General features: G+C 41.3%; 2 protein-coding genes across 2 annotated transcripts; one reads left to right on the top strand and one right to left on the bottom strand.

The window, feature by feature from the left end:
* Positions 1 to 32,904: 32,904 nt before the first annotated feature.
* LOC118915649 (uncharacterized) lies at positions 32,905 to 202,634 on the top strand. The gene is made up of 3 exons (XM_036891689.2): positions 32,905 to 33,896; positions 115,615 to 115,864; positions 202,190 to 202,634. The coding sequence occupies exons 2-3, from the start codon at positions 115,647 to 115,649 to the stop codon at positions 202,572 to 202,574; spliced, it is 603 nt and encodes a 200-aa protein (XP_036747584.2). The 5' UTR covers positions 32,905 to 33,896; positions 115,615 to 115,646; the 3' UTR covers positions 202,575 to 202,634.
* Positions 202,635 to 211,302: 8,668 nt separating this feature from the next.
* On the bottom strand, positions 211,303 to 223,562 carry RCN1 (reticulocalbin 1). Its single transcript, XM_036891688.2, has 6 exons — positions 223,042 to 223,562; positions 218,782 to 218,975; positions 217,631 to 217,809; positions 216,208 to 216,268; positions 213,324 to 213,523; positions 211,303 to 212,436 (listed from the first exon to the last, which is right to left on the bottom strand). The coding sequence occupies exons 1-6, from the start codon at positions 223,518 to 223,520 to the stop codon at positions 212,329 to 212,331; spliced, it is 1,221 nt and encodes a 406-aa protein (XP_036747583.2). The 5' UTR covers positions 223,521 to 223,562; the 3' UTR covers positions 211,303 to 212,328.
* Between the last annotated feature and the right edge of the window lie 14,955 nt (positions 223,563 to 238,517).

The following is a 238,517-nucleotide window of genomic DNA, read 5'->3' as shown; positions in this document are numbered from 1 at the left end:
GGAAGCTGTTACATGTTGTCTCTGAGCACAGCTCTGGTGGGGACCTGAGTCCCGGAGAGCTGATGGGATATACATCATCCAGAAATCTGGCTGCTTTGAGTCAAATACAAACACAGGCGAGACCCAAAACTGGGATTTCAGCTCTCTCTTTAGCAAAATGAGGCATTTTTGCAGATAAGCCAAAGCTGGGGAAATTGGCAAAAATCAAATATCAGCCTCAAAATAAATGTTGTTTCAAGAATAATATTGAACATATGTAGAATGTGTAAAAGTGACTTTTAAGTAGATTTTTTTCCTTTTTCCTTTCCTGTGTGTTTATTTTGGCCATTGGCTGGAGATGACTATTGACATTCTTGACTGCTGAAAATCTTCCTCTAACAGCTGGCCTCATTTTTGCATTTTTTTGCCCTTGTTTTAATCTGAAACACCCAGGACATATTAGCATGAGAAAGAAGGGGTGAGGAGAGGTTAGCCCATTACTCTGCCTTACATGGTATCTACACCAAGTCCTCGTTAGTGTAGCAGACTGGTGAAAGTCAAAGGCTTTAGAGCTGACAGTCCTAGATTTGTGTCCCTCTCTGCCACACTCTCATATGATCCTGAGGAAGTCATTTAGCTTTTCTCCATCTCATTCTCTTATCTCTAAAAAGGAAATAATAATAGTATGTGCCTGTATCAATCTAGGTCCAGTTAGGATACAGAAATCACACAGTGAATTGAACAGGGGTAGTTCATCTAAAGAAGTGTTAAACTTGGATAGGTGAATACGAAGAAGTGAAGAGAATGCTACAGGATATCCCAAGGCTGAGGGAAGCTTCCCAAGGAAGGACAAACAGGATGGGGAGGCTTTCCCTGAGGCTGGCGTTCACACTTCGATGGAAGGTACGGTTGCAGCCTATGGGATGGAAGAGAAGTTCACAGGGCTGTTTGGCCCAGTGCTGGTCCACAGTAGCCAGGCAGTAGAAAACAGAGCCCAGGTACAGGTGAGCCAAGGTGGGTGGGCAAAGGGAAGTAGGGTGTTGGGAGTCTGCATCCTGGCAGGTGATGCTTGGCCTAGAGTTCATGGTGTTGAGGGTGGGAGGGCCATGGAAAACAATCTTCCAGCATGCAGGCAAGCTGAGGCTGGTGGGCAGATACTCAAGGCAGTTAGGGAGTCTGAGGGGAGGCCTGGAGTGTTTGCGCCAGGAAGGCCACAGTGAGGTGGTCCCTGTGCTCCCGGCAGGGCTGTGAGGTTGCTGAGGGACTGGGCACTCTGTATGGGACAGAACACCACTGGATATCCCCATGCATGCCAGGCCTGCTGTGTGGAGCAGCAGAAACAAGGAAAAGCAAACAGCACACCAAAAACCAGGAAGGGAATCTTCATCCCCTTACAATGTCTCCCATTGCCCTCTGCTGACAGAACTTAACATCATGTTCATTGTGCAGAAGAAAGGCTTAAAGAGTCCAGTCTATCATTGCAACACAGGTACTGAAGGGTAATTTTGGAGCTAAGAGGCAATAAATTGACTAACTGGCACATGACTTCAAAGAATTGTTGGAGGGATTAAATGAAGGAGGTCGTGTGGTGTCCTTATCACGATGCTTGGTAACTCAGTAAATAGAATCTATTCTTTTGATTCCTGTTAGGGCTATCAATCCACATTTCCAAACTGTATACTAAGCTCTTTAACTTTTGTGGTAAGTTCCCTTGTTTAATCAGAAGCTGGCACAGAAGAACAGCCTGAATATTCTGTAAAAGACCTAGATGAAAGCGGCCCCACAGGCCACACACAGGCTTTGTGTGCTGACGGGAAGCTGTAGCCTCCTGGGCTGCTCTGGGATAGGACTGCAATGACATGTCCCCCATCCACCAAGACTTACAGTGATGCTAAGGTGCTCTGCAACAGTGACACCTATTTGTGTAAATTTATACCTTCTCCCCAGCCTCTGGCATGGTTTCCCAGCGGTTCATTTCCATATTGCCGTGCATGTAAAAAGCTAGGTCACAAAATCTTGTGAATAGCTAAATTGAAAGGACCTTGGAAGCAACCTGTCCTGACTTCATTTTTCAGATATGAGGCCCAGAAAGGTGAAGTAGGTTTCCCAAGGTCACCAACTCAAGGCAGGACAATGAGTGGAATCAAGGTCTCCTGAATGCATTACAGTGTCTGAAAAAGGCAGGCAGAAAATAAGCATGTTGTTTCACATGAAATTGAGTTTCCAAAGATGAGTGATTACAGGTGTGTATATTGGTTTGGATAGTATACACCCAAAATTCATGTCCTCTCCAGAACCTCAGAATGGGGCTTTATTTAAGAATAAGGTCATTGCAGATGTAATTAGTTAAGATGAGGTCATACTGGAGTGGGGTGGGTCCCTAATCCAGTTTGACTACTGTGGTGATAAGAAGAGAAGAAGAAGACAAGGGGAGAACGTCACTGGGAGACAGAGTGACTGGAGTGCTCCCAAGCCAAGGGATGCCAAGGAGTGCTTGCACCTGCCAGAATCTAGGAGCGGGGCATGAACAGATTCTCCTTCTGCCCCTGGAAGAAGGACCCAGTCCTGCCGGCCCCTTTACCTCAGACTCCTGACCTCCAGAACCATGAGGATATAAATGTCTGTTGTTTTAAGCCACCCAGTTGTAGGAAACTTAATACAGTGTGCAAGGATAAACATCTAGTGATTCTGTGCTGCGAGATACTGTGCCTAATGTACACCCACAGTTGCTTGTCACATGTCACAGAAAATTTTATCTCAAATCATCAGTCTTGCCATTAGGATGCACCAAGTACCTGTCATCTATCCACCTTTGTTCTGTGCTGTGGGAGATGCTCAGAGATGAAGTAATTTGTCAGGTCATAAGGCCAGTGAATGGTCAACTGATATTTGCAGCAGTCCTATTTCTCCCCCAAGTCCATGCTCTTTCCACTACACCATAAATAATCCCTTTATTACATAATTCTTCCAAAATATCAGGGTGGTGGGGGAGGTGAGAGGTGGGGGTGGAATGACTTGTTAACAGAGGTTATTGTATGAAGTGAATTTGGTTTTGATTCTTAAATCTGAGGACACAGCACTACCTTTACCCTGCTCTCCTCACGAAACAACTTCAACGAATTTTATGTGGGAAAACATGCAAAAGTTATATACCGAGTTGTAGCAATTAGGATGAAATAGCATATATTACAAGAATTGTCCACTCTGGTAATGAGGGTTTATTCTGGGAATGGAGGATTTAACATGTAGAAACTATTCATAGGTTCCTATTTGACAGAAAAAATAATTGTTCTTAATAAATATAGACACCTTAATAAAAAGTCCATCATTTTTCTTAATCAAGCTCTTAAAATTTGATAGGAAGAATTTCGTACACACACACGCACTTACACTTGCAAATTAATACAACTGAGATAACATTTTACATTTGCTAGAATGGCAACAATAAAAAAGACTGACAACACCAAGTACTGGCCAGGATGTGGAACCCCTGGAATTCTCATATTTTGCTAGTGAGAGTGTAAAATGATATTCATTTTGGAAAACTTCTTGGCAGTTCCTTATAAAGTCAATATACCTACCCCATGACCTAACAATTCTACTGCTTAGTATCAAGTCACAAGAAATTAAAACATACATTTACAGTAAGAATTGTACAAGGATATATCACCTCTATTCACAATAGTTAAAAATTGGAAGTGAGTCAAATACTCATCAACAGGAGAATGAATAAAAAATGTGGCCAAGTCATACAACGGATACGATTTCACAATAAAAAAGAATGAATGGAGGAATCTCAAAAACAGTTGGAATGAAAGAAGCCGGACACAGAAGAGAACATACTGCATGTTTCCTTTCATGTGAAGGTCAAGAACAGGCAAAATAACTCTGGTAATAGAAACTAGAATAGGGTTGCCTATGGACAATGGGGATTGCCTGGAAAAGGGCATAAGAAATTTTCTGGTGTGATGGAAATTCTCCATATCTTGATTAGAGGTTTGATTACTGGGTATATACAGTTATTAAAAGTCACCACATTATATGCTTAAAATCCATACATTTCATTGATTTTACCTCAGTTAAAAAAAAATACTCCAGTCTGCCTCATCATCCTTGAGGAAGAGGAGGAAGAGAAAAGGATGTCTAGAGTAGGGTCAATAGGTTAAAACAAGATTAGAGAAATGTTAAAAATTGCTGAGGCTCAGTGTAGAGTACATACCAGTTTAGTATATTTCTATCTTTGGACATGTTGAAAATTGCCATAAAAAAAAGTTTTAAAATATTAAGTGCAAAAGCCAAAGCATCCTTAATGTAGAAGAATCCAGGCATTTCTCTTTCATAATGGGAGCAGACAAGGATGTCTCTTGCCACCACTGCTGTTTAACAGGGATTAGAAATACTGGCAAGAACTATTCTAGGAGAGAGACAAGAGGTAATGGCGTAACAAAATACAGAAGTAGAAAAGCTTTGAGCAGACATTTCATCAAAGATGACATAGAGGAAAATAAACCCAAAATGTCACTTATTTGTAAATTATATAATTATATGTCTAGTTGAACTCAGAAAAGCCCCCAAGAATGACTAGTAAGAGAAAATGAGTCCAGCAGCCCAAATATGAGAAAATTCATTAGAATGGATTTTATTTGTGCATTGTATCTGAAATACTATGCACATGTGTTTCATGTGCTGACTTACTTTACAGAGTTTCTATTTTAACACATGTACATGCATACATATAAAAAATAATGTTAAATGAGGAAAAAAGGCTAACACCACTTATAGTGATGGAAAAATATGTTCATGTACAATAAAAATAAGAATGTGATTATTTTTTTAATATCCTCAAGCACGTCCTGGCACAAAATTATTTTCTCAAGGTTGGTTTTTAAAAAATAGTATTTGATGACAGATCTGATAAAGGGTTGACATCCAAAATATATAAAGAGCTCACACCCCTCAACAAACAAAAAGCAAATAATCCAATTAAAAAATGGGCAGAGGAGCTGAACAGACACTCCAAAGAAGAAATTCAGATGGCCAACAGACACATGAAAAGATGCTCCACATCGCTTGTCATCAGAGAAATGCAAATTAAAACCACAATGAGATATCACCTCACACCAGTAAGGATCGCCACCATCCAAAAGACAAACAACAACAAATGTTGGCAAGGTTGTGGAGAAAGGGGAACCCTCCTACACTGCTGGTGGGAATGTAAACTAGTTAACCATTGTGGAAAGCAGTATAGAGGTTCCTCAATATGCTCAAAATAGAAATACCATTTGACCCAGGAATCCCATTTCTAGGAATTTACCCTAAGAATGCAGCAGCTCAGTTTGAAAAAGACATATGCACCCCTATGTTTATCGCAACACTATTTACAATAACCAAGAAATAGATGCAACCTAAGTGTCCATCAGTAGATGAATGGATAAAGAAGATGTGGTACGTATACACAATGGAATATTATTCAGCCATAAGAAGAAAACAAATCCTACCATTTGCAACAACATGGTTGGAGCTAGAGGGTATTATGCTCAGTGAAATAAGCCAGGCTGAGAAAGACAAATACCAAATGATTTCACTCATATGTGGAGTATAACAATGAAGCAAAACAGCAGCAGAATCACAGAACCCAAGAATGGACTAACAGTTACCAAAGGGAAAGGGACTGGGGAGGATGGGTGGGAAGGGAGGGAGAAGGGCAGGGAAAAAGAAAGGGGGCCTTATGATTAGCATGTATAATGTGGGTGGGGGGCATGGGGAGGGCTGTGCATCACAGAGAAGACAAGTAGTGATTCTACAGCATCTTACTATGCTGATGGACAGTGACTGTAATGGGGTTTGTGGGGGGTACTTGGTGATGGGGGGAGTCTAGTAAACATAATGTTCCTCATGTAATTGTAGATTAATGTTACCAAAAAAAATAGTATTTGATTTATTAAAGTTAGAAAATCAATTCCTTAGTTCCTACATGAGCTTCTGAGTTGCTCACAACTCTCACTACTTTATTTACAAAACTAGCAAGATGTATAATTCTTTGATCAATGTTTGATCTTATTTAAAAACTTGACTTTACTCCTTTTCAACATTTTGAAGTGCATTTGTGTACGTAACATATCTGACTTTCCTTTCAATAGTATACCTGTCATTTCCAGCAAAGCAAGCCTTCCTGACAACCTAAATAGCTCTTTTAATCTAATAATTACACTCATTTACATGGTGATTCTCAAGCCCTCTTCTGATTTATATATAAACTTAATCATAGCTCAATTGAAATATTACAAATATATATCAATCACTCATTACACTTTAAAATAAAGTTGTAAAACTAACCTATCAACTCTAATAGATCAAATTCTCTTAAACATAACACTTAAAATACCAATCTGTACAGATGTCTTAACACAAAAATGTTAATATTTTTGTTTGATTCTCTTGCCACTTCCACACTTACATATAAAGAACTCCTCTGGGTCTCAGAATTAGGGAAGCTTTTACTCTCAGAGGAAACAACTTCATTTCCTTAACACTTTTGGAGTTACCTTTGGCATGATTAAATCTGGATGGTGACTACAAAACTGTCCGTGAAATTGATAGGACTCGTGAGCTTTATTTATGGTCCTGTATCTCAGGCTCCCCTGGCTTTGAGTCACAATTCCAAACCCTTCCTTCTACTCCCAGAATTCTGCACATATCCCAATCTGCTACTTCTCTTGACTGAATTTATTTGATTCTTGATATATTTTAATGTCTCTGGACTAGTTTTAAAGACCTTTAAACTTGGTATAATCCTGCATTCCTTCCATAACTTTCCAGTCTTGGAGTCCAACAGTACATAACAGATATTAAAACAACACCCAACTGGATTTTGGATATTTCTCATTGTATTTTCTGATCTGTGCTCACCACTTCCAAAGTTATTGACAATGAAGACAGCACAGGAATTTGAAATGCTGTAACTGTTTAGAGGTTAATGTTCCTTGAATTCCATTTTTCTCTTATGAAGTTGCTACGTCCATCATTTAAAGAAAATATATTGCCTCTGGTGTCTAATAAATATTTTCTTTGTATCAAATGGTACTTTTGCCCAGGAAAATTAATTCCTGTCTCTGAGGGGCAAGTACTCATATTAAACCACTAGGAGAAATTGCCCTAGTCTTCTTTACGAGTGTGTGTGTGTCCAGATGTGCAGACAGAGAACTCTCTTTGACAGTAATGCTAGGGGGAAATGGAAGAGTGAAGAGAAGAATCAGTTCATTGCTCATGTTGCTGTTACTGATACTGCTGAGAAAGGACTGCCCCCACCCGTCATGCCCATTAAAAACAAACCAGCCTGGAGTTAATCCTGGCGATCAACTCGCCTTTCCCACCTGACTCCTCCAGGGGATACTGGGGACCTCCTAAAAGTGTGCTCAGGGCGGTTTGTTCCTCTCTGTGTTTGGTTAGCTCTAATTGATGCCCCCACTTCAACAGGCACACTGCTCACCCTCTCTCTGTTAATCCAGGGGACTCTGGATGAGGGCATGGACATACATATAGCTACAAAAACTACAAAATCACCCTTTTCCTTGCTTTCCCCTCATTTATTTACATTCTTTTTGCTCCTCCTCCCAACCCCTAAATGGTTCTCAGGGTGTGGTTTATTGAAGCCCAGCCCAGATCTGATAATACATAATAAAAATATAAAATTAAAATAAATTAATAAATACATTTAAATGCATAATAAATGATAATAATACCTCCTAGTTACTAAGCACTTATTATGCACCACATGCTTTCCATGGTCATTTCATTTAATCCTCACAAGAACCCAGTAACATAGCTGTAGCCAGTGCTTCCCCAGCATCTCCATTTGGGCTTCCCACAGGTGCCAGCAAGTCGACATGTTCAAAATGCAACCAATCTTCTCCCCCAAGCTTCCTCCTTCTCCTCCTCAGTGGCTCCAGCCAGAAACCTGGGAGTCATCCTTCCTATGTCCCCACCTAACATGCAATGACAGTCCTAAATCTAAATCTCTCTCTACTACCTCCACTTGCCTCCAGACCCTGACTTCATCATCTGGTTCTGGATTATTGTAACAAACTCATAACTGTTCTGTGCATCACCAGTCCTTCCCCCTCCAGTGTATACTGGCACAGCAGCTAAGAAGGAGTTTTCTAAAATGCAAGTCATCTTACCTCACAACTCATTGCCCTCAGGATAAAGCCTACCCTTCTCAAGAGTTCACCAGGCTTTGAACACCCAACTACTACCTTGCAGTTTTGCTCAACACTTGCAGCTCCAAGGATCTACTTTATTCTCTATGATTTTTGAGCCTCTATTCTAAACTGTCTGAATCCCTCCCTATATATACAGCCTCCTCATTCCACTTCTCCCAAATCCCTAACTCTTAGTCACCCTCCAGTTCTCAGCCTAAACCAAGAAGCAATCTGTGACCCCTGTGAGCACTCACACAACCCCGCATTTCTCCTAGTATTGCACTTAGCCTGACAGCTCTAGGCTCTAAACTGCCCTGGCAGAATAATGGCTCCCCAATCCCTGGAACCTGTGAATATGTTACCTTCAAGGCAAAAGGGAATTTGCTAATGTGGTTAAATTAAGGATTTTAAAATAGGGAGATTATTTTGGATTATTGAGGTGGACTCTAAATGTAACAAGTCTCTTATGAAAGAAAAAGAGACAGAGTCAGAATCAGAGAAAGAAATATAATAAAGGAAGCAGAGCTCAGAGTGATGTGGGGACCCCAGCCAAGGAATGTGTGGGCAACCTCTGGATGCTGGGAAAGACATGGAGAAAGATTTTCCCACAGAGATTCCAGAAGGAATGTAGCCCTTATGATACCTTGATTTTAGCCTAGTGAAGACCCTTTGGACCACTTATCTTCAGAATTGTAATAAATTTTTGTTAAGCCATTGAGTTTGAGGTTATTTGCTATAGCAGCCATAGAAAACTCATACATCCTCTGTGTAGATTGTGTTCATCTTTATATCCCTAGCTCCCAGAACAGTGATGGCCCATAGTATGTGTTCAATAATATGTGGCAGGGTACTCTTTTGGAAATACTATCCTCTTTATTTTTCTCCCAGCATTTTTCTCTCCCTCTCCTTACTCTACCAGCTGGTTCCTGGGTTCCTTTCCTCATGAAATAGGTAGGATAAGAGGAAATGGCCAGCTGGTCTTTCTTTTGAGTTTTTATGTATTTTTGTGTTTGCATTTTCCACTGAGTGAAAAAAATCATGGATGGAATGACTCTCAAAGGAAATCACAAAGATTTAAAAGAAGGGACTTTTTGCTGAAGATGAGTAAAAGATTCCTTAGGTGGGAAAAGAAAATGGGCTTGGAAAGGGAGATGGCAAGATGCCAGGAGGGGGTGGCTGGGTGATGTGTCCTCAGCAGACAGGGTGGTAGAGCATTACAGACAGCATTACTGAATGTCCAGTGCCCTCCAGACCTGAAGGGGTCAGGCAGACAGGGTAAGTGTCTCAGTGAATGCCTGTGTGCACAGATTCCTGGAACAGCAATGGAACACAAAAAGATGATTTTCCAGGCGTTGGCAGTGAGGCTCTAGAAACTTAGAACCTTTAACATTGACCAGGATTAGGCCTCAGTGATATGGGAGTTTGACTTAGGAATTAAGTTCCATTCTAGGAAAATAACGTTGAGTTCTCATGGCCTTGAATGTGTGGGTTGAAATTCAAACACACCATATGTATCCCTCGAATGAAGTAACAATGCATGGCTTGCACTCTGTGCTTATTGCTTCCCCACACCTGCAAAAGTCCACTCTGTTCCTTGAGTAGCTAACCTACTACAACTCAAAACTCTTTCTGGGCTGTCAAGAGAATGTATTTTAGTAATCCATACCACAGCAAGTGTTTTAAGTTCATCCTGATTTTTGAAATGAAAATTTGGATCTCTAAGCCTAATATTTTTGTGTGTCCATTCATTCATTCAATGCACTCAGATAGTAAAGTTGTATAGAATAATGCTTAGGAGCAAGCACTGTCCTGGGTCTGAATATTTTCTCTGTCATTTGCTAGCTATGTAACCTTGAGCAAGTCACTTAACTGCTTTACAAGGAGCCTGTGAGGCTAACACATAGGCTTCTTGTCAAGATTATTTGAGTGACTGTATTAGAATACTTCTGTCTGGGTGTGCTGCCTAATTTCCTTTGTGTTGAACTTTGTTTTTAACCTGCTTTATGCATGGAGATTGAATTAATGTCCCTTGCCAAAACTGGAGACAGCAGAGGTGACAGCTTAATTAAAAAAAACACCCCTCTGACCAGTCAGGCACTTAGGTAAGCAGTGGTTGTTATTAGCCATGCAGGCTCTGTTCTAGGCACTGGGAATGTCAATGAACAAAATAAAAAGTTCTCCTCTCATGGGCTTATATTCTATTGCGGGAAAGACACAAAAAACAACAATGCCAAATGAATATTTATTAGGTCAGGTGACAAACAACAAAGGGGGTAAAGGGAATAGGTATCCATTTTAAATAGGGTCCTTATTTGGGTAGAAACCCAGAGGAAGTGAGGGAGGAGGGAAGATGAGCATTGCAGGCTGAACAGCCAAGTGCAGAGGCCTGAGTGCGGGCCGCCCAGTGGGCTCGAGGACCAGGGAGGAGGCCAGTTTGTTGGGGCCAAGTGGGTGAGTAACAGATTGGTTCAGAGGGTCTGCAGAGGCCAGATCTCAAAGAATCCACCTTGTAGGGAAATGTAAAGGTGTTTTTTTCTGGGATGGGAAACCACTGGAGATTTTTGAGAAGAGTCACTTCATCTCACTTAAAAATTGAAAGGACCGTGACCCAGCAATTCCAATCCTCAGTATAGACCTAAACTATTGAAAACAGGTATTTGAACAGAACTTGTGCAAGAACACTCATAGCACTGTTTACAACAGTCAAAAGGTGGAAACGACCAAATGTCATCAACTGATGAATGGATGAACACAACCTGGTATATCTGCACAACGGAATATTATTCAACTATAAAAAAGGAAGAGCTACTGATATATGCTACACCATGGGTGAGACACGAAAAACTGGTAAGTTATAGAATCCAGACAAAAATGGTCAGATATAGTATGATTCCATTTAAATGAAGTGTCCAGCATGAGCAAATGCGTGGAGAAAGAAAGGAAATTTGTCGTTGCCAGAGGTCGGGGAAGGGACTGGGCAGTGACCACTTAAAGGTACTGGTCTCCTTTTGGGATGATGAGAATGCTTTGGAACTCAGTAGAGGTGATGGTTGCAGAACACTGTGATTGCATGAATGCAGTGAATTGTATACTTTAAAATGTTTAATTTTATGTTATGTGAATTTTATCTCAATAAATAAAATGAAGAGGATCCTTTTGGGTGCTACGTGAGAACAGACAAGTTAGGCGAGGACATAGACCAGTGAGAAGGCTCTTGCAATAATCCTAAAACAGGGTGATGGTGGCTTGGATAAGCTGGTAGTGGTAGAGGGTGATGGGAAGTGGGCAGAGTCTAGAAATAAATACAATTTAAAAGAAAAGTTCCTTGATATTCTTTCTGAACATGTGCTCTCTACCTCCTGCAGCCCCTGTAGTTACTATCAGCTCTGAATAACCCTGGATTTAGGAAGCCTGGGTGTTCTACATCTTGAGGCAGATACTGAGCCCAAGGATGGCTTCAGTGAATGGGGTGCTGTGGGCCACAGAGATATTTTGCCTGGGTCAGTGTGTTGGGAGTCATATTACCTTCAATGAAGGATTACACTCCACTTAAGAGTGGATAGCGTGTTAAATCTCTATGTAAACTGTTTTCTTCCGTCCCATCAATAAACATTGCTTTGAGAGAGAGCCAAATGCACTTATGGATCTTAATTGTTCAGAACAGTGACTAAGCCTCTCTTGGTCAAGATTTTCTTGCCTTAGCAGCTGTCCAGAAAGTGACAAATTTATGATTTCAGAGCAATTTCATTTTTCTGCCTGAATCACACAATAATTTGTGGGAATTAGCTACCTGATAAGATAAGCGATGGAGGTGGGGAGATGTGGTGGGGAGGACAGAGGCATTCAATGCCCTTCAGTGTTCCAGGGAGGCTGTGGAATTTTTGGAACAGCCCTGGACACACTGCAGGGACCATTAAAGGATTAACCAGCCCTGATGGCGTGGCTGCACAGCGGTGAGGTTAGTAAATCATGGGAGGCCAGGTCATTATCCTGGGAATTAGTTCAAGTTGTATCCTCAGAGACAGCAGCTATCAATCGGAGTCTCCAAAGAGAGTATCACAACCCAAAGCTGAACTCCAGGACTCGAAGGACTGGGACTTCCAGGTCACAGGCAACAGGGCTGGTGTTCTCTTTTTGGCATAAACCTTCTTCAAAATCTTAATCCTGCCTTCATTATCCGCACATTTTTGTGGCGGAAAGCCTCTGCAACTTTATTTCTCTCCCTCGAATTATGTTAACTTTGCTTTTAGTTTCTCTAGCAAAAAGAATTGCTGAAACACGAGAACAAGCATTTATTGGATAAAAGGAAAGTTATCTTCTGCAGCGCTTGTCAACTACAGAGGCTTAGGTTTTTGCCTTTTCTCCTTCTTTGTGTGTGGTTTTTCTTATTTGGTGGAGGTGGAGGGGGGAGTTATGTCACTTAGACATGAAACTATTTTAAAAAAAACAACCCACTCCATCTGGCCTATGGAATATGGAGGTGCTTGACAAAGGTAATAAGTGGAAATAAGAAATGTATTTGAATTGCTTGTGTTTCACTCCCTAGATGCCCAGCAAAACGGCAGCAAATCTTTTCCCCTGACCCTCTTCAGGACATTTATTAATTATACTGCCGAGTGAGACTCTGTCTGAGGAATCTGTCTCGGTGTCCTCATGGAGGCTGACTGCCATCTGAAAGAGCAATTTTGCAGAAAGAGGGGATTTTGTGCTGCTGGTTTAAGGGCTCTTAGGCCCCTAATGCGTATTGCTGATGGGGTGTTAACAGATGAGGTGGAAGTATTGAGCTTGATTCAGTGAACTAACCTGCTCCTAAGCAGAGGTCCCAAGGGCGTCAGGAGCAGGGGTGGGTTGCCTGATAAATGGACTAAGGAACATGCCCAGCGGGAAAAGAAGGCAAGTGTGGTGGTTAAGAGGCGGGACTTGCAATCCCATAGCCTGGGTGAAATCCTGCTGCCACCACTTCTTGTCTGTGGCTGCGGACAAGTCGATTATCTCTGAACCTCAGTTTCTTCATTAATAATGAAGAATGGTAACTTCTATGTAGGGTGTTTGTGAGGATCCAGAGAGAGAATATTTATGAAGTGTCTGACATACAATAAGAGCTAAAAACATGTAGCTAGCTATTATTATCTTTGTTTTGGGGGCAAAAGATTGCTTTCTTTTGTTATGTCCAGGACAAATACAGATCATGCCCACAGACACTCAGGGTGCAGCCTGCACTTTGCTTGTGGTCACCTGCCTACTTCAGCCAGCGGAGGGGAAAGAACAGTGAGTGGGCTTAGGGTCAGAAGACCTGGGCTCAAGTACCTTCTCTTCCACTAATGAGATGAGCAAACTTGGGAAAAATTCCTTATCACCTCCCCACCTCAGTTTCCTAATCTGTCAAGTGGGACCACTCATCTGGGGTTCACTGACGTACTGTAACAATCAGATTAGATAATTAATTTATGAGGCTGTTCTGTGTAGGCTGGGAAGCACTCTATGAATATATATATAAATATATAATATGATCTATAGGATGATAGCAATTATAGCTGCTAATAATGAAGTCATTTGGGTTCTGGATGTCCTGGGTTGTCCCAGTATTCTCTGATGGCCTTAGTCCCAAGGAGGGACTGGGAATGGAAGAGAGAAGGGGTCAGAATGATCCCACCACCATAAATGTTTTTACTCCCTCACCCACAGATGCCAGGTAGATCTTTGCAGGGCTAGTCCCTTCTTTGCAGCAGCTCTGCCTGTATCACTATAATCATGTTCATAATAGCTAACTTAATCACTTCATTCTTCTGAGTCCCATGGAAGAGTGGTGGTTAACCCTGTGCAGCTCAGGCTCAAAAGGACTGGCCAAGTGCACAGTAGGTAGAGTGACTCCAGCAAACGTAACTGGCCTCCATTCCCCAAGGCCAGAGGAAACGGAGCAGAAGCTGACCCAGGCTGCTCTCAACAGCTTGTAGTTTCATGGTCAGAGGGAAGCAGTGAAGACAGGCCAGGACTTAATTCAGAGGAGGGCTCCATCTCTTTCTTCCTTGTGTGACTGAACTCTCTTTAATATACCATAAGATGTGCTAAACTGTATGGTTTTGTAAAAACCCAACCTTAGAGCACTAAATGATTCCTCAATAAGTAACCTTACCTAATTCTTTTATATGTTCTACTCACCACCTTATCAGGGAGCACCTCTAAGTCAGATGGGAAGGGGGTCATGGTTTGAAATATGAGATACCCAATTGCTATACATCCATGAGTGCATGATCAAATACCCCAAACACCTTCCCTGTGAACTGCACCCAGGTTTGGAGTGCTGAAAGCTGGGTTCATCCCTCCCATTTCCTGTTTCAGCTCTGCTCCTTTCCAATAAGGACTCATCAAGGGCTATTAAGTGGCACCAATTTCTAAGAACAGAGATCACAGTCAAAATGGTTTATGTTGTAGACCTCTCCAGTGGAACTTAAAATGATCTAAGGAGGCCATGTGCAAGGTCAGTTTGCACTTTCCTCTTTTTTAGACAAATTTGGATGGATATTTCCAGATTATTCCATGACTTCCCAATTGAACTCTTTTAAATCCAGCAAACCTGCATTTAAAGCTCCCTGAGGAAGACCTTCCATGTGACCTTGTATTTGGCCTCTTATATTCTGGTCCATACCAGAGCCTCTTGGAAATATTGGTTGTCAGGCCAGATCAGTTGCCCAGAAATGGCAAATGCATTGTCTGATTCAGGCATGATTATGATTTCTATTTTTGAAGTCTTAATTTTTAAGGAAATTACTATTACCAAAGTAATGTATTTGTTATATGAAATAATTCAAAATGAAGTATGTAAAATAAAAGGTAAAAGTAAGCCTTTCACTTGATTCCACTATCCTCAGGCATTAAGTGTTCATGTATATGTAACATTTAAAAGAAAAATGGGATCATGCTGTATATACTGTCTGCAATTTGTTTATTTTTTTTTCTTAAAAATATGTCAGATATCTTTCCATGAATATAAATTTTCAAGCAGGAAACTGGGGGTCCATGGATCCCCAGGGGAATCCATGGATGGACTTCAGGAGTTCATGGACCTTGAAATTTTATGTGCATGCACATGTGTGCATTTTCCAGGGTTCATAGCATTCCACAGATCTCAGAAGGTTCTATTGCCCCCACAAATGTATAAACAAAAACACTCAGCCCTGTGTTCAAGCCTTTATTGTGCTGGCTGCTCTAAAATCACAGTTAAAACTTTAAGACATCATTGTTGCTTTGTCATTGTGATATATTAGTCTAATGATGACTTTTATGAAATTACCTTTAAATGCTAAGTATCTTCAAGTGTAGAAACTCACTCTAACTCAGTAACTTGCTCAGTAAACCACATTGTACTTCTTTTTGCTCTGTAAATTTTGCAACAGTCTTGGGCCAAAACCGATAAAATCTGACCTGGACCAATCTATGTAGTAACAACTGTACTATTAATGGGGTCCCTGGGCTGTGAGGCTGCACGATGTTCCATCCAAACAAAGTGGAGAGTGAAAACAGAGCAAAAGAGAGTCCGTAGTCAGGTAATCATTTTAGAAGAAGAATGGTAAGAGAACAAAGGCTAGATTGCAGATCAGTTTCTAATATTTTGCTTTCTCCAACCATGGAACAGATTAATTATTGTTAAAAATGCTCCTAGCAACTCTCTAGTCCTGCTTTGGTACAACTGGAAATTAACTCCTTAATTTACGTGTCCCTGTTTATTATTTGTCTCCACTGCATCCCCCAGAATGTAAGCTCTGTCATGGATCCTGGGTGGTGATTTATCCTCAGTTGCCTAAAAAAGTGTCTGGCAATTAGTACTTGAACAAAAGCAGTTAAATGAATAAATAAATCAATGAATGAATGCTGCCCTGCTATGATCAGGGAGAAGTGAACACCTTGAAACTCAGTTTGGAGTTTGCCCATACTTTCTAATTTTCAAACACTGTAGGAGACCCAGGCCCAAGTAAAGATAGGAAGATGCCTCTTGGAAGCCACAACTCAGGCCTGCAGCTCTCAGCCCTCAGCAACACATTAACTCTGGTTGTTGAGGGGATAACAATGACAAACTTCTTTTCCATTCCCTGTTATGGAATGGGAGAATGCTGCTTTTTTATTTTTAACTCGTCTTCCGTTTTAGGATGACAAAATGCACCAGTGCGGATCATACAATGATTTCAGCCCCTGACACAAGTGGAAGGAGTTGGGTGGAGACATGAAGCAGCTGCTATGCGATTCATTGGCACCCTGACCCTGTTCCGACCCAAAACAGCGATCAGCCTGTCCTCTTGCCTGCCCTGCAGCCTGAAGCTAGGTGAAGCAGCCAAGGCTCTGGGGGAAAAGAGGCTGCCCCTGCCCTCCACCACCCCCTCTCTAGCACAGCCATGTCGTTTCTTAGACTCATAAATCCTGAGCCAGTATTTGATCCCACAAAGCAAGATTGTGGTTATCTGGGTGGATGGGCCTGTCATGAGGCCTGTAGACAAACCGCAGCCAGGCTGGGCCATGCTGGATCATTAGTCACCAGGACAGAAGTTCTGCATCGGGTCAATCCCAGGGCCTGTCCAGCTCCAGCCTCAGACAGGGCCCCTGGAGGGCAGCTCATTATTGTTCTTAGGAACTCAAAGTCAAGCCTTCCTGTCCTTTTGGGAGGTGAGGGGGGAGGTAGGTGAATAAATAAATCTCCTGCAACTGTCTGCAATGTGTCTCAAACTCTAGTGTGCATAGGAATTACCCTCAAGAGTATGTTACAAATGCAGATTATCAGACTCTGCCACCAGAGATTGTGATTTGGTGGGTCTTATGCTAAGATGGCCCTTAAAATCACCCATCAACCACTTTAGGACCATCTGTGCTGCATCCCAAGCATGGATCGCATGCTGTGTAGGTAGTGCTCCCCTCCTTTCCACCCATGCACCCAGCAGCCCGTGTTGGAGGCTGAAAAGCAGCGAGCAGGCAGAGGGTCTCTGGAATTCTGGCACAGTTCAGTATGTGCCTTATTGCTCTAGGGGACAGAAGGCAACCTGCACTGAGCAAGACTGGGGCCAAGGAGCAGCAGGGCAGAGCCTGGTGCCCCCTGCTATTGGGAAGCAGGTCAGATTCTCAAAGGATAACATGGATAATAACAATGATTACCATTAATTGAGCATTTCTGCACTTTTGCCTGTCACTCCATTGAGGGATTTCCGTGCATTATCTTATAAGGCAATCACCCTCTGTGTAGGTTCCCTTGCTATGCCTATTGTTCAGATGGGTTACTGAGAAGTTAAGTGGCTTTCCAACCTCACCAGTATGACTGCAGAGACTGTGTTCTAAACCTTGTCTCTCCAGGTGTAGACCCAGGGCCAGCAATAATGACATCTGTGATGGTTTGTGCCCACAAATGTGTTGATTCTCTTCCTGTCAAAGGGTGGAGCTCAATTTCTCTCCCCTTCGGTGTGGGCTGGAGTTAATGACTCACTTCTGACTAATGCGGTCCTTCTGTAAAAGGACTGTGGCATCCATCTTAGGGGAAGTCAGAGCCTGAGCACCTGAGGAGAGGCCCGGGTGGTGAGGAACAGAAGCCCTGCCGACATCAACCGTTGCGAGTGAGACTGTAAGCGGAGGGACCAGTCCCTTCAGAGACTGCAGCCTGCCCAGCAGCTTGCTTGTCACCTCATGAGAAAGCCTGTGCCAGAGTCATCCAGCTAAGCAGCCCCCAGAGTCCTGGCCCTCAGAAACTGGGTGAGACAGTCAGCGTTTGCTGTTTCACACTGCTAAATGTTGGGGTGATTTGTTACGCAGCAAGAGAGAACTAACATTACATCATCTGAGAACTTTTTAGGAATGCAGACCTGAAGCCTCATCTGACATGCACTAATAAGAAGCAGCGTTTCAATAAGCTCCCCAGCGGCTTCACAGGCATGTTAGGAGAATTCATACGCACATTATGAGTTTGAGAAGCACCTTTCCAAGCCACTCCATTCTCACTCAAGTGTGCAGATATAAATACATAAGTATCTCCCAGGACAAGTCTTTTAAGCTAACTCAGTTGGTGCCTTTCCTCTTTTCTCCCATCTTTCTCACTTCAGTAAGGAAAGCCCATAGCCTGTGCCCATCGCCTCACCTGGCGTGCCATGTTGCTTGGTTTGCTGAGCTTCCTTCCCCTCTGGCCCAGACCTGCCATGACGAGTGCCTCCTTTTATGAAAATCTCAGTGATGGTTTACAGGAAACAACTCAAGGAAGTGCTTTAGAAAGGGACCCCTGGAGGCCAGATAACACATGAATTGGGGAAAGAACCCAAGGGATATGATGCTATGACACAGACGTGTGAGTTTGATTCATTTCCTTGATATTGGGCCAGCCCCTCTCTAGGGGTGCCCCCCATATGGAGTGCTTAGTGACTTCAAAAGCCAAGTCACCCTAATGGAGAGGGGAGTTGGGAGAGGGCAGAAGGGGGTGTTTTGATTTCAAGATATGAACTCAGGGCTGCTGAGAGAACACATACCAGGATGATTGCTTTCACATCACCATTCACAGTTTGTGCATGCTCAGATATTTCCTGGAGGGCTGGAGCCAGCCCAGTCAGGCCCTCTGACCAGGGAAGCAGCCTGGCCGGCAGAGCGACTGAGGGAAGAGCCTCTGCTGTCCCTCAGCCCCTGGATGGCGGCATGTGGCAAGGTGCTGTTGCTACTTCAGACAATTCCTCCTTTGCCTTTTTTATTGAGCCATATGCCACTATTTTTGGGAATGTTTCAGCCAGTTCAGAAACATCACAGAGAAGTTGGAGCAGGTGGGTGATATTGGCTCAACCAACCCTTTCAGCTACATCATATATTTTTTTCACTACAGCCAAATGGAGCTGCTTTCCTCTCTGCAAAAACACTGGATTTTCCACCTAGACCTTTGGACACCCCACTTCTCTACTTGTAGTCTCCTCCTTGTTTTCATATGACTAACTTCTACTCATCCCTCAATTCCTAGTTCATATCATCTCCTCTGGGAAGCCACCTCTCTTCCTTCAGACTGGATTAGGTGTCCCTTGTCTGTGCTTTTATGACATCTTGTGCAATCCTCTTTCATACTCTTGATCACTCTGTAATCACCGATTTATTTCTCTCCTCTACAAGACTAGAAAATCTGTGAGAGCTTGTGTCTCTTCACTGTTCCATTTATCAGAGTGTCTGGCACAGAGTGTGCTCAATATTTATGTGTTGAACGAATGCATGAATGAATATTCCCTGTGCCTACAGTGGTGCCTGGCCTCTGGTATGTGTTCAGTAAGGGTTTATGGAATGAATTGATGTCTGCTAATCACTTACCCAGAGAGGCTAGAAAGGTGGTGGCGCTCTTGAAGGAGGATCCCTGGAAATCCCTGGAAGCCCCTGGAAACCAGGGGACGCCCTGTGGAGGTCCCTCCCTCTTCACGCTGAAGCCAAGTGTAGGCTTAGCTAGTGGCCTGCTTTCATTATGCTTGTTGCTTCTCTCATTTCTCTTGAGGTGATAAATAGAACTGAACTTTCTGGTCTAAAAGGTGCTGCCTTATTGATTCCAAAGCTGGCAACAGTGACCCCAGCACAGAAACATTTCCTGGGGATCAAATAACCAGCTCCTCTCAGCACTCATCAATCTGCAGCCTGGCTACATGTCCACTTACTGTAGGACTTACTACCTGAACCCTAACCTTAAGTCCCCCAGGCCAGGGGATGGCCTGAATAATTTACTATCATCTTGATTTCCCAGGGTTGTAATTTAGAAGGGTTTGCTGTTTGAGGCAAAACAAAGCAATACTTCGGGTTACTTAAGTTTCTGAGTGGTGCTGCTTTCATGGAATGAAAATAATAATCCCCTATCAAAAATGCTTTCTACACACATTTTCTTATCTAGCACACATAAAAAGCTAGAGATAACCATGAATATCTCCAGTTCCTAAAGAAGGAAACAAGCTAATAGAAGTTGAATAGTTTCCTCTAGCCACAGATAAGATACTATTCCAGATTAAATAATCAGTAATAGTAACAGCAGTTGTTTCTTTAATGTTTGTGTGTGTGTGTCAGGCACTGTATTCAGTACTGCATATAGATAATCTGATTACTGTCACACCAATAGTATAAAGTATGTATTACTATTATTCTCATCTGACACTTGGCAGATACTGAACCTTAGAAAAGTTAAGTAAGTTTCCCAGGGTTATGAAGCAAGTCAACAGTACGGTCTGGTGTCTAACTCTGATCATCTCAACTCCTGAACCAGTTCTCCTGGTCTCTACTCTGTGAAGTCCCTAAGGACGAGGCCACACCTTCCTAACACTCTCCTGGGTCCTCATGGCCAGCACAGAACTGGCAGACAAAAGGAAGTACGTGCCTAGTACTGCTTCCAAATCTGACGTTCTTTCTGATTTTCTGTTCTGCCTCAAACATGAAGAAAGCAGATCTGTGCCATGTGTCAGGAGGCCAGGCAGGCCCATTTCCCATCCATCACTGAGGCTCTTCATCCCCTGAGCCTCAGTTAGCTCTCTATCAGCATGGCCATAATCACAGCCACCATTTTTCAACCACTAACTACATACGCGGCACTGTTCCAGGCACTCTGTGGGCATTGATTGGATCCTCTACGCCACCCTGCAAAAGAGGCATTATTGTTTCTGAGAAAAGTCAGCTGAGATTCAAAAAATTAAAGTGGCCAAGGTCATACAGAAACAAAGTGGCAAAGTGAGATGGACCCCACATCAGTGCCAGAAACAGACTCCACAATATTGCCTCTCTCTCTTTTTTAAAAAAACTTTATTGAGATACTACACAACTTGCTCATTTAATGTTTAAAATTTACTGGCTTTAGTATATAGAGAGTCATGCAACAATCACCAAAATCAATTTTAGAACATTTTCATTACCCCCCAAGGAAACCCCTGACTCTTTGGCTGCATCCTACCTAAACCCCACCATAATTTCTCAGCTTAGGCAACCACTAATTTACTTTCTGTCTATTTACTATTGGCCTATTCTGGACTTTTCGTATAAACAGAATTATCCAGTACATGGTCCTTTGTGACTGGCTTCTTTTACTCAGCAGAATGTTGTCAAGGTTCATCCATGTTGTAGCATGTATCAGTGATTCATTCTTTTTACTGCCCAATAATATTCCATTGTGTGGATATCCCACATTTTATTTACCCCATTCATCAGGTAGATGGACATTTGGGATGTTTCTGATGTTAGCTCTCTTACCACCCTATTTGCCTCCCAGGGATGTGCTGAAGAGCAGAAAAAAAAAATGAGACAAGAAAGCATTTTCTAACTCTAAAGCACAGCACAAGAAGGAAGCAGCAGTTCCTATTGAGCTGATGGAAACAAATAAGGGCAATCTGGCTTATGTTTGTTTATTTGTTTCCAACGAGGCACAGTGTATCCTCAGCAGTAGGGAGAAATTTAGTACTGGAATAAGAGCTGTTTGTGTTCTTATCACTGCTAGTGCCTCTTCAGCATGCCATTCTGTGATAATAGTTTCTATCTTGACTTTTTATTTGTTGCTGTAAAACAAATGATAGCAAGTGGCTCTTTAAGGGAATGTTTTTTATGTGGAGTGATTCAAAAGTCTGGTATCTAACTTTTATGGAAAACAGATCTATCTTCTGCCACTAAACTAGAGAATTGTTGACTGGAAATAATCTTACTAAACCAATTAAAAAAACTTCACGGATCTTTCTCATCAGCAGTTCAACAATTCATATATCTTTCAGATATCAGAAGGGGCTAATCATGTGTGTGTTACTAAGGAATCCACTGTGTATATTTTGTAAACACACTAAGATGAATTCAAGAAGAAAACCAGGACAGTTAGGAAACTTGCATCCTCTTCTCTTCCTTATCCTGGGGTGAAAAGAAACAGAAGTGGGAGATTATATTCTTTTTCCCATCTTAATTTAGCAAACTAGGAATTGTTTCAACTAAGTCCTATAAAGATTGCATATGCTGCACAAATATTCCTCATGTATAACACACTTTGGGGTTAGATTTTTCAGCAGCCAGTCTGAAGGCAGGGTAAAAATATCCCCATAAAATCCTTCCTGTGTTCAGCTAAAGATTGCTTCCAGTATTTTCAAAGGGGCCTCTACACAATTCCACAGATTTATTGAGTGCTGACTGTGTCTGGCAAAGGACATGAAGACAGGCATGTGGAGAGGTACCAGGTGCAGCCTGAGAAAGGTGATCATCAAGACAGGAAGAAAGGACTAGAGTGGGGCAGGGACAGAAAGGGAGTGAGAAAGAGTGAGTCTGTATTGAGACAGCAAGCAGAAGGGCTAAGAAGTACAGGAAATACTAACAGCTAGTATTTTTGTTTATACATTTGCTGTTTGCTAGACACTGTGCTAAACACTTTATATATATTTCCTCATCCAGTCACCACAATTTAATAACGGTACTCACTTGTGGTGGGCAACACAAGTAGATATTATTATTAACCTCCCTATTTATAATGGGGACTTACTTGCCCAAGTTGTGCTCTGTGTAAGTAATGGGATTCAGGTCAAGTTCCTAGCCACTGCCTTAAACCACCTCTCAAAGAGAAACCAGTCTACTCTAGATGTTTCATATCAGAAAGTAGATAGGATTTTTTAGAAAGGAGAAAATTCTCACTGTAAATTAGACAATTTAGCTCTGAAATCTTGAGTGTTGAATATGAAGAGATCAGAGCTTTACATTTTTACCATCTGAGCATTTCTTGGAATGAACATGTTATTTTGGTGGCCCTAGGTGGGGTTGTGAAGAGGGTGAATTTATCTATGGTACTTCCACACTCCATCCCTTCAGTGTTCAGGGCTGTTAGCCCCTCTCCACCACCTTAAGTTATTACTTGGCTGCCCATTATATCCAAGTTGTCCTGTGTCTCTGATCTGTTATTTGTTTCCTTAGGTGATAGAGAAGTAGACTCTACAGCTGGAAAAGACTGCAAAGGCATTAGCTTGTCTAACCATCCCATTTTGCAGATGAGGAAAACTGAGTCCCAGAGAAGTGAATCATCCCCAGTTCACAAAGCTGGTTAACAGGTCTCAGATGAATTGCTCCTTCTTGTGTGGAATGTGCTGTTATTTGGAGAAACATGACACCAACAGAATTCCCCAGAGCCTGGGATGTGGACCACTGGAGGTTCTTGATATGATTTAGGTGATGTTCAACAGCACTTAACTTCTCTGTCAGTCCTTCTGGTTTAGGTTGAGGAGATAGTTTCCATTTGGTCCTGTGTTACCACCTAATACTTGGTAATCTCTCTTTTTAAAGAAGAACAAAGCTGGGGCTCAGAGCCTCTGACAGACAACGAATCAGCTAGAGTTTCATAAAGTTGTCTTGTTTTAATTGTATTTATTACTATGCTTCTATTTATGGCAAATACACTGATTTCCATTTATAGTACTAATGCAAAGTTTTCCTAAAAATACATCTATTTACATTTAGAAAAATTGATCTAACTTGTTAAGCAAATAATATTGCAGATAGTTCACAAATATAACAAAACTCTTCATAATGGTAAGAAAATAACTTAAAAGCAGGATACTTCATCATAAGCCATTTGAGAGGCAAAGAGTAATGATTTGGGGCTCTGTACAACCCCTGAGGTGGGTGTGTCTCAGATTACACTGTCTAGACCCTTGCCTACCTCAGGAAGCCCCATCTTTGCATGGGGATTAGGGATACATTCATGCTGATGAATCATTTGGCATCGCCACCCCTACCCCATGGTTCTACCATTCCTACAGCTGGCTTCTCCATGGTGTGCCCACTTGTTTCTTCCCCCAACTCTCCATTTCCTCCAATCTCACAATGACCTCCAAGTTCCCTTCTCTTCTCCCTGTAGACTCTGACCCTAAAAATGTGAAATCACTTCACGCTGAAAGATGGTGATTCACTGTGGCCTCCTTGGCCAGGCTTGGGTGAATGGAAAAGCACCGTATGCCGCAGTGGACTGCTGCTGGTGCGGAGACCCCTGGCCCTGCCTCTCAGGGACTTGATGGGCCTCATGTGGCAGTTCTCTTGCTGCCTCTAGGCCTCAGTTTCCTCATCTTTACAGTAACTGTCCCACCAGCCTTGAGAACTCTGAGTTCAAATGGCTCTGTCCTCCATTTCTCTCACCTCTGTGCTCACAGGGAAGGTGGGCTGAAGAAAGGAGGAGGAAGGAAAAAGGAAATGGTAGGTAGGGGAAGCAGGAGTTTCCTCATCTGTGACCCGACAGAGAAGTGTGTGTAGCCAATTTCAAAGGGGTGTTGTGAGGATTAATTATTTAAAATAATGTCTGAAAATGTCTTGCCACAATACCCAAACTGAGCAGCCAGTCTTACTGTCACAGGACCGCTGCAGAGGCAAGCCCTCTAGGGACAGAGGGGGGCTGCTGGGGGGCAGCAGGCTTCACCCAGGTTCACCGTGCGGTGGAGTTACACCTCAGCCCAGACTGGCCTCTCCTGGCCTGGGCTGCAGAAGGGGCCTGTTCCCTTCCCCTGGGTATGACCAGGGAGAGAGGGCAGAGTCACAGAAATACCCCCAGGAAGAGAGTGAAGGGATTGCAGGCCCCCATGCAGAGAAAAGAAAATGACAAACAACAGTCAAAGGTCAGGAAATCAATTTTTTTCTCCTTACAGATCTATACGTTTAGAGGCTTGTAAAGGTCAACACTGTCCTTTTAAAGTACCTCCAGGATTTACATCCTGAGTAACACTTGGTTTCCTCTATAGTAAACATGAAGATCCAATTAGTTTTCCCTATAATTCAAAGAGATCCGAGAAACAGGGACCTTTCCGGTTGGGAGTCAGTTTGGCTATAAAGTTTCTTGCTACATTATTCTGAGGATGAACTTTAATCCATATCTTATCTCCTGTTTGAAAATGAACATCCCTTCTCTCCTTATCACAATGTTTCTGCTTTCTTTTTCACTTTTTTTCTGCTTTCCTTAGGAGCCTTGGCCATATTCCTTCTTGGCAATTAGAATAAATTCTTCATACTTAGTTATTTGCTGCACTCAGTTACCTTAAGAATTTTTCTCCTTGACTTGACTCCAGAAGGCATTTTAAGGTCCTGTCAAAACAGAATGTTGTTGGAACCCAAGCTTTCTGGGCCCTGTTTCTAAGTTTTTTACAATCACATGAAATGGTGATGGGCAAATATCTCTTTTTTATGGCATCCTTGACCAGGGATGAAATCACTGAGGCAGCCGTTCCATGAACCCTGTTTACAGAGGCTGCTTTTCAGTCTCTGGGTTTCTCCCTTTCCCTCTGGGTTTACTAATCCAGCCTGATCCTTCCTGGGGGACAAGGGGTGAGGTAGGTAACTGCCAAGGACAAACACCCCCAAGGTAGGCTTTCTCCCCACTTTGTCACAGAGGGTAAGAATTTATGGCATTTTCAGTGCTCCAGTCCCTTCTGAGAGGGAGGACTGAGCTTTGAGGAGATCTCTGTGTGAGCTAAGGATTTGTGCGGCTTTCTTAGAAACCGTAGCACAATCCCTACTTGACTGAGGATCCCTCATAATCATAATAACCATCATCTATCAAGGGTTTACTATGAATAGGTCCTGTTAGACATACTATACATGTATTACCTCATTTACTCTCAGAGCCTCCCTATGAGATAGATACTATTATCACCTCCATTTTCATATATAGAAACCAAGGCAAAGACAGGGTAAGTAACCTGCCCACAGCCCAGTAGAGTAAGTGGCAGGGCACATTACATGTGACTGTTTGACACATCATTTCTTTCTCCAGCTTTGATGAGTGAAGAAAAAGATGGATGACTATACACCTAATATGGCTGAGATATGGAGGGGGTTTTTGCTTTTGTCTCTTAAAGGATTGCCATTTAGTTTTCCTCTTTGCCTGTTGCCTAACAGTCCAGATAGAAAGTATATCAAATCAGAGTGCATTCTGAAGGTGCAAAGAACAGAAAATCCAACTCAAAGTGACTTTAATAAAGGAGATTTATGAGCTCATATAATGGCAAGCCCCAAAACTAGGGTGATTCAGCCCCTCAATGACATTTTCATGGAGTTAGTTTCCTTCTGTCTTCCTGTTCTGCCTTCTGTGACGTCTGTCTCTTCCATGGGCTGGATTACTTCATGGTGGCAAGATGGCTGCAGTGTTCTGGGCTTCATATGTGAGTAGTTGAGAAGGTGAGAGAGTACATTTTTTCTAGCATTCCAATCAAGAACCCAAAAAGTCACCCTGGTTGGACAACTTAAGTTGTAGCTAACCCTTGAATGCATCTCCATTCAAGGCCAGGGGAGTGGAATTTACTGACTTGAGCCAACCAGTGATGAGAAATGGGGGCAGAATCTGCTTACCCTGGCTATGTGGGATACAGAGGGAGACTGAACACCCACACGAAATCTGGATACAGTCAGGAAGGGGAGATTATAGAATGGTTCCTGAGTAAGTAATTAATTCATAGCTTTGATAGCTTTGCATTCTTTAAAGTAAAGCATGTCTTTGGTTAAGTGACAGAATGCCCAACACTGAAACGTAGGAGACTATTAATCTCACTTACCATGAAATGTGAAGACAGGCCATTCCAGTTGGCCTAGTGGCTCAGTGATGTCCCCAGTGACCTAGGCTTTTTCTGCTTTGTCTTATTCAATGTTTTGGCAATGGTCATAAATGGCTGCTAGAGCTCTAGGCATTACATTCTCAAATGTAACCCAAACAGGAAGGAAGCAGCAAGGATGGAATCAAACAGCTCTCTTCCTATTCATCTTGTCTTTTTCTGAAGTAGGGAAATCTTTCCCTCCATTCCCCTAGCTAACTTTCGCTTCCCATCCAACTGGACTGAACTGGATTCTATGGCTATTGCTCACTGCAGAGAAGGCTGGGAAATGCAATACCTGGAATTGTCAGGCTTTGTAGTGAGAATCTGGCAAGGAAAAAATGCATCAAGAATGGCCTTGGTTAGTTATCCAGTAATACCTTGTTACAGTAATTTGTGCTAATGAAGTAGAGGCCATGCCCTAAAATTTTGCTAGTGTCCATTACAGAGTATATTACCAGATCTAGCTTAAGGTCTTTTTAAGCAAAGCTCAGACTCACAGGTAGTTAGCTTACATCCATACTATTTTTAAATACAAAGTTCAATTTAGCATTAGGTATTCAAGTGTTGACATCAATGAGAGATTTATCAGAAGCAAATTTAGGCATCAGCTTAGTTCACATTTTCAGCAGTAAATTAAATTAAAAATCTAATTAAAAATCAGATATCTTAAATGGGCTTATAAAATTGGAAATTCCAATATAGAACTATTACTCTGAAGTTTGTTTTTTCTAGATGGCAAAAATATTTCTCTACTAATTAATTGCCTAATCTTCAGGGCTATAAGCTCAGTCTCAAAGTACATTACAAATATTCTATCACTCAATAAATTGTAGTTAGTATCAGCAAAATATTTTTGGCTTATTTGAGCACTGGAGTAATGAGGCCAAGAAAGTGACTCAATAGATTAGAGAAACAGTAGAGTGAAAGATGCTGAGAACAATCTGATTACACACACACACATCCATTATGTTTTCAGTTTCAAACTATTCCAACTTTGGATATTTTTTTTCTCATCTTGACTTCCTTTGAAAAATGACATGAGCAAATTTTTCACTGCAGTTGGAAGCAGATTCTGTTAGAAGAAAAAGGCCAATACCCGGGGAAACTGTGACAAATGAATCTGCTAGGAGGAAAGAAAAACTTAAAACATTCAGAGAGGTAAGGATCCAGGAGTAATTGCAGTTTGGCTGGGCAGGGCGAATGTAGACTTACATTTAATATTGACTCACAACTAACATTTCATGGTGCTTTAGCATTTATGAGGCGTTTTTACTTACGCTGCCAATTGGCTCAGGTTGTAATAAACCTCCACAAGAGCATATTTGGTATGTACAATTATACTGGATGTAATAGGTTTTATTTTAGGCAATCCAGAAGTTTATTCCCCATCTTCCCTTTTCTGGCAGCTGACTCAGGTCTGGCCAATCATAGTACCCATTCACCTGAACCCTTGCCAGACCAATCAGGGTCTTTCCCTGGGATTTTGATGTATAGCCAATATAGTTACCCAGTCACCTCATTAGCAGCCCATGCTGCAAAGCTGGAAGATAAGACTATACAGGAGCATCATGGAGATGGAGAGAGCTTAGTAACACTTTTGGACCCAGGACCAATCTTTGCCTGAAGCCAGACCCCTTGGGATGTCTTAGGTAGATGAACCAAAAAGTTCCGTTTCTGACTTAGCTAGTTTGGGTTGAGTATCTGTCACTTGGATGAAGAGTCCTGAATGCTACCACCATTTTTACAATCCATCTTTGCAGTTTCAGCTTGAATTGAGCCTCTTTGATGAAGTCTTCCCTGATGGCTCTCCTCTGACCCTTCCCCTTTCTCGTAGCCACACCACTGGACAGTACCAAATAGTTGGCACAGTGTTGAATATAATTACAAAATTCTCTGATTTTTCAAATGTCTTTGTAGTTGTATTGTGAAATCTTGTGGGGATGGAAAATACAGTACCAAATTAATAAACAGGAGAAGTTCTGAAATGTTTTTGCAAGTTGTTTGGTTAGAAATTGAAATGCATGTTTCCAGGTAAATAATGTATGCAATGGTTAGGTTCCCAGGCTAGCTCACAAAAGCCTGTTTTATGAAATGTGTATACAATGGCAGAGAATAATAGAGGAGTCATACAGAAAACTACTGCTTGGAAAAAGGTAAGTTGATTTGAGAAAAGAAAGAGGTAGAAAGAGACTTTTCTGGACCATCTGGAGAAGATCAATTGTGTTGATCTTCTTTTCAAAAATTAGTTTTTTACCAAATGTATATGTCCACATGGGGTGTCAAATAATTCTACAAGGCTATCACAAAAAATAGCAGTTTTCAAATCACTCCACCTCCTCAATTTTCTGCTTCTTGGAGACAACTACTTTTAAATCTTTTAGCTATTTTGTATTTAACACATATGTCTAAGCCACTTCTTGGTTTTTTTTTTAAGGCATTATCTATTTCTTTCCATTAAGGCATATAAGAATTTAACTTTCACCCTCACTTGCCCACACGCTGCTCACCCCCATCTTGGTGATGCAATTCTAGCATAATTTTGGTTAGGTAAGTATTTAGTGTTCATATTATTATGATTAGATACATGCAGGTCACTTCAGAACCATGTAGTATATAAAAGAGTACCAAGATTACTTTTCCTTTCTGTAACAACTTTAAGGTTTCCCAGGAATAATAATTATCTTGTTTGTTTGCTTAGGTTTTTATGGTTATTATTAATCTAGCCTCAGATTCTCTCCCAGTGGTGACGTCTTCTAATAAGTTCAAAAATCATTATTTTTTCTATCAATTTCATTTTTTTGGAGACACCACTCCCTGAACCTCTAACTTGCTCCACTCTGGAATGGTTGCCCTCTGAGCCTCCTGCGTAGCTAGCTGCTCTCCTGGGACTGCCCTTCATCATTATCCTGAGGATTCTTTCTGCCTTGCTCTTGAGTTGAATTTATGGCTTCCTGAATCCCAAATTTCTCTGTCTTGCTTCACTCTCTGCTTTTGGTAGTGTACCTTCTCCTCTAGTAGCTTTTTTTCTTTTGGTAACATAAAATTTACCACTCTAACCACTTTTGAGTGTACAGTTCAGGGGCATTAAGTACATTCACATTATGTGCAATGACCACCACCATACATCTCCATGACTCTTTCATCATCCTGAAACTCTGTACCCATTAAACAACAGCTCTTCATTCTCACCTCCCAGCAGCCCCTGGTAACCAATGTCCTACTTTTCATTCCTATGTATTTGACTATTTTAGGTACCTCATATAAGAGGAATCATCCCACATTTGCCCTTAAGAAAGGATGTACATATTTCTTAAGACCATGCATGTCTAAAAATGTCTTTATTAGTTTATTACTTATTGATAATTTGGCCCAAATATAATTCTGGGTTGGATGTACTTTTTCCCTTTTAATTCTGAAGGTACTGCTTCAGTATGATATATGTTAGGATCATGGACTCTGGAACCAGACTGCCTGGTTCAAATCCCAGCTCCACCATTTACTACCTGTATCATTTGGGCAGTTTACTTTTGCTCCTTTGTAGCTTTCTCATCTGTAAAATGGAGAGAATAATAGTACCTATTTCATAGGGTTGTTGTGAGCATGAATTGGAAAGCATTTACTATAGTACAATGTAGTTAAAGTTCATCCTAAATATTAGCTTCTGTTGCCTGCCAACTTCTCATGTTGCTGTTGGGAAGTCTAAAGGTGTTTTGATTCTTGATACTTTCTAGGTCACTCATTTATTTTTCTTTAGTAGTGGTCAAAATCTATTTCAAAATCTATATTCTAAAATTTCATGATAATGTTCCTTCATGAAGGTTTGTTTCCAACCATTGTTCCAGATACCCAACCAGGAAACTCATGTCCTTCAATTTGGGGAAATCCTATTAATTAATTAACTTATGTAATGATAGTCTCCCCTCTATTTTTTCCTGCTCTTTCTGGATCTCTTATCACTTATTTGATCTGGTCTGTCCTTTATATTCAAATATATCTTTTATCTCTTAGTCATTTTTTCATATATTTAATGTCCAAGAACTCTGTTTTATTTTATTTTTCTAAAAACAACCTGTTCAGGACAGAATGGAGAAGACAAATAATGACTCTGTAACGTCTTACTACACTGATAGTGACTGCAATGGGGGGGCAAGGACTTGATAATATGGGTGAATGTTGAAACCACAATGTTGTTCTTGTGAAACCTTCATAAGATTGTCTACCAATGATACTTTAATTAAAAAAATAAAAAACAAAAAACAGCCTGTTCTTGTTTCATGGATGCATGTCTTCTTTTATCTGAGAATTTTAATGAAAAACAGAAAACTGATATCCTTCTCCCTTTATAGCATTAGCTTTTTGTTTGTTCTTACCACATCTTTAAAATTAGAATCTTTCTAACAACATCTGCTGATTCTTGGCATGTGCCAAGTGCGGCATTAAAAAGCTTATTGGAAACTCTGTGTGTGTGGATGGGACTTGTCAACTATGAGTTTCACCACAGGGAAATCTTATTGCATCTGGTCAGGGGCCCTTCACTTCAGTATCTTTTCTCTTTTCTCTTTGGCTGGCCAGATACACCAAAGAAACTTCTTGTAGTGTCCTTTCTGGGGGATGTCAGGCTTTCCAGCCTGCTGGGGAAGAGGACTTAGTATTTTAGGTTTTCATTTCATCCTCTTGTTTTTAATGTATTTACCATCTCCTGAGAATAAACCTTCAGTGTTTTGCTACAGTGGGAAACAGTCACCCAGCTGTAATGACTTGGAGATGACATTTAATTGCTTCTTCAATAGACATCCAACTAAAGCTTTGTATTCTGCTTCTGCAGTGCACATTAGCATTCTCTTCATTGTTCACTATCACCAGCTTAGAAGTCTGCTTTTTTGGGTCTTCTGTCAGTTACCACTAGACTTTTTTTTTTTTTTTAAAGCAAGAAAGGAGGAATTGTTCCTATTGCTCTTTTTATATTACTCATCAAGAACATTTTTTCAGGTCAATAAATATTCTCTGAAATGCTAGTTGTCTTGATTACCTTCATATCAATGTAGCATAATTTATTTAGCCAACTTTCTACTTTTGGATAAATTTGGGTTTTCAAATTCTCTATATTAAGAGCAATAGGGTGTTGAATATTTCTGTTGCAAAAATTATTTATACCCTTAATTATTTCCTCAAATTTAATTCAGTGCTATGTCAGACAGTACCACTTTAGATAGCTCATTAATTCCATGACATGCTTTGTGAAACAAAGGTTCTGCCGGTAAGTATGTTTGGGATTGCTGAGATTTTGTGTGGGTCTTTAGTTAAAAAAGCCCCATAGATGCTTTTGTTGTGAAATTGTTTGGAAACCACCATGATCACATATTCAGTTTCCATTTTACCCATGGAAAGCTATACTGCTTGAGGCCTGAGCAAAACAAAAAAAATCATCAGGTGTCTTAAGTCCATTTGGGCTGCTATAACAGAGTATCATAGACTGGGTGGATTCTCAACAACAGAAATTTATTTCTTACAGTTCTGGAGGGCTGGAAGTCCAAGATCAAGGCCCTGGCAGAGTCTATGTCTGGTGAGGGTCCACTTTCTGGTTCATAGACAGTCATCTACCAGCTGTGCCCTCACATGGTGGGGGTGAGGGGTGAAGAACCTTTCTGGGCCTCTTTTATAAGGGTGCTAATCCCATAGGTTCACCTCCCAAAGGGTTCATCTCCATATATCATCACACTGGGGATTAGGTCCCAACATTATAAATTTTGGGAGACAGAAATATTCAGTTGCTAGCAGGAGGGCAGAAGCATGTGTGGCTCAGAATGAGCTCAACATGAGTAGAAGGCACACAGCATAACCCACCTAGTTGTTCAGAGCTCTACCTAGCAGGAAGCAATGCTTACAGCATAATTTCACTTTAAAAAATTAATAAAATAAGGCAGTTTGTTTGGAAGCCAAACTTCATAGTCTACACTTAAATAAAAAGTATGTTTGACACTGTAGAATTTTGAGGGAGAGCTCCAGATGGAAAACAAGCACCATTTTCAGCAATGGCAAATAAAGGCAAGTTTAGTAAATTCTCAGACTATAATGAGCAGAAATCTCACAAGGCAAGCTTTCTAAAGTGCAGATTTCCGGGCCTCACCAATCCTAACCTAATTCATCAGCTGTAGTGTAGGGTCTAAACCCTGAACCTGTAACAAGGATCTTCTGAGAATCTGATGTAGGTGGTCCTTGGCCTACCATTTGAGAAACTGGCTTAGACAGTGTTTTACCAGAAGTTACTAGGGTTGTTTGAATCTGGAACTGTCTCTGGAATTCCCTTGTTATCTGCATAGGAACTTGGGGTTGAGAACACATTTCCCATCAAAAAGGATTCCAAGTCCAGGAGCTGTGCAGGGGTGACACACTTTTGAGTGGTTTTATGGAGTTGAGTGTGTTAGACAAACGTTGGAGAGGTAAGGCTTTCTAAACCTTCTTGTACGGCAGGATATTTCCTGAATTTACTCAAAATTCATGCAACCCCTTCAGAAAACAAGGCTTGTCAGGCTGCAATGCTACACAAAGCCTGCTAATGGACTTTTAAAAACAGTAGAGAAAGTGAAAAAATAGGCCATCTTGCTGTTCCGTCCAAGGAAGAGGAAATGGCCACTCGAAATTTGGAAGCACGTTGTTTGGTATCCCTGTTTCTCTCTGAACCTTGACTTTTTGTGACCTAGCAATGCTCCTCTTTCTTCTGAGGCCTGACTTCCTACTTTGAATAACTCTAGAATCTGATTAAAGCGCCAATAATCAAAATTTTAACCCAAACGAGTAGCCAACGCCCTTAACCTAGAGGCTGGGCCGGAGCTGAGGTTCAGGCTGAGCGGGGTGAAGGGCTCACACAGCTCTCACGAATTGCAATGCGCACTCGAGGGGCGGGCACCATCTTGTTGGCGGAGGGGCCCAACTGCGCCCCTAGTCCTGCTCTTTCAGGCTCCTGGCCCGGGACTCGATCGCGAGGGTCAAAGGTTGCGGGCGGAGAGGCCCACAGGCCCCGCGCCGCCGCAAGCTCGGTCCCCGGGTGGCCGCGTTCTCGGCGAGCGCGCTGGGTGCTTCGCGGCCCGGGTCTCTAAGTCGTTCGCGATCTGCCCCGGTCCGGCTCGCCCCGATTCCTGGACGCGAGCGACACCGGCCGCCCCGGGTAAGCGCTGCACGGCGGGCGGGCGCTGGGAGACGGTGTCTCCGCCGGCCCCTCCACGCTGCCGGGGCGCAGCCCGCACGTCTGGCCCGAGCCCGCCGCCCGCCGGGGTCTGAGTTAAGACGCGGCGGCGGCTTTCCGGCTTCCCTTCCGCCCGGGAGAGAGCTGTAGTTCTGGGGGCCTTTAAATGCGCGGACTACGCTCCTGCCGGGCAAGACCCGGAAATGCCCTTCGTCACCAGCGGTTTGCGCCCCCGGCGTCGCTTTCTGCCCGTGAACACTTTGCCGTGCAGTCAGGCCGCGTTCCTGTCCGGACAACGGCCAGGACAAGCTGCCTGCTTTCTTTTTGCTTAGTTCACGAATCCCCTTCCGAAAACACACCGGAAGGGGGAGCTTTGGGCCAAGCGAAGTCTTTTCTGTCCAAAAAGCCTGCCTCCCTCGCATCTGGTTTTAATAAGAGCCTAGGGAGAAATATGGCCGGGGGCCTGAAGGATCCCCAAGAAATTCTGTCCGCAGAGAGAAAGAAGGGTGCACGTGGGTTGTACGTGAGCAAGTGCAGTCACTGTACAATGGTTTGTAAAGACTTCGTGCACTTTTCAACTTTAATTGCATCTTGGAGAGGATGTTAGTGGTAGTGATGTTAGAAATGGGATATAAACAGCAGTTGGAAACACATTTATTAACATTGAGGACAAGGAGAGTGCATAGTTATGCACAATGTATTCTTTTTTTCCCAGTTTTAGTAACAAAAAGGAATATGGAAAACAACCTCTGTCCCTTCGTATACTCTCACTGCCTCAACTCATGGGTACACACATTTTTCACATAGTTGCAACTAGAGGTACACACCATTCTTATTTCAAATTCTGGAACAAGGTGGTAAATTAGATCCCAACAGAACGTAAGTCTTCATTAGTTCTAAGGAAAAAACATCTCCCAATACATGAACTGGAAGTTAAAGATTGTATCATGCTTTCAACCTATACTGTAAAAGTTTAAAGGATAAAATACATGAAAGGCTTTTTAAAAAGACTCTTGTGAGACATATAAATATATATTTACACACATTCTTTTTGCATCTTTGCTTAAAGCCAAGGACAAATTTCTTTCCAACATAGCACTTTGATCTTCACACTCTTAAGAAAATAACTATACCTAGTACTAGAATTTTGAGGACACTAATTTTTCATGAAACATTTTTTAAACCCCTAATCAGCATTAGGGACTCAATCAGAGGTCTCAGAGTCTTGTACTTTCTATTTCCTTTACCTGGAATTTTCCTCTGTCCTTGCTTTGCTAGCTCGTCCTTGTTCAGATACCACCTCAAATATCCATTTCCCTGCCTACCCGTATGCGAGATACTTAATTTTCTTCGGAGCACTGATCATGATCTGAAATTATTAATTTGGTTTTTGCCTGCCTCCCACCTTAATAATATAAGAAACCTGGCTGTTTTACTTGCTGTCGTAACCTAGAACCATACCCTCTACTCCCAGCATCTACCAGGACTAGTATTCATAAACACTAAAAAACAAAACGAAACAACAACTTGCAGTATATAGCATAGCCTTGAGAGCACTTGCGAAGTGAATGTGACTGTCCGGGAAACATCTTTAGTCTCCAGTCCCCTACTTCTTGCTTTTTCCTCTGGGTGGCTAGTGTGCAGCCGCTGTCTGATTTGCTGGCCCTTCCTAGAGCCCCATTCACAGTGAGCCCGGGCAGCCCCAGGAAGTAGGCCCTGGAGGCAGCAGGGACTTCAGGCAGTTTTTTGGGTCTGGATTTTGGACTAGAGAGTGCCTGGGATTCTCCCCCAGAGGCCTGGGACTTCTAGCTGCACAACCCCCCTGACCTTTTAGCACTTCCTAGAGCTTGGCTGCATGCGTGAGGTTCCAAGGTCCGTGGTGGGAGCTGCTCATGAAAGATGCTCTGTTATTGTTGGACTCCAGGCACAGGGAATAATTAAGGGAGTGACATGCGCTAAAACTGAGTTCTTTCCTTGTGGGCTGGGCCACAAGGCTGCGACTGGCCTGCTTGCTGGCAAAGGCCATGGATTCCTACATGGTTCACTTTTCAGAGGAAGCCTTGATGAGGAAGAGGCTGGGAGTGGGGAGTGGGGGCAGAAAAGTTTGGAATTTCCCTTGGGTCCTTGGGGATTGATTGTTGTTGAGAACCACCATGGCCAACACCAAGGTGGAATGTCTGGGCCTGCTTGCCTTTCTTCAAGGCTGCACAGGGCTCCCAGAACCTTGTTGGATGTGGACAAGTTAGAGATAGCAGCAGTGAGAGGAACCTTATGTTCTGGAAACTGCTAGCTGCCAGCAAGGAAGAAGTGTTTCCTTAGCTCTGCAGTGCTCAGCTTGGGCCTGGCACATGGTGGATGTTTAATAAGTGTTCACTCAAGTGTGAAGCATGAGAGTACCCTTAAAACTGCGTTTCAGGCCTGGATTTGTGTTGGTGAACGTAGACTCTGGAGGCCCATTCTCTGAGTTCAAGTCCTGGTGGCTTCAGTTACAAACTGTCCCTGAGCCCCACACTCCTCATCTGTAAGTTAAGATGGACACTATCCACTTCATGGGGTTGTTAGGAGGGTTAGATGTGGTAAACTTTGGAAAGCACTTAGAACAGAGCCAGGCACATAATAATAAAGTGTGCTTAAAATTTTAAAAATGTATGGAAAAGGTAACCTTTACCTCAGGGGGAGGAAAGGGAGTGGTCTCACGAAGAGTCACACTGATTTCAAAAATCGCCATTTTGTCTTTCTTAAGCTGCATTTTTGCTGTATTGCTATTTATACTTTATACATAATCTTATAATGTAGTAGTAACTGTTTGATACATAACAAAACATTAAAACCACACATTCTGACATGTCCTGTATTGCATTTTGACCCACTAAGATCACTGAGACATTAACTTATGTGACTTATCTTGCTTTTGCATAGCCTTATAAGGGAAGAACTATTATTTCCAATTTACGTATGCAGAAACTGAGGCTGAATAACAAGTGTTTAGGTCTGTGCTGTTAAATAGGAGAGCCAGGATTTAAATTGGAGTCTGTGTTCCTAATTGCTGTGTATGGCTTTCTAATGTGTCACTCTGTGCCATCTGTGAACCTAAAATAAATGTAATTTGTTCCTGCCAATGTCCACTCACATAAAATTGCACAGTATGACTTACCTGTGTGAATTTGGATTTTCTCAGCCATGTGAACCCAAGTCCAAGTATGGAAATAAGCTGGGTACAGAAATGGTTGACTGCAGATGGCCACTCCTAACCTTCTACCTCAAATTTTATATTCATCAAAATAGCCTACTATTCTCAGTAGGCTTAATGATAAGAAATGCTATGTGTTTTAATTTAAAATAAATGCATATAAAATAAGATACCATTTATATGTTTTTCATGCTGTATATAAAACAGATATAAAATCTCCCTATAAAATATATATTGAGATTTCATCTAAGATTTTGTTAGAAAAAAGATCTGGGATGCAAAGTATAGAAAAAGAAAATGGAGTATCACTGGCTTAAAAATATAATTGAGGTTTAGGAATTTGATAATGTGTGATGCAGGGCTGGTGTTATTCAATAGATTTATTAAATGCCTTTTGTATATAAAGTATTGTGTTAGTCACTCAGGGAAAATACAGAGATGAATAGGACAGTTTATTAAAAGCTGTTAGTAGTTCTTCAGTATATAACACATGAATATGCTATTGACTATTTAAAAATGTATGACACTAATCAAAGCTGATTATATTAAGAACTATGAGATTCCTACAGTTGAAGGGTTTGGGAGAGTTCAAAGATCAATGATTTCACAAAGTCTCAACATTTGAGCTGGACTTTAAAGTAGGATAAAGACAGGGAAAAAGAAGGGAGGTTCACAACTGATTGAGGATGAGCAAATAGGGGTGTTACGAAACCTTGAATCCTATTTGGGAAATAGTTGAGTTGACAGAGCTAAGGTTTCTGGGAGTTGTAGCTAGGAGGGAAGGTTGGAGTGAGAATTACGAAGAATCTCACATGCCAGACTAAGGGGTCTTACCTTGTTTACCCAGTAGGCAGTGGCAACTGCTGAAGGTACATCAGCATAGTTGTGATGTGCTTGGCACTGTGATCTCAAAGCAATTTTCTGATGGTGGTTGTTAACAGGGAAGAAACGATACGGAGACCTGTGAGGCGGCTATTGGGATAGTTGAGGGGGACGGTCATAAGGACTTAAAGTAGCAGCTGGCAGGGGACATAGAAAAAGAGGTTAATGGAAGAAGTATGGCTGCAGCTGAATTTATAGTTTGATGACTGATGGAGCGTGTTGACAAAAGGAAACATAAAAAAGACTCTAAAGACTTGAGAGTGAATGCCACTGACAAAATAGCAAAGTCAAGATGGGGAGGAGTGAGGCATATTTTAAAAGTGATCAAAAGATTTCTACTACAGGACTTGGCTGAGCGTTTAGAGAGAATGTATCACACAGCATTTCCCAGGTTGACCATAGAAACCCTTCTTTCTTCCTCCCCAAACCTTTTTGATGTTTGGAAATGTATCAATAGACCAGGCCTCCAAGTAAGGAGCATGCCAAGTGTTTTGGCCCTTTAACAGCATCAGTCCTTCTTTACAGCAAGGAAGCATTTCCCAGGCAGCCTCGTGCCCAGGACCCTGGGTTCTGGACCCCAGGTCAGTTTGCATTTGCCCATCTCTTCAATTTGTGACTCTAGGTCCTATTTCAACATGTCTGGGATTTGAAAGTGCAATATCAACTTCTACAGGCAGATGAGTGAGAATTTCATGCTTGTTCCTGAAGGGCTGGGGAAATTGCAGGGAAATTTTGAATTTTCTTAGTAATACTATACTCTTCCTTCTCAAGGCCTGGAGGAGGTAGAAGCGCTGTTTCTATTATTGGTGCTCTGCTTACTGCTTTTGTTTAAACATTGTTTCCTTTATAACAGAGTCCTTGGGTTTTGAAACATCATATATGTATTAACATTGGATCATCCAAATTGACTCATCTCTAGGTCTGCGCAAGCTCTTTAAGTGACACTTATGGCCATGATTCCAGTTAAATCAAAACTTCTGATTTATCATCAGAAACTCATCTCTGTGATTTTAAAAAAATTAGTTGTATACATAAGAGAGGTTTTCATTTTATCTGTTTTTAAGTGTACAATTCGGTGGCATTATGTACATTCGCATTGTTGTACAACCAGTTACCACCATCCAACTCCAGAACTTTTTCATCTTTTCAAACTGCAACTCACCCCACTAAATACCTCCCCAACCTCCCCCACCCCAAGCCCTTGGCAACCACCATTCTGTTGTCTCTCTATGAATTGATTAGGAACCTCACAAAAGGGGAATTGTACAGTATTTGTCCTTTTGTAGGTAGTTTATTTCATTTAGCTTTATGTCTTCAAGGTTCATCCATGTTGTACATTGGGTCAGACTATCCTTACTTTTTAAGGCCAAGTAATACTCCATTGTATGTATATGCCACATTTGTTTATCCATTCATCTGTCTGTGGATATCTGGGTTGTTTCTACATTCATGTGATCTTGACTAAGTTGCTAAAGTAGTACCTGCATGGAGTTCCTTTATACAAGTTGGTATGTCTTTTAGGTTTGTTTCGATTATGCTTGAGTTGATAATAGAAAATGGTGGATCATCTCACAAATCAAGATGTGAAACTGAACTCATCAAACTTCAGAGGAAAAGTGTTCTTTTAAATTCCATTTTCAAGTGGATGTGGAAAGCAGCAGTTCTGTACTTGATGGGGCTTGGGCCCAGAAGGTAACTAGTGATTCTTGGCAGGAGAAAATCCTTTTTTAGAATTGGAAAGAGATTGTGGCTAGCTTGGCAGTTATAAAATTCAGCATCAGGGCCCGCGGTATTTTTCTAGATCTGCGTAAGGCCTCAAGCATTTGGGTAGAGGGAAGGAAAAGTCAGTAGGTTGGTTGGTGATCTAGGTCCAGTCACCATGGAGAATTTGGGTGTTTCCCATGAGCATGCTGCTTTCGACGCTGCTGTTGGTTCTGTTTTGGATCGGAGAAGCAGATTAGAGGAGGACTTTGGTGGAGTGGTGTGACATGGAAACCAGCAGATTCCAGAGCTCAGCCCAGCTTCCCACACTATCCTTTTCTCCTTCCCAGAAGACTTTGGTTCAGAGAAAACAAAATAGTTTTGACTGAGTTATTAGGTTGGAATAATTTCAAGCCTAGTTTAATGAGTTTTTTTTTTTCTTCCTTTTTGTCAGCCTCACAGGGAACCAGCTTTATCATTTGAGTTACTGGTTCTTAAATTGTGCACCACGGTGGCTTGGGGCACTGCAGTAAACTCACAGAGGAGCTGTGAGATATGTCAGATGTTTAAGGGAAACACAACTATACCTGACATCTGTGGATGCCCAAGAACTACTAGGCGAGGTGTTTATAGTTTGAGCGTTAGATGTACTACATTCCTTCCAATGTTGTCATATATTTGCAAAGCTGGGTTTTTGGTGGTTGATGTGATAAAAATGAAGTACTTGATGAAAATGAGTGTGGAGGAGGAAAGTAGGGTAGCAGTGTCTAATCTGATGCCAAAGTTTAAGAAGTCGTGCAGTACCTAGTATATGTACACAGTTCATTAATAAGTAGTTGTGATCACTTATGAATGAAATAAAAAACTTTTTTTTCAATTTATGTGTATTATTCTTTCAAATGGCCATTAAATTGTTCAGACATAAATACTTAGTAAGTTGTTTTAACTTCAACTCTTGAAAAATGGAACTATTAGGTATTTCTTTCATCCCAAGGGTGCCATGAAAAATTAATGAGATACTAAGGGCACCGTATACCCAGAGAGTTTGGGAATCTTTGTTTTAATCTATCAGAAAATTCCCAGAGTTGTTTATTTACCTTTAAGTACATCATATATGGGACTGAGATGAGATAAAAAGAGAAGTAAATACTTTGCTTTGAGATTTTCTTAAGTAAATAGTTTTATTTTTCTGATTATAAAATTAGCATGTATTGGTTATAAAAATCCAGAAAGGTACCAGATAGAAAACAGAAACTTCCATATTCCACCCTCTATCCACCCCAGAGATGAAAGCTGCTAACATTTGGGTGATACTATTCCAGACTTTTATTTTTCTTGTGTGTGTTTAAGAAGAGATATACAAAAATTGGGTCATAAATATTCTTTTGCTTATTCCTATTTAAAATTCACTATATTGCAGCTATCTTTCCATGTCAACATAAACATATATGATTCCATATATAATGCATATTTATTTATTTTAAGCAGATTTACAAATACACTCAAGGAAGAAAAGCCTCTCAATTCTGAAATCTATTACCAACTGTGGGATGATTCCACTATTAGAGTAGCTCAACTATGCCCCCTTGTGGCTTAATGCAACATTTAAGATTTTTCTTCAAATACTTTTGTGTAAGGCCTGTATTCTTACATGGAGGATGCAAAGGTAAATATTTTTTTTAAAGGAGCTCACAGTCTATAAGAGGAGATAAAGTGTATAGTTAAGTAACTGTGAAGCAACATAGTGTGGTCAGACATATCATAAGAGAGCTACAGTTGAAAATCAGATAGGAGGAAGAGGGGGTCCACCTGTGAAGAGTAAGGACACTGTGGCACACTCACAATGACAGAGGCAATGACAACAATTAACAATGTTTACTGAGTGTTTGTGACCCAGGAACCGCTCGTTGCAGTTTTTATAGAAAAGATGGAATTTCTCTCCTTTAGGCCTTTAAATAGGCCTAGGATTTGACTGCGAGGAGTTATGAGGAGCTGGAATTAAGGAAGGGCTAGTTCTCTAGGTGGGGGAACTGCAAGAGCTAAAGCAGGGGTGTCTGTGCACAGAGGAGTGGGCCTTGCAGACTGCTTGGAGTGGAGAGGGGACCAGCGTTAGAAAGAAGACAGTGCTTGAATCCCAGGCCAAGGAATCTGACCTTAATTTGTTGACCAGTGATTCAAGTATTTGATCAGGGGAGTAATTTTATCAGAGCTGGAGTTTTGGATGATTAACTTTTCAGCAGTATGAAGAATAGGAGACTCAAGGTGGAGGGGCCAGTTAAGAGGTTACTGCAGTGGTTCAGGCAGGATACAGTGCTGCTGTGAAAGTGGTACAGCGGAAAATGTAGAGGAGGGAATGAATTTGAGCTTCATTAGGAAGCCATCAGTGACAGACTTTTTCTTGAGTTTCACATTTTTATTACTGATGTAAAGCTGCAGTAACATTTGGTAAACTTTGGAGGTCTTCATACCCAATGGACTTAGTCTACATGAACTAAACACATTGATTCACCAATGTTCATGTGCTGATTTCCTCTTTTTGTTCTAAGAAACTAGGAACAACAGCCAGAACACATTATTTTAGGGACACTGGCTAGAACACATTATTCAGCCTCTGATCCGGTAATTCTGGTAGGACACAATATTCCTAGCCATTCTCTAAGTTTGCAATGGTTGCATGGTATTTGGAGAAGAGAATTACAATATTCAGGGAATTTGCTGACCCTCAACAAACAGTATTTGGATTAGACCTGAGGAGCTGATTCTAAGCATGGAAGATAACTGGGATTGCATGTCAGGGGGGCTGCAGCATGCTGTTTTGTGACCATTTAAAAAGATGAGGGCTAATTGAGATAACTGGAGTTTAGTTTATCTTCCAAAATAATCAATTTTAAAATTTATAAATCTTGTATATTTATTTATATATTTAAAATTTATAAATGCTTATAAAAGAAATCCTGCCTTTAATGAACAATGATTCTCAAAGCAGAGTCACCAGTTCATTGGTGAGTCATCAGGATTTCCTTGATGGGCTCAAGCCTATCTCATAAATATGTAGGGTGTTATTTTATAACAAAAAGGTACATAAGCTCACATTTATTTCTAATAAAGCTAATAATAAATGATTCAGATATCTTCCTCCCAGTTCCTGGCTATCCCTGCCTTTCCCATGCCTATGTGGGCATGTCCCAGCATAGTTTAAGGGTTGCTGTATGTGGAGAGAAGTGAATATATTGATCATTCTTTGTGCATTTCTCCAGTAACTAGTGAACTTCATGGGTTCTCTTAAATATTGTTCCTTGAGGAACTGTGTGGAGTTATGTCGCATTTTAAAGATAAGTAAGGTGAATGGGGAAAGTTGTGTCAGAGTTTCTAGGGCATCTAGGACCTAGAATTCAAAAAGATTCACAAAGTTTTTTTCTGTAAATGTTAGAGGATATGCTTTTGCTCATGGGTGAAGAGGTGTGACCGAATATAACATAATATAGTGCAGTGCTTAAGTTTGTGGATCACTAATTAACATGCTTGAGCTATTTCAAACTTTGCTGGAATCGTAATTCAAAACTGATTTGTCATAGGTGTACAGCAGTATCATATTTTAAATCCTATCAGACTATAGCTATGTGCTTTATCACTTTTTAACCATTTAAATTACGTTCCTGTTAATAGGATCTATATTTTATGCCTTTCTCAACAGGCAGATTGGTGGATTGCATGGTTCATGTCTAGTTAAGTTTTTATGGCTAATTGGGCACATATGTACTAAACTACCCCCTCTATTTAGAATTGAAGAACTTTACTAAAAATGAGCACATTTTTATTACAGGCAGCTTCGTTTCATCTGCTTAAGTAGTTTTTTAAACATGAACCATTTTTCAGTACTTTTCTTAATGTGACTGTATTTTTAAAATGCTGATTTCTTTCACTAGTTTAATGGGAACTCACAGAAATCATAGACTTTTAATTAAAGCCAATATGTTTCAGTGCCAGAAATTCTGAAGGATTCCAATGAACCAAAAAAGAACATATTTCTACACTGGAAGTGTGCATATGGGACCTTTCAGAAGCCTGACAGAAATGTCTCATAGAAGGATTTGAAACAGGAAAAAGATTAATAAAAAGAATGTCAGAGTAGTTTTCAGAATAGCTTAAATAATGTGTGTAGTGAAATAATTTTCTACACCAAAGATTGGTTTGATTGAAAAATTATGACTCTTGCATGCTCTTAATACTATAAAGTCTAAATCTAATTTCAATCTATTTGAGCTAATAATCAAGGCAGTCCATGACAGCTGTATTTTTCAAACCTAAAGTTTGTACAAGTGACTGTATTTTCAGAACTAGTACAAGTGATCTGAGAAGCAAAATTAGGAAGATAAGGGGACAGAATACTTAAAATGGAAAGGATCCTGTAAAATCTGAAAGTATAGTCATTATAATGGCAGCTCAATGAAATCACAGGATACATTTGGTTACAGTTTGGTCAAACAGAGAGCCTGGGACCAGAAGTCAGAAGAATTTAAATTTTAATCCCTGTCCTGTACTTAACCAGTTGTGTGGCTAGACAAGTCACTTAACCTTGCTGTGTTTCTGTTTTCTCAGTTGTAAGATGGTAATATTATCTGCTGTAACCATCTTACGGTTATGGTGAGGATCCTAATGAACTATTGTATATAAAAGCTTCTTGAAAAATAATGCTAAAGTGTTACACAAATGGAATGACTTCTGTGGTTGTGAACAACCATGGCCAGATGGGAAACATGCTTTATTTGCCATTGCCTCTCACTTCGGGTGCCTAGCACCTGCCCGGTGTAAGAAAGGCTGTGTAGACAGTGCCGAATGAACACGTGCGTGCCTGAGTGAATGAATAGTTCTCTTTGCTCTAGTTTTGTTTTCTCCCTCAGAGACTTGGAAAAAAAAAATCCCTAAATGTGTGGTTTGGGATTCTTTAGAGTTTTATGCAGGTGCACCGTGCTGATACCCATCCAAGTCTGAGCCACATGTATAAACACAAATATAGTCTGGTAGACATCCTAGTATTACACGTGTCCACATGTTTGGTGGGATTTTTTCCTATGGTATTGGATCTGGCAACTAGAGCTCTAGTTGCAAATGCAACATTTTAAGGAAAGCCAATGACAGCTGTGGTCCCCTCCCTTTCCTTTCTCTGAACCCTCCCTCCCCACCCTCTAGTATGGGGCAGCCTGCTTGGTTCTCCTACCTCCAGTCATTAACCCAGCCTCCTCCCTCATCCTGAGGGCCTTTTATGAAGGTTGTGGGGTAAGGGAGAGAGGGGGAGTCTCCTTGGCTGCAGCCTTTTGGAGGAACAGTGTTTGTGATTTTCTCCCCTTTCCATGAGGAAGGAACAGAGGCTAGGGGATGATTCCTTTAAAGAATTAAATGAAGGGAGAAATTCCTTGCTTGCAAGAAAGAAAAATTGGCTTTAGGTTCCCCAATTGGACATCTGCTTGGGCAGCAGGCTAGTAGAACTGTCTACTGTCAGACTGGAGCAGAAGAGAGGACTGGCTGAGGACTGCAGGATGCCCAGAGGGGCCAGCCAGGGGCAGTCCGTACGTGCGCTGGTTAGTGTGGCAGCAAGGATGCTCGAGTTTATTGTGGTCAGGTATACACTCTGGTGCAAGGCTGTAGCGTTTTGACTCTCTTGCTGGTTTTCCTGCCTAAAAAGGTGGCCTGTTGGGTGTGGAAGCATTCTGAAGAGTAGCGCTTCCAGCTCCAGCCTGCCCTGCAAGGGAGTGATGAGATCTATATTGAGTCATGCTGACATTTTAAACCGAACTTACTAGCAGTAAGTGACAGTGACCCAGAGGTGATGGAACTTGGTTGAGACCCACTATTCCATTAGAGAAGGCAGATTTGACAGCTCATGGTAGAAAACAATGATTACAAGTTCAAGAGATAGAAATTCAGAGCAGAACCCAAACTGTTTGATGCTTGTATGGTACTGAGTGGAGATTCTTCTGTAAAGTCACTGCATTAACTAGAAACTGTTCTCAAGTGGTTTGACTCCAGTTACTTGATCACAGAATCCAGAATCTGAGCAGACAAGACCTTGACAATAATTCCTTCTAGGCTAGTAGATTTCACATGATGCCCCAGGAAGTCTGAGGCCTGGGTAGCACCTCACAAACGTAGCTCAGGACCCCCTGGGGGAGGGTAAAGGTAGATTTAGGTATGTGTGGGGTATATGGAGGAGGTAGAGATACTGAGAAGGTGGGACTTCTGGTCTCTCTCCCCTTTTTAGCTAGAAAAAGTTTGTTTTATCTACTTTTTATATAGGCTTCATTGTAAGATTACTTTTGTCCAAAGGGTTCCCCATTTAGAAAAATTAGAAGGCTTTCTTACAATCCATCCCCCTTATTTCTGAGATGAATAAACTGGCATTCAGGCTGAGGAAGTGACAAGCCACAGGCCATGGAGTCTTGAGTGGCAAGTGAAGAAACAGGTCATTTAGTTCATCATGCTGTCTCAAACTGAAGAGTAGAGTTAGCCTCATGAATTCAAGGTGCATTTATTAAGCAGCTACTACATAAAGTTATGCAGTAGTTCTTTTCTTCTTCTTCTTTTTCCTAAAAGATTAATGCAGTTATTGCATCCATTTGGTGTCTTTACTGCCGGAAAAATAACAGCCAGTGGGGGCTTTCTTGGGTTACCTCAGTAAGAGATCTCTGCAAGTCAAACACTATTAACTTTAATGAAGTAGCTTTGATGGTGGGGAAGAGACAGCTGACACCACATTTCCCTAACAATAAACTACCCTGACAGATGAAAACAAACAGGCTCAAGATAACATATAGCATTTCGCAGAACAGGGTCAATAATGAGTGCAGATGGATGTGAGCCTAGCTTTCCTCTAAAGCTGTGTCCCTCCATCTGTTGTGAAAACTTCTAAAAGGCAGGGCAGGATCTAATCCAGCTTTTAGAGAAACCACTGCCTGGATTATTATAAGGATGGTCTCGGGAGGAAATTTTAAATAAACCTAGTACTGTACTGGGCTCTTTCTGAAGACCCTCTTTGCTCTGTTTTAGCCACCGGATCTGAGCACTGATGGTTTGTTTATCCAATTCTAGCAACCTAGGTCATACTCCACTACCTCCTGAACATGGGGCAAACTAACCTGCTGATGTCCTCCCTGTGGTGTGTGCTCACAGCCTTCTTAAAAGAACTTGTGACCAGTAATCATTGCATGTGGAGCTGACAGGACTTACTCCGTTTTGGCAAATCCCAGTGGAATACTTGGCCTAAAACAACAACAAAACCCAGTGAGTGTCAGACCAGATCTGATGCTAATACCTGGTGGAGCACCAGAGTGATGTGTACACGGAGCTCTGACGTGATTAGCCATTAGTCATTAAACCCGGATTTCAGTTAGACAATGATAAGTGACAAACACTAGTTTTGGAAAAACTTTCAGTCCCCTCACCAGGCTGTGTCACTTAACACCCTATATATTGTCATTTCATTGAGGGCTGCTTTTATATGTGCAGTTGGGGGGGGATTATTACAATTGTACTTCTGAATTTTTAAGCATTTTCTACCTGTATTTTCTCATTTGATCTTCATGACCCCTCTTGAAGTAGATTTTGGATATTCCCACTGGTTTGCCCAGGGTTGAACAGGTAGTAAATGTCAGAGCCAGCATTGGATGGGTTTCAAGGCTTAGTCTACTCTGATGGAAAGTTCTGAGAGTTTTCTCCTTGTGGTGGGGGAATAGTTGTGGCTAGAAAGCAGAAGAGTCTGCCCTGAATTATGTATTGAAATCTTCTGATAATTCCAGAGCCTAGTGCACCCTAAACGCCATGCCTTATCCTTTCCTCTACTACAATAACTAACAAGTTGCCCAAGTACCTGCTTTCATAATGTAATAATTAGCATATAACAAGTGCCCCTTATGTTAGGCACTTATGCAAACACATAATTTTATCTTTACTGTTTACATCAGTGCTAGAGGTGCTGTTCCTACCCTCCTGTTATAGATGAGGAAACAGAGACATTCAGTGACTTGCCCGAGGTCAGGCAGCTTCTAAGCCGTGCTTGTCCTGCTGCCTCACAGCACACTTGGGTTTGGATGTGAACGTGTGGTTGGAGGTGAGCAATAGGATGGAGAGGGGCCCCGAACTGACCAAACTACACATTAATAATAAAAACAATAATAACCATAGTTTGCATGTGTGCTAGCCCCTAGGCTAATGTACACACATTACCCTCATTCACTTTGACAGTAGACCCTACAGGTAGAGACTTCTATCACCCATCGCCTCCCCTTACTTCTTCATCCCTTGGTTTTTAGCTTTAGATACAGAAACCCCTCCCCTCTTTTGTGATTTGGCCATGAAAAGAAATTATATGCTAAAAGCATAAAACTTTGCCCTGGACATTCCCCACCACCTCTGCAATCTAGAGATGACTTAAAACTGGGAGAGAAGCAGACTCCACTGATGACAGAATGGAGATTCAGAATAATCTTAACCGCCTGAAACCTGCACTGAAACATCCAAGAAGAACAATATATAATTCTGTATTAATGACAAACATTCAGTTGGAAGTGATGGTAGCACTTGTGAAAAAGGTCTGGGAGTTTTAAGTAAGTGTCCACAGCTTAAGATAAGCTGGCTATGTATGGTACATGGCCACTGAAGTGGCAGATGCAGTCTTAGGAATAGTTTAGAATTGTGAATTGTTCTGGGAGTCCTAAGGGAACTAAAATAAAATTCTGTGTTATTTTACAGATGAAGAAACTAAGTATCTGTTTGTGAGGCAGTAGGATGAGTTTGTAATCATCTCCAGGTGATAGGTAGAGATAGACTTCCTGAAGCCGAGGTCACCCTCTTTTGCCTCCCAGTCTTTGGTGGAAAAGCAGGCCGTCCCATGAAGTGGCTGATTCTCCTCCCTGGAGGTCTGCAGTTTGAGACTGATTGGACAGTAACCAGCACTCAGGGCTTTCCCAGGATTACCTTAGTCCCCCATCCCAGGCATTTAGGACTTGGTGAGGTAGCTAACCCAGTTCTCACTTTTGAACAGGTTAGGAAACTAAGGCTTAGAGCAGTTGAACAGAGGCTGCCTGTATGAAAATTTTAATTATATCTGGCCCGGAACTTTAACTCAAAGTTTGAAAGAAAGAGAAGATGCCAATCGCCCCTTCCCACATCCTTAGCTGATATCAGATTTCTCTCTGATAGAATGGCTGGGAGGACACGGGTTAGCGAGGACCTTTGCTGCAGGGTGGGTGATGACTTATTAGCTCTAGCCTCTGTGTTCAGGTCATCAGGCAGGGGACAGGAACAGTGAAAGTTCTCAGGATCCCAGAATGTACCCTTGTCTTCTGGCAGGAGAATGCCTACAAGAGGCCAGGCAGCTTGGTTTTGTGGGAGCCTACGTCCCAGCCCAGGACTGATTCGGAATTGCCCACTTAGATTTTCCCAGGTCCCGTTTTCTGTGCATCAGAGGCTCTCAGGATGCTGCTTCCACCTTTGACTATGGCTGCTGACAGCCCAACAGAGGACACTGAGAGCTGAGGGCAGAAAATCAGGGATTTATTAGGTACAGAGTTGTTTTTCCTTGTTTCCTGGCTTTTCTCACCCAATATTTTTAGATGGAGCTGAAATCACCGTAAAATGAGCACAGGAGCTCGGTCCAGGGGGGAAGGACTGCAGTGAAGCGTAGACCTGGGCGTGTGATTGGAGTGTTTGGTCGGGGAAGTCCCTGCCCTGCTCCATGTGGTGAAGAGCCTGTGGAGGATGCGGGGATGGATTAGGTGTGTCTGAGCCTCAGCTTGGTCTTGATCCCTTTCAGCATGGAGCGCCCCCTTCTGGGCTGTCATCAGGTGGTAATGGAGCCTCACGCTGCCATAGCCCTGGTTTCCTTCTACTGCTACAGGAGAGAGAGAGGGCCCCGCAGAGGTCTTGGCTGTTTTGCTTCATGTGGACTTTGGCACATGCTTTCCAGAAGATTGGTCACAACCATTCTTGTGATTACTTCTGGTAGTAGGCAGGAAGATGGGCTGGTTTAGCAATTATTAATTTCAGAACATCACAAAGCTCTGCCCTCTGGTGGTTCTTTGGGAAACATTCACATTTCTGGGGAAAAAAAGACATTTAATGCTAACCATATTAAACAGAATAAGCAGGCAGCTAAGTTCGTGGAACTCCACTGTTGAACACCCTTACCTGCTTCCATTGTCTCTTGCTGGCCATTGATAAGTTTGGGAACTGTCCAAACTCTCTTAATACAAAATGAAGCAAGTATCCCTAAAAACAAAACTCAGTTTGGACCCCCTGTTCTTGTGCAGGAGAATGCCTCTAGAGCCCTTTAACTTATAACTGTTGCTTGTTTACATTACTGACTGATAACACAGTTGATTCTTGGGTTGAATCAATCTCCTCTCTGTTTTCCTTATGAAACATCCCTCTGGCATTTCTCACTGTATAACAAGTACTCTTATTTTCTCATTTGGTGAGAAGAAAACTCCTTTAGTAACATACCCACCTTAATATTTGATATTTTCCATTTCTTCAAAGTGAGGACAGATCTTAATTTATATGGCCAGCTGAACTGTGTGCTCCCTTCCTAAAGTTTTTAACTTTACCCTTAAGTTGACTCTTGCCTACTCAGTGACCTCGAACCCTAATTTTTCCATTTACTTCCTGTACTGCATTTGAAGTGCCTATAAATCACATCTTAGGTCAACCCTTTCCTTAACATGAATAATATTTGTATTCTCGCTGTGCAACACAATTTTACAACAATGCCAATTAATTTTTTTTGACAGTCTAGACTTTCATTCTTTTTCTTCTCCAGCCCTATTAAATTTCAAGCCTCTCTCTTCCTTAGCTGTTGCGGTAATACCACTTTAATGCACAGCCTTGATAGGCATATCAAGGCATATCTGGAAAATGTCACATGTGAGGTTCTTGGGAGGCTGACCCAGTTGGATGTGGGTTCAAAGCAAGATTGGGCCCAGTCAGGCTGCGACGTGGAGGCAAACCGGAGGAAGGATGGTGAGATAGGCTGTGGTGAGCAGATTCTCACTTGGCACTTGGGTTTGTCACTACCGGGCTTACTGCTCCTCACCATTCCACACAGGACCCTCCTTTAATTAAAGTAACATACTTTAATGATCTTGTAATCACTGGTTTGTTTCCAGAAGCTATCAGGTTGCCTGTGGAAAAGTCAGTGGTGCAGAAACAAGATCACTGACTTCATCTCCCAAGCCACGGAGGAGGGAAATTCAGTATTTGACACAGGGAGGATAAAAGCAGGTAAAATTTTTATTTCAATCATATCTTCTCAGAGCTTCACTTTTTATGATAAACTCTGGCCAGTTCCCTTCTTACCATTCATCCTCCATGTGAAAAATCATTCCACTTTAGTTTGTGCCCATTTTTGTTGAGTCCTTTTGAGTTCTCTGTGTGTGTGTTGAATTTTCTCTCTTAGAGTGCTTAGGTTTCTAATTCTTTGTCCCCTTGCATGATGTGAGATTCATTGAGCACCTGTCCAGGCAGTCCACAGTATTTATAAATCTATGGGAACTCAGAACTTCAGAGAATCATCTCATAAAATCATGAGTGTGGCCCAATTTGCCTTTCAGGCAGATATTAGCAGAATGTTAATAGGTAGGGCCCTGCAGTCAGATGACTTCCCTATGTGACTGTGGGTGTGTCACTTAGCCTTTCTATGCCTTATTTTTTTAAATCTGCAAAATGAGAATAAGAACAAGATAGGGTGAAGATTAAATGAGGTGATGCATATAAAGCTCTTAGCACATAGTGCTTAATAAATATTAGTTATTATAATTAGGAGAATGGAAGATCCATTGTAGTGGGTCAGCTTGTACAGTATGAACTTTGACTGTGGGGTCAGCAGTGCTTAAATTTGGATTCCTATTAGCTCAGTGACCCTGGAAACCTCATAGAACTACCTGAACCATTGTGTTCTCATCCATAAATTGATGGCCATATTCCTCCACCCCAGCATTGTTATGAGGCTTCTGTTAGATACAGGATGTACTATGCTTGGTACATAGAATTTAACCAATGTTAGCTGATTTCTTGTTCCCAAGGGCTCCTAAGGTGATGTGCATTGTTTCCAATAGGCATTTGAACCCTAGTTTTACCGAATATGAGTCAGAGATAAAGAAAAGGCGATCCCTTAGGATGACAGCCTCCTGTAATTGTAAGTGAAAAATAACCACTTAATACTTCCATTTAGACATCTTCAGAAGTCCATGAGCTTTCAGCTACACAATTTAAAACACTAACTTAACTGAAATAAATCTTGCTGCTTTGTTAAAATTAAATGAGTGCATATGTTGTTACAAAACAACGGACTGAAAGTTTTCCTGATCATTCTGCTGTAGGACAAAACTCCCAGATTGGGAAGTGGTACACGGTGCCACACAAATTCTTTAGTGGATCCAGTGCTTTGGGTGGTAACAGTCTGGTTGGAAGGGTGCCATCACTGTACCTTCTGTGTGCCACAGTCTCCCGGCTCATAATAGCATAGTGGTAGGAGACTTTTTGAGTGCCCCAAAGGCCTTTTTTCTTTTGTAAATAAAGAATTCAGCTTCTAATCAGTGTTTTCTGGGGATTTCAGAGGTGAGAGAAGGGGTTCAGTGGCATGGGAACAACATGAAAGTGTCTTTTCGCTCTGCACAGACGTGAGGCCTGTCTTCTCCAGGGGCAGGTCCATGAGAAACAGCGACACCACTCTTGGTGTGAGCAGTCTGTTTTCCGCTTACATACACAGACTTGATTTATAATCCCAGTCCGGACAGCATCTGAGTCTAATTACCTGGGTATATGAAAGTTCAGGAGATCTCAGCTAAGTTAGCAATTCAGGGATGCGCTTTACCAGAAGCAGATGGAAAAAATAAAACACTTTAGTTTATGACTATTTTTCTATTCAGGGGAAGGAGAAAGAACAAAAAGAGTTGCCAAATTGATCCTTGTCAAGCACTAATTAAATATTACTCATGATTAATTCTGATGTTGATGCATTCAGTGTTTTAGCGGTGTCATAAATATCTTAAAGGATAAAAAAACTCACTTTGTGTAGCTATAATAAATCATACATACCACAGTCCCCACGTGGCCTTCTGAGCTAACCGCTTGTTATTTTTTAAAAAGGTGCACTTGTTGATGACTCCCATGGAATGTTATTAGAGATGTGTAGAAATAACTTCTTAATTATGCCTTGCTGTTGCCATTTCATTCAATTAAGAACAAATACTTCTAAAATTACAAAGAATGGTTACCATTGTTCTGAGGTAGATACTGACATGTTTACAGATGAAACAATGTGATTTTTAGTATCTGCTTAAGGGAAGTCCAGGTTGTTTGGAACCTGCGTGAGTGGTTGGGGTCATAGATGAAACAAGAGTAGCTACGAAGTGATCATTCTTGAAGCAAAGTGAGAGTTCATTATAATATCCTCTATTTTTGTATAGTTTGGGAATTTTCTCTAATAAAAATCTGAATGATATTTCACTGGGATGGACCTGAAGTTTATTCCTCAAGAAAAGTTATGGTAATTAGTTTTCATTATAAATGTATATCCTTTATGTTACAAATCAGGCCTGAAAATGCTTTAAGTCCAGTTTGAAGCTGATAGATTAATGAAGATGATGATAATGAAAATACCAGTAGTAGCTTCTACTTAACTGAAACATCAGCAGTATGCCAGGCACTATTCTTAGGATAACTATGCAGGTTAAGTATTTTTATTTTTACTTTTTAGGTGAGTAAGCTGAGACATAAGGAGATTAAATTGTCAGAGGTTGCATGCTTGATGAGGTACGCAGGTTGCAAAGTGAATCCTTATTCTTTCTCTCTTTAATTTATAGAGATTATACTTAATGAGTTGGGATGGAACCATGAACTCAAGGAATTTGAGCAGGAAGGGATCTTAGAGCTGCTTTAATGAGAGAAGAAAAGCAGTGATATGTTCACTGCCTGCTTCCTTGCCCATGGTGGGGGACATGGCTGATGGATGGTGGCACATCCCCATGCTGGCTCAGAATCCCGCTCAACATAGTGCCCTGACAGCTCATTGGCTTAGAGTTGACACTCATATAGAAACTATTTGTCATCTCTCATCCCTCTCACCACCTCACCAGGTGAGACAATCGAGGTCCAGAGACACGCAGGACTTGCTCACCATCTCGCAGCGAATTGGTGGTAAAGCACTCATTTCTTCTGACATTGGTCCAGGGTTTCTTCCACTTCAATTAGCTAAGGCTTCTTCTGGGTCAGATTCCCTATGATTGTGCATGTGTTAATACATGGAAACTGCTTAGAACAGTGCCTGGAACATGTTAAGTACTGGGTCAGTATTGGCCATTAGTTATAAGAAGGGAAACAAAGTGTACCAATCTAAGATGGAAGAGCTGTGGATAAAACCAGGTCAGTTTGCAAACGCATCTCCATCTGCTGGTTTCCTAAAATGTTATGAGAGCCCTGGGCTGAAGTTGGTGAATAGCTGCAGCCTCAGGCCTCAGGGCCCCCAGGCAACGCAGGCTTCTCAGCCTTTGGTCTCCAGTCACTGCTCCTCAGGAATGTGCATGGAAGGCACAGTTCTGAGGGCTCTGACCAGTCTAGCCTGATGATACAAAGCAGCTGACCTTAGTCAGCATTGCCTTTGTGTGGGGCCGGCATCACCCCCAGCCTCACCTTGCCCAGGCCTGGCAGGCCCAGAAACTTGCTGAGTTCCTGCTGTGCTATGGCATCCAGATTTGGGCATCTTTCATAATCTCGGGTCTCCCTCTCCTCCTCTGAAGACCTTTGAATCCCTGGATGACTCTGACCAACGTTGTTTCCACCACTCACAGCAGACTTGCCATGTGCACAGGAAGTGTGCTGTTCCCGCAGCCTCTGTTCTTCCGTGGTTTTGTAGGTTGGTTCTGCCTTCTCCAGGGGATCCAGGAAAGATATAGGTATTATGAGTGGAATCTGTTTTTTTTTTAATTTGTGCTTTAAACAGCTAATAGAAGCCCATGTAATTTGTGTGACAAGTGACAGGTTGTGTGAAAATAACTTACCCTTATCCTGTTACACATTTGCATCCATTATGCTGGGTAAAGCTGTATGTCACTGGCAGACCATTAAGTCGTAGTCACCAGTGTTTTCATAGGTGAAAGGGTAATTCTTTTTGCTGTTTGTCCAATAATTTATTAATAGTCAGTGAAGAACATTAGGATAAAGGATTATTTCAAACAAAGTGACAGATCAAATGTGTGGAAGGCATAGTGATCTAGTGGTTGATAAGAAAAGCTATTAGTGTAAATAAAGATAAGCTGTAGTTCGGGATCTGCATGTGCTACTTCTGATTGGCATCTCAGATAAAATAGGGGCATATAGAAGACTGATGAGGACCTATGGAGAATACCAGTAAATACTATTTTGGATAGAATCAACTGTGCTCTAGAGTAAAAGCATGGTTCTTTATATGCATGCCAGTAGTAGTGTGCAGAATGATTTTAAGTGGTACATGAGCATTTTTTATTTTAGTAGTTATATATTCATCTTAAATGTGCTAGGAAAACAGTATAGTAATAACATACCAAGCCTGTGATTTCTTGGATTATTTATTATTTTGCTTACGCTGAGGTTAAACTAGGTATTCATGTTTTAAAGAGTGAGTTAAGAAAAAGTGAGTTAAAGAAAAGAAGTGAATAATAGTAAAGGTGGTGTTCAATAGGACAAAAATTGGGATAATGATATTCAAATTAATGGTGTTTAAGGAACATTACACAAAAGACTAGTTCCCGTGGAACCTTAGGATTGGCCTTTGTTCACTGGGGATGACCCCATGTCTTGATGTAATATGTCTTTTGATGAAACCATCTGGAGCTCTTAAAACATACCACTTTTGCTTTACATTTTCAGCACAATATTGTTCTTTAACTTGTGAAGCAAAAAAAGCATGGAATGTGATTCAAAGCAGGTATTGGGAGGAATTTACTGGATTTTTCTTCTGAGTGTGAGATGAAAAGATTAAAGTCTTGAGTGTGTGAACAACTTAAAGATAAATTGAGGTTTTGTCTGAACTCTGCCACCAACTTCCTGTTTGATCTTTGTGATGACCCCAACTTTCCCGGGGCCTCAGTTTCCACATTTATAAAATGAGGGGTTGAGATGATATCCAAGTTACCTTCCAGCACAGACTTTTTGATTTATTCAGAATTCTGGGATGCCACCCTTGGTGGCATGATGTTCTGGGAAATTTAATGTATTTCTTAGCCTTCTAAGAGGGTTACCAACATCATAAACCCAGTCTCTTGATATGGACTAAATGACTTCCTTAAAGAGGACAGCCTCATTTTGAATGTAAATTAGGATGTGCTCCTTAAAGCAAAGCTGAGTCCCATTTCTTCTCTATCATACCTAGGATCTTTCTGGTAGTTGGTGTCCCTGACCCAATTCAGGGACAGAGTCATTTCCCAAGTGAGGAGATCATCCCAAGATGATTTCCCAAGTGAGGAGAACTCTAAAGCTGATTATTATAAAAAGAGAGGAAGTTAGTTAGAGGAATGGGAAAGACAGTTCGATCAGAGAGAATAGCTTGAACCAAGCCCTGGAGATAAAAAGAACATGGCTTATTTAGGTTACTGCAGTTATTCACTGATAGCAGCAAATTGTCATTGTGTTGCCTAACAAAAGAGCAGTGATCAAGACAGAGTTGTTGGGTCAGGCTGCAGTGCATGGTGACAGAGGTGGTGGGGAGACGCGAGAGACTGGTGAGTGGAGCTGGCTCGAGATGGGGCCTAGGAGGCCTTGCTGAGGAGTGAAGAGTTTGGACTTCTAGCAAGTCACTGTGAGATCAGGAAAACTGTGGGAAAGATGGAGGCTTTGGGATATACTTGCCCTCCTCCAACAGCTCACTCCCTGCTGGGGCCTTTCCGAGGAAGGGATCTTTCTGAATCAGGTGGCCAGGAGGTCCTCTTGAGCGTCTAATGACAAACGCCCCATCCCTTTAGCTGGTTCAGGGATAGGGGTAATGAGTGTGTTTAGCATGTGTGTCATTGTGACCTCAGATGCTGATTCACAGATCACTTTTTTTGGTGAAAACTGACTCTTCCCTTTGGGCTTCTTGCTTGGACAAGGAAGCATACATCTCAGAAGATATTTCTGTGGATTAAAAATCATGGGCATATTTTCACTTTGTAAAAGTTCTTCAGTTTGTAAGCCAATTTGCACAGACCCTCTAATATCATTCTAGAGACTGCTTGTTCTTTCTGATGATTTTAGACAAAAGCAGCCCGTACCTCCCTAACAAACAAATCTTGGTAAGCCACTGCCAATTTGATGAAAGTGCAACATTGGAGTGCACGAGACAGAGCTGAGCCAGGCAGCCAGAGGCGGACACAGGCTTTCTAGAGAGAGTTGTAACTACGTCATCGAGAGAGGATAAAGAGGACCTGGGAACAGCCTTTTGCAATGATTCACACAGCTGTTTAAATCTGTAGTAAAATGGAACATTCCTCTCACCTCCCCACTCTCCCAAAGTCCCCAAAACATTAAAAGAGTTCCACCACCACAATTCATTTTAAGCTTTGCATTTGATGTCCATCCATTTGAGAAGTTAAAAACAAACTCCTGCTTGTTTGGTAGACTAGTTGGACTGCCTAAGTTCAAAATATAGTTCTGCTGATTATTAGCTGTGGGGTCCTATGCAAATGGCCAAACATTTCTGTACTTACTTTCTCCCTCTGTGGAAATGGAAAATAATATACCTTCCTTATAGGATTTTGGAGGAGTAAACTTGAAGAATTTGGCAATGCTCTCTCAAAGTGTTCAGTGAATAGTAGCTGCTGTTATCTGGCCTTAGTTTTTTGAGTTTTTTTTTGTAACTATCACCTTTCTCCCAACCCTAAACATTGTAACAATAGTAACAACTTAGATATAACAACATGCATATAGAGTTTAGCAAAGTTTATAAAGCTTATATGCTTTTTACAAATATAAGCTAAACTGAACTGGGAAGTAAGGAAGGCAATTAACTCTTCCTTACCTTTTACAGGGGAGTAAATGAGAATTTGACTAAATTCTCAGAGTGACTAAAGAGAATAATCAGCACACAGACTTCAATCTTTTGATTAAAATCTTGTGCTTCTGTTGTACCAGTAACAATCTTACAACAATGTCTTTGAGTGTCATGTCTACTCAATTCCTGTAAGTGAACTGGCCTTATGAATCAAGATACCACCAGCCAGCTGGTCTGCTGGGCACATCTGGTTTGCTGGTTTCAGGGTCAGGCAGTGAGTGATTGGGGAGGAATTGGCAGAGTTTTAGCAGTGGTTGTTGCTGATCATGCCTGTGACAAACCTTGAAACCCAACATTTCATTCGAATTCAGGTAAAAGCTCCTTGCTGTTGTGTGGCTGCCTCAGAAAAGGGTTGTGAACAATTTGGCATCAGGTTGGACAGTGAGTGTGATTGAATCTTTGCAGGGGCAGTAATGATATAGTGATGCCTCCTAACCACCTCCTGCATAATTCATAGCATAAGGCTTGGTTCTGGGAGTATTAATAATCATCTCTCTCAGAAGGCTCCTACAAAATTCTTAAGTTTGTGGCTAATTTGCACAGACCCTGTAAGTATCATTCTAGAGAGAAGCTGCTTGTCTTTCTGATAATTTTTTAGACACAAGCAGCCCATACCTTCCTAACAAGCATATCTGGATAAGCCATTGACATTGAATGACTTTCTCATTCAAGTCCATATCCTTCTGCCTCATTTTCTGTTGGTTTATGAAACTGGGTTACATGTATATTGTAGATTCTGGTCTTGTGACCTACAGGTTCCTTCTTGTTAGAATCCCTCTCATGTACTCTTACTGTCAAACCTGATGCCACACTGTCCACAACCCCTTTCTGAGGCAGCCACACAATAGCAAGGAACTTTTACCTGAATTCGAATGGAATATTAGGTTTCAAGGTTTGTCACAGGCATGATCAGAAACAGCCACTGCTAAAAGCCTAAAAGCCCATAGTTAGATTTACAGCTTAAGTGCCATTCCTTCATATCTATAGAGCCTAACTTTACTGCAGCTGAAGACTCCAGTGTAAGCTATTGCAAAATCTCCTAGGATGTAGCAGAGCTAGGACTGGACCATGAACACACAGACCTGGTTGACTCACTGCGTGAGCAAGATACTTCATCTTTGTGGCTGACATTTCTTCTTGTCTAGGCTGAAGTAATATCCATACTAAAATGAGCTTATTTTTAAAAGCTCCTTCAGATTTTAAATTCTATGATGTTTAAGCATTAGTTTAGGAATAATTTAGAATTGATTGGAACACCTGACTCAAAATTGGTAAGTGGTGGAGACACAAGTATTTTATTCTTTTAAAAATTTGTTTTGTAGTATGCCAGGGATTATAAAAACATATTATCAAGCAGTTGCTATGTATTCTCTTTGCATGAAAGCTTGAGGCCTTTTTTTTAAATTAAAAAATGTGTTTATTCTTATTTCCTACAAAAAATATTTTAAGAGGGATTCTTGTCCAGTCCAGAAGTTCATATGTCTGGTTTATGATCAAAAAACATGGAGAGAACATTAAAAAGGCTCAGGATTCCTACGTATCTCCCAGACTTAAAGAATCAGAATGTCTGGGTTATGGAGCCTGACAGGCAGTGTACTACAAAACAAGCAGAGAGTCAAACTCCCTGGGTGTTTCTGATGAACAGCCAGGTTTGGGAAATCACTGCTAAGTCAGCATGAGTTGTATGACTTTGGCGGTTTTTGATACCTGGATCTACCTTTCTCCTTCCAGTACTTTTCTAGTGCCTGAGGTGAGCCAGGGGGAATAATCTGAATTATCAATTCATTAGTTGTAAAATGCATGGATGTGTGTAAGAGAGGAAGCCCAGGCCTGTGCCAAGGATGTGGGGATGATTTTCTTGTCTGGGCAAGTTGGTCATTTGACTGCATATCGTACCCCTGTGCTTGGTGCCCTGCAGTCTCTGTTGGCCTCGCCCTCTCCAGGAGCTTCCACCCTCACACCTGTGGCCCCTTGGCCCAAAGTGGCTCCTTCCTCATACAAATCAGCAATCCCCTCCTACTCAGATTGCTCTTTTTCATTTTTTAGGGCAATAACTTTATTATGATATAATTGATATACCATACAATTCACCCATTTAAAGTGTATTAAGTGGTTATTAGGATATTCACAAATAAATGCAACCATCTCCAGTCAATTTTAGAACATTTTTATTACTTCACAGAGGAACCCTGTACCCCCACATCCCCATTCCCTAGGACTAGGCAAGCACTGACCTACATTCTGTCACTGTAGACTTGCCTATTCTAGTCACCTCATATAAACGGAATCATATAATAAGCAGTGTTTGTGACTGCCTCTCACTTAGTGTAATGTTGCCAAGGTTCATCTATGTAGTAGCATGTGTCAGTACCTCATTGTTTTCTGTGGAAAAATGTCTGTTTGGGTCCTCCACCCATTGTTTAATTGGGTTAGTTTTTTTTAGTGTTGAGGCATATGAGTTCTTATATATTTTGGATGTTAACCCCTTCTCAGATGAATTGTTTATGAATATATTCTCCCATATTGTAGGGTGACTTTTGGTTCTGCTGACTGTGTCCTTTGCTGTAGAGCAGCTTTTTAGTTTGAGGTAGTCCTACTTGTTCATTTTTAATTTTTTTTTCCTTGCCCTAGGAGATATGTCCAGGAAAAATTTGGTCATGTTTATGTTCAAGAGATTTTTGCTTATGTTCTCCTCTTCTAAGAGTTTTATGGATATGTTCTAAGAGTTTTATGGTTTCAGGTCTTACATTTAGGTCTTTAATCCTTTCAAGTTTACTTTTGTATATGGAGTTAGATTGTAATCTAGTTTCATTCTATTGCGTGTAGCTGTCCAGTTTTCCCAACACCAGTTATTGAAGAGACTGTCTTTTCCCCATTGTATATTCATGGCTTCTTTATTGTATATTAATTGACCATATATGTGTGGGTTTATATCTAGACTCTCTATTCTGTTTCATTGATCTATGGTTCTGTTCTTGTGCCAGTACCATTACTGTTTTGATTACTGTACCTTCGTAGTATAGTTTTTAGTCAGGGAGTATAATACCCCCAGCTTTATTCTTCTTTCTCAGGATTGCTTTGGCTATTTGGGGTCTTTTGTGGTTCCATATAAATTTTAGGATTATTTGCTCTAGTTCATTGAAGAATGCTGTTGGTATTTTGATAGGGATTGCATTGAATCTATAAATTGCTTTGGCCAGGATGGCCATTTTGACAATATTAATTCTATTTATGAGCAAGGAGTATATTTCCATTTATTTGTGTCTTTAATTTTATGAGTATCTTACAGTTTTCAGAGTATAGGTCTTTCACCTTCTTGGTTAGGTTTAATCCTAGATATCTTATTCTTTTTAATGCAACTATAATTGGAATTGTTTTCCTGATTTCTCTTTCTGCTAGTTTGTTGTTAGCATATAGGAATGCAACAGATTTCTGTGTATTAATTTTGTATCCTGCAACTTTGCTGAATCCAGTTTCTAATAGTTTTTAATAGAGTCTTTAGGGTTTTCTATATGTAATATATAATAACATGTCATCTGTAAATAGTGACAGTTTAACTTCTTCCTTACCAATTTGGATGCCTTTTATCTCTTTATCTTGCCTGACTGCCATGGCTAGGGCCTCCAGTACTATGTTGAATAAAAGTGGTGAGAGTGGATATCCCTGTCTTGTTCCTGGTCTTAAAGGAACAGCTTACAGCTTTTCACCATTGAGTATGATATCAGCTGTACACTTATTGTACATGGCCTTTATTATGTTGAGGTATGTACACTATATACTCATTTTGTTGAGAGTTTTTATCATGAATGGCTGTTGAATTTTGTCAAATGTTTTTTCAGCATATTGAGATGGTTAATATGGTATGTTGCATTGATTGATTTATGACGATTATACCATCCTTGCATCCCTGGAATAAATCCCACTTGGTTGTGATGGATGATCCTTTTGATGTGTTTTTGAATTTGTTTTGCTAATATATTATTGAAGATTTTTGCATCTGTGTTCATCAGGGATATTGGTGTATAATTTTCTTTTTGTATAGTGTCTTTGTCTGACTCTGGTATTAGAGTGATGCTGGGAGAGGCATACATTAAAAATAAAACATAGATCACATCAGACTCATTGGACGAAGAAAAGCATAATGCATGCATATCTTTTGCATTGATTTTAAAAAGGCAGTCTTTTTCTAACACAACAACTCAAATTGTCAAGAGTTCATTGTAAATCCACAGTTAACATCTTAGAATGTCTTTTCCCTTAGCAACAGCAGCATTCAAATGGCAGCCAGATTCTGAGGCTAGCAGGAGTCTTTTAGCTCCAGTAATAATAATCAACTATTATGGAGCACTTACTATATGCCAAGTCTTTTACATGGATTATTCCATTAATCCTCACAGCTACTTTACATGGTGTGATTTACTACTGCCATCCCAGTATCCTGGATGAGAAAGCCAGGGTCACATACATTGGCACCTTCAGTCTGGGTATGGAGTCTGGAGTGCTAGAGTTCTAGAAAATGGTACTTGTCTAAAACTATGATTAAACAAAACAGGAAATCAATATGATTGAAGAGGAAAGGTTTGCTTATCTGGACTGCCTATGCCACTCCTCAACCCCATGGCCCCTCCCTCTGTTTTCTGTTGGATATCACACACTGGGCTACCTCAGGTGAGGCCTCCTTCTGTCCTGCTGCCCCTATTACTTGGGAAGGAGGTTTAGAATTAAGTAATTAGAGGTAAACCTGTCCTGCAGGGGCCCTCACTATATCCATAGCCTTTTGGCTAATTTAAACACTTTGCTTGTGAATGCACCTGAGGAGAGGGAAGCTAGGATTGTTTCAGCTCCTTTTTCTTGATCGCCCTCCTCCGGCATCCCTTCCACCCCCATCCCTAGGTGCAAGGTTATGAAAGGAATGAAGAGCTGTGAGACAAAGGCACAGCAGTGCAATGGAAGCCCTATGAGATGGGGTGTTGGCTCTGACATGGGAGCCCTTGGGAAGGCATTGGAGGGCTGTGAGCAGTCCAGGGCAGGGGGTACAGGGAGACATGGCCTGCCAGCCCACTACGAGCCAGGGACTGTGCTGGCCTCATTACAGAGGTTCTCTCATAACAAGGGCTGTTGGCATGAAAAACTAATAAAGTTCTATTTTATTCTGACCACCACTCAGTGAAGTAGGTATTAGCTACATTAAATCCTTTTGGAACAAGGCGAGGTGTGAGCAGTTAAGGCTGTTATACCTATTTAATGGACCAATTTGCAGGCTCAGAGAGATGAAGTAACTTGTTCAGTATAACACAGTACCCAAATGACAGAGCCAGTTGTGCTGTGATTCCAAAGACTGTGTAAGTATATATTTAGTTTATTTTCTGGAGCATAGGATTCTAGGTCCTGTGCTCTCTTAATGGGGCCATGGGGTGGGGTTGGATTGAGCAGTATGCTGGCTAAGTAGGAAGAAGGCCAGGATTTCAGCCAGGGTGTTTGGAGCATTGACCCCAGGGACAAGTGAATGCTGTGCTTGATGACTTCATGTTCCACCTTTTGCCAAAAAATAACTGGAGTGAGTTAAGTGTTTTAAGCAGCATTTCTAAAGCTTTTGTGAAGCCTTTAGTGGTTAGAGACTTGGGTTTAGAGTGAGACCTGGATTGCAATTCAGACCTCAGACTGCTTATATAAATCCATTTGCCTTCATTTGTGAGGAGGGGATAATACTGCCCATTTGGTAGGGTTGTTGGGAGGATAATGCTTTTTACAAGGTCTTATGCTCAAGAAATGTTAGCTAGTACTGTTACTACCACCCATGCCCTTTCCTCCTCCCCCCACTTTGTTTTACACCCGCAGGAGGGACTCTTTGCCACCCTCTACTATACCCCTCCATTGAGACTCCCTAGATTCAACTGTTTTATGGAAACTTATTCAGGAAGTTCACTGATTCTGTCTTTGTTTGGAGTCTGCTTGTTGGATGGGGACCCTCAGGCTCTGGGAGACTCATTTGCTGCACTGGGTCTCCCAAGGCTATGTGTAGCTTCCCCATTGACACCTGCGTGGGGTCAGAGCTGTTCTATCAATTCTTTATTTTTTATTTATGATGCTTATGGGTTCATTAAAAATGACACTTCCTGTTGGGAATACCATCAAGGCTTTTAGCCAGTTTTTATTAGGTTGTTAGAGTAGATATGAATATTTTATGAATATTTTAATAGAGCGAAAGAGCAAAGCCTTCCACAAACTTCATTTGTTCTAGAATCTAAGTGACAGGCTTACCAGGGGTGCCAAGTAATTCAGTATAATCAGCCTAGATAGTGGAATAAGGAACACAATTAAGTGGACCAGGGAGCTTTTCCAGAGGGGCCACAGGGGAATTTTCCACTTCTGAGCAGCTGTAAATCACTCTATCCCTGGATCATTGGAGTCCAGGTAAGATCCAGCATAGCCACAGGCAGCTTCTAGGCCCATTTAAGTTCCCAGGAAACCAGGGTGGATGCTTTTGCAGATTCTGATGTAACATTGAGAGAATTCTTTTTACAAGATGCTGATACTATTAAATTATGTACAAAATTGAGGATAAGCCAGATCACTGCTGTCCATCAAAAACGTACTTGGGCCCTCAGTCTTGAGTGCAGTCTTAAACACAGCGACTAGTTTCTTTGGGTAGTTTTAAGAATATCCACTTGGGGGAGCTTTAGGATTGAATTTTAAAATCCCTATCAGCTTTTAGTTGCGATGTGAGATCCAGATGATCGCTTCCCACAACACCAGCTACAGTGACAAGCTACCCATGCAAGCAATGGTTGCAGAAATACAATGATATATCAACATGAGTGCTTTTACTTTATTGGCAATTCCTCCCTCTGGATTTTGAAGTCATTCTTGATTTTTTAAATTAAAAGCTTCCCTTTCTAATTAAAATAGTTTAAAGGTAAATAAAGAATAGCCATACTTTCTGCTGTTTCTTGGATAAGTGTTCAGCATGTATGTGCAGACATCAATGCGTAGCTAAGTAAATGTATGTCCCAGTTAGTTTTAAATAGCTAAAGTACCATCTATATATAATATATATATGTATGTCCCAGTTAGTTTATAATAAATAGCTATGTTCTTTAGCTAATAAATAACTAAAGAACAATGTCTTTGAAGTTTTATGAACATGGGCAATTGCAGGGAAGATAAAATCATAAAATAAATGTCTGAGCAGGGAGAGCTGTTTCCCAGTATATTTGTCATGTAACTCTCTGTCACCCTTTCTTTCTCTCAAATAGGTGGGTCATAGAGAGGTCTAATGAAGGACAGTCTTTTTCTGTGTGGGCATTAGTCCAGGTTCCAGATGGTCTTTGGGGTCTACCCAGACTTGCACAATTTTGAAATAATGGAAAGCTAGTTAGGGTTCCTAATTAGGACATTTGCTAGAGAAGTTTGTTGCAATATGGATACACTGTTAACCCATTTTACTATGGAATAAAATGAAACCAATTATAAACCCACCTATACAAGTGTGACTCTGTGTGTCCACCTGCCTGCACAGAGGGAGCTGGAAAGTGTTTCTCAGAGGGAAATGGTTTGGTTATTTTCCAAATCTCAGGCTTATTCTGTTCTCTCTCTTTTTTTCCCCTTTGTCCTCTTCTCTTGAATTGTGGGCATTACAGATTCTCTCCTCATTTACTTAGTGTCCAATTATTATATATTATATATATTAATATGGCTTTGCTATTTTGACAAAGACTCATTTTTCCTATTCTCTTTTAGAAGAAGGAAGGGAAAATTCTGGAGAGTCACCTTGCAGCCTTTTGTCCCTTTGGTGAGGGGCATCCCTGTATCTGAGAAGCTGCTGCTTTCTACACTGACTTCCTTAGGTGCCACTCCTCCTGCCCCCAGGGACTGTGCCTCACCTTACCCCATCTCTCCCACTGGGCAGCCTAGCCTGTCCCCACACGGGCATCACACTCTGTGGCCATTGCTCTATGGGGCAAGGCTCAGGTACCTGCTCCCAGGAGGACCAACTCCTCTGCTCCCCTCCGGTCGCTTGTTCACCATCTCATTGGCCACACTGATGTAACTTTCACTGTCTGCTCAATGGAGGAGAAGTGCTACTTCCCTGGGAGCCCTGTTGCTCCCACCAGGAAGACTTTTCTTTAGGAAGGAAAGAAAATGCTCCTTACTCCTATTTTCACAGTATTTTCTTCCCTTTTCCTTCAGTGGAGTGTTTTTCAAACTTCTCTTTTCAACCACGGACGGTTTCCTTTCCTTTTTAGAAATAAGCTATACACAGAAAGTTCAGCCCAGTCCACGTCTGACCAGAGGGCCCTGTGGTGGATCATTTTCCAAGACAGCTGCAACAGTCCCCGCCAGATCCCTGCGCAATAGGACTTCGCTGCTTCTCCCACCAAGGGGTAGAGTCTTTTTCTCCTCTCCTTGAGTTTGGTGACTGTTTGATGTGCTTTGACCAATAGAATATGGTGGAAGTGACGAGACGCTGTGCACGTCCCGGCCCCAGGCTCTGGGAGGCCTTGGCATTCCCACTTCCATCCTCCCGGGTCCTTGTCCTCTGGTGACCAGGTGAAGAAACAGCCACTTCTTTACCATTTGGGTCCTTACTCCAAGAACACCAAGTAGAGAAGCTGCTCTAGTTTACCAGAAGATGAGAGGAGGCATGGAAAACAGAGGCCACCCAGCCGACAGCTGGCACTGAGTGCTGGACATGTGAGGGAGGCATCTTGGAGCTTTCATCCCAGGTGATCCTGCAGCTGATTGCAGCAGGATGAGCGAGCACATAAGAAAAGCAGAGGAACCACTTAGCAAAGTGCAGAATCAGGAAAAATAGTCAGTTCTTGTTATTTTAAGCTGAGCACTTCACATACATTGTCTCATTGGAGTGAGTTGTTATGTAGAAATAGATGACTGGAAGAGGTGCCCTTCAGGAAAATTTTTATATGTTAAGCCTATTTTATGTGTGTCCATGTGTGTGTAAGCCAGCTTACTTATTTTATTTTTTTTATGATGGATTCTTTTTTTAAATTAAAGTATCATTGATATACAATCTTATGAAGTTTCACATGAGCAACATTGTGGTTACAACATTCACACATATTATCAAGTCTCCCCCCCTCCAAGCCTGCTTATTTTAAATTGTGCAATTGATTTTTGCATATTGACAATGTAAACGGGAGAGACAGCTTCCAGCTGCCCTGTGTTGCTGCCTCCTCCTGCCTGCTCCCTGCACGCCATATCACAGCATGGCTGAGCTTGCTGAGTTTACTTAGGCACCATGAACATTTTATAGATGCTTTGTGGAGAGCTATACATAAACAGGATTTATGTTCATTAAGTCTTAGATCATTTATGTTTGCTAAGAAAAGCCTGCATTTAAAGACACAGAAAGACCTCTCTGTTCTGATGGCAGCAGAGGGAGGGTCTGGGCCCTCTATAGTTGTGCCTAACTTATCACTTGAGGCACTCTAGTGAACCCCAGGGCTTCAGATTGGAAGACCCACTGCTTTAACACACTCCAGTGCCTGCTGGAAAATGTACTGTCATCAAGGTCAGCCAAACTGACTAGATGTATGTAGTGGACATGTGTTAGCTTTCTACTGCAAGTGGATGATCGTTTAAGTCCTAAGGAGATAGCTCTTAGGGCTACTGTTGCACCTTGACCTATTCTGAATCTTAGACTTAGTGTCCACTTTCCTAGTACTACTTGAATAATAGTCACCATATTCTCACCCCTTACTATGTGTCGGGGTCTGTGCTGAGCACTTCACATACATTGTGTCATTTAGTCTTCTTAAAGACCTGATGAGGTAGGTGTGGCTGGGCTCATTCCATGGATAAGAAATGAGGACTCAGAGAGAGTAAGGCATTTTTCCATCAGGGTTGGCACTGTACAATTCCAGGGGACACCATTCACATTCTTGTCTGTGTGGATGGTACCCTTTGGTGTTGTGCAGTTCACATGGTGGACCTGCCCAATATAACCATTCTCGGGGTTGGAGCTAGGATTTCAGACTCAAAGCCTGAGCACTTCATTTTATATGACTTTATTCAAATTCTTCACTTCTCTAAGCTACTTTATTTCTTCTGTTTCTGTCTATATATTTGAATGTCAGTCTGTCCTGCCACCCATTCATCTGTCCGTCCATCCATCCATCCATCCATCCATCCCTGCTTCCCTCCTCCTATTCATCTACTCACCCAGTCATCCATTTAGTGGAATTGGTAAAGCTATTGAGTATCTATAAAAGGTCTGATATCCAGTTTCTTGAAATATACCTGGTATTGTTAAATCTCGAATGCCTTTTCTTATTTTTAGCTGAAATCAATAAATTAAATTATTGAATAATTGGAATAATTAGAAAAGACAGTAATTTTCTAGAAACCCATGTACTCACAATCAGATTTCAAATTATGCCATATTTGCTTCAGGTTTCCTTTGTCCCTCTTTTTTAAAGAAAAAAAATTGAACAATGAAAGTTAAAGTCCTACCCCCCACTCTTATACTTCTTTCTCACACCTAAAGATGGCATGTTATCTCCATTTCACATTCCCATGCATGGTTTTATAAATTTACTACATCTATATGTATCCATAAATAATATTTAATATTGTTTTGAATTTTATAGTTTGCATTTACTATTCATGTGCCTTTGCTCTTTGACACTGTATTTTTGAAATTTATTCATTTTGACACATACATATCTCGTTGGCAGTTAAGTTGTTTTTACTTCTTTTGCTATTACAAATAATGCTGTGGCCAACATCTTGCAACATGTCTCTGCTCACTTGAACACAAACTTCTGTAGGGTAGACACCTGGGAGTAGAATTACACATCCTTAGCTTTCTTTTTCAAAATACTCTCCAGTGTGGTTGTACTTGTTTACCCCACCAGCACTATAGGAGAGTTTCCAGTTTCCTATATGCTTAGCTACACTTAACATTATCTAGTGTGTATCAGTGATATCTCATTTTTTATTTCTATTTCCCTGAGCATTGTTGCATAGTTATATAGGCCATTCAGGTTTTCTCTTCTGTGAAATGCTTATTCATCATTAATATCCTTTCCTAGTTTTCTACTGGGTAGTCTTTGCCTTTCTTATTGACTCCTAGGACATTTTTTGTTCTGGTTTTCTTTTTTTTTAATCTTTTCTGGAAACAGGTCCCTTTTTAGTTAATTGCATTGCCAGTACCTACTCCCAGTGCTTGTTTTCTTCTAATTTGGTTCTGCCTATTTCTATAGTCTTTGTCACCTTAATTTTATCCTTGAAACATTTTTAAAGAGATAAGTCATTTCATTATAATACCCTTTCACAATATAATGGGGGTACAAATAGGTAAGTCTTCTCTACCTTCCTACAGGAGAGATTTTTAGAAAAACATTTATGGAGTTCTTGCTATGGGCGCTATCATAAGCACTACATGTACTGATCAATCCTTTTAATAACACAGGAAATAGGCACAATTGTTTTTCCTATTTTAAAGATGAGCAACCTGAGACCCAGAGAGATTAAGTTATTGCTTCAAATTATGTAGTGATTAAGAGATGGACCTGGGATCAGAATCCAAAGAGTGAGTTCTACTGAAAAGAACCACTACTTTTGTTTTTGAATTGAAGTATTGATATGCAATCTTATATTGGTTTCAAGTATACAACACAGTGGTTAAAAAAGTTACCCATATTATTAAATCCTCACCCTCCCTAGTTCAGTTACTATCTGTCAGCATAGGAAGATGTTGCAGAACCATTGGGTCTCTTCTCCATGCTGTACTTCCATCCCCATGACCAATTTATATTATGATTGAGAATTTTGGTGCCCCTTTATTCCCCTTACCCTTTCCACCAATCCAGCCCTAGCATTTCCCCGATGGTAACCACCAGTCACGTCTCAGTGTCTATTAGTCTACTGTTGTTTTGAAAGAACTGCTTCTTAAGGCTACAGTTCCTGCTCTCTAGAGCTCACTAGAAGAGAGAGACAGGTAAACAAGCCCCATTATGCAGTGAGACAATCTTAGGGCAGCACATGTTACTGTAAGGGGTTGGGGAGGACTTCCTGGAGGAAATGGCCTTTGAGCTGAGTGAATGAATATGAGACATTTGTGCTAGAAGCCTGGTAGAGGGAATGGGATGTGTATGTGTGCGCATGTGCACATACACGCTTGCACGTGCATGTGCAGAGGCCTGGAGAGGGCACAACATGTTCTGAGTACTGTGAGCAACTCAGTACATTTGAAAGGTGGAATTTAGTGGTGGGGAGATTAGAAATGATGCAGAAACAGTGCCTGGTACTTGGCTGCTACTCTTATTTGTTGAATAAATCAATGAACAGAAGCTTTTAGTGTTACTAAATTGCAATCATGAGAAAAGCTCTTAATTAACTGGAATGTTGTAGGCATTGTCCCTTATACTCAGGAGGGCTCTCCAGACCTCTTTGGTTTCAAGCTTTGTTCTTAAACATATGAGGAAATGTATGCGACTTTTGTATAGCAATAAACACAGTTTAGAAAGCCCAGTTCAGCCTTTTGTAACTGAGGCTCTTTCAGGTCTCCTACGTAAGTATTCAGAATGTCATAGGTCATTATCTGTTACTAGGTTATTACTGGAGTTGTACTGATGCAGCTGGTTGAGAAGATTGAGTTAATTAAACTTACCCTTCAAGGCACATGCAGTGTAATGTGGGCTAATTATGCTTAGGATTGGTTTGTTTTTAGGTAAGATAGAAATGTTATGAGTTAATTTTTTTTTCATTGATTCAGCTCATTAGCACCAGGAACAATACTTTTGGCTCCTTGTGCTACTGAGCAATTTCTTGGGTGTGGTTTTGCTAGGCAGAGGTTAAGGACAGGAGAAATATAAATCTGGCAAATGAAGTAGTTAGTAATGCCTTAATTCTTACCTGGTGGTTTTTTGGCCATGTCTGGTTGGGATACTGTAGTCATGAGGCTGAGAACAGGGTCACCATGGGAGTCCCTCTCCTCTGCCTTGATGTGTGTCCAGGGCTAACTCCACAAATGCTGCTCTTCCACAGGGAGCATGTGGGTGATTCATAGCTCACTCCTTAAAGCAATTCAAAGCACATACTCTAACATAGTCTCATGGCATTGGGTCAAAAGCTTCCTCTCTGCATGTAAAATACTTATTTGGACACTTAAAAAAATTGATACAGGCAGGGCTCAGGTGAGAGAAAGTTCCTGAAACCAGAAAATCAGTGTACCTTGTGTACCTTTGCCATCCCTTCCTGCTGGACAACCTCTAGCTTTTGTGGCCACTGCAGGCATGGTTAAGGGGAGAAGGAAGAGGCCGGGGATTCCTTTCTGGGTGCAAGGAGAGTATCCTTTATTACAAGCTAGGAGTCACTGCCATCTTGGATGCATTGAGGGTATTCATAGAGGCAATAACAAATCTCATCTTGCTGCTCAACCAGTGGGAAGTTGCTGGTGGGGAGGTGTTTTGCCATCCTGAATTCAGATTTATGAAATAGTTTCCCTCAGCATCCAAAGTGATACTTAGATTTTGCAGGGTAGCCTACAAAACTGTATTTGCCTTAAATGTAGCTGAAGAAATGTGTTTTGATTGTGTTATGGTTTTATAAAAGACAATATTTTTTTTCAAACTTTTTGCCCCATTCAGTGGAACCTTTCTTCAAACAAATGTACAAGGAACTACAAAAATATAGAACTACTGTGGTTGAAGCAGGACTTGGCCTTAGTCTCTGAGCTGTGGTTCCCTGAAACTCACTTTCCTTTTGGATTTGCTTCACTTATCACTGACACCATCACACCTTTTGTCCTGAGCGTGCTGTCCCACTTTACTGTTCCATTGCCAGAGGGAGGATACACAGCTCTGTGGTCAGTTCTCTAAGACCAGAAGCAGTAGCAGAAGGAATAAACTTAGCAACAGGAAAAAAAAGGAAACTAGTGCTTTTTTTTAAAAAAAAAGTAAAATTGACATTATAATAGATTCAGGTGTATAACATAGTGATTCAGTATTAACATACATTACAAAATGCTCACCATGATGAGTGTAGTTACCATCTGTCATCGAACAAGGTTATTACAGTATTATTCACTATATCCCCTATGCTGTACTTTTTATCCCTGTGACTTATTCATTATATAACTGGAAGTTTATACCTCTTTATCACACCTGTGTCATCTATTCCCCCAACCTCCTACCCTCTAGCAGCCACCAGTCTGTTCTCAGTATTTACGAGTGTTTCTGGGTTTTTGTTTGTTTGTTTTGTTTTTTAGATTCCACATATAAGTGAAATTATATGGTGTTTGCCTGGATTATTTCACTTAACATAATACCCTTTAGGTCCATATTGTCACAGATATCAAGACTCCATTCTTTTTTGTGGTTGAGTAATATTCCATTGTGTCTGTGTACCACATCTTCTTTATCCATTCATCTTTCAGTGGACATTCCAGTTGCTTCCATATCTTGGCTACTGTAAATAAAGCTTCAGTAAACATATGAGTGCACATATCTTTCAGAGTAGTGTTTTTGTTTTCTACAGGCGAATACCCAGAAGTGGAATTACTGGGTCATATGCTACTGCTATTCTTGATTTTTTTAGGAACCTCCAATCTGTTTTCCATAATGGCTGTACCAGTTTACAGTCCCACCAACAATGCACAAGGGTTCCCTTTTCTCCACATCCTCACCAACACTTGTTATTTCTTATGTTTTGGCTAGTGGTCATTGTGACTGGTGTGATGTGATATCTCACGGTGGTTTTGGTTTGCATTTCCCTGATGATTAGTGATGTGGAGCATCTTTTTATGTGCCTGTTGGCCATCTGTATATCTTCTTTGGAAAAATGTCTATTCAGGCCTCTGCCCGTTTTTTTAATTGGATTACTTGGAAAACTAGTGGTTCTTAAAAACTGGTCTGTGGATCAGTGTAGGCTGGTTGCATAAGAATCACCTGGGAAACAAAAAACAGATTTTAAAGAAAGCTAACCTGGGGCCATTCCTCAGAAATTCCATTCAGTAACCCTAGAGTAGGTCATGGAATCTGTATATTAAAAAGTTGCTCCAGAGAATTATGATCTGTAGCCATATATGGAAATCTCCAAATTAGGTAGTCTGGCTTTCTGGATACCACTTTGCCTTCAGCCTCCTGTGGCAGACGGTTATCTTTCCTCAGTACAGGGCAGGAGGCAGATCTAGACATAGGAAGAGGATCTCAGGGAAGATCTCAAGAAATAGAAGTTTCTTCCCTCCCAGGACTTGTACCCTACAGACTGAAATCTGCCTCATTCCTACTAATTACCATTAGGACTCTTTACAGCCCTCTGCACACAGGCCTTAATGAAACAAGCACAACAGAATACAATCTATGTAACTTCCCCAAAGTGGAACCATGGGTGGGAGCTGAGGGGACTATTTTCTTCTTGTAACCTGGGAACTGGTTCCCTGACTTCTAAGATTTTTTTTTTTATTTTAGAAATGTGCTCTAAGTCTAATGATCCATTTAAAGGAACAATCACAGCCTCTTGGAATATACTGGAAAAGAACCCTTAAAAGCTGTGTGACTATGTTTTGTTAATGTTGTCAAGATGATCCTCCTGATCCTGGGTTGTTCCAGGGTCAGGCCAAAGGAAGCCTAAGGGTGGATCTGAAGGAGACTGGGGGTAATTAGCAAGTCCAGCAGCTCTTCCCTATGCTCCTTTGATGCCTGCAGAGCCTATAACTTCCCCAAGTGATTGTCAGGAGGAGGATGGACCAAAAGTTTGTGCTGCCTGACCTCTAAGAAAGTATTATGTTGAAACAGTTTTTAAAGTCTCATTTTAACAAAATAACAGGATTATCCTAATCCTTGACTGCTTTAATGCTCCAAGGAACACAGGAGCCTCCAAAGAGTTGGCCAGTTTATATGGGAAAAAATTCTGGCCATTCCTCCCTGCCATCATGTGTCTGGAAGGGCTGATGGGTGCCTGCACCTTTCCATGAACTACCCAATCTTGTGACATAGAGTCTGGCATGGGCTACAGAATAGACTCCTTCTTGGTGTAGCACTAACTTCCAGACTAAACCCCTAGCCTTGGTTGCATTATCACCCAGAAACTGGCTCCCATGTAGATGATGATATCCTAGTTCCCTGGCTTATTTGGCTTTCTTTTTGTTCTCCCCTTTCCCCTTTATCTTCCTCTTTCAACCCTTTCCATATTCTTATGTGGAGAGAGCGCCTGTGTTAAAAACACTATTAATTGCTGGCTCTGTGACCTTAGGCAAGTCCCTTAATCTCTTAAGGCCTCAGTTTTCTCATCTTTAAAATAGGAATAATAATAGTGCCAATCTCATAAGGTAGACTCAGTACTGGTAATGTAATTTGTGGGGCCAGTGCAAAATGAAAATGTAGAGTCTCTTAATAAAAAATGATTAAGAATTTCAAAATGTTGATAGCAGAGCACTAAGCCAAGTGTGGGGGCCCTTCTGAGCCCAGGACTCCTGTGTGACTGTACAGGTCACACACCTGTGAAACTATGGAATCAATGAAATAAGAAGTATTACTGTAACTTTTATTATTTCATGTCTTCTACTTCCTTTTTGTACTCTAGCTTTGCTAGTAGTAGCCAAACATGCCCTCCTCCAAGACACACACACATACGCACATACACAACACATACATTTAATATTTAGTTGTTAGGGTCCCTTAAGTCTGTTGAATTTCCTTTTTTTTTTCTCACTTGAGCTCAGTAACAGAAATCACTAGCTATAAGGAAAATCATTCAGAATGCCTTCATTTATATATTACACTTTTCCTTTGATCCTTTTACATGTTCATATCTGGGTGTGATTATACCATCTAATTTTGTAATTTCCTTATCTCCATGTCGTTCCATAGTTTTCCCAATGAAGTTTTTTTAAAAAGTTCACTTTAAAAAATTAATGAAATGTTAATTCATTGTTAACAGTTAAAATAGTAGGCTCTAGACCCTGGTAAAGGAAACCAGCTAGTGAAGGAGGAAATAGGAAGGAACCAAGAACTGGAGAGAAACACAGAAGAGCGATTTCAAGGAATTTTGTGTTTTGGTGAGCGGACTTTGGGGTCCTTAAGTGAAGAGCATGCTGGTTATTAATAATAACAGGAGCTGGCATGTTGTGCTGAGTATTTTATAGAGCTCATCTCATTTGATCCTCACAATAACCTAAGACATAGATGTGACTGTTATCACTTCCAAACAGAAGAGGAACCTGAGGTATTGTGATGTTAAGTTTAACTTGCCTTAGGTCACATAGCTAGTAAATGTTGTATCAAAATTGGAACTACCCAGGCAGACAACTGCAGAAAACTTAAGACTCTTGTGTACGTGTGTACTTTGTTGTTGTTAGACTGTTACTGTGATTGAAGTATTTTAAAGTAAGTCCCAGTGCTTTTATTATTTCACCCCTACATATTTCACTGTGCATTTCTAGAAAATATGAATATTTTCTTATGTAACTATAGTACCATTATAATACCTAGTGAAATAAGCAGTAATTCCTTGATATTACATATGATCCAGTCATATCCACATTTCCCTGATTGTCTCAAAAACCTTTCTAATATCTTGCTTCATATACATCAGGATGCAAATAATGATCTCTACATTGCAATGGTTATTACATCTTTTAACCCTATTTTAATCTACGCCAGACTCACCTTTTTTTAAAATGGCACTAATTTTTTATTGAAAAAAACTTGTCAACTGTCCTGTAGAAGTCTCAATTTAATTGGTGTGTTTGCCTCTCCATATCAGTTAACTTGCAGAACCTGTTCATTTTATCCCTACACTGTATGTTGTCTCTCTTGGATGTGTTATTCTGGGTCATGAAGAGCAAATTTCCTTTGTTATCTCTGAAAGATACTAGGAAAGAGTTTATTTCTCAGTGCTTTTCCTTTAGATTTTTGGATGTGTTTTTAAATACTGGCCTTGTATTTCCCCTAGGGATTTATTTATTTATTAATTTATTCATTCATTGAACTATTTTTTCTGCTGTCTTATGTCTATTTATAGTTTTTAACCTTTTTAAAATGTTTCAGTGAACATCTTTGCCAATATAATACTTTATATCACTTCATTAAAATAAGTACTGGGATGTGGAGTTACTGTCAAAAGTTATGATCATTTTAGTGAATCTTGAAATATATGAAAATTATTTTCCATAGAATGCATTTTTTTTAGCATTAGAAAATTAAAACTTAAAGTTTCTTAGATTCATTTGGTAGATCCATATCCACAGACTCAGAGGTGAATATATAATTGAAGATTTGTCTCTACAATCTTTGCTGATATCTTTCAAAGAGATGACAAAAGAGATTTCATTGCATGGCCCAGAACGGCACATCCAAGAGTGGCAACATACAGTGTAGGGATGAAATGAAGATAATAGAAGTGATGACCAGACGTACTGACTTAAAAAGTTGTAATACTATGATTGGGCTCATTTCAGTACACTTGGTTTAAAGGGGATTTTGTTCTGTTGGATTCTAGCTTGGTTTTAATAAGGTATTCTACCAAGAGCCAATTTAGATACTTCATTCAAAAAAGATTCCTAGTCAGTGTTAAGTGTCACAAAGCAAAGTAAAAACAAGGAATGAAAATCCTAGTACTTGCTATTTGTTCCATCCCAGGTGGTTGTTTTCTGTTCTTGTTTTGCTCTTTTCATTAGGTGAAGTTTTTCAGGTGTCTTTTGTGGAGAATACTGTGTCTTTAGGAATTAGGAATATATTACAATGGTGATCTTGTGGAAGGATACAGTAATTAGAATATTAGTCTCACTGGTTCCCTTACACCATCATTCCTGCCTTCTTATCTAAATCTGTAGCATCCGTTCCTCATTCCTGTGATAGTACTTGTTGGCTGTATTGGTTAAGAGTTTGGTTAAGCTGCTATAACAAAGAGAATCTAAAAGTACAGTGGCTTAAATAAGGTAGAGCTTGATCTCTCTCTCATATAGCAGTTCCAAGGTGGTTGGTATGTAGGGAGCTTTACTCCAGGCAGTCACTCTGGAACTTGGGTTCCTCCAAGTTTTTATATTTGTCATCCTTTAGGGTATAGTCATTGCCTATATGACTGAAGCCTGGACCCTGCCATTCTGTGTTCCAGTTCATGAGAAAAAGAAAGAAGTCTGGGGTCAGGGTGTTCCTTTTGACTCAGAAGTTGCACACATCACTTCCACTCATTTTCTTTTGGTAAGAAATTATCAAATGGCCATACCTAATTGCAAAGGATGCTTAGAAGTGTAGTTTTTGGCTTGGCAGAATTGTGCTGAGAAAGAAGAGGAGAATGTGCAAGTAGCTGTCTGTGGCATATTATCTATGGTAGTGGGCTTTGGAGTCAGACAGACATGAGTTCCAATCTTGACTCTACCTCTAACCAGCAGTGTGACCTAGAACAAATGATTCATCTTCTTGATTTTTTCATTAAGAAAATGAAGATAATAATTTCTACTCTGTTGGGATTGTTATGAGAATCAGAGTGGATGAGCAAGTTCATACAAAATGCTTAAGAAAAAAGTACTGGTAGTTAAGGGCATAGAACTGGGAACTAAACTGGCTGAGTTAAAATCTTGGCTCTGCCTTTGCTGTTTGTGTAGCTTTAGAGTATACAAAGTTCTCTGAGATCCACTTTCTTCTTCTATAAAATGGAGATGTTATTAGTGCCTACTTGTAGAAAGGATTCAGTGAGGTCTGTCCTCCATGCTGGATTTATTCATGCTCGATAGAGCATGATGTCTTTTCATAGTTATAATTACGTCTGTTCATTTTGTAAACTCCTGTGTATATCTCCGAAAAAGAAGTAGTAAACTTTAATTGTGTAAGCATGTACCTGTCAAGAGTTGCTGCATTCTTTTATGTCTCATTACTGCTTTGCTTCTACATCCTGTTAACATGTTTATATAGTCAGGTTGGATACCAATTCCTTCTTGGGTAAGCATCTACTGATGACTTTATATTCTAAGTCACGTAGACTAAGCTGTTTAGTGTGAACTCTATAGCTTGTCTCAGAAGTTGAATAAAATTTTTTTCATAATGGCTTTCAATCCCATGTAGCCATTTTGAATGGATTAAGCTGGCCTAAGGAAATCTCTGCAGATAGCCAAGCAATGTAATAAAAATGGAAAACACAGGGATGATATATGGCTGCTTTAACCTGAGGGTCTTTCTCTTTCTTCTATCATTGCTGTGATCCTGGATTATACTTTTCAGGTCCAATTTTGAGATTTATTTTCAGAATCCTACTATGATTTTACAATAACCTAAAGCCACATGATTGCTCCTCTTCTTTTCTAGGACCATTCCATGATTCCCATATGACTGCAGGGACACTTCCCTCTTCCCCATCTTGCCACCCACTACTTACAGAGCTGATATGCTGGTGTGTTGTACCATTGTGTTATCCTGAGTACTGTGGCATTCAGCTGGATCCAGTGATATAAAATGAGGGGTTATGTATGCCTTTTTTAAACTTGAGACTAGTAAAAGATAAAACCCCCTTTTGTTTGAAACCATTGGAAGTGTAGTCTTGAGTTTTTATTCTTTTAGAGTAACTGTGGGGTGGGTCTTTTTCTCCCCCCCACCCCCACCCACTGGCTGCTGTAGTTTTGCATAGAGTAATTGAGTAAATGAAATACCAAACCTATAAAAGGTAGCATTATCAAAGTGAATGAACGAATGCTTACCTAGCAGTAAGACATGGAAAAAAATAGAAAGACAAGTTAATGATCTAGAAATTGTATAGCTTTGCTCTCTTAGAATCATGACAAATGGAACATATGGCATTGGGTCATTTTTTGCATTGCTATGAAAGAAAATGAGTTTATTTTACAAATAAATGGAGTTTGTGTTTCTGTTTGCTATTCATGACTGTAATGTTTACTTCTCTTGAAATAGAAATATGTCACCTAAATATTAAATATAGAGAAAGATTTTTTCAGCGATTAATGAAGAATTTTTCTTTATATGCTGTGCCTTCATCCACTTCAATAAACATTTTGTGCTTTTCTCTTCATTTGCTATTACTTTGTCTGATGAGTCTGTCTGTGAACAGAAGCATCTTAAGAAAAAAAAAGGGAATTGGTGAAAAGACAGACATGTTAAAATTGTTATTTGCCTGAGTATTAGAATTTTAGATTAAGGCCTAGAATCAAATTCACTTCACTTTCTCATGGCTTTTAAGGTACAACAATGTTTCTGTTTCCAATTTTGAGATTCAAAATAACCCAAGAATTCCATTAAAGTTGCCATTAAAAATATCTAACACGTTCATTGTTGTTATTTTAGTGGACAGTTAATATTGTTATCCTCATAGCATCCCTTCTGAAGAGAAGACTTCTTCTCCTTGTGGAAACCACCCCTGCCTTATTCTCAGTTCACATGACCCAGGCCTGGCCAATCAAAGTCCATGGTAACTAGGTAACAGTGGGTTTGTGCCTGAAGGTTAGTCCAACTCAGTTATAAGCCTTCTGAGAAAAAGGAGTTCTCTGTCCATTGAAATTGCTGGGCTTTGAATGAAGTGTGAAGCTGACAGAGATGATCTAGGCTCTTACACTGAGAAAGTTTGCGTGAGATGAGGCCAGCTCAGAGAAAAATTGACCCAAGATGGAGAAAGATTTCTGACCATGTTGTTTGAGCATCTGGGCCTTAAGTGATATTTGCCCTTGCCATTGAATTTCTTATTTCCCCCCTCAAACTATTCTGAGTTAGTTTCATCTGTTTATAGCTGGGAGAGTTCTGGCCAATACAATCATCACCACTTTCCTCAAGGAGCATTTGTTCAACACCTGGGTCATTGCACATTAACCACTTCACATGTTACAGGAAAATAGAGTATTAATAAAACAATAGAGTTGGATGGCTATCTGGTCCATTTTCCCATCCAGTGCAGAACTCCCTCCCTCAGTATCCTTCACTGATAGTCACCCTAGAGTCAAAATTACTTGATTTTTAAAAAATGATTCAGTATATCATAAGGTTTTCATTTCCTCTTATGAGTTTCAGATTAAGTCCTGAATTCCACTTGAATTCCATCCCTACTTAAAAAAAAGTTGTACCACCATGTTGGATAGCTCAGCACTTTACAAACTAGTGCATTCCAATTTTGGAAATTTCTAATTCTCAGAAGGTTTTTTCCTTTTGTTGAGTTGAAATAAGTTTTATTTTTATTTCATTCATTGGTCTAATTGTACTTGAAACCATGCCGATTAAAGCAAAGCCCTCTTCTACAAGACATTACTTCAGATATTTGAAATACCAACCATATTTCCACTCTTGTCTTCTTTTTCCCAGCTATAAAACCCCAGTTCCTTCTTTCATCCTTCACAAAATGGGAATATCCAGACCACCATGGTTGCACTCACCTCAATTTACCTCTGTTTGTTAAATGTCCTTTTTATGGGACCAGCACTGACCTAGCACCTCCTTTGTTTTCCTGTAGACACTTAATATGAGTGCAGCCTTATAATGAATTATATTTTAAGGTTTCTATTTCCCACCCACACACAATTTCTGATTTATAAAAAGCTTGCTCTGAGCTAAAATTTACCTCCTCTGTTCCCCTTCCCCTACCCATTTTTAATCCAAACAGGCCTCTGTTTGAGGTTTGATTATTTAAACCCTTATTAGGACTTTGCAGACAACCATAAGCATTTGTTCCCCTAAATATCCAACACCATTTGGAATGTATTGTTTTGTCCGTGTGTTTCTGCCTCATTTGGGACCCTAGTTGGGTAGAATGATGTAGGAGTCAATCACTGTCACTTGGGCCATTGAAATAGCCCATTGACTAGATAAGAGTATTCGTTTTATCAGTTGGAAACTGCATTCAGATGTGAGTAAAAAATAATCTTAAAGTGTGGCTTAAACACACCTAAAATAGTGTGGAGAGAGGCAGCTCAGAGCTGGTTGGATGTTCCACAGAAAGCCATGAAGGACTGGGGCTCCTTCTCCATTCATGTTCCACCATCCCAGTCCCTGGCTTCCATTTTTAGCATTGCCTCGGAGTCTAAGGTAGTGCTTTCTATTCTCTTGTAGGAAAGACAAAGGCTGCTTCTCCCAATCGAATAAGCTCCCTTAAAGGAGTTCCCCAAGTCCTCATGATCATTTATATTTCCTTGGACAATATTACATCATGTGGACACACTAGCTGCAAGGGAAGTTAGGGAAGATGACCTTTATTCTGGGGGGCAGCATAACCAGTCAAAAATCAGGGTTCTGCTATGAAGAGAGAAAGGAAAACGGATAGGAAACAGGGACTTAGGAGACTACCAGCCACACTCATGGAAGGCTGTACTGAAATGTTTTCCTTCTGGCTTTGGAAGTAAAGAGTGATAAAAAGATCTACTTTATTTGGACAGTATCTTTACTCTGTTGAGGATAATGTTTGGGTTTGGTACTGTCTGTTTTCCTCTCTAGGAATTTTCTTCCAGGCCCATGTGAAAGGGTTAAAATGCAGTTGTGTTTTCAGTCCTCCCTCCTCCCCTGTTGGCTGGCTACATTAAGCATTAATCTGTGGACCTTAAAGCAGCAAAGATGAAAATTGTTGGAGCCTAGTACATGTTTGAATTAAATTGAACCCCTTCAATACAGTAAGACTGAGTTCTAGTCTTTCCCTCTTTAATAATTGTGGCAATAATTAAAGTTCATAGTCTTTAATACAGACAGTCATCTATTTGCATAGTTCTGGTATGCACAATTTTCAGTTACCACAGTTTAAATAACACCCATCTCCCAACGTGGTTCAAATTTCAGTTACCAAATACATTAACTGAGAAGTGGCATAAAGTACAAACTTTGCTGCCAGCTCCTTAGTCTACATGTCACCACATAAGTGACAGATGCTTATCAGTGACCAATCATGTCATTTCTTTCAAAGTCTTTCAGAGATTGGTCACTCTGCACCTATTACTCACTTCACAGACAGCAAAGTATTTGTGTTGTCTTCTTGTTTCCCAGTGATCAACCTGTGTGACATTTTACAAATAAGGATAATTGAAAGAGAATTGGCCAACAAAAATGAAAGCACAACAAAGAAACAAAAGTGATAATTATGGAGTGAAATTTGAACCAAAAATGAAGTACAGAAGAAATAGCTAAAGTAGGGGGAACGTTCACACTACTGTCTCTTGAAAGACATGCAACCAGAAGAACTTAAGGGACATTTATTGACATGTGTGAGGAAAGTGGTTGTGATGAAAGGAGAAAAGTGTCCCAGAGGAAGTGACGCCAGCAAAAACTGTATATAAAAGGACCTCTTGGAGATATTTCCTGACATTGAAAAATACAAGGGATAAAATGTTGGAAGTGGAGGCAGACTTAGGAAGCAGTGTGACAATTTGCCAAGGCATAGAAAAGATGCTTGCTACACATTGTGAGTTTATGATGACAAGAAAGCAAGCACTGTTCAAACTAATCATGATAACTTTTTTACAAATAAAACACTTCATTTGCAGTATTTCTAGTACTTTAAATAAAAGTATACTAAAAAACATCAATTCTTTTTTCCCATTTTCTTGTACATTTATAACCAATGATGAGAGAGCTTTTAATGTTTTGACAAACATTTTTAGAGATCACAGAGCAACTGTAATGTTCCCATTCGGACTGTCTTGCACAGCCTTAACCTGAATGGTCATTCTTATGGTCCTGTGCCACCGTGCAGAATGAGGATTGTCTGTAGTTCAAAGAGTTACACAACTTAATCTGTACAATAATTTTGCAACTCAGGCAAATATTATTGTCCTCATTTCTTTCTTCCTTTCTTCTTTTCACTCATTCATTCATGTAAACGCAAGTCACAGAGATTATATAGGTTCAAAATTACATAGCTAACTAACCAGAAGGACTTGAATCATATAATTTGACTTTAAATTCATTGCTTCTTATAGTCTCACTACCTTGACACCCACACTCTTTCCAAATAATCTCATTAATATGTGAGGTATAAACAGGGAAAATGTCCTAAATGTGGAGGTCTCCAAAATCTGTGTTCCATGTCACATTCCATTGATTGATTGGTTATCATTCTTAGGTTGCAAGCAACAGAAATTAACTCCAATATGGGAGATTACTACGATAATGGTCCCCAGTGAATCATGTCTCCCTGTAGATATGAGAATCTTTTGGAAGGGTACGGGGTTGTTTGTAGGATTAAAGGGAAAGCTGGAGAATAGAAAGCTTTACAGCAGGAATTAATCAACAGTCTTACCTGGGCGCCACTTCTAATGAATGAACTTTAGCTGCTTCCTTTGTTCTTGTGGTGTTCTCCTGAAGTTTCAGAGTCCCTGGTGAGGTGGGGGGAATTTGATGAGTCACATGTCCATCTATGAGTATATCGATTTATAAGAGGAGAATCTGGCAGAAGGAACCTCCAGTTTCTTCTGAAGCTTTTGCAGTTGAGAAGCAAAAATTTGGACTTATCTCCCCAAAATTGTACATAAATACTCCATCAGGGTGCTGCCAAGGAAGGGGAATGGATGATGGAAATTTTCAAAATGACAGTCACTTCTCTTCCTTATGACAATTTAAAAACATTTAAAGTATACAAAATTTGTTATTTCATGGCAAATAAATTTGTGAGAAACCAAAGGAATTTTATGCCCATATAACAGCTATGTATAAGTCAATAGATGGAGAGAAATTGCATCTTGGACTGAGAAGATTAAAGGTAAAAAGGACTGTAGAGCTCATCAAGGCCATGGTCTTCACTTTATAAATGAGGTGACTGAGTGAAGGGTGATTAAGCCAAGGGTGCATTGAGTTCATTACAAAACCAGTGCCAGAATCTGGATTTTTTTTTTTTCTAACCATCCATATCCTCAGTTGGATTAGGAAGGAAAATGAAATTGACCTGCTGTATTTGAAATTTGCATAGTACCTTCCTTTTGGGTATTCTCAAAGCTAGGACTCTTTGGAAGGCCTCTCTGACTGTGTGTGGTACTCCCCTTATCTCCCTTCCCAATACTCATCATCTTTTTCCCACTCCCAAATACATTCAAAGGTACTCAGGCCAATATTGCTCCAGGCCAGTCTAAACCTGAAAAGTCAGATGAGGTTGATGTTCCAAAATCCAAGTCAGCTGGCGCTTGACTCAGAATAACACTGGTGGGTCAAGACTCAAACACTCTTAGAACTTTGGCTTGGTGACAGCTACACATTGTGTTTTACATTTGTTTTTAAATCCTGGTTTTTTTTAAGGATATTTGCATAAAAACATCATCTTTGCATTCTTGTAAAATCCTGATGCATATTGTTCCTCTAAAATGGTAATCCTGTTAGTGACACATGTTGATTAGACACTATCATGGGGGATTGTGGCATCTGAGAAGAAACAGCTAGCTGGAGATTCTCAAACCGTATGAACATAGACCTGTCAAGGAGAAAAGATCTTGATTGTTATTAATGAAAAACTGTTGTGAAGAATAAAAACAAGGTAGTAATAGGCAAGAGCATATAGAAGGAATTATTATTCAATTGAATTTAAAGAATATTTAGATCTCTGGTCTGTAAGGAAACATAAGTTAGTGGTTGACTCTAGGAAGAGGAGAGGAATGGATGCCTGGGAATGGAGAAGAAGGGAGACTTGTCAATTTTGAATCGTATCTTTGAAGCTTTACTTGTTCAAAAATAACTAAATGAAATCAACAAAAATAAGTGTGAAGTGCCACAAACTGTTCCTTTTAATGAGAAGCAAGTGTTTTGAGAGCTTCCATTGTGTTTTTTAATGTTTCAAGCCAATTTTGGGCAAAGAGTTATAAAGACATCTCTTAGCCTTATTGTCTTAACTTACTAAGAAGTAATGGAGTGTTGTTTGGCTAAAGTTTTGATTGTTGCTACCTTTAAGGGTTTTCTTTTTTCACTCAACACATTTCAGTATTTTCTGTCGTGGTATTAATTGCTTTTTGTCATTCTGGAGATTCTTTGACACATAAATAATAATCTATTTTCCATCTTTCTAGTCTTCTTGCACAATATTTGATTTTTTTAAAAACAGCTCCCAGCTCCCCTTATTTTCATCACATTTCTCTTAAAATATGGTCATTATATGTAATGGACCAATTTTGCTTATCCTAAAGGTGAATTATTTTGCCATTTGTTGACTGTTTCAGTGTGTAATGGATTAAGTCAGGGTTTGTGACATATTGGCATATATAGAGATAGCAGTTCTCAGTGGGTGCATCTTAATGGAGATTTTTTTCCATTTTGAAAGACATGATTTTTGATGTTTCTGCCGTGGTTTTTCTTCCTCTGAAAATAATACCAGGTTGCCATTATTTGTGATAGGAGAGACTGTAGAAAGGATGTTGGCTTCAAGGTAAAGGTTTTGGCAGATCCAGTGCCATCTCATTGGTTACAAAGCCTTTCTGGAAAGCGTGTAATTATTCAGCTTGCACAGCACAATTAAGTAAACAATTCATTTAGTCTCTCTATTGATACTCCATTGCAGAGGGACTGGGTGGCTCAGGAAATTGGAAATGGGAGCTGTAGGCTTTTCCCTCGATGTAGGTGGTTTGGATCTATTTGTTAGGGTAGTGACCACATAGTGTCTCCATCTGATGGCTGTGCGACGACCCATGTGAAACAGATTGGTGGTTTCAGGCCTATGGAGAGGCGGTCACATCTCAACATCCAGGATCCCAGCTGGCAGAAATGTGTGAGGATTATACTAACATGATTCTATTCAGTTTGTGCTTTAGTGAAATTCATATCTTGAAAATCCTGCTTGCAGTAAAGTGAGTTTTAGAATATCTCCGTCAAGCTCTGAGTGAAGGTCTCAGCCTTCTACACTTGTGTGACAATTAGCACACTTGGCCTGTTTGCTTTGGCTTAGAAGCTTAAAGAATCTTTAGGGTCATAATATTTCTCCCAGTTCTTCCACATTTGTGAATGTCAGGATAATATATCCACTTGCAGTTAGTACAAACTGCCTGAAGAAACACAATGCTTGGGCACAGGATTCTGTTTTCAATTTTTAGTAAACCGTGGCACGTCTTGGTAGTTTTAGGCTGAATGAGGCTTCTTGTAAATGAAATGATGTGCTTTTAAACTATAAAGATGTGCTTATAAAGTGCCATTCAGACCTAAGATATTTGTTAACCTAAGCTTAGAGGCCATGTTGATTGACCTACTGGTCTTTCCCAGCATTTCCATTTTCCAGTCCTAACATTTAACATTCTAGTACATACATATGTGCACACACACACACACACACACACAAATTTACTATCTATTACTTTTTCCAGCTGGAGGGAGGAATCCAGATCAGGCTTCAGATAGACAAGCTTTTCAAACTGAGTTCAATACCTATAAAAACAATATGTATGTGCAAAATTCTAGGGTGCCATAGTTCTCGACATCTGCATAATTCTGTGATATTGTGGAAACTTACCATTTGCTTAAGGATTCTTTGAAGATTCAATAGTGTTGTCATGTTGGGTGTATAAATAAATATTAAAAAGTGGATAATAGAGCTTGGTAAGATGAAGTGGGGAGAGGCAGGGGAAATCCAGGTTCTTCTCACCAACTCATCTATCCCTAATATTTTGTGGTGTAAGAGTTTTCCTAAGGATTGGATGCCTCTTGGTATGGACACCATTGGTCTAAAATTTCTGGAATTTCATTTGCCAACATCAGGCGTCACATTTCAGATGAAACACCCCCACTGCCTACCTTCAGACCACACCACCTCTACTCTTATTTTTTCCACGTGTGTGACAAGTTGAACTGATGGGAGAGCTCAACTACTCTGCTACTTACCATGAGTCGTGTCCTTCCAAGGAGCCATCCTTGTGGCTGCTAGAGGGAGGCTCATGATTGGACACACCTGACAGCCTAATTTCTTGGGGGTTATGTTGCACATCAGATCACTGTGCACCTACTAGTTTTGGCTTGGCAACGTGCTGAGGTGGCTGGGATGATGGGTGGGTCAGAGTGGGCAGTTAATCCTAGAGTGGAAAACAAGACAATAAAGGCATGCCTCTGTGAAAGGGGTGCACACCTAGTTATAGCTATGGTAGTATATATTTCTTTATTTTAAAGATAATTATGGACTTACTTTCTTTTGGGTTCCTGTGAGTAGTAGTAGATGAAAGTACTTTTGAAACTCCTTTGCCTTTTTGGCAGAAAAATTGAAATTAACTGGAGAAAAGCATGGGAAAATAGTAGGGTTGGACCTTTCATCTTTTCTTTTCCTGTTTCTTCCCAGCCTGACAGCCCTAGAGGCCCACAAGTCCCTTGGCTGTGGACTGAATTTCTCTCATAGGTCCTGAAGTAGTCTGGGGACATGGTGGGGTTGAATCTGTGACAACCCCTTTTGTTGATGACATAGTAAAATGCCAGGGGTTGACTTGTTTCATTACTTGATTATGGTTTATTACTTAAACTGCAAGGTATCACTTAAGTATAAAACTGAATTGGAGGGGGTTAAGTTGTATCTTTTCTGTTGACAAGAAAATTATCAACTCATAAATAACATCAGTGAATTACTGAAAAGTGGGATTTTTCTTCAACTCCTTTGATGAAGGCTAATGCTCTTTGTAAATCATTGAGAAGAATCTTGTGGGAAGTTATAGAACTGATTCATTGGCTTGAAGGAAGACTGATTTGACTTTTATCTCCTGAAGTTGGCAGTAAGTGCTTTTATTTAGTTTAGAGGAGGAATGCTTTATAGCCTCCTCTTTTCTATGACTCATAACTTTCTGAGCAGTCACATTGTGCTTTACATTGAGCGGGGAATGAGTGTTTCAGGGAAAGTGTTACCTAAATTGAGCCAGCCATTTTGAGTGTGAGAGGGTGAAATAGAAGCAATTGATCTTTCCAAACTTCAAATTTGCAGTGTACCCAGCCCTAAGAACTAACTTTCTTGTTAAGAAGAAAGAAACTTTGTGCATATCCTAAAACAAAATTAGTTCTGGCTTAAAGCTTTCACACAGATATTTTCAACTTGCATAGGCTACCCATAATTTCAGGAAAAGTGAGTAGCTTTAGGTTAGATTGTTTTCTCTGTTGGTGGGTATAAATGTTGTATAAAAGCTGTTTGTTTCTCATGTAAAATTGGATCTGTTGACATAGGCATATTTTTTTAAATATGTTGTCTTTTCCTGAGAACTTGAATTTAGTCAAACATGTTACCATAAAATGAGCTACAATTTGAAATATTTTACATAGATTTCTCTCTGATTTTATATCAGAATGGGTTTGTAAAAGAGAGTTAAGAGTAGATGTCACTAGATTGGGGAGAGGCTCTAGTGTTGAAATGTCATTTGGGAAGGGAATACAACATCTAAAATAATGATATTTTGTATTTATCATCTCTCTTTTCATTTGTTACCTCCTTCTGAATTCATAATCTGTTCCTTTTTTCTTATTGGAAAAAAACTAATTTGTATTAGAAAAATGTTGAAGAGATTGTAAAATTAGATCTTTAGACTTAGGAACTTGAAATAAAGTTTTCACACAAATTACATTATCATTTATATAGCCTAGTAATACAAAGGAGGCATCACAGTGAATTCAAATAACATATACCGATACACTGAGTTCTGAATTAAGGTTTATAGGCTAATAATGTCAGCTTTCTTTTTCCCCTTCCTCTCTCCCACCCATCCCTCCTTCTTTCTTTACTTTTATTCAGTGACATTTAGAGCTATAGTTGAATGTCCCATAGCATGTTAAGTTTAGCAGACTCTTCAAAAATTAATGCAGACAAGGATGGTACAACATTGGAAAATCCATCAACATCATCCACCACATCAACAAAAAGGACAAAAACCACATGATCATCTCCATAGATGCTGAAAAAGTATTTGACAAAATTCAACATTCATTCATGATAAAAACTCTCAATATAATGGGCATAGAGGGCAAGTACCTCAACATAATAAAGGCCATATATGATAAACCCACAGCCAGCATCATACTTAACAGTGAGAAGCTGAAAGCTTTTCCTCCAAGATCGGGAACAAGACAGGGATGCCCACTCTCTCCACTGTTACTCAACGTAGTACTGGAGGTCCTAGCCACGGCAATCAAACAAAACAAAGAAATACAAGGAATCCAGATTAGTAAAGAAGAAGTTAAACTGTCACTATTTGCAGATGACATGATATTGCACATAAAAGACCCTGAAGACTCCACTCCAAAACTACTAGCTGATACCTGAATACAGCAAAGCTGCAGGATACAAAATTAATACACAGAAATCTATTGCTTTCCTATACACTAACAATGAACTAATAGAAAGAAATCAGGAAAACAATTCCATTCACAATTGCATCAAGAAAATAAAATACCTAGGAATAAACCTACCCAAAGAAGTGAAAGACCTATACCTTGAAAACAATAAGACACTCTTAAGAGAAATTAAAGAGGACACTAACAAATGGAAACTCATCCCATGGTAACAAAATGAATGAAAAAAAAAAAAATATATATATATAAAAAAAGAAAGCAGCTTCCCAGTTGAGTTGAGAAAAATTCTGCAAAACCCTACTCTCACTTCTGTTCATCCTGTCAGCCATAGGTCAAATTCCCCATTAGTTGGGAAGTCAGAAAGGAAATAACCTAAAATGCCTTCAGGAAGAGGACTGAGAAGTAACAGAGTATGCATAAAATCAAGAAAAGGTCTTTGTTGATCATCTAGTCCAACCATTTAATTTTTTTTTAAACATTCCACTGTTATTTATTATCCAAACCAATTACGCTTATACTTTAAAACTTAAAGTATAAGTCTGAAGTCAGTTACTATTTTAAATTTAAAATAAAGCTGTCAAATTCTATAGGGTTAAAATTCTCTTAAACATTACAAGAATGTCAAGAAAAAAATACATAGAATGGTTTTAAATAACATGGAAATATTAATTCGTGGGTTTGATATACTTCAGTATTTAATTCTAATTCATCTTGAGGTTGGACAGTCATTTAACGGAACAGTTTTGTTGTCTCAAGCAATTCAACCATTTAATTTTAACAGATGAGAAAAGTGTGACTCATAGAGGTTAAGGAGCCAAGACAAAAGTTACACAGCCAGTTAAGGCAGAACCAGGACTAGAATCCAGTTCTGATCGGACCAGATATGAATGAAACAGCACGACAAACAGATACAATGATTACATGTACCTAATATCCATGTATTCAGATTTTCTTTTCCTCCTTCCCCTGCCATTGGCGGAACAGGTGTGGTACTTCAGTGCAAATTGGTGTAAATTTTTGCATTAATTTTTTTGGTATCATTAATCTACAATTACATGAGGAACATTATGTTTACTAGACTCCCCCCATCACCAAGTCCCCCCCACAAATCCCATTACAGTCACTGTCCATCAGCATAGTAAGATGTTGTGGAATCACTACTTGTCTTCTCTGTGTTGCACAGCCCTCCCTGTACCCCCACCCCACATTATACATGCTAATCATAAGGCCCCCTTTCTTTTTCCCCGCCCTTATCCCTCCCTTCCCACCCATCCTCCCCAGTCCCTTTCCCTTTGGTAACTGTTAGTCCATTCTTGGGTTCTGTGATTCTTCTGCTGTTTTGTTCCTTCAGTTTTTCTTTGTTCTTATACTCCACATATGAGTGAAATAATTTGGTACTTGTCTTTCTCCACCTGGCTTATTTCACTGAGCATAATACCCTCTAGCTCCATCCATGTTGTTGCAAATGGTAGGATCTATTTTTTTCTTATGGCTGAGTAATATTCCATTGTGTATATGTACCACATCTTCTTTAACCATTCATTTACTGATGGACATTTAGGTTGCTTCCATTTCTTGGCTATTGTAAATAGTGCTGCGATAAATATAGGGGTGCACCTGACTTTTTCAAACTGGAGGCCTCCCTTTCTCCACAACCTTGCCAACATTTGTTGTTGTTTGTCTTTTGGATGGTGGCCATCCTTACTGGTGTGAGGTGATATTTCATTGTGGTTTTAATTTGCATTTCTCTGATGACTAGCAATGTGGAGCATCTTTTCTGTTGGCCATCTGAATTTCTTCTTTAGAGAAGTGTCTGTTCAGCTCCTCTGCCCATTTTTTAATTGGATTATTTGTTTTTTGTTTGTTGAGGTGGGTGAGCTCTTTATATATTTTGGATGTCAATCCTTTATCGGATCTGTCATTTATGAATATATTCTCCCATACTGTAGGATGCCTTTTGTTCTGTTGGTGGTATCCTTTGCTGTACAGAAGCTTTTCAGCTTGATATAGTCCCACTTGTTCATTTTTGCTTTTGTTTCCCTTGCCCAGGGAGATATGTTCATGAAGAAGTCGCTCATGTTTATGTCCAAGAGATTTTTGCCTATGTTTTTTTCTAAGAGTTTTATGGTTTCATGACTTACATTCAGGTCTTTGAGCCATTTTGAATTTACTTTTGTGTATGGGGTTCAACAATGATCCAGTTTCATTCTCTTACATGTAGCTGTCCAGTTTTGCCAACACCAGCTGTTGAATAGGCTGTCATTTCCTAATTGTATGTCCATGGCTCCTTTACCATATATTAATTTTCCATATATGTTTGGGTTAATGTCTGGAGGCTCTATTCTGTTCCACTGGTCTGTGGTTCGGTTCCTGTGCCAGTACCAAATTGTCTTTTGATTACTGTGGCTTTGTAGCAGAGCTTGAAGTTGGGGAGCGAGATCCCCCCCATTTTATTCTTTCTTCTCAGGATTGCTTTGGCTATTCAGGGTCTTTGGTGGTTCCATATGAATTTTTGAACTATTTGTTCCAGTTCGTTGAAGAATACTGTTGGTAATTTGATGGGGATTGCATTGAATCTGTAGATTGCTTTAGGCAGGATGGCCATTTTGACAATATTAATTTTTCAGGGTATAGGTGTTTCACTTCCTTGGTTAGGTTTATTCCTAGGTATTTTATTCTTTTTGATGCAATTGTGAATGGAATTGTTTTCCTGATTTCTCTTTCTATTAGTTCATTGTTAGTGTATAGGAAAGCAATAGATTTCTGTGTGTTAATTTTGTATCCTGCAACTTTGCTGTATTCCGATAGCAGTTCTAGTAGTTTTGGAGTGGAGTCTTCAGGGTCTTTTATGTGCAATATCATGTCATCTGCAAATAGTGACAGTTTAACTTCTTCTTTACTAATCTGAATTCCTTGTATTTCTTTGTTTTGTCTAATTGCTGTGGCTAGGACCTCCAGTACTATGTTGAGTAACAGTGGGGAGAGTGGGCATCCCTGTCTTGTTCCCGATCTTGGAGGAAAAGCTTTCAGCTTCTCGCTGTTAAGTATGATGTTGGCTGTGGGTTTATCATATATGGCCTTTATTATGTTGAGGTACTTGCCCTCTTTGCCCATTTTATTGAGAGTTTTTATCATGAATGGATGTTGAATTTTGTCAAATACTTTTTCAGCATCTATGGAGATGATCATGTGGTTTTTGTCCTTCTTTTTGTTGATGTGGTGGATGATGTTGATGGATTTTCCAGTGTTGTACCATCCTTGCATCCCTTGGATGAATCGCACTGGGTCATGGTGTATGATCCTCTTGATGTATTTTTGAATTTGGTTTGCTAATATTTTGTTGAGTATTTTTGCATCTACGTTCATCAGGGATATTGGTCTGTAGTTTTCTTTTTTGGTGGGGTCTTTGCCTGGTTTTGGTATTAGGGTGATGTTGGCTTCATAGAATGAGTTTGGGAGTATTCCCTCCTCTTCTATTTTTTGGAAAACTTTAAAGAGAATGGGTATAATATCTTCTCTGTATATCTGATAAAATTCTGAGGTAAATCCATCTAGCCCGGGGGTTTTGTTCTTGGGCAGTTTTTTAATTACTGCTTCAATTTCTTTGCTGGTAATTGGTTTGTTTAGATTTTGTGTTTCTTCCTTGGTCAGTCTTGGAAGGTTGTATTTTTCTAGGAAGTTGTCCATTTCTTCTAGGTTTTCCAGCTTGTTAGCATATAGGTTTTCATAGTAGTCTCTAATAATTCTTTGTATTACTGTGGGGTCCGTCATGATGTTTCCTTTCTCGTTTCTGATTCTGTTGATGTGTGTTGATTCTCTTTTTCTCTTAATAAGTCTGGATAGAGGCTTATCTATTTTGTTTATTTTCTCAAAGAACCAGCTCTTGGTTTCATTGATTTTTTTCTATTGTTTTATTCTTCTCAATTTTATTTATTTCTTCTCTGATCTTTATTATGTTCTTCCTCCTGCTGACTTCATTGCATTAAATACATCATGCCACTCCCTTCTGGCCTGTAAGGTTTCTGCTGAGAAGTATGATGTTAGCCTGATGGGCTTTCCTTTGTATATGATCTTATTTCTGTCTCTGGCTGCTTTTAACAGTCTTTCCTTATCCTTGATCTTTTCCATTTTAATTACTATGTGTCTTGGTGTTGTCTTCCTTGGGTCCCTTGTGTTGGGAGATCTGTGGATCTCCATGGCCTCAGAGAGTATCTCCTTCCCCAGTTTGGGGAAGTTTTCAGCAACTACCTCCTCAAAGACACTTTCTATCCCTTTCTCTTTCTCTTCTTCTTCTGGTATCCCTATAATGCGAATATTGTTCAGTTTGGATTGGTCATACAGTTCTCTCAATATTCTTTCATTCTTAGAGATCCTTTTTTCTCTCTGTGTTTCAGCTTCTTTGTATTCCTCTTCTCTAGTTTCTATTTCATTTATCATCTCCTCCACCATATCCAGCCTGGTTTTAATACCCTCCATCATGCTCTTCAATGATTGGATCTCCGACCTGAATTCATTCCTGAGTTCTTGGATGTCTTTCCATACCTCCATTAGCATGTTGATGATTTGTATTTTGAACTCCCTTTCAGGAAGAGTCACGAGGTCCATATCATTTAAATCTTTCTTGGGAGTTGTAGTAATAATTTTACTCTGGACCAGGTTTCGTTGGCGTTTCATATTTGTATATGGTGCCCTCTCATGTCCAGAAGCTCTATTCTAGAGCTTCTCAGCCCCTGAAGCAATGTTGGGGGTCACAGGGGAGTGGTATTGGTGCCTGGGGGGAGGAAAGAGCAGTTCCCTGCTTCCCGGCTGCTGTGCCTGTCTCCACTGCCTGAACCAGTGGGCGGAGCACACAGATATAAGCTTTTGTCCCAAAGCAGCTGGTTATGGATCCCTGCTTTCCGCAAGTGGCCAGTGTCCCAGTCTCCCCAGGAACTCCACCTCTCCCAGTTTTCCAACCTTGTAATCAGAAGAGTATGATGAAAGCACCATGAAATGTAGGTTTGTGCTCCCAGCACAGATCTCAAGAGCTAGGTATTCAGCAGTCCCAGGCCTTCCACTCCCTCCCTGCTCCGTTTCTCTTCCTCCCGCCGGTGAGCTGGGGTGGGGGAGGGGCTCGGGTCCTGCGGAGCCACAGCTCTGGTATGTTACCCCGTTCACTGAGGTCTGCTCTTTTCTCCAGGTGTGTGCAGTCTGATGCCATCCTCTTTCCTGTTGCTCTCTCAGGATTAGTTGCGCCAACTATATTTTCTAATTATATCCAGTTTTAGGAGGAAGCCTCTGTCTCTCCTCTCACGCCGCCATCTTTAGTCCTATTGCCCTGGAAGCTGCTTTCTTAAAGCTACTTTCTCCACAATTGCCCTGAAGTACACTGCTCACCAGGTTGTTAATCCATTCACGTGGAAGTCGCCCACACAGAAGTTATCTTCCTCTCCTATTCTCATTCTCTCCACCTCTTTCTCACCACTCCCCTCTGATTTCACTTGTCATTTCTACTTCTTAAATATTTCTTGCCAATAACTTCTGTTTCCATTAACAAAATCTCATCATCTCCTACCTGTATTACTACAGCAGCCTCATAACTGATCTCCCCACTGCCAGTCCTGCCCTATCTATTTCCCACACAACAACCAGTTTGAGTTCACTGAATTCCATTCTTTGCCTCCAGATGCTCTGTTGCTGGCTACCTTTTGATTCCTATAGCATTCTAAGCTCTTCCTCTTATCAGGAAACATGCTGTTCTCTCTCCTGGGACCCTGTTTCTCCTACTTTTTATGTGTGTAAAACTTTCTCTGTCACATCGCAGCTTAAATATCATCTCTTTTGAGAGAGACCTTCTTGACCAAGTAGTTCTCTATCACATTCCCCTCTTTCCTTCTTGGCATTTTTTATAGGTTATAAAGTATTTCTTATAAAATAAGTCTTTACAAAAACAGGTGTGCAAAGTGGAATGTTATTTCTGTATAGCTGAACCTAAGTCAGCTCATGAGTCCCCTTTGTGATTGATGGCAGTGGAGGGAAGGCAAGTCTTGCCAATTCAAGGTAAATTAAGGTAATTCTGGATTTTCTGTTTCTTTTTGGCAAATGCTCTATCAGTTAATAATGCTTTCCTTTCACACTTCTCCATTTCTTCTTCCTGAAGTCAATTACAATTCTGAAGAATGCTTATGTATTTTCTTAGCATCAGGGTCCAGATGTCTAATTTGTGCCATCTATTGTTGATGTTCCCTAATTGATATATATTGACTTTTGAAGGGAATCAATAGTACCCCTCTTCTTCTCCCAAATTCTAATCAACTGAGCTATAAGACGAAAGAGGGAGGTCTGTGGAGACCAGAATACCACCATCATTATTAAAGCTAATCTTAGAGAATGTGTTTTATATCTGTGGGCAAGTGGATTTGCTCATCACTGCTGTAGCCTGGGAAAACATTCTTAAAATTGTTGCTAACAGTAAACACTAAGGTGGTTTTAACTAGAAAAGAACAATGGTTGACTTAATCTTTATTATTCTGTATCTCTGAGGGGAAGGGAGCTTGGTCATGGTTGTGGTGAATTTTTACAATATAATTTTAGTAATTTCTTAAAAAGCTCCAGAACAGTGTCTGGTCCTATTAAGCACTCTGTAAATACTTCCTGAATGAATGAAAGCATTTGCTATCCATGGACATTTTCCTAATGTGTTCATTTAGTTTTAAAACAGAAATGTTGAGAAACAAGAATTATTTTGTAGATGTTCATTTGTGTGTGTTCCCTCTGAGGCACAAAAAATGCAACCTTAGATTTAGGTAATCTCTAACATGGCCCTAGTGATCCCTGCCACCTCGTTTTCAAACCTTTGTGTAATCTCTTCTCCTTGAGTGGCTGGATCTGGTGGGGACAGACTTCTAATAAATAGAACATGGCAGAAGTAATAAGATGCCACTTCTGAGATTAGGTGACCTAAATACTGTGACTTTTATTTTGCCTGCTCTCTCTTCCTGTTTCTCTTGCTGAGGGAAGCTACATGCTACAGTATGAGTTGCCCCATGGAGAGATCCATGTGGCAAGGAACTGAGGGAGGGCTTTGGGTAACAGCCAAAAAGGAACTGAAGTTTTCAATCCGACAGTTTTTGGAGACCTAGAACTTGCCAGTGATCATGTGAATAAGCTTGGAAGTGGATCCTACTTGAGTCTTCAGATGAGGCTGCAGCCTCAGTTGGCAGTTTGGGGATTTTGATGAGGTTTATTGATTATTTATTCTCTGACCTTAAGCCAGAGACAACCAACTAAGTTGTGTCTAGATTCTTTACCCACAGAAATAGTGAAATTAAAGTATTTGTCATATTAAGCTGCAAAGTTTTGGGATCATTTGTTTTAACTACAAATACATTGATCTGTGTGATGTAGGCATAACAAAATATAGCCTATCCAGCATGTAGTGATAGAAAGAGAGAGCACTCAGAGGGTGCCCAATACAAGCTTATTAATATTTGTAAGTGATACACAACCAAAAATATTTGTTAAATTGTTCTAGGAATTAAAATTCTCATATTGCCTTAAAGGAAAATGAGGTATTTTGGGGGGAAGGCAGACAACTATAGAGAAGTACTTATTTATCTTTCATCTGTGTTTATTGTTAAATACAGGTGTCTATATTAATTGCTCCTCCTAAAGTGAGGGGGGTGAAGGTGGATATAAGAAACTACAGCACATCACATTAGGTAGAATATTGAAAATGATACCTGCAAGAGAAAATCACAATGAAATGTGGGCCAGAAAATCTGGTAAAGGGAAAGATAGCTAAGCCAGTTAGATGGACAGGGGATTTTGATGAGGTTTAACAAATTTAAGTTCAGGGATAGTCTTTATAAACAGTCTCACAATTTTCTTCCATTGCCATATGTTGAAAAATATTTTCATCATGTCCTCCTTTTCTATTTTGGGAGGGCTGAGAGGATCCTGATATTATTGTTTATAGCCTCTGAAATAAGGTAACTCACATAAGAGTGAGGAAAGCATAGTGGTTGGTAACATGGACCCTTGAGTCAGATGGGCAGGGTTCAAATATGGGTTTCCTTACTCTACTTAGTAGTTTTGTGACCTTTGGCACATGGCTTAACATCTCTGAGCCCCAGTTTCCTCAACTTTAAAAATCGTAATAGTCCTTATTGGGAAGAATAGATACCCATGTAAATATTTATCACAGTATTGTCACATAACTGAATGTTAGCTGTCATTAATTATTTTTATTGTTTTTGTAAGTACTGACACATAGTAGACACGTAATAAATACCAGTTTCCTGTCCCTTCTTTTTTCCTCTACTTCCTAAATATCTACTCATAATATTTTGAGTTCTATTTATTGATTATTTATTCTCCCAATTTATTTTGATGAGGAAACTTAAAAAATACACAGCTTATGTAAGGTCTCTCTATTTTCTCCATTTATTCTAAGGTTTTAATGTTACCAAAGTCTCCTAAAATTTTTCAGCATTAAACTGCAATCAGTAGTTTGAAATCACCAGGTAAGGGAAGATTTTTTTCAAGTTTAGAAATTAGTAGCCAGCTGAGCTAGAGGGAAGATAAATTTACCTTGTTATTGTGGATATGCAGGATTGAGTGCCATTTGTATATTCTCTGTGAGTATCAAATTAGGAAGGGCTGTAGTTGTCAGAAATTGTGGGAGAAAGACAGTGAACTCAGTACTGTATCAACAGAATGGAGTATTGTAGGAGAATTACATACGGAAAATGAGCAATAGAGGATTTTTTAAATAGAAAAAGTATATAAGGATTATCTTACATTAAAATAATTTTTAATTTTACCTATTAAATAAAACTTCAATTTCAGTTTAGCAAGTTTAGCATTCAGATTATCAACAAACTCTCAAAATAATTCTGCATCTGTCAGCTTTTGCATTTAAAATAATTCAGTTGAAAGGAGTAATTTTTTATCTCAGCTCAGTGCCTATGATTGAATTGAATTAATTAAGGAAGGGATTAAGCATATATCAAAGACAAATTAGGGTATTGCTAAGGAGCCGAGAAGTGTAGAAAATTCTACAAGATCAGGTTTTCATGTAAAGGAATAAGGAATTGTTTAGGGTATTTAGCAGTGGAGATGAGTTTAAGTGCAGAATAAATCTAATATAAGGAAATAGCACCTAGAAAGTGAAAGTCTCCAAATTTGATACTTGATTCAAGTACCTTCAGTTCTTCCTTATGTGGAAGTTATTTTGCTCTTTTGTTTTTTTATTATATCTTACCAGTGGTCAAGTTCATGTGCCTAAGGTTTATCCCTAAGCAAAACCATTGGGGGTTCACTTCTTTATTCAGTCATTCATTTGTTCATTGATTCATTCATTCAAGAAGTATTAATGAATACCTACTGTCTGCCAGGTCCTGTCTTAAGCCCTGAGATATAGTGGTGAGCCAAGCAGGCCTGGGTTTTGTGAAATGCTGTCTTTTATATTAAACCCCATCACTTCTCTATAGGAATATTCATCATGCCTGTTGGTACATTTAAGGCCCTGAGAAATCCTGCAGTGAAGAAACCTCTTTAACCTTCTTTGACATAATGTTTTCTAGACTTTTACACCCTCAAGAGACTATTCTTTCTTGGAACACACTGTGGGGAATCTAGGTTAAGATTAAATATGCTGCCTATAAGGACAGGATAACATTGGATAACAAGGTGAGAAAAACACTGCTTTAATTTCTACTTGTTGACTTGGTTACCCAGCAGGCTAACATTCTACTTAATGAAGAAGGAGTGTATTACTGCCTTGATTTTGTCCAAGACCTTTTCTATTCTCCATGTTTGCAGTGACTATATTTTGCAGCTTAGAAGATAGTACAAGCTCAGTATGACCAGAGAAGTTTTTAAATTTGTTAACAATAGTCTTGGAGTCAGCTATGTTCCAAAGGGAGTATCTTTACCATTCATGATCCTCCATTTTGGGGAACTAGATAGAAGTGTTGAATATGTGGTAAACTGGGTTATTTTAAAAACATTTAAACAAATCTAACTGGTCTGCAAGAAGAGGAGAGGTAACCTGCCTATTTTTTTGAAATTGCATACTTTCACAGACTTAAAATGCCCACCAAAAGTATAGTATTGTATTGCAAAGAATTAATGCATGCAAAGTAATGTAATCTCATGGCACTTTTAATTTTTCAATGGCCCCAAAGCACTGTTATCTACTCTTTTCTGGGAAATCAGTAATCATGTAGCTATTGGGGAAAGGGAGCATTTTGGCCCCTTTTCTGGGAGCAATCCAATGCAGTATGGATATTAATTAAATTTATTAAACAAATAACACAGCGACTTGGGGAAGCAGGGGTCCATCTGCCAGTTCTGCAGACAGATCTCTGCAGAGACGCAAGCTGAATGGTAGTTAAAGCGAAGTTGCCGAGCTCAGCAGATGGGCTCTTGTCTCCAGTGGGGGAGATTTGGTGGCGGTCCAGCAACTCTTTTCCCCCTCCAGGTTTTTGTTCCTTGCAACAGTGATTGAAGAAGCCCTTCTCTCTGTCTTTTCCCAGCCTTGTGCCTCTTTCCCCCACCCCACTCTGCTTTGTTTATATGAGCAATGTTTAAATCTGAGTGATTTGTTAGAGAGGCAAGTCCCAGCTGATCTCATTTTGTGTATGTGCTGTAAAGCTCAAGCAGAAGATAATTGGGAAAATGTAATCCCATTGACTTTACACCCCACTTGTGTACATTGCAGCAGCTCAGCCTTGTGTCCTGACAGAAAGTCTCTGAACAGATTTTAATTTAGTCAGCATCCCCATTCTCTACGTTTAGAAATTCATGTTATTCTGACTCTTAGTTGCTTTATTATACTTAAAACTTTCCTTAGATTGCTTTTAGACTTACATGCCTTTTAAGCCATGTGATTTAAGAATTCTTGTTTGTTTGTTGTTTTTTTTCTCCTTATGTCCTCATATTCTGTTGGCAAGTGTCTAGGTGCCTTAAATCTCGGTGTCTCCTTCACTTGCCATCTGGGATGAGATATCATTGACAGTGTTAGATCAGCACATTTGTGATCTGCTGTGTCTTTTGGAAACCCACCTCCCTACCTCCAGACCCACTTCTCCCATAAAAAAGATGGTGAATTTGAAACCTTTGCTTTCAGTTAATTATCACTTCCCATTGTAACTCTTGGGGAAAAATATGATCCCAGCCTGGGGCAAATAAGCCTTTGAAGCTGATAGCAGTAAAAGGAAGAAGTGGGAGAAACCCATTTATTGCTTACAAGCAGTTGTCTATTCCTGCTTGCCTGTGTCTCTTATGACCTGGCTGCCGAGGCCCCACCAAATGTCCTGGTTCAGGTGTGTGCTTGCTGTCTACACCCCTTGTAATCACCTATTGATATGGAGATGCACTAAGGCCAGATGAGAGATTCTGGAAATACTGAAATTTTACCCACACCAGCATTTGGTATAATTTTTGACAGAAGCTAACTTGGACAAAATTTAACACTAAGATGTTAGATTAATGGCAAATCACTCCTCCACCCCTACCCCCAACCTTTATCCCTACTTGAACCTTTGCAAAAATTATTTTGTAGAAGTCTGTCTCATCTAGGCTATGTCCCCTTACCTGGGACAAGTGCCTTTCCCAGAGGAAGGGGGCAGGCAGATTGTGTGCTCTATTGAATGCAAAGTTTTCGACTAAATAGATGCCACCTTGGGCTGAGTCCTGAAATGCCCTTGCCTTGGAAAGAGAGGTCTCATTCCAGCCAGCCTGCCAGGGGGACATATTTGCAGAGATAAAGGCACCTCTGAGGAATAGCAACTCTTCCAATCAGAGTGTGTTCCCCCCTTGCCTCCAAACCCTCAAATCTTTGCCAGCAGAGGTCTCAGCTGGTTACAGAACCTGAAGAGAAGAGTGGATGAATCTGGGATTATGATTATCCCCAGATGTACTGAGTTTTATCCCTAGGAATATGGAGATCAAACCTTTAATCCAGTTTTTAAGAAAAGCCAACAAAGAGATCCATTTACCTGAAGCACAAAGAAATCTTACCTAGCCCACCCTCTATTCAGCTAGGATGGTCAGGTCATTTCTGCTCTTTGGCTGAGTCCATCCTTGGTGTTGGTCTGTGTTTGTGCTTTTTGAATCCAACATGAAACTCAAATCTCATTGTATTTAACCAGGAGACGGAATATTCTAGCTGATGTTGTCAGTCCCTGCCCCTCACTGAGGTTCTAGCTCCTCCTCAGGCTGAGCTAATATTAATAATATGAAGGTTTCTGTTATTATGGCAAATTGTTGGAATTAGGTAGAGATATTTGTTTTTCATTAGAGCCCTGCCAATGATTATTGTGAGCTCCAAGAGTTATTGTTACATCTGGGCCTTTATGGAATTTAGAAAAATGCAGCTCTAAAGACAGTCATGAAGTGGCTGGTGAAAAATGTTTGTTTACCAGCACATCGTAGGTGAACTGGCAATTTATTTCTCTAATTTGCTGAAAGTCAAAATTGGCTGGGGGCAAGGAGAACGCTCTACATTTTGAATTCATAGGCTATTTACCAGTGTCTGTTCTGCCTCTCTGTCCACCCTAGTGTACCTGGACTAATTTTGTTCTCTGATTTAAATCTCTGTCTAGTTGCTCTGGCATCTCAATTTAAGGGAAGATTGGACGTTGTTTTTCAAAGGGAATTGCAAGTGTTTTACTCTTGTCTGAAAACAGATTGTGGCTTCTTTCCCAAGGATAAGCTTAGAAATTACATATAAATCTCTGGGTTTCATTCTTAGCAAAATGTTTTCAACCCTCTTGTCCAGACATTAGTAAATGAATAAAAGAGAGAAAAAGCCAGAAAATACCCTTACAGTGTATGAATATTTCTGATCTGTTTCCTGAGCCTGCCATTCTACTGAACACATTTTGTTTACTCTACAGCTTCTAATTGCTTTATTGCAGATTTAGTAGGCAGCGTGACAACTTGGAACTAAATGCATAAAAAAGCTTTTGATGGGGAACAAAAGTTAACACTCATCTTTAAGGAACCAGAGAGTAGCTTTAAAAATAACAATTTATTTTTAAATTATCTGATAAGAACAGGCATTTTTCAGATGTTTTCATTTGGCTTTGATGTATTTTTCTTCCAAGAGCTCAAGTGCAAACTTTTAAAATATTTAGTCCAGGGGCTCCTCTGTTACTCCTAACTCTCACTCTTCTGATGAATATCTGGCAGAGGAATCATGCTTGGGAATATCATCCCCAGTCTTATGCAGCAACTGTATCCAGAATTAAATGCTGTGGCTTTTCAAAGCATGTATCTCACTGACTAGGACAGGGTCTAAAGAAACCGGTGTGAGCCCAGGCCTAGCAGCTAGTAACTGAAAACCTGACTTTGACCTGTGCTTCAGGGGACACAATTTAGCTCCTGAGATGAAAAGGAAGCGTCAAGGTCATTGTCCACCTTTAACGATCGATCTTGCCTCCAAGCCTGTTTCCCATGTCTCTGTCTTATTTCCAGGACCATATCTGGAGCTCTTCATAATCCTAGATACAATAAATGTTGATTGATTGTTGATTAGATTTGCATTTGGTTTCCAGGAGCCAAGCAAAATAATTGGGCACTCTATGTTTTGGCCTCTTGCCATCTGAGTCTTCTGAGGCCCAGGAATCCCTTATCCTTGCAGTGCTTCAGAAAACTCCATTCAGTTCTAATCTAGTCTTTTGAGGCCAAGGTGACAGGGGGGCCTTCCTGGGGCAGGCAAGCTTCTTTTTTCTCACACTACGATACATTTTAATACAAATTCAGAGCTTTACAGTAGGAAAGGATTTATGAAACACCCAGCCCAGCTGCCTCCTAATGACAGTCATCATGGAGGGGTCTGGCTGGTTGTACACTTGTGACCACAGAGCATTTACCCCCACATTGTTGCAGTTTTTAAGTTTGTGAGCTTTAAAATGTTCTGGGTATTAGAAACTTTTCCCTTATACTCATGAGTAAAATCTCAATCTAAGGAAGCCCTAGTTTGTTTCTAGGAATTGATAGTGTCACAGTTCAACTCACGGGTACCACGATTTCCTTTTCTGCATAAATATCTTTAAATGTGCTTATATTTATACTAGCTGCCATTGCTTGGGCACTTAATATGTGCCAGCTCCTGTGCCAAGAGCTTTATATACACCATACCATTTAATCTTCACAACATATTGATATTCTCATTTTAAAGATGAGGAAGTTGATGCTAGGAGATGTAAAGTACCTTGCCAAAGTCTAATCTAATCTAAAATTGTAATTAATAGCCAGGCCTACATTTGAACCAAAATAGCTGACTCCAACCCTCACCTATTTAACTGCTCTGCTATGTTGCTGTCCTGTATTTACTCATTTCTAATTCATAAACTACTTAAATCCAAAAGGAATTTGAGAACTATTCAAATAAAATTGTACCTAAGATAACATAGTAAAAACCAATAGAAAAAGATAAATCATATGGGAGCCCTTCAAATTGTTGGAAAGAGAAGTCCCATCTCCATAAACTTGCACTTTCTAAGTCAACATTACCAGTCTCTTAAATTTTCTATCCATTGGGAAGAAGGTGGGCTGCTAGACTGTGATCTCTTTGGGGGAACGTGGCCTTTCCTATCACTTGTGTTTTCTGTTCCGGCTGACAGTGTAAAGTAAAGATTGAAAGACTAAACTAGAGAAGATGAAGCTGTGTGCATCGATTTGACACTGCTGCCATAGCTGAAGCAGGCTCATTCAGAGTAGATGTTAGGTGAAATTGGACAGTGACTTGGGAACCCAAGGCAAAAATAGGGGTGGGGGAGGAGAAGAGGTAGAATAAGAGGATATTTTTCTTTCTTATTTATTCTTCACTGTATGCTCTTTTGCATTTTATATATGTATCACTGCAAACCACCTTGAATCCCTCTTAGGATGAGGCAAAATATAAACAAATGCTTATATATTTATATAGACCGACATACATACACAAAATACTAAATTAAATTAACTCATTTAATGAAATCCTTTGTCTGCTGAGACAGATAAAAAAGGGTGGTATCATAATCAGGAGGAGGCTAATGACTGCCAGATTCCCAGAAAATGTGGTGAGGCATGAACAGAGCAGGGATGGCAGAAGGGTTGAGCTTTCTGTGCACTGTGTACTGTGGGGCCGCCCTTGTGAGCCTCACTGTGATCATGCAGATACACCAATGTGCCCCTGCCCTCAAAGAGCCTCTATCTAGAGGAGACAGTAATTAACACTAACAAGTGCATAATGTATATAACAAACAAATATATAATTCCAAAAGTGGTATGTGATCTGAGAATGGACAGAGAGACCTCAGTTAGTCAGGTGGTTATGTGACAATACAAGATATCCCATCTATGAATGTGGAAATCCAGATGGGTGACAGTGAGAATGGCAGTGAAGAATCAGTGTGGGTGGGTAGTAGAGAACAAGGTGTTGAGTAATGTAATAACTAATTGTAAAGATAATGAGATGAATTTTTTCGTTTAATACTCTTCTTTAGTACTTAAATATTTTATCAAGTGGGTATGTTACTCTTATAAAAATGGAAACATTGAGTTGTGCTATTTTACCCTATTCAGAAAGTTTATTAGTTTCTTGATTTTTTTTTGAGATGCCTATCTGTATATGAATGCTATTATAAAGTTTAAGGAACAAATGAAATATTTACTTGTATGGTCTTTGCATTTGAAAAATGTAGAGGCTAAAATAAAAAATATCTGAATGTCATGGACTGTTGAATGAACAACGAGTATATCTTCTAACAGCGTTGCAGACTAGGAAATGCATTTTAATGAGTTGCTATGTTGTTTTCTGTGTATAATTTCAGTCATTTAGAAAACAGCAGGAAGACCACGTATTTCCCATAGAGGTGGTCCCTTTTGCTTTTGCTGTTAAGTTATAAACCTCAAAAGAGGATTGTGTTTGCATGTAAGATGCTTGACTTCAGAGCTTAGTTGACAAGAGTCTATTTTTCCTCACATCCTGGAACCAGAAGAATGGTTCCATGTCCCTTCTATATTCCTTCTCTGATGTTTATCATACAGCTTTGTCTTCATGTTTGTTGCCTCATGGTCACAGGATGGCTGCTTTTAGTTGCACGTCAAAATTCTAGGCAGAAAGGAGGGAAATGTAGTACACTTAAGTCAAAATTCTAGACTAGCAAAGGAGGGAGGGATGGGACCTATATTAGTGAAGCAAAAATGTTCCCTGAAATCTGCAGCAGATTTTTGCTTGCATTTCATTATCAAATATTTGGTCATCATGCTACCCAAGTCTACAAGGGAATATGAAGGTCAAGTCATTCTCTTCAAAAATTAGGATTCTATTAATAAGAGAGACTGTATGAATGGATATTGGGTGGGCAACAAGCAATGTTTGCCATGAGAGACTTCTAAATATTTATTAAGTTCAGTGAAGTTCTACAAATTAAATAAGAGACAGTATACATGTTTGTAAAGATTCATTAATATTGATATAGTTCCACACCCATGTTTTAAAAAGTCTGCTAGAACAAGTTTGAATTCTTTTGGCCAGTTCCTTGATAGATCTAATTAGCTCATTTTTACATCATAGGGTAGCAGACAAATAATTTGTACTAGGAATTGGAGAGAAATCAGCTCCACTTGCATTTTATCTTCAATCTGTGTCTTTCTTTAAAGGCATTATTTTAAAGCCACTTGTCTATGTATTTAATATATGTCTTAGCCTGTGTGGGCTACTATGACAAAATACCATAAACTGGATGACGTAAACTGGGCTACTCACAGCAAACATTTATTTCAGCTTTTGGAAGTTGAGAATTCCAAGACCAAGGTGCTAGCAGATTCGGTATCTGGTGAGAGCCCACTGCCTTGTTTATAGACCACCATTTGCTTGTGTCCTCAAATGGTGGAAATGTCGAGGAAGGACTTTGGGGTCTCTTTTATAAGGATGCAATCTCATTCATCTGGGCTCTACCCTCATGACCTAAGCAACTCTAAAAGGCCTCACCTCCAAACACCATCAACATTGGGGATTATGTGTCAACATATGAAAGACGGGGGATACAAATATTCAGTCTATAGTAGTATACAGTGTGTAAATCTACTTTTCCAGGGCCCTGACCACTTGGGGTTGTCATTCAAGAGTGGAATCTCCCCTTTCCTAAGAATATCTAAGGTCCCACTGTGAGTGAGGATGTCAGCATCCAACGATGTATTCTAGTAATGCTTAATTTCTCTTTTAGTCTTGATATAAAAAAAATTGACATGAATAGGAGTTCTTGCCTCCCCCATACTTCTCATCATTGGATGATCCTGGATAGATGCTTGAAGCACGACTTACACACTGAGACTCACTGGTTTAGAGGACAGGAAGATTGTTTGGGGATACTAAAGGCAAACAAAGTAAGACACCATTAAAAAATATAGGGCTAGGAGAAGTGAATGAGTCTTTGACTGTGGGCAGGTGAAAAGTTTGTTTTTTTCATTTGTTCATTCAACAAACAATAAATTGAGCAGTCCCTGCCAAGTGCTGTATTGTATATTGGGGACAAAAAGATAATTTATTTAGTCCCTGCCCCTGGGGAGCTCCCAACTTAATGAGAAAGACTGAAATGCAAATGAGAAATTGCAATATGGTATATGCAGAGAGGTAGTACAAAATGTTCAGAGGCCCTTACCTTCTGCACATCTTTGTCACTTTTTTAATTGGCTTGATCCTGACCACTGATTAAACACTGACCAGGTATTAACTACATATTGCCTCTGGTCTCACTAGGGACCCAATGAAATAGGATGAATTGTACATGCAAATGATTCACCATTTCCAGAGGAAAGAACACAACCCCTTTTCCAAGTACATACCTTTTTGTTGGTAAATTCAGCAACTATCCTTAGAGAGCAATTGACACCAGAAAATTAAAATTTCTATCACGTGCTAGAATTTGGCCTTTGTTTACTTAAACATTATTCAACCTGAGTATAAAACACACTGCTAGGGCCCTTTAAAAAATTTTTTTGTTAGATTTTTAATTCAACTCTAAAGACAATTCAAGTGAGAAACTTCAGTACATCGATTTTGTTCTTTGCGTCATTGCACTGTAATTAGCTGAGTTGCGTTTTTAATGCAGAACAAGAACATCTTTCTTGTCTGTTTGTGTCAGAAAAAAATGGCTAATGAGCACTTATCAAAAAGATGAACATTTTTTCATTAGATTAAGTAAAATCAAAAGAGATTTATAATGTATTATTATGTTCCAGCTTGGAATAAATTGAGTAAAATAGCTAATATCTTCACAGCTTCCTGAGAATTTCTTTGCATGGCAAGATCCCCCACCCCCACCCCCCTGAGCACTCACTTAGACTTCAGGAAAGTGCCTATTTGTGGTGACTTTGTGGAGCCATGGCACATATGCAAAAGATTGGAATGCCCTTAATATTATTTGTAAAATCTGAGTATCTATCAATCAGGTGTCAAAATTTATTTCCTTTGGATTATGCCAGTTGCTTTGCTACTTACTAATACGGTTCCTTAAAATTGTTTTTAAAAATGACTTCCCTCTACTTTCTCTTAGTGGGCAGTCAAAATGTCACCTGGTAGTCAGCATCATGCAGAGCATCTTTCTATCTTGAGATTTTTGTGTGTGTTCAAGTGGATGAATATTAGCCTGTGTGTAACCAAAATGTACAGATAGTAAAAGTTGATTCCTTAGGAAGTTTAATGTAAAAAGTATAAATTTAATAACCTTTTTCCTTTTAAATATCATTTAGATGGCAGGTTATTTTCAGGTCATCAAAGATTCTAAGTTGTTTCTTGCCCTTCTATGTGAGAGTTTAAATCCATCATCATTGGTGGCTGCTTGGGGCTGTACAGATATGTGCATATCCACATAGCAACTGATATAACAAGGCCTTGTATGAATAAAGAAGAATCTTGACTTCTCAGGTTTTCTGAGTTTGAATTAGGGTGAATATACAAGGGAAAAATTCCCTGTATGGAAAAAATCAATTGAAAACCCCACTGTTCTGGACACTGGAGACTTAACTTGTTATAATCATATAACTTCTGTCCACATAGCACACTTTCTTTGAAAACATTTTAATTGAAGTCTGACACATTCATAAAGGAAAGAAGCTTTATGGGTTTCTACCAAGTAATATATACATGTAACTACCATTCAGACCAAGGAGTAGAACATTATTAACACTAAGGAAGCCTTCTTTATCCCCATTCCCACTCATTAGAAGTAACAGTCATTCTGATTTCTATCCATGTAGATTATTTCTGGTGTTTTGGTACTTTATGTAAATGGAACCTTACAGCAAGTACTCCTTTGTGCTTGATTTCTTTCCCTCAAAATTATTTCTTTGATATTTATTAATGTGATTATGTGTATCAGAAAGTAATTTTTTCATTGTATAGCATTCTGTTATATGACTATACCACTATTTATCTATTCTATTTTTGTTGTTTCAGTTTGGGGCTATTGTGAGCAAAGCTGTTATGGATATTCTTGTATGTGTCTTTTGGTGGACATACATATGCATTTCTGTTGCACATACACCACGGAGTTGGATTGCTGGATCATAAGATATGTATTTGTACAGTTTTAGTAGATACTGCAAAATGGATTTCTAAATTTACCTATCAATTTACACTCCCACCAGCATGTATCATAGACATTACAACATGCATCCTTGACCTATAATTAGGATTAAGCTTAATTTATAATTAGGATTAGAGTTAAATTAGGATTGTTACCATTTACTAAAAAAGGCAAAGACCTTAGAACAGTATCACTGAATTTACCCTCCTACCTCTTTTACTACTATTGTGGAATATTTTAGCTCTATGTATATTTTACACTCCACGGGCATTATTAATATCATTGTTTAAGTAGCCAATATTAATTTAAATTTACCCACTTCTCTACCTTTTCCATTGCTCTTCATTCTTTTCTGCATTATTATGTTTTCATTGAGGATCATTTTACTTCTGTCTGAAGAGCATTCTATAGCATTTCCTACAGTGTAGGTCTGCTTGGGATGAATTCTTTTAGTTTTTGTTAAAATGGCTATTTATTTGACTTTGATTTTTGAAGGATATTTTCTCTTGGTGTAGAATTCTAGATCTACACCCATTTAAGAACTTTAAAAGTGCCATTCTTTTGTCTTCTATCTTCCATTGTTTCCATTGAATAAATCTGCTTATTGTTGTTTTGAAGGTAAAGTGTCCTTTCTTTTTCCTTTGCTTCAAGATTTTCTTTGTCTTTGTCTCAAGTTTTCAACAATTTGTTGTATTTGGTTTTCTTTAGTTTATCCAGCTTGGGTTTGTAAAGATTCTTGAATCTGTGTCTTCATGTCTTTCAGTTTTGGGAAGCTTTCTGTCAGTATGTTTTCAAATATTGCTTTTTTGCCCATTATCTCCTTCCTTTCCATCTAGAACTTTAATTACAGTAATTATGTTACTTTAAAAATAGTGTCCTATATGTCACTTACATTTGTTTTGTATTTCAAATCATCAGGGAAATGCAAATCAAAACCACGGTGAGATATCACCTAACACCAGGCAGAATGGCCACTATCCATAAGATAAATAGTAAGTGTTGGCGAGGATGTGGAGAAATGGGAACCCTTCTATACTGTTGGTGGGAATGTCAATTGGTACAGTAACTGTGGAAAGCAGTAAGGAGGCTTCTCAAAAAACTAAAAATAGAGAAATACCATCTGACCCAGCAATTCCACTCCTAGGAATTTACCCAAAGAAAACAAAATCCCCTGATTTGAAAAGATAGATGCACCCTTATGCTTATTGTCACATTATTTATAATAGCCAAGATAGGGAAGCAACCTAAGTGTCCATCAATAGATGAATGGATAAAGAAGATGTAGTACATATACACAATGGAAAATTAGTCAACCTAAAAAGAAAAAAAAGGAAAACCTGCCATTTGCAACAACATTGATGGATCTAGAGGGTATTATGCTAAGTGAAATAAGCCAGGTGGAGAAAGACAAATTCCATATGATTTCACTTACTTGTGGAATATAAATACAAAGCAAAACAGAATGAACAAAGCAGCAGTAGTACTGAGAAGGGACTTCTGGTTACCATCGGGGAGGAGTTGGGGTGGGTGAGTGGGGAATTTGAGGGGGATAAAGAGGCACAAAAGTTCTCAATCATGATGTAGGTTGGTCACAGGGATGGTGGTGCAATGTGGAGAATATAGCCAATGATTCTGTAACATATTCCTATGTTTATAGATAGTAGCTGTACTATGGGGGTGAGAATTTAATAATATGGGCAACTGTTGAATCACTGTATTGTATAATTGCAACTAATATAAGATTGTATGTCAATTTAAAAAATCCCTTTATCTGTTTGTACTTAAGTCTCAATACTTAGACTGACCTATATCTTCCAGTTAATTGATTAATTCTTCTACTGTGTCTAATCTGTTTAGCCTGTCTATTGAATTCATAATATAATGATTATACTTTATAGACTATAGTGCTCTCATACTGGCCACATTTCATATCCATTTTTAGAACATACTAATGATAGCCATTTTAGGCAACTTTAAATTTAATTTTTATAATTTCAAATTTACAGAAAACTTGTAGGAATTTCTCTTACATAACTAATACAACTGTCAAATTTAGAAAGTTTAGTATCGATACAATGCTATTATGTGATGTACAACCTAAATTCAAACATCAGTCCAGTAATGTCATTTATAGCTACATATTTTTCCCACTCCAGTATATAATCTAGGATTCATTATATTTAGTTGTCATGGCTGTTTAGTCTTCTTTAATTGAAACTATTCTTTCACCTTCATTTGTCTTTCATGATCTTGATATTTTTCAAGAGTACAGACAATTACTTTGCAAAATTTCCTCAATTTTGTTTTTTATAATGTTTATTCATGATTTGATTTAGATAATGCATTGGCAGAAATAACACAGAAGTGGTATTGTGTCCTTCTCACTCCATCATATCAGGAGGCACCTGATACTCATTTTATTCATTATTGGAGATACTAACTTTGATAAGTTGGTTAGATCATACTATCTTACCAGTGTGATCCACCATAGAATTACTATTAATTATTTGTGATGAATAAATAATTTATAAGGGAATATTTGGGGGCCATGCAAATGCTCTTTACTCACAAAATTTGTACCCATTTTTAGCATCCATTGATGATTCTTGACTGAATCAATTACTACTATGGTATTTTCAAAATAATGATTTTCTAAATCCATATCCTTTCTACATACATTCCTTGGCATATTACATAAGAAATAACTTCTTTCAACACCATTTATTAATTTAGTAGACCCCAAAATTTTTATTTAATTCAAAAGGTTATAATCCATTGATCTCATTTTTAAATGTGATGCTCAAATGTTCCAGATTTGGCTATTGGGAACTCACTGAAACAGGCTCTTATGAACTCTTGACATGCCTATTATTCTTTCAATGTCTTTTTACTTTCTGGGACAAGATGTTCCAGAATCATCTTTTACTTTATCTTCCTCAGCATTGGAATCAATTATTTCTATAAGGAGCCCTGATTCCTTATTGTGGCAAATGGTTTCTGGAAACTAACATCTGGACACTAAATGTGCTCATTTTGCTACTGTAGTGCCATTGGGTCTAGGCTTGGTGGGGCTAGGAAATCTCTATTTCTGTTTCTGATCTAAGAGTTAATATTGGTACTCCCAAATCCAGTCTAACACCAGAAAGTTCATTTTAATCTTTACCCTTTCTGTATTTGTAAGTCCTTTCTCCAAGAGAATCCTGGCTTACATTATCCTCATTATTTTACTTTACTTGCCCAGGCGTAGATTCATAGAAAGCAGTTTCAGAATTGCTAACCCTACCACTGTGAAAACACACCTACTAACCAGTGTCAGTGGTCAATATTTGGTAAAAGATCTTTGTCTTTAGACTGAGGGTAAAAGTCAAAACTCTACATTCAAAAGTAGTTATTTTTTTCCTTCAGTATGATTATGTTATTCATTTGAAATATAGTTAGGCTCATTTGTTTCTGTTTATATTCTATTTTAGATTTCTTTGCCCTCTGTCATTGTTAATTTAATTTCATCATAATCATCATCACCTTGTCTGAGTATGTAAAGCATTCACATAGTTCCAAAACCCAAATTACACACAAGCTGTGATCAGAGGAGTGTTACTTCCCCTTCTTCACCCACCCACTTTGTTAATGTGCTCTCATTAGTTTTAGGTTCAGCATTCCTCAGTTTACTTTTGTAAATGTAAATAAATACATTTATATTATGAAAGTGTTGGCCTGAAGGGCAGGCATCTAATTTCACACATACATCTAGTGCTGGGAACACTCCCTGGGGATGGAAACTCATGATGCCAGTGTTATCTTCACATTCTCCCTCTGCTGTGCTCCAGAGCACCAGTATCTCCAGGAAGGGAGCTATTACACACATCCAGTGCCCTAATCTTTGTGACAGCCATGCAGAGGATGCCTCTTGCCTGCTTGACTCTGGAAGCCAGGAGAGCTTGGCTTGGTCCCATGGGATTGCAGTAATTGGTGTCGCCCAGAGAGGAGCCCATACCCCTGTCTGGCACCCTGGTTTTTGAAGCTGCAGCCAGTGGATACCCCTACATTGTCTCACTCAGTGGCCAATGAGGCTTACACTTGTGGGTCCTCCAAGACTATAACCATCAGAGAAAGAGTAATTGGACAGCTAGCACCCCCAGGGCACAGCCAGAGGCAACAGAACCCAGAGTTATGTCTGTGGCTAAAGGGGCAGGCTTCTAATTAAATACATGTCTAGGGGCTGTCTGTAACCCTTTTCAGAGATGTAGGAGGGTGGGTGCTGTTTTCAGCTTTCCCCCTACCTCTCCAGAGTACTAGTGTCTCCTTGGGGCATTTTATGTGCATCTGATGCCCTGGTTTTAATGTCTGGTGCCCTAGATTTTGCAACTGCTGCCCAGGGGACACCCCTTCATTGTCTGGCTCTGGTGGCCAGGGGAACTTGCATTCTGGGTCCCATGGGACTGCAATTGGAGAGGTGGTTCTTGCCAGACTGCCATCCCCAGGGCATTGTGCAGACAGCAGACTGAGGCACATTCCCCCAGTCTTCCTGTGAAGGAGCTTTGGCCCAAGGGGAGGCTTCAGGTTTGGCACACATTTAGTGGCCTACAGAGCTGCCCTCAAGGAACATTGGCTGTGGTTGCCATCCTGGTGCTCTCCCTCTGCCTTGCCCCAGGTTGCTGGTATTTGCCAGGAAAGAGCTTATTTCCTCTTCTTTCTTATGTAAGAGTAACATACTGTATATGCTCTTTTGCACTTTGCTTATTTTGATTGACAGAATCACATCTTCTTTAGTTTTTATTTACAGCCACATAGTATACCACTGTGTGAATATACCATAGTTTATTTAACCAATTTTTATGTATATTTTTTTCCCACAAGTTTAAAATTGTAAGTAGTGGTGTACCTTGTTCATCGTATTTTTGTATTCTTGATGATGCATCTTCAAGGCAAATTCTTAGATGTGAGTCAGAAGGCAAACTCACAGTTTTGTTAGCTATTGTCAAATTATCTTCCTGTAAAGATGGTGGACATTCCCATTCGCAATGTACATGTGTCTCTTTTTTTCATGGCCGTGTCAATACAATGTGCTGTCAAACTTTGTGTTTTTACCAAATCTCATCATGGAGAAATGTATTTTAGCACAGTTTTAATTTGCAGTTATAGTTTCTCTTAGTAAGACTGAAGTTGTCCATCTTTCATATGTTTAACAGTCATTTAAAAATCTTTATTTATAAACTGTTTGTGACATTTGCTAATTTTTCTATTGGGTTTTTTATCCTTACCCCCTCAATTTTAGAGTTCTTTATGTATTAGGGATGGATATTAGCCCTTTGTCTATGATGCCTGCTAATCATACTTATTTTAAAATCTCTCTGAGTCTGTGGGACTATTTTTATTGTCTTTCTTCAAAAATAATTCTTTCAGGTTTTGGTCATTTGTTCCTCTTTCATGGTAGGCCTAGTAGTTTTTAATTAAAGGCCAGACTTTATGTATAAAGAGTTGAGAGGCTCTGGATGGTGGTATTTTTCTCCAGAGATGATTTAATTTTCTGCTGGCTGACAGATGATGTTTGGTAGTTAACCTCGATCAAAGTTGGCCAGTTTCAAGATTTGCCCTCCCTCTAACGGAATAGCCCTTCTTGGGTTGAAACTGAGAATCTGGTGTCTTTGCCCTCTTCTGTGGCAGTCCTGAAAGCTAGTTTTTGTGTCCTCAGCACAGTGAGACTCCTATTTTTCTCCCTAGATGTTTACGTAGTGTGTAGCAGTTGCTTTCTGCTAGTTTCTCTGCCCTAACAGAGCCTGTGCAGCATAAGAGTCAGCAAACACCTTGAGGGGAGTTTGTATGACCGTGATTGCCTCTTGGCAGCTCACTCTTCTCTGGGATGTTGGCCTTTCAATTTGTGTCTCCTTTTCCAACACAGCAAGACCACATCAAGCTCTAGGTTGCTGCAATCTCTCAGCTTTTATTCCCCACTCGGTGCATGGTGAGTTGGCAGATCCATTGATGAGAAACAGCAGTGGCAAATGCAAGGCTCACTTCAGCGTTACCCTATCCCCAGGGCTGCAGCCCATAAAGTCCTGCCACCTTGATTATTTCCTCATACCTTCAAATAGCTCTCCTTTTACATTTTATGTAGCTTTTATAGTTCTCAGAAAGGTTATTCAGATACTAGTTATTCCATCATAGCTAGTAGCAGCAGTCATCTTTCCACTTAGTACATTTCATTAAATTTATATGGAAATGAGAGAACACAGTCAAATTGACAAAGCGTTTTAAAATTGACAAGGAAATTGGCCTGCTCATACATTACTGGGGAGGGTATAAATTGGTACCATCTTTCTGCAGGGTGTTAATTTATATCAAAATCCTTAGCAATTCATTTGCCCTTTGACTCAGCAATTCTGCTTCTAGGTGTTTATCCTAAGAAAATAGTCATGATGTGTGTGAAGACTTACAAAGATCCCAATCCCAGTCAACAAAATTGGAATCAAAATCCTAAATATACAATAATAGACAATTTAATAAATTGTAGTGCTTTAATACAATGGAATATTATGGAATTCAACATACCAAATGATGTAAAATAATCTTTAAACATAATGATCTATTGTTAAATGAGAAATTATGAAACAACATATGCAGTATGGTCCAATTTAAGAATGTATATAAAGATGTATAAACATAAGACTGGAATAATGCACATAGCTGGCATTGTTAGGTAATGGGTTTTTTTTCTTCTGTGTTTATGAATATCTTAAAAATTTTCTTTTTTTGGAAAGTTACTTTTCTAAGAGAAAATTAATACACTTAAAAAACCCTTCTATATTTTTGCCCTATGTTACAGATTCCATCAGACCAAAATACTTGAAAGTACTTGTGCAATAGAAGGCCTCCACACAAATATACTTTAAATTCTCACTAGTGAGATTCAAACAAAGGCTCCATTTGTTTCTCTCGGTGTGACAAAACCTTTTTAGTAAGGAGTCCTTTAAAACTGTAGGTGGATAGTGACAATTACCTGGATTATAATGAAAGATTTATTGCTTAGAAAAAAAAATCTAATCTCCTTTTGAAAGCAGTGGCCAAAATTTAATACAGTTGCTTTTGTAAAACTAAAATCCAGATTTCTGAAAACCATCCTTGTCTTTCTTCGCTTTTTTTCTTGAAGGTACTCTCCAAGTAATCATAGCAGTCACCACTATGACCTCTTGGGTTTTGAGGCTGCTTCCTGGGGGTGTCCGTTCCTTGGCTACGTCATCAAAGAATCAGAAAGTTGAGGACTGTCATCGGTACCGTGAGGCCTATGGGTACTTCTTGCCCATCCAGACGAGGTGGCAGGACAATGACCAGTACGGCCATGTGAATAATACCGTGTACTACAGCTACTTCGACACTATTATCAACCAGTACCTGATCAGGTAGGCTTGAGTCCTGCAGCCCCACACCCTCACCCCTCTGTGCTCCTGGTTGGCAGTTCAGCGGGGCATTCTGGGGAGAGATTCCTGCCGTTTTCTTCTGCCGCTGCACCCTTTTTATTGAGCTAACAAAGTCAGGTTATTCCAGAGAAAAACAGAAGGACCAACATGTACGTGAGGAAAGTGTTGCCCTGCTGCTCCTGGGGTCTCAGGCATTTGTATATCTTGGTCCTTTGCACTAAATTGTCAGCGAATGTGCAGGAAACTCGAATCACCACCAACAAATTGCATCATACTCATCCTGTGCAACTTGGGCAGAGAGTAACATCAGCCCTCCAGGCCTTCCTGTGAGAACAGTGGCCCCCCCCACAATAGGCACTAGAGGGGCAGAAGAGAGTACAGATGTAAGGGTATTATTACAGCTTCTGCACGCAGTGCTGACATGATTGTCATCTGACAGGTGTGTTTGCAAGATTGGTTAGTGTATTTGGGTAATATAATTCTCTATATGAAAGATTGTGCCATATAGATGAATCTTAGCAAGTTCTAGCACCATCTTGCATTAGCTGGGCAGTTTTGATCAAATTATTTAAACTTATTGAGTCTTCTGTAAAAATAACACATGTATTGAGGGCTTTCTCTGTGTCTAGCACAGTGAAGCATTTTACACAGATTTTTTAAAAAATTGAGGGTATACAAGAATGGACTAACAGTTACCAAAGGGAAAGGGACTGGGAAGGATGGGTGGGAAGGGAGGGATAAGGGGGGGGGAAAGGAAAGAAAGGGGGCATTACAATTAGCATGTATAATGTGGGGAGAGGCACGGGGAGGGCTGTGCAACACAGAGAAGACAAGTAGTGAATCTATAGCATCTTACTATGCTGATGGACAGTGACTGTAATGGAGGTTGTCGGGGGGAACCTAGTAAACATAATGTTCCTCATGTAATTGTAGATAAATGATACCAAAATTAAAAAAAAAATCTAAAAAAAAATTGAGGGTGTAATTGATATATTAACATTAATTAGTTTCAGGTGTATAATGTAATGATTTGATATTTGTATATGCTGTGAAATGATCACCACAGTAAGTCTAATTACTGTCCCTCACAAAGTTATAAACAATTTTTTTGTGATGAGAACTCTTAAGATGAACTCTTAGGGCAACTTTCAAAATGCACCACATACAATATTATTGACTGTAGTGACTATGGTGTACATTGTGTCCCTGTGACTTGTTTATTTTATAACTGGAAGTTTTTACTCCATTTTGCCTACTCCCCGGCTGCCCTCCCTGCAGTGATCACCATTCTGTTCTCTGTATCTATGAGGTTTCTTTTGTTGTTTGTTCATCTGTTTTGATTTTTAGATTCCACATAAGTGAGATTGTACAGTATTTGTCTTTCTGTCTGACTTAATTTTATTAAGCATAATGCCCTCAAGGTCCATCCATGTTGTTACAAATGGCAAGATTTCATTCCTTTTTATGGCTGAGTAGTATTCCATTGGATATGTACATGCACCACATCTTTAGCCATTCATCTATTGATAGATACTTAGGTTGTTTCCATATCTTTTGGCTGTTGTAAATAATGCTTCAGTGAAGGTAGGGTTGCATATATTTTTTTGAATTAGTGTTTTCATTTTCTTCATGTAAATACCCAGAATGGAACTGCTAGATCATATAGTAGTGCTATTTTTAATTTTTTGAGGAACCTCCATACCATTTTCCACAGTGGCTGTATCAGTTTACATTCCCACCAACAGTGCCTGAGGGTTCCCTTTTCTCCACATCCCCACTAGCACTTAGTGTTTTCTGAGGTGACCTCGTGGTTTTGAATTAGATGACCCTGATTATTAGTGATGTTCAACATCTTTTCACATGCCTGTGGGTTATCTGTATGTCTTCTTTGGAAAATGTCTATCCAGATCCCTTGTCCATATTTTATTCAGATTTCTTTTACTATTGATATATGGGTCTTTATATATTTTTGATATTAACCCCTTATCAGATATATGATTTGCAAATATTTTCTCTTATTTTGTAGGTTGTCTTTTCATTTTGTTGGTGCTTTCCTTTGCTGTGAGGAAGTTTTTAGTTTGCCATGGTCCTGATTATTTAGTTTTGCTTTTGTTGCCTCTGCTTTTGGAGTCAAATCTAAAAAATCATTGCCAAAAGCAATGTCAGGGAGCTTACTGCCTATGTTTTCTTCTAGGAGTTTTGTGGTTTCAGGTCTTACATTCAAACCTTTAATCCATTTTGAGTTATTTTTTGTGTGTAATGTAAGATAGTCTTGCTTCATTCTTCTGTATATGGCTGTCCAATTTGCCTAACACCATTTATTAAACAGACTATCCTTTCACCATTGTATATTATTGCCTCCTTTGTCATGAGTTAATTGATGATAAATGCACAGGTTTATTTTCTGAGCTCTCTCTCTTCTAGTCCATTGATTTATGTGTCTGTTTTTATGCCATTAGCTTACTATATGGTTACTATAGCTTTGTAATATAGTTTGAAATCAAGAGTGTGATGTCTCCAGTTTTGTTCTTCTTTCTCAAGATAATTTTTGTTATTCAAGATCTTTTGTAGTTCCTTATAAATTTTAGGATTGTCTGTTGTGTATCTGTGAAAAATGCTATTGGGATTTTGATAGAGATTGCATTGAATCCATAGATTGAATTAGGTAATATGGACATTTCAATGATATACTCCTTCCAATCCATTAGCACAGAATATCTCTCCATTTATTTTTGTCTTCTTTAATTTATTTCATCATTATTTTATAGTTTTCAGTATACATGTGTTTTACCTCCTTGGTTTAATTTATTCCCTAAGTATTTTATCCTTCTGTATGCAATTGTGAATGGGATTTTTTTAAATTTCTCTTTTTGATACTTTGTTGTTAGTGTATAGAAATGTAATAAATTTTTGTATGTTGATTTAATACCCCACAATTTTACTAAATTCATTTATTCTAACAGTTTTTTGGTGGAGTCCTTAAGGTTTTCCATATATAAATGATGTTATCTGCAAATAGTCACAGTTTTGCTTCTTCCTCTTCAATTTGGGTGGCTTTTATATTTTTTGCTTGCCTAGTAGCTCTGGCTAGGCCTTCCAATATTATGTTGAATAAAAGTGACAAGAGTGGACATCCTTGTCTTGTTCTTGATCTTAGAGGAAAAGTTTTCAGCTTTTCACCATTGGGTGTTATGTTAACTGTGGGCTTGCCATATATAGTTTTTATTATGTTGGGTGTGTTCTCCTCTATACCCACTCTGTCGAAAGCTTTTATCATAAATAGATGTTGAATTTGTCAAATACTTTTTCTGCATCTATGGAGATGATCTTGTCATTTTTGTCCTTCATTTTGTATCATATTCATTGATTAGCAGATGTTGAACCATCCTTGTATCCCTGGAATAAATTCCGCTTGACTGAGGTGTATGATCCTTTTAATGTGTTGTTGAATTCAGTCTGCTAATGTTTTGTTGAGGATTTTTGCATTTATGTTCATCATGGATATTGGCATGTAATTTTTTTGCATGTGTGTGGTATTCTTGTCTGTTTTTGTATTCTTTGTCTGCTGGCCTCATAAAATGGAATTGGAAGCATTCCCTTCTCTTCCATTTTTTGAAGAGTTTGAGAAAGATAGGTATTAAATTTTTAAATGTTTGTTAGAATTCACCTGTGAAGACACCTGGTCCTAGAATTTTGTTTGTTTGTGAAGTTTTTGATTACTGACTTGATTTCCTTACTAGTAATTGATCTATTCAGATTTTCTATATCTTTATGGTTCAGTCCTGGAACTGTGCCAAAGGGAGGGATTTCAGCCAGCATCTAGTTTCAGGCTGATTGGAAGCCAGATCCTCAGGCAGCAGCTTTTAAAGTTTGCAAATATATACAGTTCTGTGGGACCACAAGTGTAAACCCTGCTGATCTCCAGATCATGCATTCTGGAGGTGTCCCCTGTATGACAGTTGTAAAACTTGGGGCTTCAGATGAGTGTATAAGCTCTTTCTGGGAGGTACTGGTGAGCTGTCATGAGGTCAAGGGGAAGCACAAAGGTGGTGTCCCCAGACAACATTCCCATAGTCACTAGATGTATGGCAAACTTGAAGTCTGCCCCTCATACTAAAGCTCCAGGACAAGTAAATGGGCTTTTTCCCCAGAATGTCTGGGGCTGTGTTTTAGTCTGCCATCTGTGAAGTGCGCTGGGGTGGTAGCCTGCCAAGAAATGTTTCTCTGATTGTTACAGTCCTATGGGACCCAGGAACACAAGCCCCTCTGGCCAGCAGAGCCTGGTGATGTAGGAGCCTCCTGTGTGTACTGCACTGATTTGCTGGCTTTAGTAGGGCAGCAGGAGAGTGCAGGGCCAAGGAACACCCCATCTGTGCTGTCAAAGGTACAGGGAGGATGCAAAAATGACGCCCACCTGTGCCTCCATCCATGGAGAGAGTCCCATCAGGCCCCTGATCCTCTGGAAGATGCTTTAAGATGAGCTAGGTGCTTACAACTACTGCTTTTTCTCTAGTCTGCTGGGAGAGTGAGTGTGCACATGCACCCTTTAAGAGAATTATCTCCCTACAATCCTTTGGGTCTCCAAGATGTGAGCCCCTTTGGTTTTCAAAGCCAGGCATTTGGGATCTCATTTCTCTGTTGTACGTCCCAAGGGTTGGGGAACCTGGTATGGGGCACAAACCCCCTTCACTCCTCGGGCAGAAGATCTGGATTTAGGTCCCAAGGATTGGGGCACATGGTGTGGGGCACAAACCCTCTTCACTCCTCAGGGAGAAGAGCTGGATTTAGGTCCCAGGGGTTGGAGTACCTGGTGTGGGGCACAAACTCCCTTCACTCCTTAGGCAGAAGATACAGATTTGTGATAATCCTCTTGTTTGTTAGTAGCTGTGCTAGGGATGGATTTTGGCAAGACCACATCTCGGCCTTTCCTACCTGTCTCCATATGGCCCTTTTACTGTTTGTTGTAAAGGTGCTGATCAGCTTCTGTTCGAGTGTTTTTCAGAGGAAGTTATTCCATATGTAGCTACAGAGTCAGTGTGTCTGTGGGAGGAGATTAGTTAAGGATTTTCCTGTGTTGCCATCTCGGACTGCCCCTATATAGACGTTCTTATTTAATCTCCAGTACAGCTTGAAGAGAAAGCAACAGATTGTCAGTGCAGTGCTTGATACTGACAGTCCTTCTTGCCTGTACCCTTTTGGGATACACCGACAACTGTCAGCAGCAGCATTTGTTTGCCTAACAAGTTCTTTGGTCACCAAAGCCCTTTCTGCAGGCAGGCCAGAAGTCTGAGAAATTAATGCCCCCTAGAAGCAACCTTCAGTCACTGACCGATGGGAGTTGGTGTATGAATACCCTGGCTTCCTTACCTCTCAGATGAGACAGCTCTGAGCTCTATGCTTTACACAGGCTCCCAGGCTTCCCTAGTGGGATTAAGCTTCAATTTCCAGATTGGTAGCTTTTAAAAAAATTTGAGTTAAAATTTATATAACATAGAATCTATGATTTTAACCATTTCAGAATGTAGGAATTCAGTGATTTTTAGTATATTCACTGGAAGGTCCAGTCTGGTCAAGCTGAAGTAATTCATCTCAGCCTGGCTTGCACACTCACCTCCCTCCACCTGGCTTTCTAAGGCTGGGCAGCACTACATAGGCACCACACATCCATGGGATAATCATTGAGCAACATCCTCATCTAGGACTATAACTATTAATTACAGAACATTCCCATCTTCCCGAATGAGGAACCCCGTACGTGTCAGAAGTTACTCTCAATTCCCCTCTCCTCCCTTCCCTTGGCTATCACAAATCTACTTTCTGTCTCTGGAGATTTGCCAATTCTGGACATTTCATAAAAACGGAATCATACAGTATCTGGTCTTTTGTGTCTGGCTTCTTTCACTCAGCATGATGTTTGCAAGGTTGAACCATGTTGTAGCATGTATCAGTACTTAATTCCTTTTTATAGCTGGATAATATTCCATTCTGTTTATTCATTCACCTTTTGATGGACATTTGGGTTGTTTCCACTTTGGGGCTATTATGAATATTGTTACTATGAATATTTATGTACAAGTTTTTTATGGGCATGGTTTCAGTTCTTTTGGGTGTATACCTAGAATGGAATTGCGGGATCATATAGTAACTCTATGTTTAACTTGCTGAGGAATTGCAAAACTGTTTTCCACAATGGTTTTTGCTATTTATATTTTCACTAGCAATGTATGAGGGTTTCAGTTTCTCTAGATTCCTCATCAACACTTGTTATTATCTAGCTTTTTGATTATAGCCATTTTGGTTAATGTAAAGTGGTAACTTATTTTTGTTTTGATTTGCATTTCCCTAATGACTAATGATGTTAAGCATTTTTTTCATGTGCTTTCTGGCCTTTGGTGTATCTCCTTTGGAAATATATTCAGATCCTTTTCCACATTTTTCAGTTGCGTTATTTGTATTTTTATTGTTAGGTTATAAGAGTTCTTTACATATCTGAATATTATACCCTTATCATAACAAATACTTTCCCCCATTCTCTCTGTCTTTTCACTTTTTTGCTGATGTCCTTGACACACAGAAGTTTTAACTTTGATGACTGAGTGGTAACTTTTTAAGTAACAAACAATGTATTGGCTACTTTTCCTTCTCTCCTTTCCTCACTTATGTACGACACTTAATCTATACCAAGTGCCTTTTAGTTCTCACATTGCGGATTTGTTATGTTAGGAAGTCTCTTCTTTCTTCAGGAGGCTATGTAGAGAATAACTTGCACTGTTTCTTTCCTGGGTACTGTGTGGTCTAAGTCTTCACACTAATTTTACTTTGTGTGCACCTGTCAATAATTCCTCTAAAAGTAGCTTGCGCTTGCTTACCTATGAATAATAAACTGTTTTTCTCAGCACTCATTTTAGCTTTTAGGAGAATGAGTGCTTTATACCTTGAAATCCACAGCAGGAGGTAAAAGTATTTGAGGCTATTTGTAATTTCACATCATTTTTCCCATAGGGAAACTTCACAGTGAATTTTTCAACTTGCTCTAGGGCTACTCACTCTTTTTCAGGAAGGGTCCAGCATTGTAACTTCTTTAGGTTAATCCTAATCTTAATGCAGTTGAGACCTAATGGTGTGTCTTATTTAATTCAAGATGCCATAACAGAATACCATAAACTGGGTGGCTTAAACAACCAGAATTTATTCCTCACAGCTGCGGAGGCTGTGGAGTCCAGATCAGGGTACCAGCATGGTCAAATGAGGTCCCTCTTTCTGGTTTGCAGTCAGCTGCCTGCTGGTTATACCATCAAATGACTGACAGAGCAAGCTGTATTCTTTCTGTTCTTTTAAGGACATTAATTCCCATCATGGGAACTCCAGCTCACCTAAGTCTAATTTTCTCCTAAAGGCTCCATCTCTTAATTATCATCCCATTGGAGGTTATGGTTTCATATTTTAAACACAGACGTGCAGTCCATAGCATGGCTTCTGTGGTTTTTGATGTCTCTCATTTGTGAATGGGGCATCTGAAAATAGGATGTGCAGAAAATGACAACTGTGAGTCCTTCATCCACTGAATGTGTCTGTGTGGTCCCAATTTGCTTTAAATTGTTTCACCCGAGGTCTGCTTCTGCCAGTTTTGGGGGTAGGGATGAGGGTTGGCAGCATGTAAGGAAGAATTCCTGCCAGAATAGTGTCTTGTGTCATGTAGCAGTCCCCACATTTACTCCAAAATTGTGAAAATACCCTGTCCAGGGACTTCAGTCACACACACACACACACACACACACACACACACACGGTTTACTTCTACACCTTTTCTAAGAAATCTAAGGATTGTTTAATAGGTTGCTTGCTGACTTTCAGAAGCCAACCCAACACCACATGAAGGTCTGGGGACTCAGGGCAGACCGGCTGAGGAGAGACAGGCCTGTTTCACCAGCGCAGGGCAGCATGAGGAAGGTCCAGTCTGGTCAACTGAAGTAATGCATCCCAGCCTGGCTTGCACACTCGCCTCCTTCCACCTGGCTTTCTGAGGCTGGGCAGCACTACACAGGCACCACATACCCATGCGATAATCAATGAGCAACATCCTCATCTAGAACATGCTTTCTTTGAGGGGGATTTTCTCCAGCACTGGGGACTGGGGAGTTGTGGAGGGCATGGCAGGGGGAGAAGGGTGGGAGAGAGAGAAAGGCTGCAACCTGCCCAAAGTTCCCATCACTTTGACATGTGGAAGGGGTTAAGTCATTCTTGAACAGTTTATCGCTCATCAATTGTAATTAAATATGTTTATATTAAATTATGTTCTGTAATTAATGTAAAATCCTTTAGCCTATGCTGTTATTAGAACCAGATGCTGAAGTACCAACAATATTTCAACATGACTGTGCTGCTTCACCAGCTGTCTAACTGTAATTACTTTAATCTCAGCTTGTTATCTAATTATCACCTTTGTAAAGGGAAAAGTACTCTCTAATGCTTACTGATTGTTTCAGATGATGATGAAGAGCAGGGAACAGCTGTCAGAGATCGTGGGCCCTGCTTATCACAACGGAAGAACTTATCCTGAAGCCTATTCAGGGCCAAACTGCTGAAAAAAGATGTCCCAGGCAGGCACTGGGGACTGGCCAGTTAGAGAGACAGTTGGTGTGGTGGTTAGGGGGCAGCTGCGTGGGTGAGCTGTCAGATGACACCTGCCTCCCCTAGTGATGGCTGGGGGACAGGTTACTTAATCCATTTAAGACTCAGTTGTCTCATCTGTCCCGTGGAGACAGTAATAATACTAGGATCTACCTCAGAGGATTGTTATGAAGATTAAATGAGATAATGCATTTGAAGCCCTCAGCACAGTGCTTGACAAAATGTACATACTTAGTAAATGTTAACGATTCTTCCTTTTTAAAAAAAATCAAGGTTGGTTTTCTCCATTTCCATCCTAGCCTGTATAACCCAACCTGAAACAAGTGTAATGGGTATTTAAATGCCAGCAATGTGGCACTATCAGTTTGTTTTCCAAATTGCATTTAATTTCTGTCCTTTTGGGACTGAAATTTACCTTTACATTGCATAATCAAAAATGGTTCACCAAACCATTTAAGAGTAAAAGTAAGTTTGCCAGGGAAATATTGAAGCTCTTAAGAGGCCTGAGCAATTTTGAAATCATTCCCAAGCTCTGCTGAATCATCTAGGGGTTTTCTTCCCAGTGGCATGCAGAAGCACTGCCTCGTGAGCCATGCAGCAGCTCTCAGTGTCCCATGGATGTTCTTGCCACACGTTCCTGCAGTCTCCTACCAGGAAGCTGCAAAGCCAGCCTGCAGGCAGACATGTCAGAGTGTCCAGGGCATAGTGGCAGTCTGAGCATAATAGTGACAAGCCAGAGGTCGGTTTGGCAGCAGCTGTAGCAGGGGGCTGGAGCTGGCCCGCCTGAGGAGGGCAGAGTGGTAGGTCTTTGCCCAGGTGCAAAGAGAGGTACTTTAAGGGCCGTGGGCTTCCTTCATTACAAGAGCATAAATATCATGAAGTTCATGTAACTCCTACCAGGAGAAGATACAACCCAGGCTCTAGAGTCACTCTTTATTTTAGCATCTTTCGCTGTTGAAGGATGTATCCTACAATGAGAGAAATCACTGGAGCAACAGAGACCTTAAAGACATCTCTGCCTATGGCCTCATCTGCCATCACTTCCTTCATAGTTCCTCTCTTTCCTGCAATAGTAAACTCCTAAGGGTTATTTGCAAGCCGCATGCTGATTCTCATCTCTCTGCCTTTGGCTCAGTTGTTTTCTCTAGCTGGGATGCCCTTGCTCCTGTTCTTCAATAGTCTGCCTCTTCCTAGCTTTTTTAACCATCCCACTACCACCCCTCAGATAGAATATGTGCCCATTCTCTGTATTACTGGAGGATCCTGGATTTTCTGTATCAGAGCTCCACAAACATTTTCAGTAAACAGCCAGATACTAAATATTTTAGGGTTGGTGGGTCATGGGTCTCTGTTGCAATTCTCAGCTCTGCTATTGTAGCAGGAAAGCAGCTATAGACGACATGTAAAAGAGCATGTGATTGTGTTTCAGTAAAACTTCATTGTAGTTTCCTACTTGTATTCTGCTTGTTCTGTGCTCTTGTATTTTTGTATCTTTAGTCACTCTTCTGGCTACATAGTCATAGATTGTTAATATATCATTATTGAATTTTTCCTCCTATAATGATATGTCACCTTAACTCAAGCTGAACTTAGTGTCTTAGCCTTGATTTTCCTTCAAAGCAGAGCTGAGAACAAGATCTTGCATATAGGTGGTTTTAGAAATTGATCCCAAGGAGCAAGAAGGAGGAACCCAGGGGGAATAAACTACAAGAATGAAAGCCAACCCAGTGTTCCCGAGCTGATCAACAGTGTGGGCAACAGTGGCTGAATTCCGCTGGGGCTCCCAGAGGAACTCTGTAGAATGGGCCTCAGCATCCTCTGCCCACAGGACAGAAAAGGGGAGCATTTATCCACTGGCTGCATCCCTTATTGGTCAATACTTGCCTCGTGAGGTGTCAGCTCCTTTCTCTTCCAAGGGTGTACATTGTTCAGAGTCATCCAGCAGATTCCTGCAACCACCTGTGAGGTCGGGGCAGAGACGACTCAGGGCAGAAAGTGAGAGACTCTCCATGCTTTGAGGCAGGGTGCTATCGGGTCATGCCTTAGCGCAGCCAGTTGCTGCAGCAAGGCTGGAGTAAAACGGCAGCCTCAGAGGATGTCAGGCAACTGGCAGAGGTGTCTGGCACATGTAACATACCTTTTCTGTTGTCAGTCACTGTTGGTGCCAGGTTTTGATCCCGTTTCTAATCCTTACTGAATGTGTAATCTTAGGCAAACTCTAGCTTCTTTATTCTTCATTCCCTCCTCTCTAAACCGGGGATAATAGTACTTATCTCAGAGGTTGTTGTGAGGTATGAAGTGTTTAGAAAGGGCGCAGGTCACATGCTCAGCACATACTCAGTTATCAAGAGGCACTTAGTAAATACTAAAGGATTTTTAACAGTGACCTTAATAAGTCAATGCTTTTACCTTTGCTTATTTTTTTAAATAAAATATACTCTTTCCAAATTGAAATATCTTAACAAATAAGGTGAATTTAAATAGATCTGAGCTTCCTGGCACCCAATAAAACAAGGGAAAAAAGATGAGCCACATAATTCTCATTATCTGTTAAAAGAAAATATGTTATTTCTTCTAGAGAAACAAACTTCTGAGACCTTCAAACTGACAAAGTATCTATCGGTTAACAAAGCAACTTCTTTCCCTAGAGTTAAATTCTGAAAGAAATTTACCAAAGGAACTTGAACAACAATACCAGAAGAATGTAAATACTCTGGAAGGAGTGGCTTTATCTGTTTTGGGCTTGACCAGTGGTTAGCACATGTGGGTGCTCAATGACTGCGTAATGGGAAATGTCTTCAGTAGCAGATTCTCATAAGAGCCAGCATCCTGCCTTTGAGTGACTCTAAAGGTAAGGTTTTGAGTCAGTGAGTGGGTCTGCCACGAGAGCTGTGCTTAGGCGACTGGGGAGCAGGCAGGAGGTCTTTCAGCTGCCCTCCTTGCTCAGAATGCTGCCTGACTCCCACCAGCCTCTACTGCTTCCTCTTCCCAGCAGTCTATTTTCTTTTTCCTCTCTCGCAGGCTCAGTGAGCACTCTTTCTGCAGCCTCGCCAAGGAGGCAGATGAGAATAGTCTTCCTGTGGCCCTCAGCCAGCCCTAGGTTTTCCCTGCTAGGGTGGCCCTGAGCTGTCCCAGCTAGGCAGGCATCCCACAGTGCTTGGTTTTTATGTTCTGCCGAGTAGCATTTCTGAGACCACAGACAGCCACACTCCATCTTTAGTATGTCTGTGTCTCAGGGCTTCTGTTAACAGATGGATACTCTGTCAGTCTGCAGCTCTCAGTTAAAATATTATGATCTGTCTCTTTGAGACCAAGGAAATCTCATTATAAATAAAATAATCGCATTTGTGGGTGTATTCTTTAACCCACAGGCTCAGAAATGTATGGATACAGTATGCCTGAGAAGTCAGGCTGTCAGATTAATACATTGTGTGAAAATTGGGGCCAGGGGTCACCAGTCTCCTGATACACACAAATCTCCCTCTGAGAATCTCATTTCATTCAGACTATCAGTTAGATTAGAAATACTCTAATTGTGCCACTGAAATTAAATTACTCTATGTTAGGGTGATATAATGAACAACCATAAAGAGGATATATACAACCAGTCATCGTATTAGTCACAGCAAGACCAGACCATACACTAAACGGACCTCACTGATGATTGTCAGCTAGCTCCTGCCACACAAAAAAGGCAAGGAAAGGTGGAAAACGAGAGGGGTTGGCGTCAGTCCCACCTCAGGACATTCCTGTGTTTTTCCTGGACAGCTGTGGATTCTTGCTGTGTTCCTCCACCAGGTTGCTAATTTTCTCCCCAAAGGTGCCACCTCTGGTCTTCCACAGTGGGAGAGCCATGAAGGGTTTGCTGCGTTCTTGACCTTATTCACCTCCATGGCATTGTGAGGCCTCCTGACTTAAAGGAGAGGATCAGGCATCCACTTCCCTTCACTCCTTTATTCCAGAAACCTTCACAGTACCGGAAGTGATGTGGCTCTGTTGCTAGGGTACACTTGTCCTCCACAGCAAGACTAACCTCTATCAGTTGTATTTATTCAAGTAAATAATGCTAGCTGCTATAAGGAATTACCCCAAATCAAAGTAACACAATTAAAGATTATTTCTTGTTTAAGTCACTCTCTAATGCAGTTGTGTGTGTGTGTGTGTGTGTGTGCGTGCGTGCGCGCGCGCCACACTTCTCAGTAACGGGACTGTTTGGGCCTGGACAGGCCTTTGTTGTGGGGGGCAGTCCTCTGCATTGCAGGCCGTTTAGCTGGCTTATAAAACCCTTTTGCAGAATCCTCCTTGTTCAATTTTCCTGTCTCCCTGAGGAAAGGGGAAGGCTCCACTGGCTTAGAGCAGTGGTTCTCAACTGGGAGGTTTGGCCTCCTCTCCCAGGGACATCTGACAATGTCTGGAGTCATTTTTGATTGTCATACTGGGAGGATGTCCTACCAGCAACTAATGGGTAGAGGCCAGGCCTGGAAGTGGCACACATCATTTCCACCCATACTCACTCAGCTAGGCAGAAATCACATGGTCTCACCTAAAAAAAGGGTGTCTGGAAATACAATCTAAAAGTGTGTCCAGGAGGAAAAGGAAATGCGCTTTGTTGAAAATGTAGCATTCCCTGCCACACTGACCTTTAAGGACAAATTAAGGTTTCGCACCTACCTTTTTTGCACCTATCATGACTGCAGGTTGCTACCAGAGGAAACCCACCTAGACCTGCCTTTTTGTCTTTCCCCACCTTCCTTTATCTCCTGGTAAAAGTTCATCTGTCTTGCCTTCCATTTGTGCAGAATCCTGATTTCTAACTAATTAAATCATCTAATCCATGATGATGTTGTCTAGGGTTGCTGATAGGCTCGTGTGCCACCCCTTCTGAAGAGGTTAATTATGAATCTTAAAAGAAACAAAGGGGTGGTGGGTGTGTGAGCCACTTGGGCAGATGGGGCATAGGGGAGGGTCAGAGCCCTGGTGGTTACAGTAGGATTATAAATAGAAAAATATTGATAGCAGTTTAAAAATTAACGCCATTACCTCAGGTGGATCCTCCTATTAAATTATAAGCAAATGTGAAATAATTTAACAAAATGAGCCTGTTATGTATTGCATGTTTGTGTCCCCTCAAAGATCATATGTTGAAATTCTAACTCCCAATGGGATGGTACTAGGAAGTAGAAGTGATTAGGTTTAGGTGAGGTCATGAGAGTGGGGCCATGATGGGATAGTGTCCTTATAGGAAGAGAAAGTAGAGCTCACTTCTTCAGCCACGTGGAGACACAGCAAGAGGGCAGCCATCTGTAAACTAGGAAGAGAGCCCTCACTAGAACAAAATATGCCAGCACCTTGATCTTGCACCTCCTACCCTTCAGAACTATGAGAAATAAGTATCTGTTGTTTCAGCCACCTTGTCTGTGGTATTCTGTGTAGCGGCTCAAACCAAGCCAGAGCTCAATGTACTTTAACTCGTAAGTAAATAAATTGCCACATAAAGTGTGCCTGAGTTCAGACAGTGTGGTCCTTTGGGTAACCGGCTGTCCTTCTCATCTCCATATGCAAGTGCATAGGTAGTGACCGGAGGTTCAAATTTTTATTATCATTTTTAAGAACATATACTTGAACTTCTCAGGCAGACGATATGTAAGTATAGTTGGAAAGAAATCACAAGGTGTGTGCTCATGATCCCATTATTGGAGTCAGTACTTCATTACTGTCACTGCTGTTGTCTGTGTCCTTTGGTGGTTTACCTGGGTGGTAAAGAGATGTGCTGCCTGGTTTACCAGCCAACTGACCAGGTGACATCACACCTTGAAAATAGGGCTGGTAGGTAGTGCTGCAGAGGGAAGTGTTTAGAGGGAGGAGACTGGTACCCTGACTTCCTGAGTTGGCAGTGCCATCACCCTAGTGACTGTGGGCCAGGCAGGTCATTGCAGGGCAGGTGAGGCTCTGAACACCTACTTTCCTGGATGAGTTTTTGGCAAGCAGCTCATGGCCCCTCACACCACCTAAAATGGCTTCCATGCTGCAGCCAAGAAACATTTTCTAATCACACAATACTGTCTTTCCACACTTACTCCCACTTACACCTTTTCCATGGCATCCAATTTGCATTTCAGATAAAGACAAAAACTCCTTTGCTGTTCTGCAAATCTGCAGGGTCGGCCAAGCTTAACATATACTGGGCTTTTTTGCATCCTCGCCCCTCCCATACCCCGGCTGGGCTTTGCCCATGCTGTGCCCTCTGCCTCTGGGGTTTTCTCTTTTTCTCTTCTTTTGGTTAACTCTTCTTCATCTTTTAGTTCTCAGATGAAAGGTCACTTCCTCAGGGGTGTCTTTCAGATGCCCTGATGAGGTCTATTCCCCTCTCCTGGGCTCTCTCAGTACCATGGTAGAGCATTGCCTGAGTTGCGATTTTTCATTTGTTGGAATAATTATTTGAATGTGTACTGTCTCCATCATTTGATTATAAATACCATAGGGCCATAACTAATAGCTTTACTCATGGTTGTATCCTGGGGCCTGTCACTGTGGCAGGCACATAGTAGGTGCTAACACATTTTTCTTGCATGAACAGATGAATAATCTGGGTCTGGAAATATTAGTCAGGCTTGACACTAAAATGCAGCCTGTTTGATTCACTGTAAAGCTACCAACAGTGTAGAAATATGATTCATATATTCTCGAGGAGTGCCCCCAAGAAAGCTATGGTGGCCAGTGAAAATGGTGTGGCATTCAGTGTATCTTTGTCAGTGTGACTTCATCATTTCTACTGGAAATCTTAATATACCCTAGAAAGCCCATAGTCTTCCAAAGACTGCGTATTTAAAATGTACTTAAATACATGTATTTAAAATACATGTACCTGCAGTCTGTATGCCCCTAGCAACCCCTAGGAGCCTGACTATAGTAAGAAGCATGCTTTGTAGGTAAATAACCTGGTTAGGGGGGATAGACTGCTAATCATGTGACATTGACTCCTGTGCTCTGTGCTCACTAATTCTCTTCCCAGGTTAAGGGATGGGCTGCGCCATCCGTGAGGGTCTAAATGTGGAAGTCAGGAAGGTTTGGTAGCCCCTCGAGAGTCTCAGCCTCTTATGATTCAAGGCATGTGGCCACCTCTCAGCTCTGAACATAATGAGGTATGAAGTCATTTCCAAAGCAACATCCATGAAATTCCATTACATGGAGCTTTTCAGTTTAAGGGGAAAGACCTTTGCAGAAACTAATTTGCAGTCGCTTTAATCATGGGGCTCAGAGCGGCACACAGTCCCACTGCTGCCGCTCAAAGGCTCACTCTGGTTTTGCAGATTGGGCCCCCTCCCCTTCTCCCCACCTCAGCTGCTAGACTCCTTCTGTGGTTGTACATCCCCTAATTTTTGCAATTTTTGAGACAAAAAGGAAGTAATTATATTCATTCCTCCGGGCGAATGTTTTGGAACCAGAACCTGTTCAGAAACAGAGTTGAAGCAAATAGGATGCGCTGTAGGAAGGGGTCATCTTGGGCAGGTTTGTTTCTTTTTCCCTGCAGTCTCTCCTCCCTCCCAGGGACTGTCTCTTGGGTTTCCTTGTTCTCTCATTCACTGACACCACTGGGATTATACTTGACCCAGAGAAAGGCAGCCAAGGATCATAGAAAGTGAAAAGTACTTGATTAGGAGTCAGGAAACCTGGGTCTAGGCTCAGTTCTCCTGTTTACCACATTTAGTCCTTAGGAAATTCATTATAGGAACTCTCTTGTCCCCTCCTGGCCTGAGCCAGGAGCTCTGTCCTCTCGCTTTCTCTCTAAATAAAAGCCTCTCTATCTCATTTATCAAATGAAGATAGCAAACACTTACCATGAAGATCTCATGGGGACTGGGGAAGATTGGGTGAAACAGAGCATGGGTAAGCCTGTGAGCTCCTCTCCAAAGGTAAGGAGCTGTGGGGAGCTGGCGATTTTGGCTCATCCAGGGTTATTTATTGAAGAGCAGTTCCTCAGTCAAAACACCTGCTTCCTGACCCAAAACTCCCAAGGTAAATTGCACAGTTGCTGGAAATTCTTGTGGAACTCATGAAATCAGATTCTGGAAAGAATCAGACATTAAGTATCCCATCTTCAGTCAGCAACATTTAGCAGAGATTTGTTTATCAGATAACCAATGGCTTCTTGGGAGAGAATAAAGAGACTGAGATGTGGGGACAGGTAGGGACAGATGGGTTTTATAGGCTGGAAGTTTTGTAGGGTTTTGGGGAAAGTGGGGGTGGTGTGACTATCATTATAATATGGTGTTCTAACACTGTGCTCAGCACAGAAGTGACCGTGGCAGAGATTTCTTCTGGGAACTTAGTCTGTGTTGTGATTTCAGGTGTTACTGCTGGCAACATAGACTTCAAACCTGTTCTCCAGCCCTTCTGTTGTGGGCTATTCCAAATCTTTTTAATAAACCCCTTTTCTTACTAGATTAGTCAGAATGCATTTCTGTGTATTGCAATGAAAAATCCTGATGATAACCCATGTATTATATACTTAAATCCTCACAAAAACCTATGAGGTACACACCACACCTAGGCCTCCTGGTATATTATTTGCACATACTGACATCGTCCCACACCATTTATGTGTATGTGGATACAACTTATGCTGCTCAAATCAAGTGTCTGCCCCCTAAAGAATTTAGAAATTATTCCCAGAAATTGCTATCATAATCTTCCATGGACAAATAAACTTGAGGTTCCATGTTGGTATGTCCATTTTCTGCCCTGTATTTAAAGTAACATATACAATCTGTTCAATGGAGGAAGAAAGAGGAATGAAATGGACATGAAGAAAAAAAGATCTAATAAACTCAGATGGTCCCTGAAAGACTGTAAGGCAGGAAAAGTATCCTTGGTTGTGTCAGCATCCTAACCCTGATCACATCCTCTTGATGCCAAGCAAATAAAATAAGGAGAAAATTTTTTTCCATAAGACAAAAGTTGTGACTAATTTATGGTAGGAATCACCTTACAGATTGAAGACCCTAAGTGAAAACTAAGCCAAGAAAACAATCCAGTAATTAACAAAAGAAAATATACAAAATACAACAAAAGAAGTGTTCTTTTTTTCCTGTACCTTCTCAATGTAAGAGTAACCAATACTTCTTATGTAAACATCTAGAAATAATAAAATGTATGCATGAGCCGAAGCATCTTCATAAGGCAAGAAACTCAGAATTATGAAGATAGACATATTAAATAAAATTTAAAACATTAAAAAAAAACCCTATGAGGTAATGTACCTATTCCTTGCATTTTATGATACTGAAACTGAAGTGCGGGGGTGGGGTCAGGCAAGGCTGAGTAGCAGAGTAGGACCCTTGAACTCCAGCATCTGGACTCTTTCCCCAGGGCAAGGTGAGCACGAGGGTGCAGAGCAAGACCTCACAGCATTACTTGCTGAGAGGACTGAGCTGTGGCCTGACTAACCTGATACAGGAGACTTTTGCCACCCCTTCTAATATATACAGAGTTCTCTGTGAATTACAGAGGGGGCTATATAAATGTCTGGTGCCACCAGAACAATAACTACGATAATGATGAGCAAGATGGTGTCTGGTTAGTGGGGCTAAAGGTCCCTATTACTCCCTGGCGTGTTCCACAGGGGTGAGAAAGCAGCCAGTATTTTCTGAGTCATCTCTAGCGAGAGAGTTCAACCTAGTCCCTCTTACTGTCGTGGCAATTTCTGCCTCCATTGTTTTCAGCCCCAGTAGCCAGAAGTGAGAGGCTGGTTTGTAGAGCTGCTCTGTGGGGGGAGCCTACTTTGATTTAAGGCACAGGACAGGTTTGTGTTCCTCTAGAAGACTTAACTGCCTTTTTAGCTTGACTCACAGAAACAGTCTCCTTGTTTGTGAAGATTTTGGACGTGGTTGTAGTCAGTCCTACAGGGCTCCTTCCTCCCCTCCCAATGTACCCCTGCCCCTCAACACAGAGCTGAACTCCAGAAAGACACACACCCTTGGTAAACTTTGTGACTGGGCTAAAATGTAACAAAGTGGAGTTGTAGGAAAGTAAATAGGTAGCTACCAAACTGCACCGCCACAGCAAGGAACTCTGCTTGCTCATTTGGTAGGGGAGGAATGGTGCCTTTTACTTGCTCTTGTGCTTTGGAAGTAAAAAAAGTTTTACACAAACTTCTTCATTGAGCTGACTCAGGGAAGGCTTTCATCTTGGAGTGTGTGTCATGCCAAGATAACCGACAGTCAGAGAAAATATACTTGCTTTCCCCTTACAGTCCACTAGAAATTGAGTTTCATTCCACAATTAGCCCATAGAGTTTATTTTTAAAGGAAGGTCCACTCAATGGCTGAATGTCAAAGCCTGGTTGACATCAGTGAAATATGTGTGCCCAACCTTCCTCTGAGCATTTCAGCTGACAGGTGGGTTCCCATCCTGCTGGCCAGTCTGGTGCTGTGGATTCTTGCTCATGCTTCCTCCCACTGTGCCTGTCTGGGACCGTGTTCCTGAACTGCTTAGAGATACAAGGTCAAAGTTAAGAGGTGCAAGAATAGACTAGTTTAAGGAACCACCTTGGGAAGAAGAGTTCCTATGGTAAAGGGAAATGGGAGGAAAACAAAAGTAATATGCTGTAGTTTTTCCTCCTTCTGTATTTCTTTCTTCGTCCTGCTATTATCAGCATGGGAATCATAATGGATGAAAAGTGGTGACAGTTTTGTTGCATTTCTGATATGCTTTGGAAGCTTTGTAATTGGGAGGAAGGATGAGAAACCCTGGGAAATGAGAAGATCCTTGTTCCTGTTCTGCCAGGTCACAGTTACAGTGCAAGTTGTGGAGCAGACTGCTTAGGCTGGAATCATAGCATACAGGACAAAGGACTTTGTTTCCTTGCCTCAGTTACCTCATCTGAAAATGGGGCTAATAATAGTATGAACCTTAGGGGATTCTTGTGCAGAGAACTTAGAAGAGTGCCTGGTACATACACTGTCACTTCTAAATAAGTGTTAGCTGTTACTGGCGTCATCACTATTGTGCTCTGCAAATAGTGCCAGCCATCTGCTCGTGTAATTTGAATGGCTCCAGATCTCTCCCTTTCCCAGTCACACACATCACTCCTCTCCTCCTTTCACTAGTTTTTTGAGTTTCCCTAATAAAATTCCCATTCCTTTATGAGAGGGTTCCCTTTTCCAGCTGTTCCTAGCTGACTCCCCAAGGAGAAGGCTCAGTCTCTAATGGGAGTGGGATACAATAGAAGTACCTGGGTCTGGGAAGGGGAACAGCTGGTCAGAGAATGAGTGGCTGTTGCCACCTGGCTAGGCCAGTTTGCTTCGTGGATCAGAAGTTGGGATCCTCTCCCTCCTCTGGGTATCTCCGTCAGGGTAGGAGCAGGAACTCTTACTTTAACATTACTAGGGAGTCTCTAAGTTTATTTTTCCTGTTGCTTCTCTTTGCATTTGAGTGGTATATTCCATTTGTCAATGACTGTATGATGTCACTTGAGCCTCACAAAGATCCTGTGAGGTGATATATTATCATTACCTGGGATGTAATTGAAGGCCAGAGAGTTGAAGTGCCCAGATTCAAACAGGCAATTAACTACAGAATCTAAACCAGAATTCAAGTCTCTTTCCACTCTTGCCACTTGAGTTTCCGAAGGATGGAAGCCATTGCGTGGTACTGAAGTGGCTCTGCAACATGGTCCCAGGTTCCCATGAGCTCTGACCATGTTTATTATGAACAAACTCAGGCTTGGAATGGGCAAAATGCCCTTGCTAAAGAGTTTACTGCTTGCTTACATGCTAACCTTCACTTTGTACGGAAAGAAATAAGCAGGTATTTTTATAATCAGCATGCTTCAAGCCCTTTGCATTTAGAAAATGTCACATGGAGGTTCAGAACACTGACTCTGGTGTTAGGGTGTTTGGGTTCCAATCCTAGATCTGTCAATTAGCCGTGTCACTTTGGGAAATTTATTTAGCATTTCTAGGTTTCCATTCCTTTTTTTTAATGTCACATTTCCCGTATTTTTATTTAATATTAGCCAGTACTTATTGAACACATGATCTTAAGTAATACAACAAGCTTAGGATGTATGGATTATTATTAGCCCCATTTTACAGATGAGAAAACTGAAGCCCAGGGAGGGTAATGATTTGACTGTGGTCATACAAGTACTCACTGGAGGGGGTGGAATTCCAGCCTTGGTTTGCATAACTCTAGTGTCCATGCTCTTCACCGTAATACTTTGCATTCTTTGTCTCCAGTGTCATCATCAGTTTTAATCATTTATGATTTCACAGGTATAAAATAATCTCATTGTTTTAACTTGCATATCTTTGGTTACTAGTAAGATTGATTATTTGTGTCACCTGATTTTTACCATGGGTAATTATTCCTCAAATTATCCTGTTAATGTATTTGCCCTTTTTTCTTTTTATGGTGGGGGGGACAGTTCCCATTTCTTAATCTCTAGAATGAGAATATGAATAGCCCTATCTCATAGGTTTGCTCTGCAAATTAAATGAGGTAGGGTTTATAAGAGAAATGGGAACAAAATCAGTTTTTGGAGAACAGTTTCAAGGAGGGAGTGAGAACAAGGCTGAACACTGCTGTGAGGCCAAGGGGACAGGTTGGATTTCGTAGCATGAGGTCACTGGAGACATTAACTAGGACTCAGTACAGTGCTGGGACATTACTCCTGTAGGGTGGAGGGTGAAGATTAAAGGCCAATTGAAGAGGTAGAGACAGAAAGCATAGACAACTCTTTTAAGAAATGTCACTCTGAAGTGGCGCAGGGACAGTCTGAGAGAAAGGGGTGCTGTGGAATTAAGGCAGGCCATGGCTTTTTTTTTTCTGTCATTAAGATGAGAAAGACAGGCACATGTTTCAATACTGCTGTGGACCCAGAGAGGGAGAGGTTGAATAACAAAAGAGAAGGGACAATAATGAGAGTTCCCTGAGGATTAGGAGGAGATGGGGCTCAAAACTGTGATGGAATTCCTGGCTAGGACAGGTCGGGGACATTCCCATGGAGTCACAGCGGGGAGGGATGAGCAGGTGCAGGTGTCACCTGAAGAGGCTAGGTTGTATAAGCTGAAAGAGTTCCCATATGCTGGCTTTCTTTTCTTTCTGAAATAGAAGACTGAGTTGTGAGCTGAGAAGGTGGGGTTAGGTGGATAGGGCAGGTTGAAGAGAGTGGAGAAAGTTTAAGTATCAAGGTCAGAGACAAAGAGTATGTGTTAACATTGGCTAGGCTGCTGTGCAGGACATGTGCCAATGCTATGGCTTAAACAAAAGCGAGGTTTACTTCCCTCTCACACAGCAGTCCAGGTGGACTGTCTGTGGCTCACAACGGAGCCCAGTGGTGTTGAGGGGAGAGCCAGAGCCGCATCACTCAGGGCTTTGTTGGCCACGGGAAGGACCTTGGGTTTTATTCTAAGTGACTGAAAATATTGGAAGGGATGTGGAAGAAGGCAGTGGGTAGATATCATGAAGGGAGTTGGGAGGACACTGGAGAACCCTTGCCTTTCTAATGTCTGGAAAGCTGAGAAAACCTGGTGAAGTGGAAGGGATAGGCGGTCCCTTCACCTTTGCCCCCAGAATACAGGGGTGCTATGGGCGCTTGTCTGCATTCTTCCAAATGTGTGGGCTTGTTAGTGGAGAAAGAGAGGAGAGTTGACTTCTCTCTGTGTCTTGAAGTTCTTCTTGCTTCTTGGGCAGCTAATTGCCCAGGGTGCTTTACATTTTCTGTTAGGTTATCTATACACACTGACACACACATGCACACATGCCCACACACACTAACTGGGGCATAGGCTTATTTGGAATCGGACTTGGGTGTAAACCCCAGCGTCTACACTTCCTCACTAGCTATCTTTGGGAAACAAATTAACCTCTTAGAGATTCTATTTCCTCCTCTATAAAGTGGAGATATGAATAGAATGTCCTCCATAAGTTGTTGAGAATATCAAATTAGAGCATGTAAGACACAGTTTCTGGCATGTTTGAAGTGCTCAATAAATTGTAACCCTCCTTATTATCAAGCCTAATAAGTAGTAACTCTCATGATCATTTTACCTTTTCCAAGAAATTTCCTCTATCTATTAAAACAAAATGCCCAAACAACTCAAAAGGTACATTTGCATTTCAAAAACTGTCTATTTGGAGCCAGCTTGTCTTCCTTTCCAGGCCTGACCAGGCAGACTGGAATCTGGAGAGGAAGTTATTGGTGGTGGGAAACCACCTGCCCACCCTTTTGTATTCTCCTCAGAGAAATCTGTTGTCCTGGGAAATCTTTTCTTTGGATGGCTATTTGGCTGATAAAATGAAGCTGGGCTTCTTTGTGTCTGAACACACACTGGTTCCAGGGCTCAGTGTGGGGGCAGCACAGCTTGTCACTAGCAGGTGATGGTGGAGTGTCCCGCTGGCAGCCCCTTCTCCTCCTCGCAGAGCCATGTGAAGCTGTACCGTCTGTCTGTGAGCACTTCCGCCTGTGTGTATTTGTGTGCGGTGCTCCTGACAGACTCTCTCAAGGATCCGATCTTAATTTCATCTCCCACATTGAAAGGCTATGTGACTTTGTGTCACAAGATGTAGACAGAATCACCCCCTATCTGGACTGCCTTCAAAGAGTTAGGATATTCTTGTTTTCCCTGAAAAGGGTGTGAGTGGTTCTAGGTTTCCAAGTGAGGGGTCCCTGAGTCTCAGTGATGCACCCTGCAGGAAATGGGGAGCCCTGGTCTGGGAGGCTGGTGTGGATAGTAAGTGTTCAAGTTTTGAATCAGACTTTTTCAGGCTTGAATCCCAGCTCTAAGCTTTGGTAGCTGTGTAACTTTGGACAGCTCACCTCTCTGAGTCCCAGGTTTCTTCTCTGTTAGATATATGCCTGGCATATAGTAAGTGCTCAATAAATAGCAAGTCATTAATAAGACCTGGGTTCTCATCTTGGCTATTTCATTAACTAGCTGAGTAGCCTTGCTTATAAAACTTCACCTTGGTGTTCTGGTTGATAGAAGGTGTGGGGAACTCGGAAGTCCCTTCCAGCTCTGAGGTCCTCTGAGGTCTGAGCCATTGCCCATCCCTACTGAATTATGCCTCTCTCATTCATTGGATCATTCCTGCCAGTGCAGACACATGGTCTACTATTTTCTATCTTTAAAACATCTGCTCATCACCCTTTACCATGTGTCTTCCTCAAAAGACATCCTGAATGCTTTTTCTTAATTTCATGGGGCAGTGATTCTGGGGAAACAGAAAAATGATGTGAAGGCAAGAAGCTGCATAGCAGTCCTACTTCTTCCAGATCTTGGCCAAGGAGATGCTCTGAGATGACACCAGCTTTGTTGCTCCTTCCTGCTTATGATGGTTAATTTTAGGTGTCAACATGTCTGGGCTACAGTGCCCAGATATGTGGTCAGACAATACCCTGGATGTTTCCGTGAGGGTATTTTTAGGTGAGATTTACATTTAAATCAGAGGACCCTCCATAATGTAGGTGGGCCTCATCCAATCAGTTGAAGGTCAAAATAGAACAAAAGACTGACCACTCCTGAGCAAGAGGAAATTCTGCAGTAGGAAAGCCTTCAGACGTGCGCCAAGGCATCACTTGTTCCTGGGTTTCCGGCCTGACCGCCTTTGGAATTGACCACCTGCAGCTCTTTCCTAAGTCCCCAGACTGCTGACATCTCCCATCAGCTTTTGAACTCACCAAACCTCCACAATCACTTGAGCCAATTCCTTAAAATAAATGCCCCCCACCTCTGTGTGTGTGTGTGTGTGTGTGTGTGTATGTGTGTGTGCGCATGCATGCGCCCCCTCCCACATGGAGTTTTCCTGTAGAAGAGTAACAGGGCAATGCTGAACAAAACATCACCAAGAGGGGACACTCGGGCATCAGAAGGGCTAGTGCGTCACTTCCCCAGAAAGCCAGGTATGGTAACAGGCACAGTGCTAGAGGATAGTCAGGCTGCAGTGCGAAAAAGATGAAAACCTGATGATGAGGAAAGGCAAGGTCTTTGATGTCTGGTGGACTTAGGAGTAAATCTGGGCCCATTCTTACTTGCCTGTCTTTGGGCAAATCTCTTAGCTTCTCTGAGCTTTAGTTTCCTCATCTGTAAATTGAGACTTTGATACAGCATTGGGTTGCTATGAAACTCAAGTGAGAAACACATGTAAACTGTCTAACACATGGTAGGATCTAAATCACTCTTTATCCTCTGAAGAGAGAGTTATTTGGGGATAGGCATGGGCAGTAAGAGTTAAACCTCTATGAGAAGTTGCAGCAACTGTCATACAAAGTGCACCTTTCCACGATGACACATCCTTTTGTTCTGGACTTGCAGATGTAAATTTAACTGCAGGAGCAGTAGACCTATAATGAGAGCTGCTTGTCTTTGCACAGTGGCCTGGGAGAGCTTCCCATCTCGTTCTCCCCCTGCAGTTGTTCCAGGGCACAGATAGGAGCAGGATTGCCCTGCCTTGTAGGCTTTGATGGAGACTTTTGCTTTTGCCCTGCCACAGATTCCCAAGCTCACCTGGGTCACCTCTGCCTTGATCAGAGTAAGACCAGATCCAAGGTGTCCTTCCTTCTGTGGTCCCCTCAGGGAAACAGCATAGACGTCATGAGAAAGAAGATGCAACAAAAGCCTCAGGAGTAAAGACAAAAGGTGCTGCACCTTGTCCTTCTGCTTGACTGGAAGACACTCAGTTTTTGTCTGTTGCACTAACGATAGCTTTTGAGAAATTTTGTTTTGCCTTGGGCTAATCCTTCTTTCTAATTCAGAACCATCAGGCTTTACTTATATATACACACACACACATATATACATGTATATGGGTATGTATACATATATATACATGCATATACATGTATATATAAAAATAATACTGGCTTCAGGTGTAGAGCATAGTGATTTGACAATTTATACATTACCAAATGCTCCACCCCAATGTGTAGTTGCTGTCAGCATACAAAGATACTGCAATATTATCTACTATATTTCCTATGTTGTACTTTCATCCCTGGGACTAATTTATGTTTGTGCCTCTTTACCCCCCTTCACCTATTTAGCCCATCCCCTGCAGCCCCCTGTTCTACGGCCATCACCAGTCTGTTCTCTGTGTATTGGTCTGCACTTTCAAAAGGAAGTTCCCTTTTTTGCAAGTCTCTGGGAAAGTGTAAAGATTTCCAGCCATGTATAGTACCTGGCTTGACATTCTTAAGAAAGCTTCCCATGGTTTGGGAATGGAGAAACTACCCTTATCTCAGATCTGTGTTTTCAGCATAAGGACTAATAGAAAAATCATTGTCTGATTTTGATGCTTCCCTGTACTGGCTTCCAATCTCTGTGGGACTTACAAAGTCATTGATTTGCATTTAGTGAGAGGCGATTGTGTTCCCTGATGGTGCTGGGTATCATGAGGGCACCCAGGAGAAGAGTAAGACATGGCAACCTGTCCTCCAGGAATGGGGAGAGCTTACAACTTTGAGGAAGCTTCTGTTTCACCTTCCATCCCATGGCACTACTTGGCCAGGTTGGCCACATAAGTTATCATCCGTATGGGATACTTTGAAGAGTAAAAGTAGATGCTATTAATAATCACATCAGGATAACAGATGTGACTGCACAATCTGGCTATTGTACTTAGTATTAAGAGCTATCTAGGTGCTTAGTAAGTCTGAATAGGATAAGTAAATGAAGACCTGATCTCTTTTTCTCTTTCTCTTAAATAGTTACTCATATTGGTTGAAGCCTATCAAAAATGAGGTTTTGCTCTAATTTCACCAATTAGAAGGAGAAGTGGGGGGTGGAGTGGAGTGACTAGGACTTGATCTAAACATTGAACAGACTAACCTCACAGATGGCTGGACTCCAGTCAATACCAATTGTAACAATGCTACGTTCTGGGCCAGATAACAGCAGAATTGGAGTAGCTTGCTCCCCAACACTGCCCTGAACCAAAACAGTGGGCTCAGAATGAGGATGATTAAAAATAGCAGTGAGCTTTTGTTGAGCTAAATGAGTGAAGCAACTTTTTGTGCCTGTGAGTTCTAGAAGCACTGGCCATCAGAACCCCACCCCAAAGTCAATCAGCCAAAAATATCCAGAAAGTTTGATGATTCTGTAATAGTTTAATGAGTGGCTGAACATTTCTCCTGCATTTTGGGGTAACTGTTTTTATAAGTGACATTTTGTTTCAAAGTCTTGTCCATCCATCAATCCTTGTCCATCCTTCTGTTGCCTTCCCAAGTCAGCAGTGCCTCTTCCCAGCCCACCTGGCACCAGATGTTCTGTCAGCCACCACTGTGTGTCCCATGTCCTCCGAGTGGCAGAATGCGAAATCTCAGGCGACGTTCACCTGGAAGCGCTTAGCCCTCAACAGCTGCAGCCCCTTGATTACCTTGCCCGCCTCGGCAGCTCCATGCCGCCACCGTATCAATTGCTTGTCAATTCGGTTTAGCCAAGACTTTGACTGACTGGATTGAGGGGAGTGGAAGTGGGTGTCGGCGAATGGTTGAAATTAATTGCTACATAAGAAAAAATTGAAAGATAATTATTCCTGCTTTCCTGTCAGTGCTCGAGGGTAGATGACCTCATTAACTTGCAGCTTGTACACAATTCAATTACCAGAAGATGGAAAATACATTTTTAATTACCTCGGTGGCCTACGTACCATTCATCTCCATTTGCACAGCTTCTTCTTTTTTTTTTTAAACTGTTGTGCTGTGAAGAAGTAGTACCATCTTGGGAAGGCTGTCATAAAAGCTGATTCCTTGATCCTATTATTCCTGTTTAAGGTGGGATCTTAAAGAGTGAGATTAACCCTTAGATGCCAGGTGAGCTAAAAGGTGCCTCTTACTGTAGTAATGTGTTTTAAATTAGCTTTTATGCCAGAAAATTCCCAGCTCCTAGTGAGAGAGAATTAAGGATAAAATTGTGTACTTGCTCCCCAGTCACTGAAAGGAGAAATTGAAAGCTGTAGGAAGCATGGATATCAGGAAAGTGGGCCAATAACAATATCCATATGGGTCCTGAAGGAGAATTCTGGTGCTAGTTTGAGGTCTATTATTTCACTGATTGAATTAAATGATTTAATTATCTTGTGTATTGCTTGGCATCCTTTTATTTTTTTTTTCTAATTCTAGGCACAACTTAGAACACTGTCCAAGCTGTGGATGGTTTTGCAGCAGTCCCTATGTATTTGTTGCTTGTTTTTGCTCTCAGGATCAGTTGTGTCCTGGAGAGTTGCTCTCCATGCATCTGTGCATCTCAGTCCCCAAAGTACCCTTGGGCATGTGTTCCCAAATACCCTGAAACAAGGTAGATGTAATGCCCTCTGGATAAAATCATACATGTGGGACTTGCTCCTATAACACATCCACATAATCACCAGTAGGTTGTTCTTCCTTTTTTATAGAAGTTGAAGAGGTGAGTCAACATTATACTTGTAAAGTTTCTTTAGTCTGTATATTTGGGAATTTAGGAACTGTATTTGCAAAGGCAGCTTATTTATTTGTGTGAGCTCCATGGATATTGTTCATTAATTGTGATATGGTCATGTGCCTTGTATAACAGGAATAGCAAATATATGTAACATATTTTGAAAAATTTAGGTGAGTGAATTGACTTGCTTTTGCATCTATTTGGTTCTAGCATCAGAAGACATTGCTCTTGAACCATACAGGAAATACCTAAGTAACACAGTGAGAGAGATGTTAATTCTGCCAGTGCCAGATTTGTGCAGGAGATCCTTTCTCTCTATTGCCTGCTCTTTAGGTGTTCATACATGAGCTCAAGAACATTGACTGAATTCTAGTTGAGCAAGGGATGAATAAGAGACATTTTCATCTATTTTCATGGAGCTCAAGGTCTAGCAGGGAACTCTGACATGTAAATCAGTAACAATGTCATATGATAAGTAGGACAATGAAGTAGTCACATGTAGTTAAAAAGAGATTGTGATCAACTTTCCCAGGGTGTTCTGCTGTTGCAACCAGGCTTGTTTTGTTTCTAAACCATGATCCAGAAAAGAGTTTCTAATTCTGTTGAGTGATCTGTGGTTAGCTCTCTGAAAGATAGGCCCAGAGTTCAAGTGACTTTCAGAAGCTGGGAATTGCAACCTGTGTTTTCAAGAAGGAACCAGGTCAGAAAGGGCACTCCAATACAGGTACCTTGGGATCACCAAAGACCTTGTCTGTACAATTATGAGAATTTGGTGCTGAAGGAGTTATGTAGATTGTCCATGGTTCTATCTAGTGGTATGCTTTAAATATTTAACAAGTTCATTAGAAATTTTACTGATATGAAAGATGTATAGCTTCCAACTTATAAATAATACTGACATCTGCAACACATTTTATTTCAAATCTCATATAGTCAGTTGATTACCACAGAATGCTTTCACTGATTTTTACTGAAACTGTTGCATATGACAACCAATCTAAGCTTGCAATCCACCCATAATTTGACAAAATCAGACTGCAAATAAATGTATGGTTTCAGTCTGGTTCAGGAAAGAAGTTGCTCACATCATTGATGAAGGAGTACAGTTCCAACTTGAATGGTACAACAAAGACACATATCAGAACTTTACACATTTGTCAAAGATGTGAGATACTTCTTTAGTGAGGCAGATGATAGTTTTCAAGTAGATGGAGGAGCATTTCCTCTATTTTTTGTGCTATTCACAATATAACAGCTACAAAGATGGCAGAGTTTAAGTTTAACCTATATTAACATTTTCTTCATCACCTTAAGTCTAGACAGTCAGCAGAACAATATAATCAAGCACTGATTTTTGGCATTCACTGATTTCTATGGTGTAAATACTCCCACCGTAGCCATTTCAAGCTACCAACAAAATATGATGGAATGCAGAATTGGGATGAGAGATGCAGCAGCATGCTGTTCTTTGGTATTTCCACCACACAGATATGAGTGGGTAGTTAATAGGGAAATGCAGTAAGTGAATTAGGGAATGAGGAGATTTGAGTACTACATTTATTGCCTGTATTTTTAGTGTAACTTATTTGATTGTCACAGTTGCCACCTATTATCTCATAATTGACAACTTCCTGGATGGAGGTTTTCCTTCCAGTCCCAGGACATTTGGAAGGCCTCTTTTAATGCATATGCATTCTCTATAAATATTGACAAATTGATTTCTTAGAAGAGCAGGATTAGCTATAAAGACTGAAGTCTTTGGAGTCAGACCAGAGTCTGAAACCCAGCTCTTTCACTTAACTGGTCATTAGGGATTGGACTAGTGACCTACATCTCTTGGCCTCTGTTTCCTTGTCTGTAAAATGGAAATAATGGTACCTAACTTATATGGTTGTTGAAGGGTTAAATGAGAGCATTTGAATTAGCACCTTGCATGCAGACAATGTGTAATAACTGACAGCTCTTATGATTAAGTAACAACCTACACACACTCGGTACCGATTGAACTCAAATATTTTTCTTCGCATTAAATGAAATAGTGGTGATGGAATGGAGAGGTTAAGAGGCATATACTCTAGCAGACAGGGGCCATGTGAGGATTCGGTTTCCATTTTCTGTTATAAAACCTTGAATTCCGTGCCTGGGAATGACCCAGGTCACAGAAACAAGGTAGGGATTGCTAACAGCTATGTACTTGTAGGTCTTCATACTAGGTAGGGGGAACATTTCAGCCTGACTTCTTGTTTTTCTTTCTTATTTCATAAGTAATAAGTCTTTATTGTAGCAACTTTAGAAAATACAGATGAGCCAAAATCACGGGTAATTCCACTCTCATCAATAATCAATAACCTCTGTGAACACTGGTGCTTTTCTTTATACACTAATTTTTTGTTCCTTTGAAGAACTGAATAATGCTCTAACACTTTCATAATTTAATTTCTTTTACTTAACAATATTGTGGACATCTTTCATATTAATAAGTATTTTCCCCCAACATTAATTTTATAGCTATATAGCATGTGATTGTAGAAGGTACTTAATTTATCTACCAAGCACCTATTATATTTTTTATAATCAGATATCTTTTCACAAGAAGAATTTCCTTAAATTTTATTTAAAAAATTATGTGAACATTTAAAAATATTTTACATTAAAATTAAACATTTTATATTAAAATTCTTAAAATTAATGTTATATTTAAAGTTTATAATAAAATTTTTATATTACAAGTTTTATAGTGAAGAATTTTACATTAAAATTTTTCTATTAAAAAAAATCTGTTCACTTTGACGCTCTTCTGGCCTCATCTTCTGTAGAGAAGGTGGTGCTCACAACTGGATCACAAAAGGAAATTTCAGACTCAGTGACTCTGGGGCCTACCAGCCTTACTCTAGCTTCCATTCATCTTCTCAGGATTCTAGCTTTGTAAAAGGTACAATAAAGGGAACAAAGAGAGCTTTGACTGCCAGTCTGGGGTGAGGATTCCTCATCCCAGAAATGCCCCCTTTGTCTGAAAGTGTTCCTCTTATGACAAACAAACGCCTTTTTATCCCCGTAACACACCTCACTCATAACAATGTTTCTGCCCTTGCTGATGACATCTCTTTTGTTTTCCCATTCCTCTGGGTTAAAAATAAATTCTAGGACCCTCTGAGCATGCATTTTCAGCAGACCTTCCCCTGGCCATGCCGTTGCTTACCCCTGCCTGGCCCTGCACTTGCATTCACTATACTTGCCCTGCGCGGTTACCATTTGGTGCAGTACTTCCGTCCTCTACTGGAATGTGGAGAGCAAAGTTTAGGGCTCTATCTGCTTTGTTTTCATAATGCCACTGCCAGCATAGAAAGCCCTGCTCACAGTGAGTGAGTAATACCTGCCTTTTTAATGGGACTGATTTGCTTGTTGGAGGTAGGTATGAACCAGATATGGTACAGTACTCTGTTTTCAATTTTTTTTTTTTAAGCAAAGTAACTCTTACATTCCAACAACACCTTACTTGGAGCTGCCCTTTATAAAACAGATTAAAATGGAGCACTGGTTGCTATGAGATTGGAAGCCCAGAGCCTTGCCCTATCAAGTCTGTTTTTCACCCCACCCAGGCTATCCATAGAATCCTGGGGATACTTTCTGGACTTGAATCATAAGACCTACCTTTGAATCCCTGCTCAGGTGCTGTGTGACCTTATACAAGTATCATCTACAAATTGGGTATGTTAATTCCTACCTCACAGGGTAGTTGGGGGGACTAAGTAACCTGACTTACCAAGAACACATAGCACAATGCCAGGTGCTGATAGTAAGCACCCAGAAAATGTCATCTTATTTATTTCCCTCTCTCCTTCCTTCTTTTCCCCTCACTTTCCTCTCCTGTTCTCTTTGCTTGGCTAACAAAACTTCTTAGTTTAGTTTTCTTAGTGGAATGGGCCCATCCAGTTCAGGAGCTGGTTTTGCCCAACCTCCTCTACACCTCTGTCTGCAGGGAATCCACTTCCCACTGTGACCCTGTCCAGCCGTGAACCAGTGTCTGGTTCAGGGGCTCTTCTGTGTCTGATGGAGGGGTGGAAGTGTGGACGTTCCCAGTACCCTGGTATGTTTCTGGCTCTTACTGTTTTTATCTCAAAGGCTTCCATGTTCCTTCTGATTTAGAAACAAGGCTGTCTTTAGGGGCCGTATGGATTAGCCACTACTTCTGTTGAGGGACATTAAGTGTCCCTAATAGGGTTCTGTCATTAGCAGTCTGGTGTGGTGGTGAAGAATGGAAGCTTTGGAATCAGAAAGCCCAGAAAGCTTTGTGATTTGAACCCTGGGTTCAAATCATGACCAGCCCTCTTAGATTTGTGTCTGTGGGCAAGTCACCTAAGCACTCATGCCTAAGGATTATATTTCTTCATCTGTAAAGTGAGAATTATATTAAAAATAATGCCAACCTTGCGATATTGTTGTAAGAATAAAATGAGAAAAGGTATATAAAATTTTTAGTAAATATTAATGTTTTCAAAATGTAATCAGACTTCAAACATACTAAAATGGACTCCATTTCAAACTGAATGACTGCCTTCACCTAATCAATGGTAAATGCATCCAGATGACCCAGAGGAGGTAGGACCACACTGAGGTATGCTTGGAACAGTGTCTTGCATGTCATCAGTGTTAGTTATTATTATTCTGCAAGTATTTATTAAAAAGTTCATAATTATGTAATATAATGAATAATTGCACTATATAGTAATTGCACTGTATTCAAATATATTGAATGCTATATAAATAATTGTACAATAAAGTTATATAATTGGATTAACAAAAAAGATGCTTAAACTCACTAGTAATAAAAATAGAAGTTAAAACAATGAAATGCTACTTTTTTATTCAAGTATAGTTGACATGTAATATCCTGTTTCAGATCAACATTTTTATACATTATGAAATGATCTCCACAATAAGTCCAGTTACCATCTGTCACCATGCAAAGTTATTTCAATATTTTGACTCTCTTCCTTATGCTATGTGTTACATCCCCATGATATATTTATTTTATAACTGAAAGTTTATTAAGTATGTCTTAATCCCCTTGCTACTTTTTTTGTTTGTTCATTTTGGCCAAGATTAAAAATAATAGTAGTACTAATGTTGGTATTACTTGGGGAAGCAGGCACCCTTGCACTATTGCTGGGAGTAGCTAAAACTGACGTGAAGTATGGCCTTTTGAAATAACATGCTGCTTTTCAGAACTTATCCTAAAGAAATAACCATTTTTCTAAGCTGTAATTTCAAGGCTTTTCATTGTAGTATTGTTTCTGATTATTAAAAAAAAATGTGCAACAACTTAAAGGTCCATCAGTAGGGGAAGGATTAAATAAATTTGGATTTTCTAATATTATGCTGCCATTCACAGTTATAGTTTATAAATGTATAGTCCTTTATATAAGAAGATTTATTAATTGTGTTGTTTATAAAAGCAACATGTTGTAGTAGCATGATTTCTTACCTGTTTAAAAATGTGTCTTAATATAGGAGTTTGTGTATGCACATGTATGAGCATGTTTTTTTTTTGCACATTGTAAAAATTCAGGAATTATATACATGAAAATGTAACAGTAGGGGAGTTTTAGAAGATGTACTTTATTCTTGAAACATCCCTACAGAATTTGAACTTTTTACAATAAATATGTACTGATTTTATAATCAGAAGAAAAGAATAAAGTTTTTTTCTCTCATTCATTGAAGAGAGACCTATTGTTTGCAAAGCAAGGTGCTGTGTGTGGTTTATTAAGATAAGCGCCCAGTCTCACGGCTAGTGGAAACTGGGAGATAGACAACAGGTGCAGTGGGGAATGAAGTGATGAGAGATTTATTCCAAATGTATGGGGTAGGGTGGGGGTAGGAAGGGACATCTGAACTTGGCTTGGAAGGATGAGAATCAGTGGGACATAAGAAAAAGCATCGGGACTGATAAAACCAATTGTGCATAAACTGCATATGGTCTGAACCTAAAGTGATGGTTCCCTGCCTCTCTCTCCCCCCACCGCTGCTGCTGAATCACCCCTCAGAGAAGGAGTTTCTTTCTTTACAAGTCTTTTAAGTTCCCTCAGATTATGGGATTCTCCTTCAATTGTTTTATTCTGAAAAATAGCATTAGCCTGAAGTGGCCTAAATCAGTGTTAGTTTCTGATGTTTATAGAGGTTCTAAACACTGATTTAGGAATTATTCCTGTGGATGTGACTTCACAATGACAACTGTTAGAATTTGCCATAAAGGTGCCTTTTACACATCATATTACAAAACACTGTGGGTACACAGTGAAGGTCATGAATATACATATAAGTAAGAATAAAAAAAAAACAGGTATAGTGGCATGTAAAAATAGTACTTGTGATTTGGGATGAAATTTTCATGTTAGTATCATACACAGATTTAAAAGTGCTGCTTCTCAACTTAGAGACAAAGAAGAAGTTCTTTTGAAAACTGACTCTAAAAAGGTTCTAACAATGATTACTGATGTTAGAATAAAATTATTTCATGAAATACAAAAATGGAAAGAGCATTATTTCCAAATCAATGTGTGACTTTTTTATGCATGCTGATTTACATGTGTATGTGTAGCTAAATTAAATTAAATATTTAAGTAGACATTTGGCTCTTTTGTGTACATCCCTAAAAGTTTTTCTTCTGGTTCTCTCATTGGAAAAATGGGAGATTGGCATTTAGGGAGTTGCCTTATATGAAGACAGTATATTTCCTGTTTTTAACATATATGTGTGTCTGATATCCATGTATGTTCAACTTGTGATACTCTCCTAAGTAATTATAACAACAGCTACCAGCTTTGTCCACTTACTATGAGCTGTGTAAGGTGTCTTTTATGAATTCACCCTTATTCCTCAGGATAACCCTGCAAGGCTTTGTATTTGTTTGCTGCCATAACAAAGTACCACACACTGGGTAGCTTTAACAGAAATTTATTGACTCACAGTTCTGGAAACTAGAGGTCTGAGGTCAAGGCGTCAGTAGGATTGGCTCTTTCTAAGGCTGAGAGGGAGAAGCTGCTCATGCTTCACCCCCTAACTTGCGGTGGTTTACTGACAATCTGTGGTGCTCCTTGTTCTATAGAATCATCATCCCAATCTTTGGTTTCATCTTCACATGGCGTTCCCTCTGTGAGTCTGTCTGTCTCCAAATTTCCCTTATTTGTAAGGACACCAGCCTACTCTAATGACTTAATTGAAACTAGGTTACCTCTGTGAAGAGCCTTTCTCCAAATAAGGTTACATTCTGAGGTACCAGGGGTTAAGATGTCAACATAAGAATTTCGGGTGCACACAATTTAGCCCAGAAGCAAGTATATTATTGCTCCTCCACAGATGAGAAAATTGAGACCTGAAACTGCACAATTAGAAAGTGGTGGAGCCAGAAATTGAACCCAGCTTGGTCTGCTCTGCCCTGCTGTGCTGCCTTACCTGTCTGTGTGTACTCAGGGACACGGCTTTATGGAAACGATCTCAGAAGCCATGGGGTCTTCGAGGGTTTATCTGAAGAGCTGACACTACAATTAAACTCCTTCATCCTGGTAGCTTTATGTCCAATCATGAACTATAGTATGAGCAGATAAGATTTCACGTTTATACAGCTAGTCCTCACCCTGAGGAAATCTAGTACCTAAAACCTGAGGTTGTGGCTCTTTCCCTTGTTAATTTACTGTTTATTAGGCATCTGCAGTTGGTAGGTAATGCTGAGAAAATATAAAAAGACAGGATCCTGGCCCTTATCCATTCTTGTTGCCAGTCTGAGCTTTGCATAATCAAATTAAAATTTAAAATGGGAAGCCCACATGTGAGAATAAATTTGGCTTGGAAATCATAGCAGAACTTTTGATTTTTAATTAGTTTCAGGAAAACAAACCCACCCCATTCTCAATGTAGGGCTTCCTCTGACTTGATAGTGCTTCTTTGAAGAACAGAGGATTCAGGGAAGAAATTGTGGTACCTTTCAGGATTCCAAAAGAGCCAGCAGATTTTACTAGTTTTAAGATGGAGGAATAGCAGCCATTAAATGAACGGTGTGTCCACTTCTGTGCCAGGACCTTGGTGTACATGGTATCATTCCATTTAATTCTTGACAACTGCTGTCCTAGGTGCTATTTCTCCATCTCAGTGGTGAAGAAACTGAATCTGAATGAGCTAAGGCCACAAATGTTTCCCAAGCACTCTCATTTTTCAGGCACTGAGTGCCCAGTGATTGACGGGACAGGCCCAGTCCCTGTCCTTCTGGAGCACACAGACACAGACCACTGGCACAGCTGAGAGTGGAATCTGGTTCTGCCCATCTCCAAAGCCTGTGTGCTTGACTTTCAGGTTAAAAGGAAGATAAAAAGGACCAATCCCAATGAAGCCAATAAACATGGAACAGAATAAACAGGTTGAATAAAAAAATTGTCAGTCTGTCCAGACTGGTGTTAGCTTGCTCATGATCTTTGCCAACCCCATGGAACTACTATCTAACCCCACCATAATGCTACCAATGAGGTCCAGAAACTGTACCCCATAAAATCTGGGGTCCTGTTATTGCTTATTGAGAAGTAAATGGAAAGGCTGGGGTAAGTTGGCTGCCAATTGTTGATTGCGTTATGTCCAAACAGTATAATCCTGGGACTTGGAACCACAGGGTTTCATTGTAATTTAGATAAAATCAAAAGCTACACTCAGAGAAACATATTCTGTTCAAATATTCTATTTCTAACAATGTGTTCTTGTTGTAAGTGAACTCTCCAAATACTGTTTCTTTTAAATTTTCTTATGGCTCTAGTCCAGAGTCTCTCAAGGTCAGCTTTACTGTCATTTTAGACAGATAAATCTTTATTGTGGGGAGGTTGTTATCTTGTGCATTGTAGGAGGTTGAGCACATCCCTGGCATATGCCCCTGAGATGCCATTAGCACACCCCCTAGTTGTGACAACCAAAAATGTCTCCAGACATTGCCAAATATTCCCTGGAGGGCCAAATTGCCCTTTGGGGCTGGGGGCTAAGAACTGCTTCTCCATCCCTATGGTACTTGCATTATCAGAAGTCCAGTCAACTAGCAAACGTTCATTGCGTTTTACTGGGCTTGCACAAGGCAGTGTACTAGAATGCACTAGGCCCACAACATGATTGGAGTCATGCTGGGGAGACAGGAATTGTATTTGAAGGCAGAGGATGAAACTGGAGGTCAGAGAGGTCACAGGCGGTAAGCAGCACCTGCAGAAGGCAGCATCAGGCAGAAGGTGAGTGTGGCTGGGCCTTGAAGGATATGTGTGTAGGACTTGGAAGAGTGTGAGCAGTAATGCTCATGGTCTGTTTGGGTCTCAGGAGTGTTATGTATAGAGCAGAGATAGAAGAGAAAGTGGGACAGGTAGGTTGGGATTGGAGTCTTGAATGGCTGCACACAGCTAGAGGGAACAGAAAGGCTCAGGAGTTCTCTTGGATACTAGGGGGGCTCCTTGTTAGGATGTGGGGTCTGTAGGTAGGTAGGGATCCCATGGACTCATTACTGTCCTGGATCTGAGGCCTCTTCCACTGTACCTGGAGTTTGAGATCTTCACCTCTGTCCTATGTCATCAATGGAGATACTGCCTCTCTTGTGCTCTCTGCATCTTTGTGGGTGTTTTCTCATTCCTGCTCCTCTTTCCCATTGGTTTGCTTATCTCTGGAGTTTTCTGGTCACATTTGGGAGGGACACCCTGAGTCTGATTGGCTTAACTAGTTAACATATCCTCATTGGGCAGAATTTTTCTGCTGGCCACATCACAGGTTGTGTTCGGCCTATAGCTGGACTGCTTTTGGGCCAGGTGCCCAGCTGTGCTTTGATTTTTTAGATGGCTCTGTCTTTTTTGTGGATCAGCCTCAGGCTGCTTCCCACAGTAAGAGATATGAAGATGGTCTCATGGTTGACATGTCTGGAACAAAAATCTAAGGAGTCCAAATTCTAACTCTGTAGGCAGTGAGCAGGGTTTCTAGGATTATGAAGGTGTGAATGCTGTCCCTGAGGGCTCTTGGTAAAAGGGCAGTGGTGCTTTGGTTAAGTCCTGGCTGATTTCAAACCACAGCCTGTTCACTTATTAGCAAGTAATTCTAGGCAGATTTAAATGCCCCAGTTTCGAGATTGATGATGGTGATAATACCTACATCTCGAGAGGGTTGGGGCTTGTTCCCTTTTGCTGCCAGATCCCCAGCAACTAGCATGGTGTCTGGCACATAGTAGGTGGTCAGCATCTGTTTACTGAATGAGAATAACTACATTTATTGAGAATCCACAACATCTCAAGTGCTATTCTAAGCCTCTTGCATGTCCCAATTCATTAAACCTCGCAAGGATGGCAAAAGGTAGACACTGTTACTATACTGTTCTTGCAGAAGAGGAACTGGAGAACCAGAAAGGTTAAGTTGCATAGTAGAGACTCCTACAAGTAATACAGGCATCCTTTATACAGAGCCCAAGCTATACTGCAATCCTTTTTGACTGTGTGATGAATTGATACATTCTCTGAAAAGAATAAACCCTTAATGAATGGTAACCACTTTGAAAAGCAAACAAACTTCCCATTAAAAGGTAGTTTCTAAAAATAATGAGAAGGAAAGAATAGTACCTCAATACTAAGTATTGCACAAATGCTTGTAAATTAAACAGTCTCTGTCCCTCTCTGGGGAGTTGGTATATTTTAAAATAATAGGCAATGTTGACATAGAATTTACTATGTTCTAAGGACTTCATTTATATTAACTCAATTCTCCCAAAGATCCAGTGAGGTAGGTGTTTATTATGCTTTTAGAGAGTCAAAAAATAAGGCAGAGATATTAAATCATTGCCTAATGTCACACAAATAGAATTGGTGGAGCTGGGATTTGAAGTCAGGTGGTCTGGCTCTTAACCACTAGGCTACACTGCCCCAGGAGAGTTCCCTGTAGGGACTGTTATGATGACACAGTCAAACAGTCATGTGCAACAATATAATATTTCTCACAGTCTTTGTTTCCCCAAACAAGCAACAGTATTTTAAATCCTAGATTTGTGATTCAGAATCATTGTATGAAAGCACCTCTATGAGTTCATAAACTCTGCAATGTCTGCTTCATTCTGCATGCATGCTTGAAGAACTTTGTTTCCTTACATTCCTTTGTGACTTTTAGTGTCTGGAACGTTCACCTATGTTATCTCAAATACCCTGTGAGCTCCTTAAGAGCCATTTCTCATCCAGCCATTTCTTCATAACAATCCTGACCATGGTGCCTTTCAAACCTATACAAACCTATTTAAACACATAAGTTCTTTGATTCATTTGGTTTATTAGCAGTTAATGAAAATACACTGAGCATCTGTTGCACTCAAGGCAACATGGAGGATCACAGAGGTGGGTGAGGCGGGATTCTTGCCCTTGAGAGCTTGCAGTCTAGCAGGGCCAGTGTGATGACAGCAACCGAACGTACTAACAGGCAGAATAAAGGAATGCTTTGTTAAGATATAAACTGTGTACTATGGAAATGCTTTGACTGGAGGACTGGTTTTGCCAAGAGAAAAAGGGATATCTTATCTGGATTGTTTTTTTGGGAAGGAGGGCAAGTTCCTTGTAGCAGTGCTGAGAGGAGGTGGAAAATTAAGTTGGAACTAAATCATTAGAGCATCTTAAATGGCAAAGGAAGGAGTTTGAAGTTTGTTTTGTAGGCAGCAGGGAGCCGTTAAAGGATCATGAACAGGAGAGTGACATGATTGCCTTGTATTTTAGCAAGAAGATTGGCTCCAATGTGAAGGCTGGTGAGAGGAGGAAGGGACAGGATACTGTTAGATCAGCTCATAGGAGATCACTTCAGTAGCCTGGGCGAAGGATGACAAAGTCATGTTTAGGGCAGTAGAAGTAGGACATTAAAGAGAGATGGATCTGTGTGTGCAAGTCAGACCGACATAGCTGAGTTACTGATGAGCTGTCAGAGGTGATGAAGATGGAGAAACTAAGATACCAAGTTTGGTTTCCATCAGGTGAATTTGTAGTGACTGAGGGCCAGATAGTTTTCTCCTTTCCCCTAGCCCAGGAGCAGTACACCATAAAAGCCTGATTGATGCCACACAACCCACAGATGAGTATTTTTCCTGCCCTTTGAAGAATACCTGCTAGAGGAAGATGCCCAGGCCTTTTCCCCTGGAACTAAGTTAATCAGAGGCAGAGTGTACTCCAAGGTCAATTCTGCCAGCACAAAACCCACAAGCCAGAAAGCAACCTGGGAGAAGGGTCCTGTGAGCAGGTCCTGCAAGTATTTGAAGATGTGTGTTCAGAAAGGGGAGAGGTATGTCTCTGGAATATGGGAGATCCGACCTAGGGAAAGTGGAAAGGCTCCTAAGTTCAGGCTCATGGATGAGGCCTGGGTGATGCCCCAGAGATCTGTTTCTGGCAGGGGACATACGCTGAGAAGCGCAATGGTCTTTCTGGGTATCTCAACTGCGTTTTTCTCCCTCACCTGAACCTGGCTCCTAGGTTGGCATCTATGCACACAGTCTTCTCTTCCATTTTTCTGCCATTGGTTCCTCAAAAATGTTGGCCCCTACATAGGATAGGTGCCATATCAGTGCTGGAAATGCAAAGATGAATTCACACCAGGCTCTGGACTCAAGGAGTTCACAGATCCACAGGGGAGGCCAAAAATGGAATGAAGGAGTTAGAGAACTCAAAGGAAGGAGCAACTTATTCAGCTTACTGAATGTGGCAGGGTGTGTTTAGTCTCCATCCCAGAGTGGGTGATGTGGACCTCAATTCTGAATGAGGAGCACACCAAACCAGAGTGTGGGGAACAGACTGTAGTAGGGGCAGCACCACAGACAAATACACCAGTGTCAGCGGGGTAGAAAGGAGGAGAAGGGAGGGGGCAGGAATTGTCCTAAGATGAGGCTGAGGGTGGAAATATACACCTGTGCCAGATTGTGGTGTTGAAGAGTTAGGCAGTGGGGAGACACAATCACAGTGTGCTTCAGGACTGCAGAGCGGAGGAGAGACGAGAGGGAGGAGGGACAGGAGCCCTTACAATAGCCCAGACCATACTGAAGGCTGGAGTTTTGGTGCTGGGCTTGGGGAAGAGGCTGGAGAATAGCTATTGAGGATGTGGAATTTATGAAGCTTGGTAACGTGGATGGGAAGAAGGCATACCGTAGGTTGGTCTCCGGCCCAACCCGCAGCTGGCTGGTGGGTCTGTATCTGCGCGTCCAGCCTGCGTCGTTCCTCTTCAGGAGGTTGGAGTCTCGCAGGGGTCGCTGAGAAGGCTGATGCCGGTCCTGCCCTGTGTCCGCTGCTGAACTGGAGAGCTGCCCACAAGCACAGCGCCTTCCCAAAAGCAGCCTTGTCAGACTGCCAGAGAGGGAATTTCATTCTCAGTTCATGAACCAGACTCGCAGTTTCAGGAAGGGTGCATTTTAGCATGGGGTTGGCTAAGGAGCAGGGATGGCTTCTGCTGGTAAAATGAGGGCAGCCTCTCAGGACTGGCCTTTGCAGGCCCTCACAAGGCCACAACCAGAGGCTTTCAAGAGGATGCTATTTGGGAAAAAAAAATGAAGAGTGGGTGGGATGGGGAGATAACAAAAATCAGAAACAAAAAAACTCAGGCGCAACTCCAAGCCCGGCTGTGGAGTTGCCAGGAGTCCAGGTGCTGCCTCTGGAAGCTGCATTTTGCACTTGGCATCACGTCCCGTCATGGTGGCCGTTTCCTGTGCCCGGTCCCATGGGGCTCCGTCTCCCTGTTGGTGGGCACCCCGGCCACAGCCGTAAGCGTGGAGGGGCTCACTGAGGGCCTCAGAGAGAGAAGGAGAGAGAGAGCGAGTGCGCAAGAGGGTGGCGTCAGGAGGCCCTGCGGAGAAGCCCTTAAGAAGGGCTTAAGGGAGGGCTGGCAACAGGCCTGATCTCTCCATTTCTCCTGATACTTCCCTCCCTTGTTTCTAGTAGCGTCTTGGGGAGAAATAAAGGCCTTCTCCTGCCTGATTCTTCACATTTTTCCCAGGCATGAACACGTGCTTGGTGTCCAGTAAGGACTCAATAGGTAGCAGCTTTAGCACTGAACGGTTTTAGCACTAGGTGTTAAGTGAATGCTGTGTACCCGGGAGAGCCAGGTACCTCCATGTGAGGCTGAGGAAAGCTCTATTGGTTGGGCTCTTTCTGGCCCCATCCCAAGCTCAGGCCTCACTGGGAGTCACCAGAGCCCCTACGTCCTGTTCTGAGTTCAGGGCCGTTGTCTTCTGGAATCAGAGCACTGGACCAGGCCTACCTCCAGGTAGCTGTTCCCTATTCATTTATAAGCTGTTGTTGGTTCTCTTTTGTTTCTGTGAATAATCATGAGGAAGAGCTGTGGGTCTTTTTCCAACCACTCATCCCTCAGCACTATAATGAGCCTCCATCCTCCAGTATGGGGTGCTCTCCCCGGAAGCAGGCTGCTGGGGGCTGCTGCTTCAGATGTGGAGAGGAATTCCCGCTGTCATCTGGTGATTTTAAACGAAGTCTTTGTAGCTGGATAGGAATGAACTGATGTTGGACCAGCCAGTTACTCAGATGTCATCTCCTGAGTACCTACTGGATTCGGAGGATGGGAAAGAGCACAGTATAACAACAGGCTGCCACTGGTGTAGGACAGTATGACTTGGCCACTAGGACCAGGTGAATGGATTGAATCATTACTTTATAGTCTTTGGATCATTACTGCAAGGCCTAGGGTGACTTGTTAGCTTCTCTAAACCTCATGTTCTCATTTATAAAATCTAAAGGTACCGACCTCATAGGACTATTACAAGGGCAAATGAAATAGTCTACATGAAGTACCAGTTAGTACAGTGCCTGGCACATGATAAGGACTCAACAGGTGGGAGCTATTATTATGAGAGGTTAGTACTAGGTATTTTGGGAACACCAGGGACAAGCCCCTAATTGAGCTTTGTCTGGAAGAGTGGACACCAGACCTGAATCTTAAACAGTAAGTAGGAACAAGTCAGGCAAGAAGGAGGTACCTGCAAGCTTCAGTTTGGGGAAGGCTTTGGCTATAAGTTGCTTTGGAAGCCTTGTCCAACATGGTTGTTACAACTCAGTGACCAGGTCCTCAACGGGCATGATGAAATATTCTCCAAAGGCTCTTGGGAGTTAACTTTTGCCTTTTGGGGGCTGCAACATTTGTAAAATAATGAAGGGACTAAACCTCCACAAAAGTAATAGGCTTTGTGGTGCTGTTCTGGCTTGCAGTTTGCTTAGAAGTAATTACATTTCCTAAACATAAAAGGAAATATTTATAATTTGCAGAGGAGGCTCCAACACACAAAGGCAAGTCTTTCTTGGTTCCCTGACCCATTAAGTGACAATTATGGTACCTGTGTTAAACATCTTATAAGTGAAATAACTTACCATAGCTCTGTGCTATTAATGCTTGAAATAATGGCATTTCCTCCCTCAGGTGCATAAATGTCAGCATTTATGATTTTAAATAATAGCACATAAAAGCCCAGTACTGAAGTATTTGCTGGCTTTCTTTGCCACCCCAATTTAGAATTTCAAGTTATTTTCCTCCTTTATTTTTTCCTGAAGTAACAGTTGACCCACTGTAGCAGCAAGGAGCAGGAATAACTGCATGTGGCAGAGAATCCAAAATAGCCGGACTTAAACAAGAATATAATTTTTTTACATAAAAAGTCCAAAGACAGGCAGACATGGCTGACATGACAGGAGCCCAGGTATCTTCTACCTTTCTGCTCCACCATTCTTTTACATGCCCTCCATCCAAAAGTCACCTGTGATTTAGGAAAGCCATTGGAACTTCAACCGTCATGGCAGCAAGGAGAAGGAAGGGATGAGGGACAGATGGGCAGAACTTCCAGGAGAGTCAGCTTCCTTGAAGAGTTCTCCTGGGACCCCCACACCATACTTTTGCATACATCTCATTGGGCAGCACTTAGTCTCAGAGTCACACCACCTGCAAGGGAGGCTGGAAAATGTAGTCATTTAGCTGAGCAATTATCACCCAGGGTAACACTGGGCTCTGTTACCAAAGAAGGAATGAACAGGTGGCTATCAGTTTTAACCAAGCAACAAAAGTTTCCTGAAATCTGGGACTGTATTTGTAATAAAGAGTGAATAGCTGTAAACTGCATAATCAGGTTTTAAAAATGATTTAAAATAGCTCCTATTGTCTTTTCCTTTTACAAAAACAACAGTTTTTTTGTTAGAAAATTTTACATTGCAGATGAGCAGAAAGATTACAGTGATAAAGCTCCAGGACTCCATTACGCAGTGGTAACTACTGTGAACATCTTGGTAACTACCCAGAACTTTCTCTGGACATTAAGATACATACATATACTTTAAAATAAAATAGGATTATATTATAGAAACATTTATCCTATGCTCTTTTGGTTTAATAAGATAGGATGAACCTTTTTTCTCTGTTAATATACATTAATTTTCTTTAGACCACAGCTGTTCCACTGAATGGATGCCATAATTTCATTAACCAATCAATCTATTGTTGAGCATGTTTCCAGCTTTTCACTATGTAATACTGTAATGAATGAATGCATAGCTAAATCTCTAAATACAACCATAATTATTTATTTGTCATAATCATATTTAATTGCAGTGAGGATCCTAAGAATGCACACATTTTTAAGACTTCAGGTGACTATACCAAATTCTCCATGAGAAAGTTTCTCTCCAGCAGTATTGGGGGTGCCTTGTAGGGTGGTCACTGTAGACACCCAGATGCAAAAGCCACCTGGTATGAGAGATGACCCTTTGGTAGCTTTCTAACAGCGTCAGCCCCAAACCGCTCACTCCATCCAATGGCAATGAAATATGCATGCATTTATTCTGTAACAACATATACAGCAAAGGGGGAGGGAGGGGTCAGAGTGAACCCCCAAAGTCACATGACAGGATAGGATTGGCCTCTTCTGTCAGAGAACTTGGGAAACGAGCGTGCCCAGCAAAATAAGCCCAACAGAGAAACTGAAGCGAGAGAATTTGGTGTGTGGTATGAACAGCTTTGCTCACATTCTTCCCAGCCAGTAGCAGAAAAACTTCCTTATGAGCATATTTGGCTTGAAATGTCTGCGTCTTCTAAAACCTGTGTAAAAACAGTGGACACCAAGCAGTCAGCAGAAAAACAAGAGTTAGGAGGAGAAGAAGCAGGCCAGGGTCACTGAGACAGAAGAGACCATCTCCTTTTTGAGGGGGGCAGCTGTCAGACAAGTCCAGCCTGGTGCCAGCCTGTGAGCCCACCGTGAGGTTTCATCTGCCTTGCTTGTCCACCCCTAATGATCCTGATGCACATGAAGTGCCCAGACCCCGAGCTGTCCCGTTCAGGAGGCCCTGTCCTGTCTCCTGTGCTGGCGCAAACCCGGCTCCTGACTCTGTCACTCAGACCCCTGCCTGTAACAGATTTGACCACTGTTCTCACTTTGCTGAAGGACTGGGCATTAGTACCTTTTGACTGTGCGCCTTTCCAGCTCTGGGAAATAAGACCAGCTGGGTCTTGAGGAAAGAGACTGTGTTCTTTGCATCCTCTCAGCCATTATCTTCTCTGTCTGCTTTCTTGTCCTCTTTGCTGGGCTTCTCAGGTGACTAAAAGCCACTGAGAGAAGAGAAAAGGGAGAGAAGAAGGCAGACAGACATATAGAAAGGCAGTCAGACAGACAGCGAAAGGTCTTCCTATCACAACAAGTAGAGTGACACAGAGAAGCAAAACCCTGAAACCCTGTCAGCCAGGAACTGTGACCTGGTGGGTGTGCACATGGTTGAAGATCCCCAAGTGATTTAGTTCAACCAGCCCTATTAAGTGCCAGGCACTCTTCGCCTCAGGAGATTGAAATAAAGAAAAAGCCATTAAAACACTCAACCTATTGTCAAGGAGCTCCTGGTGTGTCAGGGATATGGCAGCTGACCTCAGTATTTGCGGTAAGCTGTGCCTGAGTATAGCAAAGGTGTGGGCTGATGCCTTGGGAGCAGAGGACAGAAGGAGACTGACTGCCTGCAGGGTCAGAAAGGCTTCCCAGAAGAGGTTTCAGATGATCTGTGTTTGAGGAAGGAGGGTGTGCCGGGTGAAAGCAGAGGATGGATGGCAAGGCAGAAGGATTGTCTAGATAAAGACATTGGTGGTGAGTTCAGGGGAAAAACAGGAGTTGTGTAGCCTGAAGCTTGGGATACACAGAAGGTAATGGCAGGAACAGGCTTGGGGTCTGGTAGTGAAGGGCCTTGATTATTTATTGTGTGAACAATTAGGTTTCAAGGAGATGGGGGGAAGATTTGGTGGAGGAAGAAGGATTTGAAGAAGGGGAAAGGCAGAGGGAAGGCAACCCAGGGTGGGGTGGGGAAAATGACATGTGCAGGGGCTTGGAGGCGTGGATAGGGGTTTGTAGAACAGCAGCCTGGTTGGCGTGAGGTAGTATTGGCAGATGAGGCTAAAATAGATCCATGTGGGGAACAAGGAGGCCCTGGAGGATTTTGAGCAAAGATGGGTATATTAAAGTAAATAGTTTAGAAAGATTCATTTTGTGGTCATACAGAGATGATTTGGAGAGGGGGAGAGAGACTGAAGGCAATCAAGTCATTTATGAGGTTCTTATAGAAATCCTATAAATTCTGTGTGATAAAAAGCCCATTTTGCTTCCTGCTTGTCTGGGTCCTTCAAGCTATTATTATCACAGGGATTCTAGAAAGATCACCAGAAGGCATACACCTAGACAGTATTACTTTAGTTCCCTAGAGAAACGGCCTTGCCAGTTTCAACTTAAAGCTTTGTTCTTGCCTTTTATGGAACACTAACATTAGAAGCACTTTCTGAAGAACATTTTTGTATCTTTTGCTGAATTATAAACACATAGACAATCTTCTTACACAGCGACCTTTCTGTAAATAATCACACAATTTCTCTCAGATTTAGCATGAAGGAGACATGCCCATCCAAACTTATGTTACCTTAAGGATATCAGGTAGTGAGAACTATAGATCCCAGTGCACTTAGTACTTTTTCCTTGGCTGCCAGGAAGCTCAGAACTGAATTTGCTTTGTCAATGTGGTAACTACTTTATTCTGTTGCTTTCCGTTCTATTTCTCATTTATTTATCTTTGAAAAACCCCAAATTATGTTCTTTCTTATTTATTCTTTTCATATGTATTTGAATAATGGCAATGCCTTGGATACTTCTGGGAAATAGGCTGGGTGTGTAATATGATTAAATCTTAAGTGAAATAATTTCCTTCTCTCTGGGAAGGCAGCCCTTAGGGTGCTTTTTCATGCAGCCAAAAAGTCTCTCCCCACTCCTCTGCCGGCCCCAGCTCACGTCTGGTTGTGGCGCACAGCCTGCCTCTCCAGCAGTTCATCCTGGCCAGCCTCCTTAGTAAGATACACTCACTCTGAGCCCATCCGCCGCTGTTTGCCGGCCCTTTTGGCTTGAGATGTTTTCTATCTTTTCTATATTTCAAAGCATTGTGGTAAATAATCAATTCAAACCAGCACCAAGTCTCTCTTTCTGTAATTCTAAAAACCCATTAAATTATATTGTTGGGAGAAAACAATAGCTGTGCTAATCATGCCCTGTGCATGCGCATCTTAATTTCCCCAGAGGCCTGAATATGAATTTTTACTAACATGTTAATTTTGTGTGTTAATCAGTAGCTGTAGGCCGAATGAATGGATTGACTATGTAAAACTGTTTGATATTGAAACAACTCCTTTTGACCCCCTCAAATTGGCTTCATTCCCCTAAAGACGGTTAAAGTTAATTAAGCACTCAATAGGTTTATGGTGTTTAAATTAAAATATATTACTCCTCATTGTGTAGTCATCAAGTGAGAAAGACATCCTCCTCCTGGCTGCCTGGCTGGCTAATGAGCTTATCAAAATTCATGATGTAATAAGAAGGCCCGACAAGTGCATAAGAGACTCTGGCTGTCACTCAAGGAAAAATACTGACCACCTTTGCCCACTAGAGGGCACAAGAAAGCCATGAATGCCTGAGGGTTGGCACATTGGTTTTGGGAATGGTATTAAGAAAGGCCCCGTAGGCTTTTTGTCTCATTTGTAAAGAAAGCAATCTATATATTCTTTTTTCCTCTAAATAAGGAGCTCTCTCTTGATTTCTCGAATTCCCCTCTTTTTCTTCCCTTCCCTATTCATATTTTACACCCTTCTTCTGCCTTGGATTCATTTGTGACTCCGTGTAACAGTGTGTAGCAAGCAGAAAGCAGCCCACATAGCTCTCAGAAAAAAGAAAATGTTGCCTTCTTTAGTCTGGATAACTTTTCCATGAAATTTCATTGTTGGGAGGGAAAGCCTGAGGCTTGTGCTTCCTGAGAAAATCACTGACATGGTGCAGAGGAAATATATAAAATAACACTTAAGCCTTCTCTCCAGAAAGACACATGAAAGCTATAATTGTGCCTGCTGACTTTCCCTCTGGGCCTCTCAGGGGCTGGGGGTAGGGAATGTGGTTTTTCAGCCTGCCATGACAGTGAGCATTTAGATCCGGGAGAAGAATTGCTTAATGAAATCGGCAGAGTGCAAAGAAGGGGAGGTAATGGTGAATCCTGGAGGAATACTTACTCCGAATTACTGGGCCTCGATGAAGCTGATCGGAGGAGCTCTGCTGACATGTGTTAGGACCCCCACCTGCCAGGCCCTCTGGCCAGCCATCTCCATTCGTGACTACAGAGACATCAGCCAGCCAGGGACAGTTCTTTGTAGTCACTTGAGGAAATATGGCTAGTGGTGGCAAATGTTGGGGGATACCAAAGGACTCATATTAATGAGTATGTAGGTCATTTTTCTTGGACTGGTTTTAAGAAATCTGTACTTTTACCTAGTTACTGTGTGTGTGTGTGATGTGTGTACGAGTGAGTCACAGAGGGGTCAGAAGATACCTCCATTAAAGGATAAATAGCCATGACTGTAAGCCGAGATGCAGCAGGGTGATACAGTGAATGAAAGAAGAATCATCAAGAGGAAGCTAGAACGACGCCAGGTTGTTGTAGTAAGTATGTACTTAAAGAGGCAGGAGTCAGCCCCATACTGGACTGAAAATCGTCAATGTGAATAAGCATTTGAAGGGCATGGTTGGCCATCTCTTTTCAGGTTATATTCAGTAGCATTGGATTTTATTTTCAAAACACTTTTGATTAGTAATTATTAATAGTAAATGTTACTCAAGGGTAGTGGTTTTCAAACTACAAAGCAGGGAAAAAAACCTGGAGGGTATGGCAAAGGGGGTGGGGCTCTGCCTCGGCTTCAGCCAGAAAGTGCTGTCTTTTCTGTTTTACAAGTTGGGGGTCCACTTAAGATGCCATTTGGGAAAGAGGGTCCATTGCTAAGAGAGAAGAAAGAGAGAGGAAGGAGACTTTTTAAACTTTTAGATTATTGCCTTCTAGTTTACAAAGTTTTCCATGATCTCATTTGAGCCTCCTAACAGGTTTTCTCTCTCTGTGATCTATTTTCAGAAAAGGGAAAAAGTTCAGAGACGTCAAGAAATGTATTCATTGCCACACAGTGAATAGCAGAGCTAGGACGTGAGCCTGGGTCTTCAGGATTCCTACCCTATAGCAATAGGGTAAGGGCCCAAGATCTGGCTTGAGGAGAGTCCGCGTTTGTGGCGGCAGACTGGGTGAGGGCTGGTGATAAGCCCGAGGGAGGAGAACCCTGAGATTTAAAAGGCAGGGCAGCAGGAGGCAGCAGTGCCTCGGGTAGGGGCCTGGGCCCTGAGCCCCTCTCCCAGCTTGGCCTCTGTTCTGGGACAAAGAAAGGCCCTGCCCCTGGGCATCTCCTTGCATTTTGGGTTTGTCGTCATCATTCCAGTCCTCTAGGGGGTGGGGAAACTGAGTCACAGAGGGCCTGAGGTAATAGGGAATCAGCTCTGCAAATCTTACGGCCCAGCCGACAGTGGGTCCCCTGTCTTCTGGGGGAAATGATTGATTCTGGGAGTGTGAAATGGGAGCAGTTGTTTCCTATCAGCTCCTTGTGTTCAGGGACAGCCCCTGCCAGCAGCCTCCTTGCCGGAGTTCCTCCCACAGACCCCTTTGGGCTGTTTCATTCACTGCATGAAGGTGCTGCCCTTCCCCTGGTGTGTCCAGCCCTTTCTTGAAGTTAACCAGTAACCAGTCTTTTTGTTCTTCTGTTTCCAACAATTCTCACCGAGAGAGCGCTCTGATTTTTATTTCCTTTCTCCTTCGGGTCTGCAGAAACTGGTCCTGTCCCTTTGTGCTGAGAGAACAGCGCCCTGTTTAGCTGCCTTTGCTTCCCTCCGTTTGCCTGTCGCTGTCCTCAGCCATCCCCTCACATCCTGGGTCTGTCAGGCAGACAGGCTGGGGAGATTGAAGGCTCCCCCAGTAAGACGTGCTTCTCGGCTATCCTCGGAAAGGAGTGGCAGGCAGAAAGTGGGCATAATTACATCCAAAGTTTGCTATTTCGTGCTGTTTTCTTCCTTTGTGTGAGAGTTCTTTCCCTGAAGAGGGGCCTGACAAACAGCAGAAAGCCTATGAAACCAATTGGCTAGAAAAGAAATGACAATAAAAATCGTACAGAATAGGGTCTTCTGTCAGTGCCCATTTCAGTAAAACAGATGTACAAGTTGCAGCAGAGAATTAACTGTTTGATTTGCTATAGGCCAGGAGGATTTTTGGTACTTAGAGTGAGAAAAAAAATTAATTTGCTTTTAGTTCATCTCTTAACCCCCTCCAAACTGAAACCTAGTTGCAACATTTTCCCCATCTGGGTCAAAGGTGTTTGTTGGAAAGTTCAAATGTGAGGCCCTTGGGCTCTCTGGAAGCGTCCGCAGTTTGCAGCCTGGGAACATGTTCTAATGTAGAAACCTCTCCATGTCATCTCTCCTCATTTGTGCACTTAATTGACAGCTTGTTAGCAGTTCATTAGGAACATTGAAAACCATGTGGCAAAAACAGATCTATCTAGCAGAGCGGATGTGGTCCCTTCCTTTGCTGGAACCACTGTTGATTACATTTCACCAGAAACAAAATAGCGTGGCATCCCACTGCCTCCTTTCAAAGCAAGGCCTTTCCATCTCTCCCTGCTGAACTCCTCACTTGCTGGGACACCGTGCTGTCTCCTGGCTGGGGCTTTGTCCTAGCAGATTGGGAACCCGTGGGCCTCTGATGGGGACAGACACCAAGGTTCTCAGGGCAGCAGGGGGAGGACTCAGTCATCTGCAAAGACAAATGGGCCACTTTTAAAGGCTCAAGGGACTGCAGAGCACCCTGAACTTCCTCCCTCCTACTACCACTCCTTGTCTCCACGCCCTTACCAGTTGTTTTAGTGGAGGCTTCAGGCAGGACCAGTTACAATCCAAACTTCTTTCCTTCAATTCTCCCTCATCTTTCTAGGGAAAATTAATTGCCCTTCCTTCTGTACATATTATCATATTGTGCTCTCACTACAGAGGTGTCCCTTTTGCCCTGAGCATCAATGAACTTGCGTTATCTCCATCTCTGGATACCCAGCACCAGGCAACCTAGGATTGATTTGGTGCATTCTGAATTGAACCTTTAAGCAGTCTGTTCTTGACTGCTCCCCTCACCACCACCTGCCTCAGCGCAATCCCAATCAGCTAGGGGAATTACACTGGAATACGTGGAATAGTCTTCCAGGCTAAGCTTGTATGTTAAAATAGGTTGGCTTCTACAAAATAAATTCAGTCCAGTTTCATTGCATCAAATATTTACTGAGTGCCTACTGTGTTTGTAGACTTAAGTACATGCTGATGAGCAGAACAGACACAATTCCTTCCCATATGGATGCCACTGATTATTAATTACTATAATTGCTATAGATTATAAACTTAGGAAGATCATTCCATCTTTCAAATGAATGTGATAATTTAAAGCCCTCTGGGGCAGAAATATACTAAGGGATACTCAATTATTCTTTTTCAAAGTGCAGCCATTGCTTCCTTTGTCCTGGAGCTCCCCCTCCCCGCCTTACGGGCATGATGCCCTCGTGTCACCAGAAGGAGCTAGCACAGCAAACATTGTGCTTAAGAAAAAATTATTTGAAGAGCCCTTTGACATCACAAGCTTCCTTAAATCTTTTTGCTAGCTGTTTTATTGAAAGATGTGCCAACCTCATGCTTGGCCAGGCTCTACTTGTGCCATCTTAGGGTACTAGCTGATAACTCTTGAGCTTTGTTCATAAAATCTTTCTGCAGTTTTTCTTGTGAGGCATCTATGTCTTAATATCCCTGGGGTATATTCAGGATTTCAATACAGCAGACTGGGGAAATCCCACCCAGGATGGGGGGCTTGTTTTCTTAACAGCATTGTGCTGGGGAGATTTTTCTCCATCCGAAGGAGTCCAGTGGTTTTGACAGTTTCCTGGAAGGATTGAAATTAATTTTGTGTGACATTGTTGAAGCTACCAGAGAATTCAGCACTTCTCCAGTTGAATCCCCACACATCAGACCAGATACAGCAATCATCCTGGACACATCATGTTGACTGTGGTGGACATCTGCTGGGGCCCCTTCAGTATCTACCCCCAGCTTCTTGCACGGAGGGGCCTTGATTTTTCCTTTAGGGATTTTTGCCCTTCTCTTCTGTCAACCATATGGTTTGGATGGGATTAACCCATTAACCCTTCCTCCAGCTCTTGGGATGGGCCCTGATTTGCTTAAGTTTCCCAGACTTGGCAGTGATTAGTTCAGACATGGACACATGACCCAGCTCTGGCCGGTGGCAGAGGGTGAATCCTAGGATTTGTGGGGAACTAAAAAGGCTGTTTCTCTTCTGCTGGATGTGAGGTCTGCTGCTGTTGAAGTCATGTTGAGACCTCAAGGTGATTTCCTGGAGCTGCTGGAGAGCATTATGTGACACTTGAAAATTATGTCACTATGGAGGAATACACAGTGGCAAGACAGTGACATCAGGTTCTTGGTGGAAATGATGCACCCTCACCCAAAGCTTACCCTCTTTGGATCTTCCAGTTAGGCTGCTGATAAAGCACTCATGCCTTCTGCCTGTTGTCTGCTTGCGTTACTTTGGGTTGGCTTTTCTGTCACTTGCATCTGAAGAGTTCCTAACTCATAGCTTCACTAATATCCAACTGTCTTATATAGAATCAATTGATCAGGGATCAATAATAGAATGGAATTAGCCAAGCACAGCAACTGTGAAAGACTTTAGTAGGAGAGCTCAGCGATAGAAGTATCAACAGGCTTGTTTTACCCATTTCAAAAAGTAACTACAGCAGGAATCCCACAGAGGGCGGTACAGCTGGAGTTGGGCAGTCTGGGGTACTGGCCACACTGAGCCCACGCCATGTTCCACTCTCCTGGGTTTGTTCCCTTGCCTGGCATAGAGCAGGTAGTCCATGCGTGTGGAGTGTGGCCTAGGAAATTCACCCTGGCAAGTCCTGGGCGACTGTCTCTGAGGTAAGGGAGGGGACAGATTCTGAGTCTGAACATCATTTTACATGAAGAGGTAATTAGAGACAGTGGGCGCATCTTCCAGCTCCACTAGTCTGTAAGCCTCGAGAGCTTCACTGTCCAGTACAGTGACCATTGAGGAGCATGGCTTGTCTGAATTGAGATGTGCTGTAGTGTAAAATCTACATGGAATTTTGAAGACATGGTATAAAAAGCATGAAGTATCTCACTCATAATGGTTGGCATTAATTACATGTTGAAACTATAATATTTTGATATATCAGATTAAATAAAATATACAACTTATATTATTTTCACCTCTTTCTTTTTACTTTTGTTAATATGGCTACTAATTTGGAAATTTAACCTTACCTATGTGACTCATGTTACATTTCTATTGGGCAGTGCCACCCTTGAGGTCAGAGACATTTCATTTGCCTCATATGCCTGTGTCTGGCCCAGAGAGAGCCCCCCATGTTGTTTTTAAATGAATGAATCATGACTGAAACTCGCCATTGAGAGCAGCCATCAGCAAACACTTGAAGCCTCAGTTTCTGCTGCGTCAATAGCCTTTCTGTGTCTGTTATATCCTAATGTTCTGAGGTCCTGAGTAAAGCCTCACCCCGAGAATAAAAGGAGACATCTCCCCTGTAGAAGATGACCGTCCTAGAGTGGAAGTCCCAGAAAGAGGTGCTCTCAGACAGGAAAGGGGCCTTGAAGCTGGAGAAGGGAGTTCTTTCTGTCCCCGGACCTCACCTCTTAGGCTGTTTCTGTCATGCAGAGGTGGGCTGGAAGCAGGTGAGGAGAGTCTTGGAGAATCCAGTGGGCAAAAAGAGAGCTAAACCTCATAATCCAGGTTGTCTGTATGAGTGTCACTCTGGGTCAATGTCTTTGAGCAAAGCCTTTTCTACATGTTGCTGGCTGGCCTCTGTTGGGTGGTGTCTGCTAATCTGGGCTGCATTGAGCCACAGTGGTCATAGCAGCAAAGCTGAGTGAGAAGGGCCCCGGGACAGGGAGAGCCAGAGCCTTCTATGTGTGGAGATGCTTATACTGTGGGCACCTCAGGAGATTGGGTCTGGTGCTTGTGGGAGTTATCTTTGAAGCAACACGTCTCTGAGGTATGTCTGGCAGGACCACCCCAAACTGGTGAAACTGAAAAGTGTTCCAATGGTGAGGAAAGATGTCCTCCATCATTGGCTTGCTCAAGCTGCTTTGCTGAATGACCTCCGGACTTGCTGTGAATCCAGATTTCCATTGACCCAGTATCAGGAGTCACTTCTAGGGTGTTCCCTGACCTGATCCCATTAGACAGAGAGATGTCTTCTATAGAAGACACTTCAACTACTGCCCTTATCATACCAGATGAAGTTATTGATTTTTATCAAGATCTTATAAAATTTCAGATTGCCAGCATGGCTATTCCCACAGTTTTCTGAGGTGTAGGGCTGGGAATGACAGTTTTTAGTGTTTGGGGAGTCTAGATAAATTGGTACCAGCTTTTTATCTTCAAACTAGTTTTCAAGATTAGACATTTTTTAAATTAAGGTATCATTGATGTATAATCTTATGAAGGTTTCACATGAGCAACATTGTGGTTACAACATTCACCCATATTATCAAGTCCTCCACCCCCACCCCATTTCAGTCACTGTCTATCAGCGTAATAAGATGCTATAGAGTCATTACTTATCTTCTCTGTGCTATACTGCCTTCCCTGTGCCCCCCCTAAATTATGTGTGCTAATCATAATACCCCTTAATCCCCTTCTCCCTCCCTCCCCACCCGCTTCTGTTTGGTAACCACTAGTTCCTTCTTGGGTTCTGTGAGTCTGCCACTATTTTGTTCCTTCAGTTTTACTTTGTTGTTATGCTCCACAAATAAGGGAAATCATTTAGTACTTGTCTTTCTCTGCCTGGCTTATTTTACTGAGCATAATACCCTCTAGCTCCATCCATGTTGTTGCAAATGGTAGGATTTGTTTTCTTATTCTTATGGCTGAATAATATTCCATTGTGTATATGTACCACCTCTTCTTTATCCATTCACCTACTGATGGACACTTAGGTTGCTTCCATATCTTGGCTATTATAAATAGTGCTGCGATAAACATAGGGGTGCATATGTCTTTTTGAATCTGGGATCTCGTTTTCTTCAGGTAAATTTCTAGGAGTGGAATTACTGGATCAAATAGTATTTCCAGTTTTGGTTTTTTGAGGAACCTCCATACTGCTTTCCACAATGGTGTTGCACCCAGTTTACATTCCCACAACAGTGTAGGAGAGTTCCCATTTCTCCACATCCTGGTGTTTACTTTTCAAGGAGGGCTTTTGAAACTCAAAGCTTTCAGTTTCACTGGTACATTCACCAGATAAAGATCTTGAAGGATGACACTAAGAAAGATTGACAGTTTAATAAGGAATTGGCATTGATTCTCAAGATCAAATTGAGCACTGCTGTTATTTTTCACTGATGCCAAGAGACCAAAAATCAACCTTGTGCCCCAAATTCATTTGAGGCCCATTCTTCTCTTGCCAAACATTGTCCATCTTCCTTGATTTGGTGTTTTAGTCTCTGTCCATTTCTCACCCGTCTGTCAGTTTCTAGCTTTATAAGTGGGCACTCTTCCATCTTCAATAAATCCCATTGAGAAATGTCAGCTATATCACTTTTTGGAATAAATAAGCTTGTTTCCAGATCTTTGACCTATAAACTCAGAACCTTACTTCTAAACTGATATTGTCTTGATCTCATCCTGACATTCTCCTCTCTTCTCCTTGGAGTATGTGGTCTGATGCTAACTCCAGCGCCTATAAGAATTTCCCCTGCTTTCTGGTCTTTGTTGCTGTTTAGTGCCTGTTTCTTTCCTAAATCTCAAGCATCAAGCCTATTTTCCCAGGTGGAGGACTCGGTAACCTTGATCACTTTTTAGCAGCCACCCAAGACTTTCAGCACTTTTTTTTTTAAAGGAAATATTATGGTTTCTTCTATCTACAACTCCTCCATTTCTGCTTGTCACACTGTTAATAATGCATGAGTAGAACTGGAAAAGCTTTACTTTGTTAGAGTCTTTATTTTTCACTCTTCTTTGTCCTTGATGATGCTCCCATCTCCCCTAAACCCTAACCTTCCTTGTTTTGGAATCATCAAATTACATATATTAATTTTTGAGAGCTACAGATTGGGGATGAATCCTGCACTTTTCTTCATGATTCTTTTCATGTAAACTATGAGAATGGTTTTATGTGTACTCAAGTATTTAATTGTCTAGTGCAGTGGAACTGATTAGACTCCACACTTGTTAGTTACTAGATAGTTACATGACTTGAGCTAGTTACTTTCCGAGCCTCCATTTCCATGCTGTAAAATGAGGGCAATGGTATTTATTTCACAGAATTATTCTGAGGGTTACATTAGCTTTATCCTAACACATACCTGGGAAAATCAAGGTGGCCAGTAAAATTAGACCTTTTCACCTGTTTTCTTCCTTCTGTATTCATAAGGAGTTCAAAGATGAAATGTAGTCAGGGTTTTAAAAAGATGCCAAACAGACTTTAGAGAAATAATTACTTTGTACCATCTGCAAACTTTTGATTACTAAGTTGAAATAAAATGAAAAAGAGGACAGATACTTTAGATACTTTTATGAGGTTTGCAAACACTTTGGATTGAGTTGTGCTCTATAAACTAAAATTTTAAATCAAAGTAAAACTAGAAATGGAATTTTTAGGAAAATTTCAAATGTTTAGACAAAAAAGTCAAACTAAATACCATTTTGTAAGTCTGAAATTTTTAAAAGACTTATGCTTAGGCAAAATTGGTCAGAATCATGGCTTTGGAATGCTGAGGTTCACTTTAGAGGTATCTACAAATTTCCATTTGCTTATGAAAAACAAGGGTTAGCAAAGTGTTGATAAAATAAAGAAAAATCTTTTAACACAAAGGAAAACCATATGAAACCGTCTTTTACTGTAGCATTTGCCTAGATGGTATAAGGAGAATCACCCACAGACCCCATCCTTCACGGGGGCAGCCACCTTCGCTTGATGTCTGCCTGTGATATGATAATGTCAGAACCACACTCTGGTTGTGACCAGATTAGGAAGGGCTGGCATTTTGCTGTCCGTAACTTGGCTCAGATTCTTAAAGAAGGCTCATTCATTCTACTCCGAAGTACTTTTGGTGGGGCTAGAAATATAAATATTTGGAAGGACTCATTTACCGAAAAAATCCCACAAAATTAGGTCCAGGGCCTTGAAAGTGAGTGAAGGCACCTGAAGCTTAGACTTCAGCAGCCTTATGTAAAGCTGTCCCAACCAGATCAGTGTGGAATGTGGAAGGAACTGAAATCCTAGAGACTGATGGGGAAGTTAAGTTTAAGGCTGGTAATGGCTGATTGTCCCTCAGCCCCAGTGGCTGAGCAGTTGTCAGAAAACCAGGAATTGCAAAAGATGAATTTGAGAATGAACACCAAGATGTTTTCTAATTATAATTTCTGTTTCATTACACTGTGCAAAATGTCAATTCTACAATCATTTTTAAGCCAATAAAAATGTCAAGAACTACTACATAATTTGTTTTCTGTGTGCAATTCATTAAACTTCCATAGATGCATTCTAGTGCTACATGCAGTCTTTTAAAATAACTTGCAAACTGTGTGTAACATAATGGAGTATTTCACTAGGCATCACAATTTGGGGGCTCATTGTGATTTCTAAACTATTGGAAATGTTTTTGTAGAGGGTGGAACATAATTGTTCTTGGGAGTTCTTATATTAGCATAAATACCAGAAGGATGGTTTGTTTTTATTTTGATATTATTAATATACAATTACTTGAACAACATTATGGTTACTAGACTCCTCCTATTAACAAGTCCCCCCCACATACCCCATTACAGTCACTGTCCATCAGCGTAATAAGATGCTATAGAATCATTACTTGTCTTCTCTTATATACTGCCTTCCCCATGTCCCCACCCCCCTACATTATGTGTGCTAATCATAATGCCCCGTTTTCCCCCTTATCCCTCCCTTCCCACCCATCCTCCCCAGTCCCTTTCCCTTTGGTAACTGTTAGTCCATTCTTGGGTTGTGTGATTCTGCTGCTGTTTTTGTTCCTTCAGTTTTTTCTTTGTTCTTATACTCCACATATGAGTGAAATCATTTGGTACTTGTCTTTCTCCGCCTGGCTTATTTCACTGAGCATAATACCCTCTAGCTCCTTCCATGTTGTTGCAAATGGTAGGATTTGTTTTCTTCTTATGGCTGAGTAATATTCCATTGTGTATATGTACCACATCTTCTTTATCCATTCATCTACTGATGGACACTTAGGTTGCTTCCATTTCTTAGCTATTGTAAATAGTGCTGCGATAAACATAGGAGTGCATGTGTCTTTTTCAAACTGGGCTGCTGCATTCTTAGGGTAAATTCCTAGGAGTAGAATTCCTGGGTCAAATGGTATTTCTATTTTGAGTTTTTTGAGGAACCTCCATACTGTTTTTTTAAACTTCTGTTCAAACTCAGGATTGGGAATTTACTATTGGCTACTTTAATTTTCATGCTTAAATTGGTATATCAACTATTGTCAAAGTCTTTAACTATTTTGATAGTTTAAATGGTATGTTTCCTTTTCAAACATTCCTTGAATATAATCAAATGTGAATTCTAGAGTCTGAAAATTCAGGTTTATTTTGGGCACCCTCAAAGGTTTTAGGAATAATATTTATTTTTCTCTTTTATACAGTTTCTTGATTGAACACTTTGCTAAATGCTCTTGAAACAGTTCATTTGGCCCTTAGGGCAGCACAAGGCCCTGTTTTCAGAGAACTGCAAAGTAAGGTTTTCTCTTTTCCTTTGGCATCTCTTCATTTGGCCTTTTCTAGCCTGGATTGTATGGAATAGCAGCTGGTTCCAAACTCCCTGTTCTCCTGTTTTGCTCACAGGCTGACTGCTTACAACCATTGTAATGTACAATTAGCACTGAAGCACATGCAGATAATAAGAGAATCATCATAAAAGCACTAAACAGAGCAAATAACATTTCAGGCTGGATTTAATCCCAAATACCTGGTGCTCTGAGGCACAGAGGTACAGAAAACCAAAAGCCAAGTAATATTGCACTCTGGTTAGTTGTGGAGGGTTGGAATTGTACACACACACACTGTGCAATGTGGAATTCATAACATTAATCAGGACTGCATGCAGAGTGAGTAAATATTGTAAATTTGAAGCTAAAAAGGGCTGGGATGAAAAGGTGAGCCTTTTAGATTTAATGTAGCATTAAAATGGTTCTTCTGGCCTAAGGATAGCAAGAGAGACATTCAGATTAGCTGAAAAGAGTGGGATCCTTCATGAGGCTGGGACCCTGGGGTCTTGGACTGACTTTAAACCAGCAAGCTGAGCTGCCATCTTGTCCTTGCCCTGGCCACTTACACCTCTGTGTACCAGTTTCTCTTTAAGAAATGAAAATAAAAATATTTGCTTCATTGCTGAGTTTTTACCAACCATCCTGGGATGATTCTTCTTCATGAATCAAAATCTACCAGGAGGTGTTTCCTGGCAGTGAGATGCTGTTGCTTCTTTTCTAAGTTCACTTTCATCATTAGTAATAGCTAAGAGTTACTTGCTTGCTCTGAAGGAGGACTGAAGTTTGGAAAGGCCAGTCACTTTCCCAAGTTCACACAGCCACACAGAGCCTGGGTTTGAACCTATTCAGTGTGATTCTGATATAAGCATGTTCTGCTCCTGGAGCTCCCAACCAGTCTCCTTCCGTCTGGGCTTCCTTGAGGCTGTCATCGCAGGGCTGGGCCTTTGCTCAGGTCCTGGAAACCCCTTGTGGGAGTTCCAGCCTTTCCCTCCTACGAGGGAGGTTGTGAGGTCAAGATGTATGGTAAGCTTAGGCTTAGAGATCAGATGGTTAGAAAAAGCAAGGGCAATTCTGTGTGCTTGGAGGAGAGGGCCGAATTTCACCAGGTAAATCCAGGGACACTTAAAAGTGTTCAGGGCAGTGCAAGGGGCTGATACATAATAGATTTTAGTCTTTCTGTCTCTTTTTCTTTGTACACTTTATAAGGCAGTGTGCAGAGCTGAGTGATGATGATTAATTGATTACATTTTCCAGATGGAATGGCAGCGTAAGGGGTGATTTTCTACCTAAAATAGACACCAAAAATGCAGAGATGTTCAAGATGTTCAAGTAACCAACCTTAATGTTTTCATCTTTGCAGCTAAGCTTCAAAAGATGGTCACGTTGGGGGCAACTGTTCCTTTCCTGAGAGGATGGTTTATACAATGGAGAAAATAGCTGTTTATGAACAATCCTCAGCCTCAAAACTTTAATTTTTATTCAGTCACAAGTCTGAATTATATTAATGACATATTATTGCATTTATATCCAAGGTCTTTCCATTTAATTTTTAACAGAACTCAGTAAGAATGAGATGAGGATGGGGTCCTTCATTTTGACAGAGAAATTGTTTGAAAATCTGTAAGATATTGGTATTTTAAATGTGCAGAGGGGCATTTTTGCCCAGTTTTTTAATTGGATCTGATTTAAGCACACTGTATTTACACCCAGGTAAATGAAGCTGTTTTGCAAAGCTTAACGTGTGTGTACATGCTTCACGTGTGTATGTTTTGCATTCTTTCTAATCTCCTAATAAAGCTTTTGAACCTCAGAAAACAAATCATAGACTGCCAAAGGTTGCTGGAAGTTATTATTTTTCTTTTCTTAATGTGAAGATAGCTAAACCTCCAACCTATTGCATTGTGTTTTTCCCCTCATGGCATTATGGTTTTAGTCTTCAGCACAATATATATTGACTACCTCTTTTTTCCAGTTTACATGGTGTGTATTTTAATAGCAGAAGGAGATTTGCTGACGATTAAGAAGGAAAATAGAGGAAGAGAACTTCTTACTACATAAAAATGATTCTTTGCTTGCATACAGAGGATTCTCTGGGGCTTAATTGGAAAAAAAACAAATAGAAGGTAAATGTCCTAGATGTTTACAGGTTAAACATTCCATAAGTGAATAAGTGACTCGGAAATCTGCCCTTCCTGGCAGTTTCGAGGTGGCTAATTGCTGTAGCATTGAAACCATTTGAGTGACTTCATTTTCCCTGAGGATCGACACTCACAACAGGATAATGCTTACCCTGATAGAAGTGTCACAGTGGGGACTCGGCATAATTTGCTGATATGATATCAAAAATAGCATTAAGGTAATTACATTTTGCATTTGTAATATTTCACAGGCGATAATACAGTAGAAAATTGCACTTTTTTTCTGATAACCTGGTCATTTAAAACTTTAGTTGCAATGACGCTGATGTATTTGGTGGCTTGTTGTTTCTTAAATGTGTGCTCAGTTTATAAATGCATAAATGCAGTCATTAGTCCAACCATTTGACCGGGGTTAAAAGAGTGAGAGTAGTAAATGGGAACTGTTTCAATGGGCAAAGAGGCGACTTTTTAATTGTCGTAGCAGAGAAATGAGAAAGGATAAGAATCTCCTTTGCCAGGGGCAGCTTGTTATAACAGAAACACTGCCTTAAGAGGCAAAAGGCCTGGTATCAAAGCTCCCTGCCCCTAACCTTGCTGTGTTACCTCAAGCAGGTTGTTGAACCGCTCTGAGCTATTGCTGCAAAGAACAGTGCTAGACTTATCTTTTGAAGACATCCAGTAGTAATATCTATGATTTCAGAAATAATTTGAAATTTTTCTATTAATTTATTTATTTCACAAATTATTTTCCTGGTCATTTTTTAAAATCTTGGGTTTATTGCACCACAGAGGTAAGTTTTGTTTTTGCCCAGGGAGCATCATAGTCTCTGAATACTGGGGCTCACACTGTGTTTTCTTTGGACAATTGAAATTTTGGTAGTGCTTCTGGTGAAAAGTTACTGATTTAACTTCACCAATGAAGCCCTCATCTTTCTGTTTTTCTAGGTGGACTTTCAAACTTAGGAGTTTGAAATGCTGCCACTTTCTTAAATGACCCTTTTCATGTCTTTCTCATCTATGCATTAATTTGGCAAATCTTTATTGAGCGACTATTACGTGGTGACACTACTAGGCTCGAGCATACCATAGTGATACAGCTCCTGCTCTCCTGCAGCTTCATTACAACAGGATTATTTTTAATTGCAAGAAGCAGAAATCCTCTCATTAAAGCTAAGTAAGGAAATTTGTTAGAAGGACACTAGGGCATCTTTTATAAGCCTAGGGCAGAAAGAAGAGCTGCGTGTTATAGGGACTGTAGCAGAGCACTTAATAGCTTTCAGGACCCAGGCAACATTTCTCTCCATCTCTTTCTTTCTCCCTGGGGCTACAGGTCTCTTATCACTGCTGCCCATCTCCTTCATTTTTGTCTTTGCAGACCATCTTCTCTCCACACTCATCTACTTGCACATGGGACCCACTACTGGCCCATGGAACAACTTTGTATAAGTTGTGAGGTGACCTGTCCAGGGCATACAGATTGGCAAGCTGGCTTTCAGTGCTCACTTGCCCTTGCACAAATTGGGTGCCCTCGTACATGATGGTCCTTCTTGTACATTACCTTATCCTAGCAAACCCAAAATGCTGTCCTCAGCTCAACAGGACCTAGCTAGGTTCCCCAAAAGTAAATGACCATGTTTCTATTATCCAAATTCACTTTCCTTACAGAGAGAAGTTAGTGGGGCCAGGTGTCCAGTCTTCTAACAATTGAAGCATTCCCCGTGATAATAAGGTTCTTGGAGAAGACACTGTACATCTCTAGGAAACACACCTCTGCTTGGGATGGGTCATTCCTTAGAGGGGAGACACTGCAGGGGATGCATGGCATCTGAATCAGATGGAACTGTGTGGGATGCTACAGGTAACAGTCTCGGTCTTAACACTTAAATCACTCAGACCTAGTGGGTTTGGAGGAGCAAGATGTCGGTGATGATGACAGCTCTGCTCCATCTCACATCAGAAAACTTGAGGGTCTGCTGTGAAAAGAGACAAAGAAGGCCATTAAATAATGATAAAGAGTTAATTCTTTCTACAGTCTGCCCCTGTAATCTCGTTTGAGACTGAGACTCCTGCCTTGGGCATTTCACAGCTGTGTCCTTTCCATATACAGCAGTTCTCATTGGACCACCAAGACACAAGGAAGCAGGAGCATAAGTCGCAGGGGAAGAAACCTGTATTTATTGAAATGCTGTCAAAAATCTCTACCCTGAACCCCTAGCATCCTGTAAATGTAGGAGAAGCTCCTGTGAATGATGCAGGTATTCATCAGGGTATCATTTATACCTACCAGCTACAGTGTTTTTGTATGATGATTTTTTTAAAGACCTGTTTTAGCTGCTAAAAAGTAACTGAAAAGATTCTATCTATAAATATTATCTTATTGTACTATGAGTTTGTCCCACAGCATATTGCAAGATTTCTGATTTTTTAATCAAAAAAAAGAAGTAAAATGAAAGGACCAAGAAATGGTCCTTTCATGTAGATTTGACCCATTAAGAAATTGCCCTGGCTTAATGAGTTTATGCTTTAGCCTGGTGTCTCTGCTCAAAATATGTAGTAACAAGAGTGATATAAAATATTAAAGTAGAAAACAAAAAATGTATAAAAGCCTGGATCAGAAAAAGATAATTCTATGGACAAGAAATGCAACATGAATGGGGCTGAATCCTTCAGCTTGTTGACTCTGGGTCTGGAAGTCAGCGAGGATGATTAGGAGGTCCACTTCTGAAGGATGGAAAAGATGAACAGTGCTCACTGGGCCACACTCACTGCTGCTGGAAGCTGGGAGCTGGGGGGAGTGGCTCCCTTGGTGTGAAAGGGTCTAAAATTGCTGATCTCTGCCTGAGACTAAGGCAGTTTCTCATCCCGAGTACTAGCAACATTTGGGCCAGATAATTGTAGTGGGTTCTTCTGTGCTTTGTGGGATGTTTAGCAATGTCTTTGGCTTTTACCCGTCAGCTGCTAGTAATAACAAACACCCACCTCCAGCTGCAGCAACCAAAAATGTCTCCAGACACGGCCAAATGGGAAAATAAGCTCTTGTTGAGAACCACTGGGCTATAAAATATGATAGAGGTTGGAGAATACAGAGCCTCCCAAGTAGGAATTTAACCAAGTTTCCCACTACCTCATGCTCAGATCTATATTTTCCCAATAACACATGGGACAGGATCCCTGAAATACTGCTAAGATTGGGGGTAACCTGTGTAAAGGTAGTTGCAAAGCCATGAGAAGGACTTTAAACAAGCAATGAAAGGCAAAACAAACCAATAAATGAAAGAAGAACCCACTAGGAATCTTTTAAGTGAAAAATTATAGTCACTGAACCAAAAACGTAATAGGATAAACTCCAGATTATACACAGTTAAAGAATTAGTGAATTGGAAGATAGCACTGAGGAAATGATTGAAAATGTGACACTATCAGGGAGGATATTTTAATAAACAAAACAATGAAATTAAAAAAGAAAGTTAAGAGATATGGAGAATAGATCAAGGACTAGAACATAGGAAATGGCAGAGAAACAGTGTCTGACAAGAAATTGAAAAAAGACATGACCTTCTTAGGTTCAAAGTGTATGCCAAAACCCAAGCAGCAAATACAAAGAAAAATTCACATCTAGGTATATCATAGTAAAACTGCAATTCATAAGGTATAATTTCTTATAAGCAATAGTAAAGGCCAGCAGACACTGAAGTAATACGTTCAGAGTGTTGAGGGATGATAACTGTCAGCCTGGAATTTTTTTACCCCACAAAATTATTATTCTGGAGCAGGGCCTGTAAACTTTTGCTGAAAGGGCAAGATAGTAAATATTTTAGGCTTCGGGGCCATGTGGTCATTTCTACATGCTAAAAATCTGTATTATATTTGGAAGAAAGATAAAAATATTGAATAATTTGAGACTTTGTTGTATAAATATACAATTAAGTTGGGAGGGTAAAATATTAAGGATAACAATTAGAAGACTACAAATAAAATCTATAGCTTTTAAACCAACAGAATAAAACAGAGGGATTAGAAAAGATTTTGTCAATCTAAAAGAAGTCAGAAAAAGGGGAAATAAGAAGCCAAGGAAATGGATTATTTGATTAAAAAGAAAAGAAGACAGAAACAGTTCAGTAATCACAAGAAATGTAAGTATCCCATTAAATAAGAGGTGGTCAGATTGGATCAAAATGAAATAAAAAATAAAACACTACAAAGTCCAGCTAGATTTTGGGCCAGGATGTTAAAGAACTGCCTATCATAAATTTAGCATTATAAAAAAAGGAATTTCAGATAATCTGAAACTCACCCACTCTAGCTAATGTCCAGTCCCTATGAAAGATTTAGTATTTTGTGGTTAGTTAAATTCATCTAGTGTCTTCCCTGACCTGATAGCTCAAAAGTGAGAGGACTGGATTAGAAGACATCTAAGGTCTTTTCAAACTCAAAAGTTCCAGGATTTAGTGCTTTCCAATGTGACATCTCTGTGGGCAGAGCTTTGTGCTGGCATTATGGAGAATGAAGGAAACAGCAGATAGTACTGTCCACTTGATGGAGGCCAGCCTTGTCACTTGGCCATTTAACATTTTGATTGCAGTCTTAATTTTCAGTTTGTCACTGGTCTATGTTGAGCCTTTTGCAGATGGACAGATGCTTGTTATTACCATATGCTTATAGGCAGCATGGAGATTGACCTGTGAAAGGCAGGCAAGGGCATTTTACTGCTTATATGTTATGAAAGTTTGATCAGAGTGGGAATTTTCTGTCATGGGTGATTACTATCAGCTCAGATTAATATTTGTTTTTCCTAATCCAGTGTGAAAAGTGCCAACATAAGAACAGTATGCTAGGAGATGGAGAGAGAATGCAGAATGATGCCACTCACAAGGTCTAGGGTTTCCTTTCTGAAAGATGAAAGTCTTCCCCCACTCCCTGTTTATTCTTTTCCAGAAAAGCTTAGCCTCCTTTTTTATTATTAGATTTTCCCCCAGTTTTATTGAGGTAGAATTAACATGTAACATTGTGTAACTTCAAGGTGTACAGTGCAATTATTTGATATATCTATTTATTGCTAAATGATTACTACAATAAGGTTAGTTAACACATCTATCACCTCACTTAGTTATAATTTTATTTTGTGGTGAAAACTTTTAAGATCTACACTTTCAGCAACTTTCAAACATATAGTGTTGTAAATTATAGTCACCATGCTGTACATTACATTCCCATAACTAACTAATTTATCTTATAACTGGAAGTTTGTGCCTTTTGACCACTTTACCAGTTCCCTCTGTTTTCCTCCCCTGACAATCACCAATCTGCTCTTACTATTAGTTCTGTTTTTTTAGATTTAGATTTCACATATAAGCAAGATTATATGGTATTTGTCTTTCTCTGTTTTATTTCATATATGCCTTATTTCTCTGAGTTATTTCACTTATTTCACACAATGCCCTAAAGGTCCATCCATGTTGTTGCAAATCCCAAGATTTCCTTCTTTTTTATGGCTTATTAATATTCACTGCATATATATATATACACACACACACACACACGCCATGTTTTCTTTATCAGGTCATCTGTTGATGGACACTTAGATTGTTTCCATGTTTTGGCTACTGTAAATAATGCTGCAGTGAACATGGAGGTGCATATATCTTTTCAAATTAGTGTTTTCATTTTCTATAGGTAAATAGCCAGATGTGGAATTGCTGGATCATATGGTAGTTCTATTTTTAATTTTTTTGACGTCCGTTACTGTTTTCCATAGTGGCTGCATCAATTTACATTCCCACCAGGAATGCACAAGGGTTCCCTTTTCCCACATCATCACCAATACTTGTAATTTCTCATCCTTTTTTTAATAGGTATGAAGTGATATCTTGTTGTGGTTTTGATTTGCATTTCCCTTATGATTAGTGATGTTGAGCATCTTTGCATGTACCTATTGGTCATCTGTATGTCTTCTTTGGGAAAATGTCTATTCAGATCTTCCAGGTTCTGAGATTTTCACAGTGGTGTCTTGTCTATGGATAGTTGCTAGCTGGTCTTCTTGTGAGGAGCACTGATGTTCAGAATGACTTACATCACCATCTTACTGACATCACTCCCTTCTAGCCTTCTATGCACCCCAAATCATAGAGGCATGGAGGAATTCCTCCACATTTCCATTCACAAGTAACAATAATAGTAATAATAACATTGACATGTAACGACAATATATTGAACACAAACCATGTGCCAGGCATTGGGCTAAGTTATTCACAGCTATTAACTCATTGAATTCCCTCCAGCATCTCTGTTATCCCATTTTACACATGTGGAAAATGAGACTTAGAAGTGTTGTGGCTTACCAAAGCTTACTCAGCCAACAAGTGGCAGTGTAGGACCCCAACTAAGCAGGTGGGACTGGACTTGCCTGTGTGGAGGGCCATTGCCCCTGCCGTGGATGAGAAGACTATAATGTGTTTTTGCGGATCTTGTAGGCTCTAGAGCAGGATTTCTCACCCTAAGCACTGCTGTCATTTGGGCCAGGTAATTTTTTTTAGTGGGGGCTGTGCTGTGCCTTGTTGAATGCTTAGCGGCAACTCTGACCACTGCCCCTAGCTGCCAGAAGCACCTTACCCACTCCCGCCATCTAAGTTGTGAAACAAACTGTCTCTAAAAATTGCCAAGTGTTCCTGGGGAGCAAAGCCTTCCCTGGTTAAGAATCACCACTCTATACATATACACAATGGAATATTATTCAGCCATAAGAAGAAAACAAACCCCATTTGCAACATTGATGGAGCTAGAGGGTATTATGCTCAGTGAAATAAGCCAGGCAGAGAAAGACAAGTATCAGATAATTTCACTCATTTGTGGAGTATAGCAAGGAAACAAAACTGAAGAAACAAAACAGCAGCCGACTCACAGAACGCAAGAAGGGACTAGTGGTTACCAAAGGGAATGTGGTTGAGAGGGTGGGTGGGGAGGGACGGAGAAGGGGATTAAGGGGCATTATGATTAGCACTCATAATGTAGGGGGGTCATGGGGAAGACAGTATAGCACAGAGAAGACAAGTAGTGACTCTATAGCATCTTACTACGCTGATGGACAGTGACTGCAATAGAGGGGGGGTGAGGACTTGATAATATGGGTGAAGGTTGAAACCACAGTGCTGTTTATCTGAAACCATCATAAGATTGTATATCAGTAATACTTAAAAAAAAACACCACTCCCTTCCACCCGCTGCTGGGGTGTCTCATACAGCCTGATGTAAGTCCCTCTTCCTTCTTGCCCCTCTGTGTTTGATAGGGGCTGCTTGCAGAAATGTGAGTACTTCCAAGTTTGTTTCAGTTGAGGGTGGGTAAAATGAAAGCATCTCTCACGTCACATGGCAGTTACACTGTGTTGCCAGCCCAGCTCCTCTTCCTGGGGAGTTGCATAATATGCCCACACTCAGCTCTGTGTCTGGCCATTTCTGAGGGTCCTGGTGGATGTCTCATTCCGGCTGGGCCGGTTAGCTGTGTCTCCCGGGCAGCTGGCAGTGGGGGCAGGATGAGCGCTGCTGGCAGCGGGAGCTACAACCTGCAAATGAAGTGGCTCTGGTGGCTGTCTTCCTGCCCCAGGCACTCACGGGTATGGAGCAGTCATCCTCAGAGCTGGTGCCCATACCACCTGCAGCGTCACCTGGGAACTGGTGAGAAATGCAAGCTCCAGGCCCCTCTCAGACTGCCTGATTTGGAAACTCCGGAGAAGAGCCCAGAAATCTGTGTCCTACCGAGTCCTCCAGGTGATTCTGATGCACACTAAGTTGGGATAAAGGGTGAGAGACCAAGGGACCGTGGTCATGGGAGGGGACGAGGGAACGACGCCTGGGATGAGATAACGTCCCAGTTCTCCGATCTTTTCTCATGTTCCTGGACATGTTCCTGCCTTTGGCTTGGTGAGATACTTCGATGGCTTAATAATAAAATATGCCCCTCATTTACTTTTTCCCTTATGTTGATCGAAATCAGTTTCTCCTCAGCTAAAAAATCCTTACTCATTCCCCTCTTAATATGACTATATACAGCTCACGTGGAGAGGAAATTATATGGAACAAAATCACCTCAGCTGCTCAGGAAAAGTCTGTAATTTTATCAAGGGCTCTGGGAAATACTTAAAAGCTTTAGAAAAAAATACCCCATGGTTTTCCCTTATTATCAAGAGCAAGAGTGTGTGTGTGTGTGTGTGTGTGTGTGTGTGTGTACTTTAAGAAGCTTATCTACTGGAAAAAACACCTTTTCCCCCCTATCTTTCTTCATATTTGTCATTGCTCAGTGCTAAAGGCTTGGTGTTTTCTTGACTTTCTTTCACTTGTTCATCCTAGGGTAGCCTAAAGTTAAGATAAATCTCAATCTGCTGATGAATATTTATCAAATGCCTTCAGTGTGCCAGCTGTCTGGGGGTCGGTTGGTCATGGGTCCCAGATAGTGAAGGAACTTACAGTTTTGCAGGAGAGAATGCAGTGATCTTACTATTGTATGTCAAATGCAGTGTGTTAAGTCCAGAACAGGCTTATGTACAAGGTTCAGAAGAAACCCAGAAGGAAGAGTGACAAACCTGGAGGGTGGGGACGTCGTGGGAAAGGGGATGGAGAGATACTGGTCAGGGAAGACTTCTTGGAAGAACTTCCACCTGAATCAGACTAAAAAATATGATTAGGTGTCCACAAGGCAGAAAAGGCAAGAGAAAGAGGGTGTTCAGTTTGTGATTTGAAAGAGAAGAATTTGATGCTTTATTGCTCATCTTGTTCTTGATTCTGCCTTGGAGAGCTGTAGTATTATGTAACATTGAAAATAAGGTAAAGACTTTTCTAATTTCTTAAAGCCTCTAGAAACTGTCTTCATTATAGCACTGGCAATTCCTCTTCCTGGAAAAATTTATTAACTGGACTTTCAACATGACATGATTGAACATAACTAGCCTTTTAAAGTCATCCTTGTAAGGAGAATAGACTGTATGTTGGTTATCTTGACTAGGAAAAAAATTAAAAGTATGAAGGGAAAAATTCCCTATTAAGTTTTATAATTATAATATGAAAATTCAGTTAATTTCTTTTATCATGGTAAGTCATTAAAGACTGAAGTAGGTTCTCAGCCTTTTGTTTCCAGAACAATCCCCTAAAGGTTTAGTGCTCTGTCACCCGAATGGGCCTGATTAAAGCAGGGGACCTCTATCTTCAGATTACCTCCCTCCGTCATTAGCATTACGTTATCTTGCTCTTCAGACTGATTTTTAATTTTTATGCTTGCAATTATAAATGATTTACAGGGACATTCATCGTCCGACCTGTCCTGAGTCATTAAATTCACCTAGGTTGAATGGCCTGATGTGCACCTGAAATTAACCAAATCAGTGACATTATCTTGCTGGATTTTTCAGCGGCTTTAAAAATAGAGAAGAGACTCCTTCTCTCAACTCCTTGGCTTAATGGGAAAATATTTTTAATTGATAAAAGAGGTAATTAGCCAAGCTAAGAGGTGCACACTAATTGTGCAGTATATCTTGCAGTTAGTTTGGCCGTGGTTTCTGGGCTAGAAGGGAAGATGACCCAGGCACAGACCTGGCTACAGTGGCAGGGGCCTAGCCTGAGTGACTTTTATCTCCCTTAATCCAGGGAGAGAACTGTACTAACTTTTACTGGGCACCTACTATGTGTCAGAAATGAGAACTCTGCCAACAGTCCTTTGTTCTCCTCATTGTTCTGTTTTGTAGTGTTTGGGTATAAGGGATGGAAACTTCCTCAAGCTGGCTCAGGTGAAATGGAGACTGGGCTGTCACTCAATCTAAGGAAGAGGGAACCAAGCAGGCTCTTCCATGCTCTTTATCATGCAGGAGCAGTGCTACTATTCTCATCCTGCTTCTGTCTTCCTCAGCATCAGTTTACCTCAAAGCTCTCTTTTTCCTTGTCTAGCTTCCTCTACTTGCCTGTTTTATGCCTGGGCCCAAATGGGTGTTCACACTCCATCACCAGGGCCTTTTGCCTTGGAATCCCTCATGGGCTTGGCAACAGTCTCCACCCTTCATCGTTGAAATTCTCTGTAGAACATCAGTGGTTTCTTATCAGCTAGTGAATTTTCTGCCCTGGAGTCAGGCATATGTCCCTTGTCTGCTGTGGCCAGAAGGGACAGAAGTTGTGGGGATAATAAATGTTTGGTGCATTTTTAAACAGGTGTGCCCCTTCCCATTTTCCAGAAGGAAACTGAAGCTAGTAGAGGTTATTTGTTAGAGGTCATACAGCCAGCAAGGGTCAGACACAGGAATAAGGGACAAGTTGGGATGGACTCCATTGTCCTTTCCCATGTGCGTGCCATGCAGCATTCATGCTGCCTGGCACCCCAGGCGTCCGAACGGGAAGCTCGACAGTCTGGCGGAGTGCTGATTAATTTGATTAGGGCCCAGTGACCACCTGAACAGTGTAAACAACACCATCTTGCCCTACTCTCTCCTTTCTGTGTCTGCTCAGGGACATTAAGCAGCACATCCGCCCTCCAAAAATCAGAGATGGAAGAGGAAACATCTTGCTACATCTTGAAACTTGGAAACAGCCCAAAGATAATCTGTTGAAGGGTCATCAAAAATATTGTTAGGGCTTTGACAGTGACGCCAGGTAAGAGAGGGGACCAGAAACCAGCACTTTCCTCTGCCAGAGGATGGAGACCTGTGCCTCCACGTCCCAGCGCTGACACTTACCAGCTGTGTGACTTCAGGCAATTACTTAATCTTCTGATCTGCTCTTACCTCATTGGTAAAACAAGGATGATATAATTACATAGAGTAGGTGAGGCAGTGTATATACCAGCAAGTATAGGTCCTCGGACAGCAGTCATACCATGGTGGTTAACTCTTCCCTCCCTCCCTGTCATGTCAAGAACCTGAGGCCCTGGCTTCTTAATAATTAAAGCCTTGATGTTAGCAGTGGCTCTGGGTCTCAGAATCCCCTGGAAAGTTCTCCTGATCAAGGGACTTCAGCTTTTATTATCCCGCATCCCTTCCCTCCTTTAGGTAACAGGACCCCGTTATGTGGTGGGCAGTGCCCCTTTCTTCCATGTGGTGAGGCTGCCAATTCAGCTCCACACCAGGCCTGGGCAGCCTCACTGATTAGACCAGAGGCAGGCACAGGGCTGAAGGGAGAACACGAAGAATTACATTCAGATGTTGACTCCCGAGTGAGTGTTAAGCTGGGATGATACAGCCTTGACTGGTCTCAGTCATGCCTCCTCCTTGCTGCAGGAGGTAGTGTCTGCAGGAGCAGAGAGAAGCAGAGTTAGAGAGGGAGCAGGACAGAGCTAATTTCTGAAAACATTGCTATAATCCTTAGTGTCCTGAGACCATTTTTTAAAAGTCCCAGTTACATGAGCCAATAAATTCTCCTTTTCTGCCTAAGCCTTTTGAGCTTTACATCATTTGTAACTGGAAGAGCTTGGAGGGAGACAGGGACTCAGTTTCCCCTAGTCAGGTGCTTGGGTGAGGCATGGTTTAGGTCCCAGAGCCAACCTCTCCCAACTGGAGCCATTCAGCCACTGGAGGCCACAAAAAAAAAAACCCTAGAGGAGTGGTGCTGCCTTAATGGTGTCCTGTTTTCTCTTGCTCATGCTCTCCAGCAGGGAGGCATGAGTCTTACACTCCCTTCTTTCCTTACCTCCCAAGCTGCAACATCAGTACAGATGCAGTGCACCCTGTGACCCACCAGCACTGTTCCAAGCAATGGCCTGTGTGGATAAAGTGAAGGTTCCTGTGGCCAGGATTCTCACCTGGCCCTGGTTGGCTAGCTCACTATACACATGTGGGCAATGCATCATTATCGACTCTATACAGAGAGCCGCCCAGTGCTCTGGGTGACACAATGGCATGGCTGCAAGGCTGCAGGAGAGCAGAGCAGAGGCTGGAGTGGTGGCAGCGCTGAGGACAGAGACTGGGATTGCTGTGTGGGCAGAGAGGCCCAGAGGACAGCTGTGTGGACAGAGAGGTCAGAGACAGAGACCAGCTTGCTGCATGCAGACTCATTCTGAGTGAATGGGATTTTAGTGATTGACCTGCCACTGTGGAAATAAAGTTGGGTTTCACCCCTAGAACGTTTTACTGTCACTTCTATGGTCACATTGAATCTGTAGTGAACTTGCCCAGGGCTGAAGACCATTGGCAAGACATCTGGCACTTCCATTAATCTCTGACTGGATACCTCTTGAAAAGTATTGCCCATTTCCTATCATAAAACCATTTATTTGGATAATAGATGCTTGGACTCACAATTTCTTCATTACAAACATCACTGAAGAGATGAAATGTGCTTAGTGTCACGGCCTGACCCAGGAAGTCCCCCATCCCACCTCTGCATCCAGATGTTTGTTCTCAGCCACATCTAAAACCTGTACTGTATGTGTGCGCCATCACAGCCTCCGTTCCCTTCCCTGCCTGGCCTTCACCTGGGTATTGTCTCATCTGGAATTTCTCCAAGCCTCCTCTAACCCATTTCCAAACTGAGCCTCATTTACAACTTCCCTACATTCTTCTGAATGAAATCCATGCTTTCTAATGAGGCAGTCTTGAGGATGGGCTGAGGAGTCAAATAGACTTACGTTTGGATTTCAGTGCTACCAATCAACTAGTTTTGACTCTGGACAAGCCAAAATTTTGTCATCTGTAAGATGGAGATACACGGGGCTTCCCAGGCAGGCCTGAGACCAGATTCAGCTCCGTCCAGCTTGTGATGTGTGGGGACAACTCCCTTCTCCTGGGTCTTATATTCTCAACGGAATCCTACCACCTCCCTTGTTCTCCCCTTCGTTGGTCCTAGGAAACCACTGTCTCCTGGTTTTCGTTGTTCCTCTTGGACCTGCTGGCCTTATTTCTCCTGGAGCTTCCTCCTTTGTGTATCTGTTTTGAGTGGGTTCTCCCAGAAGCAGCCCTTGAAATTAGGGCTTGAGTTTAAGTGGTCTATTTGGGGGCGATCCAAAGACATGCAGTAGAGTTGAGAAGTGAGACAGTGAAGTGGGGGAAGCCAGTGCAGAGCATCTTGATGAGGAGGTTGCTGCTGTGGGAACTGCAGCCAGATCCCAGGCAGACCTCTAGGAGATGCTGTGGAGCATGCTTGAGTTGGCCCCCTCTAGGCTGAGGAAGCCCAGCTGGTGATCCACCAACTCCCGCCTGTCACTGGCTGAGGGCTATTAACCCTGGCATTTCTGGCATGAACCAAGCTCAACCTGAGAGAAAGGCCTGGGAAAGAGAGTTTCAGTAAGATGCCACTGGCACACTTGGGAATGGTAAGTGCTGAGCAGATATGGGCAGGGCTCTGAGTCCTCTTGCCTCATGTTCTCCTGCACCAACCCGTCCTGTGTTTAGCTGCCAGAACCATTTTCATACAATCCATTCACACCACTTTTCTGTAAAAATTGTCTATTATCTGTTGTAAAAGACACCTCTTGATATAATTACCTTGCTCCTATGACCTTTGTAACTTATCCCTATATTTACAAAAATGGGCCTGTAGCAGCCATATTGCCCCTGAGACTACCCCCACCCTCACCATCTCAGTTAATTGGATAAGCTGCACTAGTCAGATCTTCCAGGGATTTCAAATTGAAGCTTAAAGTCCTTGAAAGAGAGAAGATGTAACATGAGCTGAGGGGCAATATTTGGTTGGACACAAGACCTAGACTTGACTAGTAAGTACTCTCCTCTCTGGCTTCTGGTTTCAGAAGTGGGTCCATGACCCGGTGCCAGGCTAGTTATCGCCTGAACTTCAGCCTGAACTTTCAGACCTCTTTTGGCTGTGATCATTAGTTGTATAGATGACCTAAGTTGAGAGTGGCCTCTACTTCAAGGCCTTGGACATAAAGCCAACACAGAAGAAAGTACAATGAAAGAGAAAAGCAGGATCCTGATTCTGTCCCTTGTCCCCTGCATCTAGCAGTGCCTGAATTTGTGTTTATTTCTAGACTCCCCACTTTTTTTTATTGTGTTAACATATACATAACAGAAAATTTACCATTTTAACCACTTCTAAGTGTGTAGTTAACTGACATGAAACACATTCACATTGTTGTGCAACCATCACCACCGTCCATCTCAGAACTTTTTCATCATCCCAAACTGAAACGGGTAAGCAAAACTCTCCTTTCCTCCCTGACCCCAGCTCCTAGAAACCACCATTCTACTTTCTGTCTCTATAAATTTGACAACTCTAGTACCTCACACAAATGGAATCATACAATATTTGCACCATATTCCCCAAATTGCTCTGTACACCTAACTCTTCCTTTTTCCACAAAAGTAGCTTTTCTAATTTTTGATACTATAACATGCTCATTTTGGACAATTTGGAAAATTCAGAAAAGGGTGAAGAAGAAAAGGATTGTTATTAATAATTCCACAATCCCTTTATCAGAGACTGATTATGTTAAGGTATTGGTATATTTGCTATTGCTAAAATATTGGTATATTTCTCTCCATTGTATTATTTCAAACAACTTTATTGAGGTATAACTGGCAAAAAAATAAGCTGCACATATTTAAAATGTACAATTTGATGAGTTTTGGCATATTTGCACACTTGTGAAATCACCACTGCAATCAAGGTAATGAACATCACCCCCAAATTTCCTGGTGCCCCCTTTGTAATTTCTCTCTCCTGATCCTCCCCATTCCCCACCCCTGCGTAACCACTAATCTGCTTTCTTTCACTAGTTGATTAACCTGCATTATCTGGAAATTTATGTAAGAATCATGTAAGCATACTCATTTTTTTTCTGGCTTCTTTCACTCAGTAATTATTTTGAGTTTCATCCATGTTGTGTGTTCATTCCTTTTTGTTAATGAATAGTATTCTATAATACAGATGTACCACACTTTGTGGACTTGTGGACACACGTTTGGGTTGTTTCCAGCTATTACAAATAAAGGTGCTGCAAATATTTGTGTACAAGCCTTTGTGTGGACGTATGCTTTAATTTCTTTTGGGTAAATACCTAACAGTGAAATGATGGGTCACACAGTAGGTGTATTTTTTGTTTTTCTACCAGGAAACTGCCAAAGTATTTTCCTAAGCAGTTGTATTGTTTTACATTCCCATCAACAGTATATGAGAATTCTAATCCTCTACATCACTGTCAACACTTGATATAGCCTCTTAATTTTAGCCATTGAGGTTACACAATGGGTTTCTCATTGTGGTTTTAGTTATCATTTCCCTAATGACTAGAGATATTGCACATCTTTTCGTGTTGTTATTGCCATTCACATGTCTTCTTTGGTGCAGTGTCTATTCAGATCTTTTGCACATTTTAAAATTGTGTGTGGTGTCTTCTCAGTGAGTTGTAAGTGTACTTTATATATTCTGCCTCCACGTCTTTTGTTGGACAAGTTTGTTCAATATTTTCTCCCAGTCTGTGGCTTGCTTATTTTTATAATAGTGGGTTTTGAAGAGCAAAGGTATTAATTTTGGTGAAGTCCAATTTACTGATTTGATTTTTTTTTTGATAGTTTATACTTTTTGTGTTCTATTTAAGATAATCTTTGCTAAACCCAAACCCACTAAGATTTTATCCTATATTTTCTTTTGTGTATCTTTTAACTTTTAGCTCTCAAATTTTGATCTGTGATTCATTTTTAGTTAATTTTTGTATATGATGTGAGGTATGGATCCAAATTGATTTTTTGGCATATGGTTCTCCAGTTACAGCATTTTGAGTAATTTTATATCATCTATTAGCACATGTGCTATACGTACTTGGCATCTCTGCTGTACTATTGAATAGTTGTGTGACCTTTTACAAATTGTGTGACTTTTCTGCATCTCAGTTTAATAATCTGTAAAATGGGGATAATAGTTATTGGCCCTATGTATCTGGCAGGGTTGTTATAGAGATCCACTTGAAATAAGTCATATTGTTCATGATTTTTTTCTCTGAAAAGTTGGAAATGTGGAAATCAACCTCAATTCCTCCTTCACCATTCTCACCACACTCAGGCATCTCTTAGGTATTGCTTGAATCTGTTGTGTTTTCCTGACTCTTACTCCCACTGTCTTGGTTAGGCTAGACTCTGTTCTCATCTAGATTGTTGTAATATCCTACTAACTAGTCTGCTGCTTCTCGACTTGTGGCCTTCAGACCTGACTGCTCTTCTGCCTCCAGGGTGATCCTTCAAACCTCATTGGTCATGTTATCTGTTGCTTACACCATATCATCTGTAAGGTCAAGTCCAAGCTCTTTATCTTGCATCCAGGCCCTCCATTCTCTGGCCCTGCCTCCTTCTAGCCATGTCTCCCACTGCTCCCTGCCTGATAATTTACCTTCTGGGGCACATTTCTTCCCAACCCGCCAACTCCCCTTCACCTCACATGCACTCATACATACATGCACCCTTGCTGTTGCTCACCTCCAAGAGTCTTGTCTCCAGCTGAGATTTGCTACTTCTGCTATTTCTGAATAATAGAATAAAGGGTAATTTAAAACTTCTTCTTTTTGTTCATCTATTTTTTCTACTTTTTCTACAGTGTGCATGCCATTAATTATGCCATAAAAATTAGTTACTTAAAAATTAGGAAGAAACAAGTGACAATCGTCTGTCCTCTGTCTCCTCCAACTCTGCCTTCTCTGAATAGAAAGCCTCAGAGAGTTGTTTCTGGTGTATTTGGTATTCTAAATTGTTCCCCAAGTGTTTTCTGCTTACCTGATTGATTTCAAATAGGTTTCTAAACTGCTGCTCTGCACAGTGTTCTGGAATTTTCCATAACTAATTGCAAGATGCTGGATTTCAGGGACCTCATCGAATGCTGTGGGTGTGGGAAGCATCACCATCTTCCTTAACTCCCATTCTCGCTTTTTCTCTGCAGGGCCAGGAATGATCACTGGGTCTCTGCTTAATTCTGAGGGCTTGAAAGATCTAATAGTCACTTTTCAGACATGCTTTCTTTGAAATCTCTCACTCAGAAAACAATGCCAGCAAAGGCAAAAAAACTCAACAGTTATAATATCATTAGTGTGTAGATTCCAAGTTTCTCTCTAGTAGAGGCTCTCTTTCAGAGTCATCTCTAATGGCTGATTCTACCTCTGGATGTCTGAAAAGATCAGATCATCATCTACCACATTTATCCTTTTAAGACTGTGTTTTCCTGTTAACTGAGGATAATGTCACAGCTGTCTTATTTTTATTCAAAATGTTTTAATGAATTTGTTACACATCCTGCATTTTTTTGTCTTGAATTCTTCATCACATCCTTTAACATTTAGTTTCTGAACATAGATTTGGAGATTTTTGCTTGTTACATATTGTACTTCTTGAGACATGTTGAATTTTCTTGTCATTTTAACACTGATTTACCAGAATGAACTTCCTGCAAGAATACTGTTGTAAAGAAATTATTCTGTTTTAACAGCAGATGATTTTCATAGTTTTGTTCAGTTTGGGGACCCAATTCATGCACTTTGGAAATCGCAGTATCAATGATCTGTAGCCAACTGGGTCTGGCCATTTTCCTAATGTGAGCGATTGGCAGCTCATTACATTAGCTTCTTATATTTGGAGATAGGCAACCTGGTTTAGAAAACCATTTTTATTTATTTTTTTATATTGCCAAGTGGCAAAATATACATAGCAGGGAGTGAAGGCTTGTTTACATATTTACTCAGTCTCACATCTTGCTCAACTTCAACTCTAAGAAATCTTTATTGTTACTTACATCATTTGTCCTTTAAAATAAAGCCAAAAATGTGCTAAAAAGCAACATCAGACTAACCAAAGGAACGGCTCAATGTTCTTCAGGTCATGGTTGCTCAAAATATGAAATTGTCAGAAAATATTTCTTCCCATTGTTATTGTAACTACCTTCCAACCATTTTGGAAGCAAGACACCTTAAAAGTTTGGAAATAAGTGTATTTGTCTGTGCAATCATTTCCCTTAAGTTTGAAATAATATTTTTTTAAGTACTTGAAAAACCTAGACCTAAGTTTGTACTCAGATAGAAAATGGGACAAGAACACAGGGATAGCCATGCCAAGTGACAGGTAACCATGGCAGAAATGGACCTGTGGAGTGTGCTGGCACAGTGAGACCCAAGGTTATGTCAATAGCCTCAGAGACCAGATGGAGTTGGTAGGGGCCCCTGCTTTTGGTCTGGTGTTGTTACTATCAAACACTGACCTTTCTGAGAGGTGGAAGCCAGTCAGCCTGGAAGGCCCAAGTGCTTTGAGCCTCTCTGTGAATATGTCTGGAAGCTACAATTTTTTATCCCACTGCTGCCACCCAGTCCTCATCATCTTGGTCTCCTGACTGGTCCCTCTACATGCACTCTTGTTTTCACCAGTCCATTCCCTAGAGGGTTAATCTTCAAATGCACCCATGATCATGACTACCTCCCTTTTTGGCCTCCACAGGTTCCCCTTCTGTAGGCTAAAATTCAGTTTGTACATGGTTAGGCCCAGCCTTCCTATCCTCTGTCATCTACTACCATTCCTCCCTCCTGTCCTACAGTCCCATCATGGGGCCCCTGGCCTACCTGCAGTTCCTCAGCTCTGCACTCCCACCTGCCTCCATCTGGGTCAACTTCTTTGTTATAGCATCTCATACAGCCTTATCCTTCCCTCCTACAGAGCACTCACCCTCAAATTTGTATCAACATTTTCATTTTGTTTCTCTTTTATTAACTGTAAGCTCTGCCAGAGAAGAAAAACTTTCACTTCTTATCACCAGCACCAAATGCAATGATATGGTTAGGTTGGTAAAACTTAAGTAGAAGTTTCTAGATTGATTTATCAGTTTCTCTTGAGGAGAATTAGCTCACAAATTAGTGTGCTTGCATCAACGGCAACACTTCCATTATATGTTTTGAGTAAATTCCTGTCTGTTACGACAGTGCAGTAAACATTAGTTCAGTTCTGTATTTATTCTGCATTTTATATTGGCCCAGACTTACACTGGCTCAATTGCTGAATCCATCCCTTCTATTCTTCAGGCACCCCTCAGCTCTTCCACAAAGTTCCTAAAGTGTAACTGTCTCTATGGCTCATCTGTCCTGACCTTTCCTCTTGCTCTGCTGGCCTGGTTCTCATGTTCACTGCCCTTGAAACCACATGTAGAAACAATACTGTGGTCTTTATGAATAGTCCCCTGTGGGATCATCAGTGTCCACACCCTGGTTGGTTACCAGGGTCCTGATATGATACAAGGAGTCTTCCCAAATATAAAGGAAAAATTTGGCGCAAAGACAAATTTAAGTCTCTACCCCTAGAGATCAAAACTGTTTATAAAGTTTTAAAAAACAAGCAACAATAACAACAAAAATCTCTAAGTTCCAGAAATCAGTCAGGACACGTAAAACATGCATTGTCTATTTAATTGCTGCAAAGATCCTATCCAGATCTGTGTATTTATCTCCATTTAGAGATGAGAAAAAGTGAGGCTCTAGGATGTTGAGTGACTCACTGAAGTCATACAGCAGCAGGGCCATGGTTCAAACCCAGTCTAATGACTTTGGTGCTTAACCAGTATTCTACACTGCAGGCTGGCATCCATATAAATGGTTGATATGGGGACTTGCATACAATTAATTTCTGTTAGCTCTACAGACTAAAATTATTCTGGAAAGGCAACATCCAAGTAGGCTTGACTGAAGATAGATTATTTATATAAAGACACACAGAGTACATGCTTAAGTATTAGTTTCATCAACTTAATCTTTTAACTTAATACTTTTATTTTCTCCCAGATCTGTATTTCTAAATGCATGTATTTCTCCTTGTAACCATATCACTTACTAATGCCAGCCAGCCAGGGGCCTCCTTGTGCAGATTCCCAAAATCTGAGCTATCCTCCAGCTGTCTGTGTGACACTCTTTGAGGACTCTGGATAGTCATGGGGCCATGCTGCCAAGCTTGTGCTTACTTTTTGAGAGTGTGGGATGGACTTCCTGCCAGAATCCTGCCCTGGCATTCCAGGTAACTGACCACAGGCTATTACCCATGCTATGCTATTTATAGCAAATGACAAACATAGCCTTACCCCTCTGAAAACTATGTCTGTGCCATTTGCCCACTGGCCTCCTACCATCTGACAGGCACTTCTCTCCAGATCTCAGGAGGCAGTAGGGCTGTGTCCTGACACAGACCTGGAGGCCTGTGACCTTCAGGTGCATGTCTTTCCTGCTCCAGCAGCACCCAAGGCCTAGGGAGGCACCAAGACAGGGCTTCAGCACAGGGGTCAAGGCAGAACCTAGTTAAACCTAAAGACCCAAGGAAGGAGGTGGGAGCCAGGGGCAGGGGAGCAAGGCAAGACTGAACCCAACTGTTAGGGTCACATGCAAAGTTAGGGCAGGTGCAGGAGCATGGCAGGCCTGGTTCTGAGCTGCGAATGCCCTGGAGACCCCCTGGCCTATGCTGGGATTGGGTCTGGGAGTGGGAGGTTAATGGAAAGGGCTGGAGTGACTGGCACAGTATAGGAAACCCTGCCCCTTTCTGGCTGTGTGCAGGTGAGCAACTTATATCCTCTCTCTGGGCTGCTTGCTTCTCGGGCAGTAGGTTGAGAGGAGCATCTCCTAGGGTAGGTGTGTGCATCAGAATCACCAGGGAGCTTGTCAGAATTAGGACACCTGGGTCCCTTCTTGCACATGGATTCAGGAGACCTGGGAGGCATCTGGGGATCTGGACATTTCACAGGATCCTCAGGAGATTCTGACCCATGCCAGATTCTGAAGAGCTCCTGCCCTGGGTGAGACCCTCAGGGGTCTTCCAGCTCTCACACCCCTGTATTCTGAAGTTTACTGAGTCTGGGGTAAGAAAGCATAGAAGGTAGGCATTCACCTCACCTGGTGATTAGGTTGCCTTAGAATCAGATGCTTCATCAGTCAGTAGTTGCATCCTAAGAAATCATCAGTTGGGAGCTGATTCAAAGCCAGGTTTTCCTCCTTAAGGCTGAGTTCACCCCCTTCTTTATTCTCCCCTAGGCCATCCCTCCCTCTACCCCAGTTTATTTACCATCTCTCCCAGCGGTCACAAAGTAGAGAGCCAGAAAGACAAATCTGGGCAGGCCACACACGAGTTTTATTTAGTATCTTTTAAAAGTCTGAATTTGTGCAGGGTCAGTCTGGGCATTTGCTTTCCAGCTTGCCATGGGCCCAGCACATTGAGGGCATTACACCCAGCCAGCTTCAACCCTTTACATTACCTGCCTAGACCCTGATTTTAGAGCAAATACAGTCTCTCAACACCTGTCACCAGCCCAAACATCTTTCTGAGCATCAGCTCCATATATCCAAATGCCTCTTGTTGAGATAATCCAGTTGTGTACTTAATGGAAGGCATGGCATTTAGTACAGGACTCCAGAAATGTTAGTTAGTGATACTGTAATCCTACTGTGCACTTCCTCTTAAAGTCTCACAGGGACCTCAACCCAGGCTATAGTATTCAAAACAGAACTCAGGCATTTCCCTTACCTTTGCTCCAAACCTCCACATCCCCTCTTTCCAAAGATGAAATAGTCAGAAAGTTGCCTAGGACTGGAAGTTATCCAGAGCTCTTTCATCTCCTTCAACCTGATTTATCATCAAACATTATGCAAAATCTCTTTTGATTCCATTCAGTTTTCTCCATCTGTGCTGTTACTATCTTTACCAGGATGATGGTAGTTGTCTAATTATTCTCCCAGGCATTGTGTTTTCATTTTACTAAACAAACTTGATTTGCTCTTCTCTGCATACAGTAATCCATGTGTTGGCTTCCCATTGCCCCAGAATAAAATCCAGGTTCCTTAGGAAGCCTCTCCCCAGTCTGGCTTCTGCCTCCTCCCCAGCCTCCGGCACCGTGTGTTCCAACTCTGTGGGACTTGTGTTACCATTGGGATGTGCCCCATGTGTTAACTCTGGCCTCTGGGCCCTCAGGTGGGCCAGTCCTCCTCCTGGAAGACTCTTCCCCATACTATTCCCTTCAGTAGTTGCTACATTTTCTTCATGTCTCAGCTTAGCTGTCACTTGCTCAAAAGTTCTTCCTGATACCAAAGACCAAGTCAGGCTTCCTCCCCTGAGCTTGCAGAGCCTCTCGGCACCTGCAGCATAGCATTTGGCACAGCATCATGACTGCATCCTCTTTAGATCAGGACTGTGCATGGGCAGGACCATCACGGTCCCACTTGTTCACTGCTCTCTCTCCGTGCCTAGCACATGCTGGCTACAGAGTAGTGCCCAATAAGTGTTTACTGAGGAAAAGCAGTAAGGGGGAGGAGGAGGAAAGAGTGGAAGGGGAACCAGAAAGGAGTACAGCTAGCACCTTCCCCATGCCCAAGGGAGGCCAAGAGCAGGCACACTGTGCCCAGCTCTCCTGCACCCCCTGCGTCCCCGGCCCCTGACACTGACCACTCCCAAAGGCCGAAGGCTCTCTTACTCCATTCCATGTTGTACTTGAGGTGCTAACAAAGAGGAGGAGCCCACTGGACGAGTGAATCTACTCTAAGACCTTCCTGGTCTAGACTAATGAATGAGTGAATTCACTGTAAAACCTTCTTGGCCTAGACTAATAACCAGTGGCATAACCGGCTGGAGACCTACTGTTTTTGTAATAAATGACTTGACTTTTTAGAACATGTACACATCCATAATATCTGATAAAAATTAAGCCTCAAAAAACTATGGAACAATGGAAAAATTCTCACTGAGTTTCCTATTGTTACCATCAACAAAATCAGATTGGGTTGGTTACGAGCTTGCAAGCAAGAAGTCTATTATCCAAATATGATAAAGCTGTCACCCAACCCTTAAAGAAAATGTAATTCTTAAAGTCACAGGAACACATAAAGAAGATGCAGTTTATCCACTGGATTAAAATGTAGGTTTTGGCTTTACCATCTAGTAAGTCAGAATGGGGGGAAGGAAATGTGAGCTTGGCCGTAGAGGGCCTGAAGTTTGGGCCAGAGCCACCACTTACCTGCACAGGTGCCTCTGGGAAATGTATTCAGCCTCCCTACTTTCCTATAAAGTGGGGAAATGAGGCCTGCCGTGCAGGGTTGTTTTGAATACTGAATATAAGATCTGAAGCTCCTCAGCACAACCCTGGCTCCCAGGTGCTCACAGCCAGCACTGGTTCAAGGTGCCTCTGTGTTCCAGTTATTTAGAGCTGTCATGGCTGGGCTCAGAGATCCAGGGAGCTCATGAAATACTGCTCTCCCGATGGGAAGAGGCACTCTTTCTTTACTGTCAGGGCCCAAAGAATGAGGAAAACAGTGGCAGAGAAATGGGAAAGCAAGAGCAGCCAAGAAACATGGAAAATGAAAATAGGAGACTGGTTCCCATTGGATCTTGGAGTCATGCTGACGAACAAGGCCTTTCTCCCGTTTCCCTTTTCCATCCTGCCGCATGGTATTCATGAGGAAGGCTCCTCAGGGAGGGCGGCGAGAGGCAGGAGGACCCTCATGGGCAGAAGGAAAGGAGCCTTGCTTATCCAGCCTGCTCATCTCTCCAGTGCTTTTCTAAAAAATGAGACTCTGATACATTTTTTAAAAAATAACATTTTCTTATTGCAAAGGCAAATCATATTTGTTCTGGAAAATTCATATAAGCTGTAAGTCCGAGGAAAGGAAATCCCAGGGCAAAAATACCTCTAAAAACCGAAATTAGTTAAAGGAAGAAATAAAGTTTAAAAACCGTTTATTGCTTACAAACTGCAGTCCAGCGCCGTCTCTCTCTCTCCTGCTCAGGAATGAAGCAAGCCAGCAAGCCAGCAAGCCCCTCCCCTTAAACTCTCAGGTTCAGACATGCCCTCAGTTGCCCAGGTAATTATCCATTGTCATGAAGATGAGCTTCTCTCCACCCCTGAGGATATGCAAATGCACTCAAGCCAGGGGAGATACTCTGGAAAAAAGTAAAAAAGCAAAAAGAAGAAAAATAATTATCCCCAAATTCCACTTACTAAATAGCTACTGAAAACATTTTGCAACCTATCCTTTAAAAGTTTGTTTAGGCAATTAAGTGCAAAACCAGTATGTCTTGTAAAACAAATGAGATCAAATGGTACGTACTGTTCTGTAACCTGACCTTTTTCACTGAGTGGCTTTCCATGTCAATAAATGACTGTATCTGATGTCACGTGGATGACATCTGCTAATGCCCAGGGTGTCTGGCCACAGGCTCTCACGTGCATTCCCTGGGCAGAGACCTGTAGCGTCTTTCTGTGACAATGATTCAGTCAGGTTTGTAGTCAGACCCTAGTTGATCCCTTAAAATGAATTCTCACATTCAGTCTTAACTTTCTTAAGAATTCAGTAAGACACTTCAACTAAAATGTTTTAAGTGATACGTGGGTCTGTCAGGTGGGGAGGTAGGGGGAGGCTGGAACTCAGCATCATGCTTTTTATTTCTGATTCTGTTCAACCTCCAAAATTATTGCAAGTACAACCTCATTTTTTGTTCTCAAAGAGATTACAATCTAATGACAGAGGTAAAAGACACAATAGCCATCTCTAATAACTGAGTTTTCCCTCTCAATTTGACACAAAAGTACCAGGCTTTTCATGGTCAGAAGCAACCATAAGATGGACATAATGATATTAATAATAGCCAGTGTTTAATGAGAACTTTTTCTGTCCAGGAACTGTTCAGGTATTAAATGGTATCCTCAGAGTCAGCCTGTGAAGCAGGTTCCATGGTTATGAACATTACGTTATTGTGTGAATTGAGGTACAGGGAAGTTAAGTAACTTGCCCAAGGTAACTCAGCTTCAGAGTGGCAGAGCTGGGATTTGATTTGATTTGAGGCCCTTTGAAGCTAGAGCCTACTTCTGGGGGAAGTTGTGGGGCTGGGAGAGAGTGTCATGGTGACCAGGACTATAAGCATTGTGATTCAACTTCTAGGTACTGTGGCCTGAAAACCGGCTTGCTGACGTCCCCCATGGTGGGGTTCATGGTGACCAATCAGTGCACCTTCCACAGACCCATCGGCTTTCCTCAGGTCCCAGTGGCTGCGCAGGCCGTGGAGAAGGTGGGTCACTCCAGCATGCATTACCGCCTTGCTCTGTTTCCACCGGAGCCCACCAAGAAGTCGCCTTCAGTAGATCACCAGGACCTCACTGATGGATTTTTTCTTGGCCACCCCAAGCTGGCGCATTTTGCTGCGTTGACCTGCACCACCAGGTCTTCAGTCCATGTTTTTGTAAATCCAGCCACCAGCAAGCCTACAGGCCTTCCCAACGACTTCAGGAACGGGCTCCTGAGGCTGATGTGCCGGGCTTCTGCGTGAATCATCTGTAGGCGGAACTGTGCCTGTCAGAAAATAAAGTTTAGATTATTCTCTCAAGAATTTCTTTTGATTTCTTAGCATATATTTTTTACCCTTATAATAAGTGTCAGTTCCTCTAAAGTTGTTCAAACAGAGTGTTCTGGCTCCACTGGTCAGCCATCTCCTTGCATCGGGCCTGGGGCAAAATGCTTTACACCAGAGCAGCACAGCCAACCACCCAGTGCAGAAGGTACTGCCCTTATCTCCCTTTACAGAACAGAAAAAGGTTTGCAGAGTGGAAGTAATTGGCCTAAAGTCATTCAGCTAGTGAATTGATCTGACTCTGAAGTCTCCTGGGAGTGTTCTCTTCATGCATCTCGATCTCCAATATTTTAGCAGCTTGGCCACCTCTTCCTGTGGCTTGGGATCACTAATCTGATATGACTCCTTCCTCAGCTTCTTATAGTTAATAACTATATGACCTCCTTTAAAAAAAAAAACGATGTGAACTTAAAAAGAAAACATCTTTCTTTCATGTATTTAAAACAACAAACCTTTGACAATTTTCTGATAAATCCACAGCCTCCATCAGTCACTCATGCCATGGGATGAAATCTAAAAGCAACCATGAGGTAAAAAAAATCTTTAATGCTGAAGCATGTAACGACCCTACTTTGGTGCAGTAATAAAAATGGTTAATTACTGAGGGCCGCCTGCACCAAGTGCTCTGTGGTCGTTATCTTAATTAATCCTCACTCTTCTGAAAGTAGGGGTTCTTGTTGCCATTTTTCAGATGAAAATGTTGAGGCTCTAAAGAGAACAACTGGAGCAGGCGAAGGAGTTCAGTCTAGCCTCTGCATCAGTCCTGAGAAAGGGAAAACTGCAGGCTTAATCTCTCTGGACCTCAGTTTCCTCTGAAAACATAACCCCAAGTGACCCTTTTCAGTGGGGTCCCTGAATGTTCTTTGAATGTGAGGAGACTCTTTGATCTGCTTTTGAATTGAGTTCCAAATCCCTGCCACACATAAATAGCTTTGGGATACTCTCCCCATGATAAGAACAATGCTAAATGCTAGTCCTTTGTCATTGAATCCATTCAATTTCACCTACTAATAGATCAATTTTGAGGTTTTAAAAACACTTCACACAAGAATCCTAAAACTCTGGAAAGCCTATTGACTAGCAGCCTGGTGTTTGTCAGCACTGATCATCTGACCTCTGGCATTTGACCTGCTAAGGAAGGTCATCAGGGAAAACTCCTCCTTTGTGGTTCTCGCTTCGCAGTCCCAGTTCTGCATGTGTATTATCTCACCTCAGCTTTGTAACTACTGGGAAACTTGTAACTACTGGGAAACTTGGCTATTATGATTACAGGCAGAACAGGCTCTTTAGGAGGCAGGTGACCTGCCAAGATCACCGAACTTCCGTGTGGCAGAGCTACAGCTTCAGTCCAGACAGGCCTTGGGCCCTGTCTTTCCATGCCACTAACTCTGCATCTCATCCCAGTGGTCCTGAATTTTCAAATCACACCATGCATTGCCACTGATTTTTAAAACTGTGGTAATGCCAGTGGCGGTTTCACCAAGAGTGGGGTCCTGCATTAGAAAAACCTGGATTTGTGGCCTGGATCTGCTGCTTCTAAATGAAGGAACGGCATGTTCCAGTTTTCCCAAGGCAGTCCTGGTTGTCCCACATCATGGCAGGCTCACCCCTAATTCCTGTGGGCCCCAGGGTGGGAATAAGAGTAGAAAATGGTAGTGGGTCACTCGACTATTTTTTTTTTCTTCCAAGGGGTTCCATGTATGTGTGTGTGGACACCCCCGCCTGCATGTTCAAACAGGCTACCAGCCAGCCCTTAGGTTCTTTGGGCCTAGGTGTGTGCACAAAAGGGCTTTTTCTGCCCTTTGGAAGATGCTCCCAGGGGTACACAGGCTCCAGAAGAGGCCTAGAGTTATGTGGGCAGGGAGTTCTGAGCTGCTGCAGGGACTTGGGGCCTGGCCTAGAAGTGGTGCTCTGACCACAGCCCTGCTGGGCAAAACCCTTTGGGCCATGGACTCTTCAACCCAGGAGGAGAAGGAAGATCCCAGCAGAGGAGGTACAGAGTGGGGCTCTAAATCCCAAAGTAGGCAGGACTGGATGCCCAGGATTTAGGGAGGCACTGATCAAAACTACCCTCTTTCATTGGCAGAGGTATCCTGGTCTGGACAATGAATCATATTGTCACCAAACATATAAATTGTATAACTTTGGGCACTATTTCCCTTATAGTTACCTCATCTGTAAAATGAGAAAAATAATACTGTTTCCACAGGTTACCAAGGTTTTCATCATACCCACTGAGCAATAGTAGTATTGAACAGCCTGCTCCCTTGAAGTTAGATGTGGCCACGTGATTTGCTTTGACCACTGAAGGGAGTGTGGGGTGACATGGGTCACTTTCAGGAGTGACCCTGGTTGCATGCCTGTGCTTGATTCTGCATTGGACACGGGATGTAGCGACACACTGCTGAGTCCCCACACCACAGTTGCCATGGACAGTTGCCCAGAACCACACCAGACTTTGCAAAAGCAAAAATTAAACCTCTGTTGCTTTAGACCACTGAGATGGTAGGGTAGTTACCGCAGGACAGACCAGTTCATCCTCTTTCTTCCAAGTACCAACCTCCAAGGGTTGTTGTGGGTTGTATGAGAAATGTGAGTGTGTGACATAGTGCTTGGTACACAGCTCATATTCGTGTAGTACTGGTATTCATGTGGGAGAAAAGAAATGCTTATGTGCTCCCAGGACACAAACACCTCCAAGGTAGGAAAGTAACCAATCCTTACATTCATTTTCTTTCACGTGACTCAGTGGAGTATTGCACACTGTTTTCTATTTCATATGAGGACAATTACAGATATACATAGAACACATGGGATGGTCAGGTGCATTATATCTAGGGGATGTTTCCCCAGTCTCAGACCCTGGAACTGACCAGAACTGAGAGTGCAAATGGTTTCTTTGGAAATAGCTCCAAGTTCATGTTGATCTCATAAATTTAAGTACTGATGACAATCTTTCCACTGTTCAAATTTTTAATACTTGCATTTGAGCCAAATCAGCAAATATTACCTTGATTTTTAGCAGGAAATTCTAGCACTCATTTTAAGACTACAGAGAGAGCCAAATCTTAGCTGCATGTACTAGGAGGAATCCAGATTTTATTAGAAAGGTGGCAAAATAACCTAGAAAGACTTAAAAAAAAGACCCCAAACCCAATTGGCCCTTCACCACTTCATTCCGCAAGATGTTTGAGCTGCTAACAAGTAACCATGTAGCATTGTTTGCTGGGCACTTCTGAGCAGATATGATTTGTGCTTTTGCTAACAAGAAATATCTACAATAATCCAAACAGGTGAAGAAAACCTTCAGGTGTTTCTGATTTTCTAACTACATTTTTTTATAACAGATTCTTTCGAAAACCTACAGCAAGAGACAAGAGGTACAAAATGTGTGTTCATGTTTTGTTTGGACAGATTTTGGCTCCTAGCAATTAATGTTTTCAGTCACATTAAGCATATAAATAATGCTTTGTGACATTACAGTATTTCCCATTACAGATCAATTTTGTAGCATTTGTCCATAATCAGACTTGAAATGTTACCTAGAAACAAAATATGTTTTCCTTGAAGCAGTCAGACCCTATTAGAAATCTCAGGTTTTACAAATCACCATGTTAACAGTTATGTCCCCTAGCCAAGGTTTTCTTTCCTTAAATAGTGTTAAATTCAGCCCCTGAAGCACTAGTCCTTTTGAGGGTTCTCTTCTTATGTGCACTGACTTGAAAGGAAAAACTTAGTGCTCAAAATATGTTTAATATTTTGCCTAACTCAATGAATCAACCAGTATCCCCTTTCTGGGGGAAAAATAGTGGTAGCACCTTTAAAAGTGTTATGCTTATAATTAGGTTACATGATATTATTTGTTCATTTTTTAAAAGACAGGTTTTCATTGCTTAAAAAAAAGTGTTTGCCTATTACTAGGTATGCGGTGTTATTCTCCTTTCTTGAGTACACAATCATACACTGTGGGTGAGCAAAGAAATAAAGGGAACACATATCCGATACGGAGATTTGAAGCAGTGTAACTTAGTGCTAACCAGCAGAGATTCTGGAGCCAGGAACACTTGGAGTTGACTAAGGCCCTACCTTACTTAGATAAATTGTTGTTGCAATTGTAATTAAGGATCTTGACATGAGATCATCCTGCCCTTGTGGAATCTTGGGCAAATTATTTAACTTCTCATTCAGCAAATGTTAGCTATTTTATTTTATTTTATTTTTTAAAAAATTTTCATTAAGGTATGATTGATATACACTTTAATGAAGGTTTCACATGAAAAAACAATGTGGTTACTACATTTACCCATATTATCAAGTCCCCACCCATACCCCAATGCAGTCACTGTCCATTAGTGCAGCAAGTTGCCAGAGATCCACTATGTCCCTTCTCTGTGATACACTGTTCCCCCCCATAATCCCCCACACCACGTGTACTAAACATAATACCCCTCCCTCCCCACCCACCCTCCCACACCCCTCCCCTTTGGTAACCACTAGTTTATTCTTGGAGTCTCTGAGTCTGCTGCCATTTTGTTCCTTCAGTTTTACTTCATTGTTATACTCCACAAATGAGGGAAATCATTTGGCATTTGTCTTTCTCCGCCTGGCTTATGTCACTGAACATAATGTCCTCCAGCTCCATCCATGTTGTTGCAAATGGTAGGATTTGTTTTCTTTCTTATGGCTGAATAGTATTCCATTGTATATACATACCACATCTTCTTTATCCATTCATCTACAGATGGACACTTAGGTTGCTTCCATGTCTTGGTTATTGTAAAAAGTGCTACGATGAACATAGGGGTGCATATGTCTTTTTGAATCTGAGAAGTTGTATTCTTTGGGTAAATTCCAAGGAGTGGGATTCCCAGGTCAAATGGTATTTCTATTTTTAGTTTTTTGAGGAACCTCCATATTGCTTTCCACAATGGTTGAACTAGCTTACATTCCCACCAGCAGTGTAGGAGGGTTCCCCTTTCTCCACATCCTCACCAACATTTGTTTTTCTTAGTCTTTTCGATGCTGGCCATCCTTACTGGTGTGAGGTGATATCTCATTGTGGTTTTAATTTGCATTTCCCTGATGATTCGTGATGTGGAGCATCTTTTCATGTACTTGAGAAAAATGTGTATTCTGTTGCTTTTGGGTGTAGCGTTCTGTAGATGTCTGTTAGGTCCAGCTGTTCTATGGTGTTGTTCAGTGGTTCTGTGTCCTTACTTACCTTCTGTCTGGTTGATCTGTCCTTCAGAGTGAGTGGAGTGTTGAAGTCTCTAAGAATGAATGCACTGAATTCTATTTCCCTTTTTAATTCTGTTAGTTTCACATATGTGGGTGCTCCTGTGTTGGGCACATAGATATTTATAATGGTTATATCTTCTTGTTGGATTGACCCCTTTATCATTATGTAATATCCTTCTTTGTCTCTTGTTACTTCCTGTATTTTGAAGTCTATTTTGTCTGATACAAGTATTGCAACTCCTGCTTTTTTCTCTGTTAGTTGCATGAAAAATCTTTTTCCATCCCTTCACTTTTAGTCTGTGTATGTCTTTGGGTTTAAAGTGAGTCTCTTGCAGGCAGCATATAGACGGGTCTTGCTTTTTATTCATTCAGTGACTCTGTGTCTTTTGATTGGTGCATTCAGTCCATTTACATTTAGGGTGATCATCGATAGGTACGTACTTATTGCCATTGTAGGCTTTAGACACGTGGTTACCAAAGGTTCAAGGTTAATTTCCTTACTATCTAAGAGTCTAACTTAACTCACTTTATATGCTGTTACAAACACAATCTAAAGGTTCTTTTCTTTTTCTCCTCCTTTTTCTTCCTCCTCCATTCCTTATATATTAGGTATCATATTCTGTATTCTTTGTCTATCCCTTGATTCACTTTGGGGATAGTTAATTTAATTTTGCATTTGCTTAGTAATTAGCTGTTCTACTTTCTTAACTGTGGTTTTATTTCCTCTGGTGACAGCTATTAAACCTTGGGAACACTTCCATCTATAGCAGTCCCTCCAAAATAGACTGTAGAGATGGTTTGTGGGAGGTAAATTCTCTCAGCTTTTGCTTATCTGGAAATTGTTTAATCCCTCCTTCAAATTTAAATGATAATCTTGCCAGATAAAGTATTCTTGGTTCCAGGCCCTTCTGCTTCATTGCATTAAATACATCATGCCACTCCCTTCTGGCCTGTAAGGTTTCTGCTGAGAAGTCTGATGTTAGCCTGATGGGCTTTCCTTTGTATGTGATCTTATTTCTTTCTCTGGTTGCTTTTAATAGTCTGTCCTTGTCCTTGATCTTTGCCAGTTTTATTACTATATGTCTTGGTGTTGTCTTCCTTGGGTCCTTTGTATTGGGGGATCTGTGGATCTCCATGGCCTCAGAGACTATCTCCTTCCTCAGATTGGGAAAGTTTTCAGCAACTACCTCCTCAAAGACACTTTCTATCCTTTTCTCTCTCTCTTCTTCTTCTGGTACCCCTATAATGCGAATATTGTTCCGTTTGGATTGGTCACACAGTTCTCTCAATATTCTTTCATTCTTAGAGATCCTTTTTTCTCTCTGTGCCTCAGCTTCTCTGTATTTCTTTTCTCTAGTTTCTATTTCATTTATCGTCTCCTCTACTGTATTCAACCTGCTTTTAATACCCTCCATTGTGCTCTTCAGCGATTGGATCTCCAACCTGAATTCATTCCTGAGTTCTTGGATATCTTTCCGTACCTCCATTAGCATGTTGATGATTTTAATTTTGAACTCCCTTTCAGGAAGAGTCGTAAGGTCCATGTCATTTAAATCTTTCTCCGGAGTTGTATTAATAATTTTACTCTGGACCAAATTTCTTTGGCGTTTCATATTTGTATATGGCGCCCTCTAGTGTCCAGAAGCTCGATTCTGGAGCTGTTCAGCCCCTGAAGCAATGTTGGGGGTGGCAGGGGAGCGGTACTGGTGCCTGGGGGGAGAAAAGAGCTGTTCCCTGCTTCCCGGCTGCTGTGCCTGTCTCCACTACCTGAACCAGTGGGCCGAGCACACAGGTATAAGCGTTTCGCCCAGAGCAGCTGGATATGGATCCCTGCTTTCCACAAGTGGCTGGAATTCTCTCCAGGAATTCTGCCTGTATTAACTTTCCAACTCAGTAGTCATGAGAGTGTCATGCAAGCACCATGAAATGTAGGTTTGTGCTCCCAGAGCAGATCTCTGGAGCTAGGTATTCAGCAGTCCCAGGCCTTCCACTCCCTCCCTCCTTCGTTTCTCTTCCTCCCGCCGGTGAGCTGGGGTGGGGGAAGGACTTGGTTCCAGCTGGGCCACAGCTTTGGTACGTTACCCCGTTCCGTGAGGTCTGCTCTTTTCTCCAGGTGTATGCAGTCTGGCGCCATCCTCTTTCCTGTTGCTCTCTCAGGATTAGTTGCACCAACTATATTTTCTAATTGTATCCAGTTTTAGGAGGAAGCCTCCTCTGTCTGTCCTCTCACACCACCATCTTTAATCAGCTATTTTATTTTTTACAGGCTTTTTCTTTTTCTTGAGGAATATTCTCTTTGATTAAAGGTAACATCTTTCATTATCATTCAGCATATAGTTACAGAATACTTACTGTAGGCTATGCTCCCCTGTTCTAGGTGCTGGAAAACAGCGGTAAATAAAATGGGCCACAAACTGTTGCTCTCATAGAGCTCATATTCTATATTGGGGAAGATGGACGATGTAAACAAGGTGATGTCACGTAGTGCAGTTGGTTGAACGGTACCCTCCTGAAAGATGTCTTACCGCCTAACCCCTGGAACCTGTGACTGTAACCTTACTTAGATGTCATTGCAGAGATGAGATCATCCTGGATTATCCAGGTGGGCCCTAAATCCAAGACAAATGTCTTGTAAGAGACACAGAGGAAGAAAAGGCCATAATGTGGAGGCAGAGGTGGCATGATACAGCCACTGCCAGGAAACACCTGGAGCCTCCAGAAGCTGGACAAAGCGAGGGATTCTCCCCAGGAGCTTCCAGAGGGACCATGGCCCTGCCAACACCTTGATTTCAGATTCTCTTCTAGAACTGTGAGAGCTTCTGTTGTATAAGCCACACTTTGTGGTAATTTTTATGGCAGCCCAAGAAAGCAAATATAAATGTCAATAGGTACCAAGAAGAAAATAAAACAGGGAAATGAGATAAAGGGTTCAACTGGGACTCCTAAAATGACGGAGTCTGGAAGGTCCCATTGGGAGACACTATTCGAGTTACGAAGGTTGGGGAGATGGGCGTTCTGAATCTGAGGGGGCCACAAGTGCAAAGGGTCCAACCTGGGGAGACAGCAGGGCTGGCTGTGGGAGGGGGAAGGGGGAGTGGTGAGGTGATGCCGGAGGCAGGGAGGGGCCAGATACCGGAGGGCCTCACAGGCCTTGGTGAGCAGTCTGGATTTCCTTCCATTTAAAATCTCTTAGAGAGATCTTAGTTGTAATGACCTGCAGATTCCCTAAATAGCACAGAGAAGGAAGAATATGCTTATTAAGTATATATGAGTATATTCTGAACATTCTTGTAATTGGATTCAAAAAGCCCAGAACCTTTGTAATCTCATAATCCCATCCCACTGTTTAATTCTAAATGAATAATGTCACAGATAGTACATGTGAAGTCAGACACCACAGGACACAGTAGAAAATCCTAAGGGTGATCCTTTATTTCATTCACTTTGTACTTAGAAGGTGGAATTTCAGTCTGTAAAAGTTGTTCCAGCCAGTTCAGCCAATGGCTTGGAAATCACCTTGTCTTAACTCCATGATGTAAGCAGTCCTTGGGGTGGCCCAAGGGTCATGGAAGGTCCCAGAACTCCACTGGATGGGCTTCCCTAGGATCCCACTCCTCGTTCCTATTGATGATCACTGAGGAAATGGACTGTGATTCTATTCACTTTTTCAAAGGTCAGACCTACCTCATTTACATGTCAAGAATAATTTCTCAAGCATAAAATTTATCATTTTCCTATAGTTCTTTAAATGCCTGACATCCATCTTTTCTCTACCTCAAAAATCCCTTTCTTTTTCACATTATCTTTCTTAATTTCTTCTTATTGTAAAAACAAAAACAAACAAAGATGGGGTTTTGTTGTGCACATTAGCAGGTCCATACAGAAAAATGCAGAGGTTTTTTTATATACCATTTACAGTGACAGCTCAGAATACAAAGTCAAGAAGGAAAAATATGAAATATTAGACTTGCTCTGAATAAGCCTACAAAGAATGATACCACTGTAGCTTAATCAGAACTTTTCCTCACTAACTATTCAACAGTGGCAAATGTAAAATATTCTCAGTTAAAATACATAGCAGTTACTCCATGTTCTGCCTGTGTCCCCAATTTCAGCCAACTTCTGAATATAGGGCTTTTTCTAATTTTATTCCCCTTTAGTTTCCATTTAATGGAAAAATCTAAAATGTTTTAGCAATGTATCCCCCCCATAAAGCATTATAATTTACAAAGGTTTTAGTGTGGAGAGAGATTACTGAAAGAAGAGCAACAACTATTTTCCAGGAAATACCGAGTGAAAAACAGTTTTAGTTACAATCTGATGTTATAAACTTGCTGTTTTAGGGACATGACTGCTGTAAATGAGATATCTGTAGCAACCATCCAAGACAATAAGGAAAGCCTATGACAGTCTGCCCTGTTACGGTGTTTGTATATCAAAGTTCATCATGATTTTTTGTGAGATCTTCCCCATAATTGGTAGCTTGGCTTCCAACAAACATGTTCCAGTTCTCCAATATCTCCTCTTTAGTTAGCTTTTCATCCTGTGGGAGAGAGGAAAGAGCTCTGTCACAGAAGCTCTGTTGACTCTGAGTAACAGTTCAACATGAAGCTCATGTTATTTCATTGATTTGTAACATTTAAATTATTACACTTAATGATTAAAAAGCTGCCAGGTACCTCCTTCATCTACCATCACTGCCCTGCAAAACCCCAAATTGAAACAGCCTCTTGCTATAAAAGCTGTGCTAAAATATATCCTAAAATATACCAGGTAAGTCCCTGAGGAATTCAGAAGCTGGAATCCAATTATGTCTACAAGCAGTGCCAGCATTCTCAAAACAGGACCCGAAGAATTCTACTTCCCTTTTATGGCCTGACTGCAAAATGTTCCTGAGAACTTAGAACAATGATCAAAGCGGAAGGCGGCAGAACTTCTTCCTAAATCTTGTTTATTCATTAATTTTGGTATTTATCAATAGGTATTGAAGTACTGGACATCAGAGCTAGAAGCGTGAGCTTGCCTGAGGATGTCTGGGTTTTAATGGGATGGCCTTCCTTGTGCCTGACATATCACGGATGTTTGATAAATGTCTGCTGTTGAATGAATGAACAAACTTGTCCTAGGGCAATGCAGGGTATATCTCTTAAATCCATGCTCTGTGCACAGCAGTTACTGTTGCCGTGCTCCTAGGTCATGGAGTGAAAGCACATGTGGCCCATAGCAGACGATCCAGGAATGTCTGGGCCTAAGGAAACCACAGTGGGTTATCATGGTTTTGGCTTAAGTTTACAAGTCTCTAGTGTAGGTCAAGAACGAGAAGTCGGTAAGGACAGGCAGCACCCAATGTTGTCACTGAAGAAGCAAGCAGAATTAATCTTATGTAAACTGTTGCCCTTAAAGGAACGACTCCAGAAGAATGTGAAATACCTTGTTTTTGTCCGACTCATACACCAGGTGCCTGGCCTCGGCCTGTGCATGGTCATAATCTTGAGGGAGGATCCAGTGGCGAATCTCATCTTTGTCTAACTTCCCGTCCTTGTTCAGATCCCGGAATTCATTAAACTGCTCCCGCTCTGACAAAACCCAGTCTGGCTCAGGGCCACTCTCCTCGTGGGAAAACATATCCGCTAGGAGGGAAGGTTAAGGCTGTTCTTGGTTACTAAGACAAGTGGCAACCTGAGTCAAAGAAAACCTAACCTCCTGAGTCTGTGGAAGGCAATCACCAATCAGGAGACCTGACCCAGGCATGTGGTGGCCATCTCCCGAGGACAGTGGGGCACTGGTTTCCCTGCTCTGAAGGCTGCTTGGTGGACGAGAAAGAACTGAGCGTAGGAGCCGGAAGATGAATCCTGGCTCCTGATGAATCTTAGTTCAGTGATTGGGATTTACCTGATGCAGTGACAGAGCCCCTTAAGTTACCTTGTCTATAAAATGGAGGTGATCATTTACAAATGACAGGCTTATTAGGAAGAACAAATGGGGCACTTTCTGTGAAAGCCCTCTACAACCCAAAATGCCACTATATAGGTGGAAACCAGTAGAATGACCACCACCACTTTCTATAGTCCAGATACTGTAGAAAGTACTTACACACATTTTTTTTTCATTTGGTTTTTGTAACAATCCTATGAAGTATTGTTATTCTTCCTCCTTTATAGATGAAAACACTGAGGCACAGCCTTAACCCAAGTCCAAAGCTAGTATGGACTTGCGGCTACATAGGAACATGGGCACTCGGCTTCCATCCCATGGTCTTAACCACAGTGCTCATTCCCATGTTGTTTATACCACTTCCAAAGGCTTCACATGTATCTTTTTATTCCATCCTTATGAAAATTCTGTAAGCTAGGTCATTATCCTTATTTTGTAAAATAGCAGGGAAAGGAAGAAGTAGGCAAAGTTTATGCATAGTTTGCTAAGTCACTAGATCCTCTTGGAAAAGGGAGATACCCTGTGAAAAGAGAGACTGCCAAACACATCTTGAGGATGTCAGGTGGTGGAGCAGGCAGTGAAAAAAACAAAATGAGAGGCAAAACCCTTGATTCGGCCACAAAGTAAACCCACACCTGATATTTGCACATGTTTTTGAGAAAGGATTGTCACATGCTAACATGCTTCACATGCTAACACACTTCATGCAGTTCTGCACGCATGGCTGCTGTGTATTCCCATTTTACAGACAAGGAAGCTGAGACTGGTAGTGATTACACAGCTAGGAAGTGGAAAAGCCAGGACTCCTAATTCCAGTGCTCTTCTCTCTACACCACATCACCACCAGTTTTCCATCATTCCTGCCTGAAACACAAAGCTCCCCCTAAATGAAGTCACTTGATGGACAAGCTCATACATTGGGGCCTCTCTGACTGCGAGATGCTCAGCATCCTATTTTCAAGCACAATGCCTCCACCTCCCTTTGTCCAGTATAAAGATGGCATGTTTCTTTTAGGCAAAGCGACTCAGAATTTTGCCTGACTTTGTACCATTTCAGTGCAGAGTTCCAGCGAGCCAGGAAGAGCACACACTTTTAATCAAAAGTGCTACATTGCTTGTTTTAATCCATCAGCCTCTTCTGTCATTCTGATTTCATCACCACTGTCAAGGTGAGAGGTCCACGGCTTTGAACCTTCCCTTGCACATGCACGAGGCAGAAGGAAGGCTCTGCGGCTTACACTGACAAGGGGGCTGTCAGCATTTGTTATTCTACAAAGGTAGTGCCACTAAGATCACTTTAATTACTGTGTTAAGAGCTACCTGTCTGTTACCACAGACACAGAACAGCACTCAGCTCTTCAGAACAAATATAATTTTGAATGATCAGAAGAAGCTTTGCTCTTAATTACTGAAGGCATTTGTTCTTATGTACAACGTGGCAGAGAATACAACCACAGACCATAGAATGATGGCAAGTTGGGCTCTAGTTTTACTTTGAGAAGTAATTAACTGCATTTATTAAATATGTATACAAAAATGAGACACATCCCATCCCTCAAATGATTGTCCAGCTTTTACTTTATTGAGACTTGGAGAAGAAGAGCTGTCGTGAGAAGGCAGCCTGCAGCTGGACCACACGCCAAAGCACTGAAGGAGCAGCCAGTGAGGATGGAGTGGCAGTCTCCCCTGGTGCATGCCTGGAGGGCTACGGGGCTGCAGGGAAGGGCTCTTACCAGCAGGGTGGCTTCTGACCCAGGTGCATTAACTGGAGCTTCATTCAACCAGGGCTCAGATACCAGTAAACCTACTTATGATGTTGCTTAAGTAGAGCCCATCAGAACAAACTGCTAGGTACAGTGCTCCCAATGAAAGGATCAAAAACTAGAAGCACAAAATGGCTAATTATGGGGCAACTGTGCACTTTGTAAGAGGAGTTACCTAAGAACGAATGCCTTCTGCAGAGATCTTGGGCATGTGTGAACAGTTCCACTGAACACAGCTGCATCTACACAGAGCTTCTAGGCCCTGCTGACTAAAGGTGTGGTCAGACTGTATGCTCCCACCTCACTGTCCACCTAGGGATCTCCAGTCCCCTTTTGCACAGGTAAAACTAGCCAGTGTGGTGAGGGACACCTCCCAGAGCCTAGAGGAGGGCCTGCCTTCTGGTCTCCTCTCCACGGCCTGAGGACTAATAATGCCTCCCTGACATTGCACTGCTAGGGCTAGTGTGACAAGTCCCTCTCTACTGGGAGGGCAAAGGAGTGGCACCTATAGGCTTGCAGCTGTTGCTAGAGGAGACCTCTGGAGAAAGCAGCGAGACAAGGGGGTGGAGGCATGCTGCCAGCTGGGACAGCTGAGCAAGACTCCAGGCCACACTCACCAATGTACTCATCCTGATCCACAAACCCGTCCCTGTTCTTGTCAATGTCCTCCAGAGTTTCCTGGGAAGAAAAGAGGAAAAGGGAATGCAAGATGGCTAGGTGCTCTAAGCAAATCTGGGAATTCTTTCTATTGTCCTCCTTTCGGTCTGGCTTGTATGGCAGAATGCTCAGGGACTTCTGGTTCATCTCCTTACCTCCCTGGGTGTTAGTTTCTTACCTAGAAAAAATAAGCAGTGGCTTCTATCCTATCTCTCCCACCCCACAATTTTAAGAGCAGAACACTCTTAGAATGAAAATGTACCTATAAGCCCAGAGGTGCTCTGATTATATCAGAAAGCTCTGCGAGGCCAGCCATCTTCACCACCCAGCCAACATCCCCGGGGGTACCTGGGAGGAGTCCAGCTTGAGAACAGCTAGACAATCTCAAAAACAGATTCCAGTGCTAAATGGGCCATGAACACTGAGTTGGTTTCAGAAAAATATGAAGATAAAGCATGAGGCAAAAGTGGACCCATCCACCAACTTGGTAACTCAAATAGTCCAAAGCTGATCATAAACAAAAGCTTTGGCCACTTGCTTCCCACTCTCAAAGCTGCTGGAACCGGCTCAGGATGTATCTGCCCAGGAAATGGGTGATGGAATGTATTTTATTACCATGGAAAATAAAGACATTTGGCACTCTACAAGACACTATGGAAAGCAACTACACCCAGAGGCCTTACAAGCTCAGCCACCCTCAAAGACTAGGGTCTAATCCTTTTACCCTCTGAAAATATTCCTTAGAGGAGTGTCCTTCCAGCCCTGGTCTTACTAAGCTTCCTTATGGTCAACAATCCTATGCATGCCATTCCAGAATATTTTTCTACTTCCTTCATGGCTGAAAATGGGATAGAAACTACATCACTGCTCACTAAACCCTTTTACTCTTTCTGGGCACACATCTAAACTGTATGTCCTGCCTCACCATGGCAAGGAGGGGCCGGTGGCACGTAAAAGGAAGGATGGTTCCTTTCCTGGTAGTAAAAGTAGACTGTGCCTTCTTCTCATTCCCTCTCTCCTTCTCTCTACCTGCTGGCTGTCAGGATGACAAGATGGTAGAGTACAAGGTAGACGTAGCCTGGCTATCTGGTAGCACTTGGGGAACCGCCCCGAAGATCCACCTGACTGGGACCATCTGCACTGGACTTGATATAAGCGAAAAATAAGCCCTGATGTGTCAGACAGGTTGGGGCTCTCTGTTACAGCAGCCAGCCTGCCCTGGCTGATCTACTGGGTAAACAGGGATTTCAGTGTATTTCCCCTTCCCAGTCCTTCCCCAATTCTCATCAGGTTGAAGAATTTTCTCTCTTTGGATGGAGGGACAAGGCGCTGGCACAGCTTCTTTCACCCTTGTCTTCCCCCTGTCCTGGCTCTTTATCTTACCAAAACCACAATTTCTTTCATATGCTCAAACTCCTCAGGGTGCAGAAAGGCAGTGAACTCCTCCCGAGTGGCTGTCTGGTCACTGTCAAGGTCGGCAGCCTTGAACCTTCTCTCGTCACGTGGCAGCATCTTTTTAAAGGTGTGATGATCTGACGTATCATGGAACTCTGTGGGATTTCCTGCAGGGTTGCGCAAGAATATTACACTGCGCTGCTAAGAAAGGCGTTACCCCAGGTCACTCGCCTTCGTGCCCAAGTGCTACACATGGGACAAAAGGTCCTGACCTATCAAGTTTTTGAAACATTTTATTTCAGAATACCTTTAGCATCTGTTCCTTTATTCCCCCCCAAATCCAGGCCCTCAAAGGGCATTAAAGCAAGTGGTTAAAGTACAGACTTTAGACCATATGAATACCATACTCACCTTTGCAGAAGTCTGCTTTTATATCATTGTTTGATCCAGAACCTGCAGAGGTTCCTGAGGGCCCATGACATTTTGTTTAAATGTTTTTGCTTGGCTTTCAAGATCTCCCTGAATCTGGCTGTGTGTGTGCTCCTTAGTTCTCCTCAGATTGGTCTCCTTGCTGTTTCTACCACACATGTGGGTCTGCACACACCCCTTCATTATTCCCCCAAACATGCAGGTCTTATGTCCAAACCTTGCCTATTGCTAAATGCACTGCCGTACCTTTGCCCCTCCAGCTGACCCACCTTCCCCACTTGTCTTCACTTTCTCAATAGATACCCATTTCTCAAGGCCCAGCTCCCAAACTACCCTTCAGCAGGAAGAAGCCTGCCTTGGCTGCCCCAGCCCACCCCATCCTTGCTATCTGCAACTCGGCAGCACTCTGAAACTGTCCCACAGACACACGGCCTTTCTGCTTTGTTCTCTGTGTGTGCCTCTGAGATTGTAAACTCCAGCTGGGCAGCAACCTAAGTAATTTTTTATCAGACCCTCAACCCCACCTCACACTCACCACCTACAGCTTCAGTCAGAGTAAGCAACTCGGTACATTCTTAACAAGCAGAGGAGGATACTACACAAGCAGGTTCTACTTAGTGGCTGGTGACATCTCCCTGAGCACGTAGGTATGATGAGGGAGCATGTTATGCAGGCCCCAGCCATGCAACGGCCCCTGCAGCACCTCTTACCTAGGTAATAACCGTAGGTAGCTTGTTTGTATTCTTCCCAGGAAATTTTATCATCTTTGTCCCGATCATAATCCTTCCAGACTTTAGCAACATTATCATAGATGTATCTTTTCTGTACGCGTTTGATCCAGGTTTTCAGCTCCTCGGTGGTAACAAAGCTGTCCCCATCACTGTCGATACGATCGACAATCTTCCTGTAGTAAACAAAACAAAACAAAGAACAACCCACAAGGCTATTATCAAGGCTTATGTGATCCTGATCCAGAAAAGATCAAATACCTGCACAATCTAAAATGCATAAACAATTGAAATAAAATCAGTGATCCAATGGTGTTGGAAAGGGTCTCAAAGTTCCCATTTACCAAGGATGTATGCCTTACCACCCCCACCCACTCCCAGTGCCAATGGCAGACAAGTGGATCATGTCCTGATAAACCTACATGATAAACCTGAGCACATTCAACACAAGTGCTCTGTGGTCGAACACTATCGATTGATTTGACGTGATTTGTACAATGAAACTCCGCAATCTTTCCTGATGTTGTCCAACTCCTTCATTTTAGAGTAATGGAAACCCAGGCCAAGAGAAATTGGATGACTTTTCTAAGATCACACAGCTAGTATTTAGAACATCTCAGGTAAGAACCTACCTATGTCTTCTGGCTCCAGGTCCAATGCAAAAGAAATGGAAAATTCTACATAAACCAAAACATAAGTGAATTCTTTGTGTTCTAAATGTCACCACTTTAGACTTAAAGACTTGAAACTTAAAACAGGAAGAAACCAGATCTTGTTGGACAAAGCATAAAATGTTAGGGATGAAAGAGCCTTGACATTAGGGAACCTGTTCAAGAAACTTGACCAGCTGAGCAGCTCAGGAGCCTAAACGCCTGCTCTCCGGTGAAGACCTCTGTGTCCACTGGTGTCTCCTGTTCCACAGCTGGCCCAGGTTCCAGCGATTTCCCACTCGACTCCACTGACGCACCCCAGATCCAAGACCAGAGCAAGCATCAGGTCGGGAACTCACCCGCGTCTTTCTCGAGGCCAGAGAGTCCCAACCTGGGGACACCCTGTGTAGGGAAATTCAAGGGCACCTACAAGCTATATCCAATGTTTAAAAAAGTTTTACCCAAGGAGTTCCTTTACCTGGGATGAGGTCATACAGGCTACTAAGGATTTGTTTCTTTGCTTTGGCTAGAATTCTGTCAATTCAGTGGGTACACTTTCTCACTGTGAATATAAGTTTTGCTTGATGGTTATTCTTTGATTAAGGAGACATGGGAAATGAATTCATTATTATTTAAGTCTCCATCTCCTACCTGAACCTGGGTAGCCCAAGCTCCTCTTCCTCAGTCAAGTGTAAACATTGCTATCAGCTTTAACATGCCCCTTCATTTATAATTTTAACAGATCTCAAGACTAAAAGAGGGAAACCCTCTTCCAGGAACTCACAGCTGCTCTGAGTCTCAGTTACCTAACTATAAATTGGAACGCCTACCTTGCCAGGAACATTGTGAGGAATAAAGGAGAGAAAGTGTGCCTTGCCTCACTAAGCACAGGATGGAGAACTCAGCAAACACCCAGCAGGTTACAGACAAGAGCAGAGCCTCCCGGTAGAGCTTAAGGCAACCTGGAGACCCCTACTGGCCTCCCACAAGGCTGCCCAGCTTTGCTCCGGACAATGACTGCCACATGGGAAAAAAAGTCCATGGTGTCAAGAAAAACCAGAAAGTGGGATGTGTGCATGAAAACACTCAGATTTTAAATGCTGGCAAGTAATTCATATTTTTTCTAAGATGGTGTGGCATGTTTGTCACTGTGTGCAGCCTATGGGTCTCCACTTTGTAGCCCTCTGGCCTAGGTGTCTCCACAGGTGTTTCCCAAAGCTATGGTCAGCTAGTGGTGATAAAGGTGTCTGGATCCTGCCACGCTCCTCCCTCAGCAGCTGACTTCGAGGAACTGTTGCACCAGGAGCTGTGGATACAGATGTGACTTTTCATGCTTTGCCTGGTCCCATACTGCACCCGGTATTTCCAACCCTACCTGCTGCTAGCCCAAGACAGGTGAGCAGTGTATTCACTACCCATCTGGTGGCTCAGGCCAGAGACCCAGATGTCACCCTTGATTCCTCCCTCCTTCCCCCACTCCCACGTTGTTCAGAGCAAGCACTGCCAGATCTACCTCCCACATGTGTCTGTGTTCACCCTCTCTTGCTGTCTGGACCAGGCTGTGCCTTGTTCATGCCCTCATGGTCACTAGCCCTTTCTCTGGTCTCCCCATCTGTGCCTCAGTTATGTTCTCTGCCCTACTGCCAGTCTGACTTTTTTCTAAAGAGTTTTTGGGATGATGACATTTTGACCATGTACAGGATAACATCTAATCTCCACCTCTCATAGGTCCTTCCTGCTCTGCCCTAGGTTCCCCACCACTTCCACCTCCCATTTATTATGTCCTATCCCTTTACTGTCCCAATACCCCTCAAGCCCCAGAACAGGTTTCAAAGCCTTTATAAGCAGGCTCTTTTCCCTGCAGGAATGCCTGCCCTTGCCTGTGTACCTGGCAACCTCTGAGTTACCCCACAAGCTCTGATCAAGTTGATGATACCAAACCCCTAAGTCCCTCTCTCCAGCCTGAGGCCTGAGCGCTCCTTCCCCTGGAAGTGGTCCCTGTAGTTTTTACATGTGAGCATTAGAGCAATCATGCATCGTGTCTGCCTGTGTCTCACCCCCCACATCTGATTTTAAGTACTTGAGGACTAAGACCGTAAGGTTTTTATCTTCATACCTGCCAGGTATCTATCAAGGTGCCTGGCCTGCAGTAGCTGTTCAAATGTTGGTTACATAAATAAATGAATAAAGTGAAGGTGTTCATACAAGGATCAAATGCAGACCAACTCCATTAGCACTTGCTCTCACCACTAGGCTTACTGGTCATGACGAAGACATTAAACTGGAATCTGTAGGACTGTACACCCTAAACTCTCCTCCTCTTTCTTCCCCATGACAGTGCTCTAAATGGCTGCTAGACACTCAGGGCCCCAGAATAAATCAGTCTGCAAGTGCCTCAAAGCAATACAATAGAGTGAATTTATCAATGGTCCCCATTGTTAAGTCTCAAACAAGAAGAGAAAGTACTTCTCTGAAAAATAAAAGGTGATTGTTTGGAGGTGACTTTGAATTTCAAAGTCTTTTTATCAAAGCAGGCAGATGGTACACCTACACAATAGGTATAATTTAGCCTCATATTCTAACCAGCCACATTGGCCTTTGGTAGCCCCCACCAGCACAGGGATGGCTGTGTTTTTTTTGTAGCAGGACATGAAGATCCTCCACCCCCAGGAACTAGGTTCAGGGAAGCCTGGTGCCCATTGGCAAGGTTAATGGGACCCTTCCCAGCCCAGCCTCCACCTGGGACCAGGCTGGCTGCTGATTCCTCTGTGGAAGGGTTTCCAGATACCTTTGCACAATGTCAAATGTCTCCCCAGGGGACATGAAGAGGGTGCACTGAGATACCAAAGTTTTGTTTCCCAGGTTTTGTTCCTGACTCAACCGCCTTCCAGAGTGAAATTCACGATCTGCCTACAGACCATCCTGCTTTTTGACTTCAGCCATAGGACTGGGTGCCACTGCAAATGCTGCAAAAAGAAACTTGGGGACCAGTTTCCATGCCCATCTCCTTTACCTATTCCCCAATGCCCCTCTCTTCTTAACAACAGGATTTTTATATCCCTACTTAAGATTTATGGGGCGTTTAGGCTGAAGGAAAGAACACGCCTGCCTCGGGCCAGGGAAGCAGCCCAGGAATCAAGCCTCTCCTTTATCTGACCCCTTCATCTTTTATCCATTTTTGTTCATCCTTCAGACCTTCTTAGCAGTGTGTCAAACGCTCCTCTCGGGGAATGGGGGGAGAAGAGAGAAACTGCGAGGGTGGGGAAAAACTCATGTCTTTAGAGGACAAACTTCTTTTGTACACCCACCCCCTCCCTTCTGATGCAACCACGGGGAGGGGGCGGGCCTCGCCGTCCGGGCTCCCGCGGCCGCTGCCACGTTCCGGCCTCCCCGAGGGAGCCACGCCAGCCTGGGCGCGGCGGCGATCTCCAGGCCAGGGTCCCGGTGCCCTAGGGCACCTGGCTGCCCCGCCCCCGGATCCGCGCGCACGATTTCGCTTTCGCTTTGCGACTCGCGCCCTGCGGGGTTCCAGCCCCGGTGGCCCCGAGGGCACCTGCGACGCCCCCGAGCGCGGCCCGGGCCGCGGCCTCACCCCAGCCTCTCCTTGCTCTCCTCCGAGGTGAGCTGGTCGAAGGTCCTGGAGTCCTCTTTGCCCAGGAAGGCCTCGTGGTCGTACTGGAAGCTCTGGTTGTCCTCGGGCGGCCGCTCGCCCAGCTCCGAGTCGGGCCGCACCACGCGCTCCTTGCGCACCGTGGGCTTGGCCCGCAGCGCCCGGGGCGCCAGCGCCAGCGCCAGCAGCAGCCCCAGGGCGAGCCCCAGGCGGCCGCCGCGGCCGCCACGCGCCATCGTCGGGAGGAGGGAGCGGCCCGCAGGCAGGCACGGAGCGAGCGAGCCGAGCGGCGACTCGGGAATGGGGGCTCCGCGCGCGGCCGCGCCGGCCGGGCTGGGGCTGGGGCTGGCCGGGGGAGGGGACGGGCCAGCCCCTAGCCAGCGCCCGCCCCGCGCCCGAGCGGAGGGGCGCGCCCCAGCCGCGGGCAGGGAAGCGCCGGCTGCCCCGCTCACGCGCCCCATTGGCCGCCGCGCAGCGGGGGGAGGCCGCGGCCGCCGAGCCACGTCGCCAGCCGGGGTGGTGGGCGCGGGGCTCGGGTGTTCCTTCCGCTCCTCCCCGCGACCTCGTCGCGAGGGGCGGGCCCAGCGTACTGGGCCGGGGACTGGAGGGCTCTTAGAAGACGGGGAAGAAGTTCTTTGTCAAGCAACAGATGTTCGGAATAAAATTCCCTCCCTCTTCTTCCAGTTCCGGAGAATAGAATGGAGAGGGGCGCAGCCCCTCCCCAACTCCCAGCTGGGTCCCCGAATCTCAGCCCCGGACCCCGCCTCAAGATGTGCTCTTAAGCCAAATTCAACCCCACTTGCCCAAACTTGGAATCTGGTTCCAAACACAGGAGAGTGAAAAGAGACCAGAGTGGGCAAGTTCCCCTAGAAACGAGGCTCACAAGGGGTCACAAACTCCAGTGTGAGAGGAGAGCCAAGCAGGTAACGCAGTAAGACCAAGGGACCCTCTACACTGAGCAGTCCAGTGCTCTCCAGCTGCCAGGGGAAGTGCAGGCCGCAAACTGGCAGTTGGTCCCTTTTCCCAGAAGAAATCAGGATGTTGGATGATGTCTGTTTTCATTTCTAAACGAGGGCAACTCATTTTACAAAAGCACTCCGTGCATGACTCAAACAAATCTTGTCTGTACGCTGAATCTGGAGAAATGCCAATACAGAGCAGCTCTGTAGGACCTTCTGCAGTGATGGCAGTGCTCTAGGTCTGGGCTGGCCAATAGGTAGTGGCTGTTGAACATTAGACGTGTAGCTAGTGTAACTGGGGCATTGAAAATTTAATTTTAATTTAAATTGAGCTTAAATAGCTCTGTGTGCCTAGTAGCTATCATATTGGACGATGTAGGTCTAGAGTACTCGTCGTTTTGTATCCCAGCCTTTTGAGACTCTTTGAAAGGCATGGACCTTTTTCCAGAAATAAGCATGTACAGCTGCTAACATGGGTGCTTGATTAAAGTGTCACAGAATTCATGGGTCTTCTGAAGCCTTACTTGTGAGACTCAGATAAGGAATCCCTAGAAAACTAAAACTGTTGTTGAATGGAGGAGCCCACCCCAACAGCGCTGGACAGTTGGACTCCCAGAGCTTTGCCCCTGTCTTGCTTTGTCCTCTCTTTCTGAGTATCTAGGTCACTGGGCTGTGCTTCTTGCTCTTGCAGTAGGATGTCAGAGCATTATCAATAGCAGCATAGATGCAAGTACCTTTCTTGTGAAGACTGTTTTCAATCAATTAACAAATAATTATTGTGTGTCCACCATGGACTAAGCACTGGACTGGGTACTGAGGGTGCAATGGGGAAATGAGACAGTCATGATCTCTGCAGAGCTACAGTGTATATGAATAGATCATTCATTCATTCACTTATTCAATAAGCTGAGTACCTGCTAAATGTCAGGGTTGTGCTGGGTATTAGTTTACTTGCATGGATTGCAAGCCAGTGTGAACAGCTCTTAAGGAGGAAGGCATTCCGTATTATGGGGGTACATCAGAGGGACAGGACCCAGATTGTGGCATCTGTTGGGGGAAGAGACTGAAGCCTCCTAGAGAAAGGGACATCTAACTGAGACTTAAGGCTAGCAGGATAAACCGGACAGTGGGGGTGTGGATATATGAGAGGAGGGTAACGTCCTGTGTGAGCTGCAGAGAGCAGTGGGGTTTGAGGGAATGATGTCTTTGTGACCCAATATACCCCCACCAGCCAGCAGTTAGATCTAAAGACATTGTCATTGGTGTCACCTCACCTGAGCTGACTTTTCATGGAATAGAAAATGCTATGCTTGAAACCAGACCAGTTCCCCATGGCCATTATAGAGGCTTGAATTTCTAGCAACAGAAAATATTACCCTGGGTGTGTAAGAGCTCCCTATTAAAATGTAAGTGCCCTGAAATAGGTGGCTTAGTACCTTCTGTGCTCCTCCAACAAGCAGGATGTAAATTGTTAAGTGACAGGAGGCAGAGGAGTGGGAAGAGGCATAGAGAAAGAGATTAGGGTTTGTAGGTAAAATTGTAATATTTCCAGAATATCTCGCCTGGCTTTAGTACATCTGCATATCAACAGGCGCTCAAGAGTGAAGTATGGCTTTAGTGTATTTGCATCATTCCTCAAGGGTGGAGAGAATTAATCGCCATATCAGTGGGTAATTACCTGGGCAATGGAGGCCTTATCTGTACCTGAAAGGTGAGGGGGAGGGCCTGTTTTGCTTCTGCTGGAGCAGGAAAGAGAGAAGGGCCCAGCCTGCAGTTTGTAAGCAATAGATGGATTTTAAACTTTATTTCTCCCTTTGATTGATTTCGGTTTTAGAGGTATTTTGCCCCGGGATTTCCTCTCCCTGGATTTACAGGGCTACAAAAAGAGGAGGATTAGGAAGGAAACAGAAACTGGGTGGAGATGGGAGATGTCTTTTCTTATTCACAACTTTCCTTTCCCACCAGCAGCCCTGGGTCCCTGGGATTTGATCCAGACTTTCAGGAATGAGAACAGCACATCCTTTGCCCTTTGTCTAGTTGGCTTCCTGCCAGATACTAGTGATTTCCAATAGTTAGATTGTTCCACGGGTAGTCTTGACTCTTGTGGGAATTACCAGAGAATTCCAGCACTGCTGTGAATCCAGAAGAGTTTATGTAGTTCCACTGGGTTTGCTTACATTCTTTTTTTTTAAATGCAACCTAAAATGTCAAAATAAGTGCTCTTTCCTTCCTGCTCCACTTTTTAAAATACCTTATTTATTTGGAGTTTAGGTTTTCTTTACCTGTTTTTAAAAATACAGTTTATTTAAACAAACAAAACCAGAAACAGTTCACCTGCACTGAACCCCACGTCATGCATCCCAGCTTTTAGGACCTAAACTTGAGAAATGAGCCCCAAAACATCTAACTTTGAAAACCAGAGGGCTCAGACCCACAGGCTGTAGCAATCTGAGAAACCACTCTTATAGGGCTCATTGCATGGACTTACCTACCCCCAGGGCCTATCTCAGAGGCAGCCAAAGACCTAGGCTTTAAAGTGAGGGAAGCCCACTTGTTTATATTAAAGCCCCTGGAAGGGAACTTTTATACATGTCTGGTGCCCCAGTTTTTTTGACTCCCACCTGGGTGACCCCTCTTAATCACCTGGCTCTGGAGGCCAGGAAGCTTATGATCCTGGCCCCATGGAATTTTAATAATTGTAGCTCATATTAAAAAAATAAAAAGTAATAAATAATCAAAGGAACTCATTCCGTGCCATGATTTTTGCAGCTGTGGCCGAGGGGTACATGCCTGGCTGTGGTGGCCAGTGAGGCTTACACCTGTGGGTCCTTCAGGGCTGTAACTAATGGAGAAAGAGTTCTTAAAACAGCTAGCACCCCCAGGGCACAGCAAGAGGCAACAGACCCTGGAGCTCTGTCTTTCTGTGAAGGAGGCCTATTAGCTAATCATCATGACTGCAGCCTCTGAGAGGGTGGCCACTACCTGTGTGCTCACCCTCTGCTGTGCCCCAGTGTGCCAGTGTCTATTAGAGGAAAGATATACATGCATCTAGTACCCTGGCTTTTACATCTGGTGCCTGTTTTTGTGGCTGCCACCCCGGGGACACCCTTTGGTCATCTGACTCCGGTGGCCAGGGGCTTGCACTCCTAGGTCCCATGGGAGTATGGCAAGTACAGAGATGGTTCTTGCCAGGCTGCCACCCCCTGGGCACTGCACAGACAGTGGGCTGAGGCACCCCACCCCCACCCCCCGGCCAGTCTTTCTTCGAAGGATGCCTCTTTGCTTGTCTTGGAGCTTTGGCCTGAGGGGAGACCTCAGGTTTGGCACACATTTAATGGCCTACACAGCTGCTGTCAAGGAACGTAGGCTAGGGATGCCATTTTGGTACTCTCTCTCTCTCTCTCTCTCTCTGCCTTGCTCCAGCTTGCTTGTATCACCCAGAAAATAATTTATACACTTATCTGGAACCCCAATATTTGTGACTGCCACCCAGGAGATACCTCCAGATCTGGCCAACAGGGCTTATGCTCACAGTCCCACAGGAATGTATATATTTGCATACCTTTAAAAGCTGATGCCTAAGGGTCTGGCTTCCAGTTAGCCTGAATGTAGGAGCTGAGATCCTCCCCTTTGGGATGCTGCCAGGTCTTGGCACATCCTCAAGTACTGGGAACTATTAAAAATATAATAGGCTGTTTGGGCACACACAAATGTTTGACAGACAAACAACAGTTGAAGCAGAGTTCAGTGTCAAGCTTCATCTCATACCTGGGGCTGCTGCTTCAAGACTGGGAGAGGTGGTGTTTCATCTGCTATATAGAAATCAACAGAGAATTAAGCAAAATGGAGAAACAGAGAAATATGTATCAAATGAAAGAACAAGATAAAACCTCAGGAAAAAGATGTGAATGAAATGGGGATAAATAATATACTGGATAAAGAATCAAAGTAATGGGCATAAAGAAGCTCATTGAACTGGGGAGAAGAATGAATAAACACAGTGAGAACTTTAAGAGATGGGAAATATAAGAAACTACCAAATAGAAGTCTCAGAGCTGAGGAACACAATAACTGAACTGAAAAATACAGTAGGGGGTTCAATAGCAGACTAGATGAAGCAGAAGGAAGGATCAGTGACCAGGAAGATAGGGTAATGGAACTCACCCAGTCAGAGCAGCACAAAGGAAAAAAAAAAGAATGAGAAAAGTGAAGATACCTAAGGGACTTAGGGTACAACATCAAACAGACTAACATTCTCACTAACATAGTCCAGAAGAAGAGAGAGGGAAACGGGCAGAAATCTTATTTCAAGAAATAGTGGCTGAAAACTTCCCTAATCTGGGGAAGGAAACAGACATTCAGATCCAGGAATGCCAGAGAATTCCAAACAAGATGAACCCAAAGAGACCCACACCAAGACGTTACACTTAACAACATCAAATTAAAGACAAGGAGAGAATATTAAAAGCAGCAAGAGAATGGCAACTTGTTAATACAAGGAAACTCCCATAAAACCATCAGCAGATTTTTCTGTAGAAACTAGGCAGGCCAGAAGAGAGTAAGCATGGTATATTCAAAGTGCTGAAAGAAAAAAACTTCCAATAAAAAATACTCTACATGTCAAAGTTGTCATTCAGAAATGAAGGAGAAATAAGGAGTTTTCCGCACAAGCAAAAGCTGAAGGAGTTCACTGGCCTTATAAGAAATGTTGAAGGGACTTCTTTAAGCTGAAGAGAGGGTGCTAATTAGTATCCTCTAACAAGAACAAACACATATGAAGAATAAATTTCACTGGAAAGGTAAATGTATACTAAAGATAGTGAATTAATCACCCTCTCATATTTTCATCCTTCCGTTGTCCTATGAGAGTTAGGAATAGTGATTATACAACATAGTCAAGGTATTTCACTGTGTAATTGCTTTCTTTCATTTTAAAAATTGCTTTTTATTTCTTGCCATGTGCAGGTATGGCTAAGTACATTGTCATCTCTTAGGTTAATCTCCATTCTTGAAGAAAGGAACCAGAAGCAAGAGGAATGACATTTAGCAGAGGGTTTAAACAGTGGAAAGAAAAAGCACATTTCATATAGGCAAGTTGATCAGTTAGGGTATGCTGACCTGCTTCATCTGGCTTCAGGTAAAATCATCAATTACAATAGAATCCACCCAGAAGTTAGTAATAACAATAATAAAGTTTATCATCTTATGTTACAAGAAGTCTTGAGTTAGATCAAATTCAGTTTGATTAATTCAAGTGGCTTGATGACATCATCAAGGAACCAGATTTTCTGTTTGTTTCCCTCAGAGGCAGGGGAAAAAGAAGTGTTTCCTCCTTTTATCAGAAGGAAAACTTTCCCAGCAGATTTCTTTCACATCTTGTTGGCCAGAATTGTGTCACATGCCTATGCTTGATCCAATGACAGGCCATGGCAATGGAATTTTCAAGGTTGATTTAGACAAATCAAGATTCACTTCCTGGTGCTAGAGGCACACAGTTTCCTCTGAAGCACACAATTAGGGTTCTGCTGGCAAGGAAAAGTAAGCAGACGGTTATGTCGGCCAGGGGGACTCATAATTAACTGCTTTCGAGTCTAAAAGCAGTTTGAGCACTCTATCTCCTTTTACTTCTCCACCATGCAAAATTATACTCACTCTTCAAGGCCAAAGTCAAATGTACCTTCTCCATGAAGTTTTTCCTTATACCTCCAACCAGAATTCCTTACTTTTTCCTCAGTATGCCTAGAACCTTTGTATCTCATATGTAACACTTTTCACAGTAGTTGCCTTTGTATTAACAGATTTGCTTTACTCGTAATTTTGAATTTCTTGAGAATGAGGAGAACATCTAATTCATGTTATGTTCATAAATCCAGAGACTAGCTACTTATTGCCTTCTCACAGAAGTTTCCTATGCAACGTATTTGCTGTGAGGCCAGGAACCATATCTTTTTGGTTCACCCAGCATAACCAGTACCTAGAACAAGAAATATTTAGGATAAATAGTAGATTAATAATAGTTACCAATCTTTGCTTTTGCTCAAGATGGAGTAGGGATGAATTTCGTTTACCTTCCCTGAGCAAAAAAGAGAAAGGTAGGGGTCCAGAGAGACCAAGTCAGCTACAGTTCTTAGGAGAGATTACCAGATTTCAAATAGCTGCACACGCAGAGAGAAGCACTAAGACCTGCAAGGCATCCCCTTGAGGATTCAGCAGAGTCGCTCTGATCAGTGCACACGTGTGAGGCCTGGAGACAAACTGTCTGCCAGGATTAGAAGGAACAGTAAGTGCCAGGACAATGCGTGTTCCCACCAGTCAGACTGGAGAAACTCGTAATTCTTGGGGAACTGGGTAAGGTGCTTAATAAAGTCTCACCTCAGTGGTGTGGAATAGTTAGCCCTAGACTGAGCACTGTTCCACAAAATGCCTAATAAACATAAAAGCAAGATCCTAAAAGATTAAATAACTAAATAACTTCATCCTAGAAAAAAGCTCAAGAAAATATATGGGAATACAAAAAATAACCAGCACCTAGCAAGATAAGACTCACAGTTTCTAGTATCCAATCAGACACAACAAGGCAGGGCAATATGACCAATAATGAGAATAATCAATCAATAAAAACTGACACAGATCTTAGGATGAACAGAGAACATTAAGACAGGTATTATAATTGTATTCAATATGTCAAAGTTCAGAATAGACAAGGGAGATACAAAAAAGACACAAGTTAAAAGTCTAGAGACTTAAAATGTATCTGATGAAAAATATACTGTATCGATGTAAAGAAAAACTCTTATTGTTTTCTTATACATTACATATAGATACTCTCTCAATACTACCACAACACTTCACTTCTGACACTTCTGACCACTAAATATGTGGGGGTTTTCTCTGTAACACTAAGCAATTCTGTGACACCAGCTGAGTGTCCTACACTTTAACTCAATTCGGAGACTATCTACTTGGAGATAATGTCAGATACCATAGGTTAAGTGTTCACAAAACTGCCCTCCTCCCTTTATATTCCAATCACATGTTACCTGTGCCTTGTGCTTCTTGGTCCCTCTCCTTGGGTTCAATTAATTTGCTAGAGCAACTCATAAAACTCAGGAAAACATTTTATTTACTTGATTGTCAGTTTATTGTAAAAGGATATAAATCAGGGACAGACAGATGAAAGACATGCATTGGGCAAGGTATTTGGGAAGGGGCTTGGAGCTTCCATGTGTCCCTAAGCTTGCCATTCTCCCTGGACCTCCCCATGTTCACCAGTTTAGAAGCTTCCTAAAGCCCATCCTTTGGGTTTTTATGGAGACTTAATTACATAGGCATGATTGATTAAATTATTGTCCACTAATAATTAGCTCAATCTCTAGCCCCTCTTTCCTCCCCAGAATTGGGGGAAGGGTGGGGCTGAAAGTTCCAAACCTCTAATCACATGGTTGGTTCTCTGGCAACCAGCCCCCATCCTTAGGAGCTTTCCAAAAGTGACCTCGTTAACATGAACTCAGTTGTGGTTGAAAGGGGCTTGATCTGAAAAATAAGACACCTTTATTACTCATCACTAAGGAAATTCCAAGGTTTTTAGAAACTCTGTGCCAAGAAAGGGACAAAGATGAAATATTTCTTACTATAACAACAACTGGATTAACAGAAGATTAGATATTGTAGAAGAAAATATTAATGAAATTGAAGGCATAACTATAGAAACTTTCCTAAAGGAAACACTCAAACACAAAAGGAATTTTAAAAATGAAGAGAATTGTGGCACAAACCTGGAACATACTGTTGAAGAGCTAAAAATAGGGACAGTGTGCAATAAATACCCTTTGAGTGAAAAAAAAGAAAATCAGTGATAATCTGGAACAACTTCAAATGGCCTATTATATAGGCAATTTGAGTCCATGAAGAGAAAGCAGAAAAATATTCTATTTGAAGAAATAACCAAAATATTTCCAAATTTGATGAAAACTAACCTACAGATCCAAGATGCTCAACAAACCAAAGGACAGGAACCATGAAGAAAACTCCATGAAGGCACATCATAATTAAATTGCTTAAAACGAGAGAGAAAATCTTAAAAGCAGCCAGAGGGAAAAAGTCATGTTACATACAGTGGAACAGAAATAAGGATGACATTGGATATCTTACCAGGAAGAATGCAATTGAGAAGACAGTGGAGCCGTACTATTAAAGTAGTGAAAGAAGAAAATATCTCTCAAAATGAAGGTGGAAGTGAGACTTCTGGAGTGACAGTGTGAGTTGCTCCATGAATTTACTTCTCAGAGAACAAACATTATTGATGAAAATTATTTAAAATAAAGTATTTAAAATATTTGGAGTGGTCATTAAGGCATTTAATGAATAAAGAATCATTTATTCAAGAAAATCTACTACAACTCAGTAAAAAAAGTGAGCATCTGTAGTATTTGAACCATGAACTGATGCCTTTCACTTCCCTTGCAGATCAACATGGTAGAAACTCCACTCTAGGTGGGTATAGCTAAGAGCACAGGTCTCCATCTCCTTCATCTCCCAGTTGAGGGCTATGGTATCTTTCTAGGAGGAGAAGGCCATCAGCATTTCTCATCTTCCCTAACTAAATTATGTGGAAGCTAAATTTCAGGTAAGTGTTGCTACAAGGTTGGGGGCTCCCTTCTTCTATGCACCCCTCCACTCTACCTCAGCCATGGTACACTAAGAATAATGGGCCCTAATTGCCCTACCCCCGGACCATTTGTAGGGCAAAGGTGGAAGGGAGGAGACCAGAGGCCACTGCCCCCAACCAGCACTCTTAAAGCAGGAGTGCTACTCAGAGAATGCATGTCACTGCCCCTGCTTTCAGCTCAGAACTGTGGCTGAGAGATTTTGCTGAAGGGAAGAAGCAGGCCATAGAGTAGAGAGCTCAAACACTCTTCCCAAATGAACTGACTTTATTTGAAAGAGTGTGTTAAAATTCTAGCCTAAGCCTGCTCTGCAAAACAATAGTTGTTTGTTAGAAAGCAATTAAGATACAAGCTAAATCACAAACCAACCAGTTACCAGAGAGAACCAAGGGAGGAGACAGGTAAGAAGAGCCCTCCTGGGATCAGAGCACACTTCAAACACTGATTTCAAAAAACTACCCTGGAAAGGATTCTGAGTTTAATGGGATCAGACTGGGGAGTAATTTGTGCTCCAAGACATTGTCTAAAACTATGGAGTAATTATCTGGCAATTAGTAGGGCCTAAAGTTGGGCGTGACCCAGAATACGCTCGGTCAGAGTTTTGTTAAAACCACTGTCATCCCAGGGTAAGTGTGTATATGTCCAAGGCAGCATCTATTAAGGAGCAACACTATAGTCTTCATAATGTGGAGGAATAGACTTACCTAAAGAAGTTCATCCAGTTACTGAGCAAATGAAAAAGCAAACAATAATGAGAAGACCTGGAGGAGGAATACCAGTATCCAGATTGCTGCAGTGTATGATCTAAAATGTCCAGTTTCAAAATAAATAAATAGGACATGAAAGAAACATGAAAATATAGCCCATTTACAGGGGAGGAAAAAGCAAGCAACATAAACTGCAGTTAAGAGGGACTGGCTATTGAATTTAAACAGACAAAAATTTCATTGTAGTCATAAATACGTTTAAAAAACTAAAGGAAACCATGCTTAAAGAAGTAAAGGAAGTTATGATGATAATTTCTTATCAAACAGAACAGCAGTAGAGAAATAGGAATTATAAAAAAATGGAAATTCTTAAGTTGAAAAATGTAAGTGGAATGAATAATTCACTAGTGGATATTAACAGTAGATTTGAACTGGCAGAAGAAAGAATTAGTAAGTTTGAGGACAGATCAATAGAGACTATGCAACTTGAAGAACAGAGAGAAAGAAGGAAAATGAACAGAGCCTTAGAGAACTGTGAGATACTGACATACACATCAATATCTATGTAATGGGAGTACCAGAAGAAAAAGACAGAAAGGAGGATGGAAAACATATTCCAAAAAACAATGGATGAAAACTTCCCAAATATAATAACATTGATCTACACATTCAAGTACCCCAACAAATTCAAGTAGGATCAATACAAATAGATACATACACAAACATGTCATAATACAACTGCTGAAAGACCAAGAGATAGACCTTGAAAGCAGCCAGAAAAAATACAACACATCACTTACAAGGAATCTCAGTAAAAGTAACAGCTTGTATTCTTCAGGAAACAATGGAAGACATAAGGCAATGTGATGACATATTCAAAATTCTGACTAAAAAACTGACAACCAAGAACCCTATATCCAGCAAGGCCATCTTTCAAAAGTGAAAGTAAAATAAAGAGATTCCTACATAACAAAACAGGGAATTCATTGCTGTAGATCCACCTTACAAGAAATATTAAAGCAATTTCTTCAAGCTGAAAGCTTGAAGTGACCTAAGACAATATTTCAAACCCACAAGCACACTTACAAAGAGCGCCAGTAAAGATAATAATATAAAAGCAGTATAAATGAATATTTCTTCTTCTCATAACTGATTTTAAAGTGCGTATATAACTATTGTGAGGCCTATGATATATAGATATGAAATGTATTTGGCAATAACAGCACAAAGAAAGTAGGTGAGAGCAAAGCTGTACTGGACTACGGAAATGACGTCAGATGATAAATTCACAGGACAAATGACAAGAGCCAGAAATGGCAAATAAAAAGCCAAATATAACAAACATTGTAAATACATATTTGTTCTTTCTTTTTTCAGCTCTTTTAAAAGGCATAAAATTATATAAAGTAATTATAGCAATGTATTGTTGAGTTTGTAACATATGTAGATGTAATATGTATAACAGTAATAACAACTGGGAGAAAGGGAAGTTATAGTGGATTAACATTTCTATATCTCTCTGAAATTAAGTTAGTATATCTGTAGTAGATTCTATTAAGATATATAACATAAGCCCTAGCACAGGACTAAGGAAATCACTCAAAATATATAGTGAAAAAAATCATTAAAGAGCTAAAATGTCTCACTAGAAAACATTCACTTAATGCAAAAGAAAGCAGTAAAGGAGGCTAGAGGAACAAAGAAGGCAGAAGGAAAATGTTACAGATGGAATTCTGACTCTACGTAGAAAGGAAAGGCACCAAAAAAGATAACTGAAAGGGAAATATATAAGATATTTTTATTATTTAAAACCTTAAAAAAAAACCTGATGGCTCAAAAATAATAAATGTATTATAGGATTTATAACCTATGCATAAGTAAAATGCATAATAAGAACCGCAGAAAGCTGCAAGGAGAGAAATGGAAGTATAGTGTTTTTATGTTTCTTATATTGTACATGAAATGGTGTAATATCACTTGATGGTAGACTGTGGTATATTAAAGATTATGCTCTAAGGGTTAATTCCAGAAGGATAGGAATTAACCTGTGCTGTTTTGCTAAAGTTTCTGCATAGCACTCACCCCTAATGAAGGCATGAAACATACCCACTCAGGGTGTTGCCTTGAAACCAAGGGTCTGAGTAATTTGGGGCAATTTTTACAACTTTTCTGCATTGCTTATTGAGAGCCCTGGAGGACTCTGCTGTTCTGTAGCAAAACAATATGCCTACAGGCCAGGTAAGGTGTCATTCAGGACTCCTTCATTCTGAGATGTTCTGTATATATGACAGTGGTTCCTGATTCAAGACATAAGTTGCATTTGGCTGTGCCCTTACAGAATGGGGATAGCAGGAGACTGCTGACTTTTCCAGACCCATTGCTGGGAGATAGCCTTTGGTTGCGATACATGTCTTTACTTAACACTGTTGTATATTGTATTCTTTTCCTGTGGTTTGGTAAGCATTGCCTGTGAGTTTTCTTTAGCAATCAACTCTTTAACTTCCATTGTTAGTGTGAAGAAGTATATTCTAAACCCTAAAGCAACATAAAATATATTAAAGCAAAGAGTGAGCTAGTGAGCCAACAAAGGTCACAGAATAGAATTGGAAAAAGTACTCAATTAGTCCAAAAGCAGGCAAACAAAAGAGAAAAAAGGGAACCAGGACAGATGAGACAAATAGAAAACAAACAGCAAAAGGATAGACTCAAACCTAGTCATATTAATGATCACATTGAAGGTAATTCATAAAGACACTCCAGTTTAAAAGGCAGAGATTGTCAATTGTGTAAAAAAGCAATACATATATATATATATATATATGTATATATACTGCCTACAGGAAATGTAGTATCAACTACCTTAAATATAAGACACAAATAGGCTAAAAGCAAAAGGATGGGAAAAATGTACCTTGCTGATACTAATCAAAAGAAAGTTGGAGCATCAAAACCACAATGAGATGCTACCTCACACCAGTAAGAATGGCCACTATCCAAAAGACAAGAAACAAGTGTTGGCGAGGATGTGGAGAAAAGAGAATCCTCCTACACTGTCGGTGGGAATGTAAATTGCTGCAGCCACTAAGGAAAGCAGTATGGAGGCTCCTTAAAACACTAAAATAGAAATACCATACAACCTAGTAATACCACTTCTAGGGGTTTACTTGAAGAAAAAAATCTCCAACTTGAAAAGATATATGCACCCCTATGTTTATTGCCACATTACTTATAATATCCAAAATATGGAAGCAATCTAAGTGTCCATCAATGAATGGATAAAGAAAATATGGTACATATATACAATGGAATATTATTCATCCATAAAAAGAAATCCTGCCATTCGCAACAACATGGAATAACTTAGAGGGAATTATGCAAAGTGAGATAAGCCAGGTGGAAAAAGACAAATACCACATGATTTCATTTACATGTGGAATCTAAAAACAATACAAAACAAAACAGAATAGCAATAGACTCATAGACCCTGGGAAGTGACTGGTTATGTTGCAAGAGGGGCTGGGGTAGGGGAGGTGAAATAGGTGAAGGGGATAAAAAGGCACAAAATCTCCATCATAACGTAAGTTAGTCATGCGGATGAAAATACAGCATAGAGAAAAAAAGAAAATAAGAAAGTTGGAGCAACTATATTATGTCAGATAAAGTATATTTCAGAGCAAAGAATATTGCCAAGAGTAAAGAAAGTCATTTCACAGTTGTCAAGGGGTCACAGGGGCCACTTAATCAAGAGAACATAACAACCCTCAATGTTTATGTACCTAATAGCAGAGCTTCAAAATGAATGAAGAAAAAATAGCAAAAGTAATAGACCAATACACAATTATAGTGAGAGATCTTTAAAAAATTGTTCCCTCAATAACTGATGGAACATGTAGGTAGAAAAACAGCAAAGATATTGAAAGGAAAAAAATCAGCAAAGATTTGAACAGCACTATCAATGCTTGATCTGATTGTCATTGTGAAAACTCTACCCAACTGTAGCAGAATACATGCTATTCTCAAGTGCACAAATTTACCAAGATAGAACATCTTCTGGCCCATAAAACAAGTCTCAATAAACTTCAATTAAATGGATTCAAGTAACACAAAGTATGTCCTTGGGTGGCTGGGCTGTTACTACCAACTGTTGGATTTCATAGTCGAAGTCAAACCAGCCAATCAAAAGGCTATCGTCAGGCAATCAAACACACTGCCTGTCTCAGGGCTTCCAGTTTCAGCTGAACCAGTAAAGAGCTTGGAGGTTGTCACTCCTGACCTTAAATAAGAAAAAATCTGAACAAACTGAAAATCAGTGATTTTTCTTATACCCACCAGAAAACTGAGTTTGCAGGGTAAACCTCCACCCTGAAATCCAGAGCTGTAAGTGAATGCAGAGGATCACAGTCAAGATCAGCTTACCTGGAGCAAAAGCTGCTGGGACCGAAAACTGGTAAGAACACTAAAGTGGTGATTTTGATGAACTGCTAGAGGCTGTGTGGGGACTAAAGGGAGAGTGATATCTCCTCAGTGCTGGGTCCAACTTTTGTGGGTTTTTACCTCCAGGAACCCTAACCAGGTTCTCATTGTGAAGTGTCAAGAAAAAAAATCATCTCATGTCTCTGGCAGGTAGAGGCAGAGAGCAGCCATTTTGAAATATGCCCAGAGCACTCTCCGTTGCAGAGGACTAGTCTGCAGTGAAGTCTTAGCAGCACCTTATCTCACCTGGAGAAGGGCATCATCCTATCTCCAGCCCACTCTAGCCTTTTTGCTTCACTTAAGGGAGAAGGAGAAGCAAAGAAACATTTGTAAAGGTCACAGTTCAAGGATGCAAGCCCACAAAAAGACCGAGGCTTAATCATAAGATTATAGAACTTCCCTGCCCCCACCCTTTCCAACCATATTAACAGGGATCCAGGTTAATAACAATAGATTACAGTTGAAAGAACTCTGAGGTTCAGACTCTATTTAAGAAGAAGTTTTCAGGGAAGACTAAAGACAAAACAAGGGAGACAAAAACAAGGACACCAGAGGAATTGGAAGCCCTTGGCACCTACAGTTACTGCAGACATAAACACAGCCCAACTGCTAGTCAGATTCACATGAAACCTCACACTAAATGTCTATTTACC

This window comes from Manis pentadactyla, chromosome 9 (assembly GCF_030020395.1).
Source record: "Manis pentadactyla isolate mManPen7 chromosome 9, mManPen7.hap1, whole genome shotgun sequence".
In the NCBI taxonomy this organism is placed as follows: domain Eukaryota; kingdom Metazoa; phylum Chordata; class Mammalia; order Pholidota; family Manidae; genus Manis; species Manis pentadactyla.
This window is presented reverse-complemented; position numbering and strand designations above follow the sequence as displayed.

Excerpts from the sequence above, each read along its gene's own strand:
- LOC118915649 (XM_036891689.2), top strand. The coding sequence starts at position 115,647 with ATGACCTCTTGGGTTTTGAGGCTGCTTCCTGGGGGTGTCCGTTCCTTG. Across the intron at positions 115,865-202,189 it reads ATCAACCAGTACCTGATCAG|GTACTGTGGCCTGAAAACCG; the intron begins GTAGGCTTGAGT and ends TTCAACTTCTAG.
- RCN1 (XM_036891688.2), bottom strand. The coding sequence starts at position 223,520 with ATGGGGCGCGTGAGCGGGGCAGCCGGCGCTTCCCTGCCCGCGGCTGGG. Across the intron at positions 217,810-218,781 it reads TACCTACGGTTATTACCTAG|GAAATCCCACAGAGTTCCAT; the intron begins GTAAGAGGTGCT and ends GCAACCCTGCAG. Across the intron at positions 213,524-216,207 it reads GGATCAGGATGAGTACATTG|CGGATATGTTTTCCCACGAG; the intron begins GTGAGTGTGGCC and ends CTTCCCTCCTAG.